This window comes from Numenius arquata, chromosome 17, assembly GCF_964106895.1.
Source record: "Numenius arquata chromosome 17, bNumArq3.hap1.1, whole genome shotgun sequence".
Taxonomy (NCBI): Eukaryota; Metazoa; Chordata; class Aves; order Charadriiformes; family Scolopacidae; genus Numenius; species Numenius arquata.
This window is the reverse complement of record NC_133592.1, coordinates 13182353-13463799: the sequence shown is the minus strand read 5'-3', so window position 1 is coordinate 13463799 and position 281447 is coordinate 13182353. Positions and strand designations below refer to the sequence as shown.

At 47.4% G+C, this 281447-nt stretch overlaps 8 protein-coding genes and 1 long non-coding RNA gene across 9 annotated transcripts in view; 3 read left to right on the top strand and 6 right to left on the bottom strand.

Moving 5' to 3' along the window:
* Positions 1–7183, bottom strand: part of LOC141472961 (myosin heavy chain, skeletal muscle, adult-like) — a 16818-nt gene extending 9635 nt beyond the window's left edge. The window contains exons 1-15 of the mRNA XM_074160255.1: positions 6977–7183; positions 6746–6889; positions 6494–6650; positions 4774–4801; positions 4564–4675; positions 4261–4353; positions 4068–4131; positions 3877–3975; positions 3677–3780; positions 3457–3595; positions 2680–2798; positions 2412–2561; positions 1421–1591; positions 812–1121; positions 594–661 (exon numbers count right to left, since the gene is read on the bottom strand). Of these exons, the coding sequence (XP_074016356.1) occupies positions 594–661; positions 812–1121; positions 1421–1591; positions 2412–2561; positions 2680–2798; positions 3457–3595; positions 3677–3780; positions 3877–3975; positions 4068–4131; positions 4261–4353; positions 4564–4675; positions 4774–4801; positions 6494–6650; positions 6746–6889; positions 6977–7183 (1965 nt within the window). The remainder of the gene's footprint in view (positions 1–593; positions 662–811; positions 1122–1420; positions 1592–2411; positions 2562–2679; positions 2799–3456; positions 3596–3676; positions 3781–3876; positions 3976–4067; positions 4132–4260; positions 4354–4563; positions 4676–4773; positions 4802–6493; positions 6651–6745; positions 6890–6976) is intronic.
* A 9478-nt stretch (positions 7184–16661) lies between these two features.
* On the top strand, positions 16662–95273 carry LOC141472962 (uncharacterized). Its single transcript, XR_012463548.1, has 13 exons — positions 16662–16759; positions 17516–17626; positions 23727–23834; positions 35279–38552; positions 50637–50800; positions 51205–51280; positions 51798–51911; positions 55465–55575; positions 59849–59961; positions 60442–60590; positions 71143–71259; positions 71381–71484; positions 86653–95273. It is a non-coding gene; the product is annotated as an uncharacterized lncRNA (long non-coding RNA).
* Positions 25654–44353, bottom strand: LOC141472956 (myosin heavy chain, skeletal muscle, adult-like). Its single transcript, XM_074160249.1, has 38 exons — positions 44147–44353; positions 43915–44058; positions 43663–43819; positions 41895–41922; positions 41682–41796; positions 41504–41596; positions 41315–41378; positions 41134–41232; positions 40940–41043; positions 40304–40442; positions 39478–39596; positions 39230–39379; positions 37979–38149; positions 37228–37537; positions 37002–37078; positions 36201–36288; positions 35993–36110; positions 35712–35835; positions 35490–35626; positions 35133–35388; positions 32647–32889; positions 32362–32538; positions 32132–32277; positions 31954–32044; positions 31476–31865; positions 31181–31307; positions 30887–31005; positions 30102–30298; positions 29617–29800; positions 29365–29530; positions 29069–29193; positions 28567–28875; positions 28263–28466; positions 27853–27978; positions 27587–27757; positions 27396–27500; positions 27161–27256; positions 25654–25955 (listed from the first exon to the last, which is right to left on the bottom strand). Exons 1-38 carry the CDS (start codon positions 44351–44353, stop codon positions 25800–25802), a joined length of 5832 nt encoding a protein of 1943 aa, XP_074016350.1. The 3' UTR covers positions 25654–25799.
* LOC141472957 (myosin heavy chain, skeletal muscle, adult-like) lies at positions 61793–80352 on the bottom strand. Its single transcript, XM_074160250.1, has 38 exons — positions 80146–80352; positions 79914–80057; positions 79662–79818; positions 79060–79087; positions 78850–78961; positions 78664–78756; positions 78474–78537; positions 78283–78381; positions 78080–78183; positions 77855–77993; positions 76850–76968; positions 76600–76749; positions 76055–76225; positions 74347–74656; positions 74161–74237; positions 72535–72622; positions 72323–72440; positions 71934–72057; positions 71343–71479; positions 70997–71252; positions 69424–69666; positions 69093–69269; positions 68863–69008; positions 68685–68775; positions 68207–68596; positions 67831–67957; positions 67618–67736; positions 67125–67321; positions 66580–66763; positions 66328–66493; positions 66032–66156; positions 65530–65838; positions 65226–65429; positions 64816–64941; positions 64550–64720; positions 64359–64463; positions 64124–64219; positions 61793–62074 (listed from the first exon to the last, which is right to left on the bottom strand). The coding sequence occupies exons 1-38, from the start codon at positions 80350–80352 to the stop codon at positions 61922–61924; spliced, it is 5826 nt and encodes a 1941-aa protein (XP_074016351.1). The 3' UTR covers positions 61793–61921.
* A 6264-nt stretch (positions 95274–101537) lies between the features above and the next one.
* Positions 101538–126497, bottom strand: LOC141473060 (myosin-3-like). The gene is made up of 40 exons (XM_074160370.1): positions 126294–126497; positions 123948–124091; positions 123705–123861; positions 122901–122928; positions 122709–122819; positions 122575–122578; positions 122087–122179; positions 121703–121766; positions 121523–121621; positions 120034–120137; positions 119815–119953; positions 118725–118843; positions 118380–118529; positions 117775–117945; positions 116830–117139; positions 116584–116660; positions 115560–115647; positions 115352–115469; positions 113470–113593; positions 113242–113378; positions 112910–113165; positions 112487–112729; positions 111932–112108; positions 111706–111851; positions 111529–111619; positions 110757–111146; positions 110522–110648; positions 108076–108194; positions 107372–107568; positions 106990–107173; positions 106589–106754; positions 105831–105955; positions 105324–105632; positions 105035–105238; positions 104777–104902; positions 103271–103441; positions 103074–103178; positions 102902–102997; positions 102641–102778; positions 101538–101561 (listed from the first exon to the last, which is right to left on the bottom strand). Exons 1-40 carry the CDS (start codon positions 126495–126497, stop codon positions 101538–101540), a joined length of 5835 nt encoding a protein of 1944 aa, XP_074016471.1.
* A 20455-nt stretch (positions 126498–146952) lies between these two features.
* SCO1 (synthesis of cytochrome C oxidase 1) lies at positions 146953–154449 on the bottom strand. The gene is made up of 6 exons (XM_074160070.1): positions 154258–154449; positions 154063–154156; positions 153013–153210; positions 152054–152146; positions 151824–151939; positions 146953–147922 (listed from the first exon to the last, which is right to left on the bottom strand). The coding sequence occupies exons 1-6, from the start codon at positions 154447–154449 to the stop codon at positions 147794–147796; spliced, it is 822 nt and encodes a 273-aa protein (XP_074016171.1). The 3' UTR covers positions 146953–147793.
* A 62-nt stretch (positions 154450–154511) lies between these two features.
* On the top strand, positions 154512–157214 carry ADPRM (ADP-ribose/CDP-alcohol diphosphatase, manganese dependent). The gene is made up of 3 exons (XM_074160069.1): positions 154512–155076; positions 155644–155760; positions 155989–157214. Exons 1-3 carry the CDS (start codon positions 154512–154514, stop codon positions 156273–156275), a joined length of 969 nt encoding a protein of 322 aa, XP_074016170.1. The 3' UTR covers positions 156276–157214.
* On the bottom strand, positions 157211–163423 carry TMEM220 (transmembrane protein 220). The gene is made up of 6 exons (XM_074160071.1): positions 163326–163423; positions 163163–163192; positions 161624–161684; positions 159553–159676; positions 158691–158750; positions 157211–157892 (listed from the first exon to the last, which is right to left on the bottom strand). The coding sequence occupies exons 1-6, from the start codon at positions 163395–163397 to the stop codon at positions 157760–157762; spliced, it is 480 nt and encodes a 159-aa protein (XP_074016172.1). The 5' UTR covers positions 163398–163423; the 3' UTR covers positions 157211–157759.
* A 9666-nt stretch (positions 163424–173089) lies between these two features.
* MAP2K4 (mitogen-activated protein kinase kinase 4) lies at positions 173090–271915 on the top strand. The gene is made up of 11 exons (XM_074160007.1): positions 173090–173305; positions 205000–205102; positions 223460–223634; positions 233587–233706; positions 243813–243932; positions 247191–247242; positions 247643–247770; positions 266279–266356; positions 267414–267562; positions 269822–269867; positions 270965–271915. Exons 1-11 carry the CDS (start codon positions 173206–173208, stop codon positions 271076–271078), a joined length of 1185 nt encoding a protein of 394 aa, XP_074016108.1. The 5' UTR covers positions 173090–173205; the 3' UTR covers positions 271079–271915.
* The last annotated feature ends 9532 nt before the right edge of the window (positions 271916–281447 follow it).

Here is a 281447-nt window from a genome sequence, read left to right as displayed (position 1 = left end):
CATCATAATTTATTATTTACGAAAACAGAGATATAACTCATTTGACACCATGAGACTCATGGCTTTGACAGTCATGAACAATTCCCTATACTTGCCTTCCTGAATCAATAGGTAATTTAGCCTAATTTATAGGTAATTTGCCTAATTTATAGGTAATTTACCTAATTTATAGGTAATGCTCTTGAAGCCAGCCTCCCTGTTTTTCAGGACTGCTCCATTATTTATGAATCATTCATGGTAGCAGAACTGAAAATATTCAGAAGTCCGAAAACTCTATTTGGTAAATCATTCTGAACTCTGTGCAATAGCTAAAAGAAATTGATTTATTTCAATGTCATAATTAGCTTTAAAAGTCGATATGAACCAAAAAGATCTGAATCACAACATTTGAAAGAAGCTTCATTTTTATATATTGAGAGAATATAATTCCAAATTGAAAAAGAGAAGAAACTAGTCCACCATTAAAATGGAAAGGGAATTTACCTGTAGTACATAATCTTCTTCATCCTCTTGCTATAAGACCTCAAGAGTTATCACTTTTCACATTTTAAATTCCCTTTCTTCAAGCAAATAGTGAGGAAACTGGTACATACCCGGAAAAGAGCTGAGACAGTCTGGAAAGAAGAACCCTTCTTCTTCCCACCCTTTTTGCCACCAGTGTCTGTAAATTAAAGAAGGGGAAAACATATTAACATACTAATGTTAAAAATTGAACTACAGAACAGAAAACAATTTTAAATGTGTAGGTTTTCCTGTTTGATTTCCTGTCAACATTTTCCCACAATAAAGATAGAGTTTTCACAGATCTGACCTGCATCTGCTCCACCATAGTTGGCAAAGAGTAAGACCAGTGTCTTCACAGATGATTTCTGGTACAACCCAATGACAGTTTCGTTCAGGGGGTCCTTGTTCTTCTCCAGCCAGCCAGTGATGTTGTAGTCCACCGTGCCAGCATAGTGTATCAGGGAGAAGTGGGCCTCAGCCTTGCCTTTGGTAGGTTTGGGCTTCTGGAAGTTGCTGGACTTTCCCAGATGCTGGTCATAGAGCTTGTTCTTGAAAGAGGTGTCAGTTGCCTTGGGGAACATGCACTCCTCTTCCAGGATGGAGAAGATGCCCATGGGCTGGAAGACATTACAACAGGCAAGAGGGAGAAACAGATTCTTTGTTGGAAAGAAGCTAGTGTTAGGACAGAGAGCCATGAAACAAATTAGAAGATAAGGTTGCTTGCTGATGTTCACAATTTTTCATCCTTGATGTTTCATGGAACGACCTTTAACTATTGCTGCAAGATTACATATTACAGAAATACAGAGCACTTCAATAACTGAGATTTATCATCTTAATTGATAGAATAAATTCATTATGTAGACCTCAATAACTAGAGAATTTCAACCTTAATGCAGCTGAACAGGAAGGATACCTTCTCAATGAGCTCAATGCAGGCAGCCAGGTCCATCCCAAAGTCGATGAACGTCCATTCAATTCCTTCCTTCTTGTACTCCTCCTGCTCCAGCACGAACATGTGGTGGTTGAAGAACTGTTGCAGTTTCTCATTGGTGAAGTTGATGCACAGCTGCTCAAAGCTGTTGAACTGCCCAAAGCAAAGAGAGGTGCACAGGCTCTCAAGGTGTGACAAACACCACAGCATTTTGCTAACATTCTCCTAGTGCTAGCTAATGCTGTTGGCAGTTCCCCAGCTGGAACGCCACTCCTAACCAGACCGTAAAAGCGTGTGTTTCCTTAGCAGGACTTCTGCTATAAAATTTACTGTCCTCAAAGGATTTAATTCTTATTGCTTTTGAAATCAAACTAAAGGTAGCATTTCTTTCTAACTGTGCTACTCAACAGCAAATCCTTCCGTAACCTTAGCTGCAGCATCATGTAGGTGTCTCGGCTCTCTGACCACCCAGAGAGGGGAAACCTCCTCAGTGTCCCACCCGAGGACTTCTCTGCACTCAGATCAGCAATCTGGGGGTTTCTCCACCCTGACACAGAAGTCCTGGCATCGTCACTGCATTCACAACACAGGAAACATGCTGTGAACTTTTCCGTCGCACTACCCTTTCCTTGGCCTCTCCAAGAGTGTCCACACCCTTGGTCCGCACCTGTGTGAGCCTTATCCCTAGAGCTGTCTCTTTGTCTGCAAAGCCTAAGACCTTTGCAAGCTCAAGGGCCTCTGAGACCATTTGTCAGAAAGCAGAGCTTTCTTCTGCAGGTTGACCATGTTACAGTCAAAGTGTTTGTTAGAAAAGCCATTTGCGGGTGCTACTGTGACAGACAGAGGGGTTTCTGGAAAACTGCAGATGAGCAGGATAAACTTCTGGATCTTCTTAAAAAGAAGTGTGTTTCTGACTCGGCATGACCCCACCCTGACCCTTCCTTGACTATGGTGCCAAATCCATGCTCCTTACATCAAAGATCTCAAAGCCAGCAATGTCCAGGACACCAATGAAGTACTGTCTGGGCTGCTTGGTGTCCAGTTGTTGGTTGATGCGAACAACCATCCACAGGAACATCCTCTCATAGACAGCCTTTGCCAGGGCACCAACAGCATTGTTCACCTAAAAGCAAAGAGGAAGTGTGCAAAAGTTACAGCATGAAGAAATCTTAAGGAATTTTAACTGTCTTAAGAGAAATTCTGAGGTATAACCATGTATTCCGAATAACCAATTATTTTACCTGCTCCACAGTTTGACCTTTGGTGACATATTCATTCCCAACCTTGACTCGGGGATAACACAGGGCCTTGAGCAATTCTGCTGAGTTCAGACCCATCAGGTAGGCAGCCTTGTCAGCAACTGAAAAACAAGAAAAATTATCATTGGACAAGGCCTGGAAGTTGTTTAACGGATGATGTCTCTGAAATGACACTGATGTTCAAAATTCTTGACTGCAAATCTTTTAATCTATTATTACAGCAAGCATATTGAATACAGGAAAGATTTCAAAGCCAACAATTGTATTTTTTTTGAATGTAGTTATCAGTAAGAAACCTTTGCTTGAATATTTTAATTAAATTTATAAATTTTAAAAATGCTTCTAATAACTTTCACTTTAAAAATGCATGAAGATTACAACTCGGCATCTTAATCAGTATTTAAGAAAGCTCTTATATTTGAATAGGCCGTGGTCTGCACTGCCAATAAAAGAAGTATGTACATGCCAGAGGTGATTCTAGAAACTAGAAACCAGGGAAGCTGCCTCTTCAAATAAAAGCTTATCAAAATCCTCTGTTTGCTAAATGGAAAAACGCATGAAACTAGCCCAACAAAAAAGTAACTGAGGAGTGCCATTCATTAAGATAGGCCAGGGAGCAGAGAATCAGGTTCACAGCTTCATGGACACTAAAAGAAAAATTACATACTTTCCAATTGATTAAGTTATAGCTTTTGTCTTGTGTAAGAACAGTATCTTCCAAAAACTTATTTGTATATTAAAAGGCCAGTTGCTAAAGACCTTCTGTTCCATCGGGCTCTGCCTGCTCCTCTCGTTGTTTCGTCTTGAACTTCAGGTTCCCGTAGTGCATGACAGCCCCTGTCAGCTTGTAGATAGCTGTTTTTTCATCAGCAGTGAAGCCCAGGATGTCAATGGCACTCTGCAGTCAAAACAATGGATTAAAAACATTGCCTAATAACCTCAACAATCTCATTAAAAATATTTTCCTTATAGTACTTACATCTGTAGCCATGAGCTCCTCCTGGTCATCAATGCTGGGAACAGTGACCTCACCTTGACTAACAAAGTGGAAATCATAAGGGTTGGTGGTGATGAGGAGCATGTCTGAAAGCAGGAAGAGACAAGGCACAGGCTTAGTTTTGCCAGCCAGGTAATAGAGGGAACTGTTTCTCCTCAAAAAATCATAATGATCCTTCCTACCAATTAACTCTGGCTTCTTGTTGGAGGTGACCTGGTAAAATATGTGGTAGCTTCTTTCTGCCTTGAGCTGGAAAGTGACTCTGGACTTCTCCAGCAGATCTGTCATGGAAGGTAGAAAGAGTTTGGCCCTGGAATGCACATGGAGGTGGGAATTTGGGAAGGAAAGGGATCAGGCCAGGAGAGTCTCTTACAAGTTTCAATGTCAGCAGAAGCCAGTTTGCCTGTGGCTCCAAAGTGGATTCTGATGAACTTGCCCTGTCAAGGAGAGGAAGCAGCATTTCAGCCTGGATGAGTTCTTTTGGCATCTCCTTTATGTGGAATGCTCTAAGGCCAACACTGATCTTGTAATGAGAGGGAGAGATTTTGTCCAAAGTAACAACTTACAAAGCGCGAGGAGTTGTCATTCCTCACGGTCTTGGCGTTTCCAAAGGCCTCCAGCAGTGGGTTGGCGCTGATGATTTGATCCTCAAGCGTTCCCTGCAGGATGATAATTATCACTGGTTGTCCTTCCAAAAGTTATGTCAGGAACAGAGGAATGCATTGATTCAAGGTAAGATCTATTAATGAATGATTTGATCCTTAAGCATTCCCTACAGGAATAATATGTAACTGATATTTATTCAGCTACAGTGTTTAGTTGATATGGTAATTACATGTCAAATGTTCCGTATGTTCTTCCTGACTCACCTGCATTTTGCCTGATGTCTCCTCCTTCTTCTTATCCCCGCTGGCTGCAATTGTTGCAAAGTACTGGATGACACGCTTTGTGTTCACAGTCTTCCCGGCACCAGATTCTCCACTGTCCAACCAAAGAGAGAAGCAGAGAGCGTGTGGTCAGGCAGGAGGTCCCCTGGCACTGGGCAGCCCCGCAGGGACCTGAGCAGGGGGTGTACATACGTGATCAGGATCGACTGGTTCTCGCGATCTGTGAAAGAGGCACAAAGATTTTTTTCAGTGCTCCCCAATTACAGAGAAATCAAAATCTATGAGAAAAACTGTGAGCTGAAAATTCATTAAGAGTGCAGGAACAACATATAGCCAATTCCCAATTAAGAAGCCTGGAATTGTAGCACTTAATCCCTTCCAGGATTTTTTGAAGTTCTCCCAATAAAAAAATAAAGTCGTATTTGGAAATGGTTGTAAGATAAAATATACTAGCTTCTTTTTAAGATAATTATCTTTAAATCAAGATTGATATTTCTCTATATAAGATAGAACTGAAACCAATTATTATTTTGTAATATCAATTATTATATTGATTCATTGATGAATCAATGAATTCATTCAATGAATCATTGATGATATGATTCAAGTGAGTAAAATATTTAACATAAAGTGGATTGACACTTTCTGGGGACTCAGTAACCTTATGAGAACAGACCATAGGCCCTCCTGATTTCAAGGATTTTTTTGAGCCGGGCATAGTATAATTGTCTGTAATGGTTTGGGTAGACAATAGTTTTCTGGGCTGTTGATGAAATCTCCTGCAGTTTGTATGAATTCCTCTCCTTACTTTAGTCATTGAAATAGATCTTTAGGAGATAGTATTTTCTTTGATAAAGAATATCCAGGATTTAAGTATGTTGTATGCGATTTGTGATTCCCTTTCCTTTTTTAAAAAATGTTTCAACTGATAGTTGTTTTGGTGCTTCCTAGCTGTTCAAATGTTATACAGAAGGAAAGAATGAATTCTGTGTGTGCTTTCTATGCAACCCTTGATTTTACAAATTCCTGTCATGTATCCTGTTTTCTCTCCTGCATCATCAAAGTGTCATTACTTAGTTAATTGCTATTCATACTGAATTTCATGTCTATAATACAGTTTTCTCCCTGATGAACGTCACCAGGCCTGCTATTTCCTTTTTTAATGTGAGAAAACTTGAACTGATATTCAAGATGTCAGTGTTCCACTTTTTAACAGAATATAATAACATGGAACTATTGCTCTTGCTATTTTTGTTCTTTTGATTTTTTTACCAAGTAATTCCTAAAGTTCTGCCCTAATGAGCACTGAGCCAAAATTTCATTAGCACTGCTCATTGTAAGTCTGAGATCTTATTCTCAAGAGGTAATAGCCACTTTGTAGCTGACCATTCTTCCAGTCTTACATTTTCCATTGTATCTCCTGCCTTTTAGGCTCTGTCTCCTTCATCTTACAATCCTTTATCACTAGGAAGTATAGTGATATATATATATATATATAAGATATATATCACTAGGAAGAGCTCTGATAGTGCACTTATTTGGATTTGGAACTTCAACTTATAGTGATTCTTTCTTGCTTTCTGATGTGAATATTATATTAATAACATTTGATTCCATGCTTTTTGTTAAGATAGAGCACCAACACATCTGCAGCGTTGCTAATTCTGCTAACTCTGCTTCAGAGTTTTTACTACACAATTACAAAATTTAATTTCTAGACTTCCCTCTACAACATTCCCAGTGTGCTTTCCATGCTATTGATCTTATTTAAAGATTGGCATTCTAGTTTATACAGCTGACATATATGGTGTAACCATGACTCCATATGTTCAAAGATTATCTGCAGAGAAAAGGAAGATTTTTCCTGAAGTGCACAATACAATATCATTTGAAGAGATATGAAGCAACTCACCATTTAACATGAACTGATAGGCGTTGTCAGAGATGGAGAAGATGTGTGGAGGGGCCTCCTGGCGCTTCTTGCCTCGGTAGGCCAACACCACCTCCGGGTTGTACACCGGCAGCCACTTGTAGGGGTTGACAGTGACGCAGAAGAGACCCGAGTAGGTCTGCGAGGAAGGGAGGCGGCACGTTGGCTTCCACTTGGCCACTTCCAGAGCAGTTCCTCCCAGCTACCCAAGGGAAGAGTGCTGCTGGTACTTACGTAGATCATCCAGGCTGCATAACGCTCTTTGAGGTTGTACAGCACAGCGGGTTCGTGGAGGTGGGTCATCATGGCCATGTCCTCGACTTTATCGTACTTGGGAGGGTTCATGGAGAAGATTTGATCTTCCTTCACAGTCAGGGTCTGTCAGAGGAAGAGAAACCGATACATGTCAGCTAAGAGGCCAGACTGGAAATTAAATTATGTTCTCAAGCCTTGTTTTTTCCTCACCTCTCCTGCTTCAGTCTGGACAGTGACCTTCCCTGATTCCCTACTCTGGATTGTCCCTTTCACAAAGGATTCCTTAGGATGTACCACAAAGACCGATGTCTTGGCATCGAAAGGCCTATTCTGGGCCTCGATTCTCTCCTTTTCTGACTTTCGGAGGTAAGGAGCCGCCTCCCCAAAGACAGCCATCTCAGAGTCTGGAGAGGTCATGTCTGCACTTTACTGAAGACACGTCAGCAGAAGACTGAGGAGGAACAAGACACTTTCCATCAGTTAGACAATAGTTTTCTGTGCTGATGATGAAATCTTATACAGTTTCTATCTTTCCAGTATTTAAACTAGTATGTCATTTTCAATAGCAACTTTTGAAAGCTGTTTTTGATTTGAACACCTAAGTACTTACATCCCACTTGAGAATGAGACAGTATTCTAAATAATTTTAGTCTTCAAACTATGAACAGAATTTTTAATATTGATTATAATTTTTCAGTATTATCATATTGGTGGGTGTTTTTCCATGTTACTGTTGGTATACTGAAGAACTAAACCTAAAGCAAATCTCTGTCTTCTGTTGCCCTTAATTGTCAGAAATGAGTCTCCAAGAAGTCCTTTCATTGCCTATGATATGTGGATAGTAAATTTACTTACTTTCACACTGTATACATCTTATCAGTCTCAGTCCAACCTTTTCTGCAAGGTAATTGGACTAACAGTTAATAAGGGTGTTGCCTTTCATGACATCAGAGGCTTTAAGTCAGTTGCTAGTACATTGACAAGCTGGTAACTTCCTTCCTTATGTTCCACAGTATTCCAGAGACAATTTTTAAGTTGGAAATTAAAAAATCCACAGAAAGCAAGTAGATAGAAAATTTCAGCTATTAGAAGCAAGCTCTCCCTCCTAATTATCAGAAGCAATCAGAATGCAGTGAGACATGCAATATAGAGAAATTTCTCAGTCTCTGCAGTCCTACAGAACCTAACACTTACCTTGAAACTTTCAGTGAGAGCAGGGCAAAATAGTCCCAAGGAGATTTTATAGAGTCTGGTATGCAGATGCTCTGGATTCTTCCTCTTTCTTCGGTCAAAACATTTTTGGCCAACCTTCTTTGGCAAAGCATTGTTTGGCAGACTTATCTAAAGACATAATTGTCATTTGATTTGACTAGATATAATTAGAAAATTTTTATATCTTACCAACTATGTGGCTATATCTACTATAAATAATTTGACAAGAGAATTAAGGAGGGAATCTCGATCAGTTAAGGCACTTAGAGAACTTGGATGCAGGACAGTGAGTTGAGGTGTCTCCAGGTGACAGTCACTCAGCAGCACTCTTAGGATGTAGGGCTTGGGTGTAGCATCTGCTCTGCCCACACACAAGCCAGTGTTAGAACCTAAAACATTTTTTGGAAGTCCTCTTTGACAATGGTAACATTGCTTATGTGAGACAGCCCATCAAATGGAAGAAGAGGAATTGTTCCTCAGTTGCTCATTTCCATAACTTCTCCCCCAGTGCCTGAACAATACAGTAGATGAGCAAACAGAGTTTCTAGATCAGCTAGTCAATAGGGCTATCAAGTACCAAAGACAGTATAAGATAACTAGTACTAAGATGCTACAGGACTGAAAGGACGGACCATGCAAATAACGTGGTTAACAGAGTAGCCTATAAACAATGACAGATATGTTTTAAAATCCAGGCTGTCAGATGAGGAATGCTGAGACTGCATGGTTCACTCTCCTGGAGCTGTGCATAAGTAGATCCAAAACCTTCAGTAGTCTCTTGAAAGCATCAACTCTATTACTGACAGTACTACAACTTGGACCAATTAATGTTGTTACTCTTACACCCTGCCTTAGCTCACAGAAGACCTTTAGAAAGGCTAGCCTTAAAATAAGGTAATATGTCAGAGTTCCCAAACAAACAATTAGGCATTTGCAGACATAGAGCTTGGTTCCAAATTTTTCTGAAAAGAAGTAGTGTTTCTTCTTCAGGAGTGAGCCTCATCTCGTTCTCTATAAAGTATGGCTATGAGGACTTCACTGTGCATTTTTCACTTAAATAAAATGACCAAGGCTGTCCATGTTTTGACTAGACAGGAGATAATCAACAAAAGAAGTATAATTGAAAATGGATACATGTGTGCCAGAGGGGGAAAACTCAATTGAAATGAGTTTGGGTTTTTTTAATGAGTTTTTGCTCTAAAAATATCTAACAAGTATTACTGGGGAAGAAAGGAGGAAAATAGAAAGATCTTTCTTAGACCCTTTACAAGTAGGGAAGGTGTTCTTCTGCAGGAAGGACCTAAGCAGTGTTGGAGTAGTGACCAGTACGTAAGAGCATATTTCTAGGGACTGTAGTTGGTTATGAGCAGAAAACTCATGGATCACAGTTGCTATTCTGCTTTGTGTAGGTACTTCACATTGTGTGCATCTAAATTGACTGGCAACAGTGGCAAAAAAAATTAATCCCTTTGATTTGTGGCTTAAACTCATAATGAGCACTAGAAGTTGAACATGCATTGAGTGAGATGGCTGTAATTTCAGCATAAGACTAAGAAATTAACCAGACATAGAGTGGTGTAAGGGCATCTGGTATCTGCTTGAAATATTTGATATGAACACATATTAGCAAATTCTTCAGGCCTTTCATTGTATCTTGACAGCAATTTTCAATAATTCACTTAAATACTGTGTTCATGACATACAGTCCAAAAAATATGTATTTCCTGTCTGTTCTCCTTGCTCTGGGATTACAGATTGTGAACTCCACCCTCACAGGCAAACAAGGCCTGAAATCATCTGATTAGGAGACAAAGGAGCCTTGCTTACATGGGAGCACTGGGAGATTTCTGCAAGAGCTGGGCTGGCTTAGATATGTCCATCCACTAAATGGACTACTCTCACCATCAGATCTAGAAAGCTATTGAAATGAACCTATTAAAAGGACCTTTCATAGGTCCTACATAGGAAGAAGTCTCTGGAACCAATTGCTAGTAGCGTGCAGTGTGCATATAGGTGAAGATTACTGCTTAAAAAGGAGCAAGCTCTTGTTAAATGGGAGCTCAAGTTTCAGTTGAGCTTTTTTTACTGTTTATTGTCTCAAGCTTTGCTTTATAACTGAGAGGTTAAATATCATGACAAGAAAATGGTATTAAATCACATTTAGAGTGATTCCTAAAATTTAGCAAAATTCATCATATGGTTGCAGACTTAGAGGTTTGTCTTTTTCCTTAAAATACTAATTACAAAGGTTCTTCAAAAGTGTACCCACCTTTGAGCTGTCCTTAGAGACTACATCTAGTGCACTTGTCTGTTTTTCTGTTAGTTGGGTTGTACAATTAAGGTGATTGCTAATTTACCAGGCCCATCAATTATATAAGCATTCAACAGGGCTGAACAGCAAACTGCTCCGTGCTTGGCATTAAACAATTCAGTGCCAATAAAATGAATGACAATGTAAATTCAGTAAGTCCTACTGGAGCAAACAGTAATTATACCCTTTTGCTAAGTGTGAAGAAAAATCACGCATACTTAACATTTAATTTGAAAACTGTACTATCATACAGTTTTCTTTTTCCAGTTCTCATCAACCAAAAATTCCCAGCTTTTTCATAAATGCTATTAGAATGCATATATATTAAGCAAGAAAAAATGATTGATAGCAATGGCAGCTGCAACAGAGTGTGTGATGTTGATCACAAGATAGACATGAATTCTCAGTACAGGTTTAGAAAGGAAAGACCTTTGCCACTTGGATTAGATTTGAAGATGTTGCAAAAGGAAAAGAGATCAGAAGACAATACATGTGAAAGAAACTAAGAGGGGAAAAGTTCATTCCTTCTTTGCCAGTGAGAATGGCTGTGTATGATTATAATTTGTAATCATATCCTCTAAAGGTTCTTTCTAGAGACTAATAATAGTATTAATTAAAGCTTGCAGGTAGCCTATCCTTGCAAGCTCAAGTTCCACAGGACAGGAAACGCCTGCAATGAAAATCATAGTGTTTCATCATCTAGCTACTCATATGAGTTTTTATGAAAAGCTTCTGGGCTACACATCATTTTCTTTGCTGTCTTTCCGAAATACTTATTGTATATCACAAAGGGCAGCTTTTTGAATGCTAGCTCTTGGCAAGGGATCTGCTGAAAGGATCAACAATACCTCAATGCAAAAAGCGAAAATACAAATAGCTCCTGCCCACTACTGTCTCCCAGTCCTGTTACTGTCTCTGCAGGGCTGGACTCCACAGCAGCTGAACACAAAGCACAGCACAATCGAAAGAGAAGAGTGAGAGCAGTCCCTGGATACGGAATGTCCTGCTCAGCAATGCAGCATGGTCAAGGTGCTGCAGTGCTGACATTTCCCGTGGAGAAGAAGAGACTCAGGCATGCTGAAAATAGAACCATCTTGAGAAAGATATCAGGCAGGCACCTCACTCTCTGCCAGCCCTTAAGATATGACTTCTCCATCAGGCTCTGTGTTAGCAGACAGAGAGAGAGAATACTCAGCAACACACCACAGTCAAAGTGGAAATATGTATGTAGACACAAATGTCCAGCATATGGCCAGGCAGAATCTCACAACAAGTTTTACTTTTAGATTTGCATTGTGAGCTGAATTTATAACATTCCAATGTGGAAGGAAATTTGACAGCCTTGAAGTGTGATACCTTCTTCATTACTTTTATCCATGAGTGTCAATGTGATCATTAGTGGAAGAAACTTCATGGCCCTTGTTCAGGTGTCAGAACCTCCTGCCAAAAACAAACCTAGGAAAAGAGTGATCACAGGCCCCAAATCTTTATGTAGTACTCATCCATCTGTTTTACAACTTGAAAGTACTGACTGAAGAGGAACAGTGATGATTTCTTACATTCAGCTAGGAAAGTCTTTGCATCTTCTCAAGGTTAAATCTTACTATAAACAGGTTGCCCTGTAACAGCCGGTGGATTCCAGTACAGTAGAGAATAAATTGTGAGGTCCCATTTCTTCTTTCATTACGGTGCAGCAGTGAAATTCTGTGCACTTTATAATTTCCATATGCTCATCAAATACCTTTGGCAGCCTTATTAGCTTCCACTTTTTCACTAGGTTCCCCAGTACAGTCCCAACAATTTCAAACATGTCTTGGGGAGATTTGTTTATCCATTAGGGCATCTGCTCAGTGGGCAGTAGATTAGGAAATCCTAGTTTATAGATTCATTCCAGTCATAAAGAAACCTCCAAAAGTTAGGTAGCATCATGTCTTGTACTGAGAAATTGTGACTCCTGAGTTCTGTCATGCAACTTTTCCTGAAAAGTGGTTGCTATGGCATTTATCTCTTATTCACCATATCATTGGAGAGAATTCATTCAAGTCAGTAAGTATTAGTAGATTCCAACATAACACTAATTGTGCTTACATGATGATCGTGTCCTCTGATTTATGCTTTGCAAGATTTTACTGCTTACACAGTGGCATAGCATGGGAAAGACGCAGGTAGAAGGAGATTCAGGGGCATATCAAGATGCATTGCAGAGTGAAACTGGGTACAGTTAATAATAAGTACAGTACTATTGCCAGTAGATTAAGATTAAAAGCATGACTCTAAGTGACCTACTTATCTCCCTCTCAGAATGAAGCTCACAGGGTAAAGCAAACAAGCCCCGCTAGCGAGCCCTGGGAGGCTGGAGGGAGCTCAGAGCTGCTGAGCTACTGCTCTGGTAGGAAACCTCCTCCTGTGCGTTGATGGCCTGGGGAGCAGGGTCAGGTTCCTACTCAGGTAGCAGTGCCTCCTGTACCTGGGACAAGTCACTTCTGCTGCTCCTCCTCAGGTGATTGGGGTCCCGGTACCCCGACCAGGAACTAGGAGGTGCCCAGGAGGGACCAATAATGTCTGCATGGCTGTGCTGCTCTCTGACAGACCATGGGCCTGCATGAACTAGGCAGAGGTGCAGCTGGGAGAGCAGAGGTGCAGTGCACGTGTGCCTGCCCCACCCTGTGCATGGAGAGGGAAAGGGCTGGACATACCTCCAAGGATGGGTTGTGGTTGGGTGAGTGAGGGCAAGAGGAATGAGAGACACTGATCAGTGGGGAAACTGAGATGGGGTAAAGCAGGATAGGGAATGTAAAGGAAGGAGGAAGAAATGAGTGAGGAGCCTCTATGGAGGGACAAGCAGTGGAGAGAGATGTAGTAATGTGGGTGCATTGTATATGAGAAGGTGATGTAGTGAAAATTTTGCTGGAATGGAAAGAGCTTGAGCTGATCACAGCTGTCACACATATAGGAATCCAAGAGGCAAACTCATTATAGCACCATTCATTTCAGAGTGGAGTGGGGTGTTCTTTAATTACTGATTAACACTTTAACATTTCTTTTTCAGCCTCAAAGAGCAAAAATGCCAAGAGGAGATTTGTCCTTTGGAGATGAAAGTTGAGAATTATGATGAAATCCTGTACCCTTTCATGCGGATTTGAAGTGTTGCAGTCCCACACTTCCTGTACACGCACTGCTTCAGAGTGCAGTGTATTCCATATTAATGATGTGGGAGTGCAGCCCAGACTGTGCAGTCCCACCTGATGAGAACTTGTCCTGGCACTGAACTTCATTGCAATGAAGACAGAAAGAAGTTCAGGGAAATGAGAAATCCTTGCTGAAACAGAGCAAATGGAGCCAACAGTGCTTTCCTATTGGGCCATAACTGCATTCATTGTCCTATATGTATACAAACAGAATCATATTTGGACATTGTGTGGGGAAGGTTGTCATCCACTTTTTGTGTTTGGAAATGTCAAGCACAAGTCAGTAAGAAACATCTCATTGCACCATTTTCAACAAAAGGAGCTACCACTATCAGAATAACACAACTTCCAAAAAATCTTACTGAAAGTGCAAGTTGCTGCCTTCTGCACTAGGCTATTCAGACACAGCTCTAGGGCTCCAAGCTGGCTTCAAGTGATGCTGGGACATTTATATCAATGAAGATCTCTCCTGAAGGTGTTCATTGAAGACCCACCTGGCTGGGTAGGAAAGGCATCAGATCCAACAAGAGGAAGGAACGGAAAATCTGAGGTAGAGCATAACAAAGGAAAAAAGGCATTTTGCCTGCCTAGCTCTTTGCTCCCAAGGAGTAACTGCCTTTCCTCCCACTTCAAATAGTTTGGTTTAGGCCTGGTTCCTGCTGACACACAATGGAAATCCTGCATCCCTTCATCTTCCCACATTGAACTTGAAGGGCAGACCTGGGGGAAGCAATGCCAGAACAGCCCTGGCTTCCAAACAGCACGGGGCACTGTTGATTGGCAGCTCACAATTCATTCCCTTCCCACTTCTCTGGAGACCTATGTTAGAGAAGGAGCTGTCTCTGGACTGCCTGTGTCTGGACTGTGGTGTCACTGGACACCCATATCTTGTGCTCATAGTATTCACATGTGCCCATTGCAGGAAATAGCTAGGTTTCCATATCAGAAGTACACGGTAAGTATAAGGTCTGTGTCTAACACTGTTAAATTCCTTTGCTATGAGTGCTCTAAATATATTAGTATTCTAATATATGCTTATGGAAAACAACACTGGAAGGTTTATCACTGAAAAATTGTAACAGCTGATCTTTACTGATGCCTTTCATCTTAGGATGTTGCTTCTCTTCACAGGCTACCTGCAGTTCTTACCCAGACATGGCAGCATAAATTTATGCCACTAACTTTGTATCTTGTCCCTTTTACTAAAACAATATAACCAAATAATAACTTTAAAATTTTGCTGAGGTGTCAGAGTACCTCTGACAGAACCTCTGCTAACCTCGGAGGAGAAAAGGCCTGGGGACCTGAAAGAAGAATGTGGTTAGACCAGCAGTTACAGATAAGAAGTCTAGGTCTTTCATAGAAAAAAAAAAAAAAAAAGTTAGAAGAAAAGTCAGAGTAAGAAAACATGTAATAAAAAATTCTCCCTGCCCTTTGTGTCCTTCTGGAGCAGGGCCTTTTCTCCAGTATTGGTTTCAGCTGTGGAATTTTTAGTTGTCTGGATTCAGCAAGCTCTGCAAACCTTTTCAGTCTGTTGGACATCCTTCTAGCTGTTACTTTTGAGACCAGACTGTTTCCCAGCTCCCTGTTATTCTGAGCAGTCTGCTGCAGGCCCCTACGTTCAGAGCTCTTTCTTGCACCTCTGTTCTCCCCTTCACTCTTGAAGTTACCTCTCATCTTCCTGTCCTGTTTAACTGCTATGAGCTAACGTCCAGTCTTTCCCATCTCCTCCCCTACCACACCCTTTTAACAAAATACGACTTTATTTAACGCAGGGTTGAAGAGAACTAATCAAAACCTATTGTTAAGCTAAGGATAGCATTACATCTGCTTTTCAATGGGCATCCTGGTATTTTATTCGTTCCAAGTTTTTGGCAATACATTATAGTCACATACAGCCTGTAGCCTCCAGAAATCAAACACAAAAGTGGGCATTACAATTAGACTTCATAAGTAAAAGCTTTAGGCTATTCACTCTCTATGAGATCTTTCAAAGACATCTAACTGAAACATCATCTGTTGTTCTTTCTTCATCATATCCTATGACTATTTTTGGACCCCAAAGTGGCCATCCTGCACTTCAGTTTTGTTAGGCAGGAACTTACCACTTGAGAAGGTTATTTGATTTCCATTGAAGGAAACAAAAGGCCTAAGATTCAGTGTAAGGCATTACCCACAGAATGCTTTGAATAAATAGCAAGACAAAAGCATATAGTACTGTTCTGTTCTACACAGAACAGGGGGATGATCAGCTTTCATTATGACCAGAGATCCTGTAGTTAAATTTTACACATCCCTGTTGCTTTACGCTGGATCAAACTTCCTCTGAAGCTGGATAGTCCAGGAGTTCTCCACAGATCTGACGCTTCGTTCTTCTCTGTGGAGTGGATAAAACACAGGATTCAATCACTGGCCCTTGACAAAATACTTGTCACCTGTTCAGAAAATCAATGATTTCCAGGTGATGAGATGTGAGAAATGTTTCCTTGAGAAATCCATGCTTCATAGCACCAAATACCCTTTCTCCAGGCTTTCTATACTATTCCTTTGTGTCCCAAGCACTTTCAGATCTAGAGCCTCTCTATGCAAGTAAAGAAAAAATCTCAAGATTTGAACTTTTTAAATCATTCTCTCCATTCTGGTTATAGAAATAGTTTAGTTTCAGTAGACTGAACCCAGAGAAAAACCTATTCCAAATGCTACAGCTGGAATACATACACATTTTTTCTTGTTGCCAAAATAGGTTATTTAACACATGGATTTAGGAAATGGACTTAACATCCACAGGGTTACTAGAATAATTTATCCTGGGAGTGAGAGTGCTAGGATATAACAAGTCTTTAGTGAAAGGAATGAAATTATTAACATGCAACAAAATAGGTTGCCTCATAATGCTGAATTGCTCACAAAACACAAAGATAAGCACCCAAGTTTCTTGTTAAAAAGGAAAGATGTTCAGTATTTTTTTACTGCTTAGTGTTAGTTTTTACACTAATCTTGAAGACAATTCCTGATGGGATTTACAGCTTGCAAATGCTGTTCTCAGCTATGCTGTTAATATTTATAAAACATGCCAAGGGGGATCTTTGCGCCTGTGGTTCCATAATGAACAGACTGATAAGGAATGTGTAGCCTCATACTGAAGATCCCTGGGTAAAATAAGACCTCTCAGGAATGCTGGCATGAGACAAGGAGAAATGCCGGAACACTAATTCTCTGGTGCAAAGCTTCTCATTCTGACACTTGTGCTAAGATGTGGCTGGGCACTGGATCCTGGAGATGGTAAGAAAACTTTTCACATAAAAAGTTCTTTTTATTCTACTGAAAGGTGGGCATTGTGTTGAATTAAATGGAATATGATGAGCACTTTCTCTGTTCCTATCATGGCATATCTAATCTGGGTAATTGTTTGTAGTTTAGCTGGGTAAGACATGTCCTTCAGGGATTTGAGCTGTCATTCCAGATGAGCAGTGCTAAAAAGGATGGAGTAGGAAAGGAATTGGGTATTACTTCTAGGGAAAAGCCAGTGATGAACCTAACAAATAAAAGACCAACTAACCTGGTAACATGTAAGGTACATTGGGCCAGTTACTGGTTTTGCTATTACAAAGAGAAACAGAAGTGAGCTAACCTTTGTGTCTGTTGCTGTTCAGAATGTCCTCGTATCTCGGGCTATGAATGGCCTGAGGTGGCCTTGCTATCTTCTGATCCTGTTCCTTTGTTTGGAGTCTAATTTCTGTAATGCTTGATACGGTTATTATTTGACTTCACAGCAGGGGAAAAAAAGAAGTTACTTCTACTCGGAAAGTTTCAACAGCAGATTTTAAATCCAGGAATGTTATTATTTTGCTCTGATGACACCTAATTCGCTGCCCATTGAGTACAAGTAACAGTCTTGCAAAGGAAATTGAAGAGGGAGGGCAAAATAAGCTAGAGATTAGAGACAGTTAACACACAGCACTTTTAGATTTGAAGAGGAACAGCTCTTGAGTGTGCATGAGATTTCTATGGTTACTCAAATTCCTCCTATCTCCACAGCAAATGTCAGAGAAAGATACGTGAGCTGTAGGTCCTGGACGAGGAGGTGACATTCAGGATGCCCTTTCCATCACATGCCAAAGCAGCTGAACAGCTTCAGTTACAGAACAGGTGAGTGGGGTGGACAGGCTCTGACGGCAATAGAACGGGATGGAATGGCATGAAAGGAGAAGAAATGAGGACAGCAACATAAACTAAAATTACCAGATACTTGATTAATTGGCTTGTTTCTCTTTTGACAGTACACCTATGAGGGAAGCAACAAGAGGCTACACTACAGGGATAGATTTGTTTAGATTTTCACAACTAGCTTTTTGTTGCTATAAGTGAATGTTACAATTATATACAATTTTTTTACCTGCTTTCTTCATAAAACAAGAAAGACTTCTGAACATTAAAACTATTTAAATTACACAAGGCGTTCTGAAGCGCAGAAAGAGTTTGCAGTATTGATAACATGAGATGATTTCTATTGGTAATTCCCATATTCATTATTTACATTGAAAAAAGAGAATTTTCAAAACTTCCTTTCAGTTTGGAGAATAATAGGATAACACCTCTCACAGGAGGAGGGGATATATTGCTGTTCATGCAAAATTAGCCTACTTTAATATTAGCCTAACCAGCTAATGTCCAATTACCTCTTCATTTGGTCACTGCCATGCGGCACGGATCAGTCTCTTCAGCTCCCTGACAAATCCCTCCAGTTGGCCATATATTCCTGAAGCAGGGTGCCTCGAAGGCTCTTAGAGCCTTCCCATGAGCCCACACTGCCATCTGACTCGCATGTTAGCTAAGCTTGGACTTGACCTCTTTGGGCTCCAGTTCCAAAGTTCCTGTGTGTCCCAGTTCGAAGAAACTACGACACTGTGTTGAACCGTATTTCTCCCAGTGGTACCATACTGATGCTGGGGTTGTGCTGCTGGCATGGTGGGGCAGGGGAGGTGCCTGTTCTGTGGGAGGTAGGAGGGCACTGTCATGAGACCTGAGCAGCAAAGCTCAGGTGCTAGGTGATTTCTTCCTTGCCTGAGGTGTGATGGGAAGCTCACAGTGTGAACTGTTGAATTTTACTTTATTGACAAAGATTATCTGACAGAATATGTTTTCAACGCATTGTGCTAATATTACTGGAATGCTGTTTTTGTGCTCCAGAGATCACCTGCCAATCCCCTGCTGTCCATATAGGACAGAAGTTTTATTTGAGCCCATTAACTGCGTCTATTTTAAACTTTTCTCTGAGAGGTCTTTCTCTGTGGCCATTATAAACCAACATTTTTTTCAGGACCTTTGCACTAGTGCTGATCAGATGACAGCTTAACTCTAAAAATAGATCATCAGTGCAAAGCAACCCCTGACCTCCACACATAGCAGATGATCACAAGTCAAGAAAAACAAAACTCTAGTTTCCCACCAGTGTTCTACATGCATCCTGATAAGGTAATAAATTGGATCCTCAGTAAAGCTGCACTGTAATTCAAGCACAGGACAATATGTAGGGCTAGATACTCTATGTAAAAATGGCTTTAGGAAGAGCACAACTTGACTGAGATGATTAGTTCAGATTGAAAATTACAGTGAGTTGCAAGGATCTGAAAAAAAAACAAACAACCTGCACAATAAAAAATCCTATAGGAGTGATGTGAGTTTAACATCCTAAAGAATACGAGAAGTTTCAAGTAAGGCAGATCATATATTTAAGGCATTTCTAATTTACAGTAAATATTTTTATGTTTTTATTATGTTCAAAATATATTTTCTAAAGTAAAGGCATTATTTTTCTTATTCACATAATTACCAATCCAACCTACAAAAATGTTAATTATTTCCTACTACAGAAACTTTCTACGTCTGCAACAATAATATCCAAACACCCGTATGCAAAAAAAATTGCCTAGAAACCTTAAAAAGTATCAAAATATCCTTTTTTTATGAGTATTAACTTGTGATATGTTACAATCCCCACTTCCTTTCCTTCTTAGTTCAATGGCCATAAACCATGCATTTGTCTACCTCATCTAATCTTCCCAAAAGTACTTCCCAAATTTCCTTCTGAAAATCTGAGACAATTTCTCTAATTTCCCAGAGCTACTTTTACTTTTGATCCCATTTTGCCCTGCCAAAGTGCTTGGATGCCACTCTCCCACAAGCTGTCAGGCCTTTCACAGTCTGTAGCCATACGAGGTAACTGCAGCAGATAGTCATGACAATCACGACAAGGTTAAAATGGCAGCTCATGTGGCACCTATATGGTGCAGTTCCCAAGTGTGGCACTGAATATCTCTATTTCAAAAGCCAAGTCAAATCCCAGGACAGGATGTCCAAGTGCTCTTTACTGGGCATTGTGGATTTTTTTTCCCAGAGACTCTTGGCCTGGAGACCCAGGTCTCTGGCAGGCTCACGCTGGAACAGCCTGTTACCATCTCAATAGCTGTATCATGAAGGAAATGTCACATTCTGGCCACAGACTCCTCCTTGGAGAGGGGATCCACAAAACCAAGGGCATGAAGCAGAGCTCACCTAAATAAGGCAAGTATCTGTTCTTGGCCTTCCAAAGCCCTCTCCTCCTGCAGACATGGCTAACTCATTGCCACATGCCAGGGCAGAAGTAGAGGAAAGACTTCACCTCTGTCAGCAAGAGAAGAAGAGGATTTTAGGGCATTGCAGCCAGTGGGCATTTCTGTGCCTGCAGCCTAGGCCGCACAGGCACTCCCAGACTGGACTGTCCCCTCTGGGACAGGGACAGCGTCTTTGGTGGTGGGTGTCACCCAGCCCCTTCCTCACCTGGGGTCCGCACATGCCACCATGGTGCAAGCAGCACTAATTGCAGGTCTTTGAGCATGTCTTCATTAATGCTTAGTGTCAAAAGGAAAATGCTATGGAGGCAGATCTCCCTGATGTCCCACACTATGGTTTGCAGGACAGGTGCGCTCCAGGGGCACATGATGGGCATTGAGCTCTTGGGACTCCCACCCTTTCCCCCAAAACCCATTTAGTCTAGGTGCCAGGTCCTCAGCACTTGCTGTTCTGCCCCACTGATCTCCTGTCATGGGGAGAGACAGCCTGTGTTTCAAGTGTGTGTTAGTGGCTGGTCCTGTCCCCCACAGCAGCCCTGTCTCCCAGGGAGCCGATGCTGCTGACATGTCCCAGAGGGAAAGGGGTTTGCTTCCTCTGCAAGAGAAAACCTCAGGACAGGAGAGGCAGACAAGGGAGATGAGGGGCAGGAGTTCTTCTTCCCACTTCCCAGCCCTGCTCTGCTTTTGTGCGTGAACAGTGAAGGTGGCCTTTGCTTGTGTTCACAGTGCCATTTTCACATCCACTTCATGGGGAAGAATATTGTGATTACTTGTGTGTTTTGTGCCAGCATAGAGGTAGAGCACGGGAATGACTCATCGACACTTCAGGCCGCAAAGGGCTTGCTGGCTCACCCTTGCTGGCCTAAGAGTTTAGGAGGTCCTCATCTGTGGAGGCTGGATCTCATGGCCATCCCAAGATGAGTGAGGGTGATCCAGGGCCCTGGGCCTCTCCTGGTACCCGCACTGTAAAGGTCCATCCAGATCACAGCTGTCAGAAGAGGTGCTGCAGTCGCTCTCCTTAGACTGCTCTACCAGTGGAGTAGGCAGGGCCATTGATTCTTCGTGTTGGCCTTTCAATAGTCACACGCTTCCAAGCACCTATGTGGTGCCCTTTATGTGCCCCTGCAAGCGAGGCCCTGCACACTGACCAGTGGCTGCTTCTGTCAGCTCAGGGTCTTTTCTTTCACCACTGATGACCCTAACATTTCCAGTCCTTCTTTGGCCCATTCCACCTGTCTTTGTGCTCCCCCAGTGGTGAACACCTGATTCTGGCTGACCCATCTGATTGGAGTTTAACCCATCTGGTGTGATTCAGTGATAACACGTGGGCCAGGAAGTTGCAGCAGTTTTAAAAGCACCCATTTTTAAGTGAGACCTCCTAGTGGCTGGTCAGTCACAGGCCAGCCACCCAGAGGAGGGTCCACCTTGATGGCTCCATGCTGCCCCCACCTGGCAATGGGTGCCTTGAGCAGTGGGCCTGGTCAGCTGCTGCCTGGCTGAGCTCCCTGACTGACAGGACCCTACTGGAGCCCCAAGCCAGAAGAAAGCTGATGGCGCCTGTGTCCTTTGAACAAGACTCTAAGTGGCAAGGTGAAAGGTACGGCCATCGTCCCAAGTGAAGTCTCTGGACCTTGGTTTCCTCTGCCTGATTGCCTGTGGTGACTGTTCCAGGCAGTGACACTGGCTTTACTGAGCTCTCTAAAGGGCTCGTGGAGTCAGGCTGCAGGCAGAGCTGTGTCTCCATAGCTGTCACGCAATAGCCATGGGCCTGGCCAGGGGTTCTCCTGCAGCCCTGATACTCCGGTGGCTCTTGAGGGGTCTCTGGTGGGCAGCCCTACTACCGTCCCTCAGTGAGTGCTGTGAAAGCACAGCCTGAGCAAAGGGACATGGCCCTTTTTGCAATGCTGCTGAACCTCAGAGCAAGCCGTGCCTCCATCTTCGTCCTCACCCAGAGAGGGACTCAGCGGGAGGCAGTTGTAAAATCATGCACTTTCAGAGCTACAGCCCAGCCCACCTTTTTCAGTTGCTGGTGCCCAAGAGAAGTGACTCCCCCTGCACCCCAAACTGAGCCCCAGGTGAACGCTGGAAGTACGTGGGCAGCTGCTGTGTTCCCCAGGGGACAGCACGTCCCAGGAGGCCACGGCGAGCACCCAGGCACTGGGTTGGCACAGCGTCATTGCACGGGCATCAAAGGGGCCACTCTTGATTGATGCTCTTTCCAGGGAGAGCACACTCGGGCCTGCTTCTGACTTTTAACATTTCAGCTGAGACAGGAGCTGTGCCGGAGCAAGTCTCTCTGGGGTAAGAATAGCATCTGCCGTCTTAGGACACAACACAGTTGTCCAGCTCCCACATGGCAGCACGTTGCGCTGAGATATAGAAGGCAACCTACCCGCCGAGGAATGTCTTCGAGCGCTATTAGTGGAAGCGTATCATCTACACAAACAGGCGTGACCCCGCACAGGAGTCTTGCAAGAGCGGGGCTATTTTGAGCTTCTGACAGTGAGGATGAAGGGAGACAAATGATGGGCTGATCCCCCTGGCACGGGCAACCTCCAAAGCTTCCTGCGCCCTTGTCTCCTCCTCTGGGAATGACTCCTGTGAAGGCTGATGGGTGATTTGGTGGGACCTCAGAGCCCAGGAGGCGGGGGCCTGGAGGGAGCTGTGAACTTGGGGGCACGCAAGGCCGGGCCTCAGTCCCATCACACGGCCCACCGTGCTGATGGCAAGTCCTGCCTGAGGCTGTGCACCGGTCCCCCAGCTTAGGGCTCACGGCTGCCTGCTTTATTTTGGACCGCATCCGTGAGAGCTAGAGATAGCAGAGGTGTGTAACGGCATGCAAGGGAAAGATGCGGGAGGCTAGAGGAAGAACCAGTTGACTTTGCAAAACAGAGTCTAAAGAAAGCTACAGTAGGTCAAAACTGAGACAATTATACACGTGATGCAAGAGCTGATTCTTCAGTGATTTGCCTGTGCTTCCCCACGGATGCCCTTTGGGACAGTCCTTTTGCACAAATCACACTCACCAGTGTGGCCAGGAGCCATCAGCCTGCTCACTCCTCTTCACGCCTGCCGCCTTCTCTCTTCCCTATGCCTGGCTTTGCTGGCTTCATTCCTTTACTCTCATGACATCCTCAGGTTTCCATGGTGGAGACAATGTGAGGCAAAGGATGGTGCGGGGTCTGTAAAGCAGGATTTCAGAGAGTCTCAGGAGTTGATGCATGTGCAAGCCCTTACAGCTAACATGGGTACACCTAGTTGTTGTGAGTCATCTAGACTCTAGCCAGTCCCACCTGAAGCTTTGGAGATACATGCAGGGAGGCTAGAGATTCTCAAGCCACCCAAGAGGAGCAGTCAGCTCATAGGTGGGTTTAGGCAGGCAAGGCTCACAACAAGAGACCCCGGCTGTGGTGACAGACTAATGCACGCTGTCAGGCAAGGAGAAAGAGTGCAGGCCATGAGGAGGGATGGACAAGCTTGGAAGTCTGCTAGGGAGCCATGGGGAAGAGTTGTGCAGCGTCATGAGAAGGGAGGAGTAGTCTGGCATCTCTGCAAGGTGTTGGGTGGCTTCCTTGAGGTCCTTGTGATTGAAAACTGAGGTCTGCTCCTAAAGAGCCATCTCCCATTGTTCTCTTCAGACAGCACTGACAGAGGCTCTGCTCGCCAATGCTTGCTGGTGACACTGGAATCAGGCTGCACTTCCTTGTGAGAGCTGGTGTGCTGGTGAGGTGGCACTTGGGAGACAGGTAAGGTGAGAGCCCTTTGGATACTGCTGTCATAGGCGTACAGTCATCGAGCTGTCGGTTGCACTTCCCAGTGGTGTGAGCATCTGTTTGGAAGCAGAGCCTCTGGCATTGACTTCTACAAGCTTAGACCAAGCAGACAGTGTCAGTCCTTACCACTTCCCTTCACCTCAAGGAGCTCTGCTGGCAAGCTCTCCCTTGAAAACACTGTGAGCACATCACGGTGGAAAGCATTGAGGGACTGCCTGCCTCAGGCTTGGGCACAAGCAGTTTCTGCGCAGCCTGCATCCCTTTAGCCCACACCAGCAGCCCCACTCCCATCTTTACGGCCCTGCTAGGCTCAACGCTCCATGGAGGACTCACCTCTGCTTCTGAATACTAGCGCTTGTGCAGTAGACGGAGGTGGAAAGCTGTGGGCTCTCACAAGCTTTCAACATCAATACTTACCCTGGCCTCTGCTCTTGAGTCTGGTTCTTGTTTCCTTCTAGTCCCAGCTGCACCTCACTCCTCAGTTGCTGCTAATGCGCTTCTCATTCACTCCACGTTGGTGCGCACCAAGGGATCCTGCAGCCTGGAGTCAGCTGGGGTGACTGGCAGGAAATGCTTCAGACAGGCAGTGCTGCAAGAGTGCAATTGCGTAAGTTGATATGGCTGAAAGGTTTTCCAAATTAATTTAATATCACTCAGTTACTGCTAAGCCATGTTTGATTCATGGTATACACAGCAGTCTTTGAGGTTTCTGAGAAAATGCTCCAAGGCTGTGTGGTCTCCCTGAAAATAAGGGACAGAAGCCAAGAGCTGTTGGTTCTATGAAAGCATCAGCTTAGGCAGGCATCCGTGGGCTTGTCTTTAACATACCTTGGCACTGCCCGTGTGTCTTTCACCAAAACTAGACGCAAGGCGTCATGCATCAGGATAATCCAGCTCAGACGGCTGATAGAGCACTTGAGACTTCACAGTTGTATGTGCACATTGTGCCTCTGAAAGGTCTCTGAAGGGTCTGAATGAAGGAAGAAGTGTTTGACAACTTACCCCTGTCCTTCTTCCCCAAACCATATTGTCTGCTTTAGCCTGTGGACAGGCCAAAAGTGAGCTACAGGTATGTGAGGAAGGAACGGAGGGGTACACCCGTGAGTTTTCTTCTTTTCTCTTGCCTGAGGCAATGCCATGTGCAGCCTGTTGTGTGGGAGGTGACAAGGCTGACCTTTGAGGTGGTGTGTTGAGGAGGGTCCTGGTGCCACGCAGTGTGTGAGAAACGGGCCCTAAGGAGCAGTCCTTCCAGCACATGGCCCCAGGCAGGGCTCAGTGTTTGTCCATGGCAGAGAAACTAGGAGCAGGTGGAGAGATGGCATGATTTAGGGGCACTATCGATGTGTCGTAATGCTGCACTGTGTACCAAAAATCGTCTCTGTCAAGGAACCGTCAGTCGTTCACGGCGCGATGAACTGTGACTTCCAATAAGTTACTCAGAGACTGATGCTTAGGGTTTGTGATGGCTGGGATGAGAAACAAAAGCAGGGGGAGGAAAAAGGAAAGGGCTCACCCTCTCTTGCCTCTCACGTGGGAAGTAAGCTGTGCTGAAAGGCCAATGGGAGAAGCATTAAGAGTATGTGAGGGCAGGAGCAGGGCAAGGAGCTTCTGGAGAACAGAAGAGAGCACAGGCCGCACTATCAGTAGTCTCTGCAGCAGTGGCCAGCCTCTAAGTTTGCAAGTCCACAATCCAGAGTTTGCATTATCTTCTCCATTCCCCCAGCCAGGGAAAGCAAGAAAATCAATGCAATATCCCAAGATTTATCAGAAAAAAACCCCAAAACCAAGATGGCACTGTTAATAGTGTGTATGCAGAGGAATCTACGTTCTTTATTCTCTAGACATTGATGTAGCTACAAAGACTAATTACAGAAGAAAGCAACCAAGAGGTTCACATTTTGTGCAGCCCTCGGGTCACTTTGCTGCCTCATGACATCCTCACTCTTCCTCTCCTATCTTCTTGCCATGAAACTCCCGACTCTTCACTCGCAGCTTGTTGACCTGCGACTCTGCAATGTCAGCCCGCTCCTCGGCTTCCTCCAGCTCGTGCTGGATCTTGCGGAACTTGGAGAGGTTGACGTTGGAGAGCTCCTCCTGTGCGGGGAGAGGGAGTCGGTGGTGAGGAGCCCAGGGCAGGGGTTTTGCTCCTCCTGCACCTCGGCCTTGCGGGTCTGTGCCTCTTCCCTGGGGGAACGCTCAGACCTCCATCCCCCACCCACCACTGCTTACACATAAGCCTCGAACAGTCCTCCTCCTCCTCCCTTTTTTAAAGTATCCCCTACAAACCAACTAAAACAGCTTTTGAATTGTTGATGCAGTTTTGCTCCCTGGAATATGCAAATGATGATGTACAGCACAGCAGTCTCTGGTTTTAGTTGAAAAAAAAAGCTGTTTGGGTTGCAGTTTTTTATTGTTTACGCTCAAAGGTTAGTGCTGAGAAAAAGCAGCAGCATGACGAACATGTGTACTCCCTAAAGGTGACATTATATGGTATCCTCCGAGAGGTACCTGCCCCCTCCTTCCACTCCGCACTAGGTGAGTATAGCTTCTCCTTCCTTCTCCATGTCTACTTTGACAGCACTGTCAGGTAACTGCTCATCTCCTTCCGTAGCCATAAAATATCCCCCACAATCCACCCTCCTCTTCCAGACACTGTCTGCAGTCATATCTCATCACTTTGTCTTACGAGGAACATTGCTTTGTAGAAGAAATTAAAACTTATTTCCAGTTCAGCAGATGAGCTAAGCATCTCTGTCTCTTGTTCTGGATCAGCGTCCTAGGTCTTCACTCTCTAATAAAAGGTGAAGAACTTAAAGGAGATGAATCAGTTAGAACCCATCCTCATTCCTCTCACAAATCATTCACTCATCACAGGGCATCAAAACCTGTCTATACTGGCCTATGCAGGAAGGAACCTGACTCAGAAATTTATCAGCTGAGATGTTGGGTTTGAGTCATGTCTGTCAATCTGTTCTCCTTTATAAAAAAGATTGCAGGATACCCTTACATTATACGTGACAGGAGAATGGCCAAAAGAAAACAATGTCAACTACACTCTCAGGATTATGTTCCTAGAGATGGTAAATGTCTTATGAGTAACCATTCCATACAAGTTTACAAAGAGGATTTTCTTGTAGGTAACACTAAAGCATTCACAGATGACTGGCCTTTCTTTTTCTTCACTTGAAGTCCATCATTGTTTACCACTTTATATGCTTTCCAAAGAACACATTCATTTCCATATGATTTGTATTCATCCTCAGAAAGTGATGTTTCTTACCACTACAAGTGATACTTACAGCCTCCTCAGCTTGTCTCTTGTAGGATTTCACCTTCATTTGCAGCTTGTCCACCAGATCCTGGAGCCTCAGAATATTCTTCCGGTCTTCCTCAGACTGAAGACGTTGGCAAACAGGAAAGAGACTGAATTGGTTTCCCCACCATAAGAGTTAGCAATTCCCCTTGGCAATCAAGTGCAAAAATTTTAATTTCCTGTGAGAGGGTGAGTCAGCCCAAGGAGGCCTCCTGCCGTACCTGGTAGGTCAGCTCCTTCACCCTCCTCTCGTACTTGCGCACACCCTTCACGGCTTCAGCGCTGCGCTTCTGCTCAGCATCCACCTCCCCTTCCAGCTCCCGCACCTGCAACAAGAAACCCAGCTTTGGAGATTCCCCGGTATCTCCCCAAGGGACATGTTCACTCATGCACAAATAAAAGCCCTACGCACTCTGGCCTCCAGCTTCTGGATTTGTTTCTTGCCTCCCTTCAGTGCCAACTGCTCGGCCTCATCCAGACGGTGCTGCAGGTCCTTCACCGTCTGGTCCAGGTTCTTCTTCATCCTCTCCAGGTGGGCGCTGGTGTCCTGCTCCTTCTTCAGCTCTTCTGCCATCATGGCTGCCTGATGAGAGCAGAGAGGCAAAGCCGTTTTGGGGCTGGAGGCATTTTGGGGGAGAAGACATCCACCATCAGCCATGAAAGGACCCCCCGACTCACATCTGTGATGGCCTTCTTGGCCTTCTCTTCAGCATTGCGCGCCTCCTGGATCGTATCCTCCATTTCACTCTGAATTTGGGCAATGTCTGTTTCCAGCTTCTTCTTGGTGTTGATCAAACTGGTGTTCTGTGCAAAGAAAGATTGCAAGACTTGTATTCTGAGGGCTGCAGTACTAAACATACCACATGAGCCAGGTCTTTACTCTTCAAGCTTGCAACTAAAAATCCGGAATTCTTTAAAAAATTGAAATGTGACGGGTGGGATAAGGTGAGGGGCGCTGAGTGTGCCTTCCCTTGTGGACAGCAGTAGAGAGGCCATTCTAGACCACTGTCCTGCCCTATCCTCTGGTGCAGAGCAGCTCTCCGTGTTTATTAAGTGTCAACACAACTGCTTTTGGTACCAAGCCTGACCTGGGTATGGAGGAGCTGCACACGTTCAGTGGCATCCAGAAGCTCCTGCTCAGCCACTTTCCTTGAGCGCTCCGTCTGCTCCAGGGCTGCCCGCAGCTCCTCAATTTCAGCCTGCAGCAGGTTTGCTCTGCGCTCCACCATGGCCACCTGCTCCTTCAGGTCCTCCTGTGTCCTGAGAGCATCGTCCAAGTGTATCTGGGTGTCCTGTAAAATAGGCAAGAGCAATTGCAAGGTGGCAGTGTGAGCTTGGGTGCCAAAAATATCAGGGATGTCATTTCTCTTTCTGTAGATTTGCTGAACAGACCTTGAGCACTCCCTGTGTGTTTCTCAGGTTCTTTTGTGCCTCTGCAGCCACGCGGTTGGCATGGCTCAGTTGGATCTCCATTTCATTCAGGTCTCCCTCCATCTTCTTCTTCAGCCGCAGGGCTTCATTCCTGCTCCTGATCTCAGCGTCCAGGGTGCTCTGCATGGACTCCACAATCCTGAGGTGGTTTCTCTTCATCTGGTCAATCTCCTCATCTTTCTCCGCTATCTTCCTGTCAATCTCAGACTTCACCTGGTTGAGTTCAAGCTGGAGGCGCAGGATCTTCCCTTCTTCATGTTCTAGGGAGGCCTGCACAATTGCACACAAACATTTGTAACATCAATAAAGCTACTGCTTGCTTTCTAGGTCATTAGAGAATGCTTCAGGAAACCTGAGCTGGCTGCACTCGCCAGCCAGAAGAGGGCAGGACCAAGCAGCTCTTATGCATATTTTCCCATTACTTCTATTTTCAGTGCAGACACCAGTGACTACGGGCATGTACCTCAGCTTCCTCCAAAGCAGCCTGGATTTCAGATTTCTCCTGCTCGATCTGCTTCTTGACTTTCTCCAGCTCATGAATGGCCTTTCCTCCCTCGGCAATCTGCTCCGTGAGGTCAGAAATCTCCTCTGTGGGAACAAAGACCAATGGCATGGTCAGGCACAGAGCAGAATGGGAAGAGCCCTGTCACACCAAGGTGACCAGCATCTTTGGTGACCTGCAGGCACAGACCCATACGGAATGGTGGTAGCAGCGGACAGGGAGAAAGGCCTGCCAGGAGCAGAGGGCCAGGGACTTACGCTGCAAGTTCTTGTTCTCTCGCTTCAGCGTTTCCAGGTGGTCCAAGGACTCCTCATAGGCATTCTTCATCTTGAACAGCTCCGTGCTGAGAGAGCGAGACTCCTTCTGGGAGGCCTCCAGCTCAGCCTGCGTTTCCTCATACTTCTGCTTCCACTCTGCCAGGATCTGAAGAGAAACGGGGCGTGAGTATGGATGTGGCAATCAGGAGGGGAAGCTCTGCCCAGGAGCCCCAGGCTTGGAGCCCAAAACACCTTGTCAAAGTTCTTCTGCTTCTTATCCAGAGCTGCGCAGGCAGCATTGGATCTCTCCACGTCAATCATCAGGTCCTCCACTTCATTCTGCAGCCTCTGCTTTGTCTTTTCCAGGGAGGCACATTTGGCATTGACAGCTTCAACGTGTTCCTCTGCATCCTGCAGGCGCTGTGCCAGCTTCTTCCTGGGAGGAGATAAGCACAGCTCATAGTTATCATAGAGGAACCAGTGTGATTTCTACAAGAGTATTCGTAATCATTTTGCAGTCTGCAGTCACTGATTGTACAGCATCATTCATGCAGTTCTTAGCCTTGCCTTTTACTAAACCACTAAATCTTCTATAGCATAAAGCCTTCCACTTTCTGTTACCCCTCCCCAAAACAAATCCTTGATTTATTCCTCCGAGTATTCCTTGTGTGTCTCTTCCAATGTTGCCTTTGAATTTTCAGTTCCCCCTGGCTTCTTCACACCCTATCACTACGTACTTGGCCTCCTCCAGCTCCTCTGTGCGCTGAATAGCGTCCGTCTCGTATTTGGTTCTCCACTGGGCCACTTCGCTGTTGGCCTTGGACAGGGCACGCTGCAGCTCCCCCTTGGCCTCCTGCTCCTCCTCATATTGTTCCCGGAGCAAGTCACAGTCGTGACGAGCAGACTGCAAGCTGTGGGCCAGAGCGTTCTTGGCCTGTGGGGAGACAATGTGTTTGGGGCAATGAATTTCCTGTGAGACATTGGAATGTTAACATAGCAAAAGTTGTTGAAAACTCTTTGAATCTGACATTTAAAAGTCAACCCAAGGGAAAAAAAAGTACATTGATTCTGTGTTCTCAGAAGCTTCTTATCCCTTATTTCATCAGAATCTAGAATGTTACCTCAGGAGAGATCATGGGTAACCTCTACATGAAAAGTATAAATCTGGGAATTTTTGAATACTAAAATCCTATGTTTTAAAGTTTCAGCTTCTGTTATGGAAAAGTACAATAAGAAATGCATTTTTTAGATATATCTCAACTTTTTTTCATGTCATTATTTATCCCAATAAAGACCTAAATTTTTCTTTCCCTGTCTCAGTATTCAGGTTGGAGGAGATGTCCTCCTCAACTTTTATTCCCACACTAAAGAGGAAGGTGGTAAAATTGTCCACTGAGTTTGAGAGCACCCAAATTAAAATTACATGGGTAACATATTCTGATTTTATATGAGAGTGGGAAATATCCTGAAAGAAAATGGAATCTGAATCCCAAGTCAACAACCCTACAGGAAGTACATTTACCTTTATTTCTTCCTCTAAATGTCTCTTTAGTTCCTCGATCTGTTGAGTAAATGCCTGTTTGCTTCTGGATAGCTGAGATATCAAAGCATCCTTTTCTTCCACCTGGCGTGAATATTCACCTGAGAAATTTTACAGATATACAGTAATTTAAAAAGCAATACTCAAGCAATGTGTCTTTAAAGCACTATATATCAATTTACAGACTATAAACCAATTTGAGTAAAACTCAACTTTTTTACTTGTCATCATCAGTTAGACGTTTTCCCTTTCCAGAGGGGTGCGGGAGTGTGTTACCTGCTTCTGTCTGCAGACGAGCTCTTTGAGTATTGAGGTCATTGATCATGCGCTGATGCTCCTCTTCCTTTGTCTTAATCTCACTCAGTTGGTCTTCCAGAGTTCGACACATTTTCTCCAGGTTTGCCTATATGTCAAGTACATGCAAGGAAAGAGGATTAACAGTAAATTCTACCATGTTGTTCTCATGATAAAAAGCAACACAACTGTATGTGGTAGCAAAATGTAATCAGAGATTCAAAATCTTGTGTCAGGTCACATATCATAGGGCATTAATTTAACAGAAATTCTTTACCTTGGCTTTGGAGACAGACTCCATGTTACTGGCCAAGTCGTCAATCTCCATCTTCAGCTCACTCTTCTCCTTCTCCAGCTTCTGCTTCACTCGCTGCAGGTTGTCGATCTGCTCCCCAAGCTCAGCCGTGCTGTCCGCGTGCTTCTTCCGCAGGGCGGCAGCCGTGGCTTCGTGCTGCAGCGTGGCCTCTTCGAGGTCGCGACGCATCTTCTGAAATTCTGCCTCACGCTTCTTGTTCATATCGATCTGAGCTGCGGTAGCCCCTCCTGCTTCTTCCAGGCGCTCGCTGATCTCCTCCAGCTCCCTCGAGAGGTCAGCCCGATGCTTCTCTGCTTTTGCCCGAGAGGTTCGCTCTGCCTCAATTTCCTCCTCCAGTTCCTCAATACGCGCCTGGGGAACATTAGGCACCCTTCACACCCATGCCCTTCTCCTTCCTGACCCAAGACTGCCTGAAAGAGGGGAAGGAACAGACACTTGCCTGCAGCTCCTTGATCTTCTTCTGTAACTGCATGCCCAGGGCTTGCTCGTCCTCGATCTTGCTCTGGATCTGGCTGATTTCAAAGTCTTTCCTTTGGGCAAAGCAAACCATGTTAGAGCTCAAAGAACACAGACAAGTCCACCAGCCCAGCACTCAGGTGCCCCACAGCCACACTCACTTCTTCAGTTTCTCATCCAGCTGCTGCTTGTCATTTTCCAAATCCATTATACTGTCATGGGCCAGCTTCAGGTCTCCTTCGAGTTTCCTCTTAGCTCTCTCAAGGTCCATGCGCAGTTTCTTCTCCTGTTCCAGGGACCCTTCCAGCTAAACAGAACAAGATCATCAGTGCTCTACAGCCAGGTCTAACTCTATACCTGTCCTGTTCTTGCTGTATGGCTGTGTGCTTACATCGTCCACTTGCTGCTCCAGCTTGGTCTTAGCTTTGGTCAGCGTGTTGACTTTGTCCTCTTCTGCCTGCAGGTCATCCAGTGTCTGCTGATGGGCCTCTTGGAGGGCTTTCTTCTCTTTTGTCAGCTTGGCGATGGTCTCATCCAGGGCTGCCATCTCCTCTGTGAGGTTTTTCACCTTTGAGAAGAAGGAAGCAAGTGCAGATAAAAAAACGTTGTTTAAAATTTTTTACTGTGTAACAAAACAGAGGTATTTTCTGTAAGAGTGACATCTTCTGCCTCATACCTTATTTTCTGTGGCATGTTTTTCCTTCTCAACCTTTGCCAGTGTTAACTCAAGATCGTCAATGTCTTTCTTCAGCTCTGAACATTCGTCCTCCAGTTTCCTCTTCTTGGCTGTCAGCTCAGCATTAATTTCTTCCTCATCCTCGGCCCTTTCAGTCACTTCTTTAACTTTGGCTTCCAGCTGGATTTTGGTTTTGATGAGCTGGTCACATCTTTCCTCAGCATCTGCCAAGCTGTCTGCTTCCTGGTATGAAGACACAGATACTCTTCATTTGTTTTCTGAACTTTTCTATGCAAATTTGTTAAAATATGGCCTGAAGTTGGCCTCTCTTCAAGAACTTTAATCTTCCCTTTTTTCTTAGGTGAATTATACATCTCCTCAGCTGGAAACAATATTGATTCCTAAACTTTTTTGTCTCCTAAAAATGGCCCACAGAAGTGGTATGTGTGAGAATTTCTCATTTACCTAGTAGAGAAAGGGCTTGGAGACATACTCTTCACAGAATATTCAGTCTTTCCTTTTGTAACAGAATCATTCTGTATGTTGGGAATAAAAGCTCTGGTAGTCTCAGCAATAATTTAATAGAAAGAAGATTACTTTATCTCTAAATGTATTAAGATTGCTGCTTGTACAAGTGAAGTCTTACCCTTGTAAATCATATACATTTGTGTCATCCTTCCATACTGTGTCTGGACTGGTATATGCTGGTTTCAGTTGATCACCACATCATCTTATTCTTTGGCGGGCTTTTGGTATAATGAATTTGTTTTGTACCATATGAATTTGAATGGCAAATATCTTATAAGAAAGTCCAACAGGGCATTGATTTTTCTCCATATAGCAGGGAAAAAATAGGTAACACGGGATTCCCGTTTTCTACAGGAATGTTCAAATAATTGTGTAATTAATTGAGTGTTCCCATTTTAGTTCGTAATTTAATCAGTAGATTAAGATGGCTTTGTAAGATGTTATTTGAATATCAAATAGTTTTGTGTATATTTTTAAGCAATATTTTATTTTGTGAAGTGCTGTATGTCTACAACGTTCATAGGATTGCAGTGTTATAATTAATATTTAAGATTGAGGGGTCTGGCTATGAAGTTATCTTTACTGAAAGAATGTTCCTTTCAACTAAAAGCTAACAGTCCATGATTGCTTCCAACTCCTCACTTCTGAGGTAATATAACACCAGGTGTGCCACTCCTATAAGCTCCACCAAGAGCCAGTCTCTCCATATTGTCATGTTATTTCATAGGATCGTAGAATAGTTTGGGCTGGAGGGGACATTTAAAGTTCATCTAGTCCAATGGCCCTGCAATGAGCAGGGACATCATCAACTAGATCAGGTTACATTTACTCTTTGAGTCCTTAGAATGTTGCAGCTACTTATGTAGAACATCCCTCCCAAGGACGGTTACCAGGCATTGTTAACATTGAAATTTTTGTTTTTCCTCACCACTTTCTTTTTTTCTAATAGAGCTTATAGGTTGGGTCTTGACAATCAATTGGCAGAGAAAAGGGAAGCAGAGGGGGAGATGCCGCCCAAATATTCCCTCACAGTGTTTATAGTTAAAAAATCTTCTGTCTGACGTGTTCTAAATTGTGCTCCCCAGAATGGGGGCCCCAACACAAGTACATTACGGAAAGATGGCTTTTAGTGGAAAGGAATGTTCTTTTAATAAAGATAATGTCTTAGCCAGACCTGTAAATCTTAAATATTAATAATTTTACCACCACAGGATGTTTTTGTAGAAAATCCAGATTAGAGATGCAAAAAATAACAATGTTCAAAAAACTTGAAAACTTCTGCTTCATTATAAATTTCAGTTATGACATTGATTCATACAAATTACGCCTAAAGCATACAGAGCTCTTTTGTGTAATTAACAACTGAGGGAAGCAGAACACACCCCCGTCCCCGGAAGGTGTGACTTTTTCTCGGAAACAGGAACTCTGCATCTATATAGTCTTAGACTAAGGAGAAATTCGAAGCCGTATTTCCCAGTTACAGAGTGAATGATTAACTTCTAGTTATTAAGCAAAGGAAGGATGTCTTTTCCTGCACATGAATTCACAAGTATCACTTTCAACTCTGGTTTTCATTCACACTCCAAAATGAATTCATTGTTCTACATCCTGGTGACATGTAGATAACCCTGCAGGACTCACCTGATCAGAGGGAGTTGGGGGTTCAGCCAAAACTCTGCTCTGAGTATTTCCTGTTGGCTAGCTATATTGGCCTCCTTCCTCTGAAAGTGCAAGAACACTAACTCCCACTTGGCGCTCCCTGCTTCTTTGCACTGTCTGTCAGAGTGCTAATCACACGACTCCCAGATGCCGATTTTCTCCACTTAACATACATATGATAGATAATTCACCAGATACCTGACTTTTGGTCTTCTAGAGTCTGACTTTTTGCCTCATAAAGAACAGTCTGAATGTATAGACTCCTTTTCTGAGTGATAAATTAAAGGTCGTAAACTCACAGCCTGCACTTGGAGCTGCAGATCATTTTTCTCCTGCAGCAGGGCCACCATTTTCTCCTCCAGCTCCTTCCTCTTTGCCTCAGACTTTGCAAGCTCTTCCTTGGTTTTCTCAAACTCTTGTTTCATGTTGGCCATCTCCTTTTCAGATTCTGCGCTCTTCAGCAAGGGCTTGATCTTGAAGAACAGCTTCATCCAAGGCCAGTGCTTGACATTCATGAATGCACGAACATTGTACTGGATGCAGAAGATGGACTCCCTGAAGCATAATTCAAATGTACATTGAATATTTTCAGTATGACAAGTGCCAGCACTTTCCCCCAAGTACAATGACTTTAACTGAAGATGAGGAATGTCTACCTCCTCTCCACCATTCTCTGGTACTCCACTCTCATCAGGAAGCCCCTGCACCTGGCCTGTGTGCGAGTGATGATCTGTGCCAACTTCTCATCTCTCATCTCCTCTAGGAGTCCCAGCAGCCCAGCTTTGAAGAACACCTTGAGAAAGAGAATGTTGCAGCACATCACTGTCAGGTAGAGCAAAGCACAGGCACAGAGTGAGTGAGTGAAGGAGGGTTTGTACCTTGGTGTGGCCAAATTTGTACTGGGTGTGGTCCACATCAATTGAAGCAAGAAGCTTCTCAGAAGCCTTCTTGCTATCAATGAACTGCCCCTCTGGGATGGCACTGGCATTAAGCACCTTGTATCTGTGAAAAGAGAAAGAAGAAGACAAGGTTGTTTTTTCCCAACCAACCCCACCATCTCATATATAGCTATTTTTGACAACAGAGTCCAGCCTGAATTGAACCTATATGAATGAACCAGCATTGCTTTTAATGGTGCGGAGAAGTGCAGTGCTGTTACCTCTGTTTGAAGTCGGCATAGAGAACTCTGCTGGGGAAACCTTTCCTGCAAATTCTGATGCCTTCCAGCACGCCATTACACCGCAGCTGGTGAAGTACCAGTTCATGCTCCATGGCACCTAGACATTCAGAGTGTAAATGAGTACAATCATTTCCAGCACAGAGGGGAGTAGATGTATGCAAGTTCTATTTCTGCCTGAGTGTTTTACCGGGTGTTTTTGTTTCATTTGGGATGATGCAACGGACAAAATGGGGGTGAGTGCTCCGCAAATTGGTCATCAGCTTGTTTAAGTTCTCCTAGAGGGATAAGTTAGTAATGTCAGTTTTCTGTGTCCAGTGTTTGATGCATCAAACCCATGGTAATGCCTTTATGACTTAGCTGGGTTTCAGCACACTCAGGAAAAGACGTAGAAACCAAATATTTCTTCTATTTGAAGACACTTAACAACACTTTTACAGACTGAAATACTACTATCTTGCTATTGATCCAGTGTAAACTAATATAAAACTTCTCACTTTCGCACAAAGTAATTAACTTATAGATTTTTCTTTTTCTGTCTTCTAAAATCAATCTACTTAAGTTAAAAATAGTGGGGTTATTTTTTCAAATAAGATAAATATCTCCTTGGAGAATGTTTATAAAGAGACTTTCAATTTCCCAGCATATCAAACTCCCAGAAAGGTAGGAATGCTAAAATTATATTTCTAGTCTGACCCAAAGACATAAAAGTAAAAAGATCTGAATTATATCCTCTCAAAAAAAAACCCAAACCCAAAAAAAAACCCCCACCCAACAACCAAGATCCAGGATTTTCATTGTCTTTAAAGACTGAATGCTTATTTTTGAACATGACTTATTAATAATATTGATACTGATCATGGAAAACCTGATGTGGAATTTCCAAAGAATTTTACCACTGTTACAGCAGTGCAAAATAACCCTTTCAAATTTAATATTAGCTCACTCCCTCTCTCTGTATTATTAAGAGAAAACAAATGCAGTACTGTACTCGGAAAAGAGCTGAGACAGTCTGGAAAGAAGAACCCTTCTTCTTCCCACCCTTCTTGCCACCACCACCAGCAGCCTCTGAAAATGGAAGAAAAGAAAAAAAAGTCTTAAAATATGGATGCTACAAATTGGAAACTACAGAACACAAAACAACTTTAAATTTGTACTGCTTTAAGTCTACATCAACATTGTCCCAAACTGAAAATATAATTTTTCACAGAGCTGACCTGCATCTGCTCCACCATAGGAGGCAAAGAGTAAGGCCAGTGTTTTCAGCGATGATTTCTGGTACAACCCAATGACAGTTTCGTTCAGGGGGTCCTTGTTCTTCTCCAGCCAGCCAGTGATGTTGTAGTCCACCGTGCCAGCGTAGTGCACCAGGGAGAAGTGGGCCTCAGCCTTGCCTTTGGCAGGTTTGGGCTTCTGGAAGTTGCTGGACTTTCCCAGATGCTGGTCGTAGAGCTTGTTCTTGAAAGAGGTGTCAGTTGCCTTGGGGAACATGCACTCCTCTTCCAGGATGGAGAAGATGCCCATGGGCTGGAAGGCATTACAACAGACAAGAGGGAGAAACAGATTAGAAAGCCGACATTCCTTGGTTGGATAGTTCCTGGAGTCAAAAGAGAGCGCTGTGCATTTCATGGCAATAAGATAGAGAAAATTAACTAAGGCTCAACTATTTTCAGTGTTGCTGTTTCATTTGTAAATGTATAACATCGCAAAATACTATCTTCTCCATAAAACCTCTTTACTTACAGAACATGATAGTCTTTTTTATAACTTTATGTTGTAATCTGGAAATGAATACCCTCACCGTTTGTCCTGAAATCTGAATATGATATCCAGAAGCACTTCCACCCTCTTGCCACTTTCACAGGGTATATATTTGAAAAAACCAGAGTATTCTCACATGCATCTTAAGTACGTCTCTCGACAAGCATGGAAGATCCAGCGTATAATACACTTGAACAGCAAGGATACCTTCTCAATGAGCTCAATGCAGGCAGCCAGGTCCATCCCAAAGTCAATGAACGTCCACTCAATTCCTTCCTTCTTGTACTCCTCCTGCTCCAGCACGAACATGTGGTGGTTGAAGAACTGTTGCAGTTTCTCATTGGTGAAGTTGATGCACAGCTGCTCAAAGCTGTTGAACTGCCAGACATAAAAAGATAACATAACTTTTTCAAGGTTCAGCAATAATATCAAGGTGTTCTATTGTGCAATCCTAATTCATCATGGCTGATACTTTAAATCAAGAGGATGATGAGAAGAAGGACTTGGGGATGTTGGTTAATGAGGAGCTCAACATGAGCTGGCAATGCGCACTTGCAGCCCAGAAAGCCAACCATATCCTGGGCTGCATCAAAAGAACCGTGGACAGCAGGTCCAGGGAGGTGATTCTGCCACTCTGCTCCGCTCTTGTGAGACCCCACGTAGAGTACTGTGTCCAGCTTTGGAGTCCTCAGCACAAGAAGGAAATGGACCTATAGGAGCAGGTCCAGAGGAGGGCCATGAAGATGATCAAAGGGCTGGAGCACCTCTCCTCTGAGACAGGGTGAGAGACTTGGGGTTTTTCTGTCTGGAGAAGAGAAGGCTCCAGGGAGACCTTAGAGTGGCCTTCCAGTATCTAAAGGGCCCTTAGAAGAAAGGTGGAGAGGAACTTTTTAGAAGGGCATGTAGTGGTAGGATGAGGACTAATGGCTTCAAGATGGCTTCAGTGGCTTTAGATTAGATCTCAGGAAGATATTTTTCACTGTGAGGGTGGTAAGACACTGGCCCAGGTTGCTCAGAGAAGCTGTGGCTGCCCCATCCCTGTAAGGGTTCAAGGCCAGGCTGGATGGGGCTTTGAGCAGCTAGGTCTAGCGGGAGGTGTCCCTGCCCAGGGCAGGGGGGTTGTAACTAGATGATCTTTAAGGTCCCTTCCAACCCAAACCATTCTGTGATTCTATGAAATACAAGATCTCTTACTGTGTAGTTTTTCTGTGCTGTCTCTCTAGAATAGGCTTTGCATGTAGAAAAGAGAGAAGGTTTCAAATTCAGTGTAATTCGGAGATTAGTTATGGGGTTTGGTTTTTTGTTGGTTTGTTTTTTTTTTTCCCCGAATTAAAAGGGTGATTCCAAAAGCCCTGCAAATAAGTGTAGGAAGATACTAACTTCTATTAAAAATGTGTCTCAAAATTCACATTACTCTCAATTGTCCTACAAAAACACTAGGAAAACTGTGTTCCTTACATCAAAGATCTCAAAGCCAGCAATGTCCAGGACACCAATGAAGTACTGTCTGGGCTGCTTTGTATCCAGTTGTTGGTTGATACGAACAACCATCCACAGGAACATCTTCTCATAGACAGCCTTTGCCAGGGCACCAACAGCATTGTTCACCTAAAGAAAGGAGAAAGGTTTGGAGGTTGCTATAGACAGCAGAGGAGAATCAACAGGAACCATGAAAGCGTGTTCCAGGTTTACCACATTTTTCCTACCTGCTGCACAGTTTGACCCTTGGTCACATATTCATTCCCCACCTTGACTCGGGGATAGCAGAGGGCCTTGAGCAGGTCTGCTGAGTTCAGACCCATCAGGTAGGCAGCCTTGTCAGCCACTAAAGAGCAGAAAGGAGTAAGAGAGAAATAAATATTGAACAATTCCTGAAATATGGTCCTTGAGGGACTGTCTCAAAAGTAACAGCAATGTTCCCTGTTACACAAAAAATATCTGAATCAAAGCTACAAAGTTAATTTCTCTGTTGTCTTCAGGATTCAGACTCTGCATCACTTTCTGAGCTCCAGTTTCTACAAATGTTCTTCAAGAGAACTCGTTGCTTTCATCCTTTTTAAACATGACTATGGGACTTCACACTTTCTGGTCGTATAGCAAGAGGACTAATCACTCAGAGAGCTGGAGGCATGGATTGTACTTCCTGCTGTGACAGAGACTAATCAAATACACATCTCGCATCAGAGTTACCCCCAATAGGTGCAAGTAAATAGGAGCACAACCTCCCACCTTGTTAGAGATGAACCACTTTACTCCACAATACAGCAGAGATTTCAAGGTATATTCCAATGAAAACATAACTAATTATCTTACAGGAATTAACAACCATGCCTCCTGGCTTCCTGGCAGTGTATGTCAGATCTCTTATGAAGTAGTCACAGAATAAAATTACAGGTATCACTACATAAGATACACGTCCTAACTCTCATTTAGCCATCGAACAAATAATGGTTTAGTTTACACTTTTGCATATTTAAAGCCTGAAATCTGCTTAAGTCGTTCTTTTGGAAAGCATGCTGAATCTGCTGATACCCTCTGTGCCATCGGGCTCTGCCTGCTCCTCTCGTTGTTTCTGCTTGAACTTCAGGTTCCCGTAGTGCATGACAGCCCCTGTCAGCTTGTAGATGGCTGTCTTTTCATCAGCAGAAAAGCCCAGGATGTCAATGGCACTCTGGCAACAGAAACAGTAAAGTAAATGGCTGAGAGAGCTGGGACTCTTTAGTCTGGAGAAGAGAAGGCTGAGGGGAGACCTCATCAAAGCTTATAAGTATGTAAAGGTGGGTTAAAGGAGGAGGGAGCCAGACTCTTTTCAGTGGTTGCCAGTGAGAGGACGAGGGGCAACGGGCACAAGTTGGAACATAGGAGGTTCCACTCAAATATGAGAAAAAACTTCTTCACGGTGAGGGTGCCAGAGCCCTGGAACGGGCTGCCCAGGGAGGTTGTGGAGTCCCCTTCTCTGGAGATTTTCAAGACCCGCCTGGATGCAGTCCTGAGTAACATGCTCTGACATGCTCTGGGCAATCCTGCTTCAGCAGGGGAGTTGGACTAGATGATCTCTATGGTCCCTTCCAACTCTAAAAATTCAGTGAAATTCAGTGAAAAATGTATATGTAATAGGGCTCCTATCCACCAGATGACCTGTTTTACTTACATCTGTAAATTACTTACATCTGTAGCCATGAGCTCCTCCTGGTCATCAATGCTGGGAACAGTGATTTCACCTTGACTCACAAAGTGGAAATCATAAGGGTTGGTGGTAATGAGGAGCATGTCTGAAAGCAATAAAAGAGAAAAAACAATCTTACTTTAGCTTTCCAGATGACAAAATGAGCTATTGCTCAAAAAATTAGTAACCTTCCTACCAATTAACTCTGGCTTCTTGTTGGAGGTGATCTGATAAAATATGTGGTAGCTTCTTTCTGCCTTGAGCTGGAAAGTGACTCTGGACTTCTCCAGCAGATCTGTCATGGAAGGTAGGACAGAGTTACCACAAGAACTGGGGAGAGGTAAAAGGAAAGGGATCAGGCCAGGAGAGTCTCTTACAGGTTTCAATGTCAGCAGAAGCCAGTTTGCCTGTGGCTCCAAAGTGGATTCTGATGAATTTGCCCTGTTAAGGAGAAGAAGCAGCATTTCAACCTAGGTGCATTTCATTGCCATCTCCTTATGTGAGAATAGCACTAGCCCATCACTACTGTTATAATGAGGAGGGATTTGTCTAAAGTAACAACTTACAAAGCGCGAGGAGTTGTCATTCCTCACGGTCTTGGCGTTTCCAAAGGCCTCCAGCAGTGGGTTGGCGCTGATGATTTGATCCTCAAGCGTTCCCTGCAGGATGATAATTATTCAGTTACAGTGTTTAGTTGACAAGACAATTACACATCGAATGTTCAGTATGTTCTTCCTGACTCACCTGCATTTTGCCTGACTGCTGCTCCTCCTTCTTCTTCTCCCCACTGGCTGCAATTGTTGCAAAGTACTGGATGACACGCTTTGTGTTCACAGTCTTCCCGGCACCGGATTCTCCACTGTCCAACCAAAGAGAGAAGCAGAGAGCGTGTGGTCAGGCAGGAGGTCCCCTGGCACTGGGCAGCCCCGCAGGGACCTGAGCAGGGGGTGTACATACGTGATCAGGATCGACTGGTTCTCGCGATCTGTGAGAAGACAGAAATAAAAAAGATTTTCCTAATACTCATGAATAACAAAGAACTCAAAAACTAGAAGAAAAATATTAACTGAAGCTTCCAGAGAGTTCAGGGATGGAAGACAATGAAAAGCCTTGGGTACTTTTGATGCACCCAGCAGTACTTCAGTTATTATCAATTGAATCAGTGAAGACATCACTTCAAAGTAGCTTTTGTAGTCTTATGCCTTTCAAGATGCTGTCTTTTCATCAGGTGACGTATTTCTCTCTTATTAGGTAAATACATGTAATGAAAATATTGAGGTTGGGCTTTGACAGAATGAAGCTAAAATTTTCCTGAGTAAACTTATGAAAATTTGAAGGTGTCACAAGCAACAGAAATATCATCTGACCAACCTCTTTCACTATTTTTCAAATCTTTTTTTTTTTTTGAACCCTTATATGTACAAAAATTATGTATTCCTGAGGTCATACATAGACGGTTAATTTTTCATTTTTCTATTCTTGATCTATTTCCCAGTTTGTAACAAAAGAACAGGAAAAGAATATCTAAAATCCTGCACATCTTTGATTTTAATCCACAAATAGGGAAGAGAAAATAAGAAGCAGAAGGAAGAGGAGAAAGCAGAAAGAATTCTTTTTAAACCCTTCAACTTAAATGCTAAAAGCTGAATTTTTTTCCTTGACAGTGTTTTCTGAGATTTACTTTTCACTGTAAGGTGCAATTGATTTATGGTTGCATAGACCAGTGCAGGAGTTACATAGATCATTAAAGGTTGTATGTACTTTAGACCACCCAGTGATCTTTTTCATCATAAATACCATTTGCAAAAAAATCAAGCAAAGGTTATGTACTTGTTCAATGCAGAGAAACTATATTTAACTTGTTAGCACTGATGCTTGCAAATTTGAATTGGCTGTAGACACATTGTTTATAAGGTATGCGCGATATTATTGTACTCACTCTGCACTCTCTGACTGAGACTAATTTAGTGATTAAGATACATAAAACTATGCATAATGTAAGATCCCATTACAGTCAGTAAACTCTACACCAGAAAATAGGTGTCTTCTTTCCTTTGAATTTACTCCTTATAGATTATTAGAGCCACCAAGCTTGTGAGGGGTCTAGAGAACAAGTCATATGAGGAGAGGCTGAGGGAACTGGGCAGGTTTAGTTTGCAGAAGAGGAGGCTGAGGGGAGACCTCATTGCCCTCTACAACCCCCTGAAAGGAGGGTGTAGAGAGGTGGGTGTTGGCCTCTTCTCCCAAGGGAACAATGACAGGACCAGAGGAAATGGTCTGAAGTTGGGGCAGGGGAGGTTTAGATTAGATATTAGGAAGAATTACTTTCCTGAGAGGGTGCTCAGGCCCTGGAACAGGCCCAGGGAGGTGGTGGAGTCGCCATCCCTGGAGGTGTTTAAGAAATGTGTAGACATGGCACTTCAGGGCATGCTCTAGTGGCCGAGATTGTAGGGTTGTTTTTTTTTGTATGTGTCTGGTTGGACTTGGTGATCTCAGATCTTGTCATTTCCAACCATGACGATTCTGTGATTATTCTCATTAGGTCCAGGTCTTTATTGATTGTAATGGGGACCTCACACAGACCATTAGACTTAAGTGTATTGATCTTCCATTGATTTCAAACATACGGTATTTTAAGTGTTGCACAATATTTCCAGAGATACCCTACATTTCCCCCTGCAGATACCTCATTACAATAGCAGTTCAGAGGAAGTCAAGAACTCACCAGTCAGCATGAACTGATAGGCGTTGTCAGAGATGGAGAAGATGTGTGGAGGGGCCTCCTGGCGCTTCTTGCCTCGGTAGGCCAACACCACCTCCGGGTTGTACACCGGCAGCCACTTGTAGGGGTTGACAGTGACGCAGAAGAGACCCGAGTAGGTCTGCGAGGAAGGGAGACGGCACGTTGGCTTCCACTTGGCCACTTCCAGAGCAGTTCCTCCCAGCTACCCAAGGGAAGAGTGCTGCTGGTACTTACGTAGATCATCCAGGCTGCATAACGCTCTTTGAGGTTGTACAGCACAGCAGGTTCGTGGAGGTGGGTCATCATGGCCATGTCCTCGATTTTATCATACTTGGGAGGGTTCATGGAGAAGATTTGATCTTCCTTCACGGTCAGGGTCTACCAAGGAAACAAAAGATCCATGTCTGTCAGCTAAGAGCTCAGAGTGAGAATCAAATGGTGTCCTTCAGCCTCGTTTTTTCCTCACCTCTCCTGCTTCAGTCTTGACAGTGACCTTCCCTGCTTCTCTGCTCTGGATTGTCCCTTTCACAAAGGATTCTTTAGGATGTGCCACAAAGACCGATGTCTTGGCATCAAACGGCTTGTTCTGGGCCTCGATTCTCTCCTTTTCTGACTTTCGGAGGTAAGGAGCCGCCTCCCCAAAGACAGCCATCTCAGAGTCTGCAGAGGCCATGGCTGCAGTTTACTGAAGAGATGTCAGCAGAGGTGTTTGGTATGGAAAAAAAGGGTGTGGTTCACTGAGAATAATAATAAAATCCATATCAGTGAGAAAACTCTTATGCTTTTCATCTAATAAATTGCTAGCTAGTGTCCCAGAAAATGTCTTAGAAGTAACCACTGAAATCCACTTTGATTTTAACTTAAAAGTACCTAAGTCCCACTAAAAAGCAAGACTTAGTTTTTAAAAATACATAGGCCTTATAATAATAGATAGAACATCTTCTAAATATTGACTACAATACGGTAACTTGATGAATTCCACCAGATTTGTGGTCTTCTCATAAAAGAATCTACAGCCAGAGAAAATCACTCTGTTCTGGTCCTTAATTATAACTGATGAATATTCAAGAGAGTACTTTCCTGTTAAAAGTGTGCTGAAAATGAAAAATTATGTCACTTCTTAGATCTTTCCTATTTTCAACAGTCTAGCCTAAATAAAAGTCAGCAGAAATACAGGAGGGTTTACAACGAGAACTCATGCAGCTGTATAAAAGTCCTGTCCTAGACTGTAGTCTAGGAGTGCATTATTCAGGGTGTTACCTTTGGAGAAAGGCTTGTGTCCTGGAAACTGGCCAACCCTGTAAAATAGGAATATCAGTTGTTTCTTATTGCTGCAGGTAATTTCAGAGATAAATTATAGATTGAAGATACAGACATGCATTGAAATTGTATTGAAAATTTTTGTTCAGATGGGCACTCCCTCATGGAAATGGTTTCCAGAGGCAGGAGAACTGGAATGGGATATTGCAAGGACATTGTCCTCTTTCTTCAAGCTCACAAAATGCATGTACCTACCCTGAAGCCTTCCGTGGAGACAGGCCAGACTTGTCCCTGGGAGATTTTATAGCGTCTCGTCTGCAGATGCTGCAGATGCTCCCCCTTTCTTCGGTCAAAACATTTCTGGCAAACCTTCTTTGGCAAAGCATTGTCTGGCAAACTAAGGGCATAATTGTCATTTGATTTGAATGATATAATTAGAACATTTTTATATCTTACTGACTATGTGAATACATCTATAAATAATTTGTCAAGAGTGTTAAGGAGAGAATCTAGACTACTCAAGGCACTTAGAGAACTTGGATGCAGAGACTTATCGTTCCTATTACTGACTTTCTCAGTGATTTGTTGCTTGACCCATGGTAGATTCCTCGGTATGTTTATACCACAACTTTTCAGTCATGCAATGGGGATGATAACGTCTATGATGCTTTAGGAACACATACATTGAGAGGAACAGAAAAGTATGTAAAAAAACAGCAAATAATTGTTGTTAAGACCCACTTTTTAGTAGTATTTTCTAAAAAGCAGAAAGTCAAAATATATTATAGCTGAGGTTTCTGTGTAGGACACTCTCAATAGTTGAGAGGGCTTGAAATACAGTGAGTTGGAAGCTTGAACCTAAGTAATAGGAGACTCTTATGTTGAAATGGAGCTCTTGAATAGATTCCTGAGCTGACTTTTGAGGTATCAAATTAAAATATATACTTGTGCATGGATAGATAATATATGGTTTTGTGCATATTTGATTTAAAAAGTGATTCTCCAAGAAACTCTGCTTTCTTACAGTTCACTCTCTTAACATTTTTTACTTGCATTTGACGTATACTTGCTCCTATCATCGTCTGCATAAATAACCAGTTCCCTCTGCCAAATCTGAAGATCCAGATGCTCCCATAGCCCCTCCCTAGCTACAACTCCCCAGAACAACATCCCTTACCCTGCCATGCCTGTACACACAATCACACGTGTCACCTCAGAATATAGTTCCAGGTACTATGCATTCTGATAGTCCAGCACTGCTGTGACATCAAAGTACACATATTTACACATTCACAGTGCCATAAAAATCTAACAACACAGTACTGCCTGTATCAGAGCATTAGAGATAGCAGGCAGTTTTGCATAATGTTGCTGGTTTGGGAAAAGGAAATTTAGTGGTAGTCCAAGAGACTAACTGATCTAGTTTTAGGAAAGGATGCAGTCACTTAAGTTTCTTCAGATCCTCCAGGTCTAAACGCATTCTTCTCCTGGTCAATCATTAAAATATCTCAGTGAATAACACAGGGAAGAGGTTAGAAAAACAATGTCTGGGGTCCAGTGTAATATGTAGCATCAGACTATACCGTGTGATGTAGGAGCCCCTTCCAAGAGGGCTGTGGCACTGCAGCACCCATGTTTTGGGCCCCAGACTGGAATCCAAACACAGAGCTCATGCCTGAGCTCATTGAGTATGTTATGGGGACAGTTCAATATCTCAGAAGGCTAATCTTTTTACCTGGATCAGGAAGAAAGGACTAGTGTGCTAATTTTGAATCCTTGTCTAGTGCAATACAGTAATGTGGAGAGCATTTAATATCTGATTTGATCACTCAACCTTCTCAAAATAATTCTTCATATAGGAATAGAAGCCTGACATAGTTCCCTGTATGTTCAGCTGCCACTCATGGGTCCTTGAAGAAAGATGAGGCATTCAGTTATTGGGAATATATACTGACAATGGCCCTGTCTTCCTTTTTAGTTGAACAGTAGGATCATACCCAATAGATTGCACTCCAGAATGGTGGAAACTGTGAAGCTGAATTCCTTCCAACTCTTGTCATGTTCAGCACCGAAGTCCTGTGTTAATATTTCTCCGTGCTCATGCTGTTCAGGGAATTCAGGTCCCTCAGGTTTCCTACTCCAAGCCCTTCACCAAGTCTTTCCTCATTTCTTAACAGCTCTCCTCTCAGGACAGTAACACCAACTGCAGTTAAGAGAGGACTACTGGATTGCTAGAGCAATGAATGTAACACTGATAGGAAATCACAACTACTCCATACAGAATGGGCAAGTTTTATTTTGGGTTGTAGTACCAAAACTATATTTGTGGATGCTGTCAGCGAGTGTTTCATGAAGCCACTATTTAGGGTGCGAAGGAAAAGCAGTGTTGACTTACCTGATTTGAATACCACTGTGGACATAGTTGAAAATAAAGCCATTTAAGAATTATGGCAGTGCATGTAATATAACATCCTTGGAGGAGTTAAAATAGCCTCCAAAATCCAATAGATATGTGTTTATAAAGTACATAGAAATAGCAACTCAAAGGGAAGCAGTTCAGTTTTAGGAGACTGAAGACCATTTAAAGATACCATAGCAGAGGTCCAGGGCAAAGGGATGCTAATTATCAGAAGAGACCTGATAAAAGACAACAGTCACTTTATCATAGAGAGCAATCAGGTAGGTTAAACATGATCACTTCCCTTGCTAACTACATGCTGGCTGCTCTCAGTTATCTTCTTGTCCTTCACAACCATAGGAATAAGTAGCAAGAGGACATACTTTGTGATCTTCCAAATAACTAAAGTGAAACTGAGCAGCTTACAGTTTCACTGATTCTTCTTCCTGCCTTTTTAAAAGATGGACATAACATTAGCCTTTTTCCAGTCATATGGGATCTTCTCTGTGTGTCATCATTTTTCACCAATGATAAATATAGGCCTTGCAATTACATGGGCAAACTACCTCATCATCCTTTAATGAGTCACACCCAACCCCATGGATATGAATACATCCAGCTTCTCGTAGTAATTCCAGTTTCTCTAAGTAGTAGGCTAGAACTTCCCCACTATTGGTTATACCTTTCCTTCTCAAACTCTGTTGGAAAATGCAGATGCCTGGGGACAAGATTTGCCTATGAAGACTGATGTAGAAAAGGTGCTGCATACTTAAGTACTTTTTGTATCATCTCTTACCAGGTGGACTCCCACATTCAGTGGTAGACACATATTTCTCTGAATTCCCTTCTGCATCATCCATGCAGAACTGTTATGCTTAATGTCCCTAAGTGCCCCAGAAATGTTTTATATTCCTATTTTGTTGTCAGTTCTTGCCCCCAACTCTTATAGACTTTTGCGTTTTAGTTCATCAAAGAAGTTTGCTGCTTCACTAAGATGAAATTCCCAGTCTTTCTGCAGAACAAGGTAATTTGTTTCTGAGGTCTCAATAATTTTCTCTTTAAATCCTAATCATCTCTCCTGAGCATTCTCTTTCACAGCTGCTGCCAAGGGTGTTCTAACTAGCAGTTCCCTGAATACAATGAATTCCAGTCTTACAAAGTCTAGAGCGCTGATTCTGTTGCTTACCTCCCCATCTTTCCACTAGATTCTTCACTCAGTCATCATGTGGTTGCTGCAGCCTGAGCTGCCATCTGGGATCATATTTACCACTATTTCATCCCTGCTTCCAGTACTCAGCATTGCCTGACCAGTATTTACATTACAATATTGTCATTAGCACAGTCTAAGAGCTTCTGGCATTACTTGCCTGGTGCTGTTGCCCTCCCAGCTTATGTCCAGTTGCCCTCCCAGCTTATGTCCACATGGCTGAAATCCTCCCTAATGCAGAGGAGACTTCTGCCTTTCTACTAGCTGTAGAAATCCTCCTTCACTACTTTGTCTTGGTCAGGTGGTTTATAACAGCCCCCATCACAACATCCTTCATTTTTCTACTATCTCTGATGGGATGTCTACAGTTTCACAGTGGAGCTTTGCACAATTAAGGAGCACTTTAACATAAAGCGTATATCCTCCTCATTTTCCCTCTCTATTCTTCCTATACAGTCTGTACCCTCCCATGACCATGTTCCAGTAGTGCACACTATCTCACCCTATCTCCATGATTTTAACCACGTTCCCCTTCTCCCTTGCAAAATTCCAATGTTTGCAGTTATTGCTCTGTCAATTCTGGGCTTAAGTCCTCTTCCCATGATGAAGCTGATTTCACACCCTTATCATCTGGTTAGTGGTCTCATTGGAAAGACCTCTTTCCTTAATCCTCATATACAGTTATCCAAAAATCTAGAGGAATTCAAAGATGAAGTTGCTAAGTTTCCAAACATGGTGTGGAAGCTCCTACTTTAAAATCCATTTGGGTATCAGAGGACTGCCAGTTGACTAATGTAATCCTGTGGTTTTAAAAGGGCTTGTGGGGAAATCAAGAGAACTAAAGTGCAGTAATGCTGATGGCTATAATGGACAAACCAGTAGAAATTATAATATAGAGCAATATTAATGGACACAGGGAAAAGTCACAGAATCACGGAATTGTCAGAGTTGGAAGGGACCTCTAGAGATCATCTAGTCCAACTCCCCTGCTGAAGCAGGGCAGTCTTTCATGTGTATTTTTAAAGGGAAGTCTTACTTCAAAAACCTGCTTACTTCTTTGAAGGCCAGATAAAGCATGCAGATATAACTACCATGGCTGCAGCTGTGATGCTAAATAAATCTACTCCTGAGTACAATCATGACATTAGACAAAACAGTGCAGGATGCCTTGCAGCCAGCCCTCAGTACTCGTAACCACCAGAACTGTCTGGCTGCAGCACTGCATAACCCTTGGCTTGGGTCTCTGCTGTTTAGCAAATCCCCACTTTCCCTTTCACACCAACTAAATCAAGTATAAAGATGCAGCTTCTCCTTTGAAGTTTTTAATAGTTGACATTAAACAATGGTATGGAGGTAAAATTGTAAACTGCAGCACTGTCATCTGTGTGCATGTTGGTCACAAAAATGAAGCATTAGCTGTCAGAGCAATTTTCAAAGGGAAAACCCCTCACCCGTTGGATCAGATTTGGAGGGATTAGAAAATGAAAGGGAAACTGTGAGAAAGTAGATAGAAAAAGGCTGGGAGGCCATCATGGGAAGTTCAGGGGAACTTTCGGGAGAAAACAAGACCTAAACACCTAAACTTCTACCCTTTCCTCCAGATGTTCTTTGGGGAAGATGAAGACCGATTAATTCATATTTGCAGGCAAACTAAATTGAAGAATTTTCTTCCACAGATTTAGGAATCCTGATCGTATGGACACTCTGAGAGGTATTTTGTAAAAAACTCTGGGATATACATCATCTGCTTTGGATTTGTTTTAATTCATAGAGATTATTAATCCTGCCCAAGTGATAAATTTCTGTGACATGGCCTATTGGGCATTCCACTTTCTTGCAAAACTGGATGCACAACTCTGTAATTTGTATTACCGGATCCAGACTCCACACAGATTTAGCTCCACAGTTCTCAGTGAGTTAGGCCACAGCAAACTGGCTAATTTCCTCTGCTCAAGCATGAGGCAGCTGAGATGACAACTGTCCTTGGGAAGAGGGATCTGCTGAAAGAAGCAGCAATGTCCTGATGCAAAACAAAGGAAATTAATCCTGTCAGCCATTGAGTTTCTGCCACTTCCGTTTCCATCCCTACAGGGCCTGGATTCCACTGGGACTAGAAGCAAACAACAGCACAGTCAGAAGAGGCAGAATGAGAGAAATCTCTGTATAGAGATGGTCCTGCACAGACGTAAGGTGTGGGTGAATTGCTGGAGTGATGACATCAAGAAGTGCTGAAAACAGATCTCATCCCACTTTCTGTAAGTCCCCACAATGTGATTTCCCTTCCCTTGTGTTCATTGGCATGACCTGGGGAGAAAAAGGAGCACTCATGAGCACAAACCATGACACAAGTGAAGTGTGGAAGTGGAGCACTGTCAAAGGCTTCTGAGTTTGTGGCCCAATGCAAACCTCACTGCTCTGCTTCTTAGAGTAGCAGCATCAGCCTTGTAACCTGTCTAGTGAGTAGGAAATTCTAGTTCCAGTGTCCCCATGTCATTGTCATATAACCACCTCCAGGCCTCCTGCTTAGGTTTTCCACTCCTTCCAGCCTGGACCAAGCTGACCAGGACCTCCTAGCCAGTGTCTCAATAACAGGAAAAGAAACATGGTTGCAAGCCTCTGGCCTCCATTTCAAGCCTATTGGTCTTCTTTTTTCCCCAAGAGAAACAACTAAAGCAAACCCAGTTGGACACTTTGGGAATCAACCAGAAAAGTTCAAGAAGGCATTTTCTTGGGGGGTGAGTACATATGGTATAAAATTTAACCTTGGCAGCAGTGAATTCCAGTATAGAAACACAGCTCAGTTGGTGAGCTCTCATCTCAGTCTTTGAAGGCGCAAAGCATCAAGGTCATCATCACACAATTCATCCTTTCACAATAGCATTGGGTGCCTTACTCTTGTTAGATTCCTTTAACCAAGCAGCTATCCTAGATAAGCCACACCAGGGATTTTACAGGCACTTTGAGGTGTTGTGTTCAAGTCAAGTGGGCATCTAGTTGGCAGATATCAAAACAGAATGTCCTGATCCATGGAATCTCCCCACAAAATGGAGAATGCTTTCCAAAATATAAGTAGTTGCCTCCTTTGCACAGAGATCACCCACTCTTTCATGTGACTTTTCCTGAAGATTGGCACCAATGGTATTAAACTTTCATCCCATGCAAAAGGGGAGAGTATTCATTCACATAAGCAATTAGCAGAAGATCTCAAGATGTCACTGAGCTTACCCTCTCCCCTCAACATCATGTCATCAGCAGTTACCCTGGCAGAAGGCTTGGCAAGTTTTCCTCTTGTCCTAAAGGAGCTTGATGCAGAAGAAGCAGGGGAGCAAAAGACTGCCTATGGCAGCAGCCCACAGCTGTGACCAGGTAAGCCCACCTGTACTGTTTCTGGTGCACAGTATGAAATTTGTGGTCTTCTCACCCACAAGTGATCTGTGAGCCTCTTATGTGAGGTCCATAATGCCCATTTAAAAAGAGATCCCTTTGTCATCTCCCCCCTTCCCTTCCCCAACCCCCCCATTATCAGTCCTATGAGGCTGGAGAGAGCTGAGCTGCTCAGCTTCTGCTCAGGTAGGAAATCTGCTCTTTTGGATCAATGTTTTCCTTATGATTGTCCACATGACAGGCCACACCTATTGCAAGAAAAACACAACTGCCAGCAGGCACAAGTCCCTTCCGGAAGTGCAGGTGGCTGCCTTCTGCACTATGGTAGACTGTCCAAGTATGGCTCCAGCTTGGCCAAGTACTGCCTTTATGAAGGTAAAGATGTGCAAGGTCTGTAAAGCCACAGTCCAGTGAGCTGCCACCATTTGCACTGACACACCCAGCCTGTCCCTGTCCCACACAGCTGGGTGAGTGTTTTTCTACGCCAAGTATCTGCACTTCCAAATGGTAGGAGTCCACCAGCTCCCTCAGCAGCTTCCGCTATATGTCAGCAGTAGGATCAGATCCAGGAAGGAAGGTTGAAGAGATACACAGAATCACAGGAAAGAAACCACCCAACTGTCCTCAAGTATCTCAGAGGTTGCCCAAACGTTCCTGCATCCCTTAGGTTGTCATTGTCCTCAGGATCTTGCAGACCCTGTGCTACCTCAGCCAAAGAAATCTCAATAACTATTCCGGGAAAGTGATTGTGTTATTAGGAGCTTTGCACCATGAAATAAGGAGTGGAGCAACTGGGCAGCTAACAATACATTCTCACTTTATTAGCATGTGGAGATTGAGCACTTGTTAACTATTTTTTGTAAGAATTGTACTTCCCTGTTTTGCAGCATCTGAGCTGTGAGGAAACCCAAGGATTCTGGAGTCCACACATGGACTGACAAGTTGGGTTGTCAGAGAAGATTTTGAATGCCCCCGTACCAACTGTAGAGTAGATTGTCTGTCTCGTGGGATGTATGGCATTCTGGAATTTGGATTTCGCTTTATGGCATCATGCTCCTGCTGATTCTGAGAATGCCTGCTAAGTGGGAAGGGTGAAACCCAGCACAAAGAGCAATGAGTTCAGAGTAGAGCACAGAAGATGTAGTTACGTTGTCCCCAAAACAAAGCTAGTGGGATACATTATTAACAGATACTAGGTTGAGAAGATACAGTTGAAAGGTGCTTTGCTGGAATACATTTGTGAAAATATGGTTTTTACCTTCGGCTGCTCTCTTATGTTTGGGTTAGGCCATTTATAGTTCTCTACTAGGCTATGAGATCTTTGATCAGCTTTAACAGCCTTTTCTGCTAAATCACACCTCCAGAAGCATATTGAAGATTCCTTTCATCATCCTGAGAAATTTAACTGATGAGATAAATATTCAAAATCTGATTTTTTCCCATATTGTCTATATTGTAGCTTATGGTAAGATGAGCAATCAGCTCTCACTTACCAGACAGGGTGAGAGACCCAGGTGGTGAGATAGATAAGATTATTTGTGTTCTACAGAAGTCACCAGGAACACTCTGCAATCTGAGTTACATGAACAAAGAGTCTGTTCTACAGAGATTACCAACAAATAACTGGATGTATTTAATAGTGTTTGAGGTTTTTAGGTGTGCTGTTGTTCAGGAGAAAAAGGTATATTCATACATCTGCATACACCAGATCCTGAGCACATAATGCAAATTGAAACCCAGGCTAGAGACTAGACCGTGATGCAAATACTTGTAGGACATTGCAGACAGAAAGCTGATTTTGAACCAAGGTTACTTGCCCTAGTGAATTGCTGATGAGGCCACTAGGTGTTTCTACAGAGACCTCCAAACAGCTTCTTGTTTTTGAGAGTTCAGGCAGTAGGGAAGAAATTATTCAGCTTGAGGAGCAACTGTTCTGATTTCTTTTCCTGCTTTTATTTCTGCAGAGTCTTTCTCTTTAGGATGCTGAGACACTGCCTTCATCTCTTTCATTTCCCCTGTGTCTGCTAAACTGTATGGCATTATGCCCAGAAGAGTGAATGGCAGCTATTGCCTAAGCCTTCCTCTTAGGTATCATTTAGTATTTGCAAGAAACTTTCAAAAAGGATGTGGTTTCAGCATGGATTACCTCAATTTACTTCCACCTCGAAATGAGTTTTTACTATCAGTGTTCTCCTATTCTAGAAAAAAATATTTCGTTCAGTGCCTTGATTCTGCCTTAAAAACATGTATGGCAATGTGAGACCTAGCTGCGAAAAGACCGCTTTCTAGTCTAATGGGTTTTGTTGCCAGATTCTGTAACTCAAAGAGAGTGGAATAGTATCACCCCTAGAATAAATGGCATCATTTCTGTTTTGGAATCAGGGTATTAACATATAGCACTTTCCAGGTAAAAAAAAACAACCAACCAAATACCATCACCCCAAAACAGCAGAGTCTAGGACAGTGACAGGCCCTTTACCGGGAGATACAAAAATCATGTGGAATAGAGCAACACTTACGACTCTTCTAGAAAGAAAAATGATATAGGATGGAGTCTGAAGTTCCCTGACTTGCTCATGACTTTCCCCCCAAAACACCCTCAAATTGTACCTTGCAGGATTTTCAGTTTGCAAGTGCTTTTGCTGGCCATGCTGTCGTGGTAGGGCCTGCCTAGACAGATCAGTTTGCTCTGTAGCCTGTAATGGACAATCTGAAAGAGAATGCCCAGCCTTCACTGTAGTGGCATTTCTGCTGCTCTCTGCATAAAATGAGAGCTCACAGGAATGTTACCACAGGACAAGCAGAAATGTCAGAACACAGCTCTGTAGCAAAACTGCTCATCCCTACACTTCTGTGAGGATGTGGCTGAACACTGAACCCTGGAGATGGTAAGAGCACATTTTCCACTTTACAAGGTTATTTTTCAATTCAGTGTAGATCTGCTAAGGCGCATGCTTTCAATTCTATGTGCAGAATGGGCTCAGTACATATTTTTGATGTGTCATCTGGTTCGGAAATGTGCCATTAAACTAACGTTTCTGATAAATGTGACTGAAGGAATGGGCTGAGCAAATTGCTGGAAGCAATAAATGATCTCCCAGGAAGAACTACTGAAGAACATAACTAATGAGACTTAAAATCTGCAGGTTGAAAAGCAGTGTGGGCCATTGTTTTACCATGGCAAATGTAAGCAAAAATTTCTGGGTCTACATGTGAACATGTAGACAAGTGGATGTCACAAGCTGGCCATCAAGGGTCCCCTCTGCTCTATTCAGAAAAAAAATTCTGCAGATCTTAATGCAGTTGTGATTTACCTTCACTACATATCAAGGAAAGTGAACATTTCTGTCCCAGGGGAACTTTGATGATGAATCTGTTGCTAAGTAGCTTCCCACAGAGTGGTATACTTGGAAATCTTCAGAATGAGTTAACTGAACATGAGAGGCAAATAAAACCCACAATCTGGGATTAGAGGATGGGCAGCTTTCAAATGTGCACCACAGGTGCACCATTACTCACACTCCTGTCTCCACAGCCAGCATCAGCGGAAGAGATCTGGGCATTATATTCTGGCCAAGGAGATGACATTCAGGATGCCCTTTCTATCACCCACCAAAGCAGCTGAGGGGCTCCTGTTACAGAGCAGGTGAGTGGGGCGGGGAAGCTGGGAGACCACTGGGTAGAAAAAGGTAGTTGAAAGAGCAAGTAGCTGGAAGAGGAGGAAGGAAGGGGAAGGAAAAGAAAGTGAGGAAAGAGCATGGTATTAAACCCTGCAGGCAACTATAGCATGACCTAAAATAAGCCGTACTTGTGAGATCAAACGTCCATGTGGCTCAACTTTCTGTCTTTGAAAGTGATGCCCAGGAAGGAGCAGCATCTTGCCTAAAGCAACATAGAGTGGCACCTCTAAAACTCTCCAGACTCCCAGTAACTTGTATTTATGAAAGCCCTGAGCAGGACATGATGTCTAGGTATTTAATAGCTCATGGTGGATTTCTAACTTCTTAATTTGTCCAAACACTTTTTGAACCCATGAACTGTTCTCTGAATGTATGGCATGTTACTGTGATCCTCTGCTGAGGCTGTCATAGAAAGCAAACATCCACATATGCAGTTCAATTAACTTTGTTATTATCTTTGAGTGCTACAAATACATATCTTCTTTGCACTTCATTGATATTTTCATATAAAGTCACAGATTTGAAGAAGTAAAAATAGAGATTAAAATGCAGAGAACATCTCCCAGTGCCAAGGTAGATTATGGCTGTAATTAATCTGCACTACATATTTATACTACAGAAGGATATTTTCCTTATAGCATTTTCAAGGGAAATTTTTTTCCAAGCACTAAGGCTCCTGTCACTTCAGAGACTCCACCAACCCTCCTATGCAAAGTTAGCAGATAGATTTCTTTAGTGGACAGCCTAAATATTTTCCTAATTGCTCTCTGCATCCATCTGAGATGCCGAGGGAAGGATACAAGCCCCTGCTCCTCCTGAAGGACCAGTTGTGCAAAGCAAAACAACTCTAGCAGGAGACAATGACAGTGACCTGTCACCAGATACAGACAGCAACCAGGGTGTTTTACATCTCAGTTAGGGCTGTGGCCTGAGAAAATACATGCTAAGTCTGCCTCAGCTCAAGATGCAGTGTCAACTTCACTACACCACTGCTTTGCTGAGCGACACAGGCGTATATTGCCTTCCTTCCAAATGAGTCCCTCAGGTCCCTCAAAGTGTCTGCTGCTCTCTGAGAAGTGCCTCCAGGTGGCTGGTATCTCACAGCGTGCAAGGTGTCGGAGCGGAGCTATCTCTTGACTTCACTGCTGTCTGCCTCATATATTTGCTAAGCCTGGATTTCATCCCTTAGTACCCTGATGTATGTATGTTGTCTGCAGTCCTATCTGTGAATTCAAGAGAACTAATTCAAGAGAACTCTGAGTTCAAGAGAACTAATGTGTGTAAACATGGGAGAAAGAAAGGACCTCTTTGTAGGCCTTTTTCCTGGATGTATGGCAGATTCATCGGTAAATTCACGGCGAATTAATCTGTTGAATTTAATTTTATTTACTCAAACTTTTTGTCAAGAAGTTTCTTCTTTTAATATAGAATACTTTCAGAAAATTATGTAACTGGAACAGTTAGCTCAGGAGATATAGATGTCCCTCTAAACCTGGAGTTCACAGGTCTGAGATCCTCTGCAGTGAAGCAGCAGTTCTACTGGAACATATGCACTGTATCTATTTTAAACTTTCTCTCTGAGGTGGTCCTTTATGGCCATTTTGGAGCAGTGTCTTTCCCGTGATCGGTTAGCAGTTGTTAGCTGACAGGCAGCCCAACTCCACAAGATGTGTGTCAATTCAAAAGGCTATCATTCTGCAGTTATGGCAATAGATACGCAAAAGGTAGGAACCTTTGGTTTCCCTCCCCTTGATATGCTATTTGGATCCTGGTAATTTTTCATAATTTATGGCGTCCTTGAGTGAATAGTACCCTTAGTTCAGCATGAAAGAAAACCTGAGAATGCGATTTTTTTTTTTATATGTATGTTCTAGCTATATGTGATGTATCATGTTTAGGCTGGCATATTGCTATAGTTCATATTGCACCATTAGAGAGGTATTTTTTTACAAGTTAAAGCACTCACTTTTAAGTGAGACCTAGCGGCTGGTCAGTCACAGGCCAGCCACCCAGAGGAGGGTCCACCTTGATGGCTCCATGCTGCCCCCACCTGGCAATGGGTGCCTTGAGCAGTGGGCCTGGTCAGCTGCTGCCTGGCTGAGCTCCCTGACTGACAGGACCCTACTGGAGCCCCAAGCCAGAAGAAAGCTGATGGCGCCTGTGTCCTTTGAACAAGACTCTAAGTGGCAAGGTGAAAGGTACGGCCATCGTCCCAAGTGAAGTCTCTGGACCTTGGTTTCCTCTGCCTGATTGCCTGTGGTGACTGTTCCAGGCAGTGACACTGGCTTTACTGAGCTCTCTAAAGGGCTCGTGGAGTCAGGCTGCAGGCAGAGCTGTGTCTCCATAGCTGTCACGCAATAGCCATGGGCCTGGCCAGGGGTTCTCCTGCAGCCCTGATACTCCGGTGGCTCTTGAGGGGTCTCTGGTGGGCAGCCCTACTACCGTCCCTCAGTGAGTGCTGTGAAAGCACAGCCTGAGCAAAGGGACATGGCCCTTTTTGCAATGCTGCTGAACCTCAGAGCAAGCCGTGCCTCCATCTTCGTCCTCACCCAGAGAGGGACTCAGCGGGAGGCAGTTGTAAAATCATGCACTTTCAGAGCTACAGCCCAGCCCACCTTTTTCAGTTGCTGGTGCCCAAGAGAAGTGACTCCCCCTGCACCCCAAACTGAGCCCCAGGTGAACGCTGGAAGTACGTGGGCAGCTGCTGTGTTCCCCAGGGGACAGCACGTCCCAGGAGGCCACGGCGAGCACCCAGGCACTGGGTTGGCACAGCGTCATTGCACGGGCATCAAAGGGGCCACTCTTGATTGATGCTCTTTCCAGGGAGAGCACACTCGGGCCTGCTTCTGACTTTTAACATTTCAGCTGAGACAGGAGCTGTGCCGGAGCAAGTCTCTCTGGGGTAAGAATAGCATCTGCCGTCTTAGGACACAACACAGTTGTCCAGCTCCCACATGGCAGCACGTTGCGCTGAGATATAGAAGGCAACCTACCCGCCGAGGAATGTCTTCGAGCGCTATTAGTGGAAGCGTATCATCTACACAAACAGGCGTGACCCCGCACAGGAGTCTTGCAAGAGCGGGGCTATTTTGAGCTTCTGACAGTGAGGATGAAGGGAGACAAATGATGGGCTGATCCCCCTGGCACGGGCAACCTCCAAAGCTTCCTGCGCCCTTGTCTCCTCCTCTGGGAATGACTCCTGTGAAGGCTGATGGGTGATTTGGTGGGACCTCAGAGCCCAGGAGGCGGGGGCCTGGAGGGAGCTGTGAACTTGGGGGCACGCAAGGCCGGGCCTCAGTCCCATCACACGGCCCACCGTGCTGATGGCAAGTCCTGCCTGAGGCTGTGCACCGGTCCCCCAGCTTAGGGCTCACGGCTGCCTGCTTTATTTTGGACCGCATCCGTGAGAGCTAGAGATAGCAGAGGTGTGTAACGGCATGCAAGGGAAAGATGCGGGAGGCTAGAGGAAGAACCAGTTGACTTTGCAAAACAGAGTCTAAAGAAAGCTACAGTAGGTCAAAACTGAGACAATTATACACGTGATGCAAGAGCTGATTCTTCAGTGATTTGCCTGTGCTTCCCCACGGATGCCCTTTGGGACAGTCCTTTTGCACAAATCACACTCACCAGTGTGGCCAGGAGCCATCAGCCTGCTCACTCCTCTTCACGCCTGCCGCCTTCTCTCTTCCCTATGCCTGGCTTTGCTGGCTTCATTCCTTTACTCTCATGACATCCTCAGGTTTCCATGGTGGAGACAATGTGAGGCAAAGGATGGTGCGGGGTCTGTAAAGCAGGATTTCAGAGAGTCTCAGGAGTTGATGCATGTGCAAGCCCTTACAGCTAACATGGGTACACCTAGTTGTTGTGAGTCATCTAGACTCTAGCCAGTCCCACCTGAAGCTTTGGAGATACATGCAGGGAGGCTAGAGATTCTCAAGCCACCCAAGAGGAGCAGTCAGCTCATAGGTGGGTTTAGGCAGGCAAGGCTCACAACAAGAGACCCCGGCTGTGGTGACAGACTAATGCACGCTGTCAGGCAAGGAGAAAGAGTGCAGGCCATGAGGAGGGATGGACAAGCTTGGAAGTCTGCTAGGGAGCCATGGGGAAGAGTTGTGCAGCGTCATGAGAAGGGAGGAGTAGTCTGGCATCTCTGCAAGGTGTTGGGTGGCTTCCTTGAGGTCCTTGTGATTGAAAACTGAGGTCTGCTCCTAAAGAGCCATCTCCCATTGTTCTCTTCAGACAGCACTGACAGAGGCTCTGCTCGCCAATGCTTGCTGGTGACACTGGAATCAGGCTGCACTTCCTTGTGAGAGCTGGTGTGCTGGTGAGGTGGCACTTGGGAGACAGGTAAGGTGAGAGCCCTTTGGATACTGCTGTCATAGGCGTACAGTCATCGAGCTGTCGGTTGCACTTCCCAGTGGTGTGAGCATCTGTTTGGAAGCAGAGCCTCTGGCATTGACTTCTACAAGCTTAGACCAAGCAGACAGTGTCAGTCCTTACCACTTCCCTTCACCTCAAGGAGCTCTGCTGGCAAGCTCTCCCTTGAAAACACTGTGAGCACATCACGGTGGAAAGCATTGAGGGACTGCCTGCCTCAGGCTTGGGCACAAGCAGTTTCTGCGCAGCCTGCATCCCTTTAGCCCACACCAGCAGCCCCACTCCCATCTTTACGGCCCTGCTAGGCTCAACGCTCCATGGAGGACTCACCTCTGCTTCTGAATACTAGCGCTTGTGCAGTAGACGGAGGTGGAAAGCTGTGGGCTCTCACAAGCTTTCAACATCAATACTTACCCTGGCCTCTGCTCTTGAGTCTGGTTCTTGTTTCCTTCTAGTCCCAGCTGCACCTCACTCCTCAGTTGCTGCTAATGCGCTTCTCATTCACTCCACGTTGGTGCGCACCAAGGGATCCTGCAGCCTGGAGTCAGCTGGGGTGACTGGCAGGAAATGCTTCAGACAGGCAGTGCTGCAAGAGTGCAATTGCGTAAGTTGATATGGCTGAAAGGTTTTCCAAATTAATTTAATATCACTCAGTTACTGCTAAGCCATGTTTGATTCATGGTATACACAGCAGTCTTTGAGGTTTCTGAGAAAATGCTCCAAGGCTGTGTGGTCTCCCTGAAAATAAGGGACAGAAGCCAAGAGCTGTTGGTTCTATGAAAGCATCAGCTTAGGCAGGCATCCGTGGGCTTGTCTTTAACATACCTTGGCACTGCCCGTGTGTCTTTCACCAAAACTAGACGCAAGGCGTCATGCATCAGGATAATCCAGCTCAGACGGCTGATAGAGCACTTGAGACTTCACAGTTGTATGTGCACATTGTGCCTCTGAAAGGTCTCTGAAGGGTCTGAATGAAGGAAGAAGTGTTTGACAACTTACCCCTGTCCTTCTTCCCCAAACCATATTGTCTGCTTTAGCCTGTGGACAGGCCAAAAGTGAGCTACAGGTATGTGAGGAAGGAACGGAGGGGTACACCCGTGAGTTTTCTTCTTTTCTCTTGCCTGAGGCAATGCCATGTGCAGCCTGTTGTGTGGGAGGTGACAAGGCTGACCTTTGAGGTGGTGTGTTGAGGAGGGTCCTGGTGCCACGCAGTGTGTGAGAAACGGGCCCTAAGGAGCAGTCCTTCCAGCACATGGCCCCAGGCAGGGCTCAGTGTTTGTCCATGGCAGAGAAACTAGGAGCAGGTGGAGAGATGGCATGATTTAGGGGCACTATCGATGTGTCGTAATGCTGCACTGTGTACCAAAAATCGTCTCTGTCAAGGAACCGTCAGTCGTTCACGGCGCGATGAACTGTGACTTCCAATAAGTTACTCAGAGACTGATGCTTAGGGTTTGTGATGGCTGGGATGAGAAACAAAAGCAGGGGGAGGAAAAAGGAAAGGGCTCACCCTCTCTTGCCTCTCACGTGGGAAGTAAGCTGTGCTGAAAGGCCAATGGGAGAAGCATTAAGAGTATGTGAGGGCAGGAGCAGGGCAAGGAGCTTCTGGAGAACAGAAGAGAGCACAGGCCGCACTATCAGTAGTCTCTGCAGCAGTGGCCAGCCTCTAAGTTTGCAAGTCCACAATCCAGAGTTTGCATTATCTTCTCCATTCCCCCAGCCAGGGAAAGCAAGAAAATCAATGCAATATCCCAAGATTTATCAGAAAAAAACCCCAAAACCAAGATGGCACTGTTAATAGTGTGTATGCAGAGGAATCTACGTTCTTTATTCTCTAGACATTGATGTAGCTACAAAGACTAATTACAGAAGAAAGCAACCAAGAGGTTCACATTTTGTGCAGCCCTCGGGTCACTTTGCTGCCTCATGACATCCTCACTCTTCCTCTTCTATCTTCCTATGAAACTCCCGACTCTTCGCTCGCAGCTTGTTGACCTGCGACTCTGCAATGTCAGCCCGCTCCTCGGCTTCCTCCAGCTCGTGCTGGATCTTGCGGAACTTGGAGAGGTTGACGTTGGAGAGCTCCTCCTGTGCGGGGAGAGGGAGTTGGTGGTGAGGAGCCCAGGGCAGGGGTTTGCTCCTCCTGCACCTCGGCCTTGCAGGGCTGTGCCTCTTCCCTGGGGGAATGCCCAGACCTCCATCCCCCACCCACCACTGCTTACACATAAGCCTCGGACAGACCTCCTCATCCTCCCCATTTTAGAATATCCATGGTAGACAGAGCATGCAGGCTTTGAACATAATTCTGTTATGGAATGTGGGAAGGAAACAAACTGGGCAGGCATCTGGGAATCAGATGTGGTTAGCTCTGGAATTAAATATTCAACTACTTCTGCGGACTCTGAGGTGGGGTTAGGAATTTGTAAGAGACAGGGAGTCCATGGGATTTAAGTGTCCCTCTCACAAATCTCCTTTTCTGAGTCCAGAAGTCCTTGTCTGTACAGAAATGTTTGTAGCAGCAAAGGAGTCATGCTCAGACATTCATAAATTCAGGGGCTGCAGAACTTCCCTCAGTTGATCCTGATTGCAGCATGCCCAGAAAAAGGCAAAGGCTTCTTGCTCAATTCTAAGTGCAGTGCACAGTGTGGCTTGGGAACGTACTTTCAACACCTTCTCTGTCTGTTGAAATTTCCCTGGCTGTATCCAAAAGGTGGAATTCCCTGTACTAGATGGGCATATGCTGTGTCAGAAGGATTTCTTATGCAACACTTTCTGTGTTTCTAGGCACAGAATTCTGGAGTTTTGACAGGTCATTTGCTTCCACATAACTACCAAGTTTCTCCAAATTACAAGGGTCACAGTCATCTTTTGCAAAGATAGTTATTTGAATTTCAGAATTCTGAAAATATGTTCTTTTAAGAACATATTATGTTCTTACTTACTTACTTACTTACTTACTTCTTACTTACTTACTTAAGTACTATCAGTATTATTAATAAGAGTTCCTTCTTACAGCCAAAGTTGTTTTTCTAATGGAAAAAAAATTTATGTGCACCTAGCTTTCTCATTAGCCTTCTTAATCACTCATTGATTTCATTATCAAAGGCTACACTAATTTATAAGCATTTCAAAGAGCTAGAAGCCAAGCTGTGTGGTGTTGTCGATACACCAGAGGGACGGGATGTCATTCAGAGGGACCTGGACAGGCTGGAGAGGTGGGCCCAGATGAACCTCATGAGGTTCAACAAAAGCAAGTGCAGGATTCTGCACCTGGGAAGAAACAATCCTCAGTATAAATACAGACTGGGGGATGAGGTATTAGAAAGCAGCCCTGAGGAAAGGGACTTGGGGGTGCTGATGGACGAGAAGCTGGACATGAGCAGGCAATGTGCTCTCGCAGCCCAGAAGGCCAATCACATCCTGGGCTGCATCAAAAGAAGTGTTGCCAGCAGATCCAGAGAGGTGATTCTGCCACTTTACTCTGCTCTGGTGAGACCTCACCTGGAGTACTGTGTGCAGGTCTGGAGCCCTCAATATAGGAAGGACATGGACCTGATGGAGCGGGTCCAGAGGAGGGCCACCAAAACGATCAGGGGGCTGGAGCACCTCTCCTATGATGACAGACTGAGGGAGCTGGGGTTGTTCAGCTTGGAGAAAAGGAGGCTCCGGGGAGACCTCATAGCGGCCTTCCAGTACCTGAGGGGGGCTACAGGAAGGCTGGGGAGGGTCTGTTTACAAAGGCCTGCAGCGACAGGACGAGGGGCAATGGTTTTAAGTTGGAGAAGGGGAGATTTAGATTGGGTATTAGGAAAAAATTCTTTACCATGAGGGTGGTGGAACACTGGAACAGGTTGCCCAGGGAGGTGGTTGAGGCCCCTTCCCTTGAGATATTCAAGGTGAAGCTCAACGAGGCCCTGGGCAACCTGGTCTAGTTGGGGGTGTCCCTGCTGACTGTGGGGAGGTCGGACTAGATGACCTTTGGAGGTCCCTTCCGGCCTGGACCAATCTATGAATCTATGAATCTATGAATTGTTATTGACCAGTGGCACTTTGCAAGTTTCTTTATATTTATGTCCTCAAAGAACATGGTATCCCCTTAGGAAGTGTTTCTCACCAAGCAATCAGACTGATACTTACAGCCTCCTCAGATTGTCTCTTGTAGGATTTCACCTTCATTTGCAGCTTGTCCACCAGATCCTGGAGCCTCAGAATATTCTTCCGGTCTTCCTCAGACTGAAGACGTTGGCAAACAGGAAAGAGACTGAATTGGTTTCCCCACCATAAGAGTTAGCAATTCCCCTTGGCAATCAAGTGCAAAAATTTTAATTTCCTGTGAGAGGGTGAGTCAGCCCAAGGAGGCCTCCTGCCGTACCTGGTAGGTCAGCTCCTTCACCCTCCTCTCGTACTTGCGCACACCCTTCACGGCTTCAGCGCTGCGCTTCTGCTCAGCATCCACCTCCCCTTCCAGCTCCCGCACCTGCAACAAGAAACCCAGCTTTGGAGATTCCCCGGTATCTCCCCAAGGGACATGTTCACTCATGCACAAATAAAAGCCCTACGCACTCTGGCCTCCAGCTTCTGGATTTGTTTCTTGCCTCCCTTCAGTGCCAACTGCTCGGCCTCATCCAGACGGTGCTGCAGGTCCTTCACCGTCTGGTCCAGGTTCTTCTTCATCCTCTCCAGGTGGGCGCTGGTGTCCTGCTCCTTCTTCAGCTCTTCTGCCATCATGGCTGCCTGATGAGAGCAGAGAGGCAAAGCCGTTTTGGGGCTGGAGGCATTTTGGGGGAGAAGACATCCACCATCAGCCATGAAAGGACCCCCCGACTCACATCTGTGATGGCCTTCTTGGCCTTCTCTTCAGCATTGCGCGCCTCCTGGATCGTATCCTCCATTTCACTCTGAATTTGGGCAATGTCTGTTTCCAGCTTCTTCTTGGTGTTGATCAAACTGGTGTTCTGTGCAAAGAAAGATTGCAAGACTTGTATTCTGAGGGCTGCAGTACTAAACATACCACCTGAGCCAGGTCTTTACTCTTCAAGCTTGCAACTAAAAATCCGGAATTCTTTAAAAAATTGAAATGTGACAGGTGGGATAAGGTGAGGGGCGCTGAGTGTGCCTTCCCTTGTGGACAGCAGTAGAGAGGCCATTCTAGACCACTGTCCTGCCCTATCCTCTGGTGCAGAGCAGCTCTCCGTGTTTATTAAGTGTCAACACAACTGCTTTTGGTACCAAGCCTGACCTGGGTATGGAGGAGCTGCACACGTTCAGTGGCATCCAGAAGCTCCTGCTCAGCCACTTTCCTTGAGCGCTCCGTCTGCTCCAGGGCTGCCCGCAGCTCCTCAATTTCAGCCTGCAGCAGGTTTGCTCTGCGCTCCACCATGGCCACCTGCTCCTTCAGGTCCTCCTGTGTCCTGAGAGCATCGTCCAAGTGTATCTGGGTGTCCTGTAAAATAGGCAAGAGCAATTGCAAGGTGGCAGTGTGAGCTTGGGTGCCAAAAATATCAGGGATGTCATTTCTCTTTCTGTAGATTTGCTGAACAGACCTTGAGCACTCCCTGTGTGTTCCTCAGGTTCTTTTGTGCCTCTGCAGCCACGCGGTTGGCATGGCTCAGTTGGATCTCCATTTCATTCAGATCTCCCTCCATCTTCTTCTTCAGCCGCAGGGCTTCATTCCTGCTCCTGATCTCAGCGTCCAGGGTGCTCTGCAAGGACTCCACAATCCTGAGGTGGTTTCTCTTCATCTGGTCAATCTCCTCATCTTTCTCCGCTATCTTCCTGTCAATCTCAGACTTCACCTGGTTGAGTTCAAGCTGGAGGCGCAGGATCTTCCCTTCTTCATGTTCTAGGGAGGCCTGCACAATTGCACACAAACATTTGTAACATCAATAAAGCTACTGCTTGCTTTCTAGGTCATTAGAGAATGCTTCAGGAAACCTGAGCTGGCTGCACTCGCCAGCCAGAAGAGGGCAGGACCAAGCAGCTCTTATGCATAATTTCCCATTACTTCTATTTTCAGTGCAGACACCAGTGACTACGGGCATGTACCTCAGCTTCCTCCAAAGCAGCCTGGATTTCAGATTTCTCCTGCTCGATCTGCTTCTTGACTTTCTCCAGCTCATGAATGGCCTTTCCTCCCTCGGCAATCTGCTCCGTGAGGTCAGAAATCTCCTCTGTGGGAACAAAGACCAATGGCATGGTCAGGCACAGAGCAGAATGGGAAGAGCCCTGTCACACCAAGGTGACCAGCATCTTTGGTGACCTGCAGGCACAGACCCATACGGAATGGTGGTAGCGGCGGACAGGGAGAAAGGCCTGCCAGGAGCAGAGGGCCAGGGACTTACGCTGCAAGTTCTTGTTCTCTCGCTTCAGCGTTTCCAGGTGGTCCAAGGACTCCTCATAGGCATTCTTCATCTTGAACAGCTCCGTGCTGAGAGAGCGAGACTCCTTCTGGGAGGCCTCCAGCTCAGCCTGCGTTTCCTCATACTTCTGCTTCCACTCTGCCAGGATCTGAAGAGAAACGGGGCGTGAGTATGGATGTGGCAATCAGGAGGGGAAGCTCTGCCCAGGAGCCCCAGGCTTGGAGCCCAAAACACCTTGTCAAAGTTCTTCTGCTTCTTATCCAGAGCTGCGCAGGCAGCATTGGATCTCTCCACATCAATCATCAGGTCCTCCACTTCATTCTGCAGCCTCTGCTTTGTCTTTTCCAGGGAGGCGCATTTGGCATTGACAGCTTCAACGTGTTCCTCCGCATCCTGCAGGCGCTGTGCCAGCTTCTTCCTGGGAAGTGTTAAGTAGAGCTTATAATTGGGGAGTAAGATGGAAAATGTTTTTTTAATTTTAATCAAAGTGCTGAGGTACTTGGCAATATTTGGTCCCAATGAACACAGCACAGAGCCTGTCCCAAACAGTTATTTTTCTTAATTTTTTCATTCCCCAGAGTCTAGCTATCACTCTGCGCTCTGCAGACATCACACATTGCCTTTTTCCTGCATTTTTTGTTTCTTTGTCCTGCGTATTTTCCTTCTGTTTTTCAAAACCACACCATTGATAGCCTCTACTAGGCTTTTGCCTTTCAGTATTTTAGTGGTCTCTTTAATTTCTGTAATTTCTGCCAGCTTTCCCCACGTTCCTCACATACTTGGCCTCCTCCAGCTCCTCCGTGCGCTGAATGGCGTCCGTCTCATATTTGGTTCTCCACTGGGCCACTTCGCTGTTGGCCTTGGACAGGGCACGCTGCAGCTCCCCCTTGGCCTCCTGCTCCTCCTCATATTGTTCCCGGAGCAAGTCACAGTCGTGACGAGCAGACTGCAAGCTGTGGGCCAGGGCGTTCTTGGCCTGGGGGAAAAAGAAATTGCAATAAAGACTAGATGTATCCTGAGAATTTTTGTTTTACTGGCACTTAGGTATATATCACAAAGAAATGGTGATTAACTGACTACATGAAAAAAATAAAAGCCAAAGTTCAGATATATTGCAGAAAGCTGGGAGTCTTGCACTGACAGAACCTAGATTGCATGACCTAATGGGATGTCTTGAACTTTAATTAGATCATCTTTTCAACTCTTGAACATTTCACCAAAACCAACACGATGTAAAATAATTATTTCATATGTAATATGAAATATCTTCACCTTTATCTCTTCCTCTAGTTGCCTCTTCAATTCTTCAATCTGCTGGGTGAAAGCCTGTTTCCCTCTAGACAGCTGAGAAATTAAACCATCTTTTTCCTCCGCCTGGCGTGCATATTCACCTGGAAAAATTTGTAATTAAGAAAATATTTTAACAGCCAAGGGAGTCATTTAGGGGATTCTGTCATTTCCAAACGAGAGATGGAAGTGCCATACCAGATTCTGTCTGCAGACGAGCTCTTTGAGCACTGAGATCACTGATCATCCGCTGATTCTGTTCCTCCTTTGTTTTAAATTCATTTAGTTGGTCTTCCAGAGTGCGGCACATCTTCTCCAGGTTTGCCTAGATGTCAGTCACACAGAAGAAAATAGAGTTCATTCTTCATTTCTGCCTTAGTTACAGCAGGAAAATGTGTCCAGAACAAGCAGTTTACCCATATCTGGGAATCATGTGCATACGCCCACAGTTCTATACATAAGATTTGGAGAAAACAGCTATATTATAACCTGATAATAGTTAAATAAGACAAGATTAAACACAAATATTACATAGCTTTCAAATTTCTATTTTCTAAAGTATTTATGTATGTACCTTGGCTTTGGAGACAGACTCCATGTTACTGGCCAAGTCGTCAATCTCCATCTTCAGCTCACTCTTCTCCTTCTCCAGCTTCTGCTTCACTCGCTGCAGGTTGTCGATCTGCTCCCCAAGCTCAGCCGTGCTGTCCGCGTGCTTCTTCCGTAGGGCGGCAGCCGTGGCTTCATGCTGCAGCGTGGCCTCTTCGAGGTCGCGACGCATCTTCTGAAATTCTGCCTCACGCTTCTTGTTCATCTCAATCTGAGCTGCAGTGGCCCCTCCTGCTTCTTCCAGGCGCTCGCTGATCTCCTCCAGCTCCCTCGAGAGGTCAGCCCGATGCTTCTCTGCTTTTGCCCGAGAGGTTCGCTCTGCCTCAATTTCCTCCTCCAGTTCCTCAATACGCGCCTGGGGAACATTAGGCACCCTTCACACCCATGCCCTTCTCCTTCCTGACCCAAGACTGCCTGAAAGAGGGGAAGGAACAGACACTTGCCTGCAGCTCCTTGATCTTCTTCTGTAACTGCATGCCCAGAAGTTGCTCGTCCTCGATCTTGCTCTGGATCTGGCTGATTTCAAAGTCTTTTCTTTGGGCAAAGCAAACCATGTTAGAGCTCAAAGAACACAGACAAGTCCACCAGCCCAGCACTCAGGTGCCCCACAGCCACACTCACTTCTTCAGTTTCTCATCCAGCTGCTGCTTGTCATTTTCCAAATCCATTATGCTGTCATGGGCCAGCTTCAGGTCTCCTTCGAGTTTCCTCTTAGCTCTCTCAAGGTCCATGCGCAGTTTCTTCTCCTGTTCCAGGGACCCTTCCAGCTAAACAGAACAAGATCATCAGTGCTCTACAGCCAGGTCTAACTCTATACCTGTCCTGTTCTTGCTGTATGGCTGTGTGCTTACATCGTCCACTTGCTGCTCCAGCTTGGTCTTAGCTTTGGTCAGCGTGTTGACTTTGTCCTCTTCTGCCTGCAGGTCATCCAGTGTCTGCTGATGGGCCTCTTGGAGGGCTTTCTTCTCTTTTGTCAGCTTCACAATGGTCTCATCCAGGGCTGCCATCTCCTCTGTGAGGTTTTTCACCTTTGAGAAGGAAGCAAGTGCAGATAAAAAATGTTGTTTATAACTTTTTACTGTGTAACAAAACAGAGGTATTTTCTGTAAGAGTGACATCTTCTGCCTTTTACCATCACAGCAATGATGTCTTGGCCCTTTATGTGACTCGCTGTGTCTGTACCTTGTTTTCTGTGGCATGTTTTTCCTTCTCAACCTTTGCCAGTGTTAACTCAAGATCGTCAATGTCTTTCTTCAGCTCTGAACATTCATCCTCCAGTTTCCTCTTCTTGGCTGTCAGCTCAGCATTAATTTCTTCTTCATCCTCGGCCCTTTCGGTCACCTCCTTTACTTTGGCTTCCAGCTGGATTTTGGTTTTGATGAGCTGGTCACACCTTTCCTCAGCATCAGCCAAAGCATCAGCTTCCTTGTGGGAAAATACCATTTTTAGGGATATATTTTTGAGGCAATATCAAGATGCTTACCCGCATAGTTTAGAGTCCTGGAAAGCAATTTTTTAGTTAAAAATTTATTATATGTGCAAACATAATGAAAAATAATATAGAATTGATTTTATATTATTGGGTTTGAAACAGTGAGTTTTGAAAGCTAAAACTAAATAAAATTATTTTCCATCTGCATGAAGGGCCAAATATTTACATATTTGTGCAAGATATAGAATCCAATATTATCCCATAATATCAAACATTAGCACAAAGTACATACATTTGGGTTCAATCATAGAAGTCTTTCCCACATTGAAGAGGTGCTGAATATTAAACTTATTGCAAGATACATATAAATATCAAAGTCACAGTTACGCTCATATCATTCCTGTATTTCTCTTTTTTTCACCCTATTGTCTTTTTGGAGCAACTGTTTCTCATTTGGATTTTCATTACCACAGCCAAAAAATAGTATGTAGCAGCTTCGGCTTTTCTCTGTGGGACCCTCATTAGTCAAGAAAAAAAGGAGTTGCTGGAAAATTTGTCTCTAGGCTTTTTTTGCAACAGATATCCTGTGGTACTTATATTTTGTCTCAAGTTTCAGTCTGGTAGAAATAATAACAAAGAAAAATGATAATTTTATCAGATTTTTTCATCTTTTTTGAAATTCAAGATTCTTTAAAAATGAGGGCTTATCAATTTTCTGTATGTCACATGCTGCATGGTATTACTTTGAGGATACAATCTTTTCTATTCTGTGAATGATTTAATTTAGAAATCACAGCATTACAACACCACAGATGTACCACGTAATTTTATGTAATGATGCTGAGTGATTTAGGAGGTGAGTGAGAATATTAAATTCTGTTCCCTCAGTTCAGTATTATGACACAGTAATGTTTGTAACAGCAAGCCACCACCTACACTGGAAAGTAACGAGTTCCCTTGTTCAACTGGAGAATAAAGAGACGAAACAAATGTCGTCTTAACTTGTCCTAAGAATTCCTGATCATGTGATTATAAGGATAGGCATACTCAGTCTTGGAGAGGTGGGAAAAATTACTAGAAGAACAAACAATGTACTAATAGAAGTAAAATATACACCATAAAAAGTCTCACCTATGTAATATCTTGACTAGGGGCTCCCAACAGTCCTTACTGAATCTAGTTATACTCTTAAGAGCACCACTTAATGAAATACAATTGAATTGAATTGAATTGTAGTTCCTATGTGTCTTTTGAAAATGTAGTTGTAAATATCAGCCTGATTGTCACAGTTCTCTTAGAATGAGGCACACTGGTGGTACTCACAGCCTGCACTTGGAGCTGCAGGTCATTTTTTTCCTGTACCAGTTTCACCATTTTCTCCTCCAGCTCCTTCCTCTTTGCTTCAGACTTTGCAAGCTCTTCCTTAGTTTTCTCAAACTCTTGTTTCATGTTGGCCATCTCCTTCTCAGATTCTGCGCTCTTCAGCAAGGGCTTGATCTTGAAGAACAGCTTCATCCAGGGCCAGTGCTTGACATTCATGAATGCACGAATGTTGTACTGGATGCAGAAGATGGACTCCCTGAAAGGTAAGTCAAATTCTTATTAAGTATTTGCACCATGATGACATAATAAGCCAAATACAGTGAATCTAATTTAAAGAAGTGTCTACCTCCTCTCCACCATTCTCTGGTACTCCATTCTCATCAGGAAGCCCCTGCACCTTGCCTGTGTGCGAGTGATGATCTGTGCCAACTTCTCATCTCTCATCTCTTCCAAGAGGCCTACCAGCCCAGCTTTGAAGAACACCTTAGGTATGAACATGAAAATAGGTGCAGTTTATGTGCTCGTTGTTCAGCGTAGCCCGGTACTATGTCCCCCATGGCAGATAATATGGGAAGTTAAGAGAAAGAGCAAAAGCACAAAGAATGTATGTAATAGATATTTTTTTATATCTCCAGCTTCCAGTTACCTGCAGTTGAGGAACTATAAAAGCCAGATATTTTGTTTTTGTTTTTATTAATGCTTGATTCTTTTATTCTATAACTTTGTTGTAAATTAGGAACCCTTAATTAACCCTTAATTAAATCATCTGATGGCAATGAATTTCAGTTTTATTCAAGCGCTGAGTCAATAAGTACTTAGTTGATTTCTTTTAAATACACTATTTAATGATTTCACATACTATCTGGAAAATCTGAATATCATTCTCAAGCCCTGCAAACTGAAACTACATAGTACTTGAAACAAGCAGTTCTTGTACCTTGGTATGACCAAATTTGTATTGAGTGTGGTCTATATCAATTGATCCAAGAAGTTTCTCACAAGCCTTCTTGCTGTCAATGAACTGTCCCTCTGGGATAGCACTTGCATTTAATACTTTGTATCTGGGAGAGAAAATGGAAAGACTTGTATTGGACTCGATGATCTTAAGAGTCCTTTCCAACCTAAATGATTCTATGATTCTATGAACATAAAGAGATCAGTTGTTGAGACCAATTGACTGACAAACTGCAAGAGTCTAAAAACTGTTGAGAACATAACAGCCCTGCTAAACATAAACTTTAGAGAAGGCTTTTGTCATCAGAGGTGAAACTTAAATTTCACAAGCTACTAAAGATGGACAAAATGATTAAGGGGAAGAAACCTGACCTCTGTTTAAAATCTGCATACAGGACTCTGTTGGGAAATCCTTTCCTGCAAATTCTGATGCCTTCCAGCACGCCGTTACACCGCAGCTGGTGAAGCACCAGTTCATGCTCCATGGCACCTAGAAATTCAGAGCACAAATATATGCTATATTCTGTAAAACAGAGGGGAAGAGCTGCACCATAATGAAAATCTTCTATCTATGAGTCTCTTACCAGGTGTTTTTGTTTCATTTGGGATGATGCAACGTACAAAATGGGGATGGGTGCTTCGCAGATTGGTCATCAGCTTGTTTAAATTCTCCTGAGAGAGTCATTAACAAAAGTTTATATTAGCAAATGCAATTTCCACTGTAAGTGTCAAGCCATCTGAAATGACATAATGAGATATTAGACAAAAATTAGCTTGCAGAATCCTTAACTGAAGCCACTTGCACCAGTTTTTCTATCTTTCCACAGATCTTTGCTGTTATTAACTAAATATATAAAGTTCTTCTGATTAATCTGTAGGAAATATTGTACTCTTAAATATATGATGTTAATGCTTTTCACTGACTCTAGTGGAATGCCCTCATTAGAAATTATGTCCATCTTCCATTGGATGTACCCAGAGAGGTGAACTGGTACTTCTACGAGGCAGTTTGAAGCATACTACAGTAGGCATTTAAGATTGGTCATATGGATCACACTATATAGAAGCTTCTTGTTTTCCCCACTGAAAGGAACAAAAATGACAAGCTGAGTTTTACATGTATAGACTGCATGTTTATCTCCTAAGGTAAGATAAGAATAAGGTGACGTGAATCCCAGTGTTGTTTTGTAATTCATATCTATATACTTATTTATAAATAATTATTGCCTATAATTAGCGGAGGGAAGCAGGTATCTCCAGAGGACATCTCAGAGTATGTAAATTAAGCAGCCAAAACATTAAGGTGTCTAAACACTAACATGTCTAAACAAAAGGGATAGTGGAAGAAAGTTTGAAAACTTAAAGAGAAATGAAACCTAAACGTTTTTCTCCTATAACATTACCTCTTAAAACCTCATGACCTTTAAACATAGCCTTATTGCATTATATTTTAATGATACATGCTGACAATAATTTCCCGCTTGCAAGGCCAAAGCACTACAGCTATGACTATTTTTCTTGGGGCATACACACGCACACCCATGTCCTGTTTCAGAGCACTGGCTAGAGGCTGTCAGGTGGTCAAGAACCATATGACAGCAGATCTGTAGAAGAAATTAGGCTGTATCAAGAAGGGAGTCCTAAATGAAGGATGAATGAGGTAATAAATGATATCAGGAGAGACTAGGTATTTCACCTGGCAGAAATGTATGGAGCAGCCAGGCAGCAAGACTTCATTATGACAAAGAACTGTCAAGTAGCTGACATCTTAAAAATCCATAACTCAAGGAGTGGTGGTATTTCAACTATAAGAGATTGATCCCTTGAATCATGGAGAAAAACTGGAGATATAAATGGACCAAACAGGTCATCCTCCAGACCAGTAGGCAGAATGTTGTTAAAGGGCAAAAAAAAGGTTCTAAAGCCAGAGGTGGGCATCTGAAAGAAATCTGTTATATTTTAGGTGTATTTTAGAAGTTTTCCGTATGGCATTCTTCCATCTGGAAATATCATCCTGGGGCAAGTGGACAAAAAGAAAAGTTGTGTGTGGAATGGAGCATAAATAGATTACAGTGGATATATTCCTAGCAAAACATGGCCCAAGAACTTCAAGGTTTTTTAACACAACTAATCAAAAAAAAAAGGTTAGCCATTTTAAACGGTGGGTTTGCTCCTCATCTTAGGAAGAAATAGTGAACTCTCTACTGTACCCGGAAAAGAGCTGAGACAGTCTGGAAAGAAGAACCCTTCTTCTTGGCACCCTTTTTGCCACCACCAGCAGCAGCCTCTGCAAAATTGAAAATAAATAAAATGGGATTTAGATTTTTGCTTTTGCCTTTTATGATTCTGTTTTGTAAGCTGTACATCAGTGAAAATATGGGATTCATAGAACCAACCTGCTTCTGCTCCACCATAGTTGGCAAAGAGTAAGGCCAGTGTTTTCAGCGATGATTTCTGGTACAACCCAATGACAGTTTCGTTCAGGGGGTCCTTGTTCTTCTCCAGCCAGCCAGTGATGTTGTAGTCCACTGTACCAGCGTAGTGTATCAGGGAGAAGTGGGCCTCAACCTTGCCTTTGGTAGGTTTGGGCTTCTGGAAGTTGCTGGACTTTCCCAGATGCTGGTCATAGAGCTTGTTCTTGAAAGAGGTGTCAGTTGCCTTGGGGAACATGCACTCCTCTTCCAGGATGGAGAAGATGCCCATGGGCTGGAAGAAATTCACAGGGGAGACAGGTTGCAATTTAGCAATGTGGCAATAATGGGCAATGATGACCTTCACCTAGGCAGAGTAGTGGAACACAGACACATCAGAAAATATTACTATTCAAATATATTTTCAGCTAGAAAGTGAGATTAAACATATTGATACTTACATTTTTACTTACATACTTACACCAAATAAATCATAAAGATTAATGGAAATTCTTTTAGTTTATGTTGAGAGAGTGCTTTATAAAATCAGAGCATTACCTTCTTATCCAGAGGGACTCAAAGCACACACAGATGTCTTAGACAAATTGAACATATATCAACCATACACCCTTGCGCAAAGGCAGCCAACTCATCCTGGCTGCATGAACAGTGTTGCCAGCAGTTCAAGGGAGGTGATCCTTCCCCTATACTCAGCTCTGCTGAGAAACATCTGGAGTGCTGTGTCCAGTTCTTGGCTCCCCAGTACAAGAGGAATGTGGACATAGTAGAGTGAGCCCAGTGACAGGTCACATACAAGAAGAAGCTGAGAGAGATGGGACTGTTTAGCCTGGAAAAGAGAAGGGTCTGGGAGATCTTATCAATGTGTATAAATACCTAATGTGGGGGGACAAAGTAGGCAGAGCTAAAGGCTTCTCAATGTTGTCCAGTGACAGGACAAAGATGGAGCAGGCATGAATCGAAATGCAAGAAATCCCATTTAAACAGAAGAAAAAAGCTTCTTTACTGTGAAGGTGGTCAAAAGTTGGAAGAGATTCCCCAGGGTATCTGGGAGTCTCCACCCCTGGAGATATTAAAAATCCAACTGGACATGGTCCTGAGCAACCTCCTCTAGCTGCCCCGCCTTGACTAAGGGGGTTGGACTAAGTGATGTCCAGAGCTGCCTTCATACCTCAGCAGTTCTGTGATTCTAATTATTTACTGTCCTGCCAGCCACTGAACGTTTCATCTCATGTGCAGTGCAACCGCCTTTTAATTGTCCATCAAAGCATGCACATGTAAGTGTGTCCTGACAGTTATGTATGTATGTCCAATGTCTATGTAAATTTTGCAAACATATAGCTGTTCTGCTGTACAAGCACAAGTGTGTCAGAGCTGAAAGTTGAGGAGGACATGCTGTCCTAGAAATTGACTCAAGCTTTTTGGAAAAACACTCTTACTGGGAGTTTAACAATCTTTTGGGATTTGAAAAGAGATCAGTACAGACTTGCTGCCACAAAGCTGTGTGAAATCTCCTTTATGTCTTACTGGACAGAAAAAAATAAACTACAGGGCAAGGTATTTTGAATAGCAAAAGGTGAATATTTGAACATGAACATAGAAGATCCCTTTGAAAAATGAGGCCAAGTAATTAGAGAGTTTTCACACATGTAATGCATTTGAACAGCAAGGATACCTTCTCAATGAGCTCAATGCAGGCAGCCAGGTCCATCCCAAAGTCGATGAACGTCCATTCAATTCCTTCCTTCTTGTACTCCTCCTGCTCCAGCACAAACATGTGGTGGTTGAAGAACTGTTGCAGTTTCTCATTGGTGAAGTTGATGCACAGCTGCTCAAAGCTGTTGAACTTGAAATAAAATAAGAAAGACCCATACTTGTAAGATGCAGCAATATTTGCAAAGCCTCATCCTTTAAAAATATGGAATGCAGTTATCTTGGTTTCATTGTCAAATCTGTGCATTTCTTCAGCTGTGTGACTACATAACCAAACAGAGAAATGCATCAAATTAATTGTCCACAAGGAATTATTTTTTTTCATTGATAAAAATGTACAGATACAATATATTTCCTGTATAATCTGAGACCAAATTACAAGGAGAAAAAAAAAAACAAGCTTAGGCCTATCATGATATATATGTTTTTATAGTCTCTTGTCCTTGATCATTTAAACCAAGGAATTTTTTCTGATTAGACCATTCTTACTAGATCTTTGTTACTTACATCAAAGATCTCAAAGCCAGCAATGTCCAGGACACCAATGAAGTACTGTCTGGGCTGCTTTGTATCCAGCTGTTGGTTGATGCGAACAACCATCCACAGGAACATCCTCTCATAGACAGCCTTTGCCAGAGCACCTACAGCATTGTGCACCTATAAGAAAAATGAATGCCTGGAGTTACCATACAGAGCAGAGGAGAATCAAGGGGATCTTAATTCAAAACATTGTTCCAGGTTACCACAGGTTTCTTACCTGCTGCGCAGTTTGACCCTTGGTCACATATTCATTCCCCACCTTGACTCTGGGGTAGCAGAGGGCCTTCAGCATGTCAGCTGAATTCAGACCCATCAGGTAGGCAGCCTTGTCAGCAACTAAAAAGACAGGGGAAAAAGGAAGAATTTAGTGTCATATATACTTTGAATTCTGGAGTGTTATGCATATTTTGCTTTTCTAAAAGAATTTATGTTTGAAAATCTTCACTGAAGCATGTAGAAAGTAATGATGTTTTCAAAAATCTCCTGGCACAAAACTAAAAAGCTGCAGCTTGCCAGTCTGATCTTTGTAGTACATGTATAGCTCAGGAGCCTCAGTGACAACGGTCAGGTACTGATCTACATTCAGGTGATCGAAACCACTCAGTATTTAGGGTGGAACACAGGGAGGGTATCTGTCCTCTTTCAGATCCAGACTTTACAACCCTTTCTGAGCTTTGGTTTCTGATGTTCAGTAAAACTCACTGGCGTTTATGCTTTTACTTATGGTACTTCCCACCTTCTGCCCAGTCCTTTAGCAAGAGAAGCCGTTGGTCTGAGAGCTGGAGATGTGGGTTGTAGGTCCTGCCCCAACAAAGGAGAGGAATCAAATACACCTCTCAAACCAGAGATCCCCGAGTGTCTGACAGGTGAGGGTGAATGGGAACATTATCCCCCACCCTGTTAGAACTGAACCGCTTTGCTGTTTCACAATTGCAAGCCATATTCCAACAAAGGTATGACTAATAATGTTACAGGAAGGACATCCATTGCTCAGACTTCCTGGAAGTGTATAAAGGACAGTTTAAACTATTAATTGTTCATAGCATAAGAGACAAAAAAATCCCATGAGATCAGGGAACTTCTCATGAGAAGAGAACAAAGGATGGATATTTTCTGGCTTACTGTTTTCCTTGGGATCCTAAAGTCCAACCAAGAACAACTTTTGCTTACTTCCACATCCATAGTGACTTACAGAAGGGTTCATTATTGAGTTTGATAATACCTTCTGTGCCTTCCGGCTCTGCCTGCTCCTCTCTTGGTTTCTGCTTGAACTTCAGGTTCCCGTAGTGCATGACAGCCCCTGTCAACTTGTAGATGGCCGTCTTTTCATCCATAGTGAAGCCCAGGATGTCAATGGCACTCTGGTAATACAAAGACCAAAGTGAAATATTTGCATATTATATGATGTATTACCTGTGCCTCTTGACCTATATTGTAAGTTACTTACATCTGTAGCCATCAGCTCCTCCTTGTCATCAATGCTGGGAACAGTGATCTCACCTTGACTCACAAATGGGTAGTCATATGGGTTGGTGGTAATGAGGAGCATTTCTGAAAACAAATGGGTTCATGAGTTAAATTTCATTATTGGAAATGTAGTTATATGTTGCTCAGTGATCTTCCTCCAAAAAGATCAGTGATGCCTCCTACCAATTAACTCTGGCTTCTTGTTGGAGGTGACCTGGTAAAATATGTGGTAGCTTCTTTCTGCCTTGAGCTGGAAAGTGACTCTGGACTTCTCCAGCAGATCTGTCATGGAAGGTAGGAAGAGTTTGGCCCTGGAATGCACATGGAGGTGGGAATTTGGAAAGGAATGGGATCAGGCCAGGAGAGTCTCTTACAGGTTTCAATGTCAGCAGAAGCCAGTTTGCCTGTGGCTCCAAAGTGGATTCTGATGAATTTGCCCTGTTAAGGAGAAGAAGAAGCATTTCAACCTAGGTGCATTTCATTGCCATCTCCTTATGTGAGAATAACACTAGCCCATCACTACTGTTATAATGAGGAGAGATTTTGTCCAAAGTAACAACTTACAAAGCGCGAGGAGTTGTCATTCCTCACAGTCTTGGCGTTTCCAAAGGCCTCCAGCAGTGGGTTGGCGCTGATGATTTGATCCTCAAGCGTTCCCTGCAGGATGATAATTATTCCTGGTTGTCCTTTCCAAAAATCATGTCAGGAACAGAGGGAAGTATTGATTCAAGCCAGCATGTCATAATTTACCTGCATTTTGCCAGACGTCTCCTCCTTCTTCTTCTCCCCGCTGGCTGCAATTGTTGCAAAGTACTGGATGACACGCTTTGTGTTCACAGTCTTCCCGGCACCGGATTCTCCACTGTCCAACCAAAGAGAGAAGCAGAGAGCGTGTGGTCAGGCAGGAGGTCCCCTGGCACTGGGCAGCCCCGCAGGGAACTGAGCAGGGGGTGTACATACGTGATCAGGATCGACTGGTTCTCACGATCTGTGAAAGAGGCAGAATGAAAGATAGTGTTAGTAGTTGATGTGTATAGCACTGAGCTGAATGAGAAGTAAAGCTGCAAATATAAGTTGGGGCTTCTTCAGAAAGTCCAAGAGTACTGAATTCCCTTCCAGGTCCTAGCAGTAGTAAGTATAAGCCCAAATGGATGCATAGAGCTGTCAGAGGCATGTGATCCTGAGACAAGCTGTGCATCTACTTACCTTTCACACAATTCTCATCAAGAACTCTAATCAAACTGCCTATTTCTGTTCAAAATAGCGGTTTATATGGAATAATAACTTTTTCTTTCCTATCAGTGAAAAAAAGTAGCAAACCAGTCAAGTAGTATTTCTGCAATGGGAGAGTATAGAATTTCGCACAATAAAGTGCAAACAATGCACAGTGGTAAGTCCATGCATGTTTCTGGGTCAGTTTCACTTGAAATTAACTCCTGCATAACTTGATCAAGTCCTCAGTCATACAGCTCTCTGGAGTTTTTAGTTGGCTTGTCACATGCTCCAGTGAGATCCGTGGGGCTTTTTGGTTTAGATTGCTGTGAGGGAGGTCAAGCACTCACCAGTCAGCATGAACTGATAGGCGTTGTCAGAGATGGAGAAGATGTGTGGAGGGGCCTCCTGGCGCTTCTTGCCTCGGTAGGCCAACACCACCTCCGGGTTGTACACCGGCAGCCACTTGTAGGGGTTGACAGTGACGCAGAAGAGACCCGAGTAGGTCTGCGAGGAAGGGAGGCGGCACGTTGGCTTCCACTTGGCCACTTCCAGAGCAGTTCCTCCCAGCTACCCAAGGGAAGAGTGCTGCTGGTACTTACGTAGATCATCCAGGCTGCATAACGCTCTTTGAGGTTGTACAGCACAGCGGGTTCGTGGAGGTGGGTCATCATGGCCATGTCCTCGATTTTATCATACTTGGGAGGGTTCATGGAGAAGATTTGATCTTCCTTCACGGTCAGGGTCTACCAAGGAAACAAAAGATCCATGTCTGTCAGCTAAGAGCTCAGAGTGAGAATCAAATGGTGTCCTTCAGCCTCGTTTTTTCCTCACCTCTCCTGCTTCAGTCTTGACAGTGACCTTCCCTGCTTCTCTGCTCTGGATTGTCCCTTTTACAAAGGATTCTTTAGGATGTGCCACAAAGACCGATGTCTTGGCATCAAACGGCTTGTTCTGGGCTGCGATTCTCTCCTTTTCTGACTTTCGGAGGTAAGGAGCCGCCTCCCCAAAGACAGCCATCTCAGAGTCTGCAGAGGCCATGGCTGCAGTTTACTGAAGAGATGTCAGCAGAGGACTCTAATGGGGAGGAACAATATGGCACTGATTATTTACATCTATTGTGTACGATTAGGAAAAATGTTATATCCTGTGCCTTGGTTTCTCTTCACAATATGAGTATTTGGAACACCTAACATGAGCTAACTAGAGACTTAATGTTTAGGACAACTTAGAAAATAAGAGGTTTTCATTGATGTACTCTAGGTCTTCAAACATTTAGGAGAAGAAATTTTAATGACCTTTCAGAACTGTGGGTTTGGTGTTTTAAGAATAGTGTGTCTATATGATAAGTGCGAATTTGCTGGGCAAGTTTCACTAAGACATCACTGTTTGGAATGGAAATACAGCTAGGAAATTTTGTTAAAAGAGTGGACAGTGAAGTAACATTTTTGAAAAAGTACAGTTTAGGTGACCTACAGTCTTGGAAAACATTGATTGTGTGGGACACTTACCTATTAAATATAATGGTAATAGAAAGGCAGTGGGAAATCAATTAATTTTGCTAATGAAGTTCTTGACTGAAAGAAAAGGGCATGCTTTGTGACCTTTTAATTTTCTGCCAAGATTTATTTTGTTGCATTAATTTGTCATTTGTTAGTAAAATATCTAAATAATTTCAGCCCAAAGTTCTGACTTGGGTGAACACTGAAATTGGAATTGCCAAGTCTGTATTAAGATCCTAAACAAATACTCACTGAAAAAAAACTCTAGGAACAGGTTTCTCAAAAATTTTTTTAAAAAAGAATATTTCTTCAGATGCTTTATTAAACATGTAGGTATGTAAATTTAGCCAACTGCACTTGAAAATTCTCTGGCTACATTAGTAAAATTTATTCCTTCTTTAATCATTAGGTAATAAATATATTTTTTTTTTGTCTGAAGTAAGAAAATGGGTCTCTAAGAGAGCTCTGGTATTTTACAGAGGTGGTTGGAAGGTCTGTATGCTCAGACATTTTATTAATTCATACATTCTCAGGTAGAATGCAGAATTTTGTACTTTTTCCTGCTGTGCTCATCTTGGGCCAGCTCTACTGCTGCCATAGCAAAGACGGGAAGCCAGCACACCTTGATCCCTGTTAGGTCAGTTTAGCAGTGAAGAATTTCCCCATGGGGATTTTCTGCTCTACCACCAGCGGTCAGGGACTTCAGACACAGCCACTTGAAAACCTTGGGCACCCCACCACCTTCTACTGTAATCACACTAGGTTTGAATATAGAGAGAAACAGTGACCCTTCCAGAAATCCCCCCCAAAAGGATCTTTCTCTGCCCTCATAGAATTAATAAATCCGGTTCTTACCTCTCGTGACACCAGATGGGTGGTTTGCAGGCTGGCAGCTGGTCAGTTCTGTAAAACAGAAATGGCAACTCCCTACTTGCTGCTGCACAGAAATCCGGAGTGAAAATGTGCAGGTGTCTTGAAAGCAGATTTAAAACCTGAGCTGAGAAGTTGAGTGCCCTCCTGGAAACGAGCACCGGAGACAGCAGGAATGCTGTGGCACAGAAGGGCACCATCCCCTTCCTGCGAGCCTGTGGACCCCATGCACTTACCTTGAAGCTTCCCGTGGAGACAGGGCAGACTTGTTGCAGGGACATTTTATACGATCTAGCCTGCAGATGCTACAGATGCCTGCTCTTTCTTCGGTCAAAAAATTTTTGGCAAACCTTCTTTGGTAAAGCATTGTCTGGCAAACTGAACTAAGGGCATAATTGTCATTTGACATTGCTAGATATAATTAGAAAATTTTGATGTCTTACGGACTATATGAATACATCTCCTATAAACAATCTGACAGGGGTGTTAAGGAGGGAATCTGGACTAGTCAAGGCACTTAGGGAACTTGGATGCAGGACTTATGGATTCTATTGCTGGCTTTCCCACCGACTCACTGTATGACCCAGGCTGGATTGCGTGGTATGTCTGGCTGCAGATACCCCAGCTGTACAATAGATAAAGCAGGATGTTAAATTAGCATTATTAGAAGCTCTTGGTAGTTGTGATGGTAAAGTCCAGAGAGCAGAAGTGCAGATGTAAACAGTTATCCAGGGTTCCAGGCACAGCAGGATAGTCAGCCAAACACTCAGCAACGAGAGGCTGGGTTCTACCTGGCACATCTGACAGAGACATGAGGCAGCTTCAGGGATATCAGGAAGAGTGTACATGCACGCACACACACAGAGGCATGTGCATGTGTGCCTCTCCGTACACACTTTAGACTGCAAATAAGTGGGAGATTTTCCAAGAAATGTTCTTGTGACCCTGCGCACCACCTTGTTCTATGGGAGGGGTTATACCTGCTGAGACTTCTGATCTGCAGATCAGCACCAGTGAGCAAGTGATGGTCCTGTCTTTTGTTGGCAACTGCTTAGCTTATCTGGGTGTTCCTGTGCCTATAACCCTAGGAAAGATAACTCTGATCTAGGAATGGCCCCCACAGGTTTTTTTCCTACCTACAATTGATAGAAAAATCCTCTAGTCAGCCATACCTATAGGAATGATTGAACATATGCACAAACACATCTCCTTAGCAGGCAGTCCCAGATGCTCTGCACCCAATACATCCTCAGTCCAGCACTTCTATTTCATCACAAATATCTTGCACACTTACACATTGGTTCAGAAAACCACAGTGAAAACCACAGTTCAGAAAACCACAGTGACACCTTTACCAGAGCATTGGGAGTAGCAGGCGTGCCTGTACAATACTGAGATCTAGTTTTAGGAAGAGGGCAGTGTCACGCGAGCTGCTTTAAATCCTGTCAGATTTAAACACATTCTTCCCCTGGTCATAGGCATTTTGGTTATTAAAAGAGCTCAGCAGATAACACGTGCAAAGTGAGAAAAATGGTGCATGGATCTGATGTAATATCCAGCATCAGGCAATGTCCTGTGCTTGTTCCAAGTCCATTGCAAGGAGGGCTGCAGCACTGCAGTACCCACTTTTCTGGAGCCCAAACCCAGAGCTGAGGTCCATGCTCAGGGCATGGGAAGGCTGATGGAAACATCCTGCCCCCTGCCCAGGAGCAGCCCAGAGCCAGCCTGTGGGCAATGGTGAGCAGAGGGATGCATCTGAAGTCTGGCCTCTCTGGGGAGCAGGCACCAGGGGACCTCCCTCCAGCAGGACCTAGAGCAGAGCCGTGCTCCCCAGTGTGGGGCCAGAGGTGTTGCTCTGAGGGGCTCTTGCAGTTGAGTCCTTACACATGGTGTCCAGCAGCCCAGTGGCTATCAGTCCTGGCTGAGGAAGGGACAGGATCTCAGAGCATGGGGTTTAGAAGACCATGCAAGAAGAGCAAGGGATGGCTGAGACCTCTTCCAGGACGTGAGAGCTGTGGGTTTTCTCTCCTCAGGTTGGGGAGGGACCTCTGGTCTCCCATTCCCCAGGAAGCGGTAACACCTGCACTGTAAAGGCATCGTCCTCTGGCAGCAGGTGGTTAAGTATTAAATTGCTGTTGCTTTTTTGTGGGGGCCCTGTAGCAAGCCTGTCTTATGCAGTGCTGTCAGGCTGGGACGACGTACGCTCAGGATGTGCCAGGGGCTACATGGAGTCCAGCTGAGCATGCTAGGCTAGACCACCTGACTTTGAGGACTGAAAATCTTTGACTTCCCAGTGGTTGCTGTAAAGCCAGTCTTCTCAGTAGACCTCTTCTGGGTTTTTGCTGTTATGTTGTCTATGGTGTGGACCCAGCTCTGTAACAGGTAGGAGTGAAGCAAATGGCCAGGCAGGTCATGCAGTGAGCCGAGGGAAGGTCTAGTTTGAAAGGAAAGCAGCCAGTAAATTGAGGTGTCTCCAGGTTTTTGAGGGATTGAACTTAGTGTCAGTAGGTCCCTATGACGCAGTGTTAGAAACCTAAAGTCTTTTTTTGAAAGTGGTCCAAATCTCAGAAAAGGGATGTGAAGCAGGGCATAACAATGAGGGAGAAGCTTTTATCCAGATGGCTTTTGAATATTTCCAAGGATGGAGACTTCACAATGGCTCAAGGAAACCTGTGCCAGTGCTTGGTCACCCTCACAGGGAAAAAACATTTCCTGATGTTCAGAGGGAGCCTCCTGTGCTTCAGTTGGTCCCCACTGCCCCCAGTCCTGCCACTGGGTGCCACTGAAAAGAACCTGGCTCCATCCTCTTTGCACCCTCCCCTCAGGTATTTACATACATTGGTAAGATCCCCCTGAGCTTTCTCTTCTCCAGGCTGAACAGTCCTGGCTCTGCCAGCCTTTCCTCACAGCAGAGATGCTCCAGTCCCTCAGTCATCTTAGTGTCCCTGTGCTGGACTCTCTCCAGTAGCTCTATATCTCTGTTATACTGGGGAGCCCAGAACTGGACACAGCACGCCAGATGTGGCCTCACCAGTGCTGAGTCAAGGGGAGGGATCACCTCCCTTGACCTGCTGGCAGTGCAGATGGAGTCCAGGGCACCATTTATCTCTTTTGCAGCAAGGACACATTGCTGGTTCATGTTCAACTTGGTGTCCACCAAGACCCCCAGGTCCTTTTCTGCAAAGCTGCTTTCCAGCTGGTCAGCACCGAGCATATACTGGCACCTGGTGTTGTTCCTCCCCAGGTGCAGGGCTTTACAATTCCTTTGCACTATTGGACCTAGTACTCACCTCTGGGTTTTGCCTAACTGGAACCCAGTTGCACACTATCCTTAACATAGAAAACACTTTATGTTAAACGGGCCCTAGGAATTGCAGAATCACAAAGACCTCAAGTCTTGCTGCCATATTTACCAGTATTGTTAACTGAGTTAACTAAATCATGTGAGGACTTCCAGCTAAAGACCCTTTGTGACATTAAAGCAACTAAAGTGCACAGGTGTCTCTACATTCCGGCAGTAAACTCCATGCTTTACATACAAACCAGGTAAGATGTCTGTAGGTTCAATATAATGTCTGCAATGGCAAGAATCCTGACTTAGAGACCAAATAATTTGCCATCTACTTTAGGGACTTGGCCTTCACCATCTCAAATATTGTTCTATCCAGCTCACTGAAGCTAGTCTCTGCTTGATCCTTGGAGGAGAATCAGGATGGTAGGACTCCCAGCCAGCAGCATCCAGTTCTAATAAAGGTTCTGTGGGCATAAGCAAATCCACAGTGTGAATACATATGCTGGCTTAAGTTCAGAAAAAAACTATTGTGACTATGGGTATGTGGGCTTTGCTTGGTGTTTTGGAGTAAAATCCCTGAAGGGTGCTTGGTATTAATTGTGCAAGAATCTGAAGGATTACTGAAATCTAGCAAAATTCTCCAGAATGTTGTATATGGGGATGTGGCCCTCATGCTAAGAACACACTGAGTTCAGCTAAAACTTACATACTTTACATTAAATAATACTACCTCCACCATGAAGCAGCATTTATAGATGCCACCAAGTGTGTCTGCTTACTTTTTTGTCTGCTGCACTGCAACACAAAAATAATCCTGGTGACTTAGACCAGCAGGGGTGGAGGGGCCTGGCTGAATTCAGCATTAAACAGTCCAGCGCCGTTCAAACTGAATATCAAGGCTGTTCTAGCAACTCCTCTGGAAGCACCAGCATTAGCAAAACTCTTTCAGGCAGTGAGAACAAGAAGATTAAATGTTCAAACGTTGACTACTTTCACTTGAAAACTCTAAATTCAGATCCATTTCCATTTTTTCCCTTTTGCATTAACTAAATAAAACAGGGAAAAAATAACTTTTCATTCAGTGTTTTCAGCAGATTTTTTTAAGAAAATTATGAGCTAAAACAAAGGCAGTTGTAACACCACGTTGTGAACACATGTAGTATATGAACTCTCAGTGAATGTCTAGAGGGTAAAGACACCTGACAATTGGACTGAGTCTGTGGAGGCTGGAAGGGGAGGCAGGAGAGAGCGCAAAAAAGATTGGGAGAATAGCCCAGCATTCAGTGTTCTAGTGTATGCCATAAAACTCACAAAAAGAAAAATGAAGTATTTGGTCAGCTGGTATAAGCATCCTTGAAAAGGAGTCTAAGCTACTGAACATCTGCTTTAGCTTTGTTTTAATTTATAAAGCTCATCTACCCTACCCAGGTACCACTTACATGACACTGGCATAGTGGCTTCTTACAAAGAAGCAGTCTCTAAACTGAAGTAGATGATCCAGATTTCATGCAGTTTAACTTTGTAGATCCCAGTAAGTTACATCAGGGACAACTCTGCCCTGTTTCCCGTATTCAGGCACAGCCAAGGAGAAATCTTTCCGGGAAGGATGCTAAAAGAAGAGTGCAAAATTTCCTGCCAGCCATTAATTTTCTGTGAATCTTATTTCCATCTCTGCAGGGCTGGACACAGCTGGGACCAGAAGCAAATCACAGCACAGTTAGAAGAGAAGCAGTAGACTGAAAGCCATCTCTGGATACAGACTGTCCTGCACCCACAACGCGGTGCCGGCAAAGCGCACATTCCCAATGGAGGAGAAAGGATTCAGTCATGCTGAAAATAGATCCTTCTTGAGACAGAGATCAGGCAGCTGCCTCCCTTTCTGCCAGCCTTTAAGATGTGTATATTCTTCTCCTGATCCCTGTGGTTATCTGGGAGACAAGGAGTGAGAAGGCATTTTTGAGCTGGGCAGCACAGCCGGACTGGAGAGGGGAAGTGCCTACAGACTGCTGCATGTTGGCTGGTGGGAACCTCCTTCTCATGCCTGTTCAGGGTCGTCAAGCTCATGAGCTGGAAACATGAGAATGTACCTGTATGGCAGGAGGGTTTGGAGTAGGAAAAGGAGTCTTTTACTGTAGTCTGGTGATCCCCAATCTTTCACCCTGGGAGCTATTCTCAGGTCCTCTGCTCCTCTAACCAGAACAGACTGCCCTCCAAGAGGAAGGACTGTGGGGTTACGGTGGATATGAATAGGAGTGCTCTCACTGCAAACAAGACAAATCAAGTACCATGCGGTGTTAGAAGTGTGGTCAGCTGATTGTAGGAAGCTATTATCCCTTTTGCTTGACACTGTTGAGTCGTCATCTGAAACAGTTTGTCCAATTTTAGGCTCCCCAGTTCAAGAGAGATGTGAACTAATGGGAGGAGGTCCAGCAGAAGATAGGCAAGAGTCTAGAAAACTTTTGCTATGAAGAGTTTGAGAGAGTGTTTAGTTTGAGGGAAAAAGGGCTAATTTACATGAGTGGCAGCTACAAAGACCATGTGCTTTTTTTCAAGAGTAGTAGGCAATGTAACAAGGGGAAATGACCACAGGTTGTTGCCTGAAAGACTCCAGTTAGACATTAGGAAAATTCTTGCCTATTGGGTAATGGAGAAATGACACAGGCTACCCAGAGAGATTGTGGAGCCTCTGACCAAAAAGCTTGGCTAATCAAAGCCATGACTGATCTGACCAACACTGGCAACAGATCTGCTTGAAGTGGGAGACTGAACTGAAGACCTCCAGATGTTCATTCACAATGGCATTTCTGTGGCTTTAATGTAGAAGTCCCCTCTATACATCCAAAGTAGACAAATGGTCAAAGCTAAGCAGAGAAGGTATCTGCAGCGCCACATCTTGTGCTAAGAAACAGAAATTTTCCTGGAATCATGAAAAACAGCTTTTCTTGAGTGAACCACTGGGCATGAATCTTTGATATCACTGCATTGTTGGAGACAGTTAATTCCATGCAACTTGTCAAAGCATATTCCTCCACAACACCAATTCCAGAATATCACTTCTCAAGTATGTCACTGGAAATGTCCTCAGCAGCAGTAGGCTTCAGTAGCTTTTAGTCCTTGCCTGCATGACATGCAGACAGTCAGAGAACCGTGGAGCAAACTGGGCAGCAAAGTGGATCACATCACCTCAAAAAGAAGTTCCACCAGGTGAGGAGCAGCAGGGTGGGCAGAGTACAGGAGGGTCCTCTTGTTATCATAGGCCGGACACATTCATGGTGGCAATTGTATGCTGGTAAGCATTTCCGCAGCCCTGTTACAGGAATTTAGAGATCTGGTACAAACCTTTTTAATTCTGAGTCACCAAATACCATTTGTCAGAAAATGTGTGTATGATATAGTGAACAGCAGCTAACATCACCACTGTGTGTTATTTCTGACCATAGCATAACTTTGAAGGAAGTAAGATTACATGATGTCCCTGACAATGGCAGGGGGCTTGGACTCGATGCTCTTTGAAGGTCCCTTCCAACACAAACCATTCTGTGATTCTGTGCGATTCTGCGAATGGCTGTACTGAGTGAGATCAAAGGAATATACAGACTCTCCCACCTAAGACATTTCTCGTCATCCCAATCTCCTCTACGTGATGTCCCACCCATGTGGTGAAGCCTAGAGCACAAATCTTCTCAAGTTGGTGAAAAATGTCTGTGACTGGAGAAAAAATCAAATAAGGCACACATGGGAAACCATACTGAAAACAGCAACATATTTTCTGTGCTGCTGCCAGTCATGGGAGACAGAAACACAAGCACGTTCCTACTATCTCTATATGAAGCCTAAGCAGCCTTTGGCCTTCTCAGGTCTCAGTGACCTACTTGTCTGCACACATGGAGCCTGTAATGCTCATGGGATACAGAAGACATCCCCTTTAACAGGGATCCTCTTGCACATCCTGCTAGTGAGCCCTGGGAGGCTGGAGAGAACTCAGACCTGCTGAGCTTCTGCTCTGGTAGGAAACCTCCTCCTGTGGGTTGATGGCCTGGGGAGCAGGGTCAGGTGCCTATTCAGGTAGCAGTGCCTCCTCTACCTCCTGGAACAGGTCTCTTCAGCTGTTCCTACTCAGGTGATCGGGGTCCCTGATGCCCCAACAGGGAACTGGGAGGTGCTCAAGGACATGGGACAGGGCATGGATGTGGTCTGCATGGATGTGCTGCTCCTCTGAGCACACACCAGAGCTAAGGTGAATTAAGTCAACCCTGCATGTGGTAGGTAACTACTGGTGATTATTCTGCCCTGCTTCAACCTAACCAGCATGTTGGGTGGCTGGTCTCCAGACCCTCATAAAACACTGTAAATGTTCCATAAAGTAGAATTATATACATCTGTTCTGTTTTTATATACATCAACTTTTGATGTGTTACCAACTGTCTCTAAACACTATGTTACACAGGTGACAGACTTGGTGACAATCAACTTTGCTTGGACATGCTTCTGAAGTTAGGTTCCTTTCATTTATAATGACCAAATATGACCTGGTGTTGAAAAAGTTCAAAGATCTTTGTCCATCTGTGCATCTATTATCATATATTCCCGCAAAATCTCCAGAGCAAGAACACCCTGCCTACTCACTAGAACACAAAAAACTGATTGCACAGCAAACCCATTCGCTTTTGTTTCTTTTCTTTTGATTGACAAAACCCCCTCAGATAGATGCTATAGCACTAGAATGCTTCCTAATTAAAGACGGTCTGATGCTGTTTCAAGCTATCTTCTCCTTTGCCTTGCTGCTAGCTGATAAACAGCACTTGAGCAAGGGGATTTTAGCAGTTTTGATGCACTTGGACAAGCCTGTTCCTGCAGAGGGAGGTGGAAGTGGCTGAGGTTGAACAGGTAAGTGTAAGAAGATTGCTGACTTTCCAGGCTTGCTGGTGGGATAGATGGGAAAAAAAAAAAAAAGCTGTGGATGTGGTTTCTGGGAGCAGCTATTTAGCACCACCCACTGCTCCAATATGCCTTCCACAGTGGTAATCTGGCCTTGCAGAGCTCTGGCATAGGGAAAGCCATTTTTCTGGGATCATTACTGTGATGAATATCCACTGCTTCTGAACACTGTGACTACAGCAGGCTTTTCTTAAACAGTAGGGTTTTGTTTTACTCCCTTCCTTCCCTTTCCCCAGGTTTTCAGAGAATTTTAATCCCAAATAATTTGCTTTTCCACTGCTATACAAAACCTAAACTCATCCTCATTTGAGAGGATATGAAACAGCAGTGGTGCATCCATCTCCCAGCTGAAAACAATGAGGATGTGTAAGGCTTGCTCAGCTGTGAGAAAGCCAGAGCAGAAAAAAAGCATCATGCGGAGATAGCCTTATAAATTTGAGAATAAGCAGACATCCATATCAGCCTAGAGCAAAGGTCCAGCTGGTATTTTGTGCATGAGTGTACACTGGATACTTAGTGAAAATCTAATTTCACTTTTTCCATACTATTTATAATATTATGCAAGCGTATCATCTTCCCACCTGGTTGTTCCTTTCTCAAAGTGAAGGATCATGGTCCAGACAGTTTGCCTCTCCTGTGCTCCCATCAGTTTTGTCACCTTTCTCTTTTTTGTGGGCCTGGTACAATGATTTCTGTTTTGTTCTCAGTTGATCCTGGTAGATCCTGTTTGCCTTTTGGGCCATCAGTGAGCACTGACTGGATGTTTGGAGGCAACTATTCACTATTCTGGTAGCCTTCCTATCTCCTAATCCTGGTCCTCCTTTTAGAGACTGAATTTCTATAGGACTTGGTCTATGTATGGCTCAGAGTCATCGCATGGACAGAGAAGTTGATGTTCTGTTTCATCTGCATAAAGGGTTTTTACAACTGATGACTATATAGTCTGCGTTACAAGGACAATGGCACAGCCGCACTAACAGAGCAGTGGAGAGACAGGAAAAGCAGCAGACTTTTATTTGGGGGTGAGCAGCTCTTCACTGAGTATCAGAGTTGTGTGTTATTCAGACTCCTCGCGTTCCCAGCAAACATAGCGGAAGAGCTGGCTGAGGAGGTGACATTCAGGACGCCCTTTCTATCACCCACTGAAGCAGCTGAGGAGCTCCTGTTACAGAGCAGGGGAGCTGGGTGGGCAGGCTAAGAAACCTCCGGATAAGACAAGGAAAAAAGAGAGCAAGTGGCAAGAGGGGGAGGGAAGGAAAATCAGGATTAGGTGCATAATATTAGCACTAGCAACAACTGTATCCCAAAAAAGAGAGCAATGAGGTGATATCTTCCCAGCCTGACACTCATCTGTGACAGATGCACAAATCCTACTTCTGAGCAGATTTCAGTGCTGTAAATGGAAATATACTGGTATGGAATTTGTATAAACCTGTTCACTTTAAGCATTAGACCTTTCCAGGTTAAGACAGCCTACTTGATTACCACAGGATTTTCTGAGTGCCAGGGTCACTGCAGTGAAGTTACCAACAGGATATGTTGAAGAATTTTCTAGTGGCATTTTCTGAACTAACTTGTTATGTTGCAGAAAAGTTCCTTTTGCAGCCTTGGGAAATTTGTTAAAAGCCTCATTATTTTATGTTGACAAATATATTTCCTTAGTGGTCAGCCTAAATATTTTCCTAATTGCTCTCTGCATCCATCTGAGATGCCGAGGGAAGGATACAAGCCCCTGCTCGTCCTGAAGGACCAGTTGTGCAAAGCAAAACAACTCTAGCAGGAGACAATGACAGTGACCTGACACCAGATACAGACAGCAACCAGGGTGTTTTACATCTCAGTTAGGGCTGTGGCCTGAGAAAATACATGCTAAGTCTGCCTCAGCTCAAGATGCAGTGTCAACTTCACTACACCACTGCTTTGCTGAGCGACACAGGCGTATATTGCCTTCCTTCCAAATGAGTCCCTCAGGTCCCTCAAAGTGTCTGCTGCTCCCTGAGAAGTGCCTCCAGGTGGCCGGTATCTCACAGGGTGCCTTGTAGGGTCTCACAGAGACTCATCCCATGACCCTGCACTGCTGTCTGCTCCTTACCTTAGCTAAGCTTGGACTTGTGCTCTCTGGGCTCTGATCCCAAAGCAGGACCGCACTTCTCCCAACAGTGCTGTGCTGACATCGGGGCTGTGCTGCTGGCATGGGGCGGGGCCTGTAAGACCTCAGTTATGAGACCTTAACAGCAAGGCTCAGGTGATTCCTCCTCTCCTGGGGCTCCTGACAAAGAGTTTCTGAAGGGGAATATTTTCAAACATTTGCTCTACTATTACTGGAACCCTGCATTTAAGCTCAGGAGATCCCTGGCCCTCCATATGGGACAGCAGTTCTATATGAGCCCATCAGCTGCATCTATTTTAAACTTTCTCTCAGAGATGTTCGTTTATGGCCATGATGGGCTGATGTTTTTCTCAAGACCTTTGCATGAGCCCTTATCAGGTGACAGGCAGCCTCACTCCACAGATAGAGTGTCAATGCGAAATGACCCTCATTCTCCATAAAGCAGTGAGGAATTCATCTTCCTTACATCAGTGTCCCACTTTGATCCTGATAATCCAGCAGGCTTCATAGCAGTGGCTGTCAGTGGGGATTTTTTTCCAGCCTCTGCTCCTCCAGCATACATCCACCCCCAGCTCAGAACCGCTAATTTGTTCTTTTCCCCGTTACGTACCTACCCCCTCCTCCCAGGACAGGCAGCAGTGATTACCATCACTCAGATGCTAAGCTTCTGCTCCCATCTTCTCCTCCACTTTTGGGTTTTGAGCCTTCAAAAAACAAATGCATGGGGGGTGGCCACAGGCTGGGCTCACACAGAGTGACAAGCTAGGTCCCTGTGGGGTGGGCCACAGCAGCAGCTCAAAACTTGGGCCACTATGCACAGTCCCCATCCACTTACCTCCAGCCAGAGATAGCAGCAGCTCCTGGGGCCAGTGGACCCCAACCCAGGCTGCCTTCCCTGCCTGGGGAGCAGGCTGATGCAGCTGAGGTCTGGCCATATCTGGGGGCTTCCAGACTCCAGGCCAGAAGTCCCTGAAGTTTTCAGTCCTCTGGGAAGGTTGGCTTTTCACTGCCTCCTCCCAATACAGCTTGTGCTCCTGGGTTTGGGAAATGCTGCCTGAGGATGCCAGCTCCCCACAGCACAGTGCGATGAGCCATGTGCCATGTGCAGCAGCAACATACCAATTTACTGTACAGATTAAATACAGTAAAATATTTCTTCAAAAGTAAAATTTGCTTTACAAAGCTCTCTTGGAGTGAGCTATGAATTAGATTGTCATTTGCAGATTATCATTGTAGTGCTTCCCAGCAGTTTCTCCTCAGATTTCTCCTGACATTTCTTCCCCAAACCTGATGCTGAGTTGTCATTTCTTCCACCCCCACATCTTCTACCATCTTATCTACCTTATCTTATCTATAATCTACCACTTATCCTCACACACATCTTTCCTCCTCCCAGACTCCTCCCTGCACTCCCCGGCACACTTCCAGCCCTACCTCAACACTGTGCTTGCTCTTACTTACACCCTCTCTCACTTACTAGCTTATTAATTTTTTTCTGCAACAAGAGTTGCATGAAGGCAAGTTCAGCTGCTGGCATCACTGTTAAAGCACTGGGCCCCCAGCTCTGTGTTTGACCTGAACGGGCTGCTCCTGCTCCACTTGGCTGAGCAAAGGGACATGGCTTTCTGCAATGCTGCAGGTTCTGGAGCAAGCTTGGAGCAAGCCTTGACTCTGTCTTCCTCACCAGGAAAGGAATTCATGGACCAGAGCCTCTTGCTGATCAGTAAAAAATAGGCTTTCAGGTCCACAGGCATTGCTTTAATTTCTTGGTGCCCAAGAGAAGTGACTCCCCCTGCACCCCAAACTGAGCCCCAGGTGAACGCTGGAAGTACGTGGGCAGCTGCTGTGTTCCCCAGGGGACAGCACGTCCCAGGAGGCCACGGCGAGCACCCAGGCACTGGGTTGGCACAGCGTCATTGCACGGGCATCAAAGGGGCCACTCTTGATTGATGCTCTTTCCAGGGAGAGCACACTCGGGCCTGCTTCTGACTTTTAACATTTCAGCTGAGACAGGAGCTGTGCCGGAGCAAGTCTCTCTGGGGTAAGAATAGCATCTGCCGTCTTAGGACACAACACAGTTGTCCAGCTCCCACATGGCAGCACGTTGCGCTGAGATATAGAAGGCAACCTACCCGCCGAGGAATGTCTTCGAGCGCTATTAGTGGAAGCGTATCATCTACACAAACAGGCGTGACCCCGCACAGGAGTCTTGCAAGAGCGGGGCTATTTTGAGCTTCTGACAGTGAGGATGAAGGGAGACAAATGATGGGCTGATCCCCCTGGCACGGGCAACCTCCAAAGCTTCCTGCGCCCTTGTCTCCTCCTCTGGGAATGACTCCTGTGAAGGCTGATGGGTGATTTGGTGGGACCTAAGAGCCCAGGAGGCGGGGGCCTGGAGGGAGCTGTGAACTTGGGGGGACGCAAGGCCGGGCCTCAGTCCCATCACACGGCCCACCGTGCTGATGGCAAGTCCTGCCTGAGGCTGTGCACCGGTCCCCCAGCTTAGGGCTCACGGCTGCCTGCTTTATTTTGGACCGCATCCATGAGAGCTAGAGATAGCAGAGGTGTGTAACGGCATGCAAGGGAATCACAAATCCTTTTCAGCCAGGAGGGTGTTCTTCTCTTGCCACCTGAAGCTCCCTACCTCTGACGTGTTGTTTGGCATCATGGGTGTCTGAAATGCCCCCTTTCCTCTTTCCAGCCTTTGCAAATCTCCTCCCCAACTAATTCCCATTTTTTTAACATGCTCTTTCTCGTTCTGGTTATGGATTTTTTTTTTCATTCAATTATTTTTTATGTCTCTCATTTTTTATTGCTGTTTTATTTTCATTTCATTGTGAAAACAGGATCTGCACATTAAGCTCTCTGGGGAAAAAAACAACTCACTCTCCTAGAAAAGTTTTCCAGCTGGATCAACTGGCCAAGTCAGTCTCCCTCAGGACTCCATGTTCAGCTGGACTGATGCACAGCAGCAGTGTTAGCAGGCAGGAACAAGTGGTTAGGGGATTGTTTGCGTATTAGGTAGTTCATAAAGTGCTGCCATTAAATGCAATCCCACAGCCTTAGGGGATGGATCTGATGCTAGTTCTTGGAAAATGGCCCTTGGCTCAGTCCCAGCCTCCTGAGCCATTCCCAAGCATGCCCAGGACTCCTGTGGATGAAGACTTGGTTCAGCTGGCAGACCAGAGGCAAAAGTATTCATTCACCTGCAAGTTATTTTTCCAGCAGCCTAATAAATTAAACTGACTCCTCCTACAACCCCCACCAGTATTGCTTTGCCAAGCTCCCCTACGCTAATAGGGCACCCCCCTGTGACTATCACAAGACAGTACAACTGGGTGTGGGCAGTGTGAACAGCCCCTCCTCGGCTGCTCACCTAAAGATCAGGCCAGAGATAGCGAGAAGGGCTTTACCCACTCATCTTGGTGCCATGTGATGAGGCTCAGGTTCCTACAGAACAGCCTTGCCAGGTGGAGACTCAACCAGGATCTTGAAACCTTCTCCCTTGTGTGGTAGGCTGTGCGATGGAGATGCTGGACAGGGCTGTGTCCTCTCCAGCAGCAGAGTACTCCCATTTGTGCTGCCCTGAACCATCACCACTCAGCATGGGTTAAGCTTCCTTGCATTAACTCGAGCTGTGAAGCTTTATGACCGTGGGCATGCATTTCTTTCAATTTGTTTTATTCTTATTGCATGAAATTGGCAGTACACAAAGTGGACCACAGGCTTTCCACAGAGCTGCATTGCTACCAGCAGGCCCTGAGCCCAGTTCTGTAGCCATGCTCGCAGGATCCTCAACTCCAAACTCTGCAGACCAATCTACACACATGGCATTTTATGCCAATGCAGGCACAATGGTCTGCAGATATGGTCAACCTGAGGATCCAAGGCTGCCAGGTGGGAAAGCCAGGCTCCCCCAGCTGCCATTCAGCCAACCCTGAAGTGAGTCAGAGCCAAAGCACTAAACCAAAAGAAAGCGAATTCCCGTTCTTGAAATTGGAGAGAGCTCCATTGCCAGCAGAAAGGAGCTGGTGGGGTGAGATTAGTGATTATCCTGCTCAAGCCTCATCATTGCAGATCCCCATTCCCCAGGGACTGAAGTAGATTATTGTACTGTGTGACCAGCCATTTTACACTGTAGGTTAGGTTCAGTGACATGACCTAAAAGCAAAGCAGGACTTCAGGTTGCATCCAGAAGCACAGCAGTGTGCAGTGAGCTGCTGAGAACATGCAGGCAGTCTCCTGGGAAAGCGCCTCTTACAGGTAGCAGGAGCTGAAACAGAAGTCTTCCCTTGGGAGACCAAAAGAGCAACACATCCAGATCTGTCCCAATTGGTGTGAAAAACTACCATTCAATCCTGATTTCCCCAAATCACAGGCCCATAACAGTGGACAGAGGCCCCTCTTGAAAAGATCATGGTGTTGGGACAGTTTTTGAGGAAACTGAGGGCTACACTGACTGAGAAGGTTTATGAAAGTTCCAGGTTTCTCAGACAAGCTGAAGATCTTGCAGGTCATCAACTCAGTATCTCATGAGGTTATTTTTTGGGGCAAAGTGATAGGAAAGCTTGGGCCAATGCATGACGATAATCATCAAAGACTCCCAACGAAATGTGAAAACCCATTTGTAACTAGGGCAGTAGTTCACAGACCTCTGGAGAGCAAGGTGAGAGGAGAAACTGATAATCCCAACCCTTGCTCAACCTGGCAACAGTTCTGTTTATCACAGACCAAGAATCTGAGGGCAACAGATAATTATCTGGGCAAAACAGAGTCCCTGTACTGGTGTTGGCAGATGATCTGCTTCCCAGGTTTTGGGACAGAATGGATGACTTGACTGATGACAGCAGAGTTGGTTACAAGCTCTCTGGCATGAGGACACAAGCAAGGAAGTGCCACAGGCTTTACAGCACCTTGGCATTTGACTCATTCATGATGAACAGTTGTGAAGGTTTAAGAATAGTAACCAAAGCACTAAGCATCATGGTCCCAGAGGGTTTAGAGAAATATCTGGGTATGAGGGTGGATTCATAGTTTGGACCATCAAAATGAGATCTCATTTCCAAACTAGACTTGTAGATTAAACCTACTCAGAAGATGAAAATGCTGAATGTGTCGACTGTTCCAAAAATTCCCGTGTATTTTAGACTGCGTTTCGTATATAAATGAGAGTACACTCACTTTTTTGGATACCAGTATGTGGCAGAAAGGGCACTCCGTATCTCCACGTGCATGTATAAGTCTTCTGTATTCAGTAACAAAAGGTGGGACTCAGCCTCATTCACTTGCACAGACTTGCTAACTCAGAAACAGCAACTCATCAGAGTGTCCCGGAGTGTGGATTTGACAATGGACACAAGATGTGGCTGAATGCAGGAGATTAAAAAATGAGACACTCAACTGTAATGATCTCAGCCTCAATCCCATAATGCCCCAGGTATTAAAAGATGCCAAGGAAATAGTGCGGAACTAAGAGACCTCCTACCCAATAACAGATGCTCTAAATCTTGCAACTGAAAAAAAGAAATTCACCAGTGGACTAAACTACCTAAAAAGGGGTGCTGTGTGGTACATTCTGGCAAATTCTGCAGAAATAACTAGATCTAGATTTAGCAAAGAACGCCCAAGAGACTCCTCTTTGTGGCACTAGTAAAGTATTGTGTGAAGCTATGAGAAACTGTACATCCCACCAGAGAGTTATGAGGTCAGAGCTTAGAAAACACACGGAAGCACTGCAGACACCATCTCAACGATTCTGGGACCCACTCCCACACTTTGGGAGCCCACCTTGCAGCACCAGTCAATTCAATCAGTGAGCACAAGTTCATTGGCAGCCACATAAAGGAAGAAACAATGGGCAGGGTCCTGCAAGCCCCATCCTAGAGAGCAGCTCAAGAGATCAAACTGAGCTTGTGTTTGTGAATAACAGAAGTCCACAGGCAGCAGGGAGAACTGTCAGTGACAAGAGAAACATCTATGATAAAAAAATATGTTGCTATAAGCTTTTGCTAGAACAAATGAAAAATCAGACACTTTCTAAGGTGTGCATACATTGTGTTTCCATGGGGGCCAGAGGGGAGTGATGGTGGGGTGGGAGGGACCTGATGGCCTCCAGAGATCCCTTCCAACTTCAACGATTCCGTAATATGTGGAAACAGAGAAACGTTAGAGGCCTCCCATCTCCTGGAGTCCAAGCAATGATGGATTTATGGACTGCTCTGTCAGTTGGCTTTGCTGAGCTCTGCAGGCATGACAATGTCTTTGCCAACCTGGGAAGCCATGCCACACCACCTTAGTTTCTGCAGTGGTTCCTAGGTGGTACCTCCAGCACAGAACTCTCAAGGTTTTTGCTCTCAAATTGAGAAACCATTTGTAATTCATGGAGACTGAACTAGGGATGCGAATCTCCAGGTTATCTAATGCAAGGAAGTAATTCACTAACAGGCTGCCACAGGGCACTGTTCATTTGGACAAGGTGATGCTCATCAGCAGGTCCTATCTATAACACAGCTCTACCTCCCTTTCTTCACACTGAAGTACAGCTCCCAGGTCAGGTGGGCCAGATGTGTCTGGCACATAGGAGCTCAGTGCAGAGGGGTACGGCAAAGTGCTACACATGAGTGAACTGTTGATCTGGTGTGGTGGCAGCCAAGTGATTAAGGCTCCTGATTATTTTGTGGTAATGGAAGAAACAGGTTTGCCATCAAATAGGAGTAGCCCATACATAGGTAATGTTGGACTGGTAAGGATTAGGCAGAGATGTTGACCATGATGGTAGGGCCATCCTGACTCTTTGCCAAGGAGCATGAGTGCACTGAATGAGGAGGAATGGAAAAAATTGGAGATCTAATAGGGAGCCATGGTGAAACCTTCAAAAGTGTCATGGGAGGGACAGATATCTTCTGGTTTTATTAACCGCTTCATAGTTGAAAACTGAGAAAGAGGTGACGCTCATCCTTTTTTCAGACAGAAGTGACAGAACATCTTGGGTTTCTCCTCTCCCAACCTTGTTACTGACAGCAGAAGCACACCAGACTGCTTTCTGAGTCCTGTTGTGGCTGCATCCCGGAGCTAGGTAAGCCATTTGGATATACCTTTCCTAGGCACGCAAAGATGAAGCAGTCAGCTGGAACTTCCCAACAGTGTCAGCATCCTATTTGACTCAGCATCCAGTGCTGTGCACAAATTCATTTCTCAGTGCACTGGGACGTCTGCACAACGGTAACCCATTCACTCTCTAGCCCTTACTGTGCTGCCAGGTATGTCTCCTCAGCAGCCTTCACCAGTGCCAAAGTATCTGGGTTTTCTCTCTACCTGAGATCCAGCAGTTTCAACTATACCACATAAACACCACAAAGTGGCTGAACACGTATTTCTCTTTGGGAAATACCAAGCAGAGTTATGGTGCCCAGTGCCACTGGGGAGATAACCTTCAAGCAGCTATTCAGATTTTCCTGCTAACATTGCAGACCATTTGATAACTATTTCCAATGTAACAATTATGTGAGACACCTAAGTTTGAGTCCTTATCTGCTCAGAGCTGCAAGACTGGAGATCAGAAGTGAGCCAACATTCTGAAGTGCTGTTTGACTACAAGAAAATTAGAAATACTTGATTTTTAATGCACACAGATGGCTATGGGCTCACAGGCTGGACCAGTCTTGTTCTTCCATGCAGAGATACAGCAGTGAAACTAAGCATGAATGCTGTAATTTTGTTCTTATTGCATGTTTGACATACCACATCTGCTCATACAGTAGTTTATTCTCAGCTTCATTTAAGAAGGTCAGAATACCTGCTTTCAAGCAGAAGGTATGGAGGAAAGCTGTCAAACACCTAGATTTTAAGGTCAGGACAAAATTGCTCAAACACAATCATAGCAGCAATAAGACTTGAACCCACAGTTTTGACTATGGTTAACTTAGAAAGAAAATTACTCATTTGAACATCAACATTTGGAGCATCTGAAGTTGCAGATATCTACTTTATTGACACTGGTACAGCAGCATAGTGACAGAAAATGTTTATGTCCATAAGCAAATGAAAGATTACTTCCTACCAGTGTAGCTCTAGCTACTGCAAATCCACAGCTGGACAGATACTCGGCATTAGTTCTGGTTATCCCAGAGGAAGCTCATTTTTTACTTCATAACACCACCTGGAAAGGAGAGGCTTTGTTTAATCCACACATGTCAAGATGAGTCTTCTGGGCCCTAAAATCATCTGCCTCAATGCAACATCCAGCTAGGATGTGCAAGTGGAGCCCACATCAATGTAGCAGTGTCTGTAGCCCTTAAGACCACACATCATCAAACTACGCTCTCGGACCAATGGGTTGAAATGGAGAATCACAGAACCACAAGGGGTTGGAAGGGACCTCTGGAGATCATCTAGTCCTTCCTCCCTGCCAGAGCAGGGTCACCCAGAGCAGGTTGCACAGGAACATGTCCAGGCAGATTTTGAATGTCTCCAGAGACAGAGACTCCACCACCTCTCTAGGCAGCCTGTTCTAGGGCTCTGCCACCCTCACAGGAAAGAAGTTCCTCCTCATGTTTAGATGGAACTTCCTATGTTCAAGTTTGTGCCCATTACCTCTTGTCCTGTCCCTGGGCACCACTGAAAAAAGACTGGCCCCATCCTCCTGACACCCGCCGTTTAAGTATTTATAAGCATTGATCAGATCCCCCCTTCGTCTTCTTTTCTCCAGACTAAAAAGACCCAAGTCCTCAGCCTTTTCTCATAAGAGAGATGCTCCAGGCCCCTAATCATCTTCGTGGCCCTTCAGCAGTTCCCTGTCCTTCTTGAACTGAGGGGCCCAGAACTAGACACAAGACTCCAGATGCAGCCTCACCAGGGCAGAGCAGAGGGGGACGATGACGTCGCTCAACCTGCTGGCCAGGCTCTTCTTGATGCTATTGGCCTTCTTGGTCACAAGGGCACATTTCTGACTCATGGTCATGCTGTTGTCCACCAGGAAACATATCTGTTGGCTTTTCTGAAGTGCTACTTTACTGTTGCAGTGTTTAAACAACCCACACCCCCGTCCTCTGGGCCAAGGAGTATCCCAGTATTTCCAAAAGTGAATGTAAAGCATGGAAGGGAGTAAAAGGATGTATTGATCCATTGTATCTATTAAAATATTGACGTATTACAATGTTTAGTTTTAGGCCTCTCAGAGCAGAATCCAGAACTCGTCCCAGGTACGCAGGCTCCATATACGTTGCACAGTATCAGGCACCTCAAAGCAGGATCTAAAACATATTGCTGAAGGAGTTGCCTGTAGTTAGTATGTTCGACCTGCCTTTACCTGGGGATACTAAATAGGAGATACCTGAAATATTGTCCCTGTCTGGGCTTTCAATTCGAGATTGAGCATTCCTTCTATAAGGTAATCTCATGTCTAGAGACTTTCCTTGGACTCAGCCTTCCAAGTGCTTCCCCTAGGGTCTTGGCAAGATACTCTGACAAGCACTGAGGAGTCAAAGACTTTTGCTGGACCATGGCGTTAAGGGACTCATTGAAAGTTGCACACCAGCCTCTGGCAGAACCAACATCGTCTATTGAGTCTCAGGCCTGAGCCTTCAGAAGAAAGCATGTTCTCAGTAGTGTCTCTTCTAGAGTTAAAATGCTGTATGATTAAGAGGATGCTGTGGGTAAGCAGAAGGCAGCTTGGAGCCAAGGCTCTCCATTTCCTACATATGTGCTCTAGGTACTAGTAATTTTTTCAAAATGTGGACTGAGGGTATTTTACCCCCAACCACAAACTGAGCTAGACTAGTGCAGTCAAAAGGTGTTACACCTGCTCAGATGACATGAGGAAAATTATGTTCTAGATCTTTTACCAAACAGTCTTGACTTGGAGATAGACAACTGCCTGAGAAGTTCGGCTAAGGACACAATGGTGCCGCACATTTCTCAACCAGAACTTTAATTCTGCCTAAGGCTCACAGGAAGGTTGTTTTAGGAATGTTCAGAGTTAGATTGGTTCTCATTCTTTCACTTTTTGAGGAAGTTTTTTTCTTAGATCTGAAACTAATATGACAAAACTAGCCAGAAGGCTCATGCTTGGCACGAGAACCTGAAATACCAGGGTCACAGAATCATACTGTCACAGAACAGTTTGAGCTGGAAGGGACCTTTAAAGATCATCTAGTCAAAAACCCTTGCCATGGACAGGGATAGCTTTCACTTGATCAGGTTTCCCAAAGTCCTGTCCAACCTGAGCTTGAACGCTTTCAGTGATGGGGTATCCACAACTTATCTGGGCAACCTGTTCCAGTGTCTCATCATAAAATATTTCTTCCTTATGTCCAACCTAAACCCACCCTCTTTCAATTTAAAACTATTGCCCTTTGTCCTGTCCCTAAAGGCCCTGGTAAAAAGTATTTCTCTGTCTTTCTTATAAGCCCCTTTTATATACTGAAAGGCCAGAATAAGGTCTTCTTGGAGCCGTCTCTTCTCCAGGCTGAAGAACCCCAACCCTTCCTACAAAATCCCTTCCTTCCAGCACTGTCCTTTCTAAATGATGGTTCTACCCACCTGCAAGGCACAAATCTACTGCTTGACTTGCTTGAGCAAACAGTACAAACACACCTGCCTTCTGCAATAGAGGCTTACCTTTGTAGAAGTGACTTCTCGAGTTTTAGCTTTGAGCTTGTTTACTTGACTCTCAGCAATATCTGCCCTTTCCTCAGCCTCTTCTAGCTTATGCTGTGCTTTTCTGAATTTGGAGAGATTAGTATTGGCTTGTTCATCCTGAAATGGCAAAACAGAAGGAACTAAAAACCGCCTGGCAACACACTGGTGCACAGAGACAACTTTTAAACTGACAGTCCTAGAAAATGGCAAATAAGTATTTGCTTCAGTTGAGTGACTCACAGCTTCCTCAGCTTGTCTTTTGTAGGATTTGATTTTCATCTGTAGTTTATCTACCAGATCTTGTAATCTTATCATGTTCTTCCTGTGTTCTTCATTCTGTGGAAAGGGAATGTGTAATTACACGTCCCTGGGAGACAAAACATCAGGAGAATTGCTTTCTATTTATACCCACCTGAAAAGTAAGCTCTTTGACACGCCATTCATATTTGCGGATGCTTTTCATAGCCTCTGCAGATTGTTTATGTTCTTCTTCCAGCTCAGCTTCTAATTCTCGGATCTGGTGAATCAATCATCAGGTGGCTTGAGCCCTCACACAGGACCCAGAGAAGAAAGGTATCTTTGACACTCGTGTTCAGTGCTGGTACCCACCCTGGCTTCCATCTTTGAGAGCTGTTGCTTGCCTCCCTTCAGTGCCAACTGCTCGGCCTCATCCAGACGGTGCTGCAGGTTCTTCACCGTCTGGTCCAGGTTCTTCTTCATCCTCTCCAGGTGGGCACTGGTGTCCTGCTCCTTCTTCAGCTCTTCTGCCATCATGGCTGCCTTGGAAGGGAAATGACACAAGAAACTGGAAGTCTGTGAAAGAACAATGCATGCTGTGCACCATCTGAAGATTCATTCCTGGTTCCTGCTGGCCATACCTGCCACTGCAGTTCCTGCTTCATTTTTTCTTGGGACATGTGATAGTGGCAGGAACATGATAGGAAATAGTAGGAAAAAGGATGGGAAAAAAATCTGCCTTGCTGCACACATGGAGCTTGGAATGACAGAAAGCATAAACACTCTATCCCGCTGTATGGTCATTGCTGTGACCTTCGTTGGCACTAGGTGCCATGGGGCAGAACAGGAGCCACAGCAAAGCTGGGGAGCAGGGTGCAGTCTGCATAATACACACAGAGTGTGCCAGTCTGCACACTGCTCCTCAGGGCACCCCATTACCTCCACAATAGCATGGATAGCTAGTGTTACAAGTCAGTACAAGTCAGAATACAGTTTAAAACAATCCATAGCACTTAAGACAAAACTAGAATATGTTTTGGTCTCAAACATTTGATTCCCACAAAATCAAGTTAAGCATTTTGGTGAAATATTGAGTGACATTACTTACAAATAGTGTAAAATTCAACAAATTGCTTTGGCAGCAAAATACCTGAAAAAGTCTAAATTGAAAAAATGCGAGAATAAAATAATGGCATTAGAAATTTTATAAATATATAAAAATATATGTGTGTCTGTATAATTCATTGTAATGCTCTATTTCTGTTTTATTCAAAGAGAATAGAAATTATTTAATATTTCTTTTTCATTTTCATGAATAAGTGGGGATGTTTTCCTTCTATTCTAACTCCAAATAATGTTTTTAAGTTTTAAGATTTTGTTTTGATCCTATGCATCAAAAAATCATTAGCAGGTTGGGTCCCCTGATACACCAGCCCTACTGCCTCGCTGAGCTTCACTGGCCATGCACAGGAGGATATAGCACCAATTTTGAATGGAAAGTCACAATTCTCAATTGAAAATTTCTTAAATAGGATGTTGAAAAGATAAATATTTAAATTGATTAGATACTTTACTGGTTTCAATGATGCAGGATTTTTTGTGGTTTACATTTTCATGCAGCACTGGAGAAAGTTATTTGTTTTAGACTGACTAAATGTGGGTTTGGTTCATTATGATGACAACAGCCCCAATAACTCATCTGTCAGCAGGACAATTTCCCTGTTGCTCTAATCCTCCTCTGACACACGGCCTCTTCAACCAGGCCCACAGACTTGTTCTTTGTCCACATTGTGACAAGCATATTTACATTAACTCCGAGCAGCAATGCCATTGGGAAGCCCTGAAAATTCAAAGAGAAAAGCACAGCAACATCCTCACATCTGTGATTTCCTTCTTTGCTCTTTCTTCAGCATTTTTCGCTTCATTCGTAATATCTTCCATCTCGGTTTGGATTTGTGCCATATCAGTTTCAAGCTTCTTCTTTGTATTCAAAAGGCTGGCATTCTATGAAGGAAAAAGAGAGGCTTTGAGTGCCTCTCTTTGTTCTCTTACACATAGAGACGATGAATAACTATTCGGTCTTACTCTCTGAATCTCTGGACCCAAAAATATGTCTGTCTTAGCAAAGGAAACTACCTGGGTATGGAGGAGCTGCACAAGTTCAGTGGCATCCAGAAGCTCCTGCTCAGCCACTTTCCTCGAGCGCTCCGTCTGCTCCAGGGCTGCCCGCAGCTCCTCAACTTCAGCCTGCAGCAGGTTTGCTCTGCGCTCCACCATGGCCACCTGCTCCTTCAGGTCCTCCTGTGTCCTGAGAGCGTCATCCAAGTGCAGCTGCGTGTCCTAAGTATGAAGAGCCAATTTTGTCCCAATGAATTTCTTGGATACTTTGCTTAGAAACAAATCAACCAGAAAGGTAAATCAAGACCTTGAGAATTCCCTGGATGCTGTGCAGCTGTTTCTGTGCCTCGGCAGTCTGGTGGTTGGCATGGCTCAGCTGGATCTCCATTTCATTCAGGTCTCCCTCCATCTTCTTCTTCAGTCTTAAGGATTCACTTTTGCTCCTGATCTCAGCATCCAAAACACCCTGCATTGTCTCCACAGCCCTTTGATGGTTCTTTTTTAACTGGCTGATCTCCTCATCTTTCTCGGCAATCTTTCTGTTGATTTCTGATTTAATCTGAGTCAGTTCTCGGTTGACACCAAGGATTTTGGCCTCTTCATGCTCAAGAGCTGCCTTTAAAAGAAAAAAGGGAACAACAAACACAGAAGTAACATTTCAGAGACCAAAATAATTGTGATGTTACTCAGTGACTTCACACAAGCTCCTTAAGTTTGTGGCAATCAGCCTTGCACACAGCCACTGCCCAGGAGAGAGAATAGACAGGGTGCAGACTGCTCTCTACTTTTCCTGGTAATATTTAAACTAACTCACCTCTGCCTCCTCAAGAGCTAACCGCAGCTCAGATTTTTCTGCTTCGGCCTGCTTCTTGGCTTTCTCAAGGTCTCTGATCATTTTGCCATTTTCAGTAATTTGTTCAGTCAGATCAGCTATTTCCTCTGTGAGATAAGAATGGCATCAGCCTGGGATAGCCAGAGAAACTGAACTCTGTGCTTTGTGACTGTGTCCAACACCTCTTTTGTATATCTGCATATATACCTATACACACACATACGTATACGTGTACACAGTTGTATATGTGTATGTGTATCTACGTACAGATAATAACAGGTAGAGCCAACTCATGCAGGATGACAAACACAGGGCCATCAGTGTGGTTTCATAGCCCTTCTTACAGAGAGCCTGTAAGATACCTGCATGTGTTTATATCTCTGGACAGGCCGTAAGGGTAACGCTGTAGGTCTTGTCATTCTATGGTCACAGTGCATCTCTACAAGCTGTACAGCCTCTTGAGGGCACCACCTTTACCTGGGAGTGGCACCTAAATGCTCTCAATCTTACATCTCTGCAGCAGATGATGGAGAGCCAGGACATCTGCTTTATTACCTTAGTCACTTTACAAACTTGCTCAACAACTTCTGCTGAGACATTTATATTCTCCATTAAAATGGAGAGAATAGAAATGACAGACTTGTAATTTTGTGTAGCTCGTGCAGATGTGAGCATGCTTCTGGAGCATGCCTTGTTGTGGACTGCGAACAGCTAACAGGGAATCAGAGCCAAACACTTACGCTTGAGAGTCTTGTTTTCCCGTTTGATTGTTTCAAGCTGATCTAAGGTTTCCTCATAGACATTTTTCACTTTGAAAAGCTCTGTGTTCAGCAAGCATGATTCTTTAGAGAGAGCTTCCCGCTCCAGCTGGCGCTCCTCGTACTTGCCCTTCCATTCTGCCACAACCTGAAAGACATTGTGTTTTATTCCCTGCTAGTACTGAAAATGTTATTTTATTTGTGGCTATTTCTGTACTAGATAAATCCTGCAGTCTTTGAAAACAGGACAAATTCCTATTGCCGTGCTCTGGAGGAGTTATAACTGTTAGACTCAACTTGATTTCTGTATTGACTTAAGTAAGGAGTATTAGTTTGGCCTTCTAGGAAGGCTAGACTTAGAAAATACTGTGCTCATTCATCACCTTCTCAAAGTTCTGCTGTTTCTTGTCAAGGGCAGCTGCCAGTGTGTTTGCTCTCTCTTTCTCCACTGTCAGATCCTCCACCTCCCCCTGCAACTTCAATTTCACCTTCTCCAAGGAGACACACTTTGAATTCACACTCTCCACTTGCTGCCCTGCCTCCTGGAGACGCTGAGAGAGTTTTTTCCTTAAGAAATAAGCACATGATTCAAAAAATCAGTGTACTTTGTACATAATTTAATGAGTACAATACTGGAAGTTGTTTTTTTAAATTATGTGTATAGGCAAACTCCAATAAAATAATTTAGGTCTGGCTACTGAAAGTAGGTCTATATTCTGTACAATGTACATAACATCTGGACAGTTCATTCTATCTATCACGTACTTGGCCTCCTCCAGCTCCTCTGTGCGCTGAATAGCGTCCGTCTCGTATTTGGTTCTCCATTGGGCCACTTCGCTGTTGGCCTTGGACAGGGCACGCTGCAGCTCCCCCTTGGCCTCCTGCTCCTCCTCATATTGTTCCCGGAGCAAGTCACAGTCATGGCGAGCAGACTGCAAGGCATGGGCCAGGGCGTTCTTGGCCTAAAAATTACCCATAATATAATGTATTTATGTTATCTGTGATCAGCAGGTGACCCCATGACCTTGCACACTTAAAACATGGTCAGTGCAGTTGGGCAGAAGACAAGGGCCAGGGGTTTACAAGTGTTCAGGCAGCAGTCTTCAGCTGCAACCAACTTTTCTCAGCTCTACCACTAGAAAAGACCAAGAGTGATGCTCCAGCCTTGGCATATGCTGTAGCTTTTCTTCCCTGGGCTACAAAAGCAAAACAAATCACACAGACCATGGTTTTAAAGTTAAAAACCATGTGAAAAATTTAACCAAAATTGAAACCACTTTTAATGTGTGAGAGACCTCCTTAGCAAAGCACTTACACATGGTGCTCACTGTACACATTCTGCCCAGTGGTAATTTTATTGTGTTAGACTGTAGGCAACAACACTTAGAAAGTTCCAAAAGTGTTTTTTAAATGAACTGAGGCCCTGATACATTTTGAAGCCTTAGCATGTGCCCAGTAGTTAGCCCTACCTTGATCTCTTCCTCCAGCTGCCTTTTGAGTTCTTCTATTTGCTGTGTAACTGCCTGCTTGCTTCTGGACAGCTGCAATGCGATGGTTTCTTTCTCTTCAAGTTGACGGCTTAGTTCACCTGCGACAAGAGAAGACAGGGTTCCAGTACTGTCCAGATTAAGCATCCTGAAATGCTTAAACAATAATTAAATAATAATCAGTAACAGACAAGTGGAATTACACAACGTTGTTTATCTTATCAGTTGTTACCTTTATGTATATACTTCTACCATTCTTATTTTACCATTCTTTTTGCATATATTTTTTACCATGTCTTCTTTACTCTTAGGGTAATGCAGGGTTTAGCAATGAAATTACGAGACAGATATGTCTCCTCCAACATTTATCTATTCTGTCTCCTTGAACATTATTGTTTTGAACAATATTTATGAATTTATGAATAATTTTTGAACTATTATGTTCATTATTTATGAACTATTTTGTTTTAATCATGAGGTTTACTGTTCATTCAGACTGCCATATCCACGTGCTTAACCCACAGTTCTCTCAGCTTTAACTACTCAAGTGCATAGCACTTATTTTCTTAGTTTCAAACTTTCCTTTCTTTTCTTGTTTGTTATACCTTCTAAATTTCTTCTGTACCCACAACCTTTTTCAAAACAACATTATGGGAACTGGCAATCCTGTCTCCAGGTCAAGACTCTTCAAGTTGTATCACTCTTTCAAGCTTATTCTGTGGTTTCTTCCCATTCCATTATACCATATCTTCTACTAAACACTTAAATATGCCCCACCACTTTGCACAGGTTTAGTAATTTCTTTAGCTTTCCTACCCCTGCTATCAATGTTTACTTGACCTTTCCTTTCTCTATTCATTCTATTAATTTCAGGTATATCCTAAAGTTTTACTTCATAAGCTTTACAATAACTGGAAAACATTTATTCTACATCACCCTCTGTCCTGTGGGCTGAAGTAACACCTCTCTCCTTTCTTGGAGAGGTGCCTATAGTCCATGCTGTCATCTCTAGAATTCTTGGGTCTTCTTGTAGCCCTCCTTCAGATTTTTCCCAAGCCATTTTAGATTTTTTCTCAAGCTTTCAATTTCATTCTAAGATTCCCCTTTAGCACTGTGCACAATGACATTACAACAAACTGGTCAGATTTATAGAGTCCTCTTGCAAGCATGACCACTTAAAAGAGATGACTCAAAAGAAAAGAAGAGAGAATTTGGTTATGGTCTATGTCTCCCCACATGTGTGTTCTTCCATCAAAAGGTATTGTAAATTCCCTTTTCCCTGATACGGGATGGAGATAGGCGAGTCACAGATCACAACCAGTATTTATGTAATGTTTTACTAATTAAGTTGCTACAGTTACTAGCCTCAGGCTGTTAATATTAACACTAGGCAACTCTGAACTCAACACATTCACGTATTTCTTCCCAGCTCACTCTCACACACACATCCACACGTATCTCCCTAGTAGGAGCGACACCTGGAAGGCCAACCCCATCCTCAGGGGCTCCTGTTTTCATCAGGGGGTGTGTATAATTCTGTAGTCTTTGCATACAGCAGCCTCCACTCTCTTGGATGTGGTCCCAGTCATACAACTTGCTGTTGAAGCTGGTGTTTGCCAGTGGCCTTGGGCTGATTTGGCAAGCCTTGGCAGTTCTTGTGGATTTATCAGGAGCACTGTCTTCCAGAGATTAACAGATTTTGGGAGACTTTCACATGCTGTGCCCTCTTTGGTCTGCTGTTTCCTTGTAACTATATGTCCATCCACATACAGATGTGCCTATAGAGTTCGTTCACATAAATTCATATAAACCACTTTAAAAGGGTTTTCATGGTGGGTGTTGCCCTATGGATCAGCTGCTAGAATATGTCAGCACTCCCTGATCTGCTATCATGTAAAGTTCAGAAGGTTAATTGAAGCCAATTCAGTGGTATTTTAATTTGAGATGTCTGAACTTGCAGTCAACCAGACCAAGGAGCTTTCACCCTCATCACTCACACTCTTACAAGAAGTCTGCGTGGGAGCAGTACCAAGCTCCATGAGGGCAGCACACACACACATACTGTACACACAGTGGACATGTGTACTCTTGGAGGAGAAAGTGCAGTTCTAACAGGTTGCTCAAATCATTTGGGACTGCCTCAAACTCCTCGTCCCACTGCATGGAATCAGTGAGCGATGCCACATCATTCTGGGAATTATTTACCTTAGCAAATAATGCTTGCAATTGGCATATGAACTTTAAAGCATCACTCATTAATTCATTTCCTTTCATATATTTCTAAGTTTGTCTGTGCCTGTACCAAAGACTCTGGAAGTAGAATATGCACTTAGGAACAATTAGGTCTCACTCATGGTACACACCACAGGGTCTCTCTACAACTGAGGGGAAAAAATACCCCCTCAGCACGTGTTTATGCTTTCCTTACCAGACTCTGTCTGGAGCTGAGCTTTTTCTATCAGCATCTCATTCATATTTCTCTGGTTTTCCTCAAATTTGGCTTTCAAATCTCTCATCTGGTCTTCTAGGGTGCGGTACATTTTTTCCAGATTAGCCTGAAAGAGAGTAACAAAGTGGAATCTGTGTATGCGTGTTTGTATTGCATTAAATTCCCACCAGAGAGAAATATTGCCAATTCAAGTATTTCATTTATAAAGAAACACCTTGGACTTAGTAATTGTCTCTGTACTACTGGCCAAGTCGTCGATCTCCATCTTCAGCTCACTCTTCTCCTTCTCCAGCTTCTGCTTCACTCGCTGCAGGTTGTCGATCTGCTCCCCAAGCTCAGCCGTGCTGTCTGCGTGCTTCTTCCGCAGGGCGGCAGCCGTGGCTTCGTGCTGCAGCGTGGCCTCTTCGAGGTCACGACGCATCTTCTGAAATTCTGCCTCACGCTTCTTGTTCAGTTCAGTTTGAGTGGTGGTGGCTCCTCCAGCCTCTTCGAGTCTTCCACTGATTTCCTCGAGTTCACTAGCCAGCTCACCACAGTGCTTCTCTGCTTTTGCCCGCATCGCTTTCTCACTCATGGTCTCCTCTTCCAGCTCTGCAACACGGGCCTGTATAATGAAAAAATAGCACAGCAGGAATCAATAAGGGAACAGATAACTCAATGCTTACGTTAATGCACAATTGCCATAGTAAAATACCAACCCCATTGTTCTGGAGAATATAAGCAAAACAAAGTTCCTTTGAATTTTACTACTTTGCCATTGTAAGTGAAGGCTTACCAACAGGAAAAGACCTATCGATCAACTCATACTAACTTTAGATCACAGCTTTTGGTTGTGTGGAGAAAATTATTACAACCTATCAAGTGAATTACTGTGACTGGTCAGACATTATGTCAGTGACCAACTGCAGACAAGCATTATTCACGCTACTACAGTTTAAACAAGCAAACGGTAAAAATAAATGAAGTAGTTATGGAAAGCCTCTTGCCTGCAATTCTCTGATCTTCTTCTGGAATTGAATACCCGAACTCTGCTGTTCCTCAATTTTATTTTGCATCTGGTTAAATTCAAAGTCTTTCCTGTAAAGGAAATGTTCTTTTAATAAAAAGAAAATATGTCTAGTTAAAAACAAATAGTGAATTTGCCACTTTTTTTTTCCTCATACTTCCTTAATTTTTCATCTAAATATTGTTTGTCATTCTCCAGATCCACTATGGTTTCCTGCGCAAGTTTCAAGTCTCCCTCAAGCTTTCGCTTTGCTCTTTCAAGATCCATACAAACTTTTCTTTCCTGTTCTAAAGATCCTTCAACCTGTAACATAAACATATATAAAAATGACTGACAGAACAACTGAAGAGTCTGCCCCTTTTCTTTGTGTTGATCATGCTCACATGGTTCACTTGTTGCTCCAGCTTGATCCTGGCTTTGGTGAGGGTATTCACTTTGTCCTCCTCAATTTGCAGGTCATCCAGTGCCTGCTGGTGGGCTTCTTGCAGGGCCTTCTTCTCCTTGACTATCTTCACAATAGTCTCATCCAAATTTGTCATTTCTTCAGTTAGATTTTTGACCTATTTTAAGGCGAAATACTTGAAGGTCTCTAATAACTTTGATGTTTGTATAGGTTAGTGATCACAAAAAGGTAATAAGCATGTTGCCAGACTACCAAAGAGACTTAATTAGTTGCATTATATGGTCAAATTGTACAATCTCTCTGCTTATATAACAACCCTTCTGAAGCTACAAAGCAATTCTGAACTTTCATTTTAATGCATTTTGTATGCTTATAGGTTGGTTTTCCTGCACTACAGAGGTGACCAAATTTAACTACAGGCTCATAGATTTCCTTATACAACATCATGTTATTGTTCAATTGACTGCACCTTTACATCCTATATATAGACAGAGCAACTATCACTAAACATGCAAATAGCACAAATAAAAAGTACCTTGTTTTCTGTGGCGTGTTTTTCCTTTTCAGCCTTGGCCAATGTTAACTCAAGGTCATCAATATCTTTCTTCAGCTCAGAGCATTCATCCTCCAGTTTCCTCTTCCTGGCTGCCAGATCGGCATTTATCTCCTCTTCATCCTCCAGTTTTTCCATTACCTCCTTTATTCTTCCTTCCAGCTGGAATTTTGCTTTGATCAGCTGGTCACATCTTTCTTCAGCATCAGCCAAATTTTCATTTTCCTTTTTATAGAAAACAGAAATGTGTTTTGTTTTCACACATTGGAACTGACACTGGCAGAAATCACCTGCTCATTATGCAATTGGAACATGAAATAAAAGAATTTCCATTCAGCCCTTTCCTGAACACTCAGACAAAACTGATGTAATCTGACAAGCCAAAAACAGTTTTAAATTACATACAGTCTGTACTTGCAGCTGCAGGTCCTTTTTCTCTTGCACCAGAGTCACCATTTTTTCTTCCAGTTCTTTCCTCCTGGTTTCTGATTTAGCCAGTTCTTCTTTCGTTCTCTCAAACTCTTCCTTCATCACAGCCATTTCTTTCTCAGTTTCCACACTTTTTAAGAGGGGTTTTATCTTGAAGTACAACTTCATCCAGGGCCAGTGCTTGACATTCATGAACGCACGAATGTTGTACTGGATGCAGAAGATGGACTCCCTGAAATCACAGTGATCCATCGGTACTGTGAAAAAAGCACATCTTTGAGACACCAGACCTTGCAGAAGACACACACCTTCGGTCTAACATTCTTTTCAATTCAAGTCTCCTGAGGTATCCCCTGCATAAAGCCTGTGTCCGCATGATCAGTTGTCCTAAGCAATCATCTCGCATCTCTTCCAGGACACCTAGCAAACCTGCCTTGAAGAACACCTGCAATCAAAGAACAGAGTTCAGTCATCCCTGGGCTTATATTTTAATGCAATGAATGATTTTTCATTGTGTGGAAAAATTAAATGTTTACCTTAGTGTGTCCAAGTTTGTACTGAGTATGATCTATTTCGATGGAAGACAGTAACTTTTCACACGCCTTCTTGCTATCAATAAACTGTCCTTCTGGAATGACGCTAGTGTTCAGAAGGCGGTATCTGACAAAATAAAGGAAAAAAAGCTTAACTGTGGGTATCATTTGAGTGCACAGGATGCTACAAGAACAGCTGTCACTTTGAAGGCACAGAGGAAGGCTGAGTCTGACTCACACATCCAGCCTTAAACAGCAAACAACAAGCAGCAAGTCAGTTCAGTAGGTTCCCAGCATGTTACAGCTCTTGCTGAGACTGAGGGCATGGATGGTCTGTTCTCTGGACCTAAGAGACTCTGCTCATCTGTGCCACAATCATTTACGCTAATCTCGGGGGGCAGCTCACTGGGTTAGCTGTAAATTCAAAAAACAAATGGGTTTTTAAGAATAGAGGGACTACTACAATTACCTAATCTGACCTCCTGTACAACACAGGTACACAGTCACCCCAGTCCCTTGTTTATCCAGTCCCCATTTGGTAATTAATCTAGTACATTTTTCTTTTAAAGAAGAAATTTCAGTCTTATTTGAAGCCTTCAAACTTTGAGAGTATCCCAGGTAAGCTATTCACTTTCACTGTAGGACAGGTATACTTCACTTCTACCTTGACAACATTATTTTTCAGGTCCTGCCCTTGGACCTGCTTTGAGTCTGTCTTTTAAACAACAGGTTCCTGCATATTGAGAAATCTTTACACCTGTAGGTTCTCTACACCACAAATAAATCATCTGTTAACACACAGGTTCATGAGTTAAATAGTTTGATTTAAATCTCTCACTGCACTTGAGTTCACATTTATCCTGTTGCTCTTTTCTGAACCAGCTCCAGCTTCTCACACTCCTCCTGAAGTGAGCAAACCAGAACTAGACATAGTATCTGGCAATGGACTTCCTAATCCTGCACTGAGAGACTACTCCACCCCCTATTCTTTTCAGTGTGCCTCTGTTTACCCATACACAAACCTGCCCACACACATCACTGCCTTGGGAAGTCTTCTTCAGTGAGTGCCCAAAATGCCACTCCTCCCTTTTCAATGTCCCCCCGCTCTCCAGGACACCCTGTGTGGTGCTGTCAGTGTGCTGGGCTTTCTTCGTTCTTAGAGATCTGACCCTTCATTTGCCTTTGTTCAAATACTACATCCAGATGACCCCAGCTGGGTTGCCCTAAATTTAGCAACCCTTTACAAATGTCTTATTTGCATGGAAGTTCCTGAGTAAAAATTGTTTGTTGTTTGTTTTTTTTTTTTTTCCCAATCTATAAGTCAATGTAGCTAAGGTGCTGTAGAAATGCTACCGTGTAGAAATGTTAGCCCTGTACAAAATCAGAGTGCCATGTGGAGTTAATTTAAATGTCCTGCTGAAGTCTCTTTTGTTAACGACATTTGCTAGTCAAGCTTGTAATTTCATCAGAAAAGTGGTATCACGTTTAACACAATTTACTTTCAGTAAAACCATTCTAGTTAGAATTATTTAGACAACATTCTTCAAAATTCTGCTAGGTAGTGGTTAAATACAGGATGCAGTATAGACCACCCTCCATATTTTTGCTGAAACGTGCTTGTGTCAAATTTGAGAATTTAAGCAAAGAATACTCAAATATTCAGATGAGCATGAATGAAGTGAAAACACGTTTTGGCACATGATATTCAGGAAGGCATTTGGGTGGGCACTGCCCACACAGACCCTACTATTAGATATGTCTTCATACTTTCCACAGTTGTTAAATATTAAAATAGCCTTTTCCTAAGAACTACATCATTGACTTGTTTAGTAAGACTCTTCTCTCAAATTGGGCTCGAAGCAAACACAAGAGTGTTATTACAGACCTTTGTTTAAAATCCCCATATAATATCTTGTTAGGAAATCCTTTCCTGCAGATTCGAATGCCTTCCAGAACACCGTTACATCTCAGCTGGTGCAGAACAAGCTTGTGATCCATCAGGCCTATGACAGGCAACATGGGAATATATTGATTTTTCTAGCATTGGTCAATTGATCTTTCTGCCAATTTCTGCTCTGTGTTTTGGGAATTACCTGGGGTCTTTGTTTCATTGGGAATGATACAACGCACAAAATGAGGATGAGTTGTTCGCAAGTTGGACATCAGCTTATTTAGATTTTCCTGTAAAAAAGAAATAATTTGCAATCTCTATATTACTTCAAGACATAATGCAAATATTCTCAATATGATTTGTCTCTGATGAAAAAAAATATTCAGAATTCTTTCCTTACTCCTGTAGTGAATATTCTACAATCCTGCGTAGGCATCAGCAAAGTAAAAGCTACTATCAGTGGATACAATTGATAAACTTTCCTCCAGTCTCAAAATTACCTTAATGGTTAGAAGCTAATCATAACAGCTATTAAGCAGGATGAGGATGGAAAGAAATGAACAATATTCTTGTCTTTCTTGATCAAATGAATGAATGGGTTGATTTATTGTTTTTATTATTTAGATATACTAGCTATGTGTATTTCAAAGATAATTGAGCCACAAAATCAATGTTTGCTTATGACATCAGAAGTCACCCACTCTGCAGCACATCTTTTGTTAATGTTGCATTTCTTGAATCATCCCATGCAATAATGACATGCATAATGAGTAAGGCAAACATCACAGCCAGATGTATGCTACGCTCCTCATCCTGCCAGGAACGGTTGAGCCTGTTCCTGGCCCCAGGATATAGATACGTGACAGGAGCATCAAGGGGCTGCAACACGTAATTTGTGTGACCACAAGGCACTAGTTGCCACACAAATCCCTGTACTCAGTGAGACACATCCTGGAAGCAGCTAATTGCAGCCAAATAAGGGAAGGATGCTGGGAGAACCAAAGGTAAAAGCCCAGAAAGCCTCCCTTCTCCACCATTATCCCATTGAACCGCATCAGCAAAGCACAATTCAAATTAATTTTTACTGGATCCCAAAGGTAACTTTCCACAGTACGGTATGGCAACAGAGAAAGTAAGAATGGTGAACTAGTGCATACAGGTCTGACAGGACCACCTTCTCGGCATTTTCTGCAGCTGGCCCATGCTGTGCCAGAGAACACACCTACCCGGAAGAGTACAGAGACAGTCTGGAAGGAAGAACCCTTTTTCTTGGTTCCTTTCTTCTTAATACCACCACCTTCACCTGGAAAATAAAACAACAGTCCAACTGAGGTACCGCTGTAGATCCCTTTGACAGCATTATAATTGTGCACCTGATACATAGAGCACGAATACTGATGCAACACTGATTCAAGTCGGATGATAGGTACAGTTGGAAACACCAGACAGGAGACATAATCCTCTGATCTTACCTTCATCTATGGAAGCAAAGGTGGCATAAAGATTGCATAAAATTTTCATAGATGATTTCTGGTACAGCCCCACAACAGTTTCGTTCAGGGGGTCCTTGTTCTTCTCCAGCCAGCCAGTGATGTTGTAGTCCACCGTGCCAGCGTAGTGTATCAGGGAGAAGTGGGCCTCAGCCTTGCCTTTGGCAGGCTTGGGCTTCTGGAAGTTGCTGGACTTGCCCAGATGCTGGTCATAGAGCTTGTTCTTGAAAGAGGTGTCAGTTGCCTTGGGGAACATGCACTCCTCTTCCAGGATGGAGAGGATGCCCATGGGCTGAATAGAAAAAAATGTGTTATCAAATGAGATGAATTCAAGTTATAATAATACGGACTGAAAGAAATGCTGAAATTAAAGTACTGGAGGTATTTTATAGAGAATTATCTTGGGAGGAGCAGGTAAGCAATATTTTTTGTGAACAGCTGGCAAGATACTTCAAAGCACCAGATTTTCATAAACAGGGTTTTGAACTCCGTAGACAATGGCTGGAAAACAAAGCAAGCCAAGCAAAACTGTTCAGTAACTTCTTGGAATACAGTAGTGACTTCTCCTTATGCAGAAGCAAGCATTCATGAGGCATTTGAATTTAATTGAGAGGAAAATCTGAGGAGAAACCAGTACACAAATCCAGAATACAACTGGGGTAAATATGACAAAAAAATGATAATCTATACTGATTTGGAAGAGAGAAAGACAGAATAGAGAAATAAAAGCAATGTCTTTTTAGAAGACAGAATAATTTCCAGTCACTGGATAACTAATCACAAGGGTTATGTTTAAAGGAAAGGGGGAGCTAAGGAGTCCTGGAAGCTTCATAGAGAGAGTGTATGGAAGGAGCACAGTTCAAACACTCTCAATAACCCCTTCCAGACCTGATTTGTGTGATCGCACAAGTTGCCTAAGAAACTCACCTTTTCTATAAGCTCAATGCAGGCAGCCAGGTCCATCCCAAAGTCAATGAACGTCCACTCAATTCCTTCCTTCTTGTACTCCTCCTGCTCCAGCACGAACATGTGGTGGTTGAAGAACTGTTGCAGTTTCTCATTGGTGAAGTTGATGCACAGCTGCTCAAAGCTGTTGAACTAATATTTGAGTAAATGTGTTAATATGGTTAAACTGACTCCAATCAAATTATTTTATACAGATGTCAAGGCAAGGCCATCCAGACTATCCCTGAAGCGTTTTGATAATAGCATAAAGGATATGGGTGGTCGAGGCTTACAGAAAAGTTGTACTGTGCAACACATGGCTGATGTAGTGATGTTTTTGGGTGACCCTAATGTCACTAAATACAGATTCTATGGGGAGGGAGACAGCAGCTTCATGGCTATGCTCCTGCCATTTCTTTTCTCTTACGAAGTGGGTGTTGGATCTACGAAGGCAGAAGCAGGTTCAGACAGTTTAGCCCTGTTCTTGAGGGCTGCCTTAGGGTGAGGAGGAAAGGTCAGAAAAGTCAAACAAAAGGAAAAAAGCATTTAAAGACAGCCAGAAGCCTGAGTACTATGTAAAACCAAACCTCAAAAATCTCAAAGCCAGCAATGTCTAAGACCCCAATAAAGTGCTGTCTTGGCAGCTTTGTATCCAGTTGTTGGTTGATGCGCGTCACCATCCACAAGAAGAGTTTTTCATAGACTGACTTGGAAATGGCATTCACTGCCTGGTGTACCTGCAGAGAGATAGTTCACTCAGCTTTGTCAGGGCACTGCTAGTGCATCACCAGAATAAAACCCCTCCACCAGGCACAGATACTGCCAGCCCACAAAGGGCATTAATAGGCCTTAATGGTCCTGACCATCCTCAGCTGTGACCTGCACCCTCTCCTGTCCATTGAGGATGGTCCCTGTCATTCCCTGACACTCACCTGATCCACTGTTTGGCCCTTCATGACATACTCATTTCCCACTTTCACCCGGGGGTAGCACAAAGCTTTCAGCAAGTCTGCTGAGTTCAGGCCCATCAAATAAGCTGCTTTGTCAGCCTCTGTAAAAGAAAAAAAATAAAAAGCTGAAAGACTTTCTTCTTAGCTGGGACAGACAGAATGCGTTGGAGCCAGCTAGAGCTCACTCTGAAACCTGGCAAACTTGTTGGCTTTACCCTATCCACAAAGCTTCACCAACATTCTCATTTACTTTTCCAAATAGTCTTGTAGGACTGGTCCTCATAATTGAGTGGCTTCAGCAGCCCCAACAGTGTGGTAAAACCAGTGAGTGCACTGGTGATGAGACAACAGAGTGTTTTTTCCCTTCAATCCACTTCTCCACAACATCACCCAAGTAGAACAAATCTGGACGTGTTACCAGAAACCGGTGAACGCTATGGTAACATGTCCCAGGCACAAGGTGCCTCAGCAGAGCCACCAGGGATAAAGTGGTAAAGTGGATGCAGAAAGTGACTCTACACGAGGTGGTAAGTTGAGAGAGCTGGGACTCTTTAGTCTGGAGAAGAGAAGGCTGAGGGGAGACCTTATCAATGCTTATAAGTATCTAAAGGGTGGGTTGAAGGAGGAGGGAGCCAGACTCCTTTCAGTGATTCCTAGTGATGGGACGAGGGGCAACGGGCACAAGTTGGAACATAGGAGGTTCCACTCGAATATGAGAAAGAATTTCTTCACGGTGAGGGTGCCAGAGCCCTGGAACAGGCTGCCCAGGGAGGTTGTGGAGTCCCCTTCTTTGGAGATTTTCAAGACCCGCCTGGATGCAGCCCTGAGTAACATGCTATAACATGCTCTAGGCAATCCTGCTTCAGTAGGGGAGTTGGACTTGATGATCTTTATGGTCCCTTCCAACTCTAAAAAACTCAGTGAAATTCAGTGAAAATTCAGTGAAAGTTGAACCTCCTTTTTATGTTGATCAAGGAACAACTGCTTCTTTCCTGGAAGACTCTGCATTTCTAGTGAAAAAATGGTATGAAAACAGTTGGGAATGCATCGCCTCAAGCCATGAAGACATTACCTTCTGTGCCATCTGGCTCTGCCTGCTCCTCACGTGGTTTCTGCTTGAACTTCATGTTCCCGTAGTGCAGAATTGCCCCTGTCAGTTTGTAAATCCCCATTCTCTCATCAGGGCTGAAGCCCAACGTGTCGATGGCTGCCTGCACACCAGATGGACCCGCTGATTATAGTGGTGGTGATGATAAAAGTGATACTGTCTCTCTTTGCTAAGTGTACTCACATCTGTGGCAATAAGCTCCTCCTGGTCATCAATGCTGGCCACAGAAATCTCCCCTTGGCTGATGAAGGGGTAGTCGTACGGGTTGGCTGTGATAAGGAGCATCTCTGAAAGGCAAACAAAGGAGTGAGAGCCAGACCTTGGCAGTGAAACAAAACAGTGGCTCAGCAAGGTTTCACGGGCTCTTTTTCCTTTTGTATCCCCAAACTCATGGTTTTCTATTAAGAGACAAGAAAGATTGAGTAAAGCCATTCATCTGCCTTCCACTGGACAAGCAGAAAGTCCCAGATGGGTTCTTGGTCTTACCAGTTCAATATGCTCTCAACTGGGAGCTGAACGTTCAGCACTGGCAGACAAGGAACAAGGGCCATCCAAAGAAACAGCTTTTAAGAATAAGATACTTTTAGGTAAGACTCGATGTGCTTATCCTCATACATGACATATACTAACCCATCCCGAATGCCCCTTGCACCCAGTGGGGTTGTGTGCTACTGCACATAAGTAATACACACACGTGCGTTTATCTCCACCTAATTGAGGCCAAAATTAACAACTCATTTTCAGTCCTGAATGCTATGGCAGAGTAAGAGAAGAAGCAAAGGTGTGCAGGTGTGCAGTGGGGTTGTGCAGGGTGCAGGAGAGGAAGTCCTCCATACATTGAAGATAAATCTGTGTCCTTGCACAGACAGGCAGTTCCCTGGCACACAGCAGTTTCTGGGAAGGGAAGAGAGAGGCATTAAATGTTGGCAGGGCACATAGAGGGAGAGTGGGGATCAGAGCTCCATCTTGGGAAATGTTCGGTGGGCAGTTGGGAGGGATGGGCAGAGTGAGGTGAGGATGAGTGTGATAGTTGCGTGTGTTGCAAAAGGGTTTGGGACAGATGTGGGCAGGGGGAGGGTACTCCATGGGCATGGGACAGGGAGAAAGGCTGGAGGGGCTACGCTGGGAAGGGGGAAGAACTTTTGCCCATATGATGAAGAGTTCAGATAAATGGTTTGTAGATCAGGGTATCTGGCCATCCTGCAACCATGGAATTTCTTACCTTTCTATTGAAGACTATTCACAGGATCTGGCCCACATAAGTTGGACTTTCCACACCAGCAGGAACAGCAAGATCTAAGGCAGAGTAAATTTGCCACCCACCCCCCACCTGCAAACAGTTTGCATTAGAATTTACCCAGGAAGATAAATTGGAGGTGGAGTAAACCCTAGTGCAATGCTGTTATACAGAGATAAAAGTGTTGTGTACAGCTCTGGTCACCCAGTCATCATTGATGCTGGAATGTGGATGACATAAATAAGCATAGGATCAAAGCTTCAGTGCTTTGCACAGCCTGTGGCACCTGCAGAAAGGGGAGGCTGGATGCCTGGGACACAAGGTGCTGGGCCAGCAGGTGCCACTAGACTCTCTGTAACTGAGCTGGCATTTTTAGGGAAAAGTTTTCCATATTAATTATACTGTAAAATAATACCAGGTGATGGCTGTCCTTACCAAGCAGTTGAGGCTTTTTATTGGAGAGGATCTGGTAGAAGATGTGGTAGCTTCTCTCAGCTTTCAGCTGGAAGGTGACTCTTGACTTTTCCAGCAAATCTGTAATATGTATGAACATATAAATTTTTCAAGCTCTTCTTTACTTTACAGGAAAGCAGTAAGTTTCCCTCATTTACTCACAGGTCTCAATGTCACCAGAGGCCAGTTTTCCAGAAGTACCGAAATGAATACGAATGAATTTACCCTGGGAAGCAGACAAAAGGTAGTTCTTGGTGCAGGATTCTCAGGTTAACGTGCCAGAGTGATTTTCTCTCTTCAATCCCAGTGAGAGAATCTCCAAATCAGTTTGAATTATCTTAGATATTCAAAGATGGATAAAGGGAAAGAGTTTGTTGCTGCCCCCACAGCTATGAGCACGAGCTATGACATATTGGTATCTGACAACCAACCAAGAAATTTGTCAACAAGAACATTTCTCCCAGCCCAGTGACTCCCAGTTGCAAGTAAGAAGCAGGCAAACAGGATTAGAAATGCAGGAGGGCAGAGAGAAACACGACAACTCACAAAGCGGGAGGAGTTGTCATTTCTCACAGTCTTGGCATTCCCGAAGGCCTCCAGCAGTGGGTTAGTGCTGATGATTTGATCCTCAAGTGTACCCTGCAAGAATATTTGAATAATTACTGAAAAACACCATGGGCTGTGTGGTAGGAAAAAGTTACTACATTGTGGCTTGCCTGATTACATCTGCAACTACGTGCCCTCCATTTCAGTGGTACAACGTTACTACAGCATCTTCTCAAATACAGTGCCAAGAACCAGCAGTGTGTGTAAATGGTAAATAATTCATTTTTCTCTTTTTTATAATTTCTCCCACTCTTATCTCTCAGCCACAGCGACAGACTGGTCCATGTGAGGAAACTGGAGCTTCTGATTCTTCCTGGACACCAAACTCCTAGGCCTGGTTTCAGTTCAGATAAAGCTACACCTGGGCAGTGACGGTGGCAGCTCTGGTATTTGCTGTGGTCCTAACTGCATATCAGTCCCTGCCTTACTTGCCTTTGAGGGAGTGGCTGAAGCTAATAAAAGATATTTCATATTTTGAGGTAAATGTTTGTCACCAGTGCTCTCTGCAGCCACAAGTCTGTAACATGCCGAACTGCCCCTCTGCTGAGCCTTCCTTCCTCACACCTTTATCCAGGACTCCTTCTTCTTGGCTACGTCCCCACTTGCTGCAATTGTTGCAAAGTACTGTATGACACGCTTCGTGTTCACTGTCTTCCCTGCACCGGATTCTCCGCTGTCAAAAGAAAACACAGAGTGAAGAATTATCTTCCCACTTTTTGTTGGAGACAAAGTTCAAAGTGCCAGATGTACTTACGTGATTAGGATAGACTGATTTTCACGATCTGTCAAAGAGAAAAATAACTGCAGTCAGAAAAGCTGGAGGGAAAAGTGCTGGTTCTCAGAGAACCCATGACATAGTGTCCATCAGAGGGAAAGAAACAAAATCTCTGCAAGCAAAACTGAAAATATGCATGGTCTTTTTCTTCTTCTCTCTTCCCCTCCCTGTACTCCAGTTTTTGTCTTCTCTCCTTCACCTTTGCTCCATCCTGCACTTTCCTCTTTGCTTCTGTCTTCACTGTTCTTTACCTTTATTACTATTTAATACAAGACAGGTCTCGATTCAAACTAAAAACATGTATTTTGGTGAAAATATTTCTTCCAGGTCTGTTCTGAACCTATCTGCTGTTGCTTGAAGCCACGTGCTGGTGTGCTGACTAGGGACCTCCCAGATAGCGTGTCCTATCCAACTGCAACTACCCTCCGCAGTGGTTCCTGTTACGGTGCTTAGCTTGGTACTTGGACCAGAAATACAGATAATATGCAGAACAACAGTACAGCATTTCAAAAATAAAAAACCCATTTCAGGAGATAGGGAAAACTGTCTGGAGATGGTTTTGCATCACGTAGTGATAAAATAGGCACATCTAGTTTCATAGCACAATAGTTGGGAGCCTAAGCAGATATCTGCAACACAACACAGAACAAGGAATTAGAACAGCACACTGTAAGAGCTGGCAAAGACAACTGAGTCCGTGGCAGATAAGGAAAGGCATTTGGTAGAAGCAGTGTTTCTGAAGCAGTTTTTTTCTATGAGTCCAGTCAAAAAAGAAACGCTCACCAGTCAGCATGAACTGATAGGCGTTGTCAGAGATGGAGAAGATGTGTGGAGGGGCCTCCTGGCGCTTCTTGCCTCGGTAGGCCAACACCACCTCTGGGTTGTACACCGGCAGCCACTTGTAGGGGTTGACAGTGACGCAGAAGAGACCCGAGTAGGTCTGCAGGAAAAAAAACAGAACAGAAGAGTCTCTAAAGTCATCTTCTAGCAGCTGCATTTTCTTCTTTGCCGTAAGAGGGAACTTACATAGATCATCCAGGAGCTGTAGCGGTCCTTGAGGTTGTAGAGGACAGCAGGTTCATGCAGGTGGGTCAACATGGCCACATCCTCAATTCTGTCAAACTTAGGTGGGTTCATGGCATATACATCATCAGGTTTGACAGCAATCGTCTACAATTCAGAAAGAAAGAGTTAACCTTGATTCAGCAACTCTCGATGCTCCTTCCATATGTATACACAGAGACACAAACACAGAGAAGTAATAACATTTATAAGGCTGCTCTAATTCAGATTTCTCTTTCATTAAACTGTGTAAAACAAGATATGGCTATTACAGGGCAGATACTGCTGCCAGCCGGGAACTCTACAACACTGACAAATTTACAGGATGTAAACTTACTGTCCGGGAATTGCCACAACCACACAGGCAGAGTCTGTGCTGAACAGACCTTTCTTCACATTGTTGCTGCTTATGAACTTCAGGTGGCTGCTGCTCATGGCTGTAACCGCTAGGCTCACAACTGCTGGCTGAGAACCTTTCATTCTCCGAGACTCGCACTGCGCGATGCCAGAGAGACAGACACTAACGGCATGAGATTCAGCAGCAGCAAATCCTTCCTTAGAATGGATTTGTTCCACTCCGGCCTGTTGCTGTTCCTAATTAAACAAAGGCTCTTGCCCTACCAGATAGCACCGCCTACTGGTCTAACGCTGTGGATGAGCATCCTGTCACACAGCCAGAGCCTGTGGGTGTGCTGGAGGGGCAGATGTGCAGGAAAGCAGATGTACGCAGATGGCAGCAGCTTATCTTGGCCACACTGAACCATGACGGAGCTTGAAAATCCTGTAGTCACTTCTCCAGATGGCTTTTCCCATTGTTTTTATCCATTGCTTTTATGCTGTAACTGCTGCTCCCTTGGACTGGTCCAAGCTGACTAGTCCAATCCCAGAAGGAAATAGTGTTACTGCAATCATATTTGATTTGGAAAGATTGAACACCATTTCCAAGCTCAGGTCCTGACTACTGGAGTGATTTTGGGCTTCTTTTGACAAAGCAAGAATTACAGGCACAGTTTTCAAAAGCAGCTTTGTGATATGTGCCCCTAAATACCTTTCTAAAGTGTTCAAACACTTGGGTCATTAGGATTCACAGAAAGTCTCTATGGAATAAGAGATCGTGTATTAACTTCTACTCACAGGACATATATGGGAGTCACTATAGAGTTTTCTAACATAATGTCAGTGCTCAGAAGAGGGCAGAAAGCTCTAGAATATTGGGAATTATTACAAAAGAAAGGGAGAAGAGTTTTATGTGGGGTGTCTGACAGTTCATTCACACCTTCATTACTGATCACAGGATATAGCTGTACTAGAAAACATCCAGAGAAGAGAAAAAAAGATGGTCACTGGTATGAAACAGCTTTTCTATGAGGAGAGCATAACTTGATTGGGATTTGGGGGTGAAAAGGAGATACTTTTGAAGTTTGCAAAGTCAGGAATGGCAGAGATAACCATGGCCATAGTGAGGAAGCATTACTCATTTTTACTCCTTGTGAAAAAATAAGCAGAAATTAACAGGCTGTATATTGCAGAAAAAGGAAACACTTTAGACAGACTCCAGTTTTAAACTGTGGAAATCTTTCCCACGGAACACTACAGAGGCACAAAGCTCAAACGGATGTAAAAAAGCCGGCCCCGAGGAAGGCAGGTCCTTGCACAGAGCAGTCTGCTGCAGCCTCTGCTCATCACACACCTGGGACTGCTGGAGGCTGGGGCTGAGCCAATGGATGACTGCTTTACTCTTTATTTGCTTTATTCTTAAAAATTTGGTAGCACCTACAGTCAAGATGTTGGTTGAGGTGGTTCTTTGGGCTGCTGCAGCTATTCTGACAAAAGTTGACAAGACATTACAGCGTTTTTGCAAGATTAACACCTTGGAGGCTCCTTTAGGAAACCGTTCACAGCCAGTGACACTGAGAAGAATTTCACATGCAAAGGGGACTTTCAAAGTAGCTGCCTGCTCTGCCACCAGTAAAGGAAGGAATTTATTGGTGGATACAACAGTGTTACATGAGAAAGAGCTAAAAGCAAAGGTTAAGGAACACTAAGACTGGCAAGGCTACAACCCAATCTGTTCCAGAGTATTTCTTGGTCTTTAAAGCCTAAACCAAGAGTTATTACCCAATGGATACCTTCATCCCAGCATCCAGAGCAATGTCTTCCTCTGGAGGCTGCGCTGGTCCCAGTCAGAGGGCAGGGCAGATGCTGGGCAGTGCAGATTTCTCACCTGAGCTAGTCTAGTGCTTTCTGTGTTCCTCGCCCTCCCTGGCAGGTGTCCTGGGCAGGGAAGAGGGCCAGGAGCAACCCACTTACCCTGCCATCCTCTGTCTCAACAGTTATCTTCCCATCCTGTGCAGCCTTGATCTTCCCTTTGGTGTACTCCACCTCGGGGTCAGCCACAAAGCAGTAGGTCTTGGCATCAAATGGCCGGTTCTGGGCTTCTATTCTCTCCTTCTCTGATTTGCGAAGGTACGGTGCAGCCTCACCAAAAACTTCCATGACAGCGTCTCTGCTCATGCCTGAAACTGAAAGACAGACCCTGCTGTGATGGTCGCCTGTGCAGTCCTTAGAGTCAAGCAGAGTGGAGCTGAATGTCCACCTGCCCTCCGAAGCTGGATGCTCTGAGAGCACCCTTCTCATCTCTTGGATGCATGCTGCAAGGTCTTGAGGGAAATATTTGCCTTACAAAGCTGGAATGTACAAAAGCAATGAAGAAGACCTGCCACCCTTCATGGCCCCAAGGAAAGGGTTGGGGACACCATGGCTGAAGGAACAGGAGAGCTCCCTGGGGAAGTGCGGCAAAGGGGAGGGATCCCTGAAGGACTCACGTTGTCCTTAGTAAAACTGAATCCCTGAAGCCTGTTTTTCTTTGAGTTCTCCATTTATGACTTCCCCCACTCCCTTTTAACAGGGAGCCTGTCCTAGTCCTCTGGTAGGCAGCCATAGCAGGCAGGAATGGACACATGCCATGGCCTGTTAGAGCAGCTCATGCAGGGGGAAGAATGGGGACCTGCCCACAGTGAGTGCAAGGGAAGAGCCAGCTCATGCTAGTCTGGGCAAGCTATTAGTTTCCATGGCTTAAATTCTCACCTTAACAATCAGTCAACAGAAAGAAGGATGGAATGGGCTGACATCTCTGATCTCTGAAAGAGAAAGAGTGAAAGGTCAGACTCCAGCTGAGCTACAGCCTCTCCACAGGCCCAATACCTCCCACTGACTTACTGAGAGCAGTATGTCCAGTTGAGGACCAGCAAAGCAAACCGCAGATACCAGTCCTTCCTTATATACCAGATACCAGATACCTTCCAGATACCTGTCCAGCGGGGAATTTACAGTAGATTTCCCACCACAGTGCTACAGCCTTGCGAAGCTCCAGGCACAGGGAACAGCACCTGTGGCAGGAGCCTCCACACTCTGCAGGTCACAGCATGGTCATGAGCATGGACAGGGGATCAGGAGCCACCAACAAGGGCTTTCTACCTGACTGCTTATATAGGCTCAGCCCCTTCCCTTAGCTCAGCCCCTTACCTATATTTGGAAGGAAGGGATTGGCATTCCTGCCTGCTCACCAATTCATGTTCATTTTCTGCCATATACAGTATGTAAAGAAAGGAGATGCTCTTTTTTCCAATTTTAGAAACTTCAGGACTTAACTGGGGTTTGTAGACTCTTTATTGTGAGAATTTCCTCTGCTGGGAACATTCTCTATGACCACAGCCAGGCTCTCACCTATATGTCAAAGAAATAATAGTCCAAGAGGGACCTGCCCCACTGCTCCTGCTCACATGAGGACTGGGCAGTTGCACAGTGGCAAGGGAACACAAAGTAGCTACCCGTGGGGTGGAGGGCAAGGCCATGGGAAAGGAAAAAAGTGATGAGGATTCATGTAGGATCAGTTATAGCAATCCTTGTGGCTTCCCATCACTGCATGGGTCACGGAGGATGGGAGGAGAGGCTGTGACTAAAGTATGCTGTGACAAATCATGGTGAAATAGAGGATAATCAGAAAGAACAACACCCAAACCTTAGCTAGAAATGGACATTTTGTGAATGCCAAACCCTGAATATGCTACAGAAATTTAGCTTCAAATACCACTTTGGCTGCCTGGGACATTCACTACCTTTGCTGCCAAAAGGAGCTGCAGAAGCTGCCTCCCACAGTGCTATCAGGTTCTTAGACACAACTGATTGCAATTCCCAGGTGAGAAGGTTATTAGTAAGGGGCCGTAGTAGCCAACAAAACACTGAGCACTTGTGACTCAGAGCACCACTTTCACGTGAATCCCCAGGGCCACAGCCTCGGCCATGCCTGGGGACAGGCAGAACGGTGCCTGAGGAGAAGCAGGTCGTGCAAACATCCACTGCACTGACGCAACTCTTGCTTGGGCAGCATGGGCTGAGGGCTGGCAGCAAGGCATGGCCAGTGCAGGCTCAGACACCCCCCTCCTTTCCCCAGAGCAGGGCTGTGCCACAGGCTTCCAGGACCATGCTGCCAAACCATCACCAAGTCCACCTTATCCTACATGTGTGCCCTGAGGAGCACACAAAACAGTAAAAATCAACATGGGAGAAAACCAAAATTGTAGTGAGATTCTCCAGCTCTGCAGGGAGAGGTTGGGGGTCAGGCGAGACCCAGAGCTGAGTTCTCCTCTCTCAGGTGAAACATCAGTGGCAGCACAGCCAGACTTCTGCTGGGTTACTCTCTCTCTGGCCCAACAACCTGTGCTCTCGGTTGTGCATTTTCAACGAGATAAACCCCTCACTGACTCTTGCACGACTCATAAACTCTTGCAAAGTGCGTATGAACCCCCTTTGGGCCAGGGTGGGCTTTGAAAGGAGGTCTTCGAGTTCCAAATGCTCTATTTGGTCAATACAGAGCTGACAGGCAGTGGCTGCAAGTTGAGCTCACTAGGCAGGGCTGGTGAGGACAGCAGCGGGCAGGAGAGGTGGGAGCCTTCATGCCTGAACAGATAGAGGTAGCTTCTGGTGCATGAGCGGAAGGGTGTCCTCTGCCCCTAGCCACCCTGCCTGATTTGGTCATCTTCTGTCACTGTTCAGTGTCACCCATTTGCCCCCCACACTGAATGCACACTTGTCCAAGGCTACAGTCCCAGCCTTCCCTCCCCAGGACAAAGCCTACGGGACTCGCATGAAGCCCAAGCCAAACAGCTCCCACCCCAAGCACCGCTCCCAGCTGGAGCACCCTGGGGCACCTACAGCTGCTTCTGCAGCATGCAGGACGTTGCCTCGTCTCTCAGACACAGTGGCTGGCCCTGCTTGTGTTTGCCCGAGGAAAGCTGACCCATGTGGTCATGCAGGAGCGTCATTGTCACTGGTGTTTTGACAAACATGTTCCATGTTGCCCTTCATTTCATTTAAGGTCACTAAAAATGGACACCACAGCCACATATCTCATGAACCATGAATTCCTAGAATCCCCCTAAGCCTGGAGGATGAGGGAAAGCTTTTTTTAGAAGGATCCGCTGTGATCGGCCCTTTGAACTCAGCACAGAGGATGTACTGAGTGTCTGCAAAAAGAAGACACACACCAGACCACCCATCAGTCCAGGGCTTTGTCCTGGTACTGCATTGTCAGTGTGATTCAGACATGCCCAAAAGCAGGGGCCCAGACCCCACTCCCCACAGCCAGCTGCAGGATCCCAGCAAAGAGCACCCGTAGGTGCTGAGGTGGAGAGCTACCCTCTCCATGTCCTCTCACTGGGTCTGGTGCCCTGCTGGGAGCAGAGTGTAGGAAAACAATTAGCAATGAGCAATGACCCACTGGTAGCCAGCCCCTGCTACCAACTAGTCACAAGCATCTGCTGAGCTCTGCACCAACAACATACGGGAGTGTTTAAAACCACCTGCACGCAGCCATTGTCTCAAATGCTCTAAACCAGGGCCATCCAGTATATCCACAAGCTGTAGCATCATTTCACGTTCTACCCAGCCCAGTAAGGGTTAGTAGCTAAAAAAACACACATTAATTACTTTCAGATCTCTAAGTAATTCTTATCTTTAACTAGGCAACCAGCTACAACAGCCATTGTTGTTACTGCCTGCTATTTGAAAAGGCCCCACTTTTTAACAGTCACAATCTTATTTCTAGCAGTTCTCCATTGTTGTATGAAAACATTTCTCAAGATAATAGTTGCTGTAAAATCCTATTAGAAGGTAGCCTGGAGCAAGGGCTGAGACATGAAAATGTGCCTGTTACACTGCAAAGCAGGAATGCTGAGAGGCTCAGGGAGTGCAGATGAATTTTTACATCTGGATTTTTGAGGTTTTTTTCTTTGGTCTTAAAGACATGCATTAGATTTTTCTGGCTGAAGAAATAAGTGTACTAACCTTTCTATGTTTAGAATTGTCTGTGTTTTGGAGCCTTTATATGTTTGACAAGCTGTATGAATGACAGATCTAAAACTTAAATCTCTTTTTATAAATTACAATGGGAGTTGAATGAATGGGACACTGCAGGTCTTTCAACCCAACCAAGGAAACTCCAAAATTTCAGCAATCTGAAGAAAGATTACTGCTTGTATTCCATGTGCCTGGAGTTTTCCAGAGAGCAGCTGTAGAGCAAAGGGGACCTGGACAGGTTGGATCAATGGGCCAAGGCCAGTGGGATGAGGTTCAATAGGGCCAAGTGCCGGGTCCTGCATTTTGGTCACAACAACCCCAGGCAACGCTACAGGCTCAGGGAGGAGTGGCTGGAAAGCTGCCCAGCAGAAAAGGACCTGGGGGTGTTGGTGGCCAGCCGGCTGAACATGAGCCAGCAGTGTGCCCAGGTGGCCAAGAAGGCCAACGGCATCCTGGCCTGTGTCAGGAACAGCATGGCCAGCAGGACCAGGGCAGTGATGGTGCCTCTGGACTCGGCCCTGGTGAGGCCTCACCTCGAGTGCTGCGTTCAGTTTTGGGCCCCTCACTACAAGAAGGACATTGAGCTGCTGGAGCGTGTCCAGAGGAGAGCCACCAAGCTGGTGAGGGGTCTAGAGAACAAGTCATATGAGGAGAGGTTGAGGGAACTGGGCATGTTTAGTTTGGAGAAGAGGAGGCTGAGGGGAGACCTCATTGCCCTCTACAACTCCCTGAAAGGAGGGTGTAGAGAGGTGGGTGTTGGCCTCTTCTCCCAAGGGAATCATGACAGGACCAGAGGAGATGGTCTGAAGTTGGGGCAGGGGAGGTTTAGATTAGATATTAGGAAGAATTACTTTCCTGAGAGGGTGGTCAAGCACTGGAACAGCCTGCCCAGGGAGGTGGTAGAGTCACCATCTCTGGAGGTATTTAAGAAACGTGTAGATGTGGCACTTGAGGGCATGCTCTAGGGCCCGAGATTGTTGGGTTGGTTTTTTTCTTTTTTTGTGTGTGTGTCTGGTTGGACTTGATCATCTCAAAAGTCCCTTCCAACCATGAAGATTCTGTGATTCTGTGCTCTAGAAATACTCCATCTTTCACTCTGCCAAGGTGGCTTTTCTTCCTGCTCAGCAGAGTAGATCACACATGAATGATTTGCCTTCTCTAATGGAAAGAGGCTGGGCCAGACTCAAAGCAGGCTGTGGACATCTGGGTGCCAGCTTCTGGGTACTTTCAGGGTGAAATCCAGATCCCAGGGGCTGGACATGAAGCTCCTTGTGCCGTGCAGGGGATTGTTAAGCACCTCAGCAGGACAATTCACAAACTCTGCTAAAAAGAAAGGGGGATCCGCTTAGCCTGAGCTGAGTGATGATGCTGAGCACCCAAGCCCTCAGCGTCGGTCCCGGAGCCTGGCACTGCCTTTGGAGGGCTTATGGGGAGATCAGCCCCTCTGACCGGGCTGGCTCCGGTCGCTCCCAGCAGGACCAGCAGCCAGGAAAGGGCTCCGAAAATCAAACCTTTTCTTAGCCTGGGGATTTTCAGCTGGTGTCTCTCACCTTCCCAGAAGAAGTGGAGATAGATGTTAAGAAACAGTGTCAGAAGCAGGGGCAGCTGAAGAAAACCTGGTTCCAGGAGCTCAGCTGAAGGCCACTTCTCCCAGTATAATCTCTAGCTTTTGGTACAATTCCTGTAGAGGTACTTCTTACTGGTCTCCAAGGCTGAAGGACATCTCAACCATTTCACCTAAACCCCTGGATCATGCAGGATCAGTCTTCTACTCACAAAGCCATTACCTATGACAGGCCACACACAAGTGCCACCTCTGCACCTGTTGAGTATCTTGCGGGCCCTCAGGAAAACCTAAAGCTGCCTGTGCTGGGGCTGAGTGGTCTGGGTGAGATGAATACAGTCCTTGAGCTTGCTGCTGTGAACCCAGGTCATTGCTGTCTTCCACATCTCGATTCAAGGTGCCTGTGGCCCGGGAGCGAGGGTTTAGCTGCACACCCATGTTAAGAGCAATGGCTCCCTTTAATAGGCATCTTTTCAAATGTGAACAAAATGCACTAAAAATATAAACTAAGTTAAGAAATAGTGTGGTGCTGTTATGGTTTGAGGAACCCACAACAATTTATTGCTGTTTAGACAATTACTCTCTCACTTGATGACTTCTCCCCAGCCAGGAAGGGGAATTGGGAAAAAACAAGGAAACCCAAGGGTCGACATATAAACAGATTTAAGAGAATAGGACTAAATAGTTAACATTAATAATACTAAAGAACCAGTGTTGCTCCGGATACCAATATAAAATACACAAGGACCATCCCCAGCCCATTCCCCAGCAGAAGCCGTGCTCCCCGCAGGGACAGCCAGTGTGGGACCCTGCGAGCGCTGCGGCTTCGGGAGGAAGGGAAGGGCCCAGGGCTCCGGCACCGGGGCAAGGAGTTCTCTGGGTGGCAGCCATTGAGGGAGAGAGAGAGAGAGAGAACTCCTCAGCAAACATTCTAATTTATACTGAATATGACATTGATGGTATGAAATAACCCCGTTGGCAGCCTGGGTCAGGTGCCCGGGTCTCGCTCCTCCTCGTGCCTGCACCTGGGGAGCTCAGAAGCACTGAGACCATGAAACCCACATGGCTGGCTATAAAGTAAATATTCTAACCAATTCAGACACTAGAGTCTCCTAAAAGTGCCATTTTCCCAAGCGTTAGAAGATAAATTAGTCCTGTGTGGCTCAGACCAGGACAGGTGCAAAGGAAGAGATCAGTGGATGAGGAGGGATGTCTTATCTTCTCACCAGCCTGTATCTAACACACCCAAAACCAAAATGAAGACCACAGAGTCAATGCCAATACCAGACAGTGCCACTCCTTGCAAAGCCCTTCTCTCTGATTTGGTCCCTAAGATCATCCAACGCAGAGTACCAAACCAGGACCCAGCATGGGGAGCAAACGTCCTGTTAATCACCCACCAGAGACCTCCATGCTCTGGGGCTGTCCCTCTCTTTCCAGGGACATTTCCCAGGCTGATCAGTGCCTCTGTGCCTCACTTCACAGACCAAGGCTTGGATGTGGGACATAGGTCTCATACTCCTGAGTCAGGGGAACACAGCTCCCATGCATGGGGTGGGCAAGGGAACAGTGACAGGTCTCTTCTGCCCTGCAGCCAGGAGGACCTGGCCAGGAGGGAGTCTCATCAGATGGCTGAGGCCGAACTGATGAGTCATGGCAAGCGATGGGGCATCTACTGCATCTGTCCTGGCCACTGGTGCGAAGACTCAGAAAGGGCTGCAGGGACCACAGCTTGCTGGAGGACCTACAACAGTGCCTGCCCAGGATGCTGGTTACTGCAACGTGCCCCCAGTAGGTATGGAAAATGAGAGGGCCAAATCCCAGCAAATTACATCTCAAGATCCACAGTTACAACCCTACCCTTAGGTAACCCTAACCATGATGAAGAAACGTCTAAGCACACACAGGCCATTTCAGAGGATGTGGGAGCCACACAGACTGGGCAACATTCATTCCCAATATTTTCTTATAAAAGCCAAGGATGCTTATTTCTTGGCCTCGCACAAGCTGGATAGGGAAAAGCAGCCTTTTGGTTTTACTTGTTAAGTGCCTGGATCTTAGCTCAGAGCTCTGGACTCCTTGGTCCTCTGGACTCAGTGCTCCCTGTGCCTGGGGCCACCCTGCCTCTCCCCACCACCACACCAGCAGATTGCTCCTGTGAATGGGCCAACTGCTCTGGGGGTTGGGGCAAGTGGGCAGCTGCCTCACAAAAGGGTACAAGATTGCCCCTTGTGAAGAAGCACTGACACCATCCCACCCCAACCAGGACTGCCATAAGCTCTGCTACTTGGTGTTTAGGCAGGTGTGAAATGATGTCCCAGGGAAAGATGAGATTTAGGGTGGGACTGAGGGCAACAATACCCTGCTTCAGGTCCTCACAGGCAGAGGACAGTGAAACACCTTCCTTCACCACCAAAACCTTCCCAGGGCACTGCAGAAAGCCCCCAGAGCACACTTGTAGGTGCACATCTACGAGCCCTGGGGAACAGCAGCTCAGTTCTATCTGTTGCTCCACACTGCCAACACCATTTGCAGACACAGAGCTGTCCTGGGGTGAAGGTCACGAGGGTGCTGTCACAGCGAGCTGCATTGCCTTGCAAGGCTCTCTGCTCCTGGTTCTGCCAGGGAGCTTTTATTACTGCCCTTCAGTCAGATAAGGGCACTCATGGCTCAATATACCCCCACAAATTAAAGGTGGATTTACTGGTTAGTGTCTGTCTATTTTTGCACAAAGAACTTTGGGAGAACACGGAGGTTTTGTAAGCTGCAGCTGAGTAAGTTCCCTGGCACGCTGAAGGAACCTACTTTATTAAACTAGTAATACACAGCTTAAAACACGGAATGAGCTGGCTCTTGCACAGAGACAGATGCAATCATTCCTGCCTGGGTCTCACCAGCATGGATCCTCACGCTCCCAGGATGTGTCCAGCTGATGGAGAGCTGCTAGAAGTCAGGGGCTAGATACCCTGGCTTCAAAAAAATCAGTTTTTGTTTGAACTATACCAAAACTTTTAAATTCTTTTCTAGGGGGGAAATAGTGAGCTTTTTGCTTTTATTTTTAGGCCACCAAACCTAAGAGCAATCCAGCAAAACTGAACTGCTTATCAGTTCACATCTAAAAGCAAGGACTGTGGCCATTGCCCCTGTGGCACGGCCCAGAGTATCTGCTTCACTAAGTACACCCTCACTGCCCAGGGCTGGGGGGCTCCTAAGCAGCCCCAGGACACCCTGTCCAGGAGCCACAGCTCCAGGTCTTCCAGGTGAGCACCCTACACCAGCAGCAGGGACTGGAAATCCTTGGCTGCAAGCAGCAACCTCAGTGCACCATGGCATGCTCTTCACAGCCCTGTTTGACTGCTCAGCAGCCCACGCATCACTTGTTTTCCCTGACTGAAGACAAATACTGACTTGCAGCCAGGTGGTAAGGAGCACAACTCAATGCTCAGCCTTCAGCTCCATCCTGTAGTTCACCAAAGAGCACATGAGAGCCCTCCTTCATCCCACAGCCCTGGCGATGGGCTGATGGGAGCACATCGTCATAACAATAAAGTGAGGAAAGACTCAGAAAATGCAGGTATCTGCAAAATTACTAGAGAAATAGAGAAAGGGCTACAGTATCTCAATCCACACACAGCCTTGACTCAAGACAGAGAACAGGAAGGCTCGTTTTTCTCCTCAGGCTGTAATAGCTAACAAGCAGCAAGGATTAAATGGTTCTGGGTGGCTGCAGGACGACGCTAAGTTTCAGCCAGCTTTCCTCAACGGCCAGGCATCTTTGCCACTGAAGCTCAGTGCCACCAGCTGCAGCTCCTGAAGGACTGCCAGGACAACGGCCTCGTTGCACTGTGGCTCACAGTGCTTTGCAGTGCTCAGTCCATCATTGCCAAAATGCCACCAAGCAGGGCTGGCTGTGGTATTTCCATCAGCACTGACGAGCCTGAACCCTGAGTGCTTCAGGAGCCTGAGTCTCCATCAGCTGAACCCCTGTGTGAGCAGCACCCCGGGGGTTCAGGGAAAAGCAATAGGGCTGGGAAGAGCCTGGAGGGATGCAGGGCATGAGGCAGCCACCATGGAGGAGACATGAGCAGACAGCCACATGGCCTGGTGTCGGCTCAAGTGCACATCTTGGTCTTCTGTGCACCCCATTGTTGCCCCAAGTCTGTCCCATCCCTTGGCCTCACATTAGCGTTTTTTGGTGCCCTCTGCACAATCTGCTGTAGCCCATATTTAATCCTGCTGCACCTGCAGCTGCCTCCCTGCTCCCTCCCTGTACCCCCAACACTCGGGAAGAGGGACCCGATGGACAAAGGCAGCTTCCCAGCGAGCAGCCCCCACACCCAGCCCAGAAGAGTTGTCCTGAGATGTGCAGAGCCCTTCCCTGCCCTTTGGCACTGTCACTGATGCTGCCCCTGAGCCAGGCTGGCTGCTTCGTGCAGCCGAGTGGTCCTGGGCTTGTCTTTTTGTCCAAGAAGGTGCCAGTACAAATCCATGCTGAGCAGAACATGCCTGGTGATGGGTCAGCCCCCAGCCCAGGAGCCCCCACAAGCTCCTCCTCAAGAGACTCGTCAGCCCCTGGAAGCACATGGGCCCAGCAGGAAGCGTTTCCTGAACAGAAATGCTCAAGGAAGATGATCGATGTCTGGGGATCTGGAGCCTACCGGGACACTATACCTTGGTGCCAGACAGCAGAGACGTCTAGTTTCCCTCTCTCATGTCAGGCCAGTCAGCCTCAACCCTGTGCCTGGCAAGATCATGGAGCAGATCCTCCTGGAATTTCTGCTAAGGCACATGGAAAATAAGGAGGTGATTGGAGACAGCCAGCATGGCTTCACCAAGGGCAAATAGTGCCTGACAAATTTGGTGGCCTTTTACGATACTGCCACAGGCTTGGTGGACAAGGGCAGAGCAACAGACATCATCTACCTGGACTTATGCAAAGCGTTTGACACTGTCCCACATGACATCTTGTTCTCAAAACTGGAAAGTCATGGGTTCGATGGATGGACCACTCGGTGGATCAGGAACTGGCTGAATGGTGGTATTCAAAGGGTTGTGGTCAATGGTTCAATGTCCAATTGGTGGCCAGTGACGAGTGGAGTTCCTCAGGGGTCGGTACTGGGACCAGTGCTGTTCAACATCTTTGTCAGAGACATGGACAGTGGGACAGAGTGCACCCTCAGCAAGCTTGCTGACGACACCAAGCTCGGTGGCGCAGTCGACACGCTGGAGGGAAGGGATGCCATCCAGAGGGACCTGGACAGGCTTGAGAGATGGGCTCGTGCAAATCGCATGAAGTTCAACCAGGCCAAGTGCAGGGTCCTGCACCTGGGACGTGGCAATCCTAGGCACAAATACAGGTTGGGCGGAGAATGGCTGGAGAGCAGCCCTGAGGAGAAGGACTTGGGGGTGTTGGTGGCTGAGAAGCTCAACATGAGCTGGCAGTGTGCACTGGCAGCCCAGAAAGCCAACCGCATCCTGGGCTGCATCAAGAGAAGTGTGGCCAGCAGGTCACGGGAGGTGATTCTACCCCTCTACTCTGTGCTCGTGAGACCCCACCTGGAACACTGTGTCCAGCTTTGGAGCCCTCAACACAGGAAGGACATGGACCTGTTGGAACGGGTCCAGCGGAGGGCCACAAAGATGATCAGAGGGATGGAGCACCTCCCCTATGAAGACAGGCTGAGAGAGCTGGGGTTGTTCAGCCTGGAGAAGAGAAGGCTCCGGGGAGACCTCAGCAGCCTTCCAATATCTGAAGGGAGCCTCCAGGAGAGCTGGAGAGGGTCTCTTTGTCAGGAGATGTAGTGACAGGACAAGGGGTAATGGTTTTAAACTGGAAGAGGGGAGATTTAGATGAGATATCAGGAAGAAATTCTTTACTGTGAGGGTGGTGAGGCACTGGAACAGGTTGCCCAGGGAAGTTGTGGCTGCCCCATCCCTGGAAGTGTTTAAGGCCAGGCTGGATGGGGCTTTGAGCCACCTGCTCTAGTGGAGGTGTCCCTGCCCATGGCAGGGGAGTTGGAACTCGATGATCTCTAAGGTCGCTTCCAACTCTAACCATTCTATGATTCTATGTGAGTTACTCACTCAGATGGGGAGTTCGCTTGGAGGCAGCATCCAGCACTGTGGGATTTGTCCTGGACAGTCCCTCCAGGGTACAGCAGGTTGCTCTGGTTGGGGACAGTCACAAGCGATTAAAGACACTACCACCATTCAGAGATCCCAGGGGACTGCAGCCACAGCACCACGTGAGCACACATGGCCCAGGTGAGTCCTCACCGGCCCAGGCGAGGCTCGGCTGAAGAAGGAGATGGGCTCCAAAAGCACCTGGCCCTGTGCTGGGACACAGCTCCTGCTCCAGATGAGCGGGGCTGCCCAGCAGCTCCTGGTCGGAGCAAGCTGCTTTGAAGGGAACACTGAGGACCAGGCACTAACTGGATCAGGCCAGGGAGCCACATCCTCTCTGCTGCGCTTGCCTGGGCTCGGCCATGGCCATGCAGGTGGGTCCAGAGCCCCAGATAAATTCCTGTGTCACAGGCCGTTTGATCCAGGCCAGTTCTCCTTAGGATCAAACCTGCATTTGGACTGAGCCCTTTTGGCTACCGTGGCAGGCATAGGGAGTGTTTTTACACTGGCAGTACACATGACAAGAGTATAGAAAAATAAAACCTGATTTGGATTTTGCCCTGACGACTGTGGACTGACACCCAGTCTGGCTCCTGGACCCTCTCAAGAGACTCCAGCCAAGAGAAGGCCTCGTTCTCCTGATGGGTTTCTTTTCGAAGTGCAGGGAGAAAGGAGAAAAAAAAGAAAAAAAAAAAATCAATGAAGAGGGAAAAAAACCACAGAAATGTCTGGAGCACACTTCTGGGCATGAAAGAGAAGGTGACTGGGAATGGCCAGCGTGGATTTACCAAGAGGTAACTCACATCTGACATTCCCGAGGCTTCTCTGACAGAAGGGCCAGAGTTGGGGGTGTGGGGAAAGCGGTGGATGCTGCCCAACCTCAGCTCCTAGAAGTGTCTGCCACAACGTTCCTGTGTCCCAGCTGGGAGTTTATGGTCTGACTGGATGGAGAACCCAGCTGGGCAATAAGAGTCAGGGGATGGCTGCAGTAGGTGACGTCTGGGTCGGTCCTGAGAGCTTTCCCGTTTAACACCTTTATCCATGACCTGGCAGAGGCAACACAACACTTGCTTTTAAAGTCTGCAGATGGCAAGACAGCAGGAGGAGCAGCTGATGCCCCCTCAAGTCAGAGCTGCCATCCAGAGCCACCTGGACAGGCCAGAGGGATGGGCTGACAGGAACCGTATGAAGCTCAACAAGGACCAAGGCAAAATCCTGCACCCGGTAAGGAAAATGTCCTTGCAGAAACACATGCTGGGAACTGACTGGCCAGGGGGCAGCTGGGGGAGAAGAATGTGAGGTCAAGGTGGTCAGGGACCTAGAGCCAGCCATCACGTACAACACCAGGAGAGGCTGAGAGAACAGGGCTTGTTCAGCCCGGGGAGGAGAAGTCTTCAGGAGGACCTCAGAGCAGCCTCTCAGTACCTGTAAGGAGGTTATCAAGATGAGGTCAGGCTCCCCTGGTGCACAACAAAAGAACATGAGTTAAAATGCTGGTTCAAAGTTCTGGATAGAACTCCAAAGACTGGATATAAAGAAAAAGATTTGCACCCAGAGAGGTTGTGCAGGGCACATAAAAACAAGTTAAAGGAGATGACACATGTCAAAACATCTGGGAGAAGACAGGAATTTTACCTTTGTCTCTGGAGCGGGCGTTAGCTGTAAATTATCTTTGGGAAGATAAATGCAGAGAGGGCGACCATGGGCACCTGCCGCCCGCAGGCCCCGTACCAGGTTTGTGAAGCCTCGGGACAGAGGCTGTGCAGCTTTGCCTCAACCAAATTTCTACTGACTTGTACTTTGTTTTAACTTGGCTTTAGCTGTAAATACCGATTTTTTCTTCTGAGCGGGTGGTTCTGCCTGATTTATTTTTACTTATTACTGCTTCACACAACTCTAGTTTTATACAGATTGTGCAGAATAAGGGATTTGTCACTAACACAGTGATGGAATATAAAGAAATACTAGCCTGATGCAACAGCAGAGACCTTGAGAAGTGCAAGGGCTGCTGGGCAGAGAAGTGCAGCCAGAGGATGGTAAGAGATGGGGCAGAGACTTGGCCCTGGAGACTCCACAGCCATAAACAGCTCCAGAGTGGGCAAATAAAGAAATACAGACCTGCAGGCATTACCCAGGAAAACCTGTTTTGTCCGGAGACAAGTGTCCAAGATATGCAAAAACGCATGAGAGATGTAACGCGGAGTCACACAATGGAAAAAAGGGAGCATCTTGTGGTGCGACTGCGTTACAGAGCCAGGTTTTACGGCACAGGTAAGAGAGATGAGCAGCCGGTGTTTAATGGCAATTTACTGTTACCCAGCAAGCCTTCAGGAGCAGGAGGCAATTTTTTACTTTCCTGCTACCGGTATCAAGTGACCAGAACCTGCTGAAGTTCACTGTGCCCAGACCCTCTCATGACATTTTGAAAGGAATTTCCTTCACATCAGTTAAACCCTCTCCCTTAAACCCACCTCCTGCTGCAGAGCGCAAACATGCCCCTTCCACGCCACGCAAAGCCCCACCAGTGCAGCGAGTCAGAGGAAGACTCAAGGAAACTGCCACGTTTTTTAACACCTGTGAAAAAGCTGGGGGGGGGGGGGGGGGGGGCAATAAGAACCCCCAAAGCCAAAGGGAAGTCTCAGTCCCAGGAGGCTGCACAGTGGGATGGTGGGGAGACACCCCACAGGGCATGATGCACAGCCCCGGCATTTCGGTGACCACTGCTGGCAGAGACCCCTCACGCTGCCAGGAGAGGGGTCCCCAGGCCAAGCCCTGCTCCTGGCAGAGGCTACCGCGTACTTCACATTCGAACCACTCCTCTACTCAGTGGTCAGTTCAGTAAAATGAGTTTTAAATAAATATACCTTCTCTCGCCCTTAGTCCTATGATCAACCTGCTGCATTTTTAGCTTTGAAATATCGTCTCTTTCGCATTCCTTTTGGAGACATATATGGCTAAAAAATGTGTATTATGAATCTTTTCAGTCGTGAAAGATTCAAATTATAGTATTAAAATTCATCTTTTTTCACAAGGTATTTTGAGCACTTGCTGTAATCAAGAGAAGCACAAACAGACTTTAAAGAGGCAAACAAAATACCCTCCCGGATCAGCTGCTCCATTTCTTAGCCATATTCCCACCAGCTCTTCTACATCAGTATTTTCAAGTAACGCAGAATAGAGAGGAATGCTTCTAATACAGAAGCAGCAGCAAGGCAGGACAAATTCCCCTCCCACCCCCAATGAAAATATTCAGATTATTTCTGATTTGTTCAGAAAGAAAAAAAAAAGTATTTCCCCAATGCAAGGAAGGTAAATAAGAACTTGGAGACTTACAGCACATGAGAGGGCGTTAAAAGAACAGATAAATACAATTTACCACTTTCTATACCCCAATGCACTGTATTGCACAAGTCATCCTCAAAATAATTGCACCAGAAGTTCAAAAAGGAGGCAATTTTCCCTGATAAAGGTCACGATGAAAAAAGGAAACTGACACACCCTCCTCTGGAGCAGGGAGGCTCTGAGCACTAAGGGAGCACAGTCTCAACAAGACAGATTTCATAGAAACACAGAAGTGCTGGTTGGAAGGGAGCTCCAGAGGCCCCCAGCCCAGCTTCCCCCCGAACGAGGAGGTCAAGCCATGGCCCGTCTCATTTCAGAATGAACTGAATTTCACTGAATTTTCACTGAATTTTTTTTTTAGAGTTGGAAGGGACCATATAGATCATCTAGTCCAACCCCCCCGCTGAAGCAGGATTGCTTAGAGAACGCTACCCAGGACTGCGTCCAGGTGGGTTTTGAAAATCTCCAAAGAAGGGGACTCCACACCCTCCCTGGGCAGCCTGTTCCAGGGCTCTGTCACCCTCACTGTGAAGAAATTCTTTCTCATATTTGAGTGGAACCTCCTATGTTCCAACTTGTGCCCGTTGCCCCTCGTCCTGTCACTGGCAACCACTGAAAAGAGTCTGGCTCCCTCCTCCTTCAACCCACCCTTGAGATACTTATAGGCATTAATAAGGTCTCCCCTCAGCCTTCTCTTCTCCAGACTAAAGAGTCCCAGATCTCTCAGCCTTTCTTCATAAGGGAGATGCTCCAATCCCTTAATCATCTTTGTTGCCCTTCGCTGGACAAACTACTGGAAAGACCAGTAGTTCCCTATCCCTCTTGAATTGGGGAGCCCAGAACTGGATGCAATACTCCAGTTGTGGCCTCAGCAGTGCAGAGTAGAGGGGGAGAATGACTTCCCTTGACCTACTAGCCACACTCTTCCCTATGCAGCCCAGGATTCCGTTGGCCTTCCTGGCCACAAGAGCACACTGCTTGCTCATTGTCATTTTGCTGTCTACCAGGACTCGCAGATCTTTCTCTTCGGAGCTTGGCTCCAGCAGGTCCACGCCTAACCTGTATTGGTGCCTGACATTCTTCTTGCCCAGGTGTAGCACCTTACACTTTTCCCTGTTGAACCTCATGAGGTTCTTCCTTGCCCAGCTCTCCAGCCTGTCCAGGTCTCTCTGGATGGCAGCATGGCCCTCGGGGGTGTCAGCCACCCCACCCAACTTGGTATCATCAGCAAACTTGCTGAGGATACACTCTGTCCCCTCGTCCAGGTCGCTGATGAATATGTTGAACAGGACTGGACCAAGTATTGACCCCTGGGGGACACCACAGGTTACAGGCGTCCAGCTTGAACCTGTTCCATTAACCATTACCCTTTGGGTCCTGTCACACAGCCAGTTCTCAATCCACCTCACTGTCCCCTCATCCAGCCCATACTTCCTTATTTTTCCAATGAGGATGTTATGGGAGACAGTGTCAAAAGCCTTGCTGAAGTCAAGGTAGATGACATCTGCTGCCCTCCCCTCATCCAGCCAACCAGTTATGGCATCACAGAAAGCTATCAGATTGGTCAAGCATGATTTACCCTTGGTAAACCCATGTTGCCCACTTCCAATAACCCCCTGCTCTTCAACTTGTTTGGAGATGACATCTAGAATGAGTCTCTCCATTACCTTCCCAGGGACGGAGGTGAGACTAACTGGTCTGTAGTTCCCAGGGTCCTCCTTCTTGCCCTTTTTGAAGACTGGAGTGATGTTGGCCTTCCTCCAGTCTTCTGGCACCTCTCCTGTTCTCCATGACTTTTCAAGTATGATAGAGAGTGGCCCAGCGATAACATCTGCCAGCTCTCTCAGCACTCGTGGGTGCATCCCATCTGGGCCCGTGGACTTATGAATGTCCAGTTTGGCCAAGTGGTCCCGAACCTGGTCCTCTTCTACTGAAGAAAAAACTTCCTCTCTCCATACCCTCCCCCTGGCCTCCAAGGCCAGAGGTTCATGAGGGGCAGCCTTAGTGAAGACTGAAGAAAAGAAGGCATTCAGCAACTCTGCCTTCTCCGTGTCTTCCACCACTAGGGTGCCCATCTCATTCCTCAGTGGGCCCACATTATCCCTAATCTTCCTTTTTCTGTTTACATACTGGAAAAAACCCTTTCTGTTGTTCTTAACTGTAGTGGCCAAGATGAGTTCAGCTTGAGCCTTGGCCCTTCTAATTTTCCCCCTGCATATCTTCACTGCTTCCTGGTATTTCTCCTTGTCTACCAGGCCCTTTTTCCAAAGATCATAAACCTTCTTTTTGGTCCTGAGCTCCAGCCAAAGCTCTCTCTTTAGCCAGGCTGGTCTTCTTCCCTTCCTGCTTGATTTTTGGGACTTGGGTATGGCTCTTTCCTGGGCTTTTAAGAGTGCCTCCTTGAAGTGCGACCAGCCTTCCTGGGCACCTTTCCCCTTCAGGACTGTCTCCCAAGGGACACTTTCAACCATGCTCCTGAAGAGGCCAAAGTCTGCCCTTCGGAAGTCCAACGTGGCAGTTTTGCTGGCCCCTCGCCTTGCTTCAGCAAGAATTGAAAATTTTATCATTTCATGATCACTCTGTCCAAGACGACCTCCAACATTTACATCCCCCACAAGACCTTCTGAATTAACTATCAGCAGGTCCAGTAGGGTGCTTTCCCTAGCCGGTTCCCTCACCAGCTGTGTTAGTAAGTTGTCTTCCATGCACTCCAAGAATCTCCAGGACTGTTGCCTCTCTGCTGTGTTGTATTTCCAGCAGATATCTGGGAAGTTGAAGTTCCCCATGAGTACAAGGGAGAGTGATCGTGAGGTCTCTGCCAGCTGCTTATAGAATATTTCATCAGTCTTTATATCCTGGTTTGGGGGTCTATAACAAACTCCCACCACAAGGTCTGCCTTATTGGTCTTCCCCTTGATTCTTATCCATAGGCACTCAACACTGTCTTCATGTGTATTGCCAAGTTCTAGGCATACAATACTACTCTTAACATAAAGGGCCACCCCGCCACCTCTCTTTCCTTTCCTGTCCCTTCTGAAGAGTTGATAGCCGTCAATCACAGCACTCCAGTTATGCGAGTCCTCCCACCACGTTTCTGTGATGGCAACCAGATCATAGTTTTCTTGCTGTACGATGGCCTCCAGCTCCTCCTGTTTGTTGCCCATGCTGCGTGCATTCATGTAGATGCACTTCAGCTGGGCTAATCGTCCCAGTATTTTTCTGGGAGGGCAGGCACTAATTCCCACCTGTCCATGTGCAGACATTTCTGCAGTTACCATCTTATCACTACTCCTTATGTCTTCACAGCTGCATGTATCTTTCTCTCCCACATCGACTGCTGCAACAGGCTGCAAGGCCTTACTGGCACCTATACCCACTAGCACACTACTTCTGGGCACCACTTTAGTAACCCTGGTTCCAACCCCATCCCCCTTCAAATCTAGTTTAAAGCGCTCTCAATGAGCCCTGCTAATTCTTGTCCCAGTATCCTTTTTCCCCTTTGGGTTAGGCTTCCCCCACCTGCTGCCAGCATGCCTGGTGACCTGTAGATCAGCCTATGATCAAAGAATCCAAAGTTCTGCCGTTTACACCAGTCTTTTAGCCACGAATTGATCTGTTGAATCTTGCTTTTTATCCCTTCATCTATCCCTGTGACTGGTGGGATAGAGGAGAACACCACTTGTGTTCCTGATCCTTTGACCAATCGTCCCAGCACTCTGAAGTCCTTTTTCATTGCCTTTTGGCTTCTGGTAGTTACCTCATCGTTGCCTACTTGAAATATCAGTAGTGGGTAATAATCTGAGGGCTGAACCAGGGAGTGAATTTCCCTCTGTATATCCTTAATCCTGGCCCCAGGGAGGCAGGTGACTTCCCTGTGGGACGGGCCTGGTCTACAGACTGGGCCCTCTGTCCCACTCAGAAGGGAGTCACCTATTACAATCACCTTTCTTTTTTTCTTGGTTGGTGAGGTCCTGAGGCAAGGGAGTGGGTGACTACTCCTGGGTGCCTCACTGGGTAGATCGTCCTCTCCGTTCTCGTTTACCTCATCCCCAAAATCCAGAACTCCGAACCTATTATACAAATGCAGCTGGGAAGGTGAGGGAGGCTGTTGGGGGTTCCGCCTGCCTCTCCAAGGAAGGACCAGCTTCCATTCCCCCCTTTCTATCAAGTCCCCTCTCTCCGCCCGGTGACAGGGCAGGAGGGGATCATCTACTTTTATTAGAGCCTCTTCTTGCTGCCTTTGCCTCAGGGTACGGCTCCACCAGTCTATTTCACTTTTGCATTCCCTAATGCTCCTTAACCTTTCCACCTCTTCTCTCAGTTCCACCACCTGCCTGAGCAGGTCGTTTATCTGCTCACATCGCACACAACGGGTGTCTCTGGGTCCCTGCGGTACCACAGCCAGGCTCAGGCATTCGGTGCAGCCGGGGCCCCGCACGGATGCATCTCTGCATGGGAGCTCAGTTTGAGTTCCCACATTCTTCTTCACAGGGGCTTTGGGGCAATTCGTTGCCATTTCCTCTCTTGAACTGGTGCACAGCCACCCAGACAAAGAAATGCAGAGCTAGTAGGTGCCAAAAGTCAGCACCATAAGGAAAGTTTTGAAAATAATTTACCTCCAGGATTGCAAAGAAAAATAAAAGGTGAGGAAAGGCTTTTCAGAAACAATGCTGACACTTGCAACCACTCCATGAAATTAAAAATCATTATTGCCAGGGTGCCACTTACTACAGACACTCGTATTACTGATAACACCTTGGATCTGACACAGCCTGTAATTGACAGAAGACTTTTAAGTGTGAAATTTCCTTTGGTAGCCACTCTCACTGCCCACTGCAATCGCGCCAGCAAGCACAAGGAGGAAAAAAAAACCACTAAATTCCTTTTCAGCTGCTGAGTTTAATTCTACTAAGACACTCAACTCCCACTGTAAAATGATACTGAAAAATTATTTCTGATCCTATAAAACAGAAAAAAAATCCTCTTCTTTATCTACTATTTGGGGGAGGGTGGGTGGGCAGGGAAATAAAATATCTATCTTGGAACTTAAAGCTCTGTCAAGGCAGGAAGATTCTTGATCAGAAGACTGCCTTAGACATACTCTATCAGAGTAACCTTCCTGATACCCCCAGGAGGTCACCACAGTATAGGGCAGCTGATGTGGATCTACATCTCTTTATCATGTTTTATAATTGCACTGGAACAGGCTAAGTTTATTGTTTTTCGGCATTTTGGAAAGATGGGAATCTACCATAGACATTGCACCTTCCCTCGGACAGGAATGCTCTCTTCCAGCCCCCAGACTCAATGCCAGTGCTACCAGTACAAATGCTTGTGTTCAGTTTGAAACACTCTGGGACTTGCACCAAGAACTTTTCTGTTTTGTCTCCCATGGGCCGTTCTCTGGGGTTCAGCTACCTTAAAAAAGCACATTTAGCTTACGGTTCGCAGGTCCTGTAGAGAAACACTACACTCTAATAAGAGATAAAACAGCACAAGAATATGAAGCTTGACGCATATACAAAGTTCTGATGATACTCTAGTCAAACCTACGGGGGAAAAAAAAAAATATATATATATATTGCTTATACAAAGCAATCTTTATTTTCAAATGCCGCATCGCATAAGATTTATCTGACTGACAGCCCTATGCACGGACAGAGACTCCCTTCATCCTCCCCACATCACTGTTCAGCAGAGCACAATCAGGCCAACTATGCATAAAACCATTTAGACCATGAGAAAAATCTATTTGCCACCCATTAATCATTTCCTTGTAAGTTAACAGCATTCACCTGGAAAAATCACCAAGAAAAGACATTTCATTTCCGCATTCAAATGAAGAAGAGATCAGGCACACTACAGGGCTGGTCCCATGTGTGGAAGCTGCTGACGCTTTCAGTGCTCTTCACCTTCTTAACCTTGACAAAGAACTACTCTTAAGGCTCTGCTGCTTTTAATATTGTAACTGTCTCTCCCAGAAGACAAAACAGTGCAGAAAAAAAAGAGGGCAGGGGTCCTCCAAGAATGCCATGGCCCATATGGCTTTTCATCAAGTAATCATCCTCCTGCATTAACTGTCCTTCGCTGATGTCTTGCTGACATATACCAATTAATTTTACTACTGATACACACGCTCTTTTCAAAGAAGTGTTTTCCATTTTTTGCTCCCAACAATGTTTCAGAGAAGTCCCAAATTTCATTCTGTAGCCTAGATCTTGCTGCAAATAATATCCATAGTGAAGGCTCTGCAGAGATTTTTGATAACAGGATTTTGCAGACGTATGGCTGCCTTTCTTATTTGGAAAAAAGGAGGCATGTGGTGACAGGAGGTTGCACTCATATGCTTCTGCTTTAACTGCAATGCCCAACTGCAGCCAAACCTACAGGTGATGCTCACATCAATCTTTGAGGACCTTGCATTTTAGGATCTGTATTTTCTCATGTGTGCAGCAATAGAAGCAGAAATCTCAGAGCTCCTCTTATTCTGGCCATAATAGTCCACGAAGTCACCGTCTGGCCCAAGGAGGTACATTATTATCGTGTGATCCACCTGCAAGAGAGCACATCGTGGCTCGGTAAAAAAGACTGTGGAATCATAGAACATCAGTTTGGAAGGAACGTCAAGGATCATATCATCCACCCTTTCTTGGCAAAAGCATGGTCTAGACAAGATGGCCCTGCACCCTGTAGCTGAACCTTAGAAGTGTTCAATATTGGGGAATCCACCACTTCCCTGGGGAGATTATTCCAATGGCTGATTGTTCCCATTGTGAAAAATCCAAATCTCCCCAGGATTAACTTGTACCCATTACCCTTCATCTTTTCCATGTTACTCCTTGTAAAAAGGGAGTCTCCATCTTCTTTGTAGCCAACCTTTAAATACTGCAACATCCCGCACATCTCTCAGCAGCCCCAGCGACCCATCCAGGCTTTGGCTCAGCGGTCTGACAAGGCTTCTCACCAAGAAGCTGAAGTAAGAGAAGGAAAACCTCAGCACCACCCCACCAACCTCTTCTTGTTTTACCCAAGAAAAGAAACGGAACTAGTTGCATGCTCAGAACGCGTGAGGAATGCATAAGCAGACAGGTCTTCCTGCAGCACAGACTAGGCTGGAGCAAACCTGCGGGGTAACGGTCTTTCCCCTCACTTTTCCCAGTTTCCCTCTCCTTCTCATAAAGCCTCATGACCCCTAGAAGGTATTCAAACTCCTGCTGCAACTATGACGTAAATCCAATACAAACAGAGGTATTTCATTAAACCAAGTTCACTGTCAGTGCAAATACTGGGACCGAGAGCACCACCGGGACACAGGAGCTGGGCAGAGGGAAACACGTGTGCTGGGAGGGGGCTCCCTCTACTGTCCAAATTGAAATAACTTTAAAAAAATGTTCCTGAACATTCAAGGTATTCCAATTTGATTCACAGAAAAACTAACTCCACTGTAGATTTATTTAAAATGCCACTGTGAGTACCGTCTGCATCTAACTGTGACACCATGAACAACATCACAAAATACCGAAGATGGAGGTAATGAATCTGCAACTGCTCAAGTGACTACATCACCTCACTGTCCCTGGAGAAAAAGAACTGAAATGTACTTATGCAGTGAGAGTACAACTGTGCTAGAAATTAAGAAATCACATAAACATTTCCAGTACCACAAGCTAAAAGTATGCATTAAACTTAATGGGATTTCTGTCACTGAAAGAACGTTTCTCAAAATTTTATTTAAGAATGTTTAATTCAAAATTTTAATCTAGTTTCAAATGTTCAATTTAGAAATCAAACAACTTAGATCCTTCAACTGGAAACTAGCCAAAAAAAAAAAAAAAAAAATCAGGTAGCCTGCTCAGAGTATCTTAACTCCCCAGCCTATGGGAGATTAAATACTGTCAGGATGGAGTGCAGTTTGTGTGAAAAACACCACTGTTCTTCAAGCTGTACCTGAAGCCTGCACTGTTCTCTATGCGCATACAATCATCAGTCAGGTTTCAACGCCATCTTCTAAACCACAGACTAAAACAAGTAAATTGGATACTCTGGTATTGAGAATTATAAAATTGAGATTATTAAATAGGAAGTAGTAATATTCAAGTAATACTTGAAAACTTCGAACACAAATTTAGAAGTTATAATTTCTAAATGCTTATCTCAATGCGCTTTTCAAGTCAGAAAAAGCTGCAAAGTTTAATTGGCCATAATGCCCCTCTTCCCACCTCCCAGCAGCCTACAAGGAAACAGAACCCACTGCTGCATCAGTGTCAGCCCTAATCACCAACTGGCACAACATTGTGACAGGGAGAAAAGAGCAATGACAGGGTAGTAATTACCTGGGTAAGTCTCAGGCAGGCACAAACGCACCTTCATGCTCTCCCTCCCAGGTTTGCTGTTGCGGCTGCTGAGCCCCGTGTCCCCTGACCCTCCTGTCTTGAGCGCACAGAGCTCACTGCCTCGGAACTAAGAGCCTGCAACAAATCCCCAGGAGATGTGGGAACACTCTTCCTCCTTGGCACCACGGCTGGGGCTCCTGGGCTGCCCTCCTGCTCCCAGCTCACTGGCCCTTCCTCCTCACGGCCCTTCTCTCAGGCTCACAACTCCAGCACAGACCAGTGGTATATTCCCACTGGATCCCGAATCCCTTCTCCTACTTCATGATATCTCTAGTCACACTCTCCAGCTTGATTTCACCCTCCAGCCTCCCATGAAGTTGCTGTCACCTGTTACCACCCTTGGCCAAACCCCTGTACTTTCCCTTCACGGCCATGCCAGAATCCAGGTGTGGTTTACTTGATCAGGAGGAGCACTCCTTCAGCTCTTCTGGCTTCTCTCCATCATCTCTCCTCAACTTCAGTTCACTCATTTAGTGTCAGATTCTACTGATTTCTTCCCCTGTCCCGAGCAGGCATCCTTTGCCAATCCTGTTCCTAGAACCTAATCTTGCATTTCTGCCAGCCCCCTTTTATAAATCTGATTTTAAGCACTATCTTTAGATTGATTTCAGATTGACGCTAAACTGATTTCCATTCATGTTGAATTTCTCTAGCAAGCTTCTCTCCTCCATTCAAACACAGTATCTTAGACACAGACGTCAGCAGCTACTGCGTTGCCACTTCAAGTGAAAACAAGTTTTTGATCTCCCACTTCATACCCATTAGTACGACAGAGCAGCACACGTCACCAGTGTGATTCCACCTTCGCTCTACTGACATCATGTGCTTTCTTTCTATGCACCACCTTTTTGTTCCACCAATCTTTCTGTCTGCATGGATAATTTTTCAAACCACCTGACTGCAGCAAATAAAACAGATTAAGAATAGATAATAATGGATCAGACCAAGACCAATTTGCCTCAGCATCCTACCTCAAATAGTGGCCAACAATGGTTGTTTTAAAGAAAAGTATAAAACCAGCACCAAAAATATGCTCTCTTCCTCTATTATCTCCCCGTTTCCAAATCATTTAATCCCACAGACTTCCTGAGCAAGGCAAGATTTCTGTGCATTTCATAATCATCAACAGACTGCTTTTTCCAAAGACTAACAACAACTCTTCCTGTGGACTCCCATAAACTTCTACTATCGCATCCGTAGTGAGGGATGCCACTTCTCATGTGCCCATTTCCAACAAGAACCATCACCTTTCAAACCTGTTTTTAGTTTTCTTTGATGTCCTTACTTCTTGTAACAAAGAAAAAAACCTGAAGTTCATATAACGTGTATCCTCACTCGTCATCTCACCTGTACCTAGTATACCCTTCCAGTCTGGTCAGGACAGGGTGTCAGGAAGGCCTTGGCAGCAGCTGAGCTCTCTGGCCAGTCCTATTTACTTCCAGAGAGCAAGACGCAGTTTAGCCTCACTTAAACGTCAGTTTCCCCCCTTCACACTGTTACTCTATTTATTTTATTCCCACTTAATTTAGCATTAACACGCTCTCTTTTCCAGGTCATTTGATGCAGGTGGAAGATCACTCCAGTATCTGCACACAGACTTTGCATCACCCAAGCCTCTTGCCAGGAAAACCTCACTCCTTGGTGTCAGTTTGGCAGGAAATGAGTTGTTACTCACTTTCACCTCTCATTTCTCCCTCTTCCTATTGCCTTAATTTCCCAGTTCCATTTTCACTTTGGAGCACAAAGGAAAACAGCCAGACAAGAACACTGCACAACAGAAAAAAGTTCAAATGACTGCCAGGCTTGCTGGCTCCCACACTGCTCTGTGTGCAGGCCTGGGACTGTACATTTTTACAACATGTTTCAGTGAGGTTCTGAGCTTGTAAGAGGGCACCTTGATTCTAAGCGAGACCTCTAAAATACAGCTTAACACAGCGGTGCAACAGGGCTCTGTAAAGTAGGACTTCAGCACAGATTGCAACAGCTGCCTTCTGATTTTAAAATCTATGTTCTGCTCTTACCCAAAGCCTTTCATTAGGCAAAGGCCCTACATTTACTCACTATGTAATCACTGTCTTCATCTTTGGGACCTTCGCTGTAGTACACGCGATAAGCTTTGGCCACTTGGTCAATCTGTGCCTTGGTACCAGTCAATCCGATCAGCTTCGGAGAAAATTCTAGACAGAAATAAGACATTTAGGCATTTTAGTTGAAAAGAATCCCATCAAGAGCCTCCTTTTCAGTGCTCTGTATTACACGCTATAAGACCTGGAGGAAGAAAATAGTAATACCTTTAACATATCTGGCAATGGCTTCTTCGTTGTCCCTCTCAGGATCAATGGTGATGAAGAGTGGGGTCAGATTAGGCAAAGATGGAATTCTATCTGTGACATTAACAGTTGTTATTTTTCTTAGAAAAAGAAAAGTCATTTCTCACTTCCCTTCAAACAAGCTCACAGCCAAGACACCGTAACCTCAATCCAAGCCCACCACTACATTTTGTGTAGCTTAATTTATGTGGTTTGTGAATGAAGCAAATGCCATGAAATCAAATGCTCTGCGCTCTCAAGCTGGAGCCCCTGCCCTGCTTAGGGGAGATGACAAATTGGCTCTGATGCAGAAAGTGCCAGGGCATGATGCCTGTATGAAAGCACAATGGTCAATACAATGAAAGCACGCCTGTGATGGTGGAGCAGCATAGGTGAAGACACAATTCAGGCTCTTTCCCTCACGTTCCAGCCACAGCCTTCATTGTATTTTCTTCACTTCAGTCCCTGCTCAGTTGCTATTATCCTGCTCCGTAATTCTGCAGGGGCTGCAGGCTGAGAAACCCTCCTCTATCATACATCCTTCACCCAACCTCCACTCCACAGCACAGTCACTCTCAGAAGGGACTCTCACAGACATTCGTTCTCAGAATGAGGGAAAAAACCCCTAATAAAACCACAACCACTTCTTGGCAAAAAAATAATGCAACAGCACCGTTCCCTGTAACCTGCCACTGCCACATTTTATTACCAAGAAGTCCCCTGTTATGGAAAGATCTGTCCTGTCTCATTCTAAATATCAGATCCTAGCGATAGACACAATTGATGTATGCACCACTTAGCAATTAATTCAACTACGGAAGAGTAGCCAACAGCATTTTTTTTTAAAAAAAGACCATCACTTATTATGGTTTGAGATATTTTACCACAGCAAACCTGGACCTCCCATGAAAAGGGCCACTACGCCAATTGAATTCCCATACCGATTTCATCTACCACTTCAATCATTTTCTCCAGTTCATCAGGACAGATGTCCGGGCAGTGTGTGAAGCCGAAGTAGATCAGCACCCACTGGCCGATGTAGTCCTTGCTGGTTCTGGGCTGTCCCTCGTGGCTGACGAGCGAGAAGGGCCCTCCTAGCAGCGGTTTCCCAATGCCTCGGTTCCGTTCCTTCTCCAGCTCTACAAACAACAGGAGGGGATCAAGCACAGCCCTGGCACCATCTGCGCTGCTCCCCCGCTGAGCCTCAGGAGCCACTGCAGAGCCAGTGCTTCCAGATCTACCAGCGCCCATCCTGCAGAAGCCCAATGGGGACAAGACTTCCAGAAAGCATTCCATTTTCAGTAAAATCAAATACATCACTAAACTCTTTTGAACCATAATAATCTCTTTTATGGTCATCTGATTGTGGTTTTATTTAACAAAAAAAAAGAAAGAAAAAAAAGAGATAAGAGACATACCTCTCTGGCTTGCTGTGAGACAGAAAAAACTAAACTGAAAAAAAAACTGAACTAAAAAGCTGCAATACTGAATACTTTGCAAACTGGACCTAAAAGCTGCAATATCACTGATTTTCAGCTTTGAGAACATGAAGATGAAGCCAGTGGGCAGTTCCAGCAGGACAGGGAAAGGCAGGCTACACCACAGAGCGGGAGCCCCACCTGCACGGGGACCCCACTTCGTGGCTGGGCTGCGGCAGCAGCATGCGGAGCCAAACGCAGCCATTCCCGCAGCAAAACGCACATTTAAGAATTTCAAAACGCTTATCCTTGAAGGCGTTTTTGAATTTTTCAAAGTTTTCTGGGGCACTCGTATAATACGACAGAGGTGCGAAGCGGCACCGTGCGTAGCATGGCGTGATTCAGCCGAAGAGGGTAAAATACAGCTGAATACAAAAAAAACCCCCACAATATTTGAGTATTAAATATGAGACTCTCTGTTTCTCCCGCCCGGCCACAGGCCGGCAGCCCAGGCCGGGTCCCCCCTGAGGCGGGAAGGGTCCGCTCCCCTCCCCGCCCCCGGCCCGCACTCACCCTCCTCCTTCTTCCGCTTCACCTTCTTCATGGCGGCCAGCAGCCCCCCGCACAGCACGAAGGTGGCCGCCAGCGACCGCCACGACACCAGCTGCTGAGGAGAAGCGGGTTAGTGACTGAAAAAGGACGGGGGTGCTCACCCGTCCCGCCGCCCCGGGCTCCTCCGATGAGGAGGGACGCGGCTCCCTCACTTACCCTCCTCTCCGCACCCGTCCGTGGGCCTCTGCCCGGCGGCGGCAGGTGGGACAGCGAGCGGCTGCCGGGCGCGGGCAGGGCCGCCCGACCCTTCATCGGCCGCTTTAGGCGGCCGATGAGGGGTCGGGCGGCCCTGCCCGCGCCCGGCAGCCGCCATAACAACGCCGCCCGCCAGCAGCACAGCGCCGCCATCTTGTGTCCTCCTCTTCCGCGCCCGCCCCTTCCGCACCCCCCCTCAGCCGGGACCCGGCGCCATGGAGGCGGTGCAGCAGCCGCCGCCGCTCTTCGCCTTTGGTGTCATTGCGGACATCCAGTACGCGGACGCGGAGGACGGCTACGACTTCAGCGGCTGCCGGCGGCGGTATTACCGGCAGAGCCTCCACCTGCTGCGGGACGCTGTGGAAGCGTGGGCGGCTGAGAGGCCGCCGCTCGCCTTCGTGCTGCAGCTGGGCGACAGCATCGATGGCCTCAACGCCCGCCGCGGCGGGGCCGAGGGTGCCTTAGCGCAGGTGCTGGCAGCGCTGGGGCGGCTGCAGGTGCCGGTGCATCACGCCTGGGGCAACCACGAGTTCTATAACTTCAGCCGGGCCCGCCTGGCCCACACCGGCCTCAACAGCCGGCCCGATGGCGCCATGGCCGGCCTGCCAGCCGGGGACTGCCAGGCCTATCACTTCAGCCCTGCCGTGCGGTTCCGCGTCGTCGTGCTGGATGCCTACGACCTGAGCATCCTTGGCAGGGAGCCGGACAGCCCCCGCTATCGGGAGTCCCTGCAGCTGCTGCGGGAGAAGAACTCCAACGACAACCTCAACAGCCCCGCAGGTACCCCCAGTTCCAGCCTTTGCCAGGGAGCGCGGGCAGCTGAGCCTCTGCTTCCCAGAGCGATAAAGCAGCTCCTGGGGCTGACATCTGGTTCCGAGGGGGCTGAGGCACGTGCCACGTTTCTGCCCACCTCCTCTGCCTCCCTGCTAATCGCTAATCCTGCTAATTAGTGGGTCTCTAGGCAGTACAGGAGATGCTTCCCCATCCCTGTCATGCTGTTCTGGTGCTTTTGGGATGGGTTTATGTTGTGCTGTGTACCCTGTGGTATCAGAGTAAAAGGCAGTTGATGCAGCTGCTATTGCAAAGCATCAAGTGATGCCCACCCTATCCCATACCTGGGGAGGGACCCAAGTGTGGAAACCCTGTGTGCGCAGTGTAACCAAAATCTAATTTTTTCTTGTTTGTCCAAGGAGGCTGGAGTTTTGATCCAAGAGATGAAAAGGGGGGGAAAAAAAAAAGGTTATAAGAGTAAACCATCTATTGTAAGCAGACTTACATAAGGCAAGCAAATAGGGAAGCCACAAGAGGTGTATGCGCCTATGCCTAACTTTCTCTTCTTCATTGCAGGACTAAAAGAACCTCGGTTTGTTGAGTTTAACGGAGGATTTAGCCAAGCCCAGCTGGATTGGTTCAATGAAATCCTCAAGTTCTCTGATGAAAACCAAGAAAAAGTTGTAGTTATGGGTAGGTAGATACGGGGAATATATGCAAAAAAGTTACGTAGCCAATGTATGTTAGCTGAGGAAAACATGTAGCTCCACTGAGGTACATGTGTAACCTGTGAAGCAGAAGAGCAACCATGCGTGACACTCGGGTGAGCTTTCTGCATACAGTTGGCTTGTTCCCAGCAAGGAAGGCACAGCTTAGTTAAGCTTAAAGTAATTCTCCTGCTTCTTTCCCTCTCAACTGCAGGTCACCTGCCCATTCATCCCGATGCTTCAGACAGAGTTTCCTTGGCCTGGAATTACGAAGACGCCCTTTCAGTCATACACTCCCATCAGAGCGTGGTCTGCTTTCTTGCAGGGCACCAGCACGACGGTGGCTATTGCTTAGACTCTCATGGAGTTCATCATCTGACTTTGGAGGGGGTTATTGAAACTCCACCAGAAAGCAATGCCTTTGGAACTGTTTATGTCTATGAAGATAAAATGGTACTAAAGGGAAGGGGTAGGATTTCAGACAGAGTTATGCATTTCTGAAGATAGTAAGCAAATACAAATTGCTTTTCTTCAGGAAGTACTCCAAGTAAAGCAGGGGATTCAGCTTATTATTTGCTTGTAGAAAGATGTGCGTGGCTGATCCTTATAGCTTTAACTCAAACATTTTTCTCCCAGATACAGAATTTTAGAAATTACATTTCTATAAGAAAACAGACCTAGTTTCTTCATGCAGAAGAGAGAAGGCCAGTAACCATGTTTGGAATCAATATACTTGAATGCAGAATGTTGACTTGAAACGCCCAATCCTGACTAGGTTGTTATTTATTGTGAAAAAATGCAAACTATATTATGAATATTGTCCAGAGAAGCCATTTTTTTTTTATATCAGTCAGAATTAAGGTATGCAGAATTGCACCTGCCCAGCTGCATTTCAGTATATTTTTTTTGATCACCATAGTCAATAATGTCTCATGTCTGGCAGAATTAGTCCATCATGGACTAATGCAGTCTTCTTGACATTGCTTTAAAAGACTAAAGTAATTTTCAAAAAAACCTAGGCCAAATGGAGACCATTTATGCTGCACTGGAGCACAGCACAGAGAGGCCCAAACTAAAAAAACCTGGAGGACAGCAAGGCTTCGTCATCGTGTAACGCTGCAGATGCACGCGCTGGGATGGATGGGTGTGTGGCTGTACGACCCCGCAGCAGCGCTGAGCGTGGCAGAGCTACAGCACGTTGCTGTGCTGCATCTGGGCCTGTCCTGGCTCCCATCCAGCCTCTGCGTCCAGAGCAGTCACCTCTGCTTCCTTCTCCGGGACCAGGAGTGCTGGGACATGCTGACTGTCGCTGGCTGCCTAGTGGGTTGTTCTGCTCTCCAGGGACAGAAACTCTGTGAGAGCAGAGCTGTGATCGTGACCGTATCTGCTGGTGGCAGTCTTAAGCACACATCTCACAGAAAATATACGGAAGCTTTCATTTAGAAAAATAGTATTTATTACTCTCTAAAACCAGTGATTTTCAGTTAATGGCAAAAAAATTTCTTCAGATATATTCTACCATATGATTTTAGTGTAGGAACAGAAATACTGACAGCTGAATTTTTCAGTTAGGCTTAATGGACCATCCAGGCAAATATCTGCAAGTTTTATGGTTGTAAATAGTCATTTATTGAAACAAATGCTTTACTTTTCTCGTATGTTACAGAATAGATTTCCCAAAGTTCAAGGGGGTTGGAGAGCGATCCACAGATGCCAGGATATCTTGAATATACCATTAGAACACACATTAGACCAACAGTGCTTTGAAAACATATGAAGGCGGCAGCTTCTGAACAGTTTCCATAGGAAAATTCTCCACTCAGATTTGACAGTGTTCCTCAATTTTTTTAACAAATCTCCAATGGCATTGCTGGAAGCCAGCGGGCGGTCTCGGGTCCTATCGCACTGACACTAACCTTTCATTAAGAACCAAAAGCAAAGGCAAGTAAGGTCAGAGTATTTATTGTACACTTTCTCCTACCCAATTAAATCACCGTTTTACAGTGTGTTGGCCACGATGCTCTCATCTCTTCGTTCACATAAATGTACAGCCACGAAACAAAGGGGAAGAGGGTGACCACAATTGCCGCAATCAAGCGAACTCCACCCAGTGGACTCCTGTAAAGAAGCAAATCCATCAGAGCTGCTTCAGACTGCTGTGAAACACTCGCAACCTGGCCGCAGTTGGAATGAGACTACATTCGCCAAAGACAGCAGAGAGTCTTTGGCCACTTCGAAGTAGCTCCTGTGGATGCAGCAGCAGAGTCCTTTACTGGAGAGGCACCTTGTGCCAGCAGAAGTGTTTTTTCTGCCACCTCAGGCTCCATAAACCAGGTGAAAAAGAAGAGAAGCACCCTGCTGGCCCCGAGCCCCTGTGACGTGTTCCCAGCACAAAGGTCCTGTTCTGCAGGTTGGGATTTCGCACGCTCCCAGCTGACAGGAGTTCAGCGAAGCTGCTGTGGCACAGTCCTGGGGAGGCTGGAGCCCAGAGCGCTCTGCCAGCCCTGCACCGCCCGTTCCGGTGGGTGCAGCCAACCCCAGTACAGAGACCCTCACCAGAAAGTTCTGTAAATTGGGAGCAACGGCCGAAAAGGCTTTGCAGTTCATGAGCAGTTTTGGCCAACACTCACAAGCCTGTTCTGCAGAAGGGGGGCAAAGGGAGAATGTCCCCTGCCCGTTATGGCAGGGGGAGCAGAAAAAAATGTTTCGTGTAGTTTTACTTTCCCCCTACAGACTTTTATCTGTGCAAGATCTACAGGCTGTAGCAACAGCTACTACTGCTTAGGTATCCGAGAAGGTTCGGACAGTGAGAAGAAGCAGAAAAACAAGCAGCCAAAATCAACTCTGTGTTTTCAAGAAGCTGGTCACTAATTGTGAACATATGACTGGATTAAAGAAAGAGGAAACAAAACTTACTTTGCTGAACTGCGACAAAGACTCATCCATACTGTAATAATCAGCAGACCAAATAACTCTCTAAAAAGCCAAACAAAAAACAGATCAGAAAATAATACAAGCAGATGTTTACTTTTAAAAAATATAAATTTTGCCTCCAGAACAGTAGTGTAAGTATGCACTGCCTCCTTTTGGAGAAGTTCAATATATTTTACTAGGACTACAATTATAAAGGTATTTACGTGGTATAACTTGGCCTCTCACCACATATCTACAAACGCACATGACCTGGCTATACAGCTGCAGAAATCCATGCTTCCACTGTTTGTTCTTCTGCTAAACTTACATTCCACAGCCCATTCCCCCCATTAACACAGAGCAAAGCAGCTTCCCAGTGCTCCAGACCGTGACGAGCCGCAGCAGCTGCCAGCGCTGCCCCTCCATACTGTGCAAGCGCTTACTTCAGGCAGCAACCGAATGAGAATCCTCCCCTGCAATTCAGAGACTCGCAGCCCGTGCTGCGATACCATGCATATGGTATCGCCTCCAGAGTTTTTAAACATTAATTCCCATTCCTACAGCTCCAGCAAGAGAACACAGAGCTGTTTCACTGTGCTTGTGCCCTGACCTTTGAAAGCCAGAACTGCCCCCAGTCAAATCCAACTGCTACGATCATCAGTCACGACCGTTCACTCGCCCTTTAACAGTTTTGTCCAACAAATTGCTGGTTTGGAGCACTATGGTCCCTCCTCCTTGGTCTGATTCCCTGGGGACCAGCAGCACCCACTGACACAGCCCAACAAATCCAGTTTAGAAAGGTGACCAGCCGGAGAGGGCCTGGCGAGCTGAATTCCTGCAGGGGAAAACAAAAGTCTCTGCTTACCTGCCTTCCTCTTCCTGCAAAATGTTTCCTTGAGCATAGGCAAACAAAGAGCAAGCCAAGGCAATGGTCCCAACAATACAACCAGCAGAATGAAGGTCACAGAGGCTCCTCCAAACACCATTATCTGAGGAAAAAAAATAGACCACCAGCAATTGCGATGTAGCATGAAATACAGCCTAGAAATCAAAAAGCAACTGAGTCGCTAAAAAAGATGCCTCCAGGAAATACAGAAATCTTGGGCAGGAAGGTGGAATTAGTGCCAGCATCTTTTAGACCAGTGAAAGCTGCTAAAATGTGCTGTTGAAAATAAACACTAGTGGGCTTGGGGCTTGCTGTGCCAGGAACGCAACTTCTTGGCAGCAGCACCTCAATGAAAAGTTTCCTGTTCTCTCCAGCAAACAAAACAGGCTCCAGCATTCAACAGGCATGGAAAAAAAAAATCACGAAGTGGATTACAACTGAAAGTTCTCTTAAGCAGGAGGAAAGGCCTTTCCAGAGCTCACAGCCATAACCAGACATTCAGCGTGATCCAGGGGACCACCAGGGCCCGGGGAGCAAGCCCAGTTCCCAGCCAGCCATCGGGCACCGAGCCACCACCACCCTGCGGGAGCGTCTTCCCTCACACTCCCCACGAGCCTCTGCCTGAGCTTTTCCTGTGACAAAGAGCAACACCGATGGCATCTCTGCCCGGGGACTGATGTTTTCAAACAGAGAAATACAGATGATGTGAAGTATCTCAGTGGGCCCACAGATGCTTGTGGTTTCCCATGTCTATTCCCAGGGGTTTGTTGGGGAGAGGTGAGCAAACAACACAGGCACTTCTTGCTGATCTCAGCAATGTCAGCATAAAAAAATGTAAAGTTCAAAACAGTTGTTTCTGAGCACTGGCCCCTCCAGGCAAGCAGGAAAGATGATGAGCTGCCAAAATTCAGGAGCTCAGCATGACCCAATGTTGTAATCGATTCCCCACGTGGCTGAACTTACTGCTGCTCAGCAGAGGCAGAATCTGGGTCTTCCACAGACCTGAACGGCAAATACCCCTTGGTGAATTTACAGAGATGTCCAGTTCTACAATAGTTGTGCTCTTTTAATCTTTATTTTCCACAGATCTCAGCACAAGTAACAAAAACCTAGTTGTAAATTGAACATGGAGATCCTCCTGACCAGCCAAACGCCATTAAGTTGAAGCTACACCCATCACACAAATAACCCCCCCCGAAATGTTCAAAACCACAGGCAACCAACCCTCACGGGCTCTGGCTTTCTGAATGCAGCCGCTCTGTATGTGTCAGGCAGCCAGAACGCTGAGAGGCTGCACCGGTGAGATGTGTGACAACCGCATGCACGGCAGGAGAATTTCTTATTTGGCCAAGTGTGGGTTTAGTTTATTCAGAGTAAGTATTCATCCAGAAAAGATACAGTCACTTTGTGTATATAAAATGTCATTATTTTGCAATTATCTCTACTGGATGAAGATATAAAAAATGAACTATTTTCTGGAGTCCTGGACCAAATCTGATCTGGCAGATTCTCTCAAGGTGTGATGTGGCATTAGCCCCCTTGGCACACGCACTTGGAAACTCAGGCACCACACCAAAGCCTTTACAGGTCCCCGTCGCTGCCTGCGCTGCAACACCTGATACTGAACAGGACCTTCAGCTCTTTCAAAGGACTGCGCAGAGCTCAGCTGCTCCTCTATGAGGTAGATAAGCAAAACTGCAGATTTACAACAAGGAAATGATGTGAATTACTGTGCTAATATCAACAGCAGAGCTGGGTTTGCAGCACGCTCCCAGGCCTGTGCTGCACTCGGGCTCTGGAGCCAGGGTGCAGAGGTCCATCCAGCAGATGGCTTCCACGCAGGGCTCCTCCCTTCACCTGCAGCACGGCCCACCACGAGCTCTAAACCAGGGACCAGCTTCTGTAGAAGCAGCTCCCACAGCTTTCCGCCCTCAAAAGGTAGCAGGACGTGTTTCCATGTGGCCTGATCTTAGTCTGTGATTCAATAAAAAAAAAATGTCTTGGAGGCAGAATTTAAGCAAAGACTTTCTTTTGGACACCAATGTCATACCTGTTATTGAGGGCTTAATGCTGACAAGCAGCGTCAGGGCAGCTGGCACCAAGTAGACAACCTGTTAATGAGACACAAATCTACTCTGTAGCCAAGCTTAGCAGGATAAGGAAGCAGCAGCCCCATCACTTGGACACTTCTCCCTTCACAGCAGTTTGTCAGACGTGCAGAACAGCTGCCGGCCCCGCTCCCTCTGGCACCGCCAGCACCCGTCTTAGAAACACAGAATGGCATGGATTGGAAGGGACCTTGAAGATCATCTCATTCCAAACCCCCTGCCCTGGGCAGGGACACCTCCCACCAGACCAGGTTGCTCAAAGCTCCATCCAACCTGGCCTTGAACCCCTCCAGGGATGGGGCAGCCACAGCTTCTCTGGGCAACCTGGGCCAGGCTCTCACCACCCTCACAGCAAAGAAGTTCTTCCCCAGATCTCAGCTCAATCTCCCCTCTTCCAGTTTGGAGCCATTACCCCTTGTCCTATTACTACATGCCCTTCAAAAAGTCTCTCCTCAGCTTTCCTGTAGGCCTCCTTCAGATACCAGAAAGCTGCAATGAGGTCTCCCCGGAGCCTTCTCTTCTCCAGGCTGAACCCCTACAACTCTCTCAGCCTGTCCTCACAGCAGAGGGGCTTCAGCCCTCAGAGCATTTTCACCATCACCACCCCAAACCCTGGGCCGTCAGCCGAGTGCCAGCCCTTGCTCCTCAGCTTCTGGGTTACTGAGTCGTCGCTGCCCAACCAGCCCCTGCAGAGCCCCTGAACTGCATCTTGATCCCCCAGGGAAAGCCCCTACGGGACACCCCCACATCCCCAAACCCTCCGCCCGTGCTGAGCAGCTCCCCTGGGAGCAGGAGCACCCTTTGCTGCCGCAGCCCAGCGGGGTCATCCCGCACGAGGGATGTTCCCCTGCACAAGGGATGTGCAGGGGACGGCCCCTGCCCACCCAGCAGCTCCTGCCACATACAGAGACGTTCCCCCTTGCCCCTCAGCTCCAAGCCCCACGCACAGTGGGCCAGCGCCACCGGGCTGTTCGGGTGCCCAAGAAAGGGCTGGCAAAGCGGAGAGGGAAGAGGGTTTGTCTCCAGATTTCTCCTCCACAGCGAGGAGACCCTGCCGAGCTGAGCGGTGGCAGAAGGCAGCCCAGCTGGTGGCCCAAGGCAAGCAGAGGTGGCAGCGGGGACAGGAGGCGGCCCGGTCGGGAGGGCTGGGGTGCGGGGCGATGGAGAGGAGCTTGGGGCGTTCTGCACAGGGAAGCGACGCTCTGCCGGGGGCAGGTGCCAATCTGGGGTAAAACACGGAAGGTCCTGGAAGCAGGGTGGGATTCTGGCCGTGGCTGCAGCACAGAGGGTTTTCCCAGCGCCTGCTCGCTCCTCGGCCGAAGGCAGGGAGTTTCCTCCGGCGGTCCCGGGTGGGACCAGGCGCCTGCGGACGGGCGCGGCGGAGCGGGGCCGGGGCCGGGGCCGGGGCCAGCAGGGACCCCCGGCAGGGGTGGTGAAGGGCCGCCCCCGGCGCCCGCCCGGCTCCGGCGGCCCCTACTCACTGTCCACAGCGCGGCGTCGGGGTCGTTCACCTGCAGCGGGGAAACGGGCACTGAGAGCCTGCGGCCGCCGCCCGCCCGGGGCCGCGCTCCGCAAGAGAGCACCGCGGCGGAGCGGAGCGGAGCGGGGCCGCCCCCAGCCCGGGCCGCCCCGCCCTGCCCTCACCTGCACGGCGGCCGCCAGCCCGAAGAAGGCGGCCATCAGCAGATTGCAGAGCCGCCACAGCCGCCCCGCCATGGCCGGCACCGCCGCCGCCGGGACGGGACGGGGCGGGGGCTCCGGGGCCGCGGGACAGGGCGCGGGGGCGGGGGCGGGGGCCGGGCCTCCCCATGTCCCGCCCGCCGGTGCCGGGTCCGGCCGCTCCTGCGAGGGGACGGGGGTCGGCGCAGAGGAGGGTGCCGCGGCGGTGCCAGGGATGGCGAGCCCGGGTTGGTCACAGCTACTCATATTTTAGAGAGATTTTTAGAGATTGAAAAATAGCTGTTTTCAAAATGGAGCCAAAATCCAGAGTTATGGAAAGTCATTGAGGGGCTGGAGCGGGTCCAGAGAAGGGCAACGGAGCTGGTGAGGGGTCTGGAGCACAAGTCTTGTGAGGAGCGGCTGAGGGAGCTGGGGGTGTTCAGCCTGGAGAAAAGGAGGCTGAGGGGAGACCTTCTCGCTCTCTACAACTCCCTGAAAGGAGGGTGTAGCCGGGGGGGGTCGGTCTCTTCTCCCAAGGAACAGGCCATGGGACAAGAGGAAACGGCCTCAAGTTGTACCAGGGGAGGTTTAGGATGGATATTGGGAAAAATTTCTTCCCTGAAAAGGTTGTCAAGCCTCGGACCAGCCTGCCCAGGGCAGTGGTGGGGTCACCATCCCTGGAGGTATTTAAAAGCCGGGCAGACATGGAGCTGAGGGCCATGGGTCAGTGGTAACTCGGCAGTGCCAGGTTCATGGTTGGATTTGATGATCTTAAAGGTCTCTTCCAACCAAGACAATTCTATGATTCTATGAAATTAAGTGGTGCTAGTTACAGTACATGTATTCCAGTAATTGCAGGAAAGCAAGAGTTGTTCTGTCTTTCACCAGTTGTATCACCGGTTGTATCACCGGTTGTATCACTGGTTGTATCACACAAGCCAGTCTGCACATAAACGGGCTGTCCATCAGTGAGATCCTCAGGCAAATAATTCCAAGTAGGTCCTGGGCTCCATGAAGAGAAGCGTGACCAGCACATTGCAGGGAGTTGGAATTCCCTCTTTGACCCTGTGCTGGTTTTCCTGCAACTTTCAGTCCTGCCCAGGGACCCCCTGAAGAAGGATGTGGAAAACCTGGATTGAGGTTCTGCAGATGGAGGCCAGGATGGTCAGGAGTCCAGAGAACATGGCCTCTGAGCAGAAGTGGGCAAAGAGGAAGCAAAATCCAGTAGTACCATGTAACTGCCTGTGTGGGGGCTACAGAGATGACAGAGCCATGTTTTCCTTGCTTGCATCAGGTGATATACCAAGGGCAGTGGCCACAAATGGTGGCTTGGAAGGTTTTGACCGGATGAACATCCTCATCAGGAGGGTTGTGCAGCCTGCAGTAGGTGACCCAGACAGGCTGTGTGATCTCCCTCCTTGGAGACTTCCAAGGCTTATTGAGGCAAAGCTCGTCTGATCTCATGTGACAGTCTTGCTTCAAGTGGGCTGTTGGATTTGAGACCTCCAGCCATGCCTTCATAGCAACATTTCCATCTTTCTGTGGTAACTCATGTACCTGAAAGAGAATTAGCTCTTTGTCTCAGTGAATACACGTGAACAAACTTGTGCCAGAGAACTGGCAAGTAGTTATGGAAAAGTATGAGCCCCTCTCGAGTTGCCCCACAGCCCCTGCCGTAGGAGCTCCCATCTGCAGCTCAGCCACAGCCTGCCTTGTGTTTGCCCTTGGAGCCTGTGATCCAGTCCTTGGCCCATGGGCTGACTTCCCAGCTTGCCCTCAGAGCCGTCTCATCACCATGGATCTCACCAGCCATCACTGGGCGATGTCTGGTGCTGGTCACCTCCACCGGGCCTTATCCTGACCCTGGCCCATAGGTTGGCTTCCCAGCTTGACCTCAGGCTTGCTTTTTCTCCATGAATTTGGCTGATGATCTGGGCTCTCTGCTGGATCTGGCTGCAGCTCCTCAGTCTGCACTGCTTGCCCCGTGCCAGAGCAGTGGGACGGGCATTGCCTATGCCCCTTTGGCCACGGTGTCTCTCCCAGCGCCCATCCCTTAGGCAGCAGCCGGCCCTCGCTGCTCCCTGACGTGCTCCTTGAGCAGTTCAGTAGGTGTGTGCAGGTGGCCGTGGGGTGGGAAGGTGGTATTGGGGCAGCAGGGAGGGCTGGGATGCAGAGCCCGGCTGCAGACTGGTTGAGGATGAGAGGCTGTGGAGCTCCACTGCCCATCACCACCTGGGGGTGGAACATGCCTGAGCATGGAGAGTCCCCGGGTAGGGGTTGGGAACAGCCTGGCTGGGAGGATCAGATGCTGGTGATGACATTGCTGGGCAGGGACTGACTGTTGCTGCTATTCTGAGGGATACCTCTGAGATCAGGCAGGACTGTGCAAGACTAGATATTCATTTTTCAGCATCAGGAAGGCAAAATAAGGATCTACTGCAAATCCTACAGTTTGTGTCAAAACTAACTATGGGCAGTGAGGTTTCCACTGAGTTTCTGGCCAGTCTGTCCTCACAGCCAAGAACCGTCCTCTTTGGTTGCAAAGGATGTTATGAGCCCACCGACATCCACCTACATGTGAGAGAGATCCGTGTTTGTTACAGCTCACTTTGGCACTAGGTATCAGAAAGGGTTTTTTCTTTACCGTAGAAATCAGTAAACTGTCTGAGAGCTGGCACGGCAGAAGAGAAGGAACCATTTCCAGAAAGGCCTCCTGTCACACGGCGAGAGCGAGCACCAGCCCCCAGGATCCCCAGGGAGCTTGTCGCAAGTGTCTCCTGTCTGCCAAGGGCCATGAACAGAGGTGGCACTGGGTGTCACAGCTATGCCAGGGCTGGGAAATCTGGAGATGTTGAAGACCCATGGGTGTGGGCAGGAAGAGTGAGTCAGGGGTAAGAGGAGACTTCTTTCTTTTCCTTGCCAAGAGATTGAGATTTAAATGGAAATTTTTGTAATGACTCAGTGGTCCAGGATTACTTTTGTATTTAAGAAGAGATTCGGTCTTTTTGTGTTGTCTGGAGAACAAAAAGGAGAACTCAGCAGAATAGTCCAGCTTCATCATTCGCTGATCATTTATGACTGAAAGTGATAATTAATGACGAACTGAAGGTGGGCCCTTTAGCAATGTTTTATCTACCACATCCGTCGACCAAACCTGAGTCTCAGTCGGGTCATTTCTCCCACTGATTTCAGTAACAGTGTAATGCAGTCCCCTCAGCCCCCCACAGAATTAAGTCTCGCTGAACTGTTGTGCAGAGGACGTGTGAATGTGTCCCCATTTGTGGAGAGGATTAATGCTCATCTCCTCTTAATTTCAACTGAGTCTTTCCTTGAGCGGGTTATGAGAGATGAAATTACTGCAGAGAAAGGCACAGAGAAGTAAGAGCCGTCTTTGTAAATGGCTGCCATTGTTACAGCTCCACTGAGTAGGCTTTATGCTTCATGACAATTGTCTTATTCTGTACATTAAACAACTGCTGGCAGCTGCAGGCAGAACAGCAGGCCACGTTCGCTGTAACTAACTCCCTCCCATTCCCATCCCGAAACCCAGGAAAATTAAACCACCCTCCAGGCGCCCTTAAGAGTACAGCTCCTATTCACAAGCCCTCCGGCAAGGGACTGCAAATGCTTAAAGGAAAGCTGGGGAACTACACTCCACAGTTTGTTGTCCTCTTACCAAACTCAGCTTGACGCATGGATTAGCAAGAGCAACAGTCCAAACATTCCTGCGGTTTCTCAGCAGGTCCCCGTGGAGCTGCGCTCCCTCGCTGGGGCACCATGGGCTACACCATGCTCCTGGTTCGGGTGTTTTAAGGAGGCAGGAGCTCACTGCAGAGCACTCAGCCACATTTGTCTTTGTGGTGTAACCTCCATCCCCAGATCTTCTGTCCCTTCCCCTCACCTCAGAAGGAGCAGAGCTCAAGTAATGAACCTAGTAATGTGCTCTAGTGATGAATTGCTTTCAGGCTTCGTTTCCAGGTCCAGGATAGGCTTTTGAATGTATTTTCTAAGGCAGGGGAGGTATCTCAGGCTGGAAAATGGAAGTGTCAAGGATTAAAAAGTAACAGTGGCGTTAAGAAGAGAGAAGAATGTGAGAGACTGTGTTTTTCATTAGAGTAATTTATACGATAGGAAAATAAAAGCATAGAAGCTTGTCAGTTACACCAGCTCTTCTTCGTGTGGGAAACGACATCCTGAATCACTCTCCGTTTTTTCCGACAGCATTAACTGTTCCTGTGAAAAGAAAACTCAGCTGCGATGAACTCTATGGCTCTTTCACTCGTCTGGTCAGAAGGTACTGCGCAAACCCACAGCCCTCCTGTGTCTGTGCTGGTCTGTGCCACATCGCGGATGCTGGGCCCAGCTCCGGAGGGGAGACGGCGGCTTCTGGAGAGCAGCTGGGAGAAACTGGTGGAGACTGGGAGAGAGGCAGAGAAACAGCTGGGCAGGCCCTGCGTGGGGTGGGACAGGACTTCTACCGAGGGGAAGGGGCTGGCAGAAAGCAGCTTCTCCCGGGCACGCGGGAGGGACGGCGTGGAGGGTTTGGCAGCTTTGTAAGTGAGCAAAGTCCAGAGGCACAGGAGCAGGAGAGGGCAAAAGGCCGGTTTGTCTCCCGTGAGGACAGGGTGGAAGGAGGGGATTGTTTTACCAACCATGGCATCTGGATCTGTCTCGTTCTCTGCTGCTCTAATTCCAAAGCAATCCGGCTGTAGTATATATTTTAGAAATAAAAAGAATTTTCAGTGTTTGGTGTTCTTACTGAAAATAAAAGGTCGAGGCTATTGACTTTAAAGCTTTACCAACTGTCACAAGCACTTCCCACTTCTCCGTGGACAGAGGAGACTCTCAGTCTGAAGAGTCTCCAGCAATACTGCTTTCTCCCGTAAGAGGGAGGCCAAGAACATTTAGTACCCTTGAGTATAATTAGAGCTACTTGAAAATTAGTTCCCCAATGTTAGGTAATACACTTTCACTCCTTATTCCTCTCCGGAGTCTGTTACTTTGCCCTCAGAAGCCCAAGTTTATCTTCAGTTCAGCAACTCCACCTGTAAAGGCCAGAGGCTTCAGAGGGGTCTGGAGCACAAGTCTTGTGAGGAGCGGCTGAGGGAGCTGGGGGTGTTCAGCCTGGAGAAAAGGAGGCTGAGGGGAGACCTTCTCGCTCTCTCCAACTCCCTGAAAGGAGGGTGTAGCCAGGGGGGGTCGGTCTCTTCTCCCAAGGAACAGGCGATGGGACAAGAGGAAATGGGTCAAATTGTACCAGGGGAGGTTTAGGATGGATATTGGGAAAAATTCTTCCATGAAAGGGTTGTCAAGCCTTGGAAGAGTCTGCCCAGGGCAGTGGTGGGGTCACCATCCCTGGAGGTATTTAAAAGCCGGGCAGACATGGAGCTGAGGGCCATGGGTCAGTGGTAACTCGGCAGTGCCAGGTTCATGGTTGGATTTGATGATCTTAAAGGTCTCTTCCAACAATAACGATTTTAAGATTCTAAATGAGAGTATCGCAGGGATGCACCCAGCAGCCAAGCTGTGATATTGGGAGAGCCACACTGCTTCCCAAGAGCCTGTACCAGAGATTTACTGAAACACTGCCAAAGTCACCCACCCCAGGGACCCACTCCATAATAACACTCTTCCCGGTGGACACTGATGATGCCGCCATGAATGGCCACGGATTGGTTTTGATCAGATCAAAGCTAGTTCAGAGGCTCCCGCTGGCAGGTGAAGGGCTCAGGGCTTTGCTGTGTGTCCTGGCCCCAGAACCCTGACTGCAATTCAGATGGGGACATTGGGAATAATGCAGGGTTACACAGCTGATAGAGCTAAAAGGGCTTTGGTTCTAGTTGCCTCCACGGGTGGGTCAGGAGCCATGAGCAGGGCAGGATGGAGCCCACCTCACTGAGAAGGGGAGGAGCCCCACGTTACCCAATTTACTGCCCTTGGGAGATACACGTCTAAAGTATTCAAGACTGACCTCCTTCTCCTCATTATTATAAATCTATATTAACAACCTTCTTCCTGCTTCATTAGTTTTATAGAGCTCACCCAAGTTGATCTTGTTTATGCTTTCTCAGCTGCTTTCTTTAATCCTAATTTAAAGTGCTTCTCAATTCCTAGAAAAGTTCTGGAACAACTCGTTAAACAAGGCAGTTTTTTGCACCCAGAGTACGAGAGGGGATGCACAAGAGCCACCGTGGACTCGTCAGGAGCAAATGCTGACAAACCAATCTGATGTCCTGGTGTGGCACAATTTTTTAGGCATAAAGTGAAAAGTAGCAGATGTCATATATGTTGACTTCAGGACGGTTTTTAACGCTGGCTGTCCTGACCCTGTCTTAAGCAGATACGACCACACGTGAGATAATTTTACCTCAAGTGCTAATTATCAGTGGTTGTCAAAATGGAAGGACATATTGAAACCATTTTTGCCCGAGTCCATTCTGATGCCAGATCTTTTTTAATTACTTCAGTTAACAACCTAGATGATTAACAGTCATGATTGCCTTACTAAACCTGCAAATTACTCCAGGCTGTGAAGGACAGCAAAGACAACAGAATTCAGCACTAGAGCAACAAATGGGCTGAAACCACTAAGGCAGAATTCAACAGGTACAACCTCAAGCATAACCTTTATGAACAGTGAGCCGCAAATAGACGTGAGGGAACAACCAGGGGGATGCAGTTTCTCACAAAAGAGTCCGAGGTGTAATGGAGAGCAAACCGAACACCGGCAACGGGAAAGGCACCACGCTAGAGCCTGTGAGCCAGCAGTGGAGCCCCCAAGCCCAGCTGGAGTGACATGCCTAGCTAGGGACACTGCACTTCAGAAACTACAGATCAACAGAAAAACAAGTCAGAGGGGGTCAGTGAGGAGGCCAGAAGGCACAGAAAACATGAAGAAAGGCTGAAAGAATGGAGTTGACGTAGTCTGTAGAAAAGAAAGCGGGAGTGAGGAGGGGAAGAGAAACACCACGCTCATCAAGTGTCTCAAGAGGTCATTCCAAAGAAGGCCACGGCCCCAGCGAGCAGCACAGGATATAAAGGATTTCAGCTCAGACAAAAAAGCTTAAGTTAGGCTTTCAGATAACGTCAGGACAGAAGTGTGCCAGAACAGATTGCTGGGGGATGGCACAATCCCCATCACTGGAGGTCTTTAAGAACAGGTTTCACAAACATCTGTCAGGACAGGTAGTGTTGATCCTCCCAGATTTGCAGGGGGGAGAAGGATAAACAGTATGATTTTACCTAATTGTAAGCAAACCACAGGCAGGTGGCACGAAGCGGAGGTCAGCTGTCAGCTCCTGCCAGTGTTTGCAGCCGGCGCTTGGTTTCTGCATCACAGCCTGCAAGATGCCAGCTTTGGACCTGTGCTCTCGGTTAAGGCTTGAGTGAGAGGGAAGAGAAAGGAAAGTTGTGGAACTAGGGGTGGGGAGAAGGTCTTTTGTGTCAGGACCTGGACTGCACCTCGCCCCCCCCCCCCCCCGAGTTTAACTCTCATCATTTAAGGCCAGTATTGCTGGTAAGAGCAAGCAGTTTAATAAACATCAGGTGACTTTGGAGCACTTTGAAAAAAAACTGGGAGAAGCATTCTTCACTCTTTCCCTTGAGAGCTATTTTTAGCCAAAGTTTTTACTTTGGTCTCCGCCTAAACTACATTAGAGCTGTGCCTGGCTGTGTCCTGGGGCCATGAGCCAGAGCCTGCCCTGGGACTTGACTTAACCTCAGACCTGCCTCGTTGCAGGAGACTTGTCTGGAGTCCAGGCTGAACCTGGTTCCTGCCATGGGACCTGCCCTGCTTGAGTCTGGGCCCTTGCTGCTGAAGCTGCTGCCCGTCCACTATGTGATGCTCCACTCCTTGCAGAGCAGCCGTCCTTGGTGCTCCCTGGTGTTCGGTAGGTGGAGATGTGTGGTTGGGATCCCGCTTTGTGCTAGGCAGCGAGGTGTCCCATATGGGAATACGGGAGAGAGGATAAGGGCACACCTTCACCAGGACGCGTGTGCTCATGCTGCTGTGTCTGGGGTCTGTGGCCTCTGTTACAGCCTCTGCCAGGCACTGGTGCTGATTGTAACCACCCGTGGTGCCCACGCAAACAACATTCAAGAAGGGCTGTTCTTGTGGGTGCAAATGCTTCCTGCTCCTCTCCAACCAAAGCCGTGGAGAGGACAGGTTTGAAAGACTCAGCAGTGTCCCCAGAGAGAGCAGTGGCCAGGGAGGGACAGTGCAGGGTAGCAGCCTAAGTTCAAACCTAGCAAATAGGTTACTGGGATTTTGGGCTGAGTGCTTGAGGAGGTGATGGTGTTCCCCAAGGCAAAGGAAAACTGCGTCCCTGGCAGGGCTGAACATGACTTTGCTGGACTAGCAGGAGTTGGGAGGATAGAGCAGAAAGAGGGAGGTGGTCAAGACCAGCTCTGCCCCCTTCTCCCACCTCCTGACAAAGGTGAGCTCTGTGGAGCATGAGGTGTTCCCTGGAGAGCAGCATTCGGGCAGAAGGCTGGTCTCCTTTTGTGCCCCAGAGACTACTGCTTGGATCTCAGCCTGTCTCCCTGACCCCATATGCAGCTGAGCAGGGAAACCAGAAAACTCTAGGATGGGAGAAGATGCTTTCCCAAGCTCAAAGCACAAGAAGAAAGAAAAATCTTGGCCTTAATGTGAGGCGAGATAAATAAATATGAGCTGAGCTTGTGGAGACAGAAGAAAAAATGAAGGTCAGAAGGGGAGGCAGCTCCTGCCCCAACTCTCTTCCCCCATTGCATCTGCACAAAAGGTGATGGTTGGGAGCTTCTGGAAGCACATCCAGTGCATTTTCAGCACTTGAGGTGTTTGCTCCATCACCACCTTCACAAGAAGCATAGAGAAGCCTGGGCAAAGGAGGAGCCGGGAGAACCTGCATGCTGCTGTCTAGCACTCGGGTGTCCAGCTCTTGTCATCAGCAGATCTCAACTCGTAAAGGAGGTCAGTATTATTTCTGTTACATAGATGAGGAAACGAGGACTCTTGTAGGCAAAGGGACTCCCCCAAATCATGCAGGGGGCTGGAGAGAGAGCCCATGTCTCTGGGGGACCCATTTTGCTGCTCTAATTCCTGGCACGTGCTGTCCCTACGACTAAAGGCTGTAAGTTCGCCAGAGTTAGCGGCTGGATCAGAAACAATGTGCTGGAATGAACAGCAGTGGCTAAGGCAGGAAAGAAATAGTGGAGGAGACCGATGGTGGCAGAAGAGGATGATGCCCTGGGCATCATGGAAACCAGAGGAGGAAGCTCTGCCCTGCGGTGGGCAGGGAAGAGGTCCCGGGGAAGACTCGAGAAGTTTGCAAGTAGCTGCTTGAGTGGGAGGAGAAGTCATGGGCGAAGATGAGAAATCGGATAAAACAGCTCGGACCAGCTGCCGGCCCCCAAGGGCCCTCCCGGAGCTCGCAGGTGGGAGACGCGGGGGCAGCGGCCGGGGCCCTCCGGCCCGGGGGCTGCCGGGGCCGGGCACACCGCGGCGGGGACTCCCGGGGGCTGCGGCCGGAGGGAGCGGGCCATGCTCCCCCCCCCCCGCCAACTCCGCCTTGCCCGGGGAGGCCGGGGCGGAGCTGGGCCGGTACCGGGCCGGGGTCCGGGGCAGAGCGCGGCCCCGGGGGGCGACGAGGACTCCCCGCTGCCGGCGGAGGCAGCGCTCGCTCCCGCCCCGCCGCAGCGGCTGCCGCAGGGCGCCGGGGCCGCGGGCGCCCCGCCTGGGAGGGGTTAAGCGGCGGCCCCAGCCCGGGGGCGGACGGGGCGGCTGCGGCGGCGGCGGCTGCTATACGGCGGCGGGGCTCTAGGTGTCCTGCCTGGGAGGGTCCCTGCTGCATTGCAGCCGCCGCGCTGCTCCCTCTCCGCGCACACAATGGCGACTCCCAGCCCCAGCAGCGGCTCCGGCGCGGGCGGTGGGAGCGGGCCGGGCGCGGGCGGCCCGCAGGCGCACGCCGCCGCCAGCAGCATGCAGGGTAAGCAGCCCCGCGCTAGGCCGCGGCCCGGCCGGCGCTTCCGGCCCGGGCGGCGCGCCCCGCTCTAGGCCTCGGCGGGCCGGGCCGGGCCCCGGCAGCGCGGTGACCGGCTCCGCTCTCGCCCGGCGAACCCCCGGGTGGGGGGGGTGGCGGCGCCGGCCGCCCCGTGCCTCCCCTCTCCCTCCGCTCCCCCCTACCCCCCCGCGCGCTGGGCCCCGGCCCGGGCGGGCCGTGGCTCTGGGAGCCCCGGGCCGCGGCCGTGCCCGCCGTCCTGAGCGGCGCTGCCCGCGGGAATCCCGCCCCGGGGTGCCGGGGAGGGGTGGGGGGCGTCAGGCCGCCCCCGGCAGGCCCCGCTCCGGGCCTGCCCCGCCGTTCCCCGCGGCTGCCGCCTCCCGCCGCCCTCGGCGGGCTCCCCTGGAGGAAGGGCGGCCCTGCCCGGGGCCGCCGAGAGGCGCGGAGCCCTGACCCGGCGGCAGCGGGGAGCCGCGGGGCGGGACAATGGCCGGCTGGACGCGGCTGCGGCTGCTCCCGTCCGGGGAGGGCTCTGCGGCCTCGCCGGGGCGACCCGCGCGGGCCGAGGCCAGCAGCATCTTGGGGTGGGGGGGGGCCCCGGGACGCGGCCCGGGCGGGGGGCAGGCGGCCCGGCCCGGCCGGTGTTTGCGGACGCCGGGGCCCGCGGCGGGACGGCCCGGCCCCGCTGGGCGGGCAGCGCGGAGCGGCCGGTCCCTCCGTGTCCGTGTGTCTGTCCCCAGGCAGATGTTTCGGTCCCGACAGCGCGACGGGGAACTTCGGGTTCAGTTTTGTTTTATTTTGATGGACATTTACGGTGTTCTGGCAGGGTCGTGTTGCCAGGGCTCCCGCCTGTGCTCGGTGGTGGTTGAGCAGTCTTGCAAAAACGGTGGATGGTTATTTTTCATAGAAGCTACAGCTTTCGAGTTTTTCCTTTAAAGTTAGACCACTGAAAAATACTCTTTGCTTGAGCAACAGTTTAGGCTTCATTAGGCTGGGGTGATGCAGTGCTGGTTTATTTTTTAATTTAATACAGGGGTGGTATTATCAAAGAAGCTGTTTATCCTGTTTTGGGAACTCTTTATTTTTTTTTAATAGAAGAAGGAAAGGTTGCTCCCCGTGTGAGAGGTGCAGGTGCTCTCAGCAAATACCGTTTGTCACCGTGGTTTGCTGTAGTGTATGTTCTGTCCTGCTGGGACAGACTGCACCGAGGCTGACGGGGACCTGTTCGGGCTGAGAACTGAGCATATAAACTAAAGCCTTTGGTGTACTTGGAATAAAAAGGTGGATTTTTGCTGTTTGCAGCTTCCACCCTGTGAAGCTCTGGCGCTCACTGGGTGGAGCTGGTACCTGCTGGGCCTGGGGAAGGTGCTGTTATCCGTGTTTACAACACCTTTGAAAAAAACAGAATCCCAAACCTTGTAAATTAAATGCATGGATTAAAAACTTGACCACGATATGGCAAAATAGTCGTGATAAAACAAGAAATAGCCTTGTTGTCGTGCAGCTACAGCTCTCTGTGTTGCCCCTTGTATTTCCACCTGACCCCTGTTCTTCGTATTTATGAATCGTTCCCCTCAATCCCCTGTATCTTCTGGGCTGAGGGTTGGGTTTGCACCCTGACTCCAGAGCTGGGGTTGCCCGCTAAGATGTAGCATCTCTGGCCTTTCCCAGGTGCAGGAAGGGTAACTGTTGCTGTTGTGAAGTGGCTGTTTAAATAGGAATTCAGGACAACAGGTTAGTTTGACAATATGCAAGTGCTTGTAGTGAAAGCTGGTGTTAAGGTTTGGTGTTTTGGTTTCTTTTTTTTTTTTTTTTAAAGATAAGTGGTGAGTGTTTGTGTGCCCTGGGAGGAGTGGAGGGTGGGATCCTGGGTGGGCTCTGGAAGAGCAGGTTGCTTTGACGGTGGTGGTGATGGCAGGTTTCTGGAACCAGTAAAGAAGCTCCATCACAGGAGGACAACCCTCTGCTGCTGGGGGTGGGATGGGAAGGGGCTGGAGGTGTCTGCAGGCTGCAGGGCAGGCGCAGCTGCTCTCAGAGGTGGCCTTGCCCCTGGCGCGTGTCCTGTTGACGGCAAGGCAAGCCGAGCTGTCGCAGAGCAAACCCACCAACAAGCGGTGAGTTTTCCGCAGTTTGGGCACCCAGTGTTTGCTCGTGGTGGGGTTGGGCAAGCGCTGGCTCAAGGGAGGTGCGGGAATGTATTGTTGGGTGGGGAGAAAAGTAGGTAGGACTGCGTCAGTCTTGATTTCATTGGCTTAAATGGTATGGCGAGGTGGAGCAGGGAAGTCATTAAGCTGGAAACAAGTAATTATATTTTTAAAAAAAACCTTTGCTCAGTTAACTTTCAGCCAGAAGCACTCTCTGACCTGGCTTGTGCAACTGCTGCTGTGAGGGAGGTGGTGGGAGCAAGAGAAGGTGGGACAACTCTCACTGCTGTGGAGACCATGGCAGTGCTCTTCTGGACAGCTACAGAGGCTTTGGGATTTGGAGACTGTGGCCAGAGGACGTGTGCTTGGGCAGGCTGGCCTGAGGGGAGAGCTCTTGGAGGGGATTCCTGTTTCTTAAAGGGTATCTGCAGTTGGGGAGTTTGGTAGGGGCTAGGGGGAGAGGGGAGAAGTCTTCATGGAAGTTGAGGCCCATCACGCTGGTGTCTGGAGCTAGGGCGGCAGATCCAGAAGGTCTCTACAGGCCACCCTGTTTTGTTTTTAATTCAGTATCCTACAGTGTTTTTGATGCACACAGGCTAAAGCCCCTCCAGGTGACAATACTGAGATGAAGGGACACCTCGCTGTCCTCATGCTGGCCTTACTGTGCAGGCATGGCCCTCAAGCCTCCTGATCAGGTAAGGGGTTGCTTCAGGTCTTTTCACCCTTAGTGTTGTGCACACCCCGGCTTCACGCTCGTGTCTTCTCCTGGCTGAATACCTCAGCTGTTCCTGCCCACGGGCCCGGGAGCTTCGTTTCTCCCCAAAGGGCCCCCTGGCCGGTGTGGTTGATGGTACCGTCTTCGAGGCACGGTTGACTGCTCAGAAATCAAGGAGAGCTGCAATTCTAAGTTTTGAAAATGGATCCTATTTCAGAATTTTTGAAATTTTTATTTGTTATGTGAAGTCTGTCTGGATGCCGGTGGCTGCTGCTGTGAAGAATAATTGTCCATCTTAGTTCTGTGTAATTTTAGAAGTCCAGGAGCTGTTCCTGGATGTTTTGTGGAGAAAACAGAGATTCTTCAGAAAGTAGGATCCCACTTTGACAGCAATCTAAGAAAAAACAACACCCAAGCTGGAATTGGAGCAATTTTGCATTTCTCTCATTGCCAAAATTAGTAATAGTCTTTGCTGCCATTATGTAGAAAATTATCATTTGAAGAATGGTGGTGTGAATTCTAGAAATGTAATTAATTCCAAGGCATAGGAAGAATTTTGATTCCTACCCTACTCCAGCTGTAACCTTTGTGTTTTGTTTTTGGCCAAAATCAGAGAAGGTCCATCCCTGGTCAGAGAGAGCTCTGTGGGGATGAAGAAGGAGCCCGGGCTGGGAGGCTGCCGAGGGGAACGTGTCTGAGCACATCCAGGGACTGACTGGAGATGGAGACCGAAGAGTCGCCCTGACCCTTGGGTGCCATTCAGCGCATCAGTGACGGGTGGGAGTCGGGAGGTGGGTTTGTGACTGCGCACGAGGAAGCTGGGCTCTGCCCCTCTCTCTGCCTGGCCGAAACGAGCTTCTGGGATGATTTTTGAGAGGTCAAGTGCCATTCCTGTTTGGCAGATGGCAGAATTGGTGAGCACCGCGATGGACTTTGTTGGTCACCATGGTCAGGTGAATTTGGTGTCAGTGTGTAACTTAACGCTGTGTCTTTGGGGTAATCATAGTTACTTCAACCAGCACTATCAAAGCAGAATACTACATGAAACCATTTGTGGGCATCACTGTGACTGGTACAATCCTTGGTAGAGGAATTCAGTAAGAGATGCCATGACTCCTGTGTCCTCCTCATCTTCTTTCACGGAATCACGGAATTGTCAGAGTTGGAAGGGACCTCTAGAGATCATCTAGTCCAACTCCCCTGCTAAAGCAGGGTTGCCCAGAGCACATCACTCAGGGCTTCATCCAGGCGCGGCTTGAAAATCTCCAGAGAAGGGAGATCTTCACACACCCTCCCTGGGCAGCCTGTTCCAGGGCTCTGCCACCTTCACTGGAAAGAAGTTTTTCCTCATATTTGAGTGGAACCTCCTATGTTCCAACTTGTGCCCGTTGACCCTCGTCCTCTCACTGGCAACCACTGAAAGGAGTCTGGCTCCATCCTCCTTCAACCCACCCTTTAGGTACTTGTAAACATAGATAAGGTCTCCCCTCAGCCTTTTCTTCTCCAGGCTAAAGAGCCCCAGCTCTTTGAGTCTTTCCTCATCAGGGAGATGCTCCAATCCCTCCATCATCTTAGTTGCCCTATGTTGGACTCTCTCCAGTAGTTCCCTGTCTCTCTTGAACTGGGGAGCCCAGAACTGGATGCAGTATTCCAGTTCTGGCCTCACCAGTGCAGAGTAGAGGGGGAGAATGACCTCCCTCGACCTGCTGACCACACTCTTCCCTACGCAGCTGGGGATTCCATTGGCCCTCTTGGCCACAAGGGCACATTGCTCTTTGTGTCGCTGCCTTTGTGAGCGCGAGGAGTGACCAGAGCAGTTCTTCTCCGCGCTGCTGGATGTGGGCCCAGCAGGAGGAGGGGAACGAGATGTCGATGCTTCAAAGTTGAGATGTTGGATCTGCTGGGGCGCAGTGTGGGCACTGTCAGGAGGCTGCTGGGTGGACTTACCTCTCCGAGTAGAAGGGCTTAATGGATGGGGAAAGTAAGAGGAGCCCCAGCAAACCTGGTGATTTGTTTAGGGAGCCTCAAAGAGCAGGATGTGGGGAACGAGAAGACAGTGGGGAGGTGGAGGGTTGTGAAGCAAAGGGAGCAGCAGGTTAAGTGTGAAGCAACGTATGAATGAGCAGGTAAAATGAAATGTATGATGTAGATAAGAAAACAAGGGAGATAGAAAAGAACAAGATAAGAAAAGAGAGGGAACTGGAGGAGAGAATTAATCCTTGTCCTCAGTAGGTAGTAAAGTTATCTTGTAGTTTAATTATGTGTTCTCATTCTAGTCTAGGCAAAGTGAGTTGTATCTTTAGCAGGTGGGAGCTGATTGAATAAAATCAGAAGGTGACTGCACTTACTCTTGCCCATGGTGGGATTATAAAACCAGTGTGTGTCACCGTACGCTGCTGGTGCAAGCTGACACTGGCAGATTTGTCAGCATGATGGGTGTCTGTCTACTCGGACACGTCTGCCTGTATTCTGGAAGGTAGAGATAGTTGTGCAGTGAGCAAACCAGTGTATTTCAGTTCATTTGTGCTGCCCAGTTTATTCCTGTGCAGTCTCTCTGCCAGGGTATGGCTGACTGTATCTGCTTTGCGTGTGAGTCTTGGCGCACACCTGCGTGCGTAGGACTGTATTTATTTGTAACTGTATGTTTATCCATTTCAGCTTTTCATTTTGGTTTGCTTGTAATCAACTGATATTCTTAATGTGCCTGCTTTCCTGGTAAAGGGGCAGCCTAAAATTACTAGTAAGTCTCATGAGATGCTGGGAGTTATTCAGTTATTTTATGATGATTTGATGGAACTGACGGGAGTGGAAATAACACTGTTGCCTGTCAAAGCAAGGGCTGTCCTGCCAGAGAAAGGTGAGTTTTGCAAGGAAGAAAAAAAAAAAACAAACCAAAAAAACCTGCAAACAAACAAAAATGTGCACTTTCCAAATTTGATTTTGTTGAGGAGTCCCCCAAATTAAATTTATTCATAGTCCCAGTGTGTTTGCAGTGAAATGTTACTTCCAGGAGTCTTGTGTAACCAGGTTAAGCTCCGCATGTATCAAACAAACATAAACACCTTGTTAGCATCCTGCTACAAGGATGCGATCGCTGCCTTTGAAGTTTAGGTTTGATAAGATTTTATGTGAGTTGAAAGAAGAATGGAGGTCTGCTTCCCCGTGGGAGGAATAGCTGCTGTAGCCTGTGGAGGCCGGAAAGCAAAACTTCGTGAGAGGAAGAGCTGTGTGGGGTGTTTGTGTAGCACTCTGCCCTGTGGGGCAGGAACCGGCAGCGCATTGTCCACCCAAGTGTCACTGAAATGCTCGTAAAGAAGGTACAAAAATCTCAGAATGGATGTGATGCTTCAGGCATCCTCTCAAAGGCCAGACTGATCTGGACCAGCTTTCAGGAGGTGCTGGTTGTGTTCCCAGATCTTGCGTACCTTATTTAAAATGGACTGCATTGTATTCACCAAAGACAGGAACGCCTCCTTAGACATGTATGGTTCTGTCATCCTGCTGCTGCGTGCTGAGACACAGCGTCCTGCCGGGCGGGGGGGATTGTGGCAGCAGCAGCAGAGCTGCTGGATAAAGTTAGCTGTTTTTTGGCAGTTGAACCTTTTCATCATGGTTCAGGAGTTGTCACCTTGGGGCGTGGACTCTTCCACGGATATTCTGGTCAGGATGGTATTCTGGTTATGGTACGGTCTGGCCTCCTGCTTTGGAGGGATGAGCAAAAGTTGTGGAGATTCCTGTGTTGATCCTGGTCATTTATGGTTGCGCTCTAACACCTCTTCTACAATGAGAAACCCCGTCTCTGTAAAGACACCACTTCAGGAGAATCTGTGTCTTTAGGTCAATTGGTCCAGTTGTTATTTCATTTTTAAGCTGTTTCTTGTTTTGGTGGTTGTTTTTTTTTTTTCTTTTTTCAATGTTTGGTGTGTTTCTGGTGGTTGGCTGCTGGCAGAGGGGCCCTCCTCCAGCAACCCCCTGTGCTGCTCACCTACCCCGTGTCTTCAGTACTGCAAGTCCTGCCCTGCCTTACTGGGGCTGGCATGCCCGCCTGCCGAGGGCTTTTCTTTGTCTCTTGGATCTTCAGATTTCTTCTGATGTTGCAGGTTTGTTTGATCGCAGAAGAAATGTTTGAGCAGTGGGTAAAAGACAGCGCAATGCCTTTTGAGCACTGAAAAATTTCTTCCTTTTAAGAAGATGTGTCGCTATAGCTGGATTAATTAACCTGCAGTAGTTAACTCATGGTAAATCCCTGGAGAGAGACACTTCACCTGTGTTTCTTTAGCTACACTCGTAGGTAACGTGAATACTGTGTCCCTGCGAGGCTTTGCCAGTGGAATCACTGATGTGTTTGTTATCCCTCCCTGTGCGTGTGCCGCTCTTTGGTGACGATGGCACTTCTCTTTGGAGGGTGTCTGAAAGAGAAGCCGTGAGGCTCACCCCTCTCGGTACGTAAACCTGGGTGTTTAGGGTGACTGTTAAAATAGCGAAATATTTAATTATCAAAATCAACAGGAAGGAAAGTGCTCTAGGTTATTCTGAAGGTGTCTGGGGGTGAAGTCACTGTCTGTAAAGCATGAAGTAGCAGGGAGGGTGCATTTCAGAGGGGTGTTCCCGTGTTAGGGGTGGTGTATTCACGGTTGGTACGCATGTACCTGTAACATACAGCCCCTCGATCTGTTCACCTTGCAGGCATCGCCCCGTGACCGGTCCCAGCTCAGGAGGGGACAGAGCTCCCTGAGGGGTGGCAGGAGGGGGGAACCCCACCTTCCCAGGCACCGGCAGAGAGCACGGTGGCTCCATCTCTTGTCAGACCCTGCCTGTACGGCACGGGTTCACCCTAAATCCTGCCCTCTGAACTTCCCGAAGTCCATTGCTCACATTGGGAGCAGGTCCCTTCATGAGCTCCCGTGGGGCACTGACCCCGACAGCCCCATGGCAGTGCTGCTGGTGGGGCAGAGCTGTGGCCTGTCCCCTGGGCAGCCCCGCAGCAGCTTCTGCCTAGGTTCTCCTGCTGCCAAAGGATTCCTGTGGCTGTCGTCTCTTCTGGGCATGTTGCTGGAGTGGGCAGGGGGCTCAAGGACTTCATCTGGCTCCTATTTTTCTGGGTTTGTTTTTTTTGTGTGTGTGTGTGTGTTTTTTTTTTGCTTGTCAGGGCTCAAGCAAATTTCCCCGGTTGTGTTGCTCTGGGAAAGCTGTGAGTGTGAGAAACCAGTGCTCTGGTGTACTTAGGCGTTAGAAGAGTGCAATATTGGAGCTAATCAGCTTCCTGCCTGCCTTTAATGCCAGTGTTTTTATCTCTTGGTAACTGTGCCTGCCTGGATTGGTCTTTTTTCTGAGGTGCTTCCTGAAGGAAAGGGTAGACTCGGGGAGATGTGCAGTGGGGCAGAGTTGAACTAATTAATGTGATTGAATACCCTAAACTCAAGGACCCAGAGGACAGGAGGGGTTCATTTTAAACCAAAGGATATAAAAGAAGATAAACTTTGTCAGCCAAATCCATTTGGAAATGGCAGTAAGGAGGGAAGGAAGAATCGAGAACTTGCTCTGCTGCAGTGTTTGTGTCTCGGCAGAGCTTCGTGTTGGCCGAGCATCCGTGTTCAGGAGTGGATGTTCTGGTCAGGCTGCGGTGCTGACTTTGGCTTTAAACTTTTCACTCCACTTTATTTTAAATGACATTAAGCTGTCTCTTCTGGGCATCTGTAATCTTACTGGGGTTTCTTTTGTTTGAGGGGAGGCTTTAGATCCTGAAGATACCCAGGATGTGTGTTTCTTGGTCTACTTAGGCTGCTGTTGCTTCAAGGTAAGTTCTGCAGTTCGTGTGGTTGCAGTGTGTTTGTGCCCCCCCATGGTCAGGTGGGAAGGTTTGAGCATGACTTTTATCAGATGTCAAAAGTTTATTTAAGTTCCCGTGCACAGTCTGTGAATTTTTGAGAGGAGACCAAACTATCAGTAAGCAAAGGTCCTTGTGGAGATGCCTGCACAGACCCCGCATGGGACGTCCGAGAGATCCTTGGCCTGGATCTGCGTCAGGACCATCATGTGATGCTGCAGAGCATCTTCCAAAATGTGTGACCTTGACTCCTCAGGCTCTAGCCCTGGTGGAGGGATCTCTGCTCTTGCTGTTAGTGAGGAAGCACACCATGGTGTTGCCAAACGTACGCTCCCTCCCGGGTCTGCTCTACAGGAGCCGAGCTGCCCTTCATGTGAATGGTGCAGTAACTCTGCTTAGCAGAGTACGGCCCATTAACTTTTGTATGAGCATCAAGGGAGACGGAGAGTATGTATATTGGGCAAATAGTGTATTTATTAGCTGCTAAATTGATTTCCTCTTCTGCAAATCGAAGCCTTGAGTTTGCCCTTTACTGGAGGCAGAGCGAGCCCTCCAGGAAGCAGACGGCTCACGCTGATCCTGGAGCGACCAAAGAGTCCAAGCACCAGGAATTAGTCTGTGTTTTGAATAATTTATCTGATCTTTCTGAGGTGTTTCAGGAGATGCCCTGTGGCGTAAGGAGGGCAGCTGTTGGGAGCAGACAGAGCTGAGCCCAAAGGGAGTCACTCCTTTTATCAGCTCTTCTCTAGGCTTATTTTTTTTTTTTCTGTGGACCAAAAGGGTTTTATGGTTTGCTTTGGACCTGATTCTCTGGAAGCGGTTCTCTGAACTGAATTAGCCATCACTTTGCTTTTGGACCAGAGAGCAAAGTGTTTGTACTTTGAAGAGGTTTGTGGACAGAGATAAAACAGTTTCCTTTTAAAAACACATGGCTGAGTTGCTTTGACCTGGAAGGGGTTATGGAATAAGATAAAAGCATTACATTTGGAAATCCCTTCTTGGGAGTGATGGGACCACGTCCGAGCTTTCCTGTAAAGACCAGTTCCCCTCCTGAACGGTGTCAGTTCAGGACCTGGTCTCATGCCAAATGCTGGAAACCTCGCCCTATCTTTGATGTCCTCTGCTTTCCTCCTGTCCCACTCAGAACCGTGCACGGTGGAGGGTAGGAACGGGGAAGATGATCAGAACCGCTTCATGTAGGGCTGGCTCTCAGCCGAGGACAGGCACCAGAGTTTTGTCCTTTCTTCAAGGTACTTGTTGCCTTGGGGCAGCAGGAACAGTCAGCACGTGGAAACTGGGGTGTTTGGATGTGTGCTTTTAAAGCTGGTTTCCTTACTGATTTGGGGAAAAGTAGACGTCAACTCTCTCCTTTCTGATCTGATGTAGCCCAAGTGTTGTAAGTAGAGAGTGTGCCCGTGCAGTGTAGGTGTGTGTGGAGTTTGGGCAAGGGAGTTGTGAATGAGCTCAGGCTTCTGTTGGGAGAAGAAGGGGTTGGATGTAAAGGGCTGGAGAGGTTGGCCGTTGAGTTCTTACTGCACTGGGGGCACGCATTGAGTATCTGAACAAGCTTGCCAGCCTTCTCCTGGAAATGCAAAATCTATTTTAAAATATGTTTCTAATTAATTTAAAACTCTTCTTTTTGAGAAGAGTTGGAGTAGCATCCTGGAATTTATCTGCCCAGCTGGTTATGCCGGAGTTGTGGCCAAATACGTTTCCTACAGGTGAAGCTTTGCCACTGTGTGTCAGTGCTGGATGTCCTCGGGGCTGAGAACAAGAACTTACTCCCTGGCCCGTTCCTGTGGCTTCATCACTGCTGATCCTGCTGATGAGGGCTGCAGCAGAGCAGATGGGAGGAGCATCCTCTCGGCAAGTGTGGAAGTGGCGAAGGGTGAGACAGGAATGGTGGGAGCTGGTGTCTGTGCCCACGTGTGTCCCCAGCGCCAGCGTACAGGGCTCAGCTGGTTCCCCATCAGGGACATGATTTGCGATCTTCTGTGACTGGAACTGCAAATTCCAAGTCTGATTTGTCAGTACGACTGCTTTTTTTTTCCTGCCCTACAAAAATAAACTGTAAATGAAGAATGTATGAATACAGGGTTGATTTCAGTGAAGATGTGAAATATTTCTGGGGCTGGTCATTTGCTTTAATATAGATGGGTCTTAGTCACGACTGACTTGAATGGGAGCCTGTGACTGGGCTGGCGGGAGGGAACCTGCTCCATCGCTGAGCTGCCAAAGGTCTGAGTTGCACCCTGCCTCCTGCCAGGGCACTGCGCCGCTCTCAAAGCACCTGGGACGGGGGCCAGGAGCCGCTTGTCCGCGCTGCGATTTCCATTTAATAAATAAATGCTTTCTGGGAAGGTTTGTGTTGGGTTTCCCTCTCAAATCTGATTAATACTTTGACTGCTTTGGCAGTGAAGCTCTGATTGCCCAGTGTTCATGTCCTCAGTCCTGCGCTGGTGTGTCCCGAGTCCTTGAGACCCGACCCAAGCACAATGAACACTCTGAGGTGGCGTTCAAATGGCTGATTGTCCACACTGTGGAGCAACGCACCAAACTGCAGATGTGTGCAGACAATACTGGGGTCAAAATCTTGCTGTCCTTTCGGGCATCACGTTCAAGAGGTGTGGATTGAGCTGCCGATGTTGCCCCAGAGAGGCAGCCACGGATGACTGAGCTGAGCGTCCCCGGTCTCTGTAGGTTACAGCATTCTCTGCATCCGCAGCAGTCTCACGGCAATGGTGTCTTCCCAGTCTGTCAGCTGCCACTGTGGTGTGCTGGAGGAAGAGGCTATTCCCGGTACTGTGGATATTGGATATTGTGAACAGAACTGCAAGTGACCCTGTGAAGTCATTTTGCCCAGTGCTTCAGAGGAGCGAGGTACCGGTATATGCCAGAACAGTTCCCTCAGTCCCGAGTTCGGCAGTTGTTTTAGAAGTTGTTTGATAGGCTCTGGTCCATGTTAGAACTCAAAAACATGGAAACCTCTTTAAAAATAAAATGAAATAATCACAGAATGGAAACGCAACCAGCGAATTCTGCCTGGCACTCCCGCTGTGCGCACACAGTCGCACTCACAGCCCTTCGCTGCCCCTTGGAGACACTAACGAGCTGGATGCCCAGAAATCCTACCACAAGTTTAATACTTTCCCTCCAGTAGTTACCCCTTTCTACCTCACATGTAACCGTATCAAGCTCCTTTTTAAAAACAGTTTGGACTCTACCTTCCAGAAGACCATTTCAGTCACTAGCTGGAGATGTTCTTCCTGTTGCCAGGCTGTGGTGATTTCAGGACAGCTGTGGAGCTGTTGATGTCTCATCTCCAGCGTGCCTGCTGCTGCTGCTCCCTCTGTGATGCCCGGTTCTTGGAGGTGTTTCAGGGCGGGCTGGTGTCCCTGCCCTGGCACGCCTTGGGCTGGGCAAGGAACCAGCCTCTGCTGCCCTTTCCAGGAAACGGATGCTCTGTTCCCGCTGATGAGAGGTTATTTGCAGTGACTTTGGAGTTCACTTTGAATCTTGAGTTTACTGACAGCCTTGCACGGGGCACAAAATGTGAGCAACGGGACCAGGGTGGTGGCTCCAGCTTGCCCCTTCCACTGGGCAGCAGCACCAGGAGCAGCCCCAGGCTGTGCTGGGGTTCCACCATGGGCAGGGATGAACGTTGCTGACGCAGGGGCAGCACTGAGTAGCTCCCACCTTCTCAGCAGAAAATCATGAGTCCTGCCGCAATGGAGAAATTGTGGCATCTTAATCCAAGGCACTACACGTCAGCTCTCTCTGGGGTGAGGCGTAAGGGAGACGGTCAGAGCCAGCGCTGCTCGCCATCAGCTGTGCCCGGGTGGCTCTGAGGGTGGAAGACTCTTATTTGTGGTGCTCTGACACCTCGCCAGAGCTGGGAGGACCCTTTGGTGGTTTTATGCTGGACAGTCAGATTTTGGCAGAACTGGTGCGTGGGTTCCTTTTTCGGGGAGCTCTGAGGGAGAAGGAGTTAATGGGGATGAGGGCAAGGGAAGGAGATAGCTGGATCCCTGTTGGGGCTACTGGCTGATATTTTTGCAACAGTCTTCTGTTACCCAGCGTGAGACCACAGGGATTAGCTGGGCAGACTCCCAGGCTCCTTCCCTGCTGAAGGCCTGCCTGCCCTCTGCACAGTGGTAGAGCTTTTTTTCCAAGGACTTTCAAAATCCAGCCGACTTGGGGACTTTTGTTGAGAGACTCTGCGGTGTTTATTTCTTTAGAGAAACTTTGTGTTTGCCCCTAGTTCTGGGACTTTGAAAGAATGAAAAAAAACTTGTATAACCCCCCAGAAAATCATGTCTGGCATAATAGCTTATAATAACGTGATTGAAAAGGGAACTAAGGAAATAATGAGAAACAAAACTAAGAGTAGATGAAAATGGCATTCACCGTGTCTGAAAATCTAAATGTATTCAGATTATCTGTTTGGACTTCAAAACCTGTTTGAAGAGCCGGGGTGCGGCAGTGTCCGTGCGTATCCCATTTCCAGAGGTGGTGGTTGGAGAGCTGGGCCAAGGGAACGGGGAGAAGTCTCACGGCAGAACAGCGACCTTGCAAGCCCGTCAAGAAAGCTGAGTGGGTTTTGCAGGGGAAAAAGGAACTTTCCTTGCAGAACGATGTAAGGATTTTTTTCCCTTTCTTTCAAATCTTCATGCTTTCCTACCCATCACCTGGTTAGCTGATGTGTTTCTTACTTTCACCAATTGATTTATATCAGTATTTTTAATAAGATTTCAGAGCCTTTAAATTGGCATTAGTAGACTTCTGTGGCTAATTTTAGTTACGGTCCTTGCTTGGTTCTTGCCCTCTGAACAGGTTGCCAGCTTGCTGTGGCAGCTTTCTGGTTATTTTTCAGTTTGTGTGTGCTCTTGTAGAGAGAAGACCAATTGGAAAAAAAAAAAAATTAAAAAAAAAAAAAAAAATGAAGTCTGTTTCAGGAGATTGTGTAAATTGTAGCTGCTGCTGTGAGGGGACATCAGATCTTACGGTGAAGTCCAGAGCTGGCAGTGGTGCTGCCCCCGGGACCTGCGGGGAGAGGCAGCAAGGCTGCATATTTTGTTTCTCTTGTTTTTTTTTTTTTTTTTTGTTTTTTTTTGTTTTCTTTTTTCTTTTTTCTTTTTTCTTTTTTCTTTTTTCTTTTTTCTTTTTTCTTTTTTCTTTTTTCTTTTTTCTTTTTTCTTTTTTCTTTTTTCTTTTTTTCTTTTTTTTTTTTTTGTGTCCCCATGGGATTGGGTTACACAGTTTTTGTGCACTTCTCACTTGGAGTCAAAAATATCCCATATTTTTTATATTGGAGGTTACATTAAATTGAAATGTGCCTGTAGCACATAAGGTGGATTTTGAGAGCTCAAATGGCCTCCTGGGCTGGATGGTAAGTGCAGATCTTCCTCCCTGGTGATGATGTTTCTTATTCTGGTGGCTGGCGTGTGGTGACGTCCTTGTGCTCTTTTTGCTGCGTGCTTGGCATGTGTGTGCCTTGCCATTGGTGCGCTCAACTTCAGGGCACCAAACGCTTCCATAGATGAGTGTCTATGTGCTTCTGAGCAGCACAGGGTGCTCCAGGCAGGTCCCCCCTCTCTGGGTGTCTTTAGAGCTGTCCTGGCCGTACGGGAAGGCGAGGCTGTGGAGGCAGCAGAGACGATGTTTGCTCTGGTACGAGGTGTTGCCAGCATCCCTTATGGCCATAACGTGTTGTACAGACGTAACGTGGCTCATACTGGTTCTGGGGTGACATGGTTCTCATGTGACGGTCCTAGAAAAAGTCAGAGGGAATACCCATCTCCATCGGCGTGGTCAGCAGCGGTGGAGAGGGCCAGGGCTGGACTCGGCTCTGCTGTTGGCTGGGCACCTGCTGCCCGTCACAGAATGGTTTGGGTTGGAAGGGACCTTAAAGACCATCTCATTCCAAATCTCATACCTCCCACCAGATCAGGTCGCTCTAAGCCCTGTCCCGCCTGGCCTTTAACACCTCCGGGAATGCAGCATCCTTGGTGGCCACTGTGCTCGAGGGAGGTGCTGCTTGCAGGCTCTGCTCCAGGTGCTTGGTGCGTTGCAGGGAGCTCTGTGCTTCCCATGGCTGGTGTGGCGTCAAATCCCCCTTGAGCAGTGCTTGCTTTCTCCTGCCCTTAATTTGTCACCTTTAAAGGTAAACTGGTCAGAAACAGCAGCCTGTGGCTTCCCAAGAGCGCGACAGTGCTAATTCCCTGTGCCTGCACCACAGTAGCCTGATCCATCACGTGTGGCTCTTAGGACTGCTGGTGGGTTGTCTTCCTGCTGAGGGAGCTGGGGCTTTGCCGTCATCTGTCCCTGGTGTCAGGCAGTGGCTCCGTGCTGGTCTGAGGTGGAGTCACTGCTGGTGTCATCCCAGGCTGGCTCAGGGGGGACACAGCCCTGCGCGGGGCTGCGGGGGCTGCACTGCCACTCGCCCAGCTGGGGGTGTGCAGCAAGGGCTTTCCTGAGAGCTCCTGCCCTGGGACATTGCAGTGGGTCATCGCACGTGTCCCCTCCTGTGCCTCGGCTGATGATGGGCGCTGCTGGCTCCTGTGCCAGGTCTGAGGTCTCGCTGCGGTGGCCCTGCTGGAGAGCTGGTCCCTCCTGGGGGATGGCCCGGGCACATGCGGCTGGACTGTAGCGTAAAACTCTACTTAATACCAGCAGATTTAATGCAAACCTTCAACTTTCTGGGGACAAAACAATCTCTTCAGTCTTCGAGAGTGTTACTTGTTACCACCAAACTCTCAGGACAGACCTGTTCTGTTCAAGTGGGCTTTTTATAGCAATGCCCAAATAGTTACTGCTGTGTTTTATCACTGGCTGGAGGGAAGGCACACTCCTCCCGGTACCCTCATCCCCTGGGTGCCTGCCGGCTCCCGCGCCGCTTCCCCTCCTGCTCTGTTGAGCTGTTCCGTGACTCAAGATCGGTTTGTACAGTGATGGATCCTGACGTGATGAGATTGCAGCACAGTCGAAAGTTTAACCTAAAAGAATAATTTTATTTATCATTTTAGAGTTGATATTGAGACATAAAAAGTGATTCTTAACAGTGATACGCTGCTTTGACTTTCAGCGAGTGAATGAGAGCGGGTGTCTCACTTCAGGCTTTCAGATGAACAAATGATGTTCAAAGCAAGATATGCATTTTTTTTTTTTAGTATTATTCTGCTTTTTTAATCAATCTTGGTACTGGGAATTTGTCTGCTTTTTCTTCTAACTAACCAGCTGCAGCAGTCCTGCTCCTAAGACAGCCTCCGTTTTTCCTAGTGCCAGTGAAGTAAGAGCTCAATTAAGACTTTTTAAAGGTCGCTAATTGCTGAGGTGGCTTTATGCCTCTGGCGTTACCTGGAAGGGAAGAGCAGCACTCTGTGACCACACAGTGGCACTGAGCGTTGATGGAGCGTATGGAGCACTGGGGATTTGCTGCCTGACAAATTGCTAAAAAAACACTAGCTGCTGTGGGATTTGGCAGTTTGATTTACACTTGTTTGAGTTTCTGCTGAGTGAAGACCTGGCTGCTTACATCCTTTTAGGTGGCAGCAAAGGGGGTCACCAGCTTACGGGGAAATACCTCCAATTTTTATGGTAAGAGCAGGCAGCCCAGGCACCGGCTCCTCTCGTGGGTCGCTTCTGGTCCCACTTCTTCCCGAGAGCTGGGAGCAGGCAGAGTGGCCCGAGGGTTGTCCCGGGACTCGGGGAGCTTGTTGGTGGATTCGTCTTTGTCTTCTGTCACTGGCTTGGGCTGTGGGTAGCTCAGACGCCCCTTCAGAGCACCCCGAGGTGAGAGCTTTATTAGAAACCAAGTCTCTGCTTATTTTTTTTTTTTTTTCCCTCTTGTTCTTTTTAGTCTGGATTGTAGAAATCTCCTGAGCCTGCACGTCACGAGTGGTGTCCCCCAGGGCTCGGTATTGGGGCGGTTCTCTTTCATGTCTTTATCAATGATCTGGACGAGGGGATTGAGTGCACCCTCAGTCAGTTTGCAGATGACACTAAACTAGGTGGGAGTGTTGATCTGCTGGAGGGTAGAAAGGCTTTGCAGAGGGATCTGGACAGGCTGGATGGATGGGCCAAGGCCAACGGGATGAGGTTCAACAAGGCCAAGTGCCGGGTCCTGCCCTTGGGTCACACCAACCCCCTGCAGCGCTACAGGCTGGGGGCAGAGTGGCTGGAGCTGCCCGGCAGAAAAGGACCTGGGGGTGTTGGTTGACTGTGGGCTGAACATGAGCCAGCAGTGTGCCCAGGTGGCCAAGAAGGCCAACGGCATCCTGGCCTGTCTCAGGAACAGCGTGGCCAGCAGGACTCGGGAGGTGATGGTCCCCCTGTACTGGGCACTGGGGAGGCCCCACCTCCAGTGCTGGGTCCAGTTTTGGGCCCCTCACGCCAAAAAATCATTGAGGTGCTGGAGCGGGTCCAGAGAAGGGCAACGGAGCTGGTGAGGGGTCTGGAGCACAAGTCTTGTGAGGAGCGGCTGAGGGAGCTGGGGGTGTTCAGCCTGGAGAAAAGGAGGCTGAGGGGAGACCTTCTCGCTCTCTACAACTCCCTGAAAGGAGGGTGTAGCCGGGGGGGGTCGGTCTCTTCTCCCAAGGAACAGGCGATGGGACAAGAGGAAACAGCCTCAAGTTGCACCAGGGGAGGTTCAGATTGGAGATTAGGAAAAATTTCTTCACTGAAAGGGTTATTAAGCCGTGGAATGGGCTGCCCAGGGCAGTGGCTGAGGCACCAGCCCTGCAGGTATTTAAAAGACGGGTTGACATAGCGCTTAGAGACATGGTTTAGTGATGGGTTGTTGTTTTGGTGGTGGTTTTTTTTTTTTTATCAGAGTTAGGTTGATGGTTGGACTAGATGATCTTAAAGGTCCCTTCCAACCTAGACGATACTATGATTCTGTGATTCTGTCAAATTGCGTTTAGATTTTTTTTCTGGTTACACTCTATGCATATTTGTTACAGTGTTTCTAATATCTAGAGCGTAAATGCTTGAAGTTTTTTAAAGGGTTGGTGTCTTTGGGTTTTATCTCGGTATACTTGGTGAGTGCTGCTCAGACATGTTTCTTCTGATACCGTGTGTAGAAAATCTGTTGTTGTCCGTAGCTTTTCACAGAGCTGAGAGGGAGGGATGCTCTGCTGTGACAGTGCAGAGCAGGCCTTCCTGTCTGGCTTGCTCCCCTTGGGCAGGGTTGGAAAATGCATTTTTTAAATTTTTTTTCTTAAATAATTTTCTATTAGCATGGGATATAGAAATCTGTAGGAAACTTGATGTTTGAAGCAGGTTGCAACGTGGCCGGCTCCCTGCTGACCTCCAGAGCGGCTTTTTGCTGGTGGCTCTGCTCTGGGTGCAGCTCCCCAGGCCGCCAGATGCCTCGCTGACCCCCCCGGCTCAAATCGCCTCCCCGGGGGCCCCGGCCGGGCTCAGGGCAAGGCTCTCCCCTGCACCCATTGCCAGCTCCGGGCTCCCAGGGGGGCTGCCTCCCTCTTTGAGTTGTGCTGACGAGTCCCTGTAGCAAAAAGGAAAGTCTTTCTTTTTTTTTTTTTTTTTTCTTTTCTTTTTCCCTTTAAATACTGTGTGTGTGTGTGTGTGTGTGCAGTGGCACTTCTTGGAGGGGGGGCATTTCCATGGCAGCAAGAGTTGTGCTTTTATTAGGCTTCTCTTCAGCTACTATCTCTGGTTTTGTTTGGATAATGAATCGACTTCGTGTAACTTCTTGTGCTCTTGAGCACCAGTTTGCTGTCTTTCCGAACTGGTATTTACCAGTGTTGGCTACAAAGTGCCATTCAAGGGACACATGAGACTTAAACGTGGAATAAAGTGTCATGTTATACAGTTTATTGCCTCTCCTCTACTTGATAGGTCGTATTTAGGGGCTTAATGGGTGGTATATGTGTTATTCAAGAGTATTCTCAATAAAAGAGGAGGGGAAATGGAGAAGGATGAAGGAGAGGACCCTGGCACAGGAGGTTCTTGCTCTCGGGGCCGTGCTGCGGCAGCAGGTCTGAGCAGGGGGGTCCCAGCGGGGCTGGGCTTGTGTCACTGGTTTAATCATCACAGGGGCATACAACCTATAAATGAAGACAGATATAGCTTTACCAGAGTCTTTTGTGAGAAGATATTCCTGATTCATATTTTCTTTACTTTTATGTATCAGAACGGACTTTTCAGAATATTGACCTTGCAGTTTTTATATCAATAATTTTCTCTTGTACTGTGAATCTTAACATACAGGGCATGATAAATTAGTGTGTGTAATTCTCTTCTTTTGTAACTGCTATGTAGAGCTAAAGTGGTGCTGTTCCAAAAAAAGTCTGCTTTATGCTTTTAATTATCGGTGAAATTACTGTGTTGTATCTTTCTGATTGAATAAATCTGGGCAAAATAAGAAATGGAAGCAGTCCAACTATCAGATATGAGGAAGTAAAAACAAAAATTAAAAAAAAGAAATCAAGAACAACTCAAAGGAGAGTCTTATTTAACAAGCTTCATAAACAGTGTTAAAACTGGCTTATTTGAATCCAATATTCTTTCAATTTCAGACGTGTATTTTCTGTGTTAGGGGAAAGTTGCCTGCTTTAACAAGCTGGTTCTACCAAATTTGCTAAACTGACCGTAATAAATTTTGAGACTGTGTTTAAAAACACAATAACACATTTTTTGAAATGTAATTTATTTAAAAAGAAAAAAGTGTTTGTTTTTTTTTTCAAAAAAAGTAAGCAATTTGGATTACAGTGCTGTCTGCTAGGGTGCAGGAAAAAGAACAAAACGGATAAACTGAGACCTAGTGAAGTTTCAAAGAGCTTTGGACATTTAAATATGAGAATATGTGAATATCTGAATATGCGGAACAGTTTGCTGGTATTGTTCACTGTACTGCTGGGGCAAGAATTGATACTCATCAGGTTAAACTAGCAGGGAGATAGGTTAAAAAAACCCCAAACCCAACAACCCAAAGGGAAGGGGTGCTTTGTGTGCTGGGTGGTTCTGCTGTGAAAGCTGTGGTGTGCGGTGCTGTGGGTGTTAGAGGTGCGTGGACAACTTCTCGGAGGGAAGGTTCCAGCAACGTAGAGGTGATGAAGAGGCTTGTGGACAACTTCTCAGAGGGAGGGGCTCAGCCCTGCTGTGTGCAGGGACCCCCTCTGGGCAAGGTGGCCGGGTGGTGTGTGGTGCCCTGAACCCTCATGCAGGCCATGAGGACCCTCAGGAGTGAGGTGGGATGTGCTCTGGCCAGGAGCAGTTGCTCCCGTGATGAGTGAAGGATGTGCTCCCCACCCCACGTCCTTTCAGGAAAGGCAGGGATGGACATAGATACAAAATTGGGAATAACTGCCTGCCCCTCGGCATCGTGCTGTGTAAAAAGGCCCATCGCAGTCCCACCTCTGGCTGGGGTGGGATAATACCCTGGTTGATTAGCACGTGCCTGACTTGAAGACAGTGAGGTGGCAGTGCTGCTGATGGATGGAATTGAGTCCTTCAGTTATTACTTGGCAGTTCCTAATGGCTGTATTAGTAAAAGGATGACACCAAAAAGCTTGAGTGCTGGATGGCATACTAAATTCTGCTTTCCGTTAGTGAACGTAAACTTTCATTTCAGTTTTTAATTGACTTTAATATATTTAACCTAAACACAGAATGGTGGCATCTATGATCTTAGTTCGATAGGGAGCTCTGGTGCAATTGTTATATTCCTCAGTGAGATTAAGTTTAATATTTATAGTAATTCATAAGGGAGGCTGTATTGGGTTCTTTTAGTTAAATAACTTCTTTCCCTTAATGTTCAAAAGTGTCAACAGTAACTAGCAGCATGTATTTTGGAGGGAAACAACATTTCATGATATACCATGGCTCCTTTATAGATGTGATGGGAACTAAAGCTGGCAGTTCGCCAGAGGTGAAGCATGAGAAGTATCTGCTGGGCGTCTCATAGCGAGAGGACCACTTCAAAGTTAGAAACAGTTCATTGTAGAAGTGTCTTGGGTTTTCTCAGGTATCAGCAGAGTAAAGCTGATGTGATTCTTACCAGCTTTTGTCCATAAATCAGGAATTTGAATTATTTGCTGTAATTTATAGCCCTGCTTGTTCAGACTCTGTTTCCTTGTCCTCAAGCTCTGGAAGAAGAAATTTTGATTAGAGAGAGGGGTGGCCAGCAGTGGCCATGGACTTGCACAAGTAAATGCTGCTTCTTGCAGGCCCTGGCTGCTTCTCCTGAGAGTGTTCGAAAGAAAGTAATGAAGATCAGAGTGGATCTGCATCTCCAGACAGCCCCCTGCCCCTCCCAGGAGTGTAAAAACCTAATTACTCTAGGAAGAGAAGACTGGCGGTTTGATCTTGCCTGACGTCATTCACAGATGTGGGACTTCCAGGGAAACACAAATCTAAAACAGGGGGTGCATGGCTCGCACCCCCTGGGCTGGGTTTATGAGGGACTGAGAGAGGAGAGGGCAGCCTTGGGAGCACTTGTCACCAACCAGGCGGAGCGAGCCGAAACTAGTGGGCCAAGTGCTCCAGAGCCGTTTTGCTTCTCCAGGGATGCTGAACCCTGGCATCTCTGAACTGGGAGTGATGGGTGCTGAGCAGCAGTACCCGCTGCCCTCATGCTCTCGGGGGTCTGCAGGGCCCAAGTGATGACCTGCCCATGTCAGGACGATCTGGGAAACGGTGGCTCTGTCAGTTTGGTTTTCATGAGCTACACAGAAGGTGTTTCCATCACAGAATGATATGGAGTTGGAAGGGACCTCTGGTGATCATCTAGTCCAACCCCCTGCCGGAGCAGGTCCACCCAGAGCAGGTTGCACAGGAACATGTCCAGGCGGGGTTTGAATGTCTCTAGAGAAAGAGACTCCACCACCTCTCTGGGCAGCCTGTTTTAGGGCTCTGCCACCCTCACAGCAAAGAAGTTCCTCCTCATGTTTAGGTGGAACTTCTTGTATTCAAGTTTGTGCCCATTACCTCTTGCCCTGTCCCTGGGCACCACTGAAAAAAAGACTGGCCCCATCCTCTTGACACCCACCCTTGAAGTATTTATAGGTGTTGATCAGATCCCCCCTCCGTCTTCTCTTCTCCAGACTAAAAAGACCCTAAAAAGACACTTATAGAAAGCCCCTGAGCCTTTCCTCATAAGAGAGATGCTCCAGGCCCTTAATCATCTTTGTAGTCCTCTGCTGTACCCTCTCCAGAAGTTCCCTGTCCTTCTTGAACTGCGGAGCCCAGAACTGGACACAGTTTCCATGTTCATGCTGAGCTTCTTGCATAGTGATGAACTTTGAAGACCATGAACTGCGTGATCCCCACGGGCTCCTGCACCCAGAGCAGTCCAGCACCAGGGATGTGCAAAGAACCAGTGGTCTTAAAGGGGTGGGGAGGTGAAATTCCTCACAGAGGAACTGGTTTATTATTAAGGTTGAGATACTTAATGCCTTCTTTGCCTCTGTCTTCAATAGTCGGACCAGCTACCCACAGGGTGTTCAGCCTCCTGGGCTGGAAGATAAGGATGGAGAGCGGGACCCCCCTGTAATCCAGGAGGAAGTAGTTAATGATTTGCTTATGCACCTGGACACACATAAGTCCATGGGGCCGGATGGGATTCACCCAAGGGCACTCAGGGAGCGTGGGGGAGAGCTCACCAAGCCTCTCTCCATTATCTATCAACAATCCTGGTCAACAGAAGAGGTACCAGATGACTGGAGGGTGGCCAATGTGACACCCATCTACAAGAAGGGCCAGAAGGAGGATCCGGGAAACTATAGGCCTGTCAGCCTGACCTCGGTACCGGGAAAGATCACGGAGAGGATCATCTCGAGTGAGCTCTCGTGGCAAGTGCAGGGCAGCCAAGGGATCAGGGCCAGCCAGCATGGGTTTATGAAAGGGAGGTCCTGCTTAACCAACTTGGTCTCTTTCTATGACCATGTGACCCGCCTTCTCGATGCGGGGAAGGCTGTGGACGTTGTCTACCTGGACTTTGGTAAGGCCTTTGACACCGTCCCCCCACAGCGTTCTCCTGGAGAAGCTGGCGAATCATGGCATAGACAAGTGTACTCTTCACTGGGTAAAATACTGCCTGGATGGCCGTGCCCAGGGAGTTGTAATTAATGGGGTGAAATCCAGTTGGCGGCCGGTCACCAGTGGTGTCCCTCAGGGCTCAGTTTTGGGGCCAGTCTTGTTTAATATCTTTATTGATGATCTAGATAAGGGGATTGAGTGCACCCTCAGCAAGTTTGCAGATGACGCCAAGCTAGGTGGGAGTGTTGATCTGCTTGAGGGTCAGAAGGCTCTACAGAGGTTGGATCAATGGGCTGAGGCCAATGGGATGAGGTTTAATAAGGCCAAGTGCCGGGTCCTGCCCTTGGGTCACACCAACCCCCTGCAGCGCTACAGCCTTGGGGAAGAGTGGCTGGAAAGCTGCCCAGCAGAAAAGGACCTGGGGGTGTTGGTGGACAGCCGGCTGAACATGAGCCAGCAGTGTGCCGAGGTGGCCAAGAAGGCCAACGGCATCCTGGCCTGTGTCAGGAACAGCGTGGCCAGCAGGAGCAGGGCAGTGATGGTGCCTCTGGACTCGGCCCTGGTGAGGCCACACCTCGAGTGCTGTGTTCAGTTCTGGGCCCCTCACTACAGGAAGGACATTGAGCTGCTGGAGCGTGTCCAGAGGAGAGCCACCAAGCTGGTGAGGGGTCTAGAGAACAAGTCATAGGAGGAGAGGCTGAGGGAACTGGGCATGTTTAGTTTGGAGAAGAGGAGGCTGAGGGGAGACCTCATTGCCCTCTACAACTCCCTGAAAGGAGGGTGTAGAGAGGTGGGTGTTGGCCTCTTCTCCCAAGGGAACGACGACAGGACCAGAGGAAATGGTCTGAAGTTGGGGCAGGGGAGGTTTAGATTAGATATTAGGAAGAATTACTTTCCTGAGAGGGTGGTCAGGCCCTGGAACAGCCTGCCCAGGGAGGTGGTGGAGTCACCATCTCTGGAGGTATTTAAGAAGCGTGTAGACGTGGCACTTGAGGGCATGCTCTAGTGCCCGAGATTGTTGGTTTGTGTCTGTTTGTGCGTGGGTGTGGTGTGGGGTTGTGGGTGTTTGTTTTGGTTTGTTTTTGGTGTTTGTTGTTGTGGGTTTGTTTTTGTTTTTTTTTTTTTTTGTTGTTGTTGTTGGTTGGACTCAATGGTCTCAAAGGTCCCTTCCAACCAAGAAGATTCTGTGATTCTGTAATTCTGTGATTCTCTTTGGTGGTTGCAGCCATCTGGGTCCAGGGTAACTGAAAAACAGTGGTGGTGATGAAGGAGGCAGCGTTGCTCCTCTCCCCCTTCCCTGTGGCAGCTCCTGGAGCGGGGAGGGTGGTCGGGGGAGCAGCCTGGGTTAAAACCAACCCGGGGGAAGATGGCTGAGCGTGTGTGGGATAAGGCTGCTTCTGGGGGAACCAGCTGGGGATCCTGCTGCGCCAGTTCTGCACAGTGGCAGCTCTTCCTTTGGTGTGACGTTACGGTGCCGAGCACAGCAAGACCCAAGTCCGAGGGTCAGGGCCTGCAAATAATGTTGCAGGATAAATACATACTATTAAAAAGTGCTTTTTTACAGTAATAAAAAGGTGTAGTAATAAAAAGGCAACTTGTCATTGGAATTCCTGCGCTGGGGAAAGAATGGGTTTGTGTGTCCTCCTTCAGGTGACCGCGTGTCGGGGGGCAGGACGCTGTGAGCTGGGTGGTACAATAGTTCCCGCTTTTCTTCCCCACGCGGGGCTCTCGGCGGCTGGGTCTGAGGTGTGTGTCAGAGTCGGAGGGATGCAGGCTGTGATTGACATTGCCACTTTTCTGGCATAAGGTAGCTAGAGGGATGATGGAAACATACTTGTTGCTTTATCCAAAGAAACTAAATCCTTTCCGTTGACCTTAAGCAAAGGCCTCAAGGGCAGATTTTTTTCCTTGCTTTTAGTTTAAGTACAGACTCCCAAAACTAAAAAGGAAAAAAAAATAAAATCAACTGAACCCTTCCCCAGTTCTCATCCCTACAGTATATATTTTAATTTTTGCTGTGCTGTTTCATAATGAAAAAGTACCTGGCACGGCCCTTTGCATAATTTATTATTGTTTTACATCAGGAAGGGCTCCAGGTGCCTTGCAATAAATTTCCTAGGGCAGCATCACCGTTTCCTTCTGACAACTGCTCCGGTACAGTCTCTGTAGGGTTATCCTGCGGCTGCCTCAGACAGGGATTAGCGTGAACATTTTGCAGTATTTGTGAGGGAAACGCAGCGCTGCTTTGAGAGCAGCCTGTTCCCATGGACCGCTGGCCCAATTGCTGGCCAGTTGGAGGTGCCTGGGACCACCAGACCCTCCAGGTTGTCTCTGTCGGTGTTTCACCAGGTCTGGCATTTGACTGACTATGAGTGACGTGTTAAATAGTGCTCTCCTGCGAGAAGTTGCCCGAGCTCAGGTTTGGGAGGAAAGCTGCCATCTGAGGCCGGGGTTCCGTTCTCCTCCCCGGGCAGAGCCGCCGGTCCCAGCCTGGCCCCAGCGTGGCCGTGCACCTCCCTGGGCCTTCTCGGATTCAGCAGCCAGCGCTTGCCCGGGCACGGGCTGAAGCTCTTTTACCGCAGCTGATCTGTGTCCAGGACTCGGGCAGTTCCGACTCTGTAGCTATTTGTACAAATGGTATTTCCATGCAGGGCAGTATCAGTATAATAAATACTAGAGGTTAATGGTGGATTTTGGACATTTCAGAGACTTCGTTCTCAGATCTTTGCTGCTGGGAGTTTCCACTCTGAGGGAACTAATCTTAATCTGATTGCAATTTCTTGCAGTCAAAGCCTAACCTACTTTAGCCAGGCTTCACAGCAGAGGTATTTATAGAAGCTGTTGCAAGTGCTGTTGGATGTAGTGTAAATCATGGATTGCAAGCAGCGGAGGTGCGGGAGTGTCTGAGAGCCACCTCCTGGCCTTAAATCACCGAGATGTCTCGCTGCCGTGTGGTTTAGTACGAGTGTTCCACTGTCCAGGGCTTTCGTGGTGGTGGTGGCTGGTACCGCCGCCAGAGCCAGGGCTGCTCTGGGCTTGTGTGGTTTTGTGCTCCTGAAGCGGAAGCACACTTGGGGCTGTAGCTGAATTATGGATAAATAATGTTTCTAATGAGGTGACCTCTGAAAATGAGCGTACTTAGCACATTCCTGCAGGGCAAAATCCTCATGCAAAATTTGAATGCTGACTCCTGGATTATATTAAATGAACAGTTTCATTGAGAGGCAGTAAATGTCAGGGACAGACTGACTCACTGAAAATACCTGTAGCCTTGAAAGTGAGTTTCCATAGTTACAGTCCTTAGAACTCAAACCCGAGGCCTCCTCTTTCATTCAGGCTCCCCAAATAAGCGGAGCTGTATACTGAAGTTCTTCGTGTTCCATGTCAAAATTTGACTAGTTTTTTCTTGAAAAATGGTTTGTCTTCGGGGCGAGGCTGGAAACCTGCTTTACTCCCAAATGAGTTGCGCTGATGGTGGAGTACATCCATGAGAGAGACTGGGAAGGAAGGCGGTGGGACTGGGAGGTGTAGGCTGGAGGGGTCTGTGGAGGGCAGCGCAGCGCAGGCAGCGATGAAGATAAGGAGCTCTGGATCCTGGTGCCTTCAGGACGTCAGCGGCTGCAGCTCTGGCTCTGAACACGGCTGAATGCTCCTCTGCTGTCTCTGTGTTGAAGCAAGCATTTTGTTAGCAGACAAGATCTAACAATTTGGAAAGTAAGAGCTGTTGGAAGAGCAGAGAAATCTGTGATGTTGGGTTTTTTTCCGTCTCAGGTGAGAGCTGGCACTAGCTTTGCTTTGAGATGCCCTGGAAGAGATCAGACCTGGTATTTTGCAGTTTTCTCCTAAGAAGATAACCTCAGACTTTCAACTCTTCCCAAATGGACACAACCCGTCTGGCCTCCAGACATCCCTTCCTCCCTGTTTTCATGTCCCTGTTGACATGTTTTAATTTTACCCAGGAGAGGTAAAAAGGTTACACAGCTTATTGCAAATCCATTGGTCATCTTCCTGTTGTTTGCTGCCACAACTCATTTTCCTGTGGTTGTTTTTCTTGTTTTTCTTTTTATACTAGAGTAAGGAAATGATGTAGACTTGGTTCCTTGGTGTATTGCTACTCCACAAACAGCAGAGAGGCTTCGGCATCCGACCAGAGAGAACAGTCAATTTTGCACTGTGACAGTGTCACACACTGTGAGAACAAGGGGTTGGTACTGCAGGTTTGAACCATGTGGAGAGTGTTTTGGCAGGGATCAATTTATATCCCTGCAAAACAGAAACCTTGGAAAAAAAAATCCGTTAAATCACTGCTGTTTTGAAAATCTTGCTGCTTGGAAAGTGAACATTTTCTTATGTGTAACGTGAACATCGTTAGCAGTGGTGTTGAGGTGTGGCCATGCAAGGATGGCGGTGGGGAAATTCTGGGAAGAAATTGGGGTTGCTTTCTCCAACAGGAGAGGCTTGAAAAAAATCATAGCTGTCCTAGGTGAGGTAAGGGTAGCAATGCAGAATGTAACTCTGGAGGAATACTTTCGGACTGCACGTTATCTGCGAGATGGCTGTTTCTTCTTGTGTGAAGACTGGTTGGCTGTGGTTGTGGTAAAGGGCCCTCAAAAAGACTGATGAGAGCTCAGTTGCGGAGCCAAGTGCTTGGATTAATCCTAGTGATGGATAGTGGTGCATAAATTATAATATACTTAACCTGGCATCCATTTACCAGTGCAGCAAGAAACAGATGTGTGCTCTGAGCCCGCGTTCTTCTCCTGTGGCCATTGTGTAGGTGGGTCTCCAGCACAAGGTTGGCAGGGCTTCCCTGTGTCCCCTTTGGTGACGGAAGGGCCCAGGAACGTGCATTTAGGGAGTAGCAGGACACAAGGGATCCCCCCCTCCCTTGCCTCAGTTCCATCTGTTGCTAAAACAACATCATCCTTTTAAAAACGGATTTGAGAACAAGAATATCATCATTTATGGCTGCAGTGATTTAAAAGTAAGGATTGTTACCCTTATGGTTAGAAGATAAACTTATTTATAATCAGAAAGCTATTTTGACTCTCTCTTTCCTCTCTGAGAGCAGCATAATTTATCTCATAATCCTGTTTAGATTCCCTCAGAACATAAGCAAGTACTTCCTTTATCACTTCACCACAGCCAAAGCCATCCTGCATTTAAATACAGTCTGGGCTTAATATAAGCATTAATATACAGCTGAACAAATCCACTAGTCAAAATTGGGAAGACCCCAAGTCAAAAAACTTCATCAGGCCTGGTTTTGAGGATTAACCAAACTTAATGAAAAGTGATACGTTCCAAAGTTAGCTTTGGTTTCTTCCAAATCATTACTTCCCTAGTAGTCTTTACTTTTACAGTTCTCAGGGCAGTAGATGCTATACTGGTTGATGATTAGAATTACGTATTAAGTTAGCAAAACCTATAAAGCATGTTTAATTTATGTAGGGTGGATAGTTCAGCACCACTTAGGACAGTTCTGAACACACGACCTTGATGGCGATAGGGGAATTAGTGAATTTCAGAAGCAACTTTAACCTCAGGCCTCTTAATTATAGCACAACAGGAGGCTCTGAATTAAATCTGTGCTTAGCAAAATCGCCAGCAAAACTCTTAGATCTAAAGAGACTCTTTTGCCTCCAGTTGGTTTTGGGTGAAGTTCTTGTGAGGAATAGGGACTTGCAGCCGTCAAAAGTCTTTTTTGGGATGAAACTCAAGACTCAGACTACATAGCTGAAGTACTCAGTTTTTTGGAAGGCTGCTCTACGGAGGAGACAGTTTGCTTCTACTCTCCTCAGACTTTTAGTTGGTTTTAGTGTGGTGTTTCATTTACAGTATGGGTGACCTGTGCTGAATGGAAACTCTGGCACTTCTCAGGATGTGTGTTTCTCCCCGGTCGCGTTCCTTCTTTAGAGGCTGAGCGAGAGCAGCCCATCCTCTTTGCTTTCCAGGGGCAGGTAGCGCTTCTGTATTTGTTGGATTTGTAGAAAATCCAGCTCTGGATGGTGGATCAACATCATTGGAACTATTCTTAGAAACCTACTGAGACAGAAATCAATCGACTAATGTTTAACAGGGATAAAAAAAATGTTCTGTCACGTTGTGAAAGCAGGAGGAAACCTGGTGTATAAAGTTTGCAAGCAGTGAGAGTAGGAGCCGGTTTTGAGGAGAGAGGAGTTTTTTGGTAGGAGTTTGTAGTTAATTGTATCATTTTCAGTGTTTGGCCACTTCAAAGACAAACGCTTCTCCAAGTTGTGTAAACATTGCTGTTGGAAAATCTTGAGACACTGTATTGTTGCCCTTGGAAGAGGGATAGTGTTTCAGGTGTGTGGCTAAAACCAAGCTGGAAGAGTGGTGGCTGCTGTAAATCCCTGGAGCCGGTCCAAGAGCCCCCTTTACCCTGCGGCAATAGGGCAGGTGAGCGAGGGGCTGTGGGACCCTTCCCTGCAGGTACCTGCTGAGCTCCACCACCCCGTGCCTGTCCACACAGCAGCTGGGCAGGACCTGGGGAGGAGGATGAGGACCATGAGAGGAGCTGGGGGAGGTTTCAGGCATATGCATGTGACTGGTACGTGTCTCCATCCCCCGGTCCTTGGCAGTCGTGAACTCAGACTGGTTTTGCTCTGTGTAAAAAGGGAGGTGCCATCAGGGATGTGGTCAGAAGTCTTGGAGGTCGGTCAGGCACAGTGTTGCGGCCCTGTGACAGATTGTGCACTCACAGAGGGTCCTACCAGGAAACCTTTGGTTCCTTGGCAGTGGCAGACCTGCCTGCAGCCGTACGCTTCTGAGGAGCCTTGCAGAACTTCCCAAGAGACAGACGTGAGATTGAGATTGCTCTGCTCCTCTGCTGGCTGACAACGCTGTTCGGGTTAGCTTTGGGTAGATTTTTATGATGGGGGTGGTGAGACACTGGCCCAGGTTGGATGGGGCTTTGAGCAACCTGATCCAGTGGAAGATGTCCCTGTCGATGGCAGGGCTGTTGAACTAGAAGATCTTTGAAGATCCCTTCAAACCGAAACCATTCTGTGAATATTGCCGTTGGTCATGCAAATATCTGATCTTTCAGAACATTGTGGATGATTGACATCAGAGATGTGGAGGGGTGGTTTTCTGCAGAAAATTATAGCACTGGTTTTACGACCTTTTTGGTTTTGTTCAACTCCTCCTTTGTTTCTGGGTCATTCACAAGGGTGAATTGAGCTCTTTGGCTTCTTTTAAGTGATTCTTCTGCAGTTCATTGGGCACATGTGCTGCAAGAGCCTGAGCTTAGAAACTCTCACTGTAAGAAAAACATTGAGGGGCTGGAGCATGTCCAGAGAAGGGCAACGGAGCTGGTGAGGGGTCTGGAGCACAAGTCTTGTGAGGAGCGGCTGAGGGAGCTGGGGGTGTTCAGCCTGGAGAACAGGAGGCTGAGGGGAGACCTTCTCGCTCTCTACAACTCCCTGAAAGGAGGGTGTAGCCGGGGGGGTCGGTCTCTTCTCCCAAGAAGCAGGCAATGGGACAAGAGGAAATGGCTCAAATTGTACCAGGGGAGGTTTAGGGTGGATATTGGGAAAAATTTCTTCCCTGAAAAGGTTGTCAAGCCTCGGACCAGCCTGCCCAGGGCAGTGGTGGGGTCACCATCCCTGGAGGTATTTAAAAGGTGTGTAGACGTGGTGCTGAAGGACATGGGTTAGTGGTGGAGTTGGCAGTGATAGGTTGATGGTTGGACTTGATGATCTTAAAGGTCTTTTCCAACCGAAATGATTCCGTGATCATTGTAATACTTCATGCCCTGAAATTGCTGTAACATGCTTTGACCTGTAACTAGTTTTTTCTCTGTTTTTTGGTCTTGGAGTTATCCAAAACACGTCTTTGTGTAGGGTAGAGAAATGCTGCAGAGTAGGATGGTGCCTTCTGGTTTTTCCCAGGAGGGCTGTAGGATGGCTGGGAATGCTCTGGGGTGCAGGCAAAGGAAGGGTGTTGGAGGAATCCAGGTATTGGGCCAGGTTTGGGTGGCTGGTGCCTCCAGGGATGAGCAGCAGTGAGTTATTAAGATGTCACTCTGGCAGCGGGAAGCCCAGGGGTGTTCAGTCGCAGGCTCCTGGGAAGGTGGGGTGGAAAAGGGCCTTGTCTGGGCATGTTTTGGTGGAGAGGAGCACAGGTTTCCTGCAGCCGAACAGGAACAAGAGAGGGTCTTCTGCAGCCCAGAAGGCTGGGAAGGGACATCTCCCCTCATAGTCCCTGACCCTGCTGTTGCTTGAGCAGGTTATATCAGCTTCGATAAAAAATAACACCACGTAACCAGTGGCTGGAGCAGTGACCAGGACCACTTCCACCCATCTGTTTATTTTCTTTTCCCCATTCTTTCTCCGTTGGCGGCAGAGCAAAGCTTTCTCTCATCGGGTCACCCCTCCGTGGGCTGAATTTTGCTCTCTGCTTGGTGTCCTACGTGGCAGAAGGGGGCGCACAGCAGATCTCCGCCATCCTTGCTCAAGCCTGGTTATCTCTGTTTGCTGAAGAGGGTCAGGAACCCCGTCAGGAGCCCTTCCTACGGTTGGGCTGTAACATAAGACACCCCAAGGTGCCCTTCCCTCCCCAGTGCCGTCCACCCTGTGGCTGGTGGCTTGCCCAGGCTGTCACCGGCAGGTTGGGCCCCTTTGCCACCTTGGCTGCGGTTGAGCCGGTCGAGTGGGTCTGTTCAAAGGAGCGGTTGTGTGTGGAATGTGCTGAGGGCCCCGTGTGGAGGTGCCCCATACTCCTGGCAGCTGCTCCTGGTGGTCCAGCTCTCACAGGAGGCACTTGGGACTGGCTTGGAATAAGATGGGGGAAGACCTTGGGGTGAGAGCTGACTCCGTTTCTCCATCCCTGGGGCCCTAACACAAGCTATGACTTGCTAATGTTGTGAAATGCGTTTTCCTTTTCTTATATTGTGTTTAAATTTTCCTGTTTATTTCAGATGCTCTTAATATCTTGTTGCTGACAAAAAGTTTACTTCCTGTTTGTTGTCTCCCAGGTAAACGCAAAGCGCTGAAGTTAAATTTTGCAAATCCACCTTTCAAGTCCACGGCAAGATTTACTCTAAACACTTCTGGAGTTCCTTTCCAAAATCCACACATGTGAGTATAAAGCCAAAGGCACAACTAGTGGAGCAACTTTGAAATTATTTAGCCAACATACAGGGTTATTTTAAATGCTATTTGATTACTTCAGTTATTTGTCGGTTGCTCAAATCTGTCAGTTTGAGTCACTGTAGAAGAATTTTTTGGTTTGGTTTTGTTTGTTGTTTCCCTCCCCCCTCTCCCTTCCCTCCCCCTCCCACCCCGGAATTAAACAAAGGTTATATTTGGGATCTTTCTGTTTTACACTGGAGCTACTGCCTTCCAGAATGGATTAAATTGAGATAGATTGTAGCTGCTAATTCAAGATATGCCTATACTGAAGTTCCAGACCTATTCACTCTCATTTTCCTGTCTCTTTATTCAGTTCTTACTATTTTTTGTTAGAGAGAAGTTCTTGTTTCTGTGTTACTTGTGAAAGACATAACTGTGCTAGATTTTTTTTTTTTTTTCAGCACTAAAATAAACAAAAGTTTGAGGATTGTCATTCTACCAACATGGAGATGTCAGGGAGTTAGCAGGGGTTAGCTCTCACTGAGGTTTCTAGACAGCCAGCTACAGCATGTCCTTACCCCAAGTGAACACAGGTGTGGCACAGAGCTGTTCCTGACGCTCATAAATAACAGTAGGACATTGTCACAGAAAATATTAGCTTTGTATCCTCAGATCCACCAATCTAGATGGATGGGTGACACACCCACAGCCTCTACACGTGGCAGAATGCATGCAAAGATGTCCCAGACTTTTCCTCCCTGAGCTCCCCAGCAGGTCTCTAGAGTTTTGTCGGTGGCGAGTCTGAGCCTGCAGCATGCCCCGCCACGGGGTGTCCCTGGTCACAGGCTGCTGCTGCTTGGCCCTGCATGTCGCTGCCCCACTTCTTGAGCTCAGCACCTTCTGCTTCCCCAGGATGCGCTCTCTGGGCTCTCTTCCTATTTCTGGTAGCTTCTTCATGCTGGAGATTTTCAAGCAACTCTTTATGGAGTTAGAAATATGTTTCTGAGTTATCAACAGCATCTAGAAATTCTAGAGTACTCTAGATGATTCTTCTTACCACCCCAAATGACCTTTCCAGTGAGGAGTCCTCTCTCCTTTTCTGTCTTTTCCAATCTGAAACAGAGTATTCTCGCTGGTTGTAGAGCTAACATTTATATATTCACTTGTTGTATCTCTCCCTCAACATCACCAAACCCTTGTAGCAATTTTCTCAAGAACCCCATCTGGGACTCTTCTCTCTCTCTCAAACCTCCCCGTGTCCGTTAAATAAAGGACTTAGTCTCAGCTACTGAGTTCCTGCCATCAGCCATTTATAGGGATTTGACTTCTCTGTGTTTATCTACATGAATTTCTGTCTGGGGTTCACTGAAACTCACAGGGGCTCCTGTCTAGTACAGAAGAGCTTTCTTTGTTAGTCAGTGACATCTTAAGTTTCATGTTTGTGCAAGTGACTGTCAGCGTTGTCCATTAAGAAGGTGCGCTACTTTCTGCGTGGGAGCTGCAGTTGTTGGCAGGGGTGGGCCGGTCAATGGTGTAACTGGTTCTAAGGGCTTGGAAGTGTTTTGGGTTGGATGTGATAGCTGTTCAGGTATCAAAAATGATGGTGATGTGTCTGCACTAAAGCTTTCTTGGGAGGCTACAAGCTGTAATAGCCGTTTCTGTGTGAAGCAGGTGGATATTGGTTGGATTGCTTTCTCTGTGTTGAGGCTTTGCTAAACTTGGATACAGCTAATTCATCCTGACGTCCTTCATGTTGTCTGTCCTGGATGCTGTTCCTCAAAAGCATCGTTCACATCTCCTGGTTGCATGCTTCTCTCACGTGTTTGTGTTGCGGCTGGTGCATCGCGGTGATGTCTCTGCATCTCCCACCTGTTTCCCAGAGAGCCTGGAATGTTTTTTCCTCTGTTGTCTAGAAACCGTTCTAGACTGCTGACTTGAATTGGATATTCCAGGCCTCCTGGACCGGATGCATTCCCGATGCACGATGTGTTTCTGTTCACTGAATTGTTTCTCTTCCCCAGCCCAATGGAGCGGAGCGGCCTCGGTGCCCTCCCAAGATGAGTCCTGGCTCAGCGCTGCTGGCGATTCCCTGTGCAGACCCTGTTGGTCCAGATGGGTGGATCTGAAGATACAGAGAGGTCAATTTCTCACACGAAATTTGGGTTTCTGTGACTTGGATCCACCGATCCGGAGGTGTCCTGTTGCTCCTGCCTCCAGGAGGGCAGAGGGTCCTGTCGTCAACTGCCCGTTGCCTGTGCTGAGCAACGGCTGGGGCTTGAGAGGAGGCAGCCAGCAGTGTCCTGCAGCTGCTGCAAGACGTAATTTGCCTATTAGCTGTATTTTGCTTGATTAACAGGTTTTGGTCGGGGAACTGATCAGGCTGGATTGGTGGATGTTCAGGTAAGAGTGTGGTTTCTTGCTATGTAGACAGAAAGCCAAGGAGCAAACAGGGCTCCCTGTGCCTGTGTGTGTGTTAAGAGGGAGGAAACCTCTGTGTAAACTGCATCACCGGAGCAGAGACACCGCTGTGAAGAGGGAAGGCACATTGTGCTAGAGGTGGCCTTGGAAATTTCAGGATATCTTGTGTAGTCCCTTTCCTCCTCAGTGCTGAGGCTCTGTACCCTGGTAAAATGGGTGTGGACCCCACGTAACCCGTCAAGGTGCAATTCAGCTTTCTTTCGGGGTTTGTTTTTTCAGTCTGAGGGGTCTCAGGAGTGTTGGAAAAGAAGTTGGGGAGTGTGGAGGAAACCATGTTGGGAATTGCTGTAAGCCAGGGGTGCAGTTTAGCTCCTGTGGGCATGGGGATGCACACGCGGGCTGGAGGGTGCTCAGTGTGGTTTCCACAGAGAGGGAGGTTTCCCAGATGGTCTGTGCACAATTCCTGACTCCAGTAATTCATGCTATTTCCTTGGTTTTAACGGCATATTATCTGGAGGCCCAATTTCAAAGGCCATGGAATCCCAGTTGCAAAACATGCCATTATTAAGACCTGACCAGTGCTTCCCAGTTGCCTTAAGTCCTGTGGCACAGAATGCCCTCTGTAGCCCGGCAGCCACCGCACCCGCTGTGCTGCCCGGAGGCTGTTCCCAGAGCTTCGCTGCTCTCGTGGGTAGAGGCTTTTTATTAATAGATAGACTGTGCCCTGGAATACTATTTACAGGGAGAGAAAGCATAGACTAAACACTATGGAATACAGGAAGTTGGGACAGGAGTTCCCAAATCTTTTTCCTGTCCCCCCCCTTGTGTTTTCTTTCCCATCTGCGGTGGTTTTGAGCTCATGGTTTGGGTCTCGAGTTGGGGATGCATCCCTCCAGGATGTGTGAGTGTGCTGCCGGGGCTGCGAAGGGGCCACAGGAGGTGGGTGCCAGGGCAGGACACAGAGCAACACGTCAGAATGTGAGACCACATCAGGAGCAGGAGGAGCCAGCGAGTGGTTGGGACCTTTGAGCTTCGTGGTGCCATCTCCGTGATGGCCCTGGAGCTGAGAGCTGGTGAGGACTGCGGTGGCTGCGTGGCAGCGGTGTGGCATGGCCCTGCGGCTCCTGCCCCATCCCTGCCCACCCCATGGCACCCCCTGCCCAGGACACCTTCCTCTTCCCCCTGGCCAGTACATCTGCTACTGGATGTGTTGGGATGTCTTGAAGGAGGTCACCTTTGCCATGGATCATCAGCAAACCAAGTGAGGAGGAGACTAGCAGAGCAGAGGCTACAACTGCTCAGACCCCTTATGTCTCCAGTGCTGCTGGGTTTTGCCCTAAATATTTTCTGATTTAGAATATATGTTAAAACCAGGGGGCTTCGAAGTGATCTTTAAATAGGAGACCGACTTTGAATGAGATTAGAAACTAGAGATACTTTTCTAGTTGCTGGGAAAAGCTGCTGTCCTGGTGATGCTGAGGGCTGAGACATCCCTTACGGCAACTAAAAGGCGCCGTGGATGGCTTTCCTGCGCAGAGCCCCGGGGTGAGGTGTTGAGCAGCAGGGAGCCAGGCCGGGGGTTGGAAGGAAGTTCTGTTCTGGTTCTGTGACCGCATGTGACTGATGGAGCCGTGGAGGACGTGCGTCTCGTTCGGTTCAGCTGTGGCCGCTGCCACCAAATCTGCTTTCTAAATGCAGAGAGAGATTTTGTGTAGTTCTGGTGTACAACCCAGCCTGCCTGCAGACACCCGACAGCGCAGCAATGTACTGTATTTACGTGTGACCCCTACAGGGGAAAGGCAGAATCGGCCTGAATTACAGACCATAGTTGGAGAGTAAAATTCTGACTCGAAAGGATGCGGTCTGGAGGAGATGCAAGTGTTTCACCCCCAGCGCAGGGAAGCGTGGGCTCCTGCGTGTGGGCTCCTGCCCAGGGTCGGGCAGGCCAAGTGCGGCCATGGTGCTCTCAGGCCGGCTGTCGGTGGAGGCTGAGGAGAATCGTCGGTTGAGAGCGCGGTTCTCATCAGTTCAGAGCGTGTTTCTGACTTAGACCAGATTACCTGTCGCTAGCTTCATTTTCCCTGCAGCAGACGTTGGGGAGGCTGGAGGACACGAGCCATGGTTAGGGTGAGCTCTTAAACTTCTGACACATTGTTTTTCAATTGCTATTTCCAACTGATTGAAAAGCATCCCACCTTTTACCTCATCTATTCTGTGTCCGAGTAGGATTTAGGTCACAAACAAAATTAGATTACTCAATTGTCTGTGTGTAAGCTCTGCAGAGCTACTTGCAGCTGGTGGCCGTTGCTGAAGGGAGGTTCAAATAACGTTAGGACGGGAATGATGTGGTGAGAAGTGACTGTATAGCTGTGCACGGCAGGTTTGCCTCACAGCGTCTGTGGTGTGCTGGCCGTCGTTAGCATCCATCAAACCAAGTTATTCGGTTTGGTGTAGACAAGTTTTGCGGTTTTCTGGAAAGTGTTCTACTCTTCTGGTGCAGAGATACCTTGATCTTGACTTCAGACTACAGAATTCAGATGCAGCTGCTAAGAAATGAGCATGCATAAAGAATTTTGTCTGGTGTCTGGTTCACAGCATGTTGCTGCTTGCGTATCCTGTCAGAGGTGCCACCTCTCTAGAACTTGGAACACCAGAGCATTGCAGTCTCATCTGGAAAGGTACCAAAATGAAATGACCCCTTTTAATGCTCACCAGCCCAACTTCTGAACTGTCTCATGGCCTGTTGGACTCTGTAGCCTCCCTGTAGCATGTGGGTGTCTTCATGTTGTGAATTAAAGCTTCCGGAGCTGCCCTGTGTGGACCTTCTCCTTGTGACACTTGGGAGAGTCACACGCTTTCCAGAGAGATGCCCCAAGAGAGTGTTGGCAGATGTTTGTTCAATAGACCTTTGGGGCTGGATTCCTCAGAAGCAAATGGAGGTCCAGTTGCACGTCAGACTGCTGCTTTCTGTATTTCTGTATAGTTCAGGGACTGTCATTATTCCTGGAAAGTATTTTTCTGGCTAGCCCGAAGTCTCTCTCAAGTGTCTGCCTCTCTTTTAATCTCCTCTTACACTTTTCCAAACCTTTCTGGCAGATGGTTTCAGGCTCTCTAACTGCACAGTCTACAGCTGGCTGAGTTCATTCGGAAATAACCTGTGAGAGTTACTACCATTTGTCTAAGAAATCCTGAAAATGAAAGTGGAAAATCCCAAATTGGCATGTTCACAATTACTTGTGTGAATTTCCCTGTAAGTATTTCTCTGTCTGTTCCCCATTTCTATCACAGTCATTTCCCATCTTTACTGTTACTGATTTCTGATGCCTTCCTGGCGTGTTACACCTCCCCGCTGCGGGGTGGGGGCCTGGGAGCCGCAGAGATGGGTTACAGTGTAAAAGGTACCAGTTAAGAATTTGAATTTTTTTCTGTGACTGTTCTACAACATTTACTGAAAGTTGTGGTACCTGGATGTAATCCCTGGGAAACTTGCTTGTATTTTCAAGAAAGCACAAATAAAATGGAAATCTCCAAGGAGTCAGCAAATACATTTAAATGTTTAAGTGAGTCTATGGAAAACAGGCTTTCAATTTTAATAGAAATATCACCATAGTTTATGTGCTAAAGCAGCGTTTCTTAAACATTTTTTTTTTTTCAGGCACTTTCTTGTACAAATTGATGAGTGTTGTCTTGTATTTAACCTTCCCATTTCTTCCAGAAGTTTACAAGTTTGTTTGGCTAGTCATCTATGTGGCCTAGATGGCAAAGAGGTGACGTGGCTTGTAAAGCACCCTTGCTCAGTGTCTCAGACTCCAGGAAGTTCACCTCTTCAGAGACGGTGCTACCAAAGCTAGTGTGAGATTTTGACTGAACATGCTGCATTAAGGTCTCTTTTTTTTTTTGTTTGTTTGTTTGTTTGTTTTTTTCCCTCCCTTCTAAATTTTTTTTATTTCTCTAAGGTGCTGATCCTGCTCTGCAGAGGAGCTTTTTGGTGTCTGCTGCTTCCAAAATAAATTTCTCTAGCAAATTCCATGTCCCGTGGAGCATCACTGCCCTAGTAGGACTGTTCTCTTCTTTCTGCAAGGGTATTGATATCTCGGCACTCTGCTTCTGAATTTAGGCCTTCTGTGTCTGGAACCAAAATTTGGAGCTCTTGTATCTCCATTAAAGCTAATAGACATTGACTTTCCAAGGTGCTGAGCACCTGCCTTCCTGCCACACTGTTGGGACTTGGTCTTCTCATAACTTCCGGAAACCTAATCACCTACTTTTGGGTGTCTAAATCAAATGCAGCCCCATGTTACATACTGATCTGGCTCCTGTGGGTTCCGAGTGCTTCACACGTGCTGAGGGATTGAGCTTTGCAAACCAAAATGGTTGCACAAAACTCTGCGTTCCCCATGTTGCAGATGGGGAGCCGGGACATGCTGTGATTTGGCAGAGGCAGAGGTAAGACCCAAAGCTTGCAGCGGGGTCGGGAATTCAACAGGGATCTCCTGCCAGCCCCTGCTCCACAGGTCAGCTCTGTTCCATCTCCCATTGACAGCATTGGGGGCTGTTGTCCTGGCTCTCAGACACACAGGGCCACAGGCAGAGCTGCTTTTCTGGGAGCAGCAGCGTGACCATGCGGCCATGACCCTCTCGGTGTGCTCTGCGGGGCGAAACGGGTCCCCGTTCTGCTGGTGAGGGGAGGCCCGTCCCTTCCGTGGTGGGGAAGAGCAACCGTGGGGTGAGAGGCTGTGAGGAGATGGCGATAGTGGCTGTTACCTCCCAAAGCACCAAGCTGTGGTGCCTCCTGCCCAGCGGGGCCGGCAGCCGGGGTGGTGGGAGCAGAGGGAGAGCCTGTGGTGGCAGGGGGGTTATCTGGAGGCTGCCCGGGCCCCCCCTGCCGCTGTGGCCCCTCAGTCAGGCACGGGCCTCGGCCGTTGGCACCCGGGTGTGTGAGAAGCCAAGGCGGGAATTCACAACGTTCCCTAATTCCAGGCCTGACGTCCGATGCTCATGCTGCCTCCTCAGGCCTCTCACCGGCACGAAGGGGCGGAGGCAGAGCTGCCGTCCTGCCCTGCCCGTGAAGCTGTTTGTGGTGATGCTGTCTGTGGTTTTCCTGCTCCGGGGACACCGAGGTGGTGTCTGAGGAGAGACTCGGAAGAGCAGCAGTTCTGAGTTGACTGCCATATTTTTTGTGCAGAGTTGAATGGTGTGTGGAGAGAGGTGAAGCATTCTGGTTCGAGGGAAATTGGAAAGTTAACAGAGCAGTGAAATGGATATGTTCATTTTCAAACTGAACCCGACTTCATTTGCCATCAAACCCGCTGCGGTGTGGCTGCATGTCGGTCCACACAGAGGCTGTACAGAAGAGCAGAGCTGGGCGATGTCTCCCTTGGACAGAAGTATCCTGTAGACTTTCCTTCTAGTGCCTGCCTTTGGGTGAGTTATGCTGCCCTTTACCTGGTAACATGGGTCCGTGGGTGACCTCTGACTGGCCAGATTCTTCCTGAGACACGTTAGTTGGGAGTCATCATCCTTGACTCCATCCATGCTGATGGCAAAAGCCAGATGCCTGCAGCCTGCCGAGGACCAAGCTCCTGCTCTGGAGGACACGCTCCAGAGCCTGGAGGAGAGCCAGGTGGTGACTGTGTTTCTTGCTTGGTTTAAAAAGCCCAGGTTTATAAACCTGGGTCAAGGTCAACACTTCAGTAATAATTTGTGTGGCTTAATGAGGAAGATGGTTTGAGAAACGCGTGTTGTCCTGACCATTGGAGAGTTGGAAATCTCCCCCAGCATTTGTGGGTTTGGAAAGGGAGTCTCCTGGCTGTGTTTGAGATGGGAGCCGGTGCTGCTGTTGTTTAAAAGTGCTTCAAGGTTTCAGATTTACGGAGGGTTTGATGTGGTTTAAGAATTTCGGCTTTATTTAATTCTGTTGCTTGTGTGGCGGCGGTTCCTAGGCGGTGCTGAGCCTGGCAGGAGCAGAGCTGTCGCGTTAGTGTTCAGAGACCCTGGGGATTCCTGAGTTACAGCCCTCATTGCACGTCAGGACGGACACATCTGGTCCTGGCATACTGCATAATTCACAGGAAAACGTAAGTGCTGCAGTGCTTATTTAAGAGAGGTGAAAGTAGGTCAAGTAGTTTCAGAGGCTGTATCAGCTCTTCTGTTCCCTCCACGCTGCTGTAATACCAGAAGCATGGTATTTCTCTCCTTTATTTCTTTCCTTTATTTCTAGGTGCTGCCTCTCCTAGAAGGACAGCAGTGTGCATGCTTATGTGCAAACTGGTTGTAAATCTTGGTGCGCGGAGATCTTAAAAGCATTCAGTCCACCGAAATACCCGTATCGTCTTGGGAGAGTTAGAGAGAAAATGGGAGACCACAGCTCTATACATGTTGAACTTTTCAATAACATTTGAATCTGTTGCTGTATTTTTCAGAGTATTTTAAGACCTATGTGTCTGTGCTTTACCATTTTATATGGTAAACTCTGTAAGTCCTTCTAAAACTTACATTTTGTACTTTATAGAGAAAATCTAACGTGTTGCCATTTCCGAGCCTTCAAATGGTCTGAATATCTACATGCAGTAGTAACTTTTTCTGGTTGAGAAGTACAGGTGAGATCCAGAATGGGAGCTGGTAGTTGCCAAAATTTCTCCCGTCCTCCCTCCTGCGATGAGCTGTCTTTGGGACTTGAGCTTTTTGATCAAAAATGCCCTATGGCACCTGTGTGTTATCTGTGTCCCCGGTGCCCCCGGGACCTGTCGAGCTGCGCTCATTGCTGCTGGCCTGCCTGAGATCAGAGGGCAAATTGGGCATCCCCATATCTGAACTCACCGGTTTGTCAGGTGTGCTCTGAAAACCTGTCAGATGGTACTGATTTCAGGTAAAATTTATTCAGGGAGCAGGAGGTGCTGTTGCTCATCTTTATAGAACATCTCAGAAGCTGGACTGCTCTCTTGGCCTTTCTCCTTTAGCTTCTTTTCTTCTAGACCCATAAGTCTGGCTTTCTGAGCTGGGGATCAGTCCAAGGTCAACAGGGCAATAGGTGTCCCATCCTGTATGTCTCAGGGTCCAGTCTTCTGGAACACAGATGAAGTCCTGAAGCTGAAGAGAGCCTGTATCTTCACATCTCCTCCCTCTTGGGCAAATCCAGTAGCTGCTAGCTTAATATGCAAAACCTGCTGGTGTTTGGAGAGGAAAGTGGGGTGAAGGAGATTATTATAATGTAACGTCTTTGTCTATGTATGTATATATGTGCACACACACAGGTTTTGTGTCTATGCATTTTTTGGATAAATGTATTGTTCAATAGTTATTTACAAATAACTAAGTAGGGCATCACGCGTTGATCTGAGCTTAGTGCCTGTGTGCAGGGGAGCTCTGTGCCACATCGTGCAGATGGTGTATCTGGTTTCTGACCCTAAGTGGCTGTCACTGTTGGACTCCAATTGATCTGAGATGGTCAGTCACAGACATACTTTTTTTTTTTGCCGGTTGTGTGACATACATAAATGTCAGAAAGGATTTTATATATGGACCACCTCTATTCATATCTGTGATTTAAGTTGGACTTGAACCCTATGTTTCCAAATACGGACCTCACAAACCACATGCCTGCAGGAAACCTCAGTAAATAACTGCCGTTGCTGGCTGTAGGAATAAGCTTTGCTCATTTCTGTTCTGTGTACTCAGGATCACGCCGTGTTTCTTCAGAGCAAGAGCACATCCTTTATCTCTTCAGACATTAATCACCACTTCGTAGTAAAATATCTTGCATTTTTCCCTGGCTACAGGGAAGTGAGATGGCTCTTCAGCTTTGTGGGTTAAAATTGAAGGAATCGATCATCCCTTTTCTCTTCTGTACAAGTCAAGAAATGGAGACTAAAGAGACGAGAGTGCAGATTCAGAGACCGCTTCAACCCCACGGATCATCGTCAACAACTTCTGTTTTCATCCTTTGCGTAAGTGAGTGACTTCCCGAGTGTGCCATGGAGGACATCTGGACTGAATGAACAGGACGCACCCAGGAAAAACAGCTGCTGTGCAAAGAGTTCATGGAAAGGACACTGTGGTGGATTGGATGGATGTGATGGAGGTGGGGGTTGGCCTGCAGGGCTGAATTGGTTTTGCCACTCTGTGTGTTTGAGGAACTGACTTCTGGAAAGGACTTAGATTAACTTGATGGATTCGGGTGGATGTTCTTGCCTCCCATTGTGGAGGTCTCTCCATGTTGGGAAACCTCAGAAAAGAGAGAGCCAAGCCAGTCTACAATGGATTATGGCGACCCTAAACAGTCTTCTCTTTGAGCCTCTCTTAATTCCCTCCTTTGTAAAATATTCTTGGAGTAAATCTGGATGAGCAAGTTGGTCCTTCATGCCCAGTGTAACTGATGCCATTGCAGAGACAAGTGAGGCTCAGTTGAAAGTGGTTGTTGCAAGTATCTCTTGCTGCAGCGGAGTGGAGGTGGCTGAGGAGTGTGGGGGCTTCTCTGGAATCCGGCTGGGTTTTTTTTGTCTCTCTGTTGTTGTAGGTGGGTATTTCATACCAGTGAGAGATGGGAAAGGTGATTCTCTAGAACCATTGGCTTAACTCCTTACAGCAACCTTAACTTTCTGCAAGCATCTTTACAGAGCTTACAGAAAATTATCTCTCGGCTCCTGGGAGTCAGTGGAGAAAACAGCCCCACACAGCCATCTTGGAGAGGGCCAACGTTCAAATCTCACCATAGTGCTAGGCCGTGGAGCACAGGGACCTTCAACAGGTGGTGGCTTTCACTGGCCTGTAGGAGTCTGATGTCTTGGAGGAGGGGCGCTTCTAAAATAGAAGTCACATTTGGTCTATTTAGTCTTGTTATGAGCTCTCTTTTGGTCACCACGTTTATGATAGCTGCATCTCTCTGAAAAAGGAATCCCTGTCTTGCAGTTAGGGGATTTCTTTGTCTCCCATCTGTCCTTGTCCGCCACAGAAAGAAAAATATTGCCAGGTACATCTTTGGCACTGAATTTCAGGTTAAGCCCTGTGGTGCACCCCAAAGGGTTTTTTTTTATCCTAAATAGAAAATAAATCCTGAAGGAGAAGTTGGAGAGCTTTTCACTTTTCCAAACTAGGGTTGAAATTTTATGACATAAAGACATTTAAATTAGAAAAATCACTTGTTAGAGTAGTTGAAACAAACGTTTCACGTCGTTGAAGTAACAGTGCTCATTATCTACCTCTCTCCAGCAAGGAGCTGAGGAAGACCATGAGTTTGCATCGCTGCCGGCTGTAGGTAGCTGCATTGGTCGGTTGTACCAGTACTTGAGAGCTCGTTTTCCATGTGCCCCCCGCCAGCGCTCAGCGGGAGCCCATCTCGCCTGAGCCACTCAAACCCTTCTGAGGTAACAGGTCCTCATACTGGGAAGGGAGGCTGGAGAGCTGGACAGCTTGAGGGACTCAGAGATCCAGAACCTGAGTTCTGTCCTTGGAGAAGTCTCATAATACTACTAATGCTAATTAACCTTCTGTTTATCTGTCACTTGTGTGTCTCTGAAGGTAATAAGGAAGGATGTAGTTGTTCAGGTTGTGCAAACTTACCCATGAGGAGAGGGGATAACATGAATGACAAGCCCAACTGGGAGAGACCACCAGTCCTAGATTGGTGGATTCAGGATGGAAGCTAGACTTTTTTAATTAAAAGAAAAAAAAAGATAAATTTTTGGTAATTTCTGCTTTAGAGACTGCAAGAAAAACAGCAGTGATAGTGAATGTGCATCAAGGAAACAGCATGTCACTAACACACAGACGTTTGTTTAGGAAGTTGAGTGCAATGATTCATGTTTCTAATCACAGTGATAATACAATTGGAAATAGTAATTCCCATTGCTAGAAGAAAACAAATCGCTTACAATTTCATATGTTAACATACAGTTCAAATCATCAGATGCTGCATTGCACCCAATGAGGGGAGGTTGTCTAGGCAAAAATTGGAAGAAAAATACATAGTTTACTAATTTCTTATGTTAAGCACTCCATGGGTAGGTGATTAGCTGAGTATTGTGTTATACGTTATTGTGTCATGTGATAACAGCACCATGTTTTCCTGTCATTTTCACAACTTTTCCTGGCTGAAGTGATACACAAGCAACCCTGGGTAGTAATCACATTGTCCCGTTCAGTTTCAAAAGGAGAGAAGCGGACCTCATCCAGAAACTTTCCAGCAGGCTACAGTAAGCGTAACTGTCTGTTAGCCATTGTCAAATACCTTCCATACATGCAAAAATGGCATCTGTTGAAGTAATGGAATTTGTCTCAGAAATAGTGTCATTCCATTGGGTGATTTTTGTGTAATGATAATGATATTGCACCTCAGTATCATTTTGCAAACTATTTATAGTATATGTTCAGGTCCTTTTCGTGATTCTTATGGATGTGCTCGTGCCTCTGTTCCCTGTTCTTTTTCGGGTGCTGACCGTGGCTCAGGAGACGTAAGATTTCAGAAAGGGTCAGTGTTCTCAGAAGGGTTGTTTAAATTAATTAGCTCAGGGGTTTTTGGTGGTTTTTTTAATTGTGGGTTTTGTTTTTTTTTTTTCTGGTATTATTCTAAATGCTTGAATCCAGTGAGTTCTGAATACCCAGCCGTGGTGGGTTCCGCGGATGTGCTGCCGTCTGGCAGTCTGTGTCCAGATCAAAATGAGTTTGAGATTAATGTGCTCAGTTAAATTCAGTACAGGCTTCACCACGATGAATTGAGAGGCTTCCTCCGTGTCAAGGGCAGGTTTAATCAAAATCCATTATAACTCAGGAGTTTAGCAGGGGAACTTAATACAAAATATTGACATTTTAAAAGCCTCAGCCAAACCCCTTTGAAGTCAGGGAGACTCTTTGCAGCCGTGAACGTGTGCTGGACCGAGTCTGAGGGCTGTTGAAGGGGCTCTGCAATCTTCTTGTTAATATCTTTATTTTCAAGTTTTGGAGGAACATAGGAAGCCAGAGCAATGTTGGGGATAACTTCTGCTGCTTGGTCATGGTGAAAGGGAGCACGTGTGCTTTTGCTTTTAGTCTGAGTAGCCAAGAGATACAAAACTAAACCATTTCCTTCCTTTGACCCGTTTTCGGTATCTCCTCTTCACGCCGAGGAATCTGTTATCAAATATAACTAAGCCTCAGGACAGCTTACTTGGGTCAGAGCAAAACCAATGTAGTTCTGCTCCTCTTGAAAGGACACCGTTGCTCATCAGCTTATTGGAAGCAGAAATTTCTTCTGATGAAAATCTGGAAGATCTGTGAGAGCTCCAACATTTTCAGTCCTCTAGGGGAAAAAAAAAAAAGAACCCTTCTTTTGGAGACTTTCTCTAGTGAAATTGAAACTAGGGTTGCTTTTTTATAAGCGTTAGCCTGCAGGGTCTGAAAACGGTTTTATAAGTACCACAGACGTTGAGATAGAAGCTTTGCAACCTCTCTAGGGTGTGTGGCAGCCAGGGTGGAAAGCTGTTAGCCAGAGTCACGAGCCGTGTTTTCACCCTGCAGTTACGGACAGTGCAGAGTGTTACTGAGCCCCTGCATTTTGCAGGGAAGCTTTTCTCTGAGGATTTATGTTTTAGCATTCTTTTGGCTGATTTACCACAAATCAGATCTGAAGTCCCATTGTGTTGAGCAGCTTTTACCAAACTTAGAATATATTCTCATTAACTGTAGTGTAAAGAGGAGCCTCACTGAGAGACTTCTGGAGGAATCCAGCACTGTGCAGGCTCGGGAAGCACAGCTGGTTTGCTTGGATCTTTTTGGCTCTGCAGATTTGTTTTATTCATGCCAACTGTAATGTGAAATACCTCAACTTTTGGGCTTCTTTTTTTCCTGCGGAACTCTTAACAAAGTAAAAAGGAGATAGGTAGCTACCTACAGCATCTTTCTGGCCTTGCTTTATGTCTGATAACTTTCAATTTTGCTTAAAAAATCCACCAGCTTTTCTCTGCTTCTCCCTACAGCCCTTCTTTTTCATGCCAAGGAAATGCTCGTTTTAAAAGGTTTTGGCATCCCTGCAGTTGTGTGCTCACAGCGGGGCTCAGGGAGCTAACACAGCCCGTCCCGGAGCTTCCCAGTTGCATGTGGTTCTTCCCGGGGGGTTCTGTGGTGGCTCTGCCTCGCCGGGCTCACAGTGACCACCCTCCGTCCCCAGCGTGTGACCCTGTCCTTGGCCCGGCCACGGTGCCTGGCGCCAGCCGGCCGCCTGCCTCCTGCCAAGCTGGACCCGCAAACGGTTTCATTTCTGACAAAGGGCAACTGTTTGGAGGAGTTGTTGTCCTGCTTGGTGCTCCTAATCCCTGGGATAACTGCTGTGACAAGCACAGTAACCATCTGCAGTGAGGGCGATACATTGGGGCCTTTCAAGGGCAGTGATCGCAACCACCTCCTGAGCCTTTTCTTTTTTTGTTTTTTTTTGGCTTTTAAAACTTTTCAAAAGCAAGATGAGTGAGGAGTTGGAAGCTCAAGTAGTCCTGGACGAGTCAACAGGAGTATAGTCCATAAGGTGCAGTTGAAAATCCTGCTTTTAACTGTTTGAGGAGTATCTCGCCCTCATTAGCTGTTGATTTTATTTTTTAAATCCTACCTTATGCCCCACAAGTCCATTGTAGACATCCTGATCATTTGGAGAGGAGACGGCTATTTTTGCCCAACATTCCCAGCCTTAGAGAGATTTGGATTGCACAGCTTAAAACTGAAACGGCAAGAGGAGGCGTATGCCTGACCACATCTCTGCGAACTCTGACGGGCACCGAACGCAGGGACTGAAACCTGATCGGTTGGAGAAGCAGGGACGGGGCATTAATTACTTTTCACCTTCATTAGACGCTGTTCTGTGTGGTTACCCTTCTGTTGGCTGAAGCAAGCTCCAGTGCACGAGGAGGCAGGGCAGGGTTTAGGCAGGGTTTCTGGTATTTTCCGGGCATGTCTACCCTGTGGATTTATGTCCTCGTGTATCTGCAGCAGTGCAAATCTGGTAATAGATGCACTGCATTGATTATTTACTTGTTCTTATTGCCTCACTCAGTTTTGCATCAGAAAATTCCTATTTGATATCAATGCAGAGAGTCTGTGTTCTACATTTGCATTTTTTGAGCTGCTTTCTTGGCATGGGAATCCCTTGGGATTTTGATTTGCACTGAAATATTCCTGAAATAAAAGTATAGTTTTTTGATGCTAAAAGTAGTCATCGTGTTCCAGTTACCCACTCTTAAGAAAGGCTATGCTGCTTAAAGGAAAACTGCATTTGTTTCCATGTGACAAATTAGCTAAATAGCAAAATCTATATAAAAGTGTCTGCCACACTGTCAAACTTGTCATTTGGTTATTTGACCATTTCCCTGGGTATTTGAAAAAAGATAAGCAGGAACCGTGACTGCAGCACAAGGCAGATGGCATGATAAATGCATAATGGAAAATAAGCCGAGCTCCGGCAGGTGAGGTTTTGTGGATGGTGATGGTACATCTCCATCCCAACCCCTGGGTGCTCAGTGCGGACCCGCGGAGGGGGAATTTCCTGGCTCCCATCTTCTTCCCGTCTGCTCCGGCCGCCCGTCCCGCAGCTGTGGGAACAATGGCACAGATCTGCTTTCATGCTACAGCTGGGGAGAGACAGGCTTCTTGTGTAACAAGGAAATAATGAATTCAAATTTGCCTTCTCTTCTGATATAGGGTAAGAAATGCAAAGTTTCCTGGGCAGAAAAACAGAGAGAAGAGTGGAGATGGGTTTAATCGCTTTATTTGAATAAACCACGTCAACATTTAAGTTTTTTAACTCTTATGAGAACTTCAATCTGATTTTTTTTTTTTTTTTTTTTTTTTAAATAAGAGATTGAAAGGGTTTGCTCAGACAGTCAAATCTCACACTTCACCCTCCTGGTAACAGCTCTCTGCCTTTTTCTTCCTGCCTTTTTGAAGAAGATACAGCTCTCGATGGTCGTGCTTCTTCCTGCCCGCAGCTGGCAGGGGGAAGGCAGGAAAGTGCCTCCTCAGCATGACACTTGTCACCCACCTTCTTCCATCAAAAGAGCTGTTTTTATGGGGCTGACAAAATGGGGTGGTTGAGCAGCGCGATAGCGATTCGTGCAGCTTCCAGCGCAAGCTGCCTGCAACGGCAGCTGCCCACTCTGGAGGTCACGTTTCTTTTCTTTTTTTTCTTCTCTTTTATTTTTTTTTTCAGTCATTTTACTGCCTTATTTTCATTCCTTGCTTTTTAGAAAGCAAATCCCACGGAGAACTCCACTCAATGCAGTGTTTTATTAGGAGATACGTAAATAATGCTAACGAAGGGGTGCCACCTCTGCCTCCGTGGGCTGCGGTGTCCGTCACATCTGTGCCGTGTTGGAGCCGTGTTGGAGTTCCAAATTGCTCCTAAGGGCAGCGGGGGGGCACTGCGGGGAGTGGCAGATTAAAAACTTCAATGTAGGGAGGTTGGAGAGCAAGGAAGCCCAGGGCCAGCAGGGGCACAGACGTGGGGAGAGGAGGTGTTCAGCCAGGCTCAGCACATGCAACTGCTCAAAGCCCAGAAGGTGCTAAACCAAAGCATTGCAGAGAAGGTGGAAGGCAGCAGATGGAGCCATCTGAACCATAGCTGCTCCAGTCAATTGACCTTTGGACCTGGCCTCATTGCCCTCACAAAACCTGGGTTCCAAATAAAACCCGGTGGAGCTCATGGTTGGGCCTAGCGTTGTGCCCAACGGGATGGTGTCTGCAGCTGCTGGTGACAAACGGTTGGGTTTATCAGTGTGGAATCGGCCGTGACCTGTGTGTTCCTCTGGCTGATGAACTCGATGAGAATTAAGGATTCGGTTGGATACCTCATGTGTGCTCTGCTCCTTTGTGGGGACCCAGATCAGGTGCCCAAGAGAAGTGATCAGAGTCCAAGGGATGAGTTTGACAGAATCTCCCTCGTACACAAGGTGGTCACAACTACGCGTGGGCTTTAATATCTGTGTGAGGTGGGTGCGCCCTGCTGTGGGACTGTCCTTAATGCCGCTAATGCTACTTGAAAGTGGGAAGCTCAGGCTTTCGACTTACTTTACAACCCAAGAAGTGTGAATCAGTCAGCTAATTAATTAATGAAAAGCTGAAAATTTGCACAGCATTTTAAGAAGTGTTGAAAATACTTTCGCATTTCCTACTAATTCAGTGATAGCATTGCTGCATTTGAACGAGTAGTTGTGGGCACCTTAAAACAGCCGTTGAACTGTTCTCGGTCTGCTCCTTACCCGGGCAAATCCTGGTGGGATTTGGAGCAGTAGGAGCAGTGTTTGGCCGAGAACATTAATTTAAGTGCTTGGTAAAGACACACTTGAACAGTCAGTTTCTTTTCATATGTCACAAAAAACTTGTCTTGTTTTTTATAAATACAAATTATTGGCCCTTTATTTGTTTTTGAATAAATGAAATGATTACCTAAAATGTTTTTTGTTTTTTAAATTAATTGCAGTTTTCCATTAAGAGCAAACTCTTTCTAAGGTCCCCTTGATTCCCCCAGAAGATCTTGCCCGTGTTGCACGGAGATCCAGCTGCAGGGAGACAGTTGCTGGGCCCGTGGTGGTGTAGAGCAGCAGAAGCTTTCAGGACATGGGGCTGGGGCGAGCACTTTGGACTGTTGGTTCTGCATGTTACCGGATCCTGCTTGAAGCCTCATGTATTTTATGCAAAGTAGAAAGAACTGTGTAAATAAGTGATTAGAATGACTCTACTATATGAGACACATTGAATTTTATGCCGCAGCTGGAGAAACCCTTAATTGAAGCTGTGGGCAAGTGTATGTCATTTTTGATTTAACATTGTCCCTCACCCCTGCACCCCACCCCAACCAAAATCCTTCGTGGAGTTAGATTGTTGCTGTAGCCTTTGTGAACCCCTCTCTTCTAATGTTTAATCAAGTGCTGAAAAGAGAAATTTACAGACTATTTAAAATGTGGAAAAATTGCTTCCCAATATTTTTGACAGAGAGAGACTGAGAACACACAGCATTGAATCATCAGGAAAATTGAAGATTTCCCCTGAACAACATTGGGATTTTACAGCAGAGGACTTGAAAGACCTTGGAGAAATTGGACGAGGCGCTTATGGTTCTGTCAACAAAATGGTCCACAAACCAAGTGGGCAAATTATGGCAGTTAAAGTAGGTGATGCCCATACTTACATTTGTACTTCAGTCCATTAGGGATGAAATGTGATGGAGAATTAATGTTCTTCCATCTAGCACCCATCTACTGCTCTTTTTTGTTTATTTCCAGTGTAAAGGCTGCTATTTGCTGAAAATGCGTTGTATAATGGGCCTATTGTCAAGTGATTTGTGAAGCTCTCATAATTGCTCGTGCCCTTTGAACATGCCTATCAGGCACCTACTGTTTTGAGGGGGTCGCACGTCTCTGGAGACTGATAATGGGGCATGGGCCTCTCACCTCTGGGTCACTGGTTCAGATACAGCCTAGGTTGGTGGTAGGCGTGAGCTGACATCTAATAGCTTCTTCGTGTCTTCTGTGAAATAAGGTAGTGACTTAAAATTTGCTCTTTATGTAAGTGTGTGCCATGGTGTAGCCTCACCAGGAGAAGCAGGAATGGACATCTAGGGAGTGTTTTGATCTTGCTTATTGTGCGATGGAGTGTCTTTGCTTTGTGCTTACCATGCCGGACCTGCTCTGGAGATGGAGAGCGTAGCAGTTTTCTGGACTGTCCATTTTCTCTTATGCTACCCGCAAAATCACCTTAAAACCAGAAACAATATGCAACCTCCTTTCCCAGCTGGGCAATATGGAGCAATCTTTGTCTTGCCACAGCGGTGCTGCTCGTGGGGCATCTGTGAGGAGCTGCTTGTCCATGGAGCTGGGTGAAGTGGGCAGCAGCCACTCTCTCTCCCTTGGCCTTTCCTCTGCTTGCTGTGGCTGGTAGCTAATGGCATGAGTCTCTGAAATCCATTGATGATATCAACTGTAAGTGCTCCCATGGCTCTTGTGAAAGAGTAGAACTGAGCCATGTAGGAGTCTCTGTTGCTCTCATTTCCAGCTCTCTCTGTCGTCTTTGGAACATTCCCTGATCTGATCTGGAAGCATTCACTCCTGCTGGTCTCACATGCCAGGCAGACATGTCTCAGCCCCACCTCTAGCTGCTGTGAATATAATTCATACTTGTCTCTAGTGTGTCAGGTTGCTGGAGTAACCACCATGCTTTGATTTTCTCCAGTAACTATTGACTTCTTCACAGCAGCAGGGTCACTGGCCAGGTCTTTGAGTGTTTTGGATCACCATGCAGTGGTGTCTTAACCTGTTCTTGAATCCCTAAAGGTCTGCAGTAGAGGCTGCCCGTAGCTAAAGGCTTGATTCTCTTAGTTGCCTTTGGTGGAACTTGTAGATGGAGTTTGCAGATGACAGGTTGAAAACTGCTGATGTAGTGAAATGATGCCTGGGCACCCAGCTTCTCAAACCCGGGGTGTGTGACCCGGGTAACTGTAGTTTTGCTCCAATAATCATGATAGCCATGGGTAAGAAAAGGGCACACCTATAGCTGAGTGGCTTTGTTCTCTGAAGCTCAGCAGTGGGTACGGCTGTGCCAAGAAGAGCACTTTGTTGGATGAGCTGAGGTCATGGAGGAGGAGACGCGTCCGCTGGCACAGAAATTCCCTTGTTGCATTTGCAACAAGGCAATTCCCTTACTGCGTTTCCACAGGGGTTGTTCAGCATCGTAGGATAATCTTGTCAGCGTCGAGGGTCTGTGATGCAGGTCCAGCTCCTCTCCGGGAGTCAGAAGGCACTGATGTTGTGCTCTTGAAGCACACAGTTGGAGATGACATTGCACAGCATGTTGAGCGGGCTTTCCCAAGGGAAGAGAGGTGGTCTGAGCCCCAGGGGGAATCTGGGGTCGGGGGCTTACTTTTAAACAAATAAAACCTGGTAGGTTTACAGTAGCTAAACTTTGAAATGTCAAAGTTGTGAGCTGGGATGGTGCCACCTTCTTTTCTCTGAGCCCACTCCCCTTGGGTGGGCACAGCTAGGCCTGCAGGAGAAAGAAGGTTGGAGGGTCTGGGCAACCACATAATTTCTAAAATGTTAGTAGCAAGGGGCTGTTTGTCCCAGTGGGCATAAAGCATGAAATTGAGCGAAGGAAGACCTGGGAGTGAAACAGTGAGGTCTCCGAGGCAGCAGCAGCTATGGATGGTGCAGTTATTTGAGATGAGGTTTCAGGACAGGGCTGAGCTTGGACCAGTGACTAGTTCATCCCAAACTACTCAGCCTTTTCTTTCTCAGATTACTGTTGCTTTTGGGGCAATTGAGATTGTGCATTAATCTCCCTGCTCCTGCTCTGTCTAAAGCTGCCATATGGGCTACCCGTGTTTGGGGCTGTCCACCTCCTGCTCTCTCTGTCTCCTTCAAGCCTGTGTGGTGTCCTTCTAGCTTCTTGAGCCCCAGCTCCCCACCTGCATTCAGGGAAACCAGCTGCTTTCTGTGGTCTCTCTTTGCTCTACAGGCAGGAATTTAACTTGTTTTCTTCTCCTTCAGCATAATGCCCTTCTGTAAGAGGAGATTAAGAAGGTTTAGAAGAGGGATGGTGGTTTGAGAAGAATCATGCCAGTCTAGTGATTTGAGGTCTTTGCTATGATCTTATTGACACCTACTCGCAGCTCCATGGTGTTACACCATGCTGTGTGCAGGGCATCAGGGGCGCTGCCCTGAAACCAGCTGGATTGCGAATCCAGTGTCTCTGGTTATTTGGTGGAATATTTGCTGTCCCCCTTTGGTGCCTCCCCAAGAGCAACATCAGTGCAGCAGGGACATCATCCTTGGAAAGACATTCAGCAGTAGGAAACAGCTTTATATGGAGGACACAAGCCAAAAGTTGTTGGCTCTTCTGTATTGATGAGTGAAACACAGGGATGGCTACAGAAGCTGCTAATTAGATGCAGAGAAAATTGGTACAGGGGCCTCCCGCAGCTGCTCCTCCATCCATCACCAGCACCCAGACTCCCACTGCTGCAAGTTTCCTGTGCAGTCAGGTGTCTTCCTACCCTGCTTCTGGAAGGACCAGGTCCTGTTTGCAGCCCTGGGCAGAGTCAAGCCCTTCGTGTTGTACAGGGGTGCTGCGGTGAGACTGGGAAGAGCCGGGGAAATGTTGCTCTTTTCCTGGTGCCGGAGCCTCCCCTGGCTGATCCCAGCTCTTGCCACGCTGTGGTGCCTCTGGGTACTCCTCCTGCTCGCCTCAGCACATGCAGGTGCAGCTGCCAGAGCGCACCCTCAAATCCTGTCTCCAGCTCCTTCCTCCGGCTTTTCCAAGCCTGTTGTGCCTTTGCACAAGGTTCCCTTAAGTAGGGTTCAGTGTAGCCCCCCATTTCTCCGCTCTGGGTGTGTGTGGCCCCAGCACTGCAGAACACACCAGCTCCCGCTGCACCGGGAGCTCTCCAAGCACGGCCCTTTTGCTGCTCCTCCTGTCTGCGTTCCTTACCTCTGCAGCAAAATCATCCCCCAGTGCTGAAATACCACCCAATAGCTTGAGATCTGCAGGGGGGGGCACCATTTTCTTTCATTTTTCTGTTCTATGCAATTTGGCCTCATCAGCCATCATCCCGGCAGCATCCCTGGCACCTGCAATGAGGGTCTGGCTGCTCGCAGCAGGGCTGCCAGGCCCCGGGGTGACTCAAAGCTCTCATCTGGGCTCCAGCGTCGGCAGCAAAGGAGAAAAATGAGCCTGAAGAAGGAAAATGAGCCTGGTCGTGTCGCTGGTGTGAAACCACTGCAGTAAAGCTTTGGGTGGCGGAGCATCACTGGGGAGAGGCTGGGATGATGAGCTCCTGTCCCCAGTCCTGCTCCTTCCTCTCCCTCAGCCTTTGTCATTCTCTGCCTCTATGAATTTAAATCACAAAAAGACATTACAAGCCTCTTCTGGAACAGGCTGCAGTGGCTGCTGGTTTCAGAGGCAGACAGTTGTAGTCTTTGGTGTGATGCTTTTGCATCACTTACCCTTCCTGCCATAGACAGCTCTTCCTAGAGCCATGAGGAAGATGGGGAAAGGATAAAGGCAGGAGGAATCCAACTCAGAGGATTTATATTCAAATTTTTCTCATTTTTGCCCCTGGAAAATGTTGTGTTATGTTTTCCAAATCTTAGGAAAAGACAATCCTCTTGTTCATTAGGTCTCTTCCTCTCTTAGATCTTCCTAGAGATACTAAGTCCCTGTTTGTTCTGGGTCACTGACATTGTGGTCTTCCTCTCGCTGAATAAAACCCTATTCATTTTCTTGAGAGTTTATTGTTATATGAGGTCAAGACACTTCCAGGTGGGAAAGAGAACAGCCCAGTTTTGCCCAGTGCCAGCTATGCAAATTCACAATTGTAAGGCCAGTTTGTACATTAACTCCTCGTCTCCTTGACAGGTTTCTCTTCTGGGCTCCTTGTTTTCCTTGAAAAAGTCCCTGCCCTGGCCAGCGTTTGCCTGCGGCACCAGCACCAGCTCTCTACAGTATTGCCTGGACCAGCTTCCAGTTCCACCCTGAGTCCTTCAACTTCGCTTCTGGTTTCTTGTTTTCTCTTTAGTCTGTTTTTGCCCGGTCCGTGGCAGTTCAGAATGTCCCTGGCTTCTTTGCTCAGTGGAGAGCCCTTCTCCTGCCCGAGATCTGCTCTGTGGCTGAGGTTCCCGGTTTCACCGCAGAGGCTCCACCGTGTGTGCAGTTCTCCAGCCCCCTTTTGTCTGTGCCCTCCAGCATCACCATGTGGTGGTGTCCCGGCTGCTCTGCGGGTTCTGCATCTTGTTTCTTGAGAGTACCACAGATTCAAGGAACGGGACTGTCTGTGGTACATTAAAGGAACCGTAGAGAAGCCCCATTTTATTTGGGTGAAATGGTTTTCTTGGGAAGCTCACCCAGCAGCTGGGGGGTTTCTTTCTGTCCTGAGGCTTCCCTCTGGCACTGGTGATAGTTCACACAAAAAAAAAAGTGCTTTACAAGATCTTTGGCATACTTGGGTTTTCCAAACTGGTATAAAAATACATAAATGAAAAGGAGTCCAAACCGGAATGAAAGCCGGGGAGCGTTCTCCCTGTTGGAGCGGGATGCTCTGCTTTTTACTTAAATAGTGTATGTAATACCTGGCTTCATTAGCCAGGGTACTTAAAAAGACACTTAAAAAGAGTTCACAAAATAAAAAGGCAAATATTTAAAATAGCCACTCTGTTAGGTGGTGCCTGTGCAGGTCAGGAGCCCGGGGGCGGCAGTGGCCTCCTGAGCCCTCTCCTGCAGCCCCTGCCCCGCGGCGGAGAGCGACTCCGGCATTTGGGATCCACTGTTACCAGCTTCTGCCAGTTTATTTTCAGCCAGAGCAACTGCCTGAAAAATACACCATCAAGAGACAAGCAGAGTGGTTTGTGCTTTGTTTGATCTGCAGGCTTCTTGCCGTGGCCCTGTGGAAGCATCTTGCACCACTTTTTAATGGAATTGTTTTTCTGTTGGAAATAGTCGCACCCAGGAGCGTCAGCCAGCTGAGGAGAGGGCATTTTTATCCACGATCCTTGTGTTTGGTTTTCCCCCACCCCAGAGGACGTAGTGATTCTCAGCCATAGACCAGAATTTTCTGTATCTTCCAGTATCTATGATAGAAATCAGCCCAGCTGATTTAGTCCCGCTCTGCAATATTTTCTAGCCCAGTCTTCAGCTCCTACTAATCTTCTCAGATATTGTTGCTGGTTTCTTGTTCTCTCTTTTAGTCTAGCAGTATTTTGACCAGATTACAGGTGGTCTTCCACTTCTACTCTAAACTTGTCATAAGAAAATCAGAAGCAATTTCAAGATCAATTGGCTAATTGGAGGAGCTGCCCAAGGCACCATTAAGAGATAAAGTCCAGCAGGATGTTAAGCCTATGAGGTGTCCATAGAAGATCCCTGTTCTTACCGGAGAAGCCAGTGGAGCCATTTCTTGTTCAGAGCACAGTGGACCTTTCACATGATTTTGCCTCGTAGTCAGTGCTTACTCTCCCATCCAGAGCTTTAAAAGAGATGTTCACGTCTTTGGCTTTCACAGATTTTCTCTGCTGGCAGCCTCGCAGCTTAAATAGGCTACCAAGGGTCAGATATCCCTGAGAGCAGAAATTTAACACCTCCGTAATCTCTCCATCCTTACCTGGATGCCTGATAGCCCACAAAAACCCACCAAAATGACGCATTAGCTTATTAAGCTCAGTCAAGAGGCAAATTTCTTTGCCCTTCCGATTCCCTGTATGACTTCTGAAGAGAAGTCTTGGGACTTTTTGCAAGCTGGCTTTATTGCAAATCATTGTAGCCATTCTTCACACAATTAGGTACCCTCTCCCAAGTTGACCCCATGTGGTTCATTGAGCAGAATTTTCTGTTTCAGTCACCCATTTGGGCAGCTAGCGGAGAGCTGGGGAAACCAGTGCTCCAGGCCCTGCTGGTGGATCACTGGGGAAGGAGGGAATGAGCAGGGGCTAAAGGGAAATGGTGAGAGAGAGCGAGAACCATGCTGTAAGAGGTGGGAAACCAGTTGTGAGCAGTGGAAGACCTGATGTACTTCTATCAGTGGGAACTGTGTTTCAGGTGGGTAGATAAATATTCTCGTGATCAGCAGCAAGTGGACAGACCCCCTTCTTGCTGCTGGTTTGGTGTCCTCAGTCCCTGGCGTTCCCCGGGAGCACCAGCCCTCCGGTGACACTGCTGTGCCTTCTGCCGAGGACACACGTGAGCCCTGTAGGCAGGACAGCACTGCTCTGTCTCGCAGCTCGAGGAGTTGGTTTTTCAGTTTGGTGTTTATAGCTTTGTTTTCTTTTTGTTTTCTTTCCGTTCCTTTTTTTTTTTTTTTTTTTAACTGGTCACTACCCACTGCACCTGAATCTTTTCATGTGCGTATTGGGGCTGGGTGATGTCTCTTCTGGTTTTGAGTCCGGTTCCTGGGATCTGTCTGATTTTAGGTTTGAGAGTGGTCCAGTCCACAGCATAACTTATCCTTTTGCTGTTGCTGCTGCCCTGGGCATAGCTTTCAGAGCTCTTGTTCCTGGTATCGGAAGGCTTTGTCCTAACCTGTGTTTGTGTTGAAAGGGCTGGAGAATTTTCTCCTGGAGGATTTGATGCAGTTGAAATTTGAGACCAACAAGGAACTATCGAAAAAGAGACTTTCCATAAGCCTACAAAAACCGCTTTTTCCATATGTGGCTTGTTTGGCCCTGTCAGTGACTACGTGCAGTAGAGTGACCGGGCTGAGAGAAGTAAGACCTGAAGCTGTCAGACCTGTCCATCCCTGTCTTAAGTGGTATCTTCAGGCTGTTGCCTCACCTTGTGTCTTCCTTCCCTGCCATCTCCCATGTTCTTGGGAGAGTCTGTCTGTCGTAGCTCTGCAGTGTCCAGGACTCTGCCTTGAATTTAGGTAGCAGATTGTCATTTTGGCTCCTGTGCTGTTTGCGTGGTGGCTGCTTGTGACTTCAGTCACCTTTTGCTGTTTCTTCCTGGTTTCGCTGGTGGATGCTCATTCCTTTGCTGGTGAATTGGGAGCACTGGCCTGCAGCAGGCTCCCTGGTGCACTCCAGCTAAACAAAGCCATCTTTGTCAACCTGGGCTGGCCCCAGCTCAGCGCTGTGCTCCATGCTGCTCCAGGTGGTTTTCCCCTCATCTGGGATTTGCCAGTCTCCAGTCTCCAGCACTCTTGTATGGGACCTCCCAATCTGTCCTTGCCTTCACTCCCTGAAGTGGTGTTTGTCGGGAAGTCCATGGTGGCTTCTCAAGGTGTCCTTTTGCCCCTGCATTTGCCTGGATGCTCTGCCCTGTAGCCCACCCACTGTCAATCCTCTGGTTTCTCTTCCTGCCCTTTCTTTTTCTGCCTGGGGAGATTGTGTTTGGGAAAAGGAGGAATCTTTGGGTTCAGTGTTGTTCTGGGCTGCCGATTGAAATCACCTCATCCATACAAGGCATATTTCATGTGTTTTCCAGAGCTGGAGAAGTAACAGCAGAGAAGGCAGCATCAGAGGTGGGAGGAGATGCTGTCAGGGGGAGCTGCAGAGTTGAGGAGCACCCTGCGGGGATGCCTGTGATGGGATTGTGCAGATGTGAAGGGAATGCCGAGGAGGTCTGGGGAGACTCCTGGATGACCAGGAAAGAGGCTTTTTGGAGTCAGATGAGGAGTTGGCCCAGAAGGGAGATGAGTTACAATATGGAGAAAAGCTCCTTGTGGTATTGCTCCTCACCAAAGAGGTGAACTTTTCAGAGGAGTGGGTAGCATCTCAGTGAGAGACTAAACTATTCCTCGTAGGTCCCACCATTTGGCATCCATTGTCTTCTGTGGACGTCAGAGCAATGGCATTGTCATTTCCCATTGCTGATGGTGTGCCACCTGGAAGGAGACATTCAATCTGCTTGGCCTTCAATACCTCAGCAGAGGGTTGTTGAGCTTTATATGGTGTAGATGCAAGACAGAGAAATAATCAAACTCATCAGGCTTTCTTCAGTGACGTGTCTGAACTTCTGTGAAACAGACCTGAACCAGTGACCTAGAGGTGAAGCTTTTTAGTTTCATTACTAGTCCCTTGAGCTGTCTTCTCGCTCTGTTTGTGACTCCAGAATCCCACCCGCTCAGTGGCATGGCGGGGTGGGGATGGTACAGATGTGGGTGGTCTGGGCAAGGCTCTTGCCAGTTTGCCCAAGTACTCTAGAATTCGCTGGGAGGGAAAAGGGCAATACGAACATGAAAATTACTGGTCTAAGCCAAACTAGAGCTACTAGAACCTTAAGAACGAGTGGTGAAATACCAAAATAAGAGGATACACCAAAGGTAAGGAAAATTACAGTGTTGATACTGTCCTCATTTCGTGTGGGTCATCACAAAATATGTCTTATGGTACATAATCATTCAGTGTTTCTCAGATGATCGTATCTGAATGGCCAACCTTGAAAGTACCTTCATTTCCTTAGCCCTGTGCTCACTAATGCGTGTGATCTTGATGCCACCAGCAGCTGCTCTCAGGGTGGCAGTGTTGCTGGGAGAGGGTGCTGGTATCTTGCAGAGTTTTTCCACAATCTTGAACAGTTTTTCTTTCTTGGATAACCAAGTGATTTTTCTCCTCGAGGAGGGTCCAGGCTACCTCTGTTGCTTTGGACTTCTTGCAAAATAGTTTTTTCTTGTTTTATTTAATGATTTTTCAACATGAGCCACACCTTCAGGATCACGATTTTCCTCCCCTGTGATTCCGGGAATGCATTAATTAGTGCAAGATGCTAAATAAGTCTGTAAAATCACATGAGAAACTGTGGATGATCTTTTCCATCCTTCATTTAACAAGTTTCATGTTTGAACATGTACAGTTTTCTATTTTCAAACTTGCATTGTTCTTTCAAGCCCAAATGAGGCTTTTCTATATATATAGTGTGTGTATATTGTGTATGTATACACATATAAAATATCTTGTAATGTTAACTATATAACGTTATAACTATATAGTATATAACTATATATAAGTTATAACTATATAACGTTATAACGTTATCTATATAACGTTAATGTTCCCTAGACCAGTATTAGGTAAAGAATTGTTAGTTTTACGAGAAGAGCTCAGGGGACCGTTGCCCACCACTGGCGTTACCAGAGCAATGTGTTTCCTCAGTTCTGTAATGGCCCCTTCTCGCCGTGCTGGAGGCATGGGGGAAGGAGCCTTCTTGTCTTCTCTGCTTGTCTTAGAAATTTTAAATGTAACATTCCTCGGTTAAATTTCAAAACGGCCTTTGAGCCCCATCCAACCTGGCTAAGAACTGTGTGGGAATTTGTTTTGAATTAAAAGCTTGAATACATTGTTTTGCTGTAGTTTCAATGAAATCTCTGCTCTTTAATTTCATTCTGACATTTCATCTGAAAATGTTGATGCTTGTGAGAGGACTGGGGATTTTATAGTCTGATTTAAATGGCTTTAGGGGTTTTCAGTTATACTTTGTATTTGAGAACACAGCTTAATTCTCTAGAGTGTGTTTGAGCATGCTTTGGGGAGTGGCTGCTCAGCCCTGGGTTTGGGGTCCCTGGCGCGTTTCTCCAGAGGCGGGTCTGAGGATACAGTAATGGCATGTAAGTGATAAAGTCTCTGCCACTCTTCCTCTTTCAGAGAATTCGGTCGACAGTGGATGAAAAAGAACAGAAGCAGCTTCTGATGGACCTTGATGTAGTAATGCGAAGCAGTGACTGCCCGTATATTGTTCAGTTTTATGGCGCGCTCTTCAGAGAGGTGGGCACCCCAAACTTGCTTCATTCATAGCAGAGTTTGGTTTTTACTTTTTTTTTTTTTCTCTTTGCAGTTTCCAACTTGCAATAAGGAGGAGAAAGTTAATTTATGTTAGGTTTCTTAGCTCTCCACTTTTAATCAAAGGCATTTAAGCAGGAGACCCAGATGCCAGGGTGCTGCTGAGCACACACACACTATTCCCATTCCTTGTTATGTCTCTCCGTGTATTTCAGTCTCTCCTTCTTTTCTTCTCTCTTGGTGAGCTCCAGGTCCGTGTGTGCTGCCTGAGCTGAGCACAGCTCTGCAGCACAGCGCTTGGACCCAAAGGTGGCTTCTGCCAGTGGCTGTGAGGTGGGACCCCGCGGAGGACCTGTGTCCCTGTCATGAAGGTGGTTGCTGTGACAGCAGCTCCCCGTGAGGGTGTCTGATATGTGTGTGTCCGTAGCCAGGCGGTGTCAGACTCCCAACTGACACACGCCTGCCTTGAAGTAGTTTTTACCCGAGATACGTAAGAAAACAAGGGCAACCACGCTGGGTCGGACCAAAACTCCTGATGGGGTGTTCTGTCTCTGGCAGTGGCCCCCAGGACCTGCTTGCAGAAGTGTGTGTGATGCTTTGCCGTAGCCTTCAGTCGTATGCAGCTGAGTGTCTTCTGAGCTGGACATGCTGTCTTTGTGCTGAGTGATTCTCGCTGGATTTCTTTTCCATGGAAGTGTTCGGTTTGCCCTTGAATACATGTACCTTTTTTGCATCTGTGTTGCTCCCTGAGAGGCACTTCCCTTGGTTGTCCACCTCTCGTTTGAAGGCCATCACCTTGATTCATTTTGAATTTTCATCCTGCTAGTTTGAGTGGTGCCCTGATAGTTCCCCTAGTTTTTGTATTTGAAGATTTATCCACCCTCTCCAGGCCACTGGGGATTTTATGGACAGTTGCCATATTCTCCCTCTGTCATGTCTTATCCAGCCTGTTAAGTGCCAGCCTGTGTCATACACAGAACCCCTTTCAGACCCTTGATCATCTTTCTTACTGTTCTCTGCATATTTCGAGTTCTAGAGAGAAAAGACCAGAATTGCATGACTGCCCTTGAAAAGAGCAGTATCTGCAATAGCTGGCCTAGAGGCTGCAATTTTGCTTGGCCCTTCTATGGACGTAGATACCGTTTGCCCTGGGGGGGGGTTATTCAACATGATGCTTCCATGAGCGCTTCCAAGCGAAGAGCGGAGTTAGGGCGTTGAGAGCGATCTCAGCTGACCACCGTTAATCCCGACATACGTTACCTGTTCATGACTAGGAATGTGATGTTAATCACTGCTTGTTTGCAACTCTTTTAGCATCTACTTACTGTAATTTAAGGTAGACATTATGCTGCAGGGCCACAGAAGGTATCTTTCTGTCTCCTTGCCCAGGTACTTCTGTTGCTGTCCAGCCCCAAATGACCAGTAAGAACAGTTGGGAACTGGTCTTCTCCATGCAGCCCGGACAGTCTTATACTATGGTTGGAGGCCAGTCCTCAGGCTGAGCAGAGCCTGTTTAGTATAGGCACAAGGAGAGGGATATAGCACTGGGTTGGAAGCGTTTGGTCCATTTGCAAGAACAGGAGTTTTGGAGAAGATGAATGTCCAAACCTGGTTACTCATCCCCGTCCTCCAGAGCAGCAGCTCCTCTGCAGGGGTGGACTATTCCTCTCCTGCAGTTGACCCGCTGTTGAAGTTGGCACGATGTAGGGGGGCAGAGGTGTCCCTTTGCCTGTTACCCACTACTTCAGCACAAATCCAGCACACCTACTCCAGGGAAAAAGGGAAATAGAGAACCACTGGCCGTGAGTTGTCTTTGCATATTATTGGGCATAGCAGCTGGTGCAGAGTCTTTTGGGTCTTTACTGGGAAGTGTTAGAGAAAGAAGGTCAATGGTGTAGTTTTAAGCTCAAAACCGGGACTGAATATTCAATTTCTGCTTCTAGAGAGTCTGCCTCTGTAATTTTGGCAGATCCTCTGGCTTTAAATATCGGTCTCTAAAATAAGGATAATCATCCTTCCTTTTCCCATGCTCCGCTTTTGTTATCTGTTTAAACATGAAGCCGTTTTGGGCGAGGAGATGTTGTCCATGTGCACACAGGACAAGCTCCTACCAAGTGTGGAGCCTCAGCCTTGGCTGAAAATTTCCAGCTTTGCTGACATACAAATGATAAGGCTGTCAGGTGTTGTGAGGAAAAGTCTCTGGGCAAGACAGTATCTTGCCAGATCCTGATGAGCAACGTGTTCAGAGCTGTCTGAGCCCATCACCTCTCTGCAGCTCCAGGCGAATCCCAGGATGTAAGTGTAAACACGTACACAGTACAAAAACCTGCCTTGATCAGCATCCAAATGTCAGCCTGGCTTCTGCTGCTCCCTTTGTCTTGTCCAAAAATCCTGTCCTCCTGCAGCCAGGCAGAGCTCCTCGGGTGCTCCATCTGGGATAGGTTTCAGTAAGGTCACTGTGGGTTCTACCGTGTTGTTCCCTGGAATTTCCTTTTCCACCCACCCTCAGCATCAGTGGCATTTGCTTCTAAGATGAAAGCAGCCTTCCCCTCTCCTCGGTCCCATATGACCAAGGGGACCTTCCAAGTCACGTACCTCAGAGGCACACAGGGTGAGCTGGTATGCTTGGATAAGGGATTCGGTCTTGTCACATTAATTCATGTTCTAATATTAATTACATCTTTTAAAGTTAGGAAGCTATGACAGCAGAGAAGCACAGAAAGGAATAAAAGAGTTTCACCAGTACGTTTGAACCTGTCTCACTGCCCCACTCCACTTAGCAGATCTGTTCCCAAATAACTGAATGATCCAGGTCACTGCTGCACCATCCCTCGGGTATAAGAGCACATGGGACATTACTAAAGACTGAACTTCTCTCAGGAAGTCCTACAGCAAAACATGTGTAAACAGGGATCTTCGTTCCAGCGTTTCAACATGAAAAGTAAGGAAATAAGTTCCAAAAGGCAGATCCTCTTGGGACCACTTGCTCTGAGCCAGGATTCAGATTCTCCAGGGATGGATGAGCTACAGATATGAAGTCTTCTTCTGCCTGCTTCTAAAAGGTGAAAGACTTCAAATTGAACCTCTTTGGAGGAGCTGGCACACTGAGGAGGCAGCTCTCACAGTCAGGTGATGGGCGTGAAGACGACAGCGGGCTCAGGAGTGGCGCAGGGAAAGGCATGTGCCTCTGGAAGGGTGAGCTGTCGATGGGGAGAACCAGAGCTAAGCTCCTGGATCCTGACAGCTTGGAGAGTGGGAGAACTGAATCAAATTGGACAGAACTGCTCAAGGATTTATTTTGAAGACAGACGAGTATCCCAGCTTGCAGTTAGGAAGTAACTGCAAACAGACAAGTTACTGTTGCAGCCTCCATGACTATGAAAAGTTTGATTTGGAAGGGCAAAAAAGACTACACAAATACTTTTCCTGAGTTGTATTCTGTCTCAGTTGCTCAGCAAGCATCTTCTGATAGGCAAGGTCTTCTCTGGGAACTGGTCCTGCCTGTCCCTTAGAAGCCAGCATCATAGCACACATTATTTGCGTCTTGTTATTTAATCATATGGGACATCCTTCTGTTATTATGTATGTCTTTGTGTAACGTAATGTGTAACCATGCAAAAACTACAAGCTGATTGCTGGGAACAGGACGTTGCTTGAGTTTATCGGTACCCATCAGATGAGATTAAATTGCTTGTTGAATGAAACAGCAACAAAGCTGAAAAAGTAGAAGGTGGCATTTCAGCCTTTGCATGGAGTAAGGGGCTTCATTGCTCTGATGCCAGATAAGCGCATCTGCTGGGGTCAGGTCCTCCATGGAACAGCATCTGCTCACACCTGCTCCCGTTGATGAAGCCATGACCTTCATGTCACTGTGTTAAACCTCCCCGTGATATTACAGCATCCTTCATATGCTAGAGCAGCTGTTGAGCTCTATTACTTGGTTCTCCAACAATCCTAGGTAAAAAAAAAAATAACCCTTTTTTTTTTTAATAACAGAAGGAATCCCTGAGCACTGATATTGTGGTGTGTGGCAGTTGAAATTATTTTCATGTCCACAGACTGACATGCATCTAGTAAAGGCTGGAGAATTAAGAGAATCAGAAAGAGAAAGGCCTGGAGGAAAGTGCAGAAGGGGTAGTTATACCAGGGGTTATAGAAGGGATTCAGCAGCTGATGAATCATAAAATCATTGAATTGTAGAATGGCTTAGGTTGGAAGGGACCTTTTAAGATCATCGAGTCCAACACTCTGCCCTGGGCAGGGACACCTCCCACCAGACCAGGTTGCCCAAAGCCCCGTCCAGCCTGGCCTTGAACCCTTCCAGAGATGGGGCAGCCACAGCCTCTGCTGAAAGCTTTACAGCTAATCTCGTTTGAGACAGTACCTGTAAGGCCGGGAACATTTGGTTGGTTATGACCACACTAATTGCTTTTTCAAAGTAACTGATCCTGTGACTTTTCTTCTCAAGAGGAGAAGAGGAAAAAAAGCCTTGTTTGACTTGGGATCTGAGCAGTGACTCCTACACAATGCGAGTGTAGCCCAGCCAAGTTTAAACAAACAAATTCAATAGCTGATAAAATTATTCAATGAAAAAATCATAGCAAGTTTCAAAGCCTGCCTGGGAAGCCAGGTGAATTAGCCTGTGGGGAGCTTCTGCTGGTAGGAGAGAAGAGCTGGTATATGGGTATGGATGTGTCAGTAGCACAGGCTGACGTTAGTGTGAATTGTGGACATGTCCTTGGTCAGTTGATAGAAAATGTTTGCTCTCCTTGCTATTGATGCACAAAACCCTATTTCTGTGGAAGTCTTTGGCTGTCTTGGCTTTACTCAAGGTATCTGTCCCCATGATCAGTGCCCAGTCCATAGGAAGAGTGTCCAGTGTCACGTAAGGTTATGCAAGGGTGATGACATTCTTCATTCTCACAGGTGTCGATGCAACTTGCATAAAAAGTTGGCCACTCCCTGCAGTGCACTGATCTGAAACCTTCAGTGTAGGTATCACAGAATGGTTGAGGTTGGAAGGGACCTCTGGAGTTCACCATGTCCAACTCCCATGCTCAGGCAGGGCCACCTAGGGCCACTTGCCCAGGACCATGTCCAAATAGGTTTTTTTAATATCTCCAAGGATGGAGACTCTGCAGCCTCCCTGGGCAACCTGTGCCAGTGCTCAGGTGCCTTCTGTTGTGGTTTAGCCCAGCAGGGAGTGAGTGAACACCACAGCACTGTTCACTCCCTCCCCAAGTGGGATGGGGGAGAGAATTGGGGAAAAAAGGTAAAACTCGTGGGTTGAGATAAAGACAGTTTAGTAGGACAGAAAAGGAATGGAAAATAATAATAACAATCAAAGAATATACAAAACAAGTGATGCCCAATGCAGGTCCTCATCACCTGCTGAGCAGTGACTGCCACCCCCTGGCCAACTCCCCCCAGCTTTGTGCTGAGCATGACATTGCATGGTCTGGAATGTTCATAGAATTCTCTGGGTTGGAAGGGACCTTTCAGATCATCGAGTCCAACCATCAACCCAACACTGCCAACTCCACCACTAACCCATGTCCCTCAGCACCACGTCTGCCCGACTTTTAAATACGTCCAGGGATGGCGACTCCACCACTGCCCTGAGCACCTTCTTCCAATGTTTGACAACCCTTTCAGTGTAAAATTTTTCCTAGTATCCATCCTAAACCTCCCCTGGAACAACTTGAGGCCGTTTCCTCTTGTCCCTTTGGTCACTTGGAGTCAGCTGTCCCAGCTGTGTCCTCTCCCGACTTGTTGTGCACCCCCAGCCTGCTCACTGGTGGGGTGGTGTAAGAAGCAGAAAAGACCTTGACATTGTGTAAGCGCAGCAGGAACTAAAACATCCCTGTGTTATCAACACCGTTTTCAGCACAAATACAAAATGCAGGCCCATACTAGCGACTGTGAAGAAAATTAATTCTATGCCAGTCCAAACCAGCACACCTTCACAGTGAAAAAGTCTTTCCTGATATTCAGAAGGAACCTCCTGTGCTTCAGCTGGTGCCCACTGCCCCCAGTCCTGTCACTGGGCACCACTGAAAAGAGCCTGGCTTTGTCCTCTCTGCACCCTCTCCTCAGATATTTACATACATTGGTAAGATCCCCCCGAGCTTTCTCTTCTCCAGGCCGAAGAGTCCTGGCTCTCCCAGCCTTTCCTCACACCAGAGATGCTCCAGTCCCTCAGTCATCTTAGTGGCTCTGTGCTGGAGTCTCTCTGGTATGACCATGTCTCTCTGGTACTGGGGAGCCCAGGACTGGACACAGCACGCCAGGTGTGGCCTCACCAGCACTGAGTCGAGGGGACGGATCCCCTCCCCTGACCTGCCGGCGATGTGTTGCCTGAGGCAGCCCAGGGCACCGTTAGCCGCCTTCGCAGCAGGGGCGCTTTGGTGACTCATGGTCAACTTGGTGTCCACCGAGACGCCTAGGTCCTTTTTCTGCCAAGCTGTGTTCCAGCTGGGTGGCATCTTTGTGACATGCTCGCTTGTCAACTGGGAACTCAGGACTCAGCATTCTCATTGCTGGTGAAGCAGATTTTGTGTGTCCTGCAGCCGGGCAGGGTGTTTTGAATGGAACGTGCAGCGTGTTCCTGGACATTTTTTGGAACGCCTACAAGATGCGCGTTAGGCAATTTAATACCGGTAAGGACTGAAATATATTCTTTGGATGAATAGCTCTAAAGGGAGGAGAAAATTAAAATGCTTCTTCCATAATTTTATAATTGGAAATCAACCTGACCTAAGAGCGTAAATTAAAGAGAAACTTTCATTAAGATCATTCTGTCCTCACAATTCACGATGAAGCAGAACTTCCCCGTGCACATCACCGCTTTTTTTGTATTTGGTCAGAAAGGGGCTGGGTGACTGGCACCCAGTCATCCCTGTCAGTCTTCCTTTTTGTTCTCGGTAAAATTCATCAGCTTTCCCAACAAGATAAGTCCTTTCAGGTCCCAGAAGGAGACAAGAACCTGCAAAGTTCTGAATGTTGCCACCAGGCTTCATGAAGCTGCACGGTTGAAAAAGTCTGACTTTTTTCATGTCGCTTGCTGACATGAATTTAAGTTGATCGGGCAGATTTTTATGTTACCAGATCAATAAACGGCCACATCCAGGATTTCTATACGGCATATACTTCAGGAGACCAAGTAAACTCAAGTCGTTCCTGGCGCTTCTGAATCATGCGTAGGTTTTTTTAATGCTTAAATTAACACTGGATAACGCTTTATTGTACTTGTTTGAGCATGCAGTAGCACGTACATCGAGCCCCGCAGGTGCACAGTGTTGTGAAGCTCTAATCAGGTTGCCTGTTGAACTCCTTGAATACAAGAAGTTCCACCTAAACATGAGGAGGAACTTCTTTCCTGTGAGGGTGGCAGAGCCCTGGAACAGGCTGCCCAGAGAGGTGGTGGGGTCTCCTTCTCTGGAGACATTCAAACCCTGCCTGGACACGTTCCTGTGGGACCTGCTCTGGCAGGGGGTTGGACTGGGTGAGCCCCAGAGGTCCCTTCCAACCCCGTATCATTCTGTGATTCTGTCGTTTCACTTGAGCTTGCTTTTGCTGTCCAAACACCAGCCGTTGTGACCGGGTGACTGGAGACATTCACAGTACTGGTGTGACTGGAGATGGGCTGTCAGGGGTCACAGCGTTCTGGTATTCCTGTACCAGTCCTGTCCCCAGCAGTCTCAGCACAGTGACACAGGAATATAGCACAGGAATGGTTTCTTACTTGAAGCTGGTCAGAACAGAAGTGGTGTTTTGGTGCTGCAGCCAGTAGAACAAGTCCACGTTAGCTGTCACTGCAGAGGCTCTGGGTGGCTCCAGGTCACTGGGTTTGTGCCGTCACTAGCGCTGGATCCACACTGCTTCCCCTCAGCCACTCTCAGTGCCTCAGCTGCGCTTTGCATTTGTGACCAGCGCTGAAAAGGGAAATTCTCTGCACGTGCTGCCTAATGTCATCTCTGCAGTGTAAATCTGAGCAGGTCCTCAGCCAAATTCACCCGTAGCCACCCTTTTGTTCTCCAGCAGCTTGAACTCACCTTTCTCCATGTCTGCTGAAATGCCAGTCGTGTCCTCTGCCCGTTGCGCTGCCTTGCCTCTTTCGCGGTGGTGTCTCTGCTTCTGTGTCCTGCACAGCACCTTTTCCATCAGTCCCTCCTGCTTTGCTTTGGATGAAATCCATGTTTTCTGGGCTCAGGCTTGTAGTAGCCCTTTCGCTTGGGTGGATGGACGTTACCTCCCACTCTACCGTGTGCTGGTGTAAGAAGCCTGGTACCAAATGAGCAGTGCAAAATGGGGCTGCCTGTGGCTCGGAACTCACAGTCGCCCTCCCCAGCCAGCCCACCGGTGGCTCAGCCTTTCCCAGGAAAGCTGATCCCCTCCTCTGGGAAGGGAGAGGCTCTTGGGGGCAGCATCCCTCCTTTGGCAGGAGGCGCTGATGGATTCGCTGTCACTGAAGCAGCAGCACCCGTGACGCTGGTGGCACCTGGGACACTTGCTGACCGTGTGCTGTGTGTGTGGCTGAAGCAGCCCTGCGGGTGCGTGACAGCCCCAGACCACGCTGGGTGGCCCCGCAGCCTCTGCTGATGCCGGCGTGCGGTGTGCGACAGCACCTTTTCTCTCCCGCTACTGGGGGCATCTTGGCAGATGCAGTGCCTCGGCTTGTGTTTCGCAGGAGGTCATTCTGAGTAGTGAGAAAAGCTCTTTTTAGCCTTAAAACCTGGGGCTCTTCAAGTTTTTTAATCGTCTAAATTAACTTGAGACCCGCTGCTGGCTCTCGGGAGCACCGGGAGCTTGTTTGAAATAGAAATGACTTGGGTGTGCAGAACGGGAGCCCTCACTTTCCCACTCCTCCAGCCTGTCCCTACCCCAGGGTTTTTTTCTCATTTCATTCCCAAGTATTAATATAGAGTTTGGTTGGTTTGCGTTTTGTCTGTCTATCTTCTGTAGGATAACCTCTTGGGGAAGTTTCTCCTCTATCCCAAGAACATGCAGTTTATTGGTAACCGAGAGGCGCCCTGTGCTCTGAGCCGCCCCGGCAGCCCAGGGCACCTCCAGCTGCTGCTCTTGCACCAGTGGTTTAGGTGCTGTGTGGTCAGGATGGGACAACCAGACTAACCCACTCCATTCTGCACAGAGCTTTTGCCAGCTAATGCAGTTTTAAAGCTCAGTGTGTACAGCGTGTCAACGATGGGTGCGAGTACATCGTTTCTGGTGAGGACAGGTCTAGTTCTTGTATTTCAGTCTGTCTGGCATTGAAGAGTTGCCTGAAGTGCATGAGAGCCTGCAGATACAGCTCACACAAAGCCTTCTGATTGTAGAATGTTCAAAAAAATCGAAACAACTTAAGATCAATCCACGGCTAAGGTGTTCATCACCATATGCTAAACACATGCTAAAACAAAAGATGAAGTCCTTTTGTAGGTCCTCTTGGTAGGGATCTGTTTCTCATCTGCAGCAAATCCATTGCGAGCAGGTAGATTTACAGATCTCAGGAGAGAATTTGATAAAAAGATGTGTTATTCTTCTAGGATAGCTGAGCTTAGCTTGGTTTAACACAGATACTAGAATGTTTTATAATCTTCTGCATTTAAATAGCTTAATTACAAGATGGAAATCAACAAAACTTTCCATATACTTGACATTTTTTTCATTTTCTCTTGCTTAGATATTTCTGAATGTGGTGTGAAATGTCCTCTGTCCTCTGCAGGGTTGTCATAAACGGCAAGGGATTTTTTTAGCCTTGCTGTGCATGCTCATGTCTCACTGTGCCTTCAGCCTTCTGGAGAGCCAGGTAGTTTCTGAGACTTGGATTCATCTAGGTTCAGGCATCTAAAATGCAATGTCAGGTCTGAGCTGGTGGGCCGGATTCCTCTGCAGGTGAACGGAGCTGGGGGGAGGTACGTGTAGGGGTGAGTCCTCAATTGCTAAAATGAATCAAGATCAATTCCATCCTTCCTGTCCCATGCACGTTGCCATTCACTTGTGTTACTGGGTTCAGAGGATCTCTTTACGTGCTCTGGATATTTGTTTCTTGTTTTAGCCTGGCAGTAACACAAATTCTTTTCTCTTTCCAGGGTGACTGTTGGATCTGTATGGAGCTCATGTCTACCTCGTTTGATAAGTTTTACAAATATGTATATAGTGTATTAGATGATGTTATTCCAGAAGAAATCTTAGGCAAAATCACTTTAGCTGTGAGTATTTTGTTAAACCTTTTTTTATTTGTATGTTTTTGAAGTTAATGTGAAAAATTCAGATCTCTTCCCCTCACATGTGAGAAATCTGGTTGATCTGCCTGCAGCAGAACTGCTAATTCTCCTGCACCACGGTTTTAATGATCCTTGAGTATAGTCTGACTTTCCCATAGCATATTGCATGATGGAAAAGCAGGTCCTGGGGTTTGTAATCAGTTCATAAAGACACCCCAGGACCAGCTTCCTGCTCTGTCTGCTTGAGCATTGGTGCTGCAGCATAGACACCAGCCCCTCCTCAGGGATAGCTTCATGTGTGCTGGTGGTGGCATCAGTGGAAGCTGGGCACAGGTCGCCTCATCCCAAGGAAGGTGCCTAAGATAGATCAGTTGTCTCCCCTCCCCTTGTTCGTTGACTTGTTTGTGAAGGGAAGAAGGGATTGGGCATTTATAGCGAGGACATGCCATCAAACCATTAAAGAACAAGGGTCTAGTCTCAGTAAGTTGTGGGCCCTCTCTCTGGAGTCCGTGGGGAGAGTTCGGTGCCTCTGTGCGGGAGCTGAGTTTCCATCTCGTGGTGCCTCAGGTAGTGAAGTGAAGTGAGATGAAGCTCACCCAGGGTATCTGAGTGCAGCCCTGCTACAGACCCCACTGCCTCCCTTTTAGGAGCCCTGTAAAATTACCCTTGGCTGTGCCAAAATGAACTCTTAGTTGTCTAAACACAAGGGCATGTTTTGGCCCTGCAAAACAAACATTTTGGTTTGGGCTGTTGAGGAACGTGTCTTGGAAGGTATCCCAAAGTCCTGCTGCTGCCCGTGAAAATCTGTCAAGTCCATTAGATTTCTGCAGGGGTGCCCTGCCAGTCCAGTCCAGAGAGGCCTCTGGTGGCCTTGTGCGAAGGCTCTGAAAAATACAAGTGGGTTTTCAACAGGTGGAGAACCTGGTTGATGTTTTCTTGACTTAACCTGGAAGTCCTGGCCCAATGAGAAGTCAAGGCCTTGCCAAATGAATTGTTTCAGCAAAGCTGCTGAAAGATGAGAGGCTGCAGAAGTGAAGCAGCGTTCTGGAGTAACAGGGGAAAACGTGAGCGAACACTGGAGCCGTGCCATGTTGGTGAGAGATGGGGAAACTGCCTCTGCATTGCCTTCAGTATGTGAGTGCCGCGGTGAGCTGGTCCTGAGCCCTCAGAGAGAGGGGAAGCTGCTCAGCAAGTCGCAAACCGTAACCTCTTAAAGGATATGGGCAAATTCTGCTCAGTGTCTGATCTTGGGAGAAAACCATCTTCGCTCTTCTTAGGGGCATCTTTATGAAATGTTGAGCCTATCTGGGCCTGCTGCCACTTCTTACAGCCAACAGGCTGCCTTGACCTCTCCTGCGCTGTCACGTGTTTAGATGTTTATGGCCAAGACTGAAAATCCAATCAAAGGCTGCTGATGGCTGTTCTGCAGCCCGTGGGATGCATCATCTTACCACCAACCAACTCAGTGTATTACTGTCCAAAGCAAGACTTGAGACATAGACAAGGGATGAGTTGAAGGTATGTCCTTCTGGAGTACACTGCTTGGAGTTATATGTAGTTCTGTGGGGGGAAGAGAAGGAGTTCCTTTTAGGGTTTTCAGGGTGTTAGAGACACGCTGGCCCATTTCGGCTCGGACAGACCTTGCAAGATGTTTTCCCGATGAAAATTTCTTGGACAGGGACTTGACATGAGTTTTGGAACTCTCAAAGGAAGTTTCTGTGCTTACTCTGTGCAGGCAGCACTCTGTGAAAGTGGACCAAAGCTTTAACTCCTAGCCAGGGAAGTGGCCACGTTGGTTGTTTCTGACCTGGGAGTGAGGGATGGATGGCCTGAGTAATCTCAGATTTTCCATACCCGATACCCACAACAGATCTGTAAAGCCCAGACATGTGGTGTGGGAAGTCGTGGGCTGCTCTCCTTCCTTCACATTGCACCTGAAGGCAGCCCAGCCCCAGAAGCTCCTGAGGGAGGTCCTCTGCACCGGCTGGCTTTGGGAGCCGAGACAAGTTCTGACTAGATCTTGTGGTCTGGAGTTCGTTTCCACCCACTTTTCCTAGAAAACAAATGAGGAATGACATTTAATAACTCTGGTATGAGAACATGGCCTGAGTATCTTAGACCTTGAGGGCATCCAGGTCCAGAAGGTCTATGTGTGCACCGCCCTGGTAGCCCCATCCTGTGCAGGTGGGGTATGTGCTGCAGCTCACAGCTCCCTCAGCCACCCTTCATTTCATCTTAGAGCTCTTTTACCCCAGGTTAGAGCTGTGAGCTTCTGCTTTACCCACGTGAGGGTTGGGACAGAAGCTTCTGGCAGGGTCGGCTGGGATTTAACCCAACATTCAGTCACTGTGTCCAACAGGATTTCTCTTGCTGGAGCTCAGATGTGAGGAGGCCATCCGGTCTCATTCCTTTGCAGACCTGCCTGAGAATCAGTTGGTGGTTTGTTGTTCAGAGACCTAACAGCTTCTGCTGCCAAAGCAGAGACCTGCACTGGAGGAGCAAGGTGGGCGGCAAGGAGGAGACAGACCTTCTGCTGCCCCAGAACCTGCCAGAGCTTTTAATTACCTAAACGCTTGAACGTGGGGCTGGGTGAGCCTCATCTCTTGGGAGTTGTTCCTCGGTGCCAGACTTCATCCTTACTGTGGCACAGCTTCAGGGCGCTTTGCAGCACAGCACGAACACCCTCTCACCATCATCTTCAAGGCAGTCTTTTGGCCATAGGTTCCAATGATATTTTCAGCGGAAGCAAAATGAATTGAAATGGTGAATTTTCAGGGCTTTTTAAAATCATCCTGTGAAATCAGGCTCCCTTAGTGTCTCTCCCATTTGATGGTGAATGGCTAAATCAGAACAGCCTCCTCTGCGGCTCCTCACACTGCTGCTGCCGAGGCGGTGAATGGGAACAGTGTCACCTACTGAAAAAGTACAGCCCAGGGCTTGCAATACGTTCCTACTCAAGACAATTAACGTCAGAAATTGCTTGACTTCACCTCTCACTCCCCTCTCCCAGAGTGTGATCTTCCCAGGTTACAGCAAGTGCTGTGTGTTTACTTAAGCACATGCCCTCTCTTATATCACCTTCTGTTTGCAGGAAAGATTGTGAGAAAAAAGCTTTAATGGCATATTACAGATTGATATCTCAACATATTAAATGTTCTCCCCCTGTTCTTGGAGCTCCAAAAGTTTAACGATGACAGGAATCTTATGACATTTGCTTATTTTTCATCTGTTTTTCTTTTCTAGACTGTGAAAGCACTAAACCACTTAAAAGAAAACTTGAAAATCATTCACAGAGGTGAGTTCATGTCTTTTTTTCTTGCCTACAGAAATCCTTGCAAGGATTTTAAGCGGCCTTTTCTTCAAGTCAAAGTGTAATTAGCACGGGTACTGCCGCCAGGGTGAGCGCAGGTTTTCCACAAGTGTGTCCCCAGTGGCTGCTGTGTTGCGACTTCAGTCTGTGCTTTTCCATAAAAGTGTGGTTTCGGGGTTGTTGGGTGTCCACCTCTGCCTCCGGGCACGTGGCAGGTTTGGGGCTGGCTCCACAGCCTGCTCCCGCTCAGGATGCTCAGCGCCGGGGAGGGCATCCCCTCCACCCCCGTGCCAGGGACACCGCGGGACACATTCTCTGCAGCTGCTCTTCTGGAAATTGAACCCTCCAGCAGTGACTTACCCGTTTAAATTTCTTTCCCTCACAGACATCAAACCTTCCAATATCCTTCTGGACAGAAATGGGAATATTAAACTCTGTGACTTCGGCATTAGCGGACAGCTTGTGGACTCCATTGCCAAGACGCGCGACGCGGGGTGCCGGCCGTACATGGCGGTGAGTGGGGCGGCCCTGGGCTCCTTCCGCTGCCCACGTGGCCGTGCCTCTCCTGGCTCCGGTGTCAGCCTCTTCCCGTGGGATGAGCACCCCCTTTCCAGATGACGCTGAGCTCTGGATCGAGCATTCCTGCTGGCAGCGTCAGCAAAGGCATCCAGGCTGCAGCAAAGTGACCAAATTCCCTTTTTTTTTCACTGGGTCCCTGTGCTGCTGGTGGCGCTGGGCCGGAGAGCTGCTCTGTGACACCAGTGCCCGCTCCCGCTGCAGCCCAAACAGGCAGGGGGCAGGCAGTGCCTCCAGGCACAGGGTTTTCTTGGTCTGCAAGAAATCCTTTTGCCACAGTAAGATTATGTCACGGGAGTTATTGCAGAGCAGAATTACAGTGATTTTGCAAACCACTTAAATTCCAAAGTGTGCCATAACTTCCATCCAGCAGAACGTGATTCCAGAGCAGTGGCAGCAGAGCAGCTGTGGGGAAATGGCTCGGGCTGAGCCGTGGCTCCGGGGAGTCTGTCCTGCCCCTTGGCTTCCCTCCCCCTGCCAGGGAGAAAAGCTGTGGTGGGGATTTTTGAAGCTGTCTGAGGGTTTTAAACACTTCTGTGCATCGGGCTGCTTTGAAAATGCATCTCTTGGTTTGACATGAGCTGGGGGAGCCTGGAAGGGGCTGTTTCTGCTGCTGTGAATGGAACTTTCATTTCAATGGCTGTGTTTAATTGTCATTGCTTATGTTATGGCTCTATATGCTGAAAAATACTGTTTTTTGAACTCTCTTCTCTACCACCGAGGAAACAAGAAAGGAAAATCTCTCTTTTGTGGTACAGTGCCCACCTGGTCCGGGGAATGGCTCTCATGTGGCTTTTATCTGACCGTGGTGTCCAAGGCAAACCCTGCCCGCCCCGATCCTGAGCTGCGCAAACAGTTTCTGAGGTTTAGAGCATTTGACCTTTTCCATTCACTGTCCTTGTAGCAGAGCGAGTTACCAAACAAGCTGGAAAGAAGAGTACAGATGAGGTCCGTTACTGGAGACCAGTGCTGTGGTACAGCAAAGTGTGTGCGAGCCCTGGCTACGTGTCGTATGAAACGGGGCAGAGCGGGCCGTTGGTTTAGATGAAGACGTTGTGGGGCTGGACACCAGCAGGGGCTGTCTCTGCTCTGAGCTCTTCTGGCGAGTGCGTGGGGGTCCCTGCAGGGAAGGGGATGTTCAGAGCTGCCCGGTCCGTGGGACACGAGGAGCTGAGGGCAGCAGAGAGGGGTGCCCGGGAGGGCTGGGCTCGTCTCACCCCAGCCTGGGCGTTTGTGCCTCAGACCGCAGGCACTTCCGATCGCATCCCTCTGTGGAGTTACGGCTATTGTTGACTTTTCCCTGCCCTCTGAGGTGTGCGTTGGGTCTGTAAATAGGGCTCTTGAAAAATTGCTCATTCCTTTCCCCCTCCCAAGTTCAGTGGGGTATAATTATAGGAATTAATGTTCCTACTTTTCCTTAAACCCGTGGGTAGATGATTAGCTTTGCACAAGCTGTTGGTTTAGTCACGACAGCGTGTCTGGAAATAGCCGTGCTGCTTCATTTCCCCTGGGACTTGGGTGGGTGGGTGCTTCTGATAGCCCCTTGTCTTTCCTCCCCGTCTGTGCGTATCCACCCTGCTCTCTGCGCATCTCCATCAACAGCTCCACACTCTGCTGGATTTTTAAGTGAGCAAAAGTGTTTCAGTTCAGTTTGTGATTTTAAGAGCCTTGGCATGGTATAGGGTTTGTGGGACGAGCCAGCAGCTGGCAGGCGGTGTGGGAGACGACTGGCCTCTTCCCTTCTGCTCTCCGGGCTCGGTGACTCCTCTCCAAGTACATGAGCTTTTCCACGTACTGAGAAGCCTGGGAAATGGGGGGATGTCCCCAGCACGCAGGCACATCTGCCAGCTCTTCCTCCAAGCCAGGGAAGGCCGTGATCAAACCTGGGAGGGAGTTAGGGCAGTTACACTCCTTTCAAAATGATTTTGTCTTTTTTTTGGTGAAAATAGGTGACTATTTTTGGTACAAAATAATGTGACTATGTTCAGCCAGGGAGCATCTGACAAGGGCTGCTGGATGATGCTCCCTGACGATGGGAGCGTCTTGCTCTGCAAAGCCTACTTGGCCTGTGGCACTTGCAGTAATTCTTGTAGCACTTGCCCACCGAAGGAACCTGATAATGCCGTGTTCGCTGGAGCTGGGTCCCCAAATAGCCGCTGATAACAATAACATTGGATGTTGGCCGGTGTGACTGCGAGCAGCCTGATCGGGCAGCAGGAGCCATGTCCAGCTGCTGAGCCAGCGCTGCGGGGTTTAACCAAAATTGTAAGAGCCGTCACAGAAAGCACATATCATCCTTGGAGCTGCCAGTGCTGGAGAAGGTGTTCTGCTTTTGGCTTTGAATTCCCCTGTGATCATTATATTGAAGCATGTGTCGGTGCCTTGTGTTCTCTGAAAGAAAAGCAGGAAGGACCGAGGCAGCAGCCGGGCTGTGTGTGAGCGCCCCGAGACCCCTGCCCGGCCCAGTGCCAGGGGTTTGCTCTGGCTGAGGGGTGACTGTGTGCCAACGGCAGCCTTAAACCTGCCATGGGGCTGAGATGGCCCCTGACCCTCCCCGGCAATCCCGGTGCTGATTCCCGCAGCGGCAGGTGCTGCTGGTTGGGGTGGGAGCCATATGCCGCGCTGGAGCTGATGGTCCTTGCGGTATGAGTGCCTCTGCCATCGGAACGCCCTGGGGAACCCGGTTCCTCTGTCAGAGAGGAGGGGTGAGACTGGAAGCACCTGGTTTAGGGAGAGGAGGACCCAGCCAGCCTGAGGACGGATGTCCTGCCCTGCCCTGCTCCTTTGGGACCTCTCCAGGGGCAGAGTTGGATGGTGTCACATGCGTCCATGGTCCCTCGAATCCTTTTCCCGGATCACCTGGGAGCTGCGAGCTGTGGCTGTGCCCGAGTGCCAGGGCCCTGCCCCGCTTCGACCCCCATCCCCTGGGCTCCCTGCGGGGCAGATGCTGCTGAGCAGTTGTCGAGATGAGGGGCTGTTATGGTCTGAGGAACCCACAACAATGTGTTGTCGTTTAGACAGTTACTCTCACCCGATGACCCCTGCCCATCCAGGAGGGGGAATCAGGAAAAAACAAGAAAACCCAAGGGTTGAAATATAAACAGATCTAAGAAAATAGAGATTAATTAACATTAATAATGCTGAAGAACCAGTGTTTCTCCCGATACCAATATAAAATACACAAGGACCATCCCCAGCCCGTTCCCCAGCAGAAGCCGTGCTCCCCGCAGGGACAGCCAGTGTGGGACCCTGCGAGCGCTGCGGCTTCGGGAGGAAGGGAAGGGCCCAGGGCTCCGGCACCGGGGCAAGGAGTTCTCTGGGTGGCAGCCATTGAGGGAGAGAGAGAGAGAGAGAACTCCTCGGCAAACATTCTAATTTATACTGAATATGACATTGATGGTATGAAATAACCCCGTTGGCAGCCTGGGTCAGGTGCCCGGGTCTCGCTCCTCCTCGTGCCTGCACCTGGGGAGCTCAGAAACACTGAGACCATGAAACCCACATGGCTGGCTATAAAGTAAATATTCTAACCAATTCAGACACTAGAGTCTCCTAAAAGTGCCATTTTCCCAAGCATTAGAAGAGACATTACTGAAAAAAAAAAAATACTGAAAGAGGAATTATTCCTGTGTCACAGAATCACAGAATCTTCTTGGTTGGAAGGGACCTTTGAGATCATCAAGTCCAACCAACCACAACAAAAAAACCACAAACAAACAAAAAAAAACAACACCAAACACCAAACCAAAACAAACACCCACAACCCCACACCACACCCACGCACAAACAGACACAAACCAACAATCTCGGCCACTAGAGCATGCCCTCAAGTGCCACGTCTACATGTTTCTTCAACACCTTCAGAGACAGCGACTCCACCACCTCCCTGGGCAGGCTGTTCCAGGGCCTGACCACCCTCTCGGGAAAGTAATTCTTCCTAATATCTAATCTAAACCTCCCCTGCCCCAACTTCAGACCATCTCCTCTGGTCCTGTCGTCGTTCCCTTGGGAGAAGAGGCCAACACCCACCTCTCTACACCCTCCTTTCAGGGAGTTGTAGAGGGCAATGAGGTCTCCCCTCAGCCTCCTCTTCTCCAAACTAAACATGCCCAGTTCCCTCAGCCTCTCCTCGTATGACCTGTTCTCTAGACCCCTCACCAGCTTGGTGGCTCTCCTCTGGACACGCTCCAGCAGCTCAATGTCCTTCCTGTAGTGAGGGGCCCAGAACTGAACGCAGCACTGGAGGTGAGGCCTCACCAGCACTCGAGGTGAGGGCCGAGTCCAGAGGCACCATCACTGCCCTACTCCTGCTGGCCACGCTGTTCCTGACACAGGCCAGGATGCCGTTGGCCTTCTTGGCCACCTGGGCACACTGCTGGCTCATGTTCAGCTGGCTGTCCACCAACACCCCCAGGTCCTTTTCTGCTGGGCAGCTTTCCAGCCGCTCTTCCCCAAGGCTGTAGCGCTGCAGGGGGTTGGTGTGACCCAAGGGCAGGACCCGGCACGTGGCCTTACTAAACCTCATCCCACTGGCCTCAGCCCATTGATCCAACCTGTCCAGGTCCCTCTGTAGAGCCTTCCGACCCTCAAGCAGATCAACACTCCCACCTAGCTTGGCGTCATCTGCAAACTTACTGAGGGTGCACTCAATCCCCTTATCTAGATCATCAATAAAGATATTAAACAAGACTGGCCCCAAAACAGCCCTGAGGGACACCACTGGTGACCGGCCGCCAACTGGATTTCACCCCATTGATTACAACTCTCTGGGCACGGCCATCCAGGCAGTTTTTTACCCAGTGAAGAGTACACTTGTCTATGCCATGATTCGCCAGCTTCTCCAGGAGAACGCTGTGGGGGGACGGTGTCAAAGGCCTTACCAAAGTCCAGGTAGACAACGTCCACAGCCTTCCCCGCATCGAGATGGCGGGTCCCATGGTCATAGAAAGAGACCAAGTTGGTTAAGCAGGGCCTCCCTTTCATAAACCCATGCTGGCTGGCCCTGATCCCTTGGCTGCCCTGCACTTGCCACGAGAGCTCACTCGAGATGATCCTCTCCATGATCTTTCCCGGTACCGAGGTCAGGCTGACAGGCCTATAGTTTCCTGGATCCTCCTTCTGGCCCTTCTTGTAGGTGGGCGTCACATTGGCCACCCTCCAGTCATCTGGTACCTCTTCTGTTGACCAGGATTGTTGATAGATAATGGAGAGAGGCTTGGTGAGCTCTCCCGCCAGCTCCCTGAGTGCCCTTGGGTGAATGCCATCCGGCCCCATGGACTTATGTATGTCCAGGTGCATAAGCAAATCATTAACTACTTCCTCCTGGATTACGGGGGGGTTGTTCCGCTCTCCATCCTTATCTTCCAGCCCAGGAGGCTGAACACCCTGTGGGTAGCTGGTCCAACTGTTGAAGACAGAGACAAAGAAGGCATTAAGTATCTCAGCCTTCTCCTCGTCCTTGGTCCCAATGTTTCCCCCCGCATCCAGCAGGGGATGGAGATTCTCCCTGACTCTCTTTTTGTTGACGTATTTATAAAAACTTTTTTTGTTGTCGCTTATATTGATGGCCAGGTTGAGTTCCAGTTGGGCTTTTGCCTTCCTAATTTTTTGTCTGTATAACCTAACAAGATCTCTGTACTCCTCCTGAGCTGCCTGTCCCTTCTTCCAAAGGTGGTAAACCCTCCTTTTTTCCCTAAGTCCCATCCAAAGCTCTTTGTTCAACCAGGCCGGCCATTTTCCCCGCCCTTTAAAGTTGTGCCTCATGGGGACAGCCTGCTCCTGGACCTTTAGGATTTCCTCCTTGAAGAGCATCCAGCCTTCCTGGACCCCTTTGCCCCTCAGGATTATCTCCCAAGGGACCCTCCCAACCAGGGTTCTGAACAGGCTAAAGTCCGCCCTCCAGAAGTCCAAGGTGGAGGTTTTGCTAACCCCCTTCCTTACCTCACTAAGAATTGAAAACTTGACCATTTCATGATCACTAAGACCAAGACGGCCTCCGACCTCCACATCTCCTGCTAGTCCTTCTTTGTTTGTGAAAAGTAGGTCTAGCGAGGCACCTCCCCTGGTAGGCTCTCCTACCAGTTGTGTCAGGAAGTTATCTTCCATATACCCAAGGAACCTCCTAGCCTGCCTGCTCTCTGCTGTGTTGTATTTCCAGCAGATATCCGGTAGGTTGAAGTCCCCAACCAGAACAAGGGCTGGCGATTGCGAGACTCCAGCCAGCTGCTTATAGACTACTTCATCAGCCTGCTCGTCCTGGTTGGGTGGTCTATAGCAGACTCCCAGCACAAAATCCCCCTCGTTAGCCTTCCCCTTCATCCTTATCCATAAACACTCAACTTCATCGTCACTGGAATCTAGCTCTATACAGTCAAACACTCCCAAATGTACAGAGCCACACCCCCGCCTCTCCTTCCTTGCCTATTCCCTCTGAAGAGCTTATAGCCACTCATTGCAGCATTCCAGTCGTGACCATCATCCCACCATGTTTCCGTGATGGTGACTACGTCATAGCTGTCCTGCTGCGCAATGGCTTCCAGCTCGTCCTGTTTGTTGCCCATGCTACGTGCATTAGGGTAGATGCACTTGAGCTGGGCTCCCGATTTCACCCCCATCCTTGGCCCTTTACCCCCAGGCTCATTACCGGTGGGCCTGGTTTCATCTCCTTCCCCCTCCACCTCTAGTTTAAATTCTGTCCATGAGCTTTGTTAACTCCTGGCCTAGTACCCTTTTCCCCTTTCGGGATAGGGTTTTCCCATTGTTCGTAATCAGAAATTTCTAAATGTCTATCCCTTTTCTCAAATGAAATGACAGAGCGAGAGTCCTCACTAATCCAGCATCCTTCAAGCCTTGGCATGCTTCCCTTGGGTTTAATCCTGACAGGCCCAGTTAGTTCCCCTTCACCCTTCATATCTAGTTTAAAGCCCTACCAATGAGCCTTGCTAACTCCTGCCCCAAAATTCTTTTCCCCCTCTGGGACAGGTACATCCCACCTGCCCCCAGCAGGCCAAGTGTCTCGTATTGCTGCCTATGCTCAAAAACCCGAAGCCCTGCCGATAACACCAGTCCTGGAGCCATGAGTTGACCTGTTGCCTCTTCCTATTAATTTCCTCATTCATGGTTGCCACTGAAGGGGTAGAGGAGAACACGACTTGCATTCCTGATCCCTTAAGCAGCCGTCCCAAAGCTTTAAAATCTCTTTTAATTGATTTTGGCCTCCTCCTACCCACTTCATCACCACCCACCTGAAATACTAACAGGATCCCAGACTGGCAGGGGTTGGAAGGGACCTCTGGAGATCACCTCGTCCAACCCCCTGCCAGAGCAGGGTCACCCAGAGCAGGTTGGACAGGAATATGTCCAGGGGGATTTGAATGTCTCCAGAGGAGACTCCACCACCTCTCGGGCAGCCTCTTCCAGGGCTCTGCCACCCTCACAGGGAAGTTTTTTCTCATGGTGAGATGGAATTTCCTGTGTTTCAGTTTGTGCCCATTTCCCCTTGTCCTGTCACTGGGCACCACTGAGAAGAGTCTGGCACCATCCTCTTGCCACCTGCACTTTAGATATTGCTCAGCATCGATGAGATCCCCTCTCAGTCTATTCTTCTCCAGCTGAACAGCCACAGGTCCCTCAGCCTTTCCTCAGCAGAGAGATGCTCCAGGCCCTTGATCATCTCCGTAGCCTCCGCTGGACTCTCTCCTTGGTTCCCTGTCCCTGTTGAACTGGGGAGCCCAGAACTGGACACAGGACTCCAGCTGTGGCCTCACCAGGGCAGAGTGAGTGTTGGTCAAACCAGGACAGGGAATGCGCGGTGCCGGGTGGTATGAGCAGCTTTCTTGGTGCTAGTGCATGACCCGTGTCCCAGCAAACACACTTCTGCTTGTCCCTGCCTGTGCGGGAATAGAGGGCCAGTGCAGAGCCCCGTCGCTGCAGCCTGGTGCTCGGGATGTCTTTCCTGCTTCTCATTTCTCCCCGACAAAGATGGGTGCTCACCACTGGCGTCGGCATCCGGGGCCGGGCAGAGGCCGTGTCCCCGTGCTCAGATCACTCATGCATGGAGCAAACTTTCCCAAGGCAGGCGACGGTGATGGCCCTGAGCCCTGACCCTGCGCACGCAGAGGGAGAGGCTGCGGGGATGGAGGAGCTCCCGGGATCCTTCACCCCAGCAGAGCTGCAGCCAGAGCCTCTGCTGCAGCTTCGCCGTCCTGACCCAACACCCAGGTTCTCGTCAGGCTCAGCCGTGCGTTGATGGGAACCAGCAGGCTCTTCGTTTGAATTCATGCAGCTCAGATCCTCTCGGGTGCTCCTGAATATTGCTGTGTGTTGGATGGGGGTTTTTTTCTTCTTTTTTTCCCCTCTGAAACTTGGCATCCAAGCCATAATTTTTGACTGCAAAAACAAATTTGGGAGGAGACTGAGAGACATGTGGCACCGTCCCTCGGCGAGCAGCGGGGACCAGCCCAGGCGCTGCCACCCGCGGTGTAGCCAGTGGCCGGGGAGATGCCTGAGCCCTGAGCACAGCCCTCCCCGTCCGTCCTGCTGCTGCCTCCGCTGCTCAGGGGCTCCGGCCGAGAACGTCACCACCGCTTGCACTGCCGAAAACCCTCCGTGAGGTTTGCCCTGTGGGACTTCTGCCCAAACTCAGCTCCTGACACCAGGTGGTGCAGAGCGGTGCCCGGCGGCTGCAGGGCTGAGCTCCTGTCCCTGCACCGGCTCCTCCACCTGGCAGGATGGAGTTCTCCTCCTCACCACGAGATACTCCCCCGCAGAGGCGGTTTGTGTAAAACCAGGGAAATGTGTCCACAGCCGCCTGAGTACAGACTGCTCGGCCAGAAGTACTGCAGGCAGGACAGGAGTTTTGTGGAGAATATTAAAAGGGGGGGAAAAAAGTCCCTTTGGCCACTAGGATTTACATGGGAAGTGCTTAAAAGTCAGGTTTGGGAGACAGTTGCCCTCAGGAGGCGTTGGAGGTTCAGCTGAGAACAGCAGGCAGCTCCTGCTTGCCCTGGCTTTGCCCTGTGTGGGACCCAGCTGGCTGAGCTGGGGCAGCCCAGGTCCCCCCACCGCGATGATTAGCTGCAGGAAGGCTCATTGGAAGCCACAAACAGCAGGATGTGATCACCAGGGGGGTGAAGATGCAGAGAGGGATGGGCAAGGCTGCTTAGGGCAGGGAGGAAGCCAAGGGTTGTGCGGGTCCCAGGTCTGCAGCCGTGAGTCTCCCACCGCCCCGGAGCCTGCTGGGCTCTCGCCGCTCGTGCGGGTGAGGCTGGTGGGATTCTGCCCTGGGGGGACCCGTGGGGGTCTTGCAGGGGTCTGTCCAATCCTTTTGCTTCTGCGCAGGCTGGGGGGGCTGCTGGAGCCACTCGGCAGCACCAGCCTGTTCTAGAAGAGTCCGAGAAGACCCTCCCACCGAGTGTGAGGTTCAGGCTGGCTCCCCTTGCTTTCTAAACTCCTCTCAAAGAGGAGTCCAGGGGGGGCTGGATCCAGTCTGAGCCTCTGACTGTACAGAAGAGCTCAGACCCCCGGTTCTGCCAGAGTCGGATTATTGTAGCTCGAGCTGGGAATCTCCAAAGAGATGCCTATTGGTTGTTTTCCTATGCCTTTTAAGGTGTTCACACTCCTGTCCATGTGACATGCACGGACTTTTTGTCCCGTCCACATGACATGCATGGAATTTTTGGCCAATCAATTTGTTTAATAGCTAATTTTCCTCTATGACAGTTGGAGTAACATCTTTTGAGTTTTACCTACTCACACAGTTTCATGGTCCTCCCATCTTCTCCGTACTTGTGTCTCTCTATTTTCTTCATATGGAATGGTTTCTCTCTTTCTTTGACGGTCCTTCCCTTGCGTTGTAGGCTTGGTCCAGTTCATCTCGTTGTGCAAGACTCCCAGTACTTCTCCTTTTCAACCAAGCAAAGGTTCAGCTGAAGTTCAGTTATGGTTTGTGGCCCAGGGCCTCCATACTCCAGTCACCCATGCCAAGCAAAGTCATTCAAGCAAAGCCATCAGTTTCCAGTTCAACCTAATTTTAAGTGATCACACAATTAATTCTAATACTGTATAAGTAAACTATTTTAACCCCCAACACAGCCTACCCCAGCAGCCACCCTGGCACTGCTGTCTGGATGCAGCTGAGTCTGGCCTCCACCTCCCAATCCCGTCCACTGCTGTGGCGTGACCCTTGATGGTGGAGCACACAGGGCACCCTGCCTTGTTCAGGACCAGGTACCCGAGCCTTCGTGGAGGGCAAAAGCTCCGGATTTCCCATAATACAGATCGGGACCAGGAGTAGAGCTGGGGTTGAGGGCTGTGCTTTACAGCTGGAAACTTTCTTGGGTGAGGAGGCCAGAAGGACAGCCGATTGAATGCAGCCAGGGAAGCCTCCTGATCCTGTGCCCAGACCAAGAGCTTCTGGTTGAATGGAAGATGTCTTTTAGAAAGAGACAAAAAATTTTAAGGCTTGAACTACTGGTGACTCCATTTGCCACACAATGACACACCTTTGCTGATGACCACCTGCATCTTCTTATGTTTGATTTCTGGTTTGGGTGTGTGTAACTTCATCTCTGGGCACCCTCTCTTGGTTCCCTTTCTCCGCGGCACCAGAGAGTCCTCTAGGATCAGAAGTCATCCCATTGCACTGCTTCCTGCTGGACTCCTTTCCTTTTCAGCATGTGTTTGGTTAGGCTTTACGGCTGTGGAAAAATATCTGGACTTCCTGCAATTCAGTCTTTTGTAGTTACTTCAAGGACTTCTAGAGCATCCCCACCGAAATTGCAGGCCCTCAATGAGGTTCTGTGACAAAGTTACTTAGCAGGGCTGAATCGATGCCTTACAGCCCTCCAAAACTGCTGCCTCACCAGAGCCTGGTCCTGTTAATCTAATAAAGTTCTTGGAAGCAGCAATGGGGATGGCATTGAGGGGATGTGTGAGCTCTAGGTACTCAAGTGTGGCCTTCCCAAAAGAGCGCTAGAGGGAGAAGCCCTTCAAAGTTTCTGTCCTGCATTAAAGATGCCTCTTCAAGCGTTGGAGAATCTACCCATAGTGCCCATGAAGTTGTCCTCGTCATTAATTATGCTCCTAGTACCACCTTTTTTAATGTCTTGTCTTAATGGATGGCCATGGGCTCTTGTTTGTGCTTTGTTTGCAAAATTAAGGAGTGCTTAATATTTGCCACAGCTTCTTTCCCCGGTAGGTACTTTCTGACTCTGCTGTAGTCACCTCTTAAGCTTTCCTTAGAGGAGATTAGTGACTGAGCAGCTTAAGGTCTTAAGGCGGATTGGGTTGTATTTTATGGCTATGCTGTAACACCCTCCCCCTTGGTTTTTACAAATGTAGACCCTGAAATTTAGCAAACTTCAAGTGTTTCTTTCACCTGCAGAGTATATAATAAGAGCTGCAGTTCCTCATGCGTCGCCCCAGCCTTTAATGGTGACGGTTCTCGGGGGAGCTCTGCTGTCCCTCTCCAGGAGCCTGTCTGTCACCCCGGGGTCCTGCTCTTCCTGTGTCTGGTCGAGTGAGCCAGCATCCAGCCCCGCTTGCCAAACCTTCACATCACACCAGTTCTTTAGGAAGCCTTATTTATCACCCTGGCAATATTTTTGTAATACGGAGAATTTAGCAGTGCTAAATTTATATTTTTGTGGATAGTATTAGCCATAGGCCAAGGAAAGACAGCACTGAGGTCCCATTATAGATCCTTTTCCCACGCAACAGAGACCTTTTAACAACAGTTACTCTGAACTCTCTCAGTGAAGCCATTTACTGAAGCGAATGACTGATGCTTGACGTAGCGGCAGCCTGGCCAGCGCGTTGCATTGCTCCAAGTTTATTACAGCCACACATTTACTTTTTTTAACAAGACGAAGAAGGTCATTGAGCATAAGCTGTGCCAAGCCCAACGGGACCTCGTTGCTTCATTAATGTTCCTGCCAATCTTTCTGTTCCTCGCAAGTGTCCCCCATCCGCCAGTCCATCACTTTCCTGGGATCTTCCTGCTATTGAGAAGGAGGAATTCAAACGCTGCGAGGAAAGCCAGCTGGGAGGGGACGGTAACCCCATGTGAACGGAAACCAGCGCCTCCACCTGGAAAATGCTGCTGGAGAAGTTTTTAAATGAAACATTCTCTCAGAGTAAATATGTAAAGGAAATAGGAGGGGAGGAAAGGCCATTCTCTAGAAACATGATCTCTGCTGATAATCTCCGTGCAGCAATGGGCTCTGTGGGTGACCTGGGCGAGGGGGAGGGACAGGAAATCAAAGAACAGAGGGGATTTTGGAAGGAATGTCTGAATGCAAAAGTCCAGGTAGGGATGGATATTTTGGCTGAAGTTGTTTTTGAACAATAATAATACTCTGATTCCCTATTTAGTGTTTGTCTTCAGAAGGTTTACAAGTGGTGCATGCAGAGACAGTGCTGCTGCTGCTGTCCTAGAGGTTGTAGACTGAAGGACAGGGGGAAGCAGCAGGTCCCCTTAGCCAGGAAAGACAGAAGAACTTGTGTTCTCCGTTTCCCTCCCAGCTCTTCCACCCATCACACTGTGTGTCCTTTGCTCTGCTGCGTCACACGCTGGGCGAGACGCTGTGTCTCCTCCTGCATCCAGGGCAGGCTGCTGCATGGGGTGCTGCAGGGCCCCTGCCGCGATGGGCGCTGTGATACAGGTCCAGAAAAAATGAGGTGTTAACAGCTTTTTTGTCAGTCGCCTGGTACTGGAGAGGAGGGGTATAACCGTAGAGAAGACTTTGCCTGGCTCAGTGTGACTCTGATGCTTCACTTGCTCCTGTGAATGACTCACATCTGTGCTCTTAGACCGAGGCTTTTGCAGCACTGAGGTCACCTTCTGTGAGCTCCTACGTGCCCAGGAGGAGATCCAGAAAGCTTGTTAAGCTTCACTGCACATAAAAATCAAGATCCATGTGAAATGAGACACCAAAGGGAAATCACTGTCATCTAAGGGAGGTCAGTCTCACCTAAGTGAGTCTCCGAAACTTCCCATAGAGCAGAGGAGTAGCTCCAGCCAGGAGGAATGGATGAAACTTCCCATTTGTTTGGAGCTCCAGCACCTACCGTAGGGCTGCATCTTGGGCACCGAGGTCTGCTCGAGAGCCATCACGGTGGGTCCCCTCGAGGACAGTCCCCTCACAGAGCAGGACTGCCTCTTTTCTGGATATGGTGGTAACGTCCCCAGGGCTGGTGGTGAGCATCTCCCAGAGAAGTGACCAGTCAGGCCCTTCCTCAGCCTTGCAGGGTCCAAGCTGCCAGCCCAGCCCTGCAGTGGAGTCAGGGACGGGGCTCGCAGGAATAAAATGTTCGGGGATCTCAGCGAGCAGATGAGAGGGAGCTGGACGCAGCATCCTCAATGCTAGAGGAGGAGGAGATGGGAGAAACAGGTTGGAGAGCCCAGTGAGTTGGTGCCTCCTCGCCTGCCCTGCTTTGTGCCCATGGCTTGTGTCCCAGCCCGGGCCATGCTGTGACACCAGCGCTGGCCACCACCCCATGCTCCTCTTGGGTGGGCAGGGAGAGCCCTGAAGGAAGAGCAACTTGCTCTTCACTGTAGGAATATTCTTAAGAAATACAGCAACGTGAAAGGCGAGTGACAACATTTTTCTTTACTGAACAGCAGAAGAATTTCCCAAGCTAGTTATTTATGGTCCTAAAGATAGTTGCCGTTGCTGTTGCACAAACCTGCAGGCAGCTCTTCAGAGCCATCGCTCCCCTCCTCCCTGTGGCTTCGGTTTGGAGTTGGCCCCGAGAGCCCAGTCGCTCAGGCAGTGACAGATGCTTCTCTCTGTTGGCATTTGAGGGGCACCACACGAGGAAGCCACAGTAGCAGGGTCACCACCGCGGGGGAGATGGCGTTGTAGCATCCCTAAACAAAGACACGTGGTACTTTGGGTAACACAGCAGCAGAATAGCAAGCCAGGGAGCCGTAACTCCCGTAACTCGTAACTCGGGAGACGTGAGACTCCATCAGAGCAGTGAAGGTCTGTTAACCCTGACTGGCCCGGTTCTCGGCACGCTGTGGGGTTTGCAGCTGGATTTGGCACAGCTGGCACTGCAGCTGCAGCCCTCTCAGCCCTGCTTCCAGATGTGCAGTGCTTTGCCTTGCTCCCATCACCGACCAACGCCAGGGACGCCCCTGGACTTCATTTCACACGTTTTTTAGAGTGAGAAGAGAGTCTCCAACGGAGGCTGGCAGCTTCCATCTCGCATCCGTCTGTTCCCATGGTTGGAGCAGAGGGAGAGTTTGTATCGTCTAGATTTTGTTCTGCTTTTCGTATAGCAAAAATTTAGCTCTTTCTGGTTGTTCTTCACTCCTCGTCACCTTTCATTTTCTTCTAGTTCAGGGATGCACTGGCCTAAGTAGTGAATAAGAATTTGTTGTGTACATTTCAATGCCACGTAAGCAGTTTTGAATTTGCAGTGCATGCGGGATAAAATTCTCTGATTGTATAACCAGAGAAAATCCAGATCTGAGCTTCAAGAACAGGGTTTTCCCAGGAATGCTACTTTGCTCTTTAGTGACATGAGGACTGCAGGGAGTCGTGTGTGCATCTGTCCTTGCGTCACCCCAAATTGCGTGTGTTTGCCTGGCTGGGCTTTGGAGGCGAGGGAGTATCACTGCTGCCCACTTTGCTCCTTTTGTTCGGTCAAGGTGCTGGTGCCGAGGTGGACACTGAGGTGGAGAGAAGCCCCACGACAGCCTGCACCCATCTTTGATGCATTCACACCCTGCCTCTCACTGTCAGCACATGGTAGAGGGTCTCCATCTCAGCCGTTTCCTTCCCTTGCTGGCGCTGGGCGTTAGGACACCTGGCAGAAGCCAGGCTTTGTCTGCAGCCCTCGTTCCAGGTGCCTGGAGTGTGACATGCTGACTCTTCCTTCCTTGGTGTTAATTGCTCCCATGTCATCTGCATGGAAAATTCCCAGGATTCTTTCTGCTCTGTATTTAGACAGGATTTATTTTGGTCTATCCTGCTTTCCCTTTAACTGTGCCACCAGGGTCTAGGGCCAAGTCCCTGTTGCTCCATCTGCTGGGTGGTGGTAGCAGGCTTGTGGGTGCTGTGGAGGAGGAGCTCTGTCTCACCAGTGCCACCTACCTCACCCATCCCAGTAACACACAACCTTTAGTACTTCAGACCCTTCCCAAAATACCTGCTCTCCGGGCAGTCCAGTAGTTCACTGGGCTGCACCGACAGCGAGTCCTTCTCCTGCGGTCTGAGAACTGCTCTGCTCTGCTGCGGCACATCCCTGTGCATCTGCGGTGTGTGAGTCTTGGCACTGGCAAGGCTGGCATCCCCATAATTTTTTGTGTCCTGTGCTGGCTGGTCCCTGGTAGTAGCCTCCAGATGTCATGATGTGTCCCTAGCAGCACACAGGGTCGAGCCACATGCTGCTGTTCCTGCGCACCAGCGTCCATCTGATGGGGGGCATGCCCCACGATGGGGTGTGTGGGGCTAAAGAGAGTCTCTTGGCACAAGGTGGCCCTTGTTCCTACGAAGGAACTCTGATTTTCTTGGTGGGAAGGTACATGCCAGCCAGGGACCCCCTGCTATTCACTAGATCAGGTTGCTCAAAAGTCCCGTATAACCTGACCTCAATCACTTCCACTGATGGGGCATCCACACCTTCTCTGGGCAACCTGTTCCAGTGTCTCACCACCCTCACCGTAAAATATGTCTTCCTTATGTCCAATCTAAACCTGCCCTCGTCCAGTTTGAAGCCATTGCCCCTTGTCCTGTCACTACAGGCCCTGGTAAAAAGTCTTTCTCTGTCTTCTTTATAAGCCCTCTTTATTTATTGAAAGGCTGCAATGAAGTCTCCTGGAACTTTCTTTTCTCCAGGCTGAACAACGCCAAGTCTCTCGGCCTTTCTTAGTAGCAGAGGTGTTCTATCCTTCTGACCATTTTTGTGGCCTCCTCTGGTCCCCACTGTACCAGGTCCATGTCTGTCTTGTGCTGGGGACCCCAGAGCTGGATGCAGTGCTCCAGGTGGGGTCCCACAGGAGTGGAATAGAGGGGGAAAGTCACCTCCCTCAGCCTGCTGGCCACAATGTTGTGCCCGAGGGACAGGGAAGGGACAGCTTGGTCTGCTTCACACCCACTCTTGCTGCTGGGAACCAAGAGGTCCATCACGCTGCCCATGGTGTTGAGGCAGGGCAGGGTGGACACAGCGTCACTCATGAGCGTGGTTGATAAGAGTCCCTGGAAACTCCTTTTCAGTCTGTGACCTTCTGTACGATGGGACAGAGGAGGTGCCTGCTGGGCCACATCTAATGCTGGTCTGTCATGGATGCCATGTTCTTCTGTCCACCTTCCTACTGCTGGCATTTTCCGTTTCCTTTCTCAGGAATTTTTGTTCACAGAAGTACATCACTGAGAGCATTTTGACTTTTTTTGTACCCATTAGGTGATGTTATTCCACGTGTTACTTCTGAGCAGAGGACGGCTTCAATTTATAAGTCTGAGCTCCTCTTGTCCTTCCTGAGCTTGAGTGTGAGCCAGTGCTCACCCATGGGCTCCTCCTTGAGATGTTTTCTTCTTGCTGAAATGTCCAGTAACTGCCTGATCCATCCAAGAGTATCCAGATCCTGAATGTTTGCTGCTTATCAATCCTTCCTCCCTCAAATAAGCAAGTAGCAGGGGCTGGGAATACACATGTTCCATTCAGATCCTCACTCCTCTTGCTGTTTTCACATACTTTTCCCACTGTCTTAGCTACAAAATTGTGGAGAAATTGTCATTGCATTTCTGTTCGCCATATCTAAAGAAATGGATGCTTGCATTAGCTATTAATTCCTTATCAGCTGATTTGGTGGTCAGTTGACATGGTGTTCCCGATATGGAAGGACTGAACTCATCCAGCAAGGCGGGATGCTGGGTTGGGAGCAGGGGTTTGCCTGCAATATAAGCGGGATTGGTTTTGACTGAGCTAGAAGATGATCATGTGAAGGGCTGGTGGTAGGTTTAAGAGAGTTGAATTTTAGTAATTTTATTATTTTGCATGCCCTCCTGCCCTCCCAGCAGAATTATTGAAAAGTCCATCCAAGTCATGAGAGAAATAACTAATACATGAGCTTAGGATGAAGGGAAACCACAGCCAAAGGATAAGAAAGGGAAGGGCAGAGCTGGGAGGGTGGGAAAGGAGCATGTTCAGGGCACAGCCTTTGAAACCAGCCTGTTTCAAAACAGATACTGTAACTGGAAGCAAGGATGATAAAACACATCAGTGGCACTGGGAAGGCAACCAACCGTGTGCTGAGGAGTAGTGGAGACAAGAAAGTTGTAGGAGAAGACACATGTAGAACCACTGGCCTTGGTGGAAACTTCTCCCTTTTCTGTGTGGGTACGCGTGGGTGGTGGCCTGGGCAGGTTTCCTTGTTGGAGAAGCTCCTAGAGCTGGAGGGGATGGGAGAGTTCTGGAAGCAGTTGCAGCTGGGACAGCCCCATGTGGGTGGTGGGCTGCAAAGAGGAGAGCTGGCAGCAAGGAAGAACAACCACAAACGCCGTCAGGGCTTGGGACTGGGAGGTATTGCAGGAACATGGTAGTCTTCTCATGTAGTGGTCCACTGGAGGGTTAAAGTTGCATGAAGGGACTTCATTCATTGCATGGCACTCTTCAGCTGGCATCTGCCATGAAATTCTGTGAAAATGTAGCTTACAAAGCAAGCAGGGGCTTTCATAGTATTTTCTGTACCTGACAATTTAATATTTAATTGCAGTTCAGGTCCCTTTATTGTTGTTGTAGTCAAAACTGAATGAAACCCTGTTTCTTTTGACATTTTAATTATTACATTATTACAGAATTGAGGTTTCTCATAAAGATGATGCACAAACCATAAAGATATTTTGTGCTAGCTCACCTGTGTGGATAACTCGCTCTTAGGTGCAAATCACCCATGTCTGGCTTGATATTGTTTTCTATGGAAAACTTTTTGCATGTCTGAAGAACTTGTAACATCACAGTTGCCTTCAAGGGATGCCCAAAATTTTGGAAAGAAGAGCTTTTTTTTAAAATGCATTGTTTTTAATACCCCTTGAGGTTAAGCAACCAACAGACAGCTGGGAAGAAGAGTTCTGATAGACACCGCTAAACCTCAGTTCCCTGGGCTGGTGGATGAGATGTTCATTCCCATTCTTATGATTCCCTAGGGACAATAATAATTATTCAAGCTGCTTGTAGAAAAGAAAAAACCAACAACGATTGAATTGTGCTGAATTGTGTTACAGATCGCCTTTTACACTATACATCCATACAATCAGTGATTGATTCCTTAAGATGTGTCTCTGCTGGGGCTGGACACGTGCCCTTGCGACAAGTTTGCCTCTAGGGATGTGCCAGGCTCTGCCCAGCGGGATGAGCTTCGAGTTTTTCTAAGTTTGCAGATGCTTCTCATTTCTTCCCGCATGGCTCAGTGTTTGACTGGTCCTTCTTCCTGTTTCAGCCTGAAAGGATAGATCCCAGCGCATCCAGGCAGGGCTACGATGTCCGCTCAGACGTCTGGAGCTTGGGGATTACATTGGTGAGTGCACGGGGTTTGGACCCTCCGCGGCGCGGTGCTGCCCTATGGGGTGGCCGTGGGGCGCCTTGCAGCATGATGGAGGTGGTTGGTGTGGAACACGTGCGTGAAGCAAAGCACAGCTCCATGGCTGTGAAGCCTTTGCATGTTGTGGTTGACGTGGGCACCTCCTGGCTCAGAATGAGCGTACATCCCTTCGAGGCAGATGGCTCTCCTGAAGCCCTGAGGATAGCTTTAGCTGCAGCTATGTTTTGCAGAGAGAGAGATGTGAGCAGGGAAGATGTGTCAGATCATAAATGAATTTTGTCTTCAAAATCTCAGATGAGAAGGGATGGTAAGTGTGGTGGTGCAGAGCAGAGCACCCAGCGGGTGTGAATGAGCTTCTCACAGCCGGTGTCTGGCGCACTTCAGCTGTGTGGGGCTTCAGTTAATCCTGGATCCCGATTGCTGGTTCCTCTTGGGCTTAACCACAGCACTGCTGGGTGCACACACTGATATGTTGAAAAGATCTTCCCTTCTTGAGGTAGTGAAGTAGAAGAGAAAGCAGAAGCAATAAGTATGAATCAGTAGCTTCTCTCTTCCCCAGAAGCATTTTAAAATGCTCGTTTTCATTGTCCTGCAAGGAGCAGGGAGTTTGACTCGATGATCCTCACAGGTCCCTTCCAACTTGAGATGTTCTATGTATGATTCCCACTATCCATTTTCTGTAGTGGTTGTTTGGATGCTTGGAAAGGGACCGGAGGATTTCACTCTCCTACTTTTGAGCACCCTAGTAAGAGCTCTGGTTCATTTTACAGTCAGTGGAGGAGAAGACATTGTCAACATGGAAGTATGTTCATGTTAAGCCAGCTTAAATCTGGAGGTTCTCCTAATGTAAGCAGCAGAACTTGCTATTGGGTAAAACTTCCCCTCCTCTCAGCTGAGCTTCATGTAGAGAATGGGATGAAGAATCTCATCTTAGTCTTCCTTTTGGGAGGTTCAGTGTCCTGGCAGACGTTTTCTTACCCCAATTGAACTTACCTGTGTAACCTGCCTGGTGGTGCTGTTGCTGTCTCTGCAGTATGAGCTGGCCACGGGGCGATTTCCCTACCCCAAGTGGAACAGTGTGTTTGACCAGTTGACACAAGTAGTAAAAGGAGACCCACCACAGCTGAGCAACTCAGAGGAACGGGAGTTCTCCCCAAGTTTCATCAACTTCGTCAACTTGTGGTAAGCGTTTCCTACTGAAAGCACTTGGAGCTGGCTTGTTTTGTCATTGCTAGGTATTTGGCAAAGGTCACACGCCAACACTTAGTTTAACATTCCTGCACCAATGCGAGGGTGAGGACCTTCCTCATTTCACATTTCCCTGTTTGGGAGTGATGGGAGACTTGTCTGGGTGGGGACTGAAGGGCAGACCTTTGCTGAGAATCTGTGTTTAGGGGAGGCCTGATAAGACCCATGGCAGGAGGTTTGTGTGACCAGGTAAGGGCCTGGCCCGTGCATCCTCTTTCTTGGTATGACACAGCCTTGGGATAGACCTGCTGTTCGCCCTTTCTTCTGCAGGCAGAAGCCCAAGACACCCAGCAGTATTGTCTCGTGCTTGGGCTGAGGATCTGCACTGGTCCTGCCATTTGCCTGGCAAAGCCAGAAGCCTTCCCACCCCATTCTGCTCAGCACAGTGAGGGTCAGGACCTTGCTTGGTTGTTGGCTTCATGTCTTGTGTCAATCATATGTCAAGATCAAGACTAGAGGTGCTTTTCTGAGAAGGCAGGGCCCATGAATGGGACACAGTCAGCCTTGGATGGGGAGTGTGCAGGGTTTGCACAGGAGGGGCTCGGGGTTGTCCATGGGCCTGCCCCGTGTGTGTGGTCCTGCTTAGGTTAAGGGTTCATTGTGAATTTTCTGATGGAGTACTGGAGTTCTGATGGAGTATCAAAATGTGAAAGGTGGTCAACATAATTTTGTTAACCCAATACCAAAGCACACAGAAGATCCACCAGTGTGACCTCCATTCCTCTTCTGGGACCTCCTGACCCAGGTGATGGACATCCCTAGGACAGGGGTGTCTGGCTCAAAGCTCTGTTACAGGGAGACTCAGCTCTAGACAATTTTAACTTTCATAGAGTCGTAGAATGACAGAATTCTGATCTGGTGGGAGGTGTCCCTGCCCAGGGTAAGGGGTTGGAATGGATGATCTTTAAGGTCCCTTCCAACCTGAACCATTCTGTGATTCTATGAAAGTGTGCATAGAAATTTCAGAGCAACACCCGCTCTGTGAGCTGAAGGTCTGACTAGTTGCCTTAAAGGTGTTGCGAGGAGCATATTCAAACCCCCAAACTCGCCGAGGTTAGAAAATGAATTGCTGTTGGGTGGCAAAAGCCTGAAGCCAGGATGTTTTTGCTGCAGCCCTCCCTGCCCCTGCGCAGCTCTGCAGGCAGGTCACAGGACTGAGCAGTGCCAGGGAGCAGCATTAATTACCCTCTCCTTCTCTGATTAATTTGAGGCTGCGCAGTTGTAGTGCTGGAGCTTGAGAAAGGTCCAGGCAGAGCCGGCGGGGATGGAGAAGCTGCCGTTGGGAACGAGCCTTAACTCCCCTCATTTGGACAAGGCGCTGCAGCCCCACTCTCTCCTCCCAGCAGAGCAGCTCTGGCTCCCGGGGCAGGAGCTACCGAGCCCCGTCCTGCAGCCCCTCTGCCTGCGGTCCCTGTCACCTCTCCTGTCCCCTGCCATGTCCCCTGCTGCAGGGCTCGGGTGGCCTTCGCTGCCGTCCCCCTGCGCTGGGCTGGGGCTGGGCGGCCGGCGGGTGGTCGGATGCTGGTGGAGCCCCACAGGAGGGAACACTTTCCATCTGGGCCCCTCTGTCCCCAGCCACCCCTGGGCAGCCGTGTCACCTCTCCTGTCCCTTCCGGGTGGCTGTGGCCTGATCAGCACTGGATGTGCCACCAGTGCCAGGGATGAGCTGGGAGGACCCAGGAGCCCAGACCTGGACCCACACAGTGGTTTGGGGGTCTGCTGAGTGCTGCAGCCCCAGCACCTGCCCAGTGGGTGCCTGTGTCACCCGACTGTGCCCCAATGGGCCATCCTGTCCCTCCTTTGCCTCCGAGCCCCACTGCCCTGTGGATGGAGGACAGGCCAGTCCTGACCAGAACTCGTGATGCCACAGTCAGACTCGTTTCCCTATGGCAGCGACAGGCGGGATGGTGTTCCACTTGCAGCTCCTTTGGGATCTGTCCCCAGCAGGATTCGTTGATGGCCACACTTGCTGTTTGCCCGTGTGGGGCGTGAGGGAGTTCCTGTGGTCACTCACAGCATGACAAGGATATTTTTTCCAGAAAGCACATTCTTGGTATTGCCTGGTGTGGGAGGTGGTGAATCCCACCACGACAGCAGCGGATTCCATATTGTGTCCCGTAAAAATTTGCATTTGACATCTGTAACCATTTCCCCAATCCCACCTCCTCCTAATTCTCTTTCTGCTTTCTTTAGCCTTACAAAGGACGAGTCCAAAAGGCCAAAGTATAAGGAGCTTCTGGTGAGTGTGAAGCGTGGGTGCCCGCACTGGCCATTGCAGCTCTGCTGGTCGCACGGCAGAGCTGGGTCACGCGCCCGAGCTCGCTCCTCGTCTTCTCGGCCACCAAGGCAGGGTGTTCAGCTCCACAGCCTGCGGAAGAGTGCTCCCTCCGTGCCACCGCCTCTGGCCTGTGGTCATGGCGATGGCCGCCGTAGTTGGTGCCCGTACATAATGACAGGAGATGGGGGGATGTGCCCCGCTGCGGTGGATCGGTGGTCCCTGAGGCGGGCAGACGCAGGCTGGGTGGGCCATGTGCTTGAGGTCCCGGTACCATGCAGGAGCCTTGATGAATTGCTGTTAGGTGTAAATACCTCCAGCCACGGGCCACACGAGGAGGATGAGAGGGCTCAGGCAAAAGAAACCTGAAAGCATGGCTCTGGAGTAAGACACCAGCAGAGGCTGACTGCCATGGGGGGTCCTAAAGGAGGGAACGCAGTGAGGCCTTTGGGTTGGATAAGTCACGCTTGGCAACCACACACCTTCAAGGACCTCTGGTCATCTGGAAGCCACTTCTTCAGGAGATGTGTGGAACCACAGCCCGGGTCCCTGCTGGTGGTGGTGTGATAGAAAAGGCATTTGCCTGGTGTCCCGACCCAGAATCACCTTGTCGTTACTTCCCCACTGCTCGGAGTTGGGTTTGGCCATGGCGGTCCCCTGGGCAGAGCAGAGGGTCAGGGTTGAGAACTGGGATTGTGTCCTGATCTTCGGTTTGACCTCTGCAAGCCACGTCTCCCTGTCACTCCTGTCTCCCCTCTGCTGACAAGGCTGACAGTGAGACCTCTCTTGACAGTATTTCGGTGGGTGCCCATGCTACAGAGGAGCCAGGTGCTGCTGACACAGCTCCCTCCTGCCTGGCAGTTCCTGACACCCCTGGAGCCCTGTCCCACTGCCCTACTGCATGTTACGGATTCCCCATATGTAGAAGCCACGGACCAGGCTATGTCCTATTGCCCTCCAAGCCCTGCGTGGGCAAATCCATACGCTGAGCTTTTTTCTGGGGTAGCCAGCACGTGTCAGAGGGGTGAACGTAACCTTGTTGTCTCTTTGTCTGGTTCCAGAAACATCCCTTCATCCTGATGTATGAGGAACGCACAGTGGATGTTGCATGCTATGTCTGTAAAATCCTGGATCAAATGCCAGCAACTCCCAGCTCTCCAATGTACGTCGATTGATATTGCTGCTACATCAAACTCTAGAAAAAGGGCTGAGAGAAAACAAGCTGTAAAGAATTTTCATCACATACTGCAGTGTTTTTAATGCTCGCCCAAACACCATGTGCAATAATATTGGTGTTATTTCCATCCTGTCTGTATACTGTTGTCACATATAAAGTGCATCCCTGTAATACCTGATCACACAGTGTTAGTGTTGGTCAAAGAGAGACCTCATCTTGCTCTTTTGTGGACATATTCATGAAATGTGGAAATAAGTACATTTATTTGTTGACCGTGATTGGATAGCACCTAAAATTCATTTCTAGACTCAAAACTTGGAGACTTCTCAGCAGCTACTGGAAAGATTTTTCTCTCAAACTCTTCCAATTGTTGTTTCAAGTAATAATAAAAAGCAAACAAACAAAAGTTAGGCGTTGTCTGTCTGAACGTTAAGAGACTTTGCCTGGAGGGAGAAGAACTTGCTTAACCAACGAGATGCTTTGCCTTCTGGAGCTGGAAAGGCAAAGGAGAATTTTATTCTTCACAAAGTGCAATAGATTTACTGCTATGAAATTCTGTTGCTTTACAGTCGCAGTGTACTTTCTGGGGACAGTGTGCTCAGCTGAACTTCCTGTTAAAGAGAGATCATGTTAAATATAGTGAATATGTCTTTACCAAAAATATGTTGCGTTGAAAGAGGCTAACATTAAACTATTCAGAGATGGGACATAATGTATTCTTTCTCCTTTTACCAAGCCAGCCACTCTTCACTCTTAACTAGGTGTCCTGTAAATTGTTACCTGGTAAGATAAGACCTTTGACCTGAAGAATTATTAAACTACTCGATTGAATTTAACCTGCTTGTGACCTGATTTGTAGCTGCACAGCGCTCACCTCCAGCCGGCTTTGCTTTGACCTCGATGAGTGCCGTTCACAGAGTCTGCAGCTGCTTTAATGAGCCCCAAACCAATGTCTGTGATTTCTACCCTGTGTTTCTCCTGTTCTTCCCTGTCCCCAGCCCTGATACTGGTGTATTTTCACTGTCCCGAGACTGGCCTGGCTCCACTGCCACCTCCCAGCCCAGTGTCCTCACAAGAGCAAACCTCTGCGCATCCTCCTCGCAGCCAGCAGGATGGCGGGGGTGTCCCCTACCCGGGATGTCCTCCCTGCGATGTCCCCACCGCACCGGGGCTCTGTGCCACCTGCATCTGCCAGTGCCACGCTCTGCTTAGCTTTGCTGGAGACCTTACCACCTGGGCGCATTTAACCTCTTTTGTGACCCTCCATAGTTGTTGTTACTGCACCCTGCAGCAGACCTCCCTGAGATTGCTTGGTGCAGATGGAGACAAGGGAGCGTCTCATGCCTTGTGGGCTTTGAGCTGACCTGGCAAGGCCAGGCAAGCGTCATCTTCTTACCCTCTGCTGAGGAAAAAAGTGCATCAGTCATTTTATTTTTTTTTAAATTGACATATTTTTCAAAGATAATTGTTCCTGAATTATTTTTTTTTTAGAAACACTGCAGTTTCCAGGTGTTTAGCAGCATACCAGGGGTACAATGGAGGCTGCAGGGTCTCTGATTTCCATTTTGAATTGTCTAGTGTAGGCACTTGGTAGGACTTCATCACTGTTAGAGCGACTACTGTCACAGCTCTGCGGCAAAACCGGACTGGAAGGCAGAGGGCTGGAGATGCTGGGAATGAGAACAGCGGCACCAGGGAACAGGCTCCTCACCTCAAACCAGTGCTGCCCAGCACAAACTGAGACCAGGGAAAGGAGAGTGCCGAGGCCACGCTCGTGTGGACAGACACCAGGGGTTCCCTGACCCAGAGGTGACACCTTGGCCACTGCCGTGAGCACCACGCATCTCCCACTGGTGACAGGAGCTGGTCCCCAGCTCCGAGGCTGACGCCGAGGGGTTCCCCTGGGGCACAGGGTGCCCGGTCGGGCAGGGAGGTGAGTCCTCCTGCCCTCCTGGGGTGATCTCCCTCTGGGGCTGCTCCTCATGCCAGGCAGGCACTAAAGTCTTCCTGAAATGGACAGGGCAGAGCTTTCTGGAACAACTGGTCGTTCCCAGCAGCTCTGTAGAATCACGTGGAAGGATCCATTGAATGAGAAGTGTAGCATATTCAAAGAGGTAATTCTCCCCCCGGCCCTGCAGCCTCAGACAACACGGCTTTTCTCAGGCTTGACAAATCCAAATTCATCTCACCAGCCTTCAGCCACCCCTAGCGGGACCTCCCGGGGCGGGGGGGCTGGGGGACCAGACAGAGCCAGGGCCAGTAGAGACAGACGCTCCACCTCTGCCCCCACCTCCCAGTCGTTGCAGTCCAGTTCACACCCCAGTGACAGGGAGCTGAGACACCTTCCTGAGGGCTGGCACTGAGATGGAGCCCACCACAATCGGTGCCCCTCCAAGGCGACGCCTGCCCTCCTGGGCTCTGGGCACTGCCAGGGTCCCATCCCTGCTGCCCACCCTCCAGAGCCCCTGCTCGGCAGCCCCACCAGTTTGCTGCTGGTGAATGGGAAATGGAAACCTGAAGTGGCCAAGTCAGGGCTGAGGGGCTGCGGCAGGGGTGGCCGTGCGGCAGGGCAGATGTAGCATATGAAATACAGAGTATTATAAAGGGTGCACCATTTATTACGATGTAGCTTTATTAAAAAATTTTAAAAAAAAAGGTGCCTAGTGTTCAGAAGGTGTGAAAATAGTGTAAGAACTGTACATTGTGAACTCTGGTTTTTTGTTTGTTTTTTTTTTGTTTGTTTGTTTTGTACCATAGAAAAATGTAGAAAAATTATCAAAAAGCTCATGTGCAGGGATGTTGCCTTATTGTCTGTAAAACGGGGCTCGGGACCGTAACCACTTCAAAGAGCTTCAAAATATTTTATCTGGTATCCTGGTTTGACTTCCTCCTCTACTTAAGACATTATACATGGCTCAGAGTGTTTATGTAAGAGTTCTATCCTTTCACCTGCAGGTCAGTTGTAATAAAACTAGGATGCGACTGTGCCCTTGTTATTTTCATTTTGTAAGGTCAGACATGAATGGGAAGACTCATTAAAAGCTGTTGAAATTCCTGGCTTCCAGGCCCTTCCTCCAGGAGGAGGCAGCTCTGTGGGGAAAAGCAGCCATCGAAATGGCTTATGCTAAGTGTTTTTTAAAAAAGGGTGTAGGGAGACCTGGATAGCTTTTCTTTCTCTGGAGGACTGCTGAGGCCTCTGCACTCATGGGCTGCCTCAGGTGAGCACCGTTGGCTGTAGAAGGAGGTTGTGGTGGCTCAGGACACTGTCCCAGCAGGGGAAGGTGGCCATGCCCATGCTCTGGGGAAGTGCAGCTGACACCTTGCAGGCTGCTTTGTTTTGGAAAGAGCAGTCCATGTCTGCAAAGTCCAGATGATCTGAGTACCGAACCCTGGCAATTCCTACTGCCAAACCTCCTGCTGCTGGGACAAGTGTCTCTCCTGCCTGGCAGCCACAGAGGGCTTGGAGGCTGTCCAGGCGGGTGGGCAGAACTGGACCCCTGTAGCCCCACTGGAAAGAAGCTGGTACCAGGGGCGAGGGGCCGTCCCTGAAGTGCTCAGACTGGTTTGATGGGACCTCCCCAGTAGTGCCCAGTCCAGCGCAGGGAGAGTCAGAATGGACTGGTAGGGATCGTTGGTCATGAACTTCTGAACAGGTGGAGTAAGCTGGTACTGGCTCTCGCAGCGTCTCTTCACATGAAGGGTGAGAATTTTATGAAGGGAAGGCAGAAAATGGATCTGAAGAAAGTCTTGCCGTGTAGAGAAACAGAGTGTGAAAGGGTAGTGGTGGTTGAAGTCTGTCAGTTTGCATAATTCAGCGTTTCCACCACATGAAGCTTTTTCTGGAAGGTTCCTGTTGCCAGTACATACTTGAGGTGCTTTGGACCACCTGCTGTCCCCACTCTTCAGCCAGAGTCCAAGATCTCTGATGTGGTGATCTCCAGATAGAAGACAAAATCCAACCACACACCTGGGAGAGTCCTTCCTTGCTGGGCAGACAGTGGAGGACCCAGCTCTCACTTTACAGGTCCTTTTTCCATGAATAGGAGCTACTCTGGGATTCTCTCCCTTTTGCACTGCAACCTGCTTTTGCGTCCCGAGATTTTTCTGGAGGAAGCTGTCACAGCTGAAGGAGCTGAGAGAATCTGGTGGCTCGACGTGAGTCCACCTGCACGTACCCTGAACTGGGTGTTTCCATGCTCTGCAGGAGGCAGAGGATCCCTCTCATCTCTTTTCTCCTGTGATCATGGCATGCAGAAGGGACTGTCTTTGTGGCCATTTCAGCTCCTCTCAGTTGCCCCTTGAACTCACGCTCAGTTTTTCCTCCTGTGGGCTCTTTTCCTTGCCCATTTTGACTTCACTGCCTTCACTGAGGACCTTTGTTGTCATTGTGTCGCTGCTGAGGGTGGTACAGAAAAACCTCTGACCCACATCCCAGATGCCGCTGGTGTCTCAGACAGGACCCACACCGGCACAGTGCCACTGCTGCTGCTCCTTTGAGCCCTTGGACAATTCCAACGTTCCTTACTTGAGTGATGTATGATGGCTTTCTCCAGCCCTGGGGCTGGGAGTCCTCTGACGGGTATCACGACCAGATCCATATGGCTTGACTCTGGCTTCTCCCTCTGTGCTGCTCCATGGGCTCTGAGGCTGCCCTGGGTTCTGTACTCAGTGCCAAGGCTAAGGAAGCAGATGTTTGAGCCAGCCTCCAGGTAGACTTTGAGCCATTGACCACCCTCTTTGTGCCCAGTGGTCCAGGCTGCTCCCGCATACCAATTCCTCACACCTTTACGCCCACTTGCATGGCTGAGGCGCTTCTCAGATCTGCACCAGGCATTACACAGCATTTTAAAAAGCATACTGGGATCTATTATGATTATCATGTGTCTGTGGGACTCCAAGACCAGCTCTGAGGTTTGGATGAGTTCAAAAACATCCTTGCCTGGACCCAAGTGCTATGAATGCAGATGTGCACCACCACCTATTCCTGTCAGGACCACTTTGAGTTGTGTGATCTGTATGTCCACTAATCTTCTGCTTGGCTTCCCCTAGCCTTCATCCCAGCCTCTTGGCTCCTTTGGTGGCCAGGTAAGTATAAATGAAGTGCTCAGGCCTGGGTACTGGGTGCTGCTTAGAAAATAAAGCTTCTTTTTCACTTTGACTCCTGATACAAATCACAAGCATGGTCATTGCTTTGAACATGTTAGGGGTCCAGGGAAAGAAGGAGTGGCTGCTCTGATGGATAAGAAAGGAAAGCAGCTCTTGCAATTTTTCCATTGCGTTTCAAGCTGCGCAACTGCTTGGAGAAGAGGATGAAGCGCAAACTCCCTCTTCTGGAGATACACGGGACCACCACTGTCTTGGGAGTACCAGCAGAGCAGGATGTCTGGGCCGTGGGTGACTGCCAGGCTGTGTGTGACTAAAAGCCGTTATCTTTGGATAAATCCCAGGTGGAAGGGCTGGGCAGGCCCCAGCTGCTAGGAGAAAGTCGGCATCTCCAAGGACTTGCCACTTCCGTCAGCAAATCTCTGCAGGGATGGTACCTGCGGGTGCAGCTGGGCTCACACACCCAAAAGCAGAAAAAGGCTCAGAAAGTGGGGCAGGTGGGAGGGTTTGGTGTCTACAGAAAGCCTTCCTGCTCACACTAGAGGAGACACACATCTCACTTGCAAGGCCATATGGTGTCTGTGTGTGACCATGCTTGTGCTTGTGTGAGGGCAGACACCAGAGCGATGCTGAAAACCCTTGGAGAAAGTGCTTTGTGTGAGCCTCACGTCTCTCTCTCTCCACACCAGACACCTGCTTATTGACAACTATCCCCCATTGTCCTGCCCAGAGCACTTCTGCTCTGTCCTTTCTTGTCCCAGATTTGGTCCATACTTGACCTGAATAAGCCACCTCAGACAGAAAGACAAGATGCAAAATTTGGGTGCTTGAATTCTTTCTATGCCTCTGGGAAGAAAGTTTACTTTAGTGGCCGACCATGGAGGCAATTCGCTCCCTTGGCCAGACAGGAGTGCAGCTGTTGGATAGAGATGGAGCCAGCCACTGCTGTAGCAATCCAGGTTGCATTCAGTCAGATTATTCTGAGAAGAGGAGGAGATCCTGAGTGATCTTCTGAGGAAAACAGGTTTCTCACCAGATTCAAGATGGACTGAGAACCCCTGTGCTGCAGCACACCAGTAGCTCCATGGACTGATTACAAGGGATTTGTCTTGAGAAGCTGTTGGGTGTTTCTGAGAAGAAGTGCTTTGATATGAGGCCCACCAGACATTTACAGAACCGGCTCATGAGCCATTCAGTTTGTGACCACCTCTCGTCCTGCTGACCCAGGAGACACGCTGAACTCTCAGTGCTCCACAGAAGGATGATCCAGCAGTGCTGCTCCATGCAAGCGAGCACACCCTGGCCATCTGAAGGTGCTGTAAGAGAGAAAAATACCAAAACATGGAGAAACTGTGATGGGTGCATGGTTGGAAGTTGTAGCTCAACCTTCTGTACGGTGCAGACCACGGCCATTCTTCTGGTTTCCTGCACCAGGATCCTATGTTTCTTTCTCCTTCAGCAACTGGGTTTGAGCTGGAAAAGCAGGAGGGAAGCAAATGAGGAAGGAGGACAGAAAGATTCAGCCCCTGGGATTACATGTCATAGTGATGTCCTGAAGACATTTGAATCTGATCCCAATTTCAAGAGATCAGTGGAAACCATCTTGAAATCCAGCCAACTCCTGCTTCCTGCAGAAAAGTCAGTGCAGCTGAAGCCGCATTTTTGATGGTCTCACTCCCACCAGAGTGGGTTTGAATGCAGGGGCATTTCCAACAGGGGGTGCCGGGGCCACTCCTTTGCACGACGCTGGCTGAGGCTGCACCAGGAGGGGGGTTACTTGGACGGGAGAGGTTCAAGTGTCCCTGGCGAACAGGTTTTCTGATGGGCGATGCAGGAGATGCTCTGTGTCCTCTCCTGAGGTCCCACGCTTTTCATAGCATTAAAGCTCAGTAAACGAGGTGCTGCTGCTGCTGCTGCGAGGCCACAGCCTTGTGCTGAGCCAGAAGAAGGGTCTCAGGACTCGCCAGACCTTGTCTGAACTCGCCTTCGCCTGCCTGGAGCTTTGCTTTGGCTTGTTCAGCTGTAACCGCAATTATCTAATGACAACATGATTATCTCTTGCTGTTTTAGCTCTCCTCAGTTGTGTGCTGTAATGGGCTTGTGTATATTTTGTAACTAACAGCTAGTGATAGTGAGAGGTTCTGTGTATCCATAACTATCTGTGCTTCTACAGCAGAATGCACCTTGAGGGCTGGAGGCACGGGACGGCAGCGGGAACTGAGGGAGGAGGCACAGGGTGACACCCAGGGCCCCAAGTATCTCATCAGTGGTCACCCACTGGTCATCAAAGGAATGTGACTTGGGTGTGGGGGGAGTGTTGGGTAAAACCAGCCTTAAAGAAAGAGAACAAATAAGCCTCCTGCATATGTAAATCCCACCAAGTACCGTAAATCCAGATGTAACGTGGAGTTATAAACCAGGGAAGAACGAGCCTGCTAGCAAGGGGGTAAAAATTACCCCAGTTCCCTACAGCCAACCATAGAGTGAAGAAGAAAAACCCATCAACATCTTTGCTTCTCCCAGGAAGGACTAAAGATGCTGCCACGTGCCGTGACACCCCACGGCCTCCGCCTTGGGCTGGAAGCCCTGGAGAGGTAGAGAAAGGTGAGCAGAGCCCCCAGAAAAGCGGTTTGGTACAAGGAGGTCTGTGAGCATTGACTGGAGTTGTACGTAACACAAGCTATTAGTGTATTCGTAACAGAACTAAAACTATTTTTTTGATTCAACTCTCACAACGTTAATGAAACTAACAATAAATTCATGACTTTGTATAAAAGCACGTTTCCTTTTGCGTGCAGCAAAATTTTGAGCTTAAGAAATTAGTAGGAATACAAGGAACTTAGTCCCTAACTTGCACGCAAAGAGTTGGTAAAAGTTTGAGGGTGGGAGTGCTGTGATAAGAAAAAAAGAAAGCGTCTCTCTGAAGACTGTCTTGTCCTCCTGCGGGTCAGCCAAGGTGTTGGTGGCCTCGAATACCCCTCCCCATACAGCCGTATCACTGCCCATGCTCCAGAGGGAACAAGTATTTGGGCTTTAAAACCAGATGTCAACTATGCTGAAGCCCCCCAAGACCCTCAGTGCATCCTGCGCAGCCAGAAGAAGCCCTCCCTTCTTCCTTGGTGGCTTCCTTTTAGGTGTTGCAGATATGGAGGCGACAGCAGGTCAAGGGGGTGCTGAAGGTCTATGCATGGGTGGCCCTGGTTCCCCCCGCAGTGAATTTGGGTGAGAGAGGGGTGTAGGGGCTGTGGAGAACTGGCCAGGGATGAGCAGAGGGATCAGGATGGGTGGTGGGTGGCAGAGAGGGGTCAGCGCAGGCTGGGAGGGGGCTGTATATGCTGCTGTGGGGGCTCTGCCGGGGTGATGGAGCGTCGGGGCTGCTGTGCCATCAGGGAGCCGAGGGGCCCTTGGAGAGGGCTGGGGGTGCTGTGGGTGCGGGGGTGGCATTGGGGTGCAGAGAGGGATGTGAGGGTGCCAGTGTAGGTGTCACAGGTGGACGGGGGGGCAGTGGAGGACACTGGCAGCTGTGGTGCTGGGCTCGGGGGCTCCTGGCTCCTCTGTGACGGGCACAGGCATGTTCCTACCTCTGCTGCCTCCTCATCCCACACCCCGAGGGCACAGCCCCCCCGCCCCCGCTGAGCCCAGGAGGGACAGATGTCACTTGGGAGGGGAAACTGTGCCTAAAATACGGTCTGTCCTGACCTGGGACTGGTGCTGCTGGTGCCTCCTGTGGAGGAAGCATTGGGTGATGCACTGAGACAGGCATCTCATACTGAAAAACCTTGCCAAAGGCATGAAAAATGTTATTTGACTCTTGGAACATTTTATTTTTCTTTATATTTCCTGTATTTTTCAGGCAGGAAGGCCCGGGGAGAGTGGGACATCACCGAGATGAAGGTTTTTTTCCTTTGTCGAATTCAGGGTTTAAATGGGAAGAAAAACCACAAGAACCTAAATCCTGTGGGACAGCCTGTGTGGGAAAATCACACGCTCCTTGAAGGCACTGCCTCCTTTGGGGATGGAGAGTCCAGCCCATCAGCAGGCACTGGGCAGAAGAAGGCAGAGCATCTATGGCCTTGCTCTGACACAGGGTACCATGAAGGATGAGTTGTCGGAGATGCAGGACACCATGGCACGGGGACAGGGCTACAAAGAAGGAGGGAACAACCCTGAAGCTCTAAATGTGAGGGCCTTGCAGTGCCCAGCAGGGTCAGGCTCTGGTGGCCCTGCCCGGGAGGGCAGGAAACTGAAACACCTCCCAGATGGGACCCAGGGATGGTGCCCAGCCAGGAAGCTGCTGTGGCTGAGGGTGGATGGGGATTTGCAGGTGCTTCTCTGGCCGAGGCGGTGGGAGGGGAGAGCAGGTCTTGTCCTGCTGCCTGCTCTGGGGAGCTGGAAAACCAATGGCTGGGGCAGAGCTGAGCTGAGCTCTTCTCCAGGTACCTTTTGGGGTCTGGAAGGAGACCTCAGGAGACCCCCCCAATCCCTCCCTCTGCCCCACAGCAGGACCTTGGTCTGGACTCAGCCTCCCCAAAGGCTCTTGTCCAAACCTCAGCACCTGACAAACATCTTTTCTGCACCTCAAAGCTGTGACTCCCTGTAGCCCTCACCCTGCTCTTTGTCTTTTGCACCGGGAGACTGGCAGTACGTCCCCCCAGCTCCTCCTCCGCAGGTGGGACGCCACCAGCAGGCTCTCCTCAGCAGGCAGCGGGACAGGCAACTGCTCCTCCATCAGCGTTCCTGAAACAATCCCAGACTCAAGCTTCCCTTCTCATCCTCTGAGTAACTGTAACTTGGCTCAATCCAGGCATTTATCACCTTTGGCTGCAGTGTAGTTTCGAGATTCAAAGGATGATCGCAGGAACTAGTTGTTTTTTCATCTACACCTTTTCAGAGTCACTTCTGCCGTGTCTCAGGGTTGTTTTACCTTTTAAGCCCTTGTGGCCACATAGGGAGTCCCTCCCCGCACACCAGTGGGTGAATGTCCTGGGAACCCTTTTTTAATCAGAGGAAAGATGAGACGAATCCAGAAACTGCCACCGATGGGTACCAGGGAGCAGGACCCATGGTTCCCCCAGGGAGAGCTCTCCAACCCCCTCTGCCACTCGCCACTGGGCAAGGGGAGGTTTGGCTGCGTGGGGAGCTCTGCCCGTGCCCCCCATGTACGGCCCCATGTCCATCAGCCACCGCTGCCAGGAGCTCGGCCCTGGAAAATGCAAAGGGTTTGGGCAGGGAAACTGCTGCCTTTGGAGGGGACACTGACCCGA

Coding starts and splice junctions, on each gene's coding strand:
- LOC141472956 (XM_074160249.1), bottom strand. CDS start 44,353: ATGGCCTCTGCAGACTCTGAGATGGCTGTCTTTGGGGAGGCGGCTCCT. Junction 36,289..37,001: donor CTGTCTCAGCTCTTTTCCGA/GTACAGTACTGC, acceptor TTATCCCTCTAG/GAGAACTTAAACAAGCTGAT. Junction 25,956..27,160: donor AGAGACAAGCTGAGGAGGCT/GTAAGTATCACT, acceptor CTCCCCGCACAG/GAGGAGCTCTCCAACGTCAA.
- LOC141472957 (XM_074160250.1), bottom strand. CDS start 80,352: ATGGCCTCTGCAGACTCTGAGATGGCTGTCTTTGGGGAGGCGGCTCCT. Junction 77,994..78,079: donor AGGAGCTGATGGCTACAGAT/GTAAGTAACTTA, acceptor TTGTATTACCAG/AGTGCCATTGACATCCTGGG. Junction 76,750..76,849: donor AGGGTCAAACTGCGCAGCAG/GTAAGAAACCTG, acceptor TTTTTCTTATAG/GTGCACAATGCTGTAGGTGC.
- LOC141473060 (XM_074160370.1), bottom strand. CDS start 126,497: ATGAGCAGAGACGCTGTCATGGAAGTTTTTGGTGAGGCTGCACCGTAC. Junction 117,946..118,379: donor CTGGCTTTGAGATTTTTGAG/GTTTGGTTTTAC, acceptor CTCAAATATTAG/TTCAACAGCTTTGAGCAGCT. Junction 104,903..105,034: donor TGCAGCTCCTCCATACCCAG/GTAGTTTCCTTT, acceptor TTTCCTTCATAG/AATGCCAGCCTTTTGAATAC.
- SCO1 (XM_074160070.1), bottom strand. CDS start 154,449: ATGGCGGCGCTGTGCTGCTGGCGGGCGGCGTTGTTATGGCGGCTGCCG. Junction 152,147..153,012: donor TGAAGTGGTAGATGAAATCG/GTATGGGAATTC, acceptor TTAATGTCACAG/ATAGAATTCCATCTTTGCCT. Junction 147,923..151,823: donor ATGAAGACAGTGATTACATA/GTGAGTAAATGT, acceptor GCTCTCTTGCAG/GTGGATCACACGATAATAAT.
- ADPRM (XM_074160069.1), top strand. CDS start 154,512: ATGGAGGCGGTGCAGCAGCCGCCGCCGCTCTTCGCCTTTGGTGTCATT. Junction 155,077..155,643: donor CAACCTCAACAGCCCCGCAG/GTACCCCCAGTT, acceptor TCTTCATTGCAG/GACTAAAAGAACCTCGGTTT. Junction 155,761..155,988: donor AGAAAAAGTTGTAGTTATGG/GTAGGTAGATAC, acceptor TCTCAACTGCAG/GTCACCTGCCCATTCATCCC.
- TMEM220 (XM_074160071.1), bottom strand. CDS start 163,397: ATGGCGGGGCGGCTGTGGCGGCTCTGCAATCTGCTGATGGCCGCCTTC. Junction 161,685..163,162: donor CCGACGCCGCGCTGTGGACA/GTGAGTAGGGGC, acceptor TCTCATTAACAG/GTTGTCTACTTGGTGCCAGC. Junction 157,893..158,690: donor CTTTGTCGCAGTTCAGCAAA/GTAAGTTTTGTT, acceptor GCTTCTTTACAG/GAGTCCACTGGGTGGAGTTC.
- MAP2K4 (XM_074160007.1), top strand. CDS start 173,206: ATGGCGACTCCCAGCCCCAGCAGCGGCTCCGGCGCGGGCGGTGGGAGC. Junction 205,103..223,459: donor CCTTTCCAAAATCCACACAT/GTGAGTATAAAG, acceptor TATTTTTGACAG/AGAGAGACTGAGAACACACA. Junction 266,357..267,413: donor GGAGCTTGGGGATTACATTG/GTGAGTGCACGG, acceptor CTGTCTCTGCAG/TATGAGCTGGCCACGGGGCG.